This window comes from Bombus pyrosoma, linkage group LG15, assembly GCF_014825855.1.
Source record: "Bombus pyrosoma isolate SC7728 linkage group LG15, ASM1482585v1, whole genome shotgun sequence".
Classification (NCBI taxonomy): Eukaryota; Metazoa; Arthropoda; class Insecta; order Hymenoptera; family Apidae; genus Bombus; species Bombus pyrosoma.
The window spans coordinates 10313592-10596940 of NC_057784.1; the positions used below are offsets into that span (position 1 = coordinate 10313592).

At 37.3% G+C, this 283349-nt stretch overlaps 32 protein-coding genes, 2 non-coding genes and 1 pseudogene across 72 annotated transcripts in view; 16 read left to right on the top strand and 19 right to left on the bottom strand.

Annotated features, from left to right (window-relative positions):
* Positions 1 to 5408: 5408 nt before the first annotated feature.
* On the top strand, positions 5409 to 25365 carry LOC122575565. 4 transcript variants are annotated; one of them, XM_043744654.1, is made up of 11 exons: positions 5409 to 5919; positions 9549 to 9742; positions 10094 to 10196; positions 10404 to 10530; positions 18851 to 19040; positions 19628 to 19745; positions 20493 to 20749; positions 21953 to 22231; positions 22519 to 22725; positions 23175 to 23309; positions 23448 to 25365. In XM_043744654.1, the coding sequence occupies exons 3-11, from the start codon at positions 10102 to 10104 to the stop codon at positions 23585 to 23587; spliced, it is 1548 nt and encodes a 515-aa protein (XP_043600589.1). In that variant the 5' UTR covers positions 5409 to 5919; positions 9549 to 9742; positions 10094 to 10101; the 3' UTR covers positions 23588 to 25365. The 4 variants fall into 4 exon arrangements, with proteins under 4 accessions (XP_043600589.1, XP_043600588.1, XP_043600587.1 ...); XM_043744653.1 differs by having other exon boundaries at positions 5418 to 5919; positions 10023 to 10196; positions 22519 to 22737; XM_043744652.1 differs by having other exon boundaries at positions 5419 to 5919; positions 10097 to 10196; positions 22519 to 22737.
* Positions 25366 to 26891: 1526 nt separating this feature from the next.
* Positions 26892 to 30223, top strand: LOC122575563 (platelet endothelial aggregation receptor 1-like). Its single transcript, XM_043744648.1, has 4 exons — positions 26892 to 27091; positions 27248 to 27326; positions 27789 to 28249; positions 28358 to 30223. Exons 1-4 carry the CDS (start codon positions 26934 to 26936, stop codon positions 29622 to 29624), a joined length of 1965 nt encoding a protein of 654 aa, XP_043600583.1. The 5' UTR covers positions 26892 to 26933; the 3' UTR covers positions 29625 to 30223.
* A 139-nt stretch (positions 30224 to 30362) lies between these two features.
* On the top strand, positions 30363 to 39622 carry LOC122575901. Its single transcript, XM_043745390.1, has 14 exons — positions 30363 to 30498; positions 30567 to 30666; positions 31009 to 31608; positions 31809 to 33250; positions 33314 to 33471; positions 33688 to 33837; positions 33923 to 33954; positions 35526 to 35689; positions 35962 to 36061; positions 36689 to 37687; positions 37955 to 38439; positions 38518 to 38675; positions 39056 to 39211; positions 39304 to 39622. Exons 1-14 carry the CDS (start codon positions 30395 to 30397, stop codon positions 39414 to 39416), a joined length of 4761 nt encoding a protein of 1586 aa, XP_043601325.1. The 5' UTR covers positions 30363 to 30394; the 3' UTR covers positions 39417 to 39622.
* Positions 39623 to 39713: 91 nt separating this feature from the next.
* LOC122575566 lies at positions 39714 to 50580 on the top strand. Of its 4 annotated transcripts, none has more exons than XM_043744655.1 (7): positions 39714 to 40771; positions 43686 to 43829; positions 44342 to 44503; positions 44902 to 45078; positions 45344 to 45604; positions 49039 to 49295; positions 49611 to 50580. In XM_043744655.1, the coding sequence occupies exons 1-7, from the start codon at positions 40540 to 40542 to the stop codon at positions 49785 to 49787; spliced, it is 1410 nt and encodes a 469-aa protein (XP_043600590.1). In that variant the 5' UTR covers positions 39714 to 40539; the 3' UTR covers positions 49788 to 50580. The 4 variants fall into 4 exon arrangements, with proteins under 4 accessions (XP_043600590.1, XP_043600591.1, XP_043600592.1 ...); XM_043744656.1 differs by having other exon boundaries at positions 49614 to 50580; XM_043744657.1 differs by having other exon boundaries at positions 45344 to 45487.
* Positions 50581 to 52547: 1967 nt separating this feature from the next.
* On the top strand, positions 52548 to 55131 carry LOC122575568. Of its 2 annotated transcripts, XM_043744660.1 has the most exons (3): positions 52548 to 54139; positions 54383 to 54906; positions 54973 to 55131. In XM_043744660.1, the coding sequence occupies exons 1-3, from the start codon at positions 53449 to 53451 to the stop codon at positions 55036 to 55038; spliced, it is 1281 nt and encodes a 426-aa protein (XP_043600595.1). In that variant the 5' UTR covers positions 52548 to 53448; the 3' UTR covers positions 55039 to 55131. The 2 variants fall into 2 exon arrangements, with proteins under 2 accessions (XP_043600595.1, XP_043600594.1); XM_043744659.1 differs by having other exon boundaries at positions 54383 to 55131.
* Positions 55132 to 55272: 141 nt separating this feature from the next.
* LOC122575564 (heat shock 70 kDa protein cognate 4-like) lies at positions 55273 to 59924 on the bottom strand. Its single transcript, XM_043744649.1, is given in 5 exon segments — positions 55273 to 55811; positions 55813 to 57205; positions 58543 to 58756; positions 59623 to 59723; positions 59783 to 59924. Coding segments are annotated over 3 exon segments (1833 nt in total). The 5' UTR covers positions 58748 to 58756; positions 59623 to 59723; positions 59783 to 59924; the 3' UTR covers positions 55273 to 55576.
* Positions 59925 to 63980: 4056 nt separating this feature from the next.
* LOC122575559 (DNA mismatch repair protein Mlh1) lies at positions 63981 to 67600 on the top strand. Of its 4 annotated transcripts, none has more exons than XM_043744639.1 (10): positions 63981 to 64082; positions 64379 to 64526; positions 64599 to 64662; positions 64729 to 64928; positions 64998 to 65226; positions 65304 to 65505; positions 65577 to 66774; positions 66848 to 66911; positions 66968 to 67166; positions 67232 to 67600. In XM_043744639.1, the coding sequence occupies exons 2-10, from the start codon at positions 64414 to 64416 to the stop codon at positions 67522 to 67524; spliced, it is 2562 nt and encodes an 853-aa protein (XP_043600574.1). In that variant the 5' UTR covers positions 63981 to 64082; positions 64379 to 64413; the 3' UTR covers positions 67525 to 67600. The 4 variants fall into 4 exon arrangements, with proteins under 4 accessions (XP_043600574.1, XP_043600573.1, XP_043600576.1 ...); XM_043744638.1 differs by having other exon boundaries at positions 63986 to 64120; XM_043744641.1 differs by lacking the exons at positions 63981 to 64082; positions 67232 to 67600 and having other exon boundaries at positions 64265 to 64526; positions 67002 to 67138.
* Positions 67601 to 67718: 118 nt separating this feature from the next.
* LOC122575573 (grpE protein homolog, mitochondrial) lies at positions 67719 to 69371 on the bottom strand. The gene is made up of 4 exons (XM_043744666.1): positions 69135 to 69371; positions 68336 to 68762; positions 68170 to 68253; positions 67719 to 68096 (listed from the first exon to the last, which is right to left on the bottom strand). Exons 1-4 carry the CDS (start codon positions 69221 to 69223, stop codon positions 67989 to 67991), a joined length of 708 nt encoding a protein of 235 aa, XP_043600601.1. The 5' UTR covers positions 69224 to 69371; the 3' UTR covers positions 67719 to 67988.
* Positions 69372 to 69480: 109 nt separating this feature from the next.
* LOC122575562 (putative pre-mRNA-splicing factor ATP-dependent RNA helicase PRP1) lies at positions 69481 to 74456 on the bottom strand. The gene is made up of 9 exons (XM_043744647.1): positions 74307 to 74456; positions 73386 to 73741; positions 72591 to 73285; positions 72266 to 72496; positions 71961 to 72180; positions 71686 to 71808; positions 71426 to 71616; positions 71183 to 71345; positions 69481 to 71103 (listed from the first exon to the last, which is right to left on the bottom strand). The coding sequence occupies exons 1-9, from the start codon at positions 74354 to 74356 to the stop codon at positions 70976 to 70978; spliced, it is 2157 nt and encodes a 718-aa protein (XP_043600582.1). The 5' UTR covers positions 74357 to 74456; the 3' UTR covers positions 69481 to 70975.
* Positions 74457 to 74598: 142 nt separating this feature from the next.
* LOC122576084 (nucleoporin Nup43) lies at positions 74599 to 76283 on the bottom strand. Its single transcript, XM_043745930.1, has 7 exons — positions 76070 to 76283; positions 75865 to 75969; positions 75671 to 75795; positions 75444 to 75568; positions 75210 to 75361; positions 74894 to 75140; positions 74599 to 74837 (listed from the first exon to the last, which is right to left on the bottom strand). The coding sequence occupies exons 1-7, from the start codon at positions 76181 to 76183 to the stop codon at positions 74665 to 74667; spliced, it is 1041 nt and encodes a 346-aa protein (XP_043601865.1). The 5' UTR covers positions 76184 to 76283; the 3' UTR covers positions 74599 to 74664.
* A 442-nt stretch (positions 76284 to 76725) lies between these two features.
* Positions 76726 to 78339, top strand: LOC122576081 (TNF receptor-associated factor 6-like). Of its 2 annotated transcripts, XM_043745927.1 has the most exons (6): positions 76726 to 76881; positions 76926 to 77013; positions 77129 to 77266; positions 77343 to 77564; positions 77710 to 77954; positions 78014 to 78339. In XM_043745927.1, exons 2-6 carry the CDS (start codon positions 76926 to 76928, stop codon positions 78266 to 78268), a joined length of 948 nt encoding a protein of 315 aa, XP_043601862.1. In that variant the 5' UTR covers positions 76726 to 76881; the 3' UTR covers positions 78269 to 78339. The 2 variants fall into 2 exon arrangements, with proteins under 2 accessions (XP_043601862.1, XP_043601860.1); XM_043745925.1 differs by having other exon boundaries at positions 76726 to 77013.
* Positions 78340 to 78345: 6 nt separating this feature from the next.
* LOC122576082 lies at positions 78346 to 80957 on the bottom strand. Its single transcript, XM_043745928.1, has 4 exons — positions 80805 to 80957; positions 79413 to 79490; positions 79261 to 79339; positions 78346 to 78802 (listed from the first exon to the last, which is right to left on the bottom strand). Exons 1-4 carry the CDS (start codon positions 80808 to 80810, stop codon positions 78558 to 78560), a joined length of 408 nt encoding a protein of 135 aa, XP_043601863.1. The 5' UTR covers positions 80811 to 80957; the 3' UTR covers positions 78346 to 78557.
* A 1740-nt stretch (positions 80958 to 82697) lies between these two features.
* Trnak-uuu lies at positions 82698 to 82770 on the top strand. The gene has a single exon. It is a non-coding gene; the product is annotated as a tRNA-Lys (tRNA).
* Positions 82771 to 82970: 200 nt separating this feature from the next.
* On the bottom strand, positions 82971 to 84939 carry LOC122575585 (ribose-5-phosphate isomerase). Its single transcript, XM_043744695.1, has 6 exons — positions 84632 to 84939; positions 84466 to 84526; positions 84087 to 84202; positions 83879 to 84012; positions 83660 to 83801; positions 82971 to 83584 (listed from the first exon to the last, which is right to left on the bottom strand). The coding sequence occupies exons 1-6, from the start codon at positions 84800 to 84802 to the stop codon at positions 83396 to 83398; spliced, it is 813 nt and encodes a 270-aa protein (XP_043600630.1). The 5' UTR covers positions 84803 to 84939; the 3' UTR covers positions 82971 to 83395.
* A 24-nt stretch (positions 84940 to 84963) lies between these two features.
* Positions 84964 to 95734, bottom strand: LOC122575584 (E3 ubiquitin-protein ligase KCMF1-like). 2 transcript variants are annotated; one of them, XM_043744694.1, is made up of 8 exons: positions 95416 to 95734; positions 93790 to 93957; positions 93560 to 93699; positions 93276 to 93472; positions 92621 to 92795; positions 92261 to 92475; positions 91482 to 91923; positions 84964 to 91379 (listed from the first exon to the last, which is right to left on the bottom strand). In XM_043744694.1, the coding sequence occupies exons 1-8, from the start codon at positions 95429 to 95431 to the stop codon at positions 91197 to 91199; spliced, it is 1536 nt and encodes a 511-aa protein (XP_043600629.1). In that variant the 5' UTR covers positions 95432 to 95734; the 3' UTR covers positions 84964 to 91196. The 2 variants fall into 2 exon arrangements, with proteins under 2 accessions (XP_043600629.1, XP_043600628.1); XM_043744693.1 differs by having other exon boundaries at positions 92621 to 92813; positions 95416 to 95730.
* Positions 95735 to 96120: 386 nt separating this feature from the next.
* LOC122575586 (dihydropteridine reductase) lies at positions 96121 to 98535 on the top strand. Its single transcript, XM_043744696.1, has 4 exons — positions 96121 to 96315; positions 97383 to 97466; positions 97560 to 97999; positions 98076 to 98535. The coding sequence occupies exons 1-4, from the start codon at positions 96226 to 96228 to the stop codon at positions 98173 to 98175; spliced, it is 714 nt and encodes a 237-aa protein (XP_043600631.1). The 5' UTR covers positions 96121 to 96225; the 3' UTR covers positions 98176 to 98535.
* A 379-nt stretch (positions 98536 to 98914) lies between these two features.
* Positions 98915 to 98987, top strand: Trnak-uuu. The gene has a single exon. It is a non-coding gene; the product is annotated as a tRNA-Lys (tRNA).
* Positions 98988 to 99375: 388 nt separating this feature from the next.
* Positions 99376 to 100445, bottom strand: LOC122575587 (ATP synthase subunit e, mitochondrial). The gene is made up of 3 exons (XM_043744698.1): positions 100296 to 100445; positions 99665 to 99821; positions 99376 to 99576 (listed from the first exon to the last, which is right to left on the bottom strand). The coding sequence occupies exons 1-3, from the start codon at positions 100347 to 100349 to the stop codon at positions 99533 to 99535; spliced, it is 255 nt and encodes an 84-aa protein (XP_043600633.1). The 5' UTR covers positions 100350 to 100445; the 3' UTR covers positions 99376 to 99532.
* An 806-nt stretch (positions 100446 to 101251) lies between these two features.
* Positions 101252 to 110389, top strand: LOC122575589 (glycerol-3-phosphate acyltransferase 3-like). Of its 6 annotated transcripts, XM_043744703.1 has the most exons (12): positions 101290 to 101429; positions 101744 to 101815; positions 101887 to 102001; positions 106930 to 107211; positions 107313 to 107450; positions 107521 to 107655; positions 107877 to 108113; positions 108424 to 108657; positions 109147 to 109262; positions 109333 to 109474; positions 109547 to 109755; positions 109850 to 110389. In XM_043744703.1, the coding sequence occupies exons 4-12, from the start codon at positions 107062 to 107064 to the stop codon at positions 109935 to 109937; spliced, it is 1449 nt and encodes a 482-aa protein (XP_043600638.1). In that variant the 5' UTR covers positions 101290 to 101429; positions 101744 to 101815; positions 101887 to 102001; positions 106930 to 107061; the 3' UTR covers positions 109938 to 110389. The 6 variants fall into 6 exon arrangements, with proteins under 6 accessions (XP_043600635.1, XP_043600636.1, XP_043600637.1 ...); XM_043744704.1 differs by having other exon boundaries at positions 101744 to 102001; XM_043744700.1 differs by lacking the exons at positions 101744 to 101815; positions 101887 to 102001 and having other exon boundaries at positions 101252 to 101429; positions 109850 to 109955.
* A 1268-nt stretch (positions 110390 to 111657) lies between these two features.
* Positions 111658 to 113023, bottom strand: LOC122575601 (39S ribosomal protein L43, mitochondrial). Its single transcript, XM_043744730.1, has 4 exons — positions 112748 to 113023; positions 112405 to 112511; positions 112118 to 112323; positions 111658 to 112040 (listed from the first exon to the last, which is right to left on the bottom strand). The coding sequence occupies exons 1-4, from the start codon at positions 112882 to 112884 to the stop codon at positions 111915 to 111917; spliced, it is 576 nt and encodes a 191-aa protein (XP_043600665.1). The 5' UTR covers positions 112885 to 113023; the 3' UTR covers positions 111658 to 111914.
* LOC122575590 lies at positions 112943 to 137624 on the top strand. 9 transcript variants are annotated; one of them, XR_006319472.1, is made up of 10 exons: positions 113264 to 113633; positions 114409 to 114501; positions 114596 to 114912; positions 115070 to 115507; positions 115582 to 115779; positions 115846 to 116155; positions 116228 to 116549; positions 121298 to 121748; positions 135611 to 135677; positions 137355 to 137624. XR_006319472.1 is itself a non-coding variant. In XM_043744709.1 (9 exons), exons 3-8 carry the CDS (start codon positions 114483 to 114485, stop codon positions 116545 to 116547), a joined length of 1602 nt encoding a protein of 533 aa, XP_043600644.1. In that variant the 5' UTR covers positions 112943 to 113033; positions 113123 to 113262; positions 114409 to 114482; the 3' UTR covers positions 116548 to 116549; positions 121298 to 121436. The 9 variants fall into 9 exon arrangements, 5 of the variants coding, with proteins under 5 accessions (XP_043600644.1, XP_043600645.1, XP_043600642.1 ...); XR_006319470.1 differs by having other exon boundaries at positions 137369 to 137624; XM_043744709.1 differs by lacking the exons at positions 113264 to 113633; positions 135611 to 135677; positions 137355 to 137624 and adding exons at positions 112943 to 113033; positions 113123 to 113262 and having other exon boundaries at positions 121298 to 121436.
* Positions 113124 to 114484, bottom strand: LOC122575902. The gene is made up of 3 exons (XM_043745391.1): positions 114471 to 114484; positions 113555 to 113835; positions 113124 to 113403 (listed from the first exon to the last, which is right to left on the bottom strand). The coding sequence occupies exons 1-3, from the start codon at positions 114482 to 114484 to the stop codon at positions 113177 to 113179; spliced, it is 522 nt and encodes a 173-aa protein (XP_043601326.1). The 3' UTR covers positions 113124 to 113176.
* LOC122575594 (aldo-keto reductase family 1 member B1-like) lies at positions 116623 to 118549 on the bottom strand. 2 transcript variants are annotated; one of them, XM_043744718.1, is made up of 6 exons: positions 118187 to 118549; positions 117891 to 118044; positions 117501 to 117786; positions 117051 to 117442; positions 116833 to 116984; positions 116623 to 116755 (listed from the first exon to the last, which is right to left on the bottom strand). In XM_043744718.1, the coding sequence occupies exons 2-6, from the start codon at positions 117957 to 117959 to the stop codon at positions 116707 to 116709; spliced, it is 948 nt and encodes a 315-aa protein (XP_043600653.1). In that variant the 5' UTR covers positions 117960 to 118044; positions 118187 to 118549; the 3' UTR covers positions 116623 to 116706. The 2 variants fall into 2 exon arrangements, with proteins under 2 accessions (XP_043600653.1, XP_043600654.1); XM_043744719.1 differs by lacking the exon at positions 116623 to 116755 and having other exon boundaries at positions 116875 to 117002.
* Positions 118678 to 120946, bottom strand: LOC122575593 (aldo-keto reductase family 1 member B1-like). The gene is made up of 5 exons (XM_043744717.1): positions 120681 to 120946; positions 119450 to 119929; positions 119147 to 119353; positions 118924 to 119072; positions 118678 to 118842 (listed from the first exon to the last, which is right to left on the bottom strand). The coding sequence occupies exons 1-5, from the start codon at positions 120753 to 120755 to the stop codon at positions 118800 to 118802; spliced, it is 954 nt and encodes a 317-aa protein (XP_043600652.1). The 5' UTR covers positions 120756 to 120946; the 3' UTR covers positions 118678 to 118799.
* LOC122575597 lies at positions 121142 to 123687 on the bottom strand (annotated as a pseudogene).
* LOC122575598 lies at positions 124066 to 125520 on the bottom strand. Its single transcript, XM_043744725.1, has 2 exons — positions 125006 to 125520; positions 124066 to 124890 (listed from the first exon to the last, which is right to left on the bottom strand). Exons 1-2 carry the CDS (start codon positions 125023 to 125025, stop codon positions 124098 to 124100), a joined length of 813 nt encoding a protein of 270 aa, XP_043600660.1. The 5' UTR covers positions 125026 to 125520; the 3' UTR covers positions 124066 to 124097.
* Positions 125650 to 128489, bottom strand: LOC122575595 (1,5-anhydro-D-fructose reductase-like). 6 transcript variants are annotated; one of them, XR_006319475.1, is made up of 9 exons: positions 128252 to 128488; positions 127870 to 128037; positions 127675 to 127791; positions 127407 to 127601; positions 127139 to 127336; positions 126628 to 126776; positions 126221 to 126536; positions 126071 to 126151; positions 125650 to 125967 (listed from the first exon to the last, which is right to left on the bottom strand). XR_006319475.1 is itself a non-coding variant. In XM_043744720.1 (7 exons), exons 1-7 carry the CDS (start codon positions 128321 to 128323, stop codon positions 126503 to 126505), a joined length of 933 nt encoding a protein of 310 aa, XP_043600655.1. In that variant the 5' UTR covers positions 128324 to 128488; the 3' UTR covers positions 126193 to 126502. The 6 variants fall into 6 exon arrangements, 3 of the variants coding, with proteins under 3 accessions (XP_043600655.1, XP_043600656.1, XP_043600658.1); XR_006319474.1 differs by having other exon boundaries at positions 125650 to 126151; XR_006319476.1 differs by lacking the exons at positions 125650 to 125967; positions 126071 to 126151 and having other exon boundaries at positions 126193 to 126358; positions 126432 to 126536.
* On the bottom strand, positions 128777 to 132290 carry LOC122575592 (aldo-keto reductase family 1 member B1-like). 3 transcript variants are annotated; one of them, XM_043744715.1, is made up of 7 exons: positions 132011 to 132290; positions 131350 to 131464; positions 130658 to 130825; positions 130073 to 130189; positions 129333 to 129740; positions 129072 to 129220; positions 128777 to 128990 (listed from the first exon to the last, which is right to left on the bottom strand). In XM_043744715.1, exons 2-7 carry the CDS (start codon positions 131422 to 131424, stop codon positions 128948 to 128950), a joined length of 960 nt encoding a protein of 319 aa, XP_043600650.1. In that variant the 5' UTR covers positions 131425 to 131464; positions 132011 to 132290; the 3' UTR covers positions 128777 to 128947. The 3 variants fall into 3 exon arrangements, with proteins under 3 accessions (XP_043600650.1, XP_043600651.1, XP_043600648.1); XM_043744716.1 differs by having other exon boundaries at positions 131350 to 131440; positions 132011 to 132289; XM_043744713.1 differs by having other exon boundaries at positions 131350 to 131450; positions 132011 to 132289.
* Positions 133174 to 135617, bottom strand: LOC122575591 (probable tRNA (guanine(26)-N(2))-dimethyltransferase). The gene has a single exon (XM_043744712.1). The coding sequence runs from the start codon at positions 134872 to 134874 to the stop codon at positions 133345 to 133347; it is 1530 nt and encodes a 509-aa protein (XP_043600647.1). The 5' UTR covers positions 134875 to 135617; the 3' UTR covers positions 133174 to 133344.
* LOC122575599 (tubulin polymerization-promoting protein homolog) lies at positions 137472 to 145381 on the top strand. Of its 2 annotated transcripts, XM_043744727.1 has the most exons (5): positions 137482 to 137624; positions 138893 to 139001; positions 141155 to 141554; positions 141949 to 142081; positions 142702 to 145381. In XM_043744727.1, the coding sequence occupies exons 3-5, from the start codon at positions 141163 to 141165 to the stop codon at positions 142879 to 142881; spliced, it is 705 nt and encodes a 234-aa protein (XP_043600662.1). In that variant the 5' UTR covers positions 137482 to 137624; positions 138893 to 139001; positions 141155 to 141162; the 3' UTR covers positions 142882 to 145381. The 2 variants fall into 2 exon arrangements, with proteins under 2 accessions (XP_043600661.1, XP_043600662.1); XM_043744726.1 differs by lacking the exon at positions 138893 to 139001 and having other exon boundaries at positions 137472 to 137624.
* Positions 145382 to 145577: 196 nt separating this feature from the next.
* On the bottom strand, positions 145578 to 171612 carry LOC122575588 (protein TANC2). The gene is made up of 16 exons (XM_043744699.1): positions 170084 to 171612; positions 154114 to 154478; positions 153584 to 153704; positions 153275 to 153418; positions 153022 to 153162; positions 151776 to 152405; positions 151356 to 151687; positions 150982 to 151260; positions 150410 to 150853; positions 150089 to 150295; positions 149368 to 149634; positions 148981 to 149276; positions 148398 to 148846; positions 147956 to 148257; positions 147265 to 147684; positions 145578 to 147018 (listed from the first exon to the last, which is right to left on the bottom strand). The coding sequence occupies exons 1-16, from the start codon at positions 170145 to 170147 to the stop codon at positions 146716 to 146718; spliced, it is 4764 nt and encodes a 1587-aa protein (XP_043600634.1). The 5' UTR covers positions 170148 to 171612; the 3' UTR covers positions 145578 to 146715.
* Positions 171613 to 194446: 22834 nt separating this feature from the next.
* Positions 194447 to 197754, bottom strand: LOC122575596 (DDRGK domain-containing protein 1). Its single transcript, XM_043744724.1, has 3 exons — positions 197602 to 197754; positions 195088 to 197360; positions 194447 to 194547 (listed from the first exon to the last, which is right to left on the bottom strand). The coding sequence occupies exons 1-2, from the start codon at positions 197684 to 197686 to the stop codon at positions 196570 to 196572; spliced, it is 876 nt and encodes a 291-aa protein (XP_043600659.1). The 5' UTR covers positions 197687 to 197754; the 3' UTR covers positions 194447 to 194547; positions 195088 to 196569.
* A 30-nt stretch (positions 197755 to 197784) lies between these two features.
* On the top strand, positions 197785 to 199065 carry LOC122575600 (transmembrane emp24 domain-containing protein eca). The gene is made up of 4 exons (XM_043744728.1): positions 197785 to 198018; positions 198111 to 198331; positions 198410 to 198556; positions 198631 to 199065. The coding sequence occupies exons 1-4, from the start codon at positions 197886 to 197888 to the stop codon at positions 198778 to 198780; spliced, it is 651 nt and encodes a 216-aa protein (XP_043600663.1). The 5' UTR covers positions 197785 to 197885; the 3' UTR covers positions 198781 to 199065.
* A 20910-nt stretch (positions 199066 to 219975) lies between these two features.
* Positions 219976 to 257584, top strand: LOC122575577 (cadherin-89D). 5 transcript variants are annotated; one of them, XM_043744678.1, is made up of 25 exons: positions 219976 to 220213; positions 224181 to 224298; positions 224440 to 224592; positions 235825 to 235955; positions 236460 to 236618; positions 239086 to 239194; positions 240044 to 240246; positions 240408 to 240536; positions 242358 to 243318; positions 243866 to 244024; positions 244635 to 244812; positions 245607 to 245868; positions 247194 to 247497; positions 247994 to 249371; positions 249566 to 249905; positions 250418 to 250630; positions 250830 to 250918; positions 251392 to 251475; positions 251565 to 251633; positions 251892 to 252095; positions 252629 to 252832; positions 254167 to 254221; positions 254307 to 254527; positions 255682 to 256046; positions 256400 to 257584. In XM_043744678.1, the coding sequence occupies exons 3-25, from the start codon at positions 224490 to 224492 to the stop codon at positions 256429 to 256431; spliced, it is 5952 nt and encodes a 1983-aa protein (XP_043600613.1). In that variant the 5' UTR covers positions 219976 to 220213; positions 224181 to 224298; positions 224440 to 224489; the 3' UTR covers positions 256432 to 257584. The 5 variants fall into 5 exon arrangements, with proteins under 5 accessions (XP_043600613.1, XP_043600615.1, XP_043600616.1 ...); XM_043744680.1 differs by having other exon boundaries at positions 252635 to 252832; XM_043744681.1 differs by lacking the exon at positions 254167 to 254221 and having other exon boundaries at positions 254363 to 254527.
* An 18314-nt stretch (positions 257585 to 275898) lies between these two features.
* Positions 275899 to 283349, top strand: part of LOC122575667 (neuropeptide SIFamide receptor-like) — a 58218-nt gene continuing 50767 nt past the window's right edge. Inside the window, exon 1 of the mRNA XM_043744968.1 lies at positions 275899 to 277202. Coding sequence (XP_043600903.1) covers positions 276635 to 277202 — 568 coding nt within the window. The 5' untranslated portion in view covers positions 275899 to 276634. The remainder of the gene's footprint in view (positions 277203 to 283349) is intronic.

A 283349-nucleotide genomic window follows, 5' to 3' on the forward strand; every position in this document is an offset into this window, starting at 1 on the left:
TATTTTTTACACAGACTTTTTCAATAATATTTTTTACTTTTAGCAAATTGCCTCGTATCAATTGATCGTAGCTTGTTGCGGGTTAGAAAAACCAGGGCATGTACTATACGGAAGGGGAAAAAGGAAAGAAAGCAAGGGAAATTATATATTCGGAAAACACGCGTTGATTTATGAACCGGAAACGCGGGACTTCGCGATCGGAGGAAGAGGGCGCATGAAAGTTCCGCCTGCCCGGCGTAGAGAAATTCGTCTTTGCTATCTCACGTTTAACATCGTAAACCTCGATAGAAATTTCCTTGAGCTAGTTCGTCTGGTCTATGATAAAAAAAAACTAATCGCGATGACTATTTTACGATGAAAAACAAGAAGATCTTGGGAAAAAGGAATCTCATTTTACAGTGGAGTTTCGCAAGCTTGGAATTCTGTGCCAGTTCTTCTATCTATTTTTCCACGAATTCTTCTAACCATTGTACAGAGAATCGCTAAAGTGTTTAAACACTCAATATAAAAGTCTTTTATATATTAAATGTATTATATGAAACATTTATAAAAATTTCAAAGCTTCGTTAACATTATAATAGGACACGATTGTACATCATGATTATATTGGACAAATTTGAAACAACACACACATATGTATACGTATACAATATCAAAATTATGTTATATTGTATTATATATAAATATGTATATATGTTGTTTCAATATTTGTTACATTCCTTTATCGTGTTTGCTGGCGCGAAAAAGGCGAAGAATCAGAAGAGAAATTGTTTCTTAGACAAATAGAATCGGCTGACTAACGGACAGGTGCGAAATATACATATATATATATATATATATAGCAAGCGTTAAAATACTTTTATAAGTCGTTGCAAATCGGAATCAACAAAGTTGTGCTAACAAGATATTAAACAGTTTTGTAAAAAAACAATTTCGTGAGAATTAGCCATTCACAACATCGGTACGGCATGTATTCAGCAATTTTATCGATTAAAGTCCGTATTAAAGCGAAACCAAACTTGCTTGCTAACGCAACTTCTTATCGCGATATCTTAAACCGTAATCCTGCGTTTACAGAGCAAAAAGTTAATGAAAATTCCCGTGAGATTCCAACGAAATTCTTCAGGGAGAAACACGACGATATAGCAGAAAAAAAATGTGTCGAATTTATGCAATCTATTCACTTTCTATTCAGTATGTCCAAATCGTACGTCCCCGTGACAGAACGGGGATGTTAATTGAACGTTTCCCGGACTGATGTTCATGGGGACGGTAAACAACGGCGATGTATATTAACGCAATCGTTATGCAATGTCCCTGGTACTTCCACGTTCCGTTGATTCGTGGCTGATAATCGTACGATCCGACAGCAAGGATTACAAGGATCTTACGTCATTTTGAGAAAAAAAAGAACGAGAGTTCACCTACAGTGACTCACGAAAGAATTCCAAGTTCTACCGTACTTATGATATTTCGTTCGTACAACGGAAATTTGAATAGCTAGTATCAGTTGATTCGTTCCGAGAAATGGAATTCTGCTTTTCTTAATATACGTCCCAAAGTATCATGAATTTTTTATTAGTATCTTACATATTAAAAATATATAGTTCTTTAAGATCTATTATAATTATCAGTCCGAACGTGGCTAATGTTACAGAACTAGGGTTACAATTTCCGACACAACTTGCTCGATTTTACCACTATATTTTACGAATCCTTTCTCCAGAAAGCTTCTCGAGTTTCCTTACACAAGAATTTTTCTGTATCGAAAGAAAAATACAGGAAATCAGATAGAAACGATACGCGGAAACTTTCACGCGTGTTTGTCCTCTTGTCGCGGAAAATTTATGGAAGAACGCAAGTCTCCCCGATCAGAAGGTATGGAGCCGGTTTCAACGATGCGTTGGTTGCGTGTAGCTATTCAGGGCAGTTTCTGTCGCCGTGGAAGCACAAACATCGACGGGTCTGGCATACTAATAAGTCTGATCGCGCGTATTCGTCATCTCCATCATTTTTGCGTTCCTCTTTCCAGAATACCCGTCACCATTTGCAACGATATACGCTACTGGCCACAAGTATCACGAAATCTATTATTCTCGTGAATTCTCACTCTCATACAGATATTTTCAGACACTTTTTCACCCCGGTTCAGGCATTCCCTTTTGTGAAACGTGTACAAGCATCGACTGTGGTATCGATTAACGCTTAGCAGGCATAACCAAGCTCCCTACCGAGAACAATAGACCGTGTACTCGTATAAGTGACCGTTGCTTACAGAAGTTAATAACGTCGGACGACATTACCATGCATTTCCCTATCCTGTTTGCTGGCGTGGAAAAGGCGAACAAATCGGTGGGAAATTGTTTCGTGGGTAAATAAATCGGCTGGCTGGCCGACAGGTGCGAAATACCGGTTGCTACAAAACGTGTACACCCTTTGGTTCTTCCATTCGAAAAAGAAATATATCTTTTTGCTAGAAATATTCTTAAATTTACGACAAGATTCATGAATACGATTTATAAGATCATATATTGTATCTTTTAAATTGTGAGATTAGAACAAGTCGTCCCTAAATACATACATATGCATATGTATTAGTATCGATACTAGAACGAACAGAATTCTAGAGCACACTAGTTTGTTCTGGCATATCCTGCCACCTGTAATATGGTAAATTCAAGGGAAACTTTAAAACGACAAGGATCAAAAGATAATATCCATATCGTAACACTAAGGAAGTTTAGAAAATGTAAGATCCTATGCACGATATTAAATTTTCCAAAGCGACTAAATTCGATCTTGCAAAGAATTTATTGGTTATTGAAAATCGAAGGCGATAATTGAAAATTTTCACAAGCCATTGCAACTTTTGCTCGATCGATAAATCTGGCGACAGATCGACGTGGGTCAATTTAAAAAGTTGCCGACTCTACAGTTGACTAGAGCATCGGAGCGATCGACCTTATCTCCATAAAACGAGTCTATCGAAAGAAACTAGCCAGAAAGCTGAAACAAGCACACGATGAGCAAATTAGATTGTTTGTCACCGTTGAATCTCGCGGGGGGACAGCGAAATCATGAGGTTCGTATGGTACTCGCCTCTTGTCCCAGTTACTTTGGATGCCGACAAATCGTGGCAATTAGGCTTCTTCGAAACGAGGCTCTTGTTCATCGACTGTATCAATAACCAGTTGATAGACTTTCAGATCGATATTCGAAGAAGCTCCAATCAGGGAAAACATTTCGAAATATTCGTCCCGGCTCGAAAATATCACGGTACATGCGCAGACTAAGACAAATCTTAAAAATAATTAGAAAATTATCTAATTATCTTAAAATCTGACTCGAAGTTTAGAACTTTTCATCTAAAACCGATGAATCGTCCCCCTTCTAATAAATCTCTTCTCTTATAAATAGTTTCAACAAAATTGCGTCAATAGAAAATTATAATCAATTAACAATCTTTTTGGTAATTTAAATTAATTATCACATGGTATATGAAATCAGAAGATGTTCCGATATTTATAAATAGCAATGTGTAATCATATCGGTTTATCATTTTATCCCATTGAATCTCAATGGTATATGGCGTAAATTAGTTAAACTCGTAACATTTAATTTTTTTCATGAAACATTTAATATTTCTTGACTCAGATCATTTTGTAATCGAGTCGCAAGCATGAAATGTCATAAATGTCGACCGTGTAAAAGGCAACAGCGAATCTACGTATGTAATTATAATTATTAGCGATATCATTATGCCCATAGCGGGTTAATTTAAACTGGAAATACCAGAATTTCTGTGTTGAATTTCTCTGCAATCCGAGTTACCTGTCTCGTGCGCGATTCCATGCGAAACCATGACGCGCATTAATCGCTGTGGCTTGACCAGTCGTGTCGCGACACTGGTACCGTGCGATCGTTAAAAGCATTTACATTAATTATCCTATTACATCGCCGCTAGCAACCGGATATTTCATGAAAACTATCTTTAGACACGCAGTCTCTAGTCGTTTCGGTGCATCCGAAAGGTCGTTTACTCGCGCCTCGAACATAAACGAATATTTTATCCTACGCTTTAACTTGACTTTTTCACGAATCACTTTAAAGTCACCAATACATGTGTACAGGGTGCCACAAACTTCGCATACATATCTAACGACGATTTGAGAATGATAATCTGATTGGACAGTGTTACACACACGGAATTATTATATATTGTAATTATGTATACGTAGAATATTCTGTTTTCTTTGGTCTACCCGATTTTCTTCGAAAAAAGGAGCATTTGAATAAGATCTATTCGGACAACAGGTGTTGAGAAAATCGAGGTTCTACCAAAATTACAATTTACAATTTGCTTTTACGGATAAGTAGGAAGCACTGTTTTTAATTATTATTTTATCGCTAGTTCCTGCATTTTGATTAAATTCCAGTACTGATACTGCAACCCGATTTTTCCTTAACGACCGTTGATTATTCCATTTCATCGGATGTTGTTCGTCACGAAATTAAACGGCCAGTGTTCGAGCTAACGAAGTCTGACTCCATTGCGTGTCGGGAGAGTAAAAGGGAGCACGATGAATTGCTCTTCCAATCATCTCATTACGCGAGGTCTGCTTAGTTCTAGTCGCATCGAACCAGTCCAAGAACCCATCCTCCGTTTTATTTACGAGAATTTCACTGAAACTTGCAATCTGCCGTCGACCCCTGCTACGGACGAGCGAGAATTTCGCGAATTCAAGAAACGCGGCTAACTTAGAAATAGTTCCGTATAATCGTGAATGATCGAAAACAATGCAGCCGAAATCTTAAATTCTCTTTCTGATACTGAGAGCTCCAATTGCTCGCGTATTAATCGCAGGCTTTCTGGCCATTGTCGTCGATTGCTAGATTGCCGAGACACTTTACGAATTCTTCGATGACTCTCGACAAAGTTCGTGTCCAAAGTATATTACCATAGTTTATTTAGATCTTGGTTTACTTTCTAAGACTTAAATTCTATAATTTATAAAACTGGCTTATCATATATGGTAACACAGCATACACAAAATGTATAACTTCTACATACCACAGGATGTTATTAAATAATAATAATGATATTTCAAGTAAAAGCTATCTCATTTCTTTGACCAAATATCTCACGCGCTCTTGACAAGCAATCAGAAAGTTTTCGTGGTCTTACTCACGCAACCTTCTCCGTAATGACAGTCGTTATCTTCAACACAAAAAATGCCTCGTTAAACCCAAACCTTCGCGCAAACGAACTTCTCAGATAAAACTATAGTATTGTTCAAAAGTGACCGGACACTTCGTAATAAGTTATTTCTATGTCCCTTAGCAGGGAATTTAAAGTCGTGATTTACTAATTATTAATTCGTCGTTGATTTACGCACTTTGGTCAAATCCTGATATCCTTGCTTCGATCCAACCGCAATATCCAGATACTTATGAACGATGGTGTACCTCCATCCAACGAATCCTCCTTCATTCTTTTCGTTAAACATCGGCACCCTTTCGAAGGGAACGCTAAAAGCAGAGACACGAACGTAGGTCGTGAACTTCGTTACGCTTCGACGAAAGTTTCCCGGGACAGTGTCAATGTCTCTGGACAGGATATCCTCGGTGCTTCAGAGACTCGAGTGGCCGGCCATCGCGCGTTCTCTGTCTTCCACGAGGAAAAAGGATCCAGAACACGAACACCGCCCCCTCTGGGATCTTCTGACCCCACCTTCTGACCGGTTGTATAGTTGTCGTTGTCGGTCGCTAGGGTCGGAGTTCATTGTGCCACAAGTACATTCCGAGTGCCAGCGACGCCAATTGCTCGTTACGTAGCCAGTTGTGAATCGGTCTGTGAAAGAGCCACTGACGTCTCCCAACGCCTTCGACCTCTTTACAAAGTCTCCAGGATCCAACCTGGTGCGTCCTTCCTCGTTCTTTCACTGCACGCTACATTTCGATTCTTAATCAGTTTATCATACGACAAGGAAGATAGTGCACGAGTTGTGATGTGACAAAGGATCAGACTATCTTTACGTACGTTTTTCACGCATCAAAAATTTAGAATCACTCCCTTTTCACCTATGTCGAATTTTACGACAACTTTCGTATCAATGCTTCATCGGTCGAGTGCTTTTAGTACGAATTAAACTCCGCATGTTTATGCAAATTCATAGTTTTACGAACACTGTGTAAGTAGAGATACGTTTTATCTGTTAGATATTGCAAGGAGATATAAATATAGAAAACATTGGTTTGAATATTTAGGTATAACAGGCTTACCTTGGATATTCTATGTATTCCAGCTTTTCTTAAATTTTTAGTTTCTATGGAGCATTTACCGATACTAAACTTTTGATTAACAATATATAGTTGCCCGTGTAGTTTGTTGTTGATTGGAGTTTCGAATTGAAGTGCCTTCGTAGAATCGTTCCTTTGTGCTTGATAAATCGTGTTAACGGTTGATTCCCGTTCCACGGATGCAGATTCGTGGCGGAAACTATTAGGTGGAAGGAAGTTTCTCGAATCACCCTGAAAACTTGTGAGAGCTTTTCCAATTAATTCGTTCGCTCTAGCACCGCCTCGACTGTGTGAGATTTTAATTAACGCCGGTGAGCGCTTGATAAAAACTCCTGCACGATGAAAGACGAGCAACGGTTACATCATTAACCGATTTTTCGTCACACTGTCGAGTCCCACGTGCGATTGATTCAATGGATGTTCGCGTGTCATGTGCCCCACTGATGGGGTGGGATTTCCCATGGGAAACCGTGTGATGTTAGATTGTGTAAGACCTCTTTGGAATTCTTTGAATCTCGTTCGAAATTACGTACTGGAGCGTGAAGAAGGTAGAACTCCCAAGGCGGCATAATTGTGGATTCTTTGATGAAAATTAACGCGACTGTGCATGATGTAGAGCGAGGAATCGTTATTTTCCCATCGACCGTATACGGAAAGCCGTGAGAACGATTTCCATCAGGCAGATGCGTCAATAGCGTAATCTTAAAAAATGCACTGATTTTTGTAATGAACATTACTAATTTATATCCCACTCTGCACAGGACCCTCGATATATCTCTAATATTAATCTAATATTAATTATGGTCGTTGAAAAGCGTAAATTTCAATCACTGACCAACTTTACAATCTCACCGTATCGCCTCTACTAAGGACAAAATATACGTCTAGGTGGGCGAATCTGACCTTTATAGAAAACCGCGCTTTACAACTCGAACCCACGGACGTAACACCATAAAATCGCACCATGCAACGGTTGTCGTGGATCGTGCGACGCATTCTCTCTTTTGATCGCAACATGAAATTATTGAGCACGAAGAAAACGAATTGACTTGGGAGCACAGAGTTTAGTTTGCACGACTGTTTCGGACAGTGATTCGCCACGCCTTCGATACGTTTCGCCAACGAAATCGTCGATCACGTAACGCGTACCTCTGTACCTTCGCGACGAATCCAAACGAAACATCGGAATAAAGTTATTCCACGTCGTCGGGGCAATTTGTCGCGTATGCAGCGGGATAAGGACAACCGCTTTGGAATTTGCATTCCACGGTACAACGAACCACGTTGTGCCTGTGTTCTCTGTTGTAACGACGATCCACTTTCTATGATTTTTATTGACGACCAGACGGAGAAATGGAAAGTCGTTGAAGTTAATCGCGCGGTTGTTGATGGCGATTGCAATATGCGTAAGATTGATGCATATGAAATGACGTTTCCTTTTTGGCATAAAACTTATGCATATAGTATGTTTGTTATATAAAATATTTTGAAATATCATTAGCGCTATAGAAAAACACGACTGCCGTAATTATATTAGTAAAATTTGAAACCAATCTGAAAACGTATACCGTTGTTATAAGATATTTACTGCAAACGTACAATATACTTGGTAAAATATATATTAGCAAGCAGAAAGAGAGAATTCAAAAAGATATCGGCGGTGGTGAGTTAAAAATAGAATTTGGTCGACTATGATATCTCCGTAAACGAACAATATCGTAAGATTTCACCGTGCGAGATCTAATTTCCATTTGGAAGAAACGGACTAATTGGCTTTGAGTAGTTTGAGTTTCTTCTTCAAAGCCAAGGTTGAGAATGTAACGGGGATAATCGGATAATTAAGATCTTTCACGTTAATCCTCCACGAGATCTGAAATCTAGGTAGCTTCTCTACAAGCGAGATGATATCTCGTTTTCGGCTGAATTGTAAGCCTACTTGATTCATTCAGCGATGCAATCGCCTTCTCTTTTGACGCGGCGTTAGGCAAAGTATCAGCGAGGAATTTCTCACGGCGTTGACAGCAGAACTAACATCGAAAATATTTCTCCTGCGATCTTCCTATCCGATGTTCCAGCACTCGAGCGTGGAAAAAATTACAAGAGATTGAATTATAAACCACATGTGGCGACCGCCACGTTTCGAAGCCACCCAACCAAGAACGATAGAGCGTCAGTCGGTGACATTAGACGCGGTCGAAAGTGTAAGCTCGTCGCTTGTTGCGGTCTATGGCCACCATTATTGATTTCACGGTGTGCTCGTAACAGAAAACATACGTACAATTTGCGAGAATATTAGCCTTGGTATGGAAGATTCTGTGAACGAATCTTAAATCTACTCTTTATTGCGAAATTCTTGTCTTTAAAACTATAATTAATTAAGCAAAATTAAGTCTTTATATTCCATTGACGTTGTACCGATACTAACCATAGTGTGGATGAGTCTATGAATGAAATTTGAAACTATTTTTCACTACCAGTCCTCGTCGTCGAAAGTGTAATTAATTAAGAAAAATTAATTCCGTTGTTTCTTGTTTTATGCGGATGTTATACCGTGTACACGATGCGTTAATTATTTAAATTTCCTATCGGTGTTTGCGTAACTTTCTCGCGTTATTTCGTTTGACCCTAAATGACTTAAATATTTCGTCAGAGTCTCATTATTTACGTAGAGGCGTATGTTTATCGAATACGTTACTCGGTTGATTACCGTCCAGTAAATCGACCAATTGGAGCAACTTAACATTTCCTGTCGAGAAGAACGTCCTTTGAAAGAGATCGTTCGTCCCTCTTACGTCAAATATGGGCGACGCAATTTCCGCTAGCAACGTCTGAACGCAACGCTGCGCCATACCGTCTGTTTCTTTCCACTAGCCAATCTTCTATTTCCCATTCTCGATGTCTCTATATAAGAATCCAATTTATTACGGGAAAATATAGAATGTCCAATGACAAGAATTTGAATCCGGTGACCTTTTTTCGTTATTTATAAATGCTGAATTAATTCTTAAAATATTTCCCACATTTTTTCGGGACTCCTTGTATAATTTGCATTTCACGCAAAATGGAAACCGTAATCGGAAACTTATGGACACTCATTGAGCGTCTCAATGAATTTATGTAATTGGATCGATAGAAATTGCAAACAAGCGCAAGGAGTGTCGCGAAACGGTTTTCTCAGATCGTTAGAGACATCGACGCACGTAGCGTCTCTTGTTACCGATAGTAACGGGACACTTTTGCGTTTAAAGACCAGCCATTTACACCACTCGATACGTCGATCCATTTCCGGCGAAAGAATGACACGCAAGACGATGAATGCGCTATGTTCGTTCGATTTACGCCGACGTCCAGCCACATCATATACCGACGAATCTTTCTGAAATGGCTAACTGAACGTTCGCCTTGGTGTCCAGGCTTTCACTGCAAACAACCTTCGACAAAAGTGAGTACGGTAAATTGTCAAAATTTTGAATGTTAACTCTTTGCGTTCCGAGTTACATACATTGAACGTTTTATCACGGTTAGTGCATACTCGTTGCGTTTTACTTTTGCTAATACTTTGATTACATTCGAAGGCCATTCGTGATTTGCTTACAATTATAAAGATATATATTCAAGATCTAGATTTTTGTGACAACAAAATTTTATTTTCTATTGAATCAAATTTTTATTGAAAACAATTGATTTTATGCGCCAAGTATATGCAACGAAATGTAATGCAGAATCGAGCACCATGTAGCGAAAGAATAACGGCGGAATAGGCTGAGAATTGTAGTGGAGGGAAATTTGTTAGCAGCTGAAATGAGCGGTTCCAGGATCTGGCAGTTGGTCCTGTTCCTGATTGTATCCTCTTCGAGGGTATTCTCAGCGGACAACGTGTGTTCGAGGATGGAAAAGTAAGTATTTTCTAATTCTCTGATATATAATAATGAAAATGTTCGATAAACGAAACATTCTGAATGCAGAGATTAAGCACGAGCCTTGACAGTAACCCAGAGTTCGTAATTTAACACGCGGTCACTCGGTCCCGTGACACGCTACCGGTGTTCTCCCGATAAGGAAATCACGCGATAGACAGATACTTAATTGATCAAACATTGCAGCTATACGATCACTTCGATGGAAACGTACACGGAACCGGTTGTCGTGAACACGTTCACTTGGTGCCTGCAGATTCCACCCAGATGTCCGAAGACACGAACAGAGATGAGGCAACGATACCGCGTGAAGGTAAGCAGATTTTCTTCCTTAATTTTTGTTTCGTTCGGATTTCTCGATAACCGCTGTACTTCTTTTAACTTGTCAGGCTCAGAGTGTTTTATTGTACGTTTATTGATTTATTCGTCTGTTTAACGCTATAAAACGCCATTCGATGAAATGATTTCGAGCACTTGAGTTAGATAGAAAGCAATTAATTACGTCCGATAAAAATGCTAATTTTATAAAAGATTTTAATTAAGCGCGCGCCTCTTAACCAGAAACATCCGTAGTCTGTTAATATCAATAGCACCTTTTGATAAACGTCGAGAAGAGATTGTAAGTTTCGTCAGCTCGTATCTCGCCGGAAACTCTTACGAAAAAGCATTCCTCCTGCATTCGAGCACGAGGAGAGAAAAGACCAGAATGACCCGAGAAATTTGCAATAAATCCACCAATGAGTATGTAGTGTTGCCCGTTACACGGAGCAATAAAAGCACAGTGGCAAGTCTTCCGCCTCTCTTGTTTCGATTCCTCCCTTGCTCTCACGGTGGATAAGACCGTGCGAGTTAATTACAGGGAAAGCGAGTGTCTTGTGATGTCTAATGAAACGTCTGAAAATGGCATTGTGAGCGCAAGAATCGAAAGATGTGTCTGGACCGAGCCTCTTGCGTCGTTCAAGTTGCGTGAAAAAAGGAACTTGCCATTGCAGACGGAAATAAGAAAGAATTTACATATTGGCGCGATAACGAATCACAGCGAAATGCAAGCAACGTTCTTCCGATGTCGTTTTCACACGATTGACCAAAGCACGACGAAAATTTCTTGTAAGGTATTCTGTAAGAAACGTTCACCGACGCTCGTTTTTCCAAGTAGCGCTTAGAACGTGAAATATATTGTTTCGAGTGTCGTTACGTAGGAATAGCGTTCATTTAACCGAGTCGTTTAACCGTTTCCTGTTTAACGTTTGAAACATACACCGACGAGCTAACGTGGAAATTAGAAACCGTTAACGAACGTGTAGTGTTGCGTGCGATTTATTAAAATACATCGTAGGATTTTTATACGCGAACAGTTACAAGAAAGAACGCGCAGTTGCACAACCAGTCAAACAGTTTCACACTTCTTATCTCTTACAATGTAAGACGTTAATTACCGTTAAAGTAAAAAGTTTCTAAAATTAGTGATATCTAACTTCGATCTTGTGAAAATGATATCGCTTTCCTTATTTCTCTCTGGGACGTAGCTATTGTTGAAGAATCAGGTATTTTTCTGGCGTAATTAACATCGTGTTATGTCTTCGCGCTATTTTACATTCACACCTCGTGTTCTACCGTGCAGTTTATTCCTTCCTTTTGTCTTTCGTTCATTTAAATTGTTTCCTTTCTTCCTTAAATCTCTTTTCTCCTTTTTTAATTAAATAACATTTTATGGCAGTGTACGAGTCTTGGAAGGTAAATTGTCAACTGCATCTTTTTATCCTCGTGTCTCGCTATCCAATCTTGCCATAGGTAGCGATGTATTTTTACGAATCACTAAAATTGACTTAGGGGGTGAAACAATTTAGGTCTTACCCCTCTATTTGCATTTATAAAAATATGAATTTACATAAATATCCGCATTCTAGTCGTCATTATTTTATCCTTTTCAATTCACATTGATCATTATGGCTTCTGAGCAACGGATTTAACATTATTAAAGGAATTGAGTAGAAAGTGTATCAGCGTTACGTTAAGTGGAACGATTCGATGGATTTTGCAACACGTGACACGCGTTCACGTTGGGATCCGAACAAAAAGACACCGGTCGTGAGTACTCGTACAATTTTTTGCGGTTGAAGTGCCATTCCTGGCCATTTTATACCATACTCGCCATACTCCGGTCGATAATTACCATATACCAGCAAGCTAATTATCATCGAGCCACGATTAATCAATTAAACTGTGATCCACGCGGTGTTTCCTATTTATCTCGCAATGGATCAAGATTCCGACAATGATTTCGGTAGCCAGCTAATATCCTCGATCGAAACCCGTTACACGATCTTACGCAACAATTTGCGTCCACATGTGGAGCAACTGCTGGCGGAAGAAAGTGAGCGCGGTGGTTAATGCAAATGTGGTGGAACCGTAGAAAAAAAGCACTTCTCTGTTTCTCTGCATCAATCGGAGATGTATATTTGCTGAAAGAGACACTCTGAGGACATAAATTAACTCTGCTGCATTCTTCTTGCCATTTTCTTCTCGATCCAGTGCTTTTTTTCTTTCCTTTCCTTTTTTTTTATTAAAACGATTTTTAAGTTTAAAGAAAACATGAAAGAATTTTTGTTTCAATTTTATGCTAAGGAAAATTTTTCTCAAAACGTTAGAAGCCTTTTTACTTGCAAAGACTAGAGCGAAAGAAATCGTATTTAAAATAGGGCGGTACATCAATATGATTGCAAAAAGAGAAGACTGTCAAGTTTCTCAGTACACAATTCATTTCATCGATTTATTTACTGCTAATTATTAATTCGTCTTTAATTTGCTATATCAGTGTGCTATCGCTACAAATCTATCGAAGTAAAATTATTTTTTCGACCATGACCAATTTTACGATCTCACAATATCTCTTCTACCAACAGTACCTACAACAAAATGATCAGACAGCGTAACTCTTTCGCAAGGAAACGTCGGTGTTCCGATTGTTTCCTATCGATGTCGAATAAACTTGGACACACAGTACCCTTCTAACTTATGTCCGAAACTTTCTCCAAAGAGAATCGAAAGACACGAATAAGGGGGTAACTTCTCGATCGGATCGAGAGCCGAGCAACTGTTTCGAGCTCAGCTCGTGCGTGTACACGCAGTTAGCCGATGATCGAAATAACAAATTTCCGGAAGAGAAAAGGGGCCTCGTCTAAATTCCTCGGTTTCGCAATCGACCAAGCGCATTAAACTCAAGAACAGCTGCTCTGGAATGGAAAATCGTGAAGAACACGCGCCCACGAGAACACTTTCGTACAGCGCATTCCATGCGTAGGTGTACGTAGTTGTTCAACTTTTTTGTCCGATAAACAGATCGCTGCGACGCCTTGATATCCATCCCACTCTTTCAAATCATTGTTCTATATTTGTCGCTGATGTTACTTAATTCGAATCTAAACGCAGCTCCGGAGAAATCTTCGTAGTTGAGTTGTTTTAAGTAGAATGACAGAGGAGAAGGGTCGAAACGCTTAAGAATATTCTTGTCAAATCAAAATGAAAATCGACTACAGCGTCGTTCTGAAACCAATATAAAACCAAGAAAAAATGGCAGTTTCGTAGGAATTTCATAGAAACTACGGACAAATAACGATTTTATAGAACTTGCATCGAGAACGGAAGAAAAAATATCATTTTTATAGAACGTCAATAGAAACACGAAACGTGTACATTAGCGTAGACGAGAGACACGCAGTCGCGGTGCGATGCCAACAATGAGAGCGTATCCCCATGAGAAAAAGATGAAGCATCGAACGTTCGGTATATATAGCACGTTACCCAAGTCTCTCACGGCTAGAGTGGCGTTTAATATTTATTACGTAGGAACATCGAGCAGTGTTTTGCTCCGTACTACACGAACGGTTGCATAACAGAAGCGTAGAGAAAGATACAGCGGCTCGTAGAATTATTAGGTTGAGTCGTAGGCTCGTTTACATTTTGCTAAATAAATGCGATGAAACGTAATCCGATCAAGCAGTACATTTAAATACGTTGTAGGCGTATTTTTGTAAATCTGTTTAGTAAGAAGCTTTTAAATATATACGTTAAAATAGGTTGTAAGCGAGACAGCTGTAAGTATTTCATTCTGCAAGTATTTCAGCTGCAAGTAATCCATTTCAAAAATTGTTCGTTTCTAGATTTGATAATCCTTGTAAATCTAAGATAACGAAAGAAAATTAAAAACCTTGTGAAAGTACATTCGATCGTATCAAGTGCGAATCACTTCATTTGATCGAATATACGAGGATTAAAATCTTATTCCGGAAGAAATATTTAACAATAACGATAGGAAGAAATAAAGTAAGGAGAAAGAGCGCCGAATTTAGCATTGAAACACGCGGATATTAATCAGAATGATAGCAGTTAGGTAATCTCGGAGATAGTAGTAATGGGAAGCATTGGTAAGACAATGCGGGTAGGCCTTGAACGCTTTTCAAAGTAGATCTAGACGTTCGTAAACGACGTGCTATGATACGAGTGACGTGTAAATATATAACAAGAAACTTCAGTAGCTTTTTTCGAAAGTGACTAGGATGTCCTAGAAAAATGGAGCGATGTAAAGGATCGGATGTGAAAACGAGGTTCAAAAGGAAGGGGAGAAACGCGAGATAGGATTGGTGTAAAGAAAACGGACACGGAGCTGACGTTCGACATCTCGAGGTCGTCTGATGTTTTCTGACGAGCAGCAAAGCAAGAAAAAGAAAAACAGCGGTTCCGTTAATTACACAATTTTTAAACCATTAAGTGGAACATTTATTAGTTGGAATTTAAATCTACTTCTTGCGGAACGTCTACAATTGCTAGGCATCGAATTAGGATCACGTCTATCGTAGGTGGAAAATTCACTTTTCTAACTACGACATATCATATAGCGGAAGATAAAAGTATGGTTCGTTATAGAAGGAAAGAGGAAAATATATTTTCTATATTATTAAACGAGATATGTAGACAATCGGGTATATATAGCAATTATTTCATTTATTTATATCAATTATGGTCGATTATTTCATAGCCAGACAATTCGCTCAACTTGAATGCCAGTGAAAATATCTAGAGTTTAATTAAACCACATGTGCGCTCATCGTCATACTAAATGCATTAGTTATGCAATTTACAAAATGCCGATGACAAAAATTCGGAATGTTTAACGTAACAATGACAGCGGAAAACATATAAGATCGTAGAAAATAGTCGAAAGCAATTATTTGGTAGGATTATAAAGAAGAAGAGACAGCTGTTACGTAAACAGATCCGTCCGTGCTACTTTCTGTTACAACTACCACATCGTAAATATTGTCACAATTGCCGTGTCGTGATTATTAATCACGCTAATTCTATCTTGTCGTAATTAATTCTTTCCGTCGATCGATTCCTGTCAACTTGTTGCGCAACACAATTAAGCAAAACGTTTTCTACAAGTTGTCAGCTGTAAAGAAGAAAACATACGTAAAACCCTCAATTAACTAATCCACGCGGTATAATTTAATAATATATGTCTTACATAATGGAATACAGTAAAACGTTAATAGAATTTTACAGGATTTGGATTATGTGCGCAGGATATACTTTAAGTGATATTAAAGGAAATACAGTCAGTGAGAAAAGTATTCTGTCGACTAAATATTTCACATTCAGTTTCTAAAATATGCAATTTAGAGGCTTTAAAAGCAGAGAATGAAATAAGTCGCGTCAAAAACTTCAGTTCCACAATACACGATACGCGTATTCGTAAAATCATTCTATAGCCAATATATAAATACTTTTGGTGCCATTAATTGATAGCTACCAAATGACAGAAAAGTAAGGCAAGTGAATATATTGTAATATAAGCCAACTTAAGAAGGATCTTTTAAACTGATAGAAAGACTTCAGATTCAAGTTTAATGCAAGCGTCGAATCAAATACTTTTGTAAATCTCTGTGCAGAGAAACTTAAGAGGCCTAGAACGTCTGCTTATGGTTTTTACAACTAGCTTCGTGAAAAGACACGAATTAGAAGGAACGAAACACGCGATATCTTAGTAAGTACGTAAAACTTTCAAGAAAGACGGAAATCTCGCAACGAGGATTACGTGCATTGACTTTATGCATGAGATCGACTCGTACGAATGATCTATGTCAGTCTATGAAAACCGACTGATTATTTATCGATTCGTGGAATTGTCAGATTAAATCTATTCCGATCGTTGAAAAGCCGAACCACGGTCTGAACGGAGTATTTACGTGTAACGAACTTTGATCGATGTCGAAAGACTCATCAGAATCGTAAAATGACGTCGTTAATTGACACATTAAGAACCATTTCCTGGTAGAATTTCAAATTACACATTTTATCGTAATAGCGTGACTTCGTTAACGTCCGGTATATCTTCCTGGCGCTATCATTAGTTATTTATTATTCAATCGAGGATGACTTCTGATCACTTCTTACGACCAATACTTAATCCAATCTTTCCGACTCTATCTAGTCTCGTCGAAACGAAACTCGTTTCGGATGTGCAGAATGCTATAGTCATCAGGTTGAGGACGATTATGCAGATTCAGGTTTTCATAAATACGACCAAAAGAAATGGAACTTAAACAAGAACTCGTTTCATTCGATGAATATTATACAATTTAGATATTTTGTATATTTTTTAATTCATACGCTACGCTTCGTAACAGTAAAACCATTCTAAAATTTGCAATCTTTATATGTCGTAGTTAACGTAGCAAGAAATGACATGTTTCGAAACATATTAGGAAACGATATTTCCTAAAATATGTAGATTCGACGCAAGATGAACGGTAAACGATATCGAGTTTTCCCCGACTTATTAACGCGCAATAGCCGATGTTAAAAAGCTGTAAAACGTTCTTTTGCGTAATGAATCTGTAGTTTGAACAAACAGATACTAATTACAACATTGTATCAAATCGATGGCGTCATTTATGGACATTAATCGACCTTATCTTTCACAACGATCTGCAAAACCATCGATAGTTTCATTGAATGCGAATCGCGTGAATTCCCTCCCGGAAGAAATGTAATAAGCATAAATTGACTTCGAACGATAACGTTTGACATGCAAAAATATCAAACGAGCGATCTACCGCTTCGTTGCTTCATCGGTACTTGGACGAGAAGCGATGTTTTCTTCGTTTGCCAATGAACATCCCGATTAAAAGATACACTGACATTTGAAACTGGTCGATCTACCAGTCTCTGACCAGTCGTATATAAATCGTGAGCACTTAACGAAGAAGGGAAATTTGGTTATTAAAATTGGCGGGCATGTAACAAAAACGATCTTGGTCCATGTTTGACTTTCTCTAGTTCCATGCTTAAATGAAATAACTGTTAATCGAAAAATATAATTAAGGTTTGATACATTTCCATCTTTCTTAGACAAATTATGTGTCTCTGCAATTACATCTAGAGATTGGCTCACGAAAGTATTTGCATACATTTACCATAGAAAACTTTTATACGTTAAATTAATAAAAATAAATTAATTAATTATATACGTTAAATTAAACATTTTGACACATTAATGCTGCAATATGACACGACTATCGTGAGTATATTGGTCAAATTTGAAACCAATCGGGAAATGTATATAGAAGATATACCATGCTACCAGATTAGTCCTTTCAATTATTTCATATTAAAATAATTCTTCTTGATTATCGCGTGACGTAAAAATCAGAAATCTAACAAAAATGGACCGATCACTCTTCTCTGGGTAGTGAAGTCTCCAAATGAAGTATTCGTGGAAATTAGTTTCATGCTCGGGACTATTACTTTCATTCGTCGGTATAGCAAAGTAAGAAGGAAAGGTAAAAAGAAAGAGAAGCGTGTAATTTATAGACGTGGACTTTGGTTTTCTCGCGCGTATCCACTTACAATGTATTACGAACGAAACCTATACACGCTTGCACGCGCCAACATTTTCCTCTTGCCTTTGTTCTGCAATTGCTCTGCTTTCCTTATCGACGATTGGGATCTCGTTTCAGGGACTGGCTGGGAAAAATGGGATCTTTTCCAAAGATCCAGTAGCCACGTTGCCAGAACAGCTTCGTTCGATGGCTTAGGCGGCCTGGTTTTTGTTCTTTTATCGTTTTTCCAACTACAGTATCATCCGGAGCTAGACGTTTATTGAATCTACTATTCTATTACTCCATTTGAATAAATCGCATGTTTATCTGCAGTAATAATTAGGAAAACCGAAGCAGATTCTCCCAAGGGTTACCGATAATGTCACGATGAGTTAAAGTATCTCAATTAAAGAAACTATCGTATTCGTAAAGTTTATTAAAAGATTTAAACTTTATTAAAAGACTTTGGCGGATAACTACATGCCATTATATTTGTATAACGATGTATCGCGTATGTTCTAATAAGTATTAAGATTAACGAACTGTTTATAACCTGATTTCTCTTTGCGTACGAGAAAAAGAATTCTTATCACTTACGCTTCGCCATTCTAATGGAAAAAACCAATAGCTAATAACTGTTATAAACGAATTACTCAGCGATGGAATAATAGCGCAATAATAAAATGAACGTAAAATATGTCGTTTTTTAAGTCATGTAGCATTATAGATGTTTAACAGAGATTTTGTTCGCAGACTGAGTCAAAGACCAGGATTATAAAGGAATGCTGTGAAGGCTACAAAACGATCTCATCCAATAACGAGGAGACATCGCCTTCAGGCATCAAATGTGTGCCTGTTTGTGAAAAATGCCCGTCGGGGATTTGTACCTCGCCAAATCAGTGCCACTGTATTCCCGGCTATGAGGATGACAACTGCAATACCGGTGAATCTATTTTGTTCCTCTGTTATTTCAAATCTACATATTTGGTATATCGTGTATCGTATATCGATCAGAAATTAAAGATATTAAAATATTCCTTTGCTTCCGTGGAAAAAAAAAGAAAAAGAAAGGAAAAAGAATGAAGAAGAATGTGTTGCGAGCCCTTCAATTGCAATCGCGTATTTCTTGCTAACACGGACAAGCGGTCGCTTCGCAGAACTCGAAATGAACAAACTACGAAAGTCCGCAATAGGGCGGATATATTTCACGCTCGATGAAACAGGCCGACCTTCCGTAGTCGTAAGAACGCGTGCGAGCAGCGAATAATTTTCACCTAGCCGGTGTTACGATTCTGAAATCGGTGATTCGATACTCGGCCGTGTTCTCCCCGCTCTCTTTCACGTCGTGCACGCGTCAAGGTATCGGTTACTCGAGAAAACGGAAAAGTAACGACCAGGTGGTTGATTCATTCGTTGTACCATTAGTTGGAGCTATGGGGAGAAAATGTAAGAAAAAAATGCGCAAACTTCACAGTTTAATCGATAATTACATCACGATTCGCGAGAGAATCCGCTTTGTTTTATTCGCAGTATGTCCACCGGGCACGTGGGGCTTGGAGTGCAAAGAGAAATGCAACTGTACCGAGAGTGTACCTTGCAATCCCGTAAATGGACACTGCATTTGTCCGCCAGGATTACGTGCAGAAATGTAAGATCATCTATATATATATACATACGTCATCGCTTTGCTAGAACAGTGACAGCATTCGAAAGTCGTTGATTTTGAATTACGCTAGAATCTGCCATGTTCAAATAGAGAGGCAGAAATGTTCGAACGATGGAACTTTCCCATGATATTTTATTTCTTCAAATAGAGATCGAGGAGATTCTCAGTTTGTTTTAATATCTATGAACCGTACGATCTTTTGCCCACTAAACTGCATAAATTTTCGGCGTGACGAGGTACATCCTCGTCAATCCTTTCGCTCGATTCATACGAAAATGTATTTTTGGTAATTGTGTCACTCTTTTAGCAAACAGACGACAGAAAAATTTGTCCACGTGAAATACGTGATCGAAGAAAGAGCGCGGACTGACAGTGGAATGTGATCTGGGTTAAAGGAACATCGTTGCTTAGTTAGATTCCTCTCGATAATTGGCGTTGCTACAGTTACTGCACGCTTCGTGTAACAATCGCGCGATTAATAAGAACTAAAATAGATTCTTCAAAGAATAGCGACGTTAAAAAGCAAAGAAGAAAAAAGATTATGATTCATGGTGACTAGGTTGACTCAACAAGTTCTATCGATTTCTACGCGTCGTGTTTATCGTAGAATTACACGAACATGCTGTACAACCTGTTGATTGAAACACAGCCTAATAAGTGCTCCAATAATGCATACCGTGACACACGCTTACTTCGCGTGGCATACGTAATTGCGGTTTTCACCTCCAGGTGCAATGAGCCGTGTCCAAGCGGTCGCTGGGGACCTGGATGTGCGTTTCTATGCGACTGCAAGGATTCGACCGGCGAATGTCATCCAGAAACAGGTCGATGCATTCGTGATGATCTGGATAACACGGTCTTCGTGGAGAACAGCAGCTATTCCCGAAACGCGGACGAGGAAAACAGCGTTACCGTGAATTTCACGATCGTTCAACTTGATAGAGAGAGTTCGCGAATTTTGGAAACGGCAGAAACTACCACGGAAGGTAATAAATGACAGTTTATGCGTTTATGGAGAAGTTATAGCTGCAAGAAAGCACAAAACACATACACACATATATATACGTATATGTCGGAGATGAAAGGACATCGAGGCCTTTCTTTTGGAGTGATTGAGAAAACCCCCAATATCCCAGCCCGGACTTTTATTGTAGCTACCCTTAAGCAATAAAAATAGGAAACAGTTGTAAGACGCCAATTCGATTATGTGTACTCAGAGTTTATGACGATGGGCTTGGGCTCCAGGTGACATAACGAATCGCCGAACGTAGCCGCGGTCACGGGACGGACATGTAACAACAGAGGTATGGAATAATTATGCAGCTCTCCTTAAAAACAAAGATTGATTCGAGAGGTGGGGAGAAGACCATATAAGGGCAGTTCCATTTGTACGGTTAGTTAGTTAGTTATCGAGAAAGTTATGGAGTTAGTTATTGAGAGAGTCATTACGACTGGTACGTCGAGTCACACCAGGATCGTTTATCAGATCGTATTCGTCTTCCCGTGGCCGTGGATTCGTATCGAACCTAAATTCATTGTCATCGACCTCTCGTTTGTCCGATTGCCGTCATTACCTGTAACCTCTTGTAATCATCACCTCGGTACCAATAACGATCAGCTAGAATACATAATCACGATGGTCAATTCGAGTGAAGGTTCATCAGACGCCCATACTTCCAATCCTTCTCCGACATATATTACATTCAAAATAAAAGTATACCACTGTTTACAGAAACATTCGTGCTACAGTAGTAAATAGATTGCGAATATTTATGCAAATTCATGTTTTTATAAATATAAGAATATTGTAAGAATAATATACAGCTAATTGATGTATAACATAAGAATTAATTATAAGAATATTTAAAGATGATATTTAGTCAGGAAATCGTTTTACTTACTAAATATTCTAATATCTTTCGAATATTGTATATGTGTTTTCCGTGCATTTTTGTACCTCGAAATTTACCAAAAAATTTCGCAGTCTAGTAGTAAATAAGACGATGCGTTAGATATTTATTCACGTGATGCAACCGTTAGTCGAAAGTCGCGATCCTAAATACACAGCACGTCGAGCAAATATCTTGACTTTGAATAAGAGGAGATTGATGGCAAATAGATTTATATAATTTATGTAATAATCGTTGTTCCATTTGACGAATTGTTGGACGATATGCACGAAATACTAGCCACGGCGGATAATCCTAGTAAAACAACGAGCCCGGAAACTACCAACGTCTCGACTACGGATGAGAAGAAAATTAGGACACAAGCTCGCGAGGACGGAAACTCGAGCACCGCCAAGCCTGTCATCGTTTGGGTTTCCGTACCGGAACGGAGGGGCAACCTGGACAGGGATCGAGGGAAATTCGCGATGAAAAACTCGTTTGCGAGACACGTCGATGATAACATTAATCTGCAGGATATCGGTCCGCCTAAAATCGATTACGTCAAAAATATACATAAAGGTAATATACATAAAGATTTTAAGTGGAATCTCGTATTTTTCACTAAATTAGTTGACGCAGCTCGCCATTCTGTATGAGAACATGACGAATAATTTATATCAAACACTTGTTAGTGTGGGATATATTTTAATTTTGAATATTAAATGCTAACCACAAGTGCGATTATATAATTCTCAAGAGTTTCATCTGGAATCTAAGCTCGCGATCACTGTCTTTTATTAATCGTCATTATGAAAAATATAAATTTACGCAGACATCCGCAGTCTAATAGTAATAACTTCGAACAGACGTTCAACCGGCCCCAATTTCCATGGACATCGCCCTAATCGTGATAGCATCGATCGTATCACTGGGTCTGACCTCGGTAACAGTGGTGATGGTTCTCCACATGCGTTCGAAGCTATTGGAAGCAACAAGAATCTCGATCTACGAAGAAGGGAAGACGAAGAACCAAGAAAATTCAAGCGCAACGAAAATCTCATCGATAGTCACCGGTACTCTTCCCCGTGAGTGCTATATGTCTCGAAAAATCCTGCTTTTTCATATCTGGGTGAAGTCTACGTGTCCTTGACCTCGATTTCGTCCACGTAATTTTACCTCGATGACCATCTTGAAGTACTCTCTTCAAGCGTGGATTATTCGAGGAGAATTAAAACGGTATCCGGTAACGCGTTTTCCCTTTTTCTCCAAGGCCACTGCATTCGATTCCTCACTCATGGTGGTGTAACATACGCTGTTACTTCGATGGTCGAAAAAATCAAATTTTATAAAAGGAAAGACCGTAAGACTAAAGGGTGAATCAAGTAATCGAGCAAACGCTTCGAAAGCTTTAGCTTCTTTTTTCATTCGTCTTCTGGAAAACAAATTTACTCGATAAACAAGCTTCTACTTAAATTAAAAGCTATTTAATCATAGACATATTCTATGTATGATTCTATCGTAGAAACCCCAATTCGCCTGGTACCACTGTTTGCTCCAGAGTCTATAGCGATGCCATCGATGACTAACAACGATCTCACGAGCAATTATGCCAATGGAGCTGCCACGATCGGTCTCCGTATATCTGGCAATTTGCATGGTGAGCATATATACGTTTCCTTCTACGAAGATTCATTCGCCGTTCCTTCTCCAGAATCTACTATTCATCCTATTACTATTCGCTATATTACTATTTCCTTTATTTCATAATTCTTTGTTTTTATTTTACATTTCCTAGGTCTTCTGCAAGAGGATCATTACGATCGACCATCAGCGACGCGGTTTCACCTGCAAAGCGATTTCGACTCGAACACGGAACACGTTTACGACGAAATTCCTTTACAATCGAGTCCCTTGAATTTTCGTAAAAACACGTGATTGAAAAATAACGTCGAATTAGAAAAAAAACAACGCTTTGGATAGAAAACCGTAGCTAGAAATCACTCTGATGCGTGAAAGAGTAAAGGGGAAATTTACGAGGGATCGAATAGCTCAATTAGTGACACGTTTAATCAAAAAAATCTCTATTCGTAGAAAGAAGACGGGAAAAGGCGAATTAAGTATGATGAACGCGCGACCCAAAGTAGAACTAACAATAGGCCGCATTCTGAATAGAAAATCCCAAACGTCTGGTTAAGAATTTCTCTATTATTCCGAACATCAAAGAAGAAATCTATGAAGAACCAGTAGTTCGACTAGTTTCGCATTTAGTTAGAAAAATTGTTAAATATTTGAGGAACAAAAACGAAACGAAAGTGAATAAAGTGTCAGGGACGTTTATGTGCAGTTGTTCAAGAGTCACGCTCACGTGCGATTCCGGAGGCGGATGTGAGCTAGCCAGCGCGTCTACGGGACGAAGAAAAATCCAACTGGACTGGTTTCCGACCTTACGCAGCCTCGTCTGAACGTGAGCAAGGCTGAACGTGATTGCAATCGGTTCTCGATCAGGCAGAAAACCGTTCGTGGCACCGATTAAATTATTCGCTACGGGGCGTGTACCCACAAGGAGACTTTTCCTCAAACTCGTTCGCGTCAATCGGCGACCATCTAAAACTCTTTGAACGCGTTTACGTCAGCCATGAACGCACTTGCACGCAATTCGATTAATCCAAACGTCACAAAGGGAAATTTTACGTTAAATAATTTTCTTTTAAATAATTTTTAAGCGAAACGATATATCTTGTAACATAACATGTAACATATCGTGCGGATTGCAACGTTTTTATATTTAGTATACGAACGATTAAGTATATTTATTATATGGAATTTTCTCGTTTTTTTATTTCGTATAATAAATAGAAAAACAGGAGAAATCTATATTGCAACGTATACAAGATATGCATATATCTATGCCGCGTAAATGTAACTTAGAAAATAAGGAAACGTAAAATATCTGCGCGTGTCAGAACTGATCCAACTTTTGCCATTGGAGGCTTCAAAATGTACGAAGTAATTTAACCCGCGTTTCTCAAGGATATGTTATCGATTTAGACGAAACGAACATTATCGTAGATGTAAATAAGTGTTTTGTAAGTGTTAAAGCCATGGGTAAATCCAAAGATTTCGAGATTCAACCAAAGAGCTTGCTTTAAACGTAATCCAAAGTTTACGTTTAAGATTTGTCTAGCAACATCTCAATTACATTTATATCTTCGCTTATGCGCTGACATCATCGATAATAATAGATTCATTTCGAATCCGTGTCAGGCGTTTAACGAACGTCGTAGTGACGTTCGGTAAAAAGAGAAAATATCGAAATAGATAAGTCGTAATTAGGATAGAGCTTGCGTAATCGTATTTGTATCAGCGTGTCCAATTCTTCAACCACGCGTTACCACGATAAAACAATATTCTCGTAATCTTTGCATTCGTCGTAATCTGGACGATTTCTCATTAAATTCCCGGGAATTTCATGGTTTTATTGACCTTGACATATGTTGTCAAAGTCAACTTTCTCATTAATTTCGTTTGTACATATAGTCATCGCGCATCTTTTGTTTCGATTTTAGTATAAACATGTACACAAAAATATTTTTTACGATTGCATCGACTTTAGATTACGTAATACCGAAAAATTCAATTGTAAGGCTATCACGAAACTATCGCAGATGAAATAAAAATTTTCCTACATGGACAATTGATATCGGATTAATAAAGTGTGCTCCTTTTTTATATAATTACCATTCTTGCTCCTGATCAATTACGGTGGATCGTTTACGAATTATCACAACACGAGTCATAACATCCATTTTATCGTACTTTAAATAGGACAGCATCATACCGTCTCTCCCGCTTACTCGTTTTATCTCGTTCGTGCACTGCATCCTCTTTAAAGCAACAGTATCGATGGATTATATAAACTGGCAATATACGAGCTTCACGCGTTGTTCGTATACAGTGGCTGACGAAAGTAATCAAGTACTTGTAGACACCTTTTATGAATATATTATGCTTGTTATACGAAAAACATAATGATAATAAAAAGCGTACAACTTGAAAACTTTATTAACATTATAACGAGGCTGGACTATGTGATTTTAAAAAGCGAGTTACAAATAAATCTAAAAATATGTACAATTCGGAGAACCCGTATACGAAAATCCAAACGAATCTGGTTTTCACTCTCACGTGTTTCCGATTTTTTCACTCCGTTCTACTATTGACCTTTTTAATCGATAGAAACGAATCACGTTATTCATAGTAATAATTAAAGGAAACGACTACCAATTTCTACGACTGAATTTTTAATTAGAGCCCGGAAATGTTTTTTAAATGCGATAAAAAGAAAGGAAATAATTATGATAAATCGGAACGATATACAGGGTGCATAAAAAGAGCGAGTGAGCGATATTTATGAAACATTATTTTAGATATCAAGACAGTGAAGAAACTTCCTGGTCTGTTTCTCAAGTTCTAAGTCATTTAGTTTTACACGCTAAAAAATATATCGATATCTGCGTGTACCAATGAATCACCTGACGAATCTTTTTCTCTATTTCACTCACATTCCATCATTCTCACTCTGATGAAAAATTAAATATAACGATCGAAATTTTATTATCGTTTGCTTCCTCGGAGTGAAAAGCTGGAAATGCGGGTAAAATAAAAAAAAAAGGTTCGTCAACTAACTCACTGGCCCATGTCAGCTACTAACGTATTGTTAGGGTGAACTTGGATTATTTCTAACTTGGAAAATAAATCTTGAGCGACCATTTTTACACGTGAACTTTCTTCGTTGCTTTATATCGTAACATTCTTTTAAATAAGCTGCAAATATTTATGCAGATCCGTATTTTTACGAACACGAGTATACAAATATTTATTTCACCCGCTAAATATTGCAGCGACTATTCTACTTTGATCATCTTATGTATGTTTTTGATGTTACGTGTATTCTGTGCATTCTTGCATCTTTAAATTTTCTATAGACGCGTAAATATCCGCAGTTTGCTTATAAATATACGCTTATTTTTACACTCTGTATAGCTGGCTTTCCACTACCTTCGATGATTTTTAAAAATCTCGATGAACGGGAGAGGGGCGTATAATTCGCTGAATTTCGACACACGAATGCTGTCAGTTCATAAACACTTCTACGAATAGCTACGCAATCGAAAGAGACGCCGTGGCTCCGCGGTGACCCCGAAACGTTATCAGAAGAGATGTAATCCTGCGCATCGAGAAAATAAGAAACCAGTAATCCATTGGTGCTCGCGCATTCAACATGTACAAAACGTTGTTCGTCAGTTCGGTTCTTTGGACATTGTTGGTATCTGACACCTTGGCGATCGAAGGTGTCAAGGGCCGTCACGTTCATCACGATCGACCGAGTCCTGTCTTGAACAGCACCGTGCAGGCTGGACTTTGCTACAAGAGGATACGGTGAGTGGAACGAGAAAATTCGATAACGAAAACGACGGATGTTTTTCCGCGTTAAATCGCAAAGATGCAAATACGCAACGAGCACGACGCGACGTTTAACCCTGGTTATCGCCACGACGCCCACTGAATTCGTTCATTTTCTTTGCTTCTTTTTAGCTACGCGGATGCGTTAGCATTGAACGCCACGGGTCAGTTCCCTCACAACACACTTCCTTCGACACCGCAAGAAGGCACGGTAAATATACCACACAGTAGCTCCAAAAGTTCGACATATATCCATATTTCCCAGTGACACGTTTCTTTTTTTTTTTTTTTTATGAAATTCTATCCATCTTCAGCCATAGCACGGTAGAACTTTGATCTTTTGAACGTCTCTTATTATATCTCATAGTTTACATTTTTGCAGGCAATAGAAGGGAAATATTCCAAAAATAATTAATCCTGCTGCGATCCTTCGCATTTTAGCAGATAGAAAAGATTTGTAATATTTTGAAATGCGTACCAGTAACAATGTTTTAATATTTTGTTCGAACTTGAGATATTTCTTAACGTTAGAGTAAACTATATCATAGTCTCTGTATATTCCTCAATGAGTTCTCGATTCACATACATACACACACACAATATGGATATAAAGATCTTCTATGATAAGCGTTCAAATACTCTCATTGTATATTCCTTCCCTTTTCACCATTAGAAAGGTGGATGGATCACGATCCTAGATTGTTGTGACGGCTACGAACGTAGCTCCACTTCCGGCGATTGCAATCCTCGCTGCATCGATGGATGTTTAGGTGGAGAATGCACTGGACCAAACGTATGCACCTGTTCTCCAGGCTGGATTGCACAGAAGGGCGTGTGCGTGCCCTCTTGCGAACAACCATGCCAAAAGGACGCCTATTGCTTCTCGCCGAACGTGTGCACTTGTAAATTAGGCTACGAAGAAGAGAACGGCAACTGCAAGCCTATCTGTCCCGGTGGCTGTAAAAATGGCGAGTGCGTGGCACCTCGAGTATGCAGATGCAGAGAAGGATACGTGATTCAACCTTCGCCCGAAGGTTTCACTGGGATCGAGGGCAAAGAGTGCGTACCCGTTTGCGAAAATGGTTGTCGCAACGGGGAATGCACTGCTCCTGGAGTGTGCACTTGTCAGGAAGGGTAAATTGACAAACTTGAAGATTTCAAATGGTTGAACGTTATTAGCAAACGTATTGCCAAGGCTAGAATGTGCGAGACTCGTAAACCAGCGAATTGTTTCTTCTTCAGGTACGTTAATCCTTCGGGTGATACGGAGTCCTGTGTGCCCAGCTGTCCTTCTGGTTGCTCCAATGGCGAATGCATCGCGCCTAATGTCTGTAAATGTAAACCAGGCTTTACGCTCGATTCGACCAACAGATGCGTTCCAGAGTGTCCTCAAGGCTGCATCAACGGAGACTGCATCGCACCCAGTGTCTGTAGTTGTAAACCAGGCTTTACCCTCGATTCCACCAACAGATGCGTTCCAGACTGTCCTCAGGGTTGCACCAATGGCGAATGCGTATCTCCAGGTGTCTGTAAATGTGTATCAGGCTTTACCCTCGACTCAACCAACAAATGCGTTCCAGAGTGTGTTCAAGGTTGCACAAATGGCGAATGCGTAGCTCCTGGAGTCTGTAAATGTAGACCAGGCTTTACCCTCGACTTCACCAACAAATGCGTTCCAGAGTGTGTTCAAGGTTGCATCAATGGCGAATGTGTAGCTCCTGGAATCTGTAATTGTAGTCCAGGTTACGTTTTAGATGGCAATAGGAACTGTGTCCCAGATTGTCCACAAGGCTGTGCGAATGGCGTATGCGTTACACCAGGCGTTTGCAAGTGTAACCTTGGCTTTTCCCATGACTCCAATGGCAGATGCGTCAACGCGCAATCCGAGTCGAAAATCTCTGATTGTCAGTTCGATTGCGGTCCAAACGCCAGGTGCGTAGGTCCCAACAGATGCTCGTGTAACCTAGGATACCGCTTGGACCCAGATACCAGGAGATGCATTCCGTTGTCCAATTCCTTCGAATGCAGAAACGGTTGTGGCATCAACGGCTTTTGCGCCGGTCCTGACATGTGCATCTGCAACTACGGAATGCCCGTCGATCCTGTCACCGGAAGGTGTCCTGACTTACAGCCCCACCAGCCAACCCAGTCACAGTGCCAACCCGACTGCGGGCCAAACGGTAGTTGCGTTGGTCCCAATCGTTGCGTCTGCAACTTTGGATACATAGTCGATCCCGACACTGGAAGATGCATTCCTCAAAGGGGAACCACGGGAGAGGCTATGTGCGAACTGCCGTGCCTCAACGGAGATTGCACCGGCTTTAATCAGTGCACGTGCAAACGTGGCTACATCTTGAGTCCTTCCGACGTTACTCGAACGAGATGCGTACCAGTATGCATGGGTGGATGCCATAATGGCGTTTGTACGGCGCCAAACATGTGCATCTGCAATCCTGGTTACAGGAAAGAAGCTGGCGTCAAGGGCAGGCAGAGATGCGTCCCTGTTTAATTTGTTTCTTCGTTCTATTTCTTCGTTGTGTGCCGTATAGTCATAGATATATCCGAGTAAAGTATGTACGATCCTCAGTTAATAGAAGCGTTTTTTCATTCGCACAAATTTTCCATACCAATTATCAAGCTATGAAAAATAAAATTTTCTAATTGTTTAATTTATATTATAATAGTGGAATTATTGTAGCAACCGTCGAAGACTTTTCCGACGAAGATCATATAAAATATGACCGTATTTGAACAAATCCGAGTTACATGGATGATAGGCGATTAGAAGATGGTCATTAGGCGAGACCGTTTCGCTCACACTCAATGTTTCCCACTCGTATCTTTGAGGTATCTAAGAAATAAGCGGGCTCAAGCGAAATAACAGTCGATCATTTGCTCGCTTATACAGTACCTACCTCGATAACAAACGCGTAGTAAATCCGAATGTATATCTTACTGTATACCGAACTGTATGATTGCAAATGTATGCGTGTGTCGTAGTTGATACGAAGCAGCGATTCGAGAATGTCCTCGGCACTAGCCTTCGATTGTACAGTGTCTTTTAATCTTTGTACGATTATTTGTGAATAAAACAGATATATACGGAAATGGAGTGACATATAGTTTTGCGAATTCTTAGTGATTAGTTAGAGAGAGAGATATCTCTGAACATCCTGTTTCGTTTCATATAGTATAGGATATGAAACACTGCAGAGAACGAATGCTTTAGTATCATTCATTCATTAATACAGAACGCGTCAGAACGAGACAAATCTCAAAATGATATTTCTTTATGTCATACTTCTCGCTATTTTTCTCCAAGTTAGCGAAGTCGAGCCGGATATATACCGTAAAAGCAATTCACGTTGCGACAAAATCGTCAGGTATAGTCGTCTTGTCTTTGAAATAATGAACAAAACGATTTAATCGTCATTGTACTTCTTTCTTTTAGTTTCAGAGCGTCACGGAACGTCTCATACACGGAGAGTTATCGAGTCAGTAAATGGGCAATTTTTTACGAAACAAAATACCGATGGAGATACAGAAAAGAGGTAAACCATTTGATTCTACGCGAAGAATTTCCATTTTCGTTGAAATTAGTAGACTAAAGATATTTATGCAAAATCATATTTTTGTGTATACAAGTAAGCAAAGATTTATTTCACACAGTATATAGATTATAACGGGTATAGTATGTGCTTGGGATGTTTATATCTCGTAGCTAATGCCTCGTTAATGAAACATTTTGGAACGCCCTGTGTATCTCTACACCTTTAAATCCTCTCATAAGAGATGATCATGATCGTAAGATTCTATCTGCATAAAAACGCCCCATCTATGTACGTATACAAATTGATAAACTAAAAATGTACACGCTTAAAAAATATTTTTAGTATTACACCGACTATCGTATTGAGAAAATGTGTTGCCCTACGTATGAGATGAAATTGGACGAATGCTACCCTGTCTGCTCTCCTGAGTGCACGAATGGCTATTGCGTCGAGGATGCGTACGGTAACGATCACTTTTGTCACTGTTACATGGACTACGTTTTGTCTACAGCAAACAAACATGTTTGCGAACCATTTTGTCCTAACTGTGAAAATGGAAAATGCATGACTCCGTACGAGTGCGAGTGCAATCCGGGGTACCAAAACCAGGGTATTAAGAACTGCCAGCCGATCTGCAGTAAGCCGTGCGTAAATGGCTTCTGTGGAGCACCGGAACTTTGCACTTGTGACAAAGGTTACAAGTTACTGGATAATTCGACGTACACCTGTGAGCCAGTCTGTGAGAAAATTTGCGTGAACGGCAAGTGTACGGGGCCTAATACCTGCACTTGTCACGATGGCTACGTACAAACAGACGAGAACTCGAAACACCTGTGCGTGCCATTTTGCGAAATTCCTTGTGCACCGTACGGAGAGTGCACTGCTCCTAACATCTGCACTTGCGTCGAGGGCTATCGATTTGATAATAGGAGTTACATAATGGTAAGTGTAAAATAAATTCTTGATTTGTTACGTGAAAGTTCGAAGAAAACTCCGAATCTACGTAGATAATTGCAGTAGAATGTCGATTTTTGAAATTTATTCAATATCGGTAAAAAAGAACAAACATTTTAATGAAATAAATCAAACGAAAATATTCAAAGTATGAAGAAATACGACAGAAGAAGTGCTTCTGTTTTTAGAATACGGAATTCTTCGCCAATAAATCGGCCTGTATACCTATCTGCGAGCAGACCTGCGTAAACGGATACTGCAGTGCGCCAAATGAATGTAGCTGCCATCCTGGTTACGCAAAATCAAAAACTAAGAGGAACGTTTGTGAGCCTGTCTGCGAAGAAGGTTGCGTGAATGGGTACTGCAGTTATCCAAATACATGCAAATGTAACCCAGGCTATAAACCTCACACAACGAATCATTGTGTACCAATCTGCGAAAAACCTTGCAAATACGGGCACTGTATCGGCCACAACATATGTGCTTGCGAAGACGGCTACCATCTAACCGCAGACGACTCCTTCGTCTGTGAACCGACGTGCGAAGAAGAATGTCACTTTGGAACTTGCGTTAAACCTAACGAATGCGCTTGCAACGATGGATACTCGAAAAAAAACCGGACCGTGTGCGAACCTGTGTGTACAGAGCCGTGTATCAACGGGTACTGCGGTGCTCCTGGGATATGCGCTTGCAATTCTGGCTACAAATTCTCACACAATTCTAGTACCATCTGCGAACCTGTCTGCGACCGCTTGTGCTTCAATGGATTCTGCAGCGAACCCAACAAATGCAAGTGTCTAGTAGGGTACCGGCAACTGGAAAATAACTTCAATGCTTGTGGACCGATCTGCGAGGAAGGCTGTGTCAACGGATATTGCACTCGTCCAAACGAGTGCACGTGTGAACCAGGCTATCGATCCTCGAAGAATAATTCAAATGTTTGCGAACCTGTTTGTACACAGCCTTGTGAGAATGGATTCTGCAGCGCACCGGAGAAATGCAATTGCAAGGAAGGTTACAGTCTATCCTGGGACATTCCGAACGTTTGCGAACCTGTATGCACGGTATCGTGCGGTGTTAATGGGATCTGCGTTGCACCAGACAGCTGCAAATGCAAAGAGGGTTATGAATCGGTGGGTAACGAGACTGCGTTTACCTGTGAACCTGTTTGCGACTTTGACTGCGGAAACGGTACTTGCACATCTCCGAACGAGTGCACTTGCCACGCGGGTTACGCGAAAGACGCAGAAGATCACTGTCAGCCATTCTGCGAATTTTGCACCAATGGAACCTGCGTGCAACCTGAAGTCTGCGAATGTGACGAAGGTTTCGTTCTAATGGAAAGAGAAAATCGAAGCGTCTGCGAACCATATTGCAAGAACTGCTTCAATGGAGTATGCGTAGCACCCGGTGATTGTCGATGCAACGCTGGTTTTGTGAAAACAGATACTGATAATTCAAACGACGGTAACGACTGTGTCAGCGCGTGTAAGAATAATTGCAACGACCATGGAGTTTGCGATGTCAATAACAGAAACTGCCACTGTTATTACGGGTGGGATGGAATGGACTGTGGGGAAACACGATTTTGTATCGCGACGATGAACCACACAAACGAACGCTTAAACGCGTAAGTATTGAAAACTTTTGCATAATATTTTTGTACATTATTTTCACGTTCTTTTCATTGCAGATCGAACATCAAGTACGATGTAAACAACACGATCGCTTACGTAGTTGAAAATAGTCCAATGTGCCACCATGATTGTTTAGACAAAATCAGTAACGAGACTTTGTGCTTTGGAAAGTACGAGAACAACACAGAGGATGATACGATCTCCTGTCTGATCGGTACAGCTATAAATTTACAATTTTGTCGGAGTAAAACAAGCTTCTAATTACTTTTCAGCGATTACAAATTTTGTTACGAATATCAGTAATAATAATTAACTTTGTTACGAATTAATCAATTAAATAATCTTCTTTGTCGATTCGTTATCGCTTTACACGAATCTTTCGTGCGAATTCTATCTATTACATTTTTTAAATTGCGACACTACATCGTAGATTCCAACTGTTATCGAGTGTACGCAACACGCACAAAAGGCCTAAGTTACGTATCGATATCTGGAATCGTGGGTGCTACGGTGATTACTGGTAGCGCCGCTATAATCTACGCGTTGATACGAATGAGCTTGAGGAAGAAAATTTCTTCTGGTAATTAATGTATCGCTACGTCATCAAAATTTCCAAATGAGAGTTTCTAAAAACGCAACTTTTGAATTGTCTTTTACAAACGCAGATAATACGCCAACAACGTCGACCCAGGAACAAGTCTCTTTAATGCCTGAAGAGGATAGCAACCTGTAACTGGAAGACGAACTTTATTCATCGTTTCATCTCTTTGTTAAGCTATTACATCGATGCATCTAAAATATATTTTATAAATAAAACATTCGTCACATATTCCATCAGTTTCGATCTAACTCAATCCCTCCCACTTTTCGAAATATTAATTTGTTTCGTTACTTAAAATTTATAAAGGCTACCAGATCTAGAATTGAGAAACTTCATTCGTAATCTCTTTTAAGAAAATTTGTGCATTAAAAAGTTTTTTAACACTAGAACTACCGATAGTTAACACGAAGCTATTTCTATCACAACCAGTCAAAATGACTGGTCTTTAAAAAATATATAATAATAGAATATTTTCATATCTTTCGATTTATTACTTTCTTACAGAATACAGAGAATTCCATGTTATGTAGTACATTTTTGGTATTATTAATCCAGCTGGGACCATGATCCCTAAACGAGGGTTGACATATTTATAAAATTGTAGAACCAGTCGTGTTGACTGGCGTGGTATTTCTAGTGTTAGCATCTAGCGATCTAGCGATCGATCCAGAATTTTCCTGATAACTGATATCGTCATATTGAATGATACGCAGTAAAAATTTTAAAAACGTGTGGGAAGTTGTACGGAACGAGGAAACTGATTAATTGGGTTTCGATAAACAGATTGCAAGACCCTTTTACACTTCGAAAAGTACCTGTCATTTTGACTGGTATTGGTATAAGTAGGATACGAAATTATTTTCAGTTTGAATACATAAAAAACAAAATAAAATTCATTATATTATCCTTTTAGTTATCGTTACGAAAGTTATTACATCATTGCGGGAAAAAATATAACACGAAGTAAAAATTTTAAAATAAAATTATAAAACCAGTCAATTTGACTGGTGTGATAGTTCTAGTATTACACAGAATGCAGAATGCGTTTAATCGCCTTTATATACTAAATTTATTTTTCGTTCAACGACCTGATATTATCATTCTAATTGATAAAGTAAACGAGCAGAAGTATATATCCTTGTTTTTTTTTATACAAAGATATAATCAGCTAAGGAGTGGTAATTCCGCAAATCTATAAGATACATGTGTGTATTATTACTTTCCCCCATGTTTATACATATCAACGAAGAGATAAAGCAAAAATGCTATTAACCTTCCGTGGGAAAACATATTTTTTACACCTCCCGTAGGCAACCTGAGTCGTTTACAGGACAAAAGAAATTTTTATTGCTTGCCGTTCTAGCAACCTACTTGAACCAAATTCTCGTCGATTCGAAGTAGTGTCTACTTTTTTAGGCAATGGAACCTGTGGATCTTCTTCCCACTCCCCCCCTTTTTTCCAAGATATTCAAAAATGAAATTTCACCCCGGATATAAACGAGCCAGGTTGCCCACGGTTGGTTAAAATTTGTGACGAAGCATCCTCTGTGTAACTCTGACGACAAAATTGTCTGAACCTCCGCGATATAGAGCATCCTGTCGATAACGCGAAACAGATAAAAGAAGTCGAGCCCATCAATTGCAGCATTTAGCTTCAGTTTCAGTAGCAAATTGCTCGTATGAACGAAAGGACGAGAAATATGAGATACATTAGTGGTATAGTCTTTATAAACTCTATCCTTATAACAGGCGTAATAATGTCGTCGTGGTCGACCAGGCAACCGAAAAACGAGTTGGATGATTCGGACCATGAGTGCACCGTGAGCTTCAGGTAACATAGAAACTACCATATTCATCGGTGTACGGTTGAACTGCGTTAGTTTAAACTTATTGGACAAACAGTTTGTATAATTGCAATTCATATAACCTATCTATCATTTTTCGTTCACACGATAGAAATGATTGATTTTAAGTGGCAAAAGTTCAATTGATCGGGCATTAACCAAGATTTCATTCCAATAAATGAAATTCAGATGAATTTCTGCTGTACAAGAAGATCGTACAAGACTGCAAACGAATGGCAAAGGAACGTTTTTGTTTCAGTCGGAGGGAAGAACGATTCGTGCCGTATACGGAAACGTACAAGGCTCGGAAATGGGGACTTTTTTATGTGATTAAGACTCGAACAAACTACAGGAGCGAGGTATGGAACAGGGAAGAATCAAAGTCATGAACGTCCGGTGATTATTTCCTTACCTGTGATACACTTTGTATCTTTAATTCTTTTAATTCCTAATTTACCAGTCAATCAAAATTTTGAGGGGATGAAAGAATTACGCTTAATAAGAGGAAAATATTCTTAGCTCTAAAACCAATTGTACGAGCAATTTTGGTAATATAGGATTGATCGATAGCACGCTGAATCCGAAAACTGCTTGTAAAAAGTAGAAGATGCGTCTTATCATGTTGTTTTCCTGTAGCCTTCAAATATAATAATATATACTTTACTTTTGATGTTATATATATATACATATTTCTCCATTTGTGTACATTAATTAATGCCTATTAAGGATGTGTTGTAATGTGGATAATAGAAGATGGCTGTTTCCTATTAAATCACTAATAGGAAGCGGATGTGCGATATGTAATATAGTAATAACAAAGTATTAGATAGTAATTGAGACCGAAACAAACCAAAGAAGCACAATGCCTTGTAATCCGTAACCGAAGCAATAAAGATAATATCTACATGTCACAAATACATAAATATGCACAGTCTATCGATGAGAATCGCTATTACAGCTTAGCAACAATCTCTTCTGGTTTTCAGTACAGAACCACTTGGGTGACCGAGAAAAAGTGCTGCAGCGGTTACGTGAAAAGTGACAACGTCTGCGTGCCAGTATGCTCGGTTCCTTGCATCAATGGAAGATGCGTAAAACCAAATACATGCGAATGCGAACAAGGATTTAGTCACCAGTATCTACCGTTCTTGTGCGAGCCAGTATGCGAAGGGAACTGCACGAACGGCGTTTGCCAGTCTCCCAATAAATGCATGTGCAACATTGGCTACGAATTGTCCGCTGACAAGTTGCACTGTGAACCAATTTGCCAGCAAAATTGCGAACAGCTAAATGCTCGTTGCATGGGGCCGAACCATTGCGTCTGCAATCCCGGCTACGAGCTATCCGATTTACTGTGCAAGCCGATTTGTAAAATGCCATGTGAAAATGGCAAGTGCACAGCGCCGGACGTTTGCACTTGCAACGATGGTTACGAACTTACGGATATGTTCACCTGCACGCCTAAGTGCGAGCAACCTTGTAAATACGGCAATTGCACGGCACCAAACAATTGTATATGCAACCCAGGATACCAACAGAACGAAGCCAAGGACTGTGAGCCGATCTGTAGCAAACCCTGCGTGAATGGAACTTGTATCGCCCCGGAAGTCTGCAGCTGCGACCCAGGTTACGGATTATTGAACGATTCCAAGTATGTTTGCGAGCCAATGTGCGAAAAGGCTTGCGTAAATGGAACCTGCACAGCACCTGACATCTGTTCTTGCCACGACGGCTACCAAGTTAGCAGTGATGACACGATGAAGCACGTGTGCGAGCCAATTTGCGAGAAACCTTGCGGAAACGGAGCGTGCACCGCGCCAGGAGTTTGCAACTGCACGGAGGGTTACTGGTTCGAGGAAGAGGAACGAACGTGCGTACCGTTTTGCAAGATTCCTTGTGAACCTGGCGGAACATGCGTGGCACCGGACACTTGCAGTTGCTTCGATGGATATCGAACGATCGATACGAACGTGAAGGAAAACGAAGTGAGTAAAAGTGTGATCTTTCGATTCGTGTCTTTTTGACTAGGAGCTTTAGAATCCAGATTTTGGTCCCTGCTGGTGGCTCAAACGCATACGCTGATGTACAGTGGATTGCGTGTGTACAGGCATCTCTAGTGCGAAATTAAATTGTTCCTAGCTTGGAAAATAAGACTTATCCGACATTTGTGCGCATAAAAGTCTTTCACTGTCTTGTCATATTCTTTCTATATATATATATATATATATATATATATATATATATATATATAGGTCCTAGACAAAATTACAGATGGGTATACATCAACCTGTGAACCTATCTGCGAACCAAGTTGTGAACATGGTAAATGCACGGCGCCGAATTTCTGCACTTGCAATGACAACTACACACGATCTTCAGATGGTCGGTGCATGCCAATCTGTTCCTCCTGTGAAAACGGTATCTGCGTTGCGCCACATGTATGCCAGTGTTTAGAAGGTTTCGTCAAGGAATCCGAAGGCTCGTGCGTAGCATTTTGCGAAAATAGCTGCGAGAACGGAAAATGCGTGGCACCAAACGAGTGCCGATGCGATGTTGGCTTCGAAATGAGTGCGAATGGTACCTGCGTTAAGCCGTGTACACGCGTTTGCAAAGGTCATGGAGTATGCGTGGAGGACGAGAAACCTTGTGAATGTTCTTACGGATGGACAGGGTGGGATTGTGACCAACCCACTGTGTGCATTTTAGTAATGGATTTCGACGATAAGACCGTCAATCAGTGAGTATAATGGTAATACAAATTTGTTTTGCATTGAAATACAGATTTAATGAATTTTTAAAAGAAAAATGTTCATAGACTCACGGTCCACAATGAGACGAATAGCACGCAAATGGATGCCAGACATTACGCACCGTATTGCTACCAATGCAAAGACACAGAGGGCAACAAAAGTTTCTGCTTTACTATAACCTCCGACCATGGTCCATCGACGATTGGTTGCTTTGTCGAAAGAGGTACTTTCTTAATATATTCGCTATTACTAAAATATGACTGTTCCCCTATAGTGGAAAAGCTTTATATCTTTCACAATTACGTGAATCCACTGTCACACTCTATAACTTGCGCCGAATAATCTAATTCCAGATTCGTTTCATATTTTCCTAATATAATCACGATAATTGCGTCTTATAGCAATACTGATCGTACTGGGGAATATTTTATGTAACACAAAGACTATACAAATTATATAACATGAAATACAGAAACAAATATACAAACTTATATGATACACGTAATTCATACGAAGTTTCTATAGAGATTCAAACACTTTCGTAGGAAACCCTAATTTTATATTGAAAATTCTCTATTGCATAGTTGTATGTTCTATTTCAAGAATCGCCGTGCTACCTATCTATGTATCACAGCAGCACCAACACAGTGTCCAGGATGGTTGGAACATTAACAGCAATTACGATCTTAATAATAGCGACCGCAACAACGGCAACGTATTTCTTCATTCGTAGACAACGGAAAATAAAGACGCGCGCAGGTATTACGATAAGAATTAATAATAAAATAATAACGCGATAAACAACGTGATTTCCTCGTTTAATTTTTTTGTTTTTTTTTTTTCTTCTTCAGCCATCGTGCAAAATGATCTGTATCGAGAAGCTATCACACACGAAGCAAACGAATGTCTCATTTCGGAAGAGGAAAGTCACGATGCAATCGTGAACGACACTGAGATAAATTAGAACGAACAAGGAAAGTAGGAATCGGTATTGAACGAGAATTTTCTCCTAGTGAATTCTCGGAGGATAAGAAGATATACAGGCGATATACAACCTTCAGGAGGTGTACGATATCATCGCGTGAAGAACAGAACACCTACGACGATAGTATTAATACTTGAAACGCTACCTTCTGTATTAAATATACGAAAACGTTCTACAAAAGAAAAGAAAGCTGTACTCGATTAACCATACCAATATCCTACAGCGTCGTCGAACGAAGCCAAATGATTCCCAATGCGATCCACGATCCTCCATTACGCCTTCCATATAATCATGTAGATATACCGTCAACGTCAACGTGGAAAACACCGTCGATCGAAAACGATCGCGAAACGTACATACACACTGTGCATAATCGAGGAATCGAGATCGACATTCTTTCAGATCCTGACCTCCAAAGAGCGACCACCCTCCAAAACCAATACGAAACACTATGCTGAGAACTAGGTAGCCGGTCGGCAGCGGACTAACCGAAGTATCGGCGCGCACGATCGCATACGTATAATTCAAATCGCGTTAGTTTCAAGGTAGCCGGCTGGAAAGGTAACAAACCAATAATCCTTCACCCCCTGATAGCTGGAGGTTGGGCGACGACGAGAGGACGGAGCAGCCCTGATCTCGATCGACGCGGCACAAAGGGAGGAGAAAGGAAGGGGTCAACGGGTGGCATCGCGCAGCTGCAGTCACGGTGGTCGACCGGCTAGCGGAAGGAAGGCGTCAGTGAACGGGGGAGCACGGAACCGAAAACCGCGGTGGTACTCTGCCGACAGTCAGACAGTCGCCGTCGTCGGTCGTGCTGCTGCTGCCTACGAGTTACCGCTGCCGAAGACACAGACAAGGATAACGAGAAAGACGACGCGTGTTTGAATAGTACGTGTGTCGGAGTCGAGGTGAACCGCTGGTGTTGTCGTGGCCAAGGTGTTTTACAGACGGATCGACGCGATATAAGGCGCTTGTCAGAGGCGTTGAGGACGAGAGGGCGTGCAGGAGGGTGGGAGGGGGGAGGGGGAGGGCAGGCGACGGGGAAGGATGTCGATGCGCCGCCGGTGGTCGGTTTCGGGGGTTGACTCGCGCCGCGGGGGCGATGAGCGCACTTCCCTCCGCCCTGAGACTGACCTGCTGCCGTTCCTGGCTCCTGCTTCTCATCTGCTTCGTTTTCCTGGTATCCGGCTGCAGCTGCGACACGCGCCCGGATCGCCTGACCCGCAGATTACTGGCAGGTGATGACGTGCGCGGATCCAGCTACGACGACGACGACGCCGACGACGACGTGTATGACGACGACCAGGACTACCTCGAGCACAACATCACTGCGGGTGAGTGTTCCACCCGTGGACCAGAAACCGTGAATGCTCGATATCGTTAATTCGACGCGGCACGGTGTTACGATTCTAATGAAAGCTATCGGTTTCTCCGAAACTGGTAAGATTGGTGAGAACGTCGAGTTCTCTGAGACTGGTGATATTGCGTGATATCGAGTTAGGGACTTTTGATTGGATTTTGCAGTTTGATACGTTGATAGGCGATATGGACGATGTTCGTAACGAGTCTTTGACGACAAGTGGTGTAGTGGAACGGGAGAGAAGACGAGCAACAGGAACTAGCGAGAGACTTAATAACGCGAAAGGTCTCACGATTCGATGTATCGATCGTTGATCGGTATAAAAGTTACTATTAGGTAATCATATACTACTTAGAAAATGATTCCCACCGATCCTGTTACGTTTCGTTTCAAATCGATCGGTATGTATTTCGATATTTAGTTCTTCTTCGGATCGATATGATGGTTCTTATTGAAGAATCGTTACGTTACTTTTCTCGTGAAACAAGGACGATCGAAGAAACGCGTGTGCCACGGGATTCTTGCCTCGCCTTCTTCGCGCATGCTCTGTACGGGCGTGCAAACACTTTGCTCCAGAATCTTCAGCCAGGGTGCAAACACTTGTTACTGTCATTGTTATCGTCATCTAGACGTTTTGCCTCTGTCAGACGATAAGTAACCCTTGTCTGCCTCGTTAAATCCAACGAGAGAGCAGATGTTACAAACGAGCTAAATGTTACAAACTGCAAAGTTCAGCGAGACTTTCCTCGTTCTTCTCCGAATCCAATCATCGAACTTGCGATCGTATACATCGTCTTCTGATACGACAGACGATATTCTAACTGATCGTGAGATCGTGTCAATGTTTTCTCGTATTCATCGAATCACAAATTGTGACGCAATCTCGTAGAAATCGCATTGATGATCGTGGGAAAGCATCAAAGTCGAAAAGAGTAATAAAAATAAAGGAAGACAAAATATTTCGCGTCGAAATTCGCGAGTGCGCCTGCGCATAGATGCAAGGGCAAGAAGAAACTAGTCCCTCTTGATTTTCGCGCCAACCACGCTGCCGGTATTGATTTTAATGGATGCTGCAAGCTCTCTCAATGTCTGCATGTGGGAGTTTGCACACTGCCTGCAGCTACGTGAGATTTCAAAAAGATCTCTGTTTCTCCTTCTTCTCCGCTCCCTTCACCCCATGACACGTAATGTCGAGAAGGAGGAACGGCAGAAGGAGAAAGACGTTAAAGAAGGAGAAATATGGTGCGTCATTCGCTCTTGTTTCCTTGACGACATTCGCAGGAAATCTCCGCTCTGAAGTAGAGCTCGATGAGCGGTGAAAACACACACGCACACATTGGCGAATCGTGCGTCGTGAACTTCCTGAATCAGGTCAAAAAGCATAACTCTGCGTGCTCCGTTATTTACGCGACACAGCCGGGCTCGACCTCCTCCCATTCATCTGCAGTTCGAACGATCGATCGATCAGGGCAAACGCGAGCTCTGGACTAGGAACGAAGAAACCTATTTCTAGGCGAAAATTCGTACGTAAGATGTTCTCCGTTGCACCATCCCGTGCGCCCTCGATGGAAAGTTAATTAGGGCACACGCGAGAACGTGACACGATATCCCGCGGTTTAGCGTGTTTCTGAACGTTTGCCAACGTAGCTGATCATCGTTATGTTACCTCCTTAAACCTGGCCCATGCCATGATACATTTAATAACGATATAACGCGATAATTAAGGGGAAATCGATACTTGTCTGGCTCAGTGCCCGAGCCTGGTAACCTGACACAAACGGCGCAATTATCCCGAGGAAATATGCCCCGCTAATTTTCTCCGTCAGTTTTTCTTGGATGAAAACAAGCTTTATTAATCATTCGGTTAACGGCTAATAGAATAATATAATTCATCCGTGCATAAAATTATCGTGAATTTATAGCCGAATATTTCACCGTTTCGTGTTAGAATTACACACCGCGATGATCCTAAATTCACAAATTTGAAACACAATTTTCAAAAATAAGGCCTTCGACGCGATTTCGTCGTTCTTGATTCTCGTTTATTTCGAGCCACAAAATCTCCCTGACTTTTCTTGCGCCACGAATTTATAACCACGATATATAGAATCATTGGAAAATCGACGCAGTTCCGACATCGTTTACAAAAGCGCACCAGATATCAAACATCTTTTAATGCGAGAAAGTGGCCTGGATAGAGTGTGTAACAATGGCTTCTTTGCTTCGTTAATCGTTCAGAATGTATGCGCATTCGTGGCTCGACAAACAGACGCCCGTGACAACGCGCCTAGGCTGCACGTCAAAAGCAGAACAAAGACGCGTATCGAAACCGGGAATAATAGTTGAAAGAGGAACGATACCTCCATTGAAGACCAAAGTAACACTGACAATAACGAAAATAACTGAGAGCACTCTTCGGAATGAATGGACCTTCTTCTGTAAAAATGTTACCACTAAAGTAGCCGTGACACGTAGCTGTCTGTGAAAAATGATTATTATCCCTGCTACAAAGTCGCGTGTCTCAATTTTTGTGACAATTGAATTTTCTATGTGTCGATCTCGCGCTAGTTTCAACTAAAGAGAAAGAGAAGGCGATTTTTTACAAGTAACGACGATCGTTTTACATCTTTCTCGAATCAAACAACTTTTGTGGCAATAGGGAGACACAATTTGGTCGCAAGTTGATTGAAATTGAATAAAACTGAATTCTACCGTGCGATCAATGGGATTCTGAAGTTTGGACGGAAGAAAGTACGAAGCATGGCCCCGATGCGATAGTCGTCTGGAACAATAGCGCACGCTATTTAAGCAAACAACCTACATATTTCATATACTATTGAGAAACGTCGTAGATAATCCGGTATGTTATCGATTTCGTCTGTTTTCAGCGAAGGGGCAGTACCTGGGCTCGCCGTGCGATGTCTCGTGCAATCCGGAACTGCAGCACGTGTTCTGCGACACAGTCACTGGCTTCTGCGAGTGCGAGAAATTCTATCCAGTTCGTCTTGGGCCTACCAAAGGATGTGCCAAACGTACGTAGCTCGTTTCACACCCGATTCCATGTTATTTTTTCCTTCAAGTAGATCGTTCCGATAAAGTTCCGAAAGTGAAGAAAATAAACGTGGATTATTCTGTCCAATCCGAACGACAATGTTTTACGTGGTTCTCGTCTTCATCTCGCGACGATTATTCGACAACTCGATTCGTTGCTTCGACGCGTTTCTTTAAGTTTGATGAGAATTAATTGCATGCCTATTTTTCTTGTATAATTTTCCTTTTATTTTTGGATAGCGCGGTTAATTCTAAATTCGTCGCTTCGATACTTATTTCTTCGAATTTAAAGAAAATCAATCGTTGACCATTTATTCGTGTACTTCTTTCTCGATCGTTAAATAGCATATTTGATTTTGTTTTTATCTAAGAACACAGTATCGCGTGGAATAATTTCGATATATTCGCATTATCATCGCGCGTGGAAGATCTAAAATGTATCACGTTTTGATAAAACAACGACGAAACAAGTAACAAGTAACCGGTTTTCCAGCTAAAAGACTCGGGGAGCAATGTTTCTATCGCGCGACTTGCACTTTTGCGGATCAACACTCGACCTGCACCCAGGTGCAGCACAATGCTGTGTGCGACTGCGAACAAGGTTACCATAGGGTCGCCCTATCCAGGCCTAACAAAAAGGTGTTTTGCGCCGAAGGTACACCGTGCCAACTTATTGTCACACTGATTACATCATCGCCAAAGTCAACCGTACGCGATCTTCATGCGTGAAATATCTAATTACGAGGAAAAGAATCTTCATTACATACATATACGACATAGATTCCCGTTCCCTTTCATATTTATATTACAATTTAAATAGTAACGATTTATGCTACCAAGGACAATTTGCCATTTATGACAAATTATAGCATCGTAGTTCGAAAAGTGAATTTTCTGCATCCACTTAGTTCTAACTCAGTGATCAATCGTTGTATGCACTGATACAGCCGAGATACGAATCAATTTTGCGTAAAATAATTTTTTGTAAGCGTGCACACACTTCTGAAGAACCCAAGTTCGGAATTGAAACATAGCATTGTAATCTGTTGGCAGATCTGGTGCTGATAACGACCGATATTCCTACCCTGCTCTGCATAGCATCGGGAATAGCGGTATTCACAGCGATGATATGCTTCGTGCTCAAGTTATTCAGTCGTGCGAGATACTCAAGGCCACGGCACTATGCCAACGCCAATCACGCGCCGCCCATGTTGTTCTCTAGCGACACAGGTGAGTACTCGTTTAAACGATCGACGATCAAGATACAAACTCGCTCAAATAAAATATTTGAATACCTACGAAAACATGTAGTTGTATTCTGTATAGTATCATAATGTCGAACATACGGGCTCTTTACTCCATAGCGAAACAATTTTCATTAGGTCGAAAAAAATTGTATATCAAAGGAGTTAGGCGATTAAGATTCAAATTCAGAACGACAGAAGAGTCCAAATTCCCATAGGAAATATTATTCTTAACGAAAACGACCCAACAGGTATCCCACTGACGCTTCACGGTGGCCGACCATCCTCGCGCTCCAGTCAGAGGAGCAGCACAGGGGGACCTTTGACCTACGCGTTCTCGAGGAGGCCAAGTAGTGGTGGTAGCCGTGGTCCACTGGTACCAGCGTCGAGAGCAGGTGCGGCACGTGCCGCCGCCATCTTGCTTATATCGTGTCACCTGCAGGCGACCAAAGGCGGGAACAAGCATCGACGTACCCTTAGCGACGTAGCTGAGGGATCGTCCGACGGCCTCGGTAGACGATCAACGATCTCTTTCTAACTATCCTTTTCTGTCTTCTATTCTCACTTTTATCTGTCCGCGTCTCTCACATTCTCTACACCATCTGTGTGTCCGTTGTTATTCCCATTCTACTTCTATTTCTACGTATTCTTCTTCCTCTTCCTCTTCTTCTTCTTCTTCTTCTTTTTCTTTCTCTTCTTCTTCTACTTCTTCTTCTTCTTCTTCGACTCGTTCGAATCGCCCCGTCCTTTTTCTTTCGTCATTCGTTTAAGGTTTAACCCTTTGCGGTTGTATGTCTGCTCTTTTATCGTTTCAATCATACGACAATTCTCAGACACTGAAGAACAATTCTGATTTTATATCATTGATTGAGCTAACAAACATTCTTTTCGTGCATAGTGTATTATTTCTTATCTACAAAAAAATATGTGCGTTATATAGGTAAATAAGATGTACATTTCTGCCAACTACGTTAGTAAAGAACACTCGACCATTTAACTTTTAATAACGAATATATCCAACGACAATGTCTAATGCATCGTGATATTCAACTATTGATACGAGTCAGTGTACTAAATAGTGTGGTTGAATTTTATTTTGATTATTTGGACATTCCGTTTGATTATATTATTAATGTTTCTTCGATGAAAATTAATTCCGATTACAAGACACCCACGTCTGAGCTCGATACGACCTCAAAGTGTTGATCGTAGAGTGATTCACGAATTTTGACGCAAACATAAAAAATTTAGCTTTGGAAAGAAGCTAAAGCGATTGACCACGTGAAATCACGAATATCTTTTCTAATTCTATAACGATCACCTTCTTAATTCTAATTTCTTTTGTCTGTTTTCTACACGAATCTATCGTCATTTTATTTCTTGCCCTTCTCTCACCATTTTTTCGCATTCTATCCTGCACGAGTCGCCTCTCAAGCGGGCGACACCGATGACGAAGAAGAAGATGGTGGTGGTGCTTTGAGTCGTGCCATACCGTTGTCGCTGTTGTGTCGTAGTCGTTGTTATTGATATTTAGCACCCCGACTATCCAGCTTCCCTCTCGCGTTCACCGCGTTCCATTATTCGTCTCGTTGGCCTATATCGACTCTTACGTAACGATCTTTGATTACACCGAAGCGAAATCGATATCACGACGAGGCTTAAAGGAACGAGGGAAACGAGAACTCCGATCACGTTTTATCCTCCTGGACACGAACAACCCACCCTTCTTTCTCTGTTGTTTTCCCACGGTTAGAACGTTGGAATTTTTGTTCGAATTGCGTTATTTCGCCAAACAATGGCCGTGACAGTACTACCGATCCGGATAATCCCAAAATTACAACGTAATATCGAAAAAAGCAAAAAAAAAACAAAAGAACAATATCTGCGTATATGTATCACTCCTCCCAAGTCGTATCTTACACACTCATCCTGAATAGATAAAAAAGAATAATTTACCGATAAGAAAAACCACGTACACATACGTGTGGCATATTTATATCGTGAATCAAACACAAATGCTACATTGTCACGTGAAATGTGATTCTAATGTGTATCCAATATAATATAAAGCGCTGCACGAGTGTGTTACGAGATAGCAAGATGGCAGCGGCCGATTTCGTTGCTCGTTAACGAACGAACGTTCTCTGGTAAGACGTAGAGAGACACGAAATCTTTACGCACTAGCTAGCTCGCCGCACACGCACGCAAAATAAAAAAAAAAAGTACAGTGCCGGTTCGCATGTGAGGGGTCAGCTTCTTTTACCAATTTTAACTTAAACGCGCCGAATTTTTAACGAACGCGTCTACTTTTTTTTCACTACGCACAATCGAGTGGTGGGGAAACGGGAGAAAATTAAATTTTCTAATTAAGCTTGCTACGTTTTTCAGCTGCTACGTTTTACTGCTGCTACGTTCTTCCGCTGCTACGTTTTTCCGCTGCTACATTTTATTTGCTGCGCTTTAAAAAAGTCGCTGCTTATTTTTCTTTTCTTTTTTTGTCAACAGCTGTAACGAGAACGAACGCTAAGGAATAAAATGAAAAAAACATATAGTATATTCGTCTTCTATTTGCCTGTTCGTTGCTTTCTCGCTTCTCTGTGTGTTTATTAGAGACCGATTTTACAAGTTTTGACAACGATCAAAAGTTGCTTCCATAAAGGATCGATTACATTAAAAGAATGATCTATGTGTTTTGAAAAAAAAATGGAAATAATTGTGCACGGATTTTATAAATGCTGAATGCGCTTGCTGGAAATCGAAGGACTGACGTACACATCTCGAACGAAGCTTCTCTATATGCAACAGGATGCACGCGTATAACTGTTACTCTTTCTCTGTCTGGCTGCATTTTCTGTCGCCTTTTGTACGCGTCGTCAATCAATAAGAACCGCTAACAAGCTTCGTGAATTAGAAACACTTAAACAGCTCGCAAGCATATTCGCATCCCCGCGTACACGTACACGTACATACGCGCAACGGCTCTTACGTTCACGTAATAATTTCGCGAAATTAAATTCCTAACGAGGATCAAGAACTTCTTCAGAATTATTAATAACGACCTGCGTATATTTTGTTTGCTTCGAGATCCACTCGAAATTACACGAAACTACACGAAACTACACGATCAAAACATCGTACAGTGCAGAAAATGTTCACCGTGTTAGCGATTCAAAAACGCAAACGTGGAAGAAAGATTGTGAGCGTTCGCTTTCGTACGTGCTTGCTTCATGCTGAAAAAGGCCGCTTGTTATTCCTCTTACGTTACATAACACCATGCAATGCTCGCTGTCGATGGACAATATCTACACGATGACAATTTGCACATTCACTCGAACACCGAAAAGTCAAAGTCCCAATTTTCTTCGATCAACAGGCAAAAAACATTTCGCATCCGTTCGTTTTCCTTCTGATCCTTATCCACTTTCTACAAACTTAATTCCTGTTCGCAACTCTCTTTGAAATTCGCCTGTCTCGCGCGGAATCCTAATTTCGAGTCTCTTTCTTTTCCCTATCGGCTTTCCCGAAAATAATCACAGCACAGAGAGTCAAAAGCTTCTACGTTCGACGATCCTGTAAAATTAAAGAAATCAGCTGATGCGACCATCGAGCTTGCATACTCCCATGTACGAATAATTAGCTAGCGACCGAGGGATCTCGTTGATTCGACAACCAGCACCAGTAACTACGTACCGCTCCTATATGTACAGCCGAATATTGATAGAAACGATCGATAGAAACGTTTTACAGAGGCCGAGAGTCACGCTGGTATTAGCCGAGCAGTCGCAATTAGATTTCGTATTTCTGATTGATCTCTAAGCCTAGCTAATTGACTCTTAGCGTAGCGAAAGGGGACAGCCGGGTGACGGCAGGGGGCGGGTGGGGATTGGACGTATAATTCTCTGTCACGACTTCTAGAATAAAATTTTACCCGTTGTTTCCTCGATAGGTTCTCGTCGCCCTAGCTTAACGTCGGTTCACAGTTCGACATCCTCGGCCCGTAGTTATAGCGCTCGACGACTCGAAAAGGAGAGAAACGAGAAGGAGCAACGACAGGCGTTGCAGGAACTCAGGCTGGCCAAACAGCGGGAGCAACAGCAGCAACAACAGCAACAGATCGCCCCTACGCCTAGTCCTAGAACTCCGCACTCTATGGACGAGCTGTTGCCATCCGTGGAGGAAGGAAAGGAAGTGTTTTATAACGAGGTATTTTGTAGGGACATTAGGTGCGTCGATTCGTTCAATACCTAGTTGATCCTTTCGACGCTAACTTACGTTACAACTTATAACGTAAGAATTTATAATTTACCAATTATAAAGCAATTGGCTGCCAAACTATTCGGTATTGAAAAAAGTGTTTCAAGCTGAAGCTAAATTAATTTAGACGTCTGACAATTATAATTCTTCTTCCACGATTTATCCCCCTGTATTCAACGATCTGAAACAATTTTAAAGCTTCCCTAACGCTACTTAAATCCCAAATAATTCTTTGTCCCGCATTGAAACGTTGGCGTACACCAGCAGGTGCCGACGACATCGAACACGACCGAAGAAACAGCAGCGAAAACAACAGCCATTACGACAACCAACGTGAACGCGACCAGATTCGGTGAAATGGCTCCCGTCACGACCTCGACAACGTCCATCTTCGAAACGAACATCGCACCCCGTGCCACCGGTGACATCTTTCAAGTGTAGTTAAGGACTAGAAATATCGACGAATTTGTAACTCACACGTGACTCGAATCGAATGGTTACAAGCCAGTGAAGAGACGTTAGTAAATTCAATACACGAACACGTAGCAGCACAATTCCGAATCGTATAAAACAAAAACAAGAAGATAATGTCCCGAGTTTAAGGAAAAAAGAGAAAATAAATAAATAAATAAAATGGCTGAAAACGTCATGCGCCTAAGAGATAAACGGCTGAAACAAAAGGAAGTGCACGTGTAAGATGCTCTGTCACGGACGCGGTGCTCGAATGAGAAGAAACTGTAGACAAAAGGTACAAAGAAGATCGCTAAATTGTTAAAGTTGAAGTTTTGCTTGTGCCACGCGCGAAAGCCTAGAATTTACTCTAAAATGATACGTTTTTATTAAATCTAGGTGCAAAATGATATATACCTGGACGTTAAGCCAGCTCTGAATATTTAAAAAATGAGTATAAAAACGCGAGATCGAATCGAAGTAAAATCGTTCAGTGCTAAAATACGTAAGATTCGGGAGTATATGTAAAACCTGGACGTAGGTGCGGGGGAATACGAAGTTGTACCTGAATATAGAGGTGCGTACCGTGTATTTAAGGGTTCAGAAATTTTCAGCGGAATTCTGATCCGGTAGCGGAGGATTCTTTGTCCGTAATGGTTACAAAATTCAGATGACATCTTTCGGATAATTTACGTGCGTTATAAATCCCGAGAGTATAATTTCTAAACGACGAGAAATTCTTCAATCGAATGCTACTTCTAAATAGAATTTCCTAATTACGAAACTTTTGCAAAACTTGTAATCTTTTAAAACTTTTTGAACTGTTCCTTTATCCTTTTTTGTAAAATGATATTAAAACAGCAAAGCACGAGGTTTTATAACAGCTGTAACGCGTTTCGAATTTTTGTCCCTTTACGGACAAGAGGAAGAGTTGGTATTCCAGATGATTTTTTACGGCTTAAATTTTTTAAGCATTTACGGATCATTGGTTCGACGATAGAATTTTTTACAATGATTCGAACGATTATTACGAGCAAAAGCGGGTGATCGAACACAGAAAAAGAATCGAGCTTCGAGTCAACAGTTCGATGCTTTGTAAATTAACTCTTCGGTACCACGATACTCTGTTTACTACGATTTACTTACGTATCAGTCGAATTGTTTTTCCAAGTAGGAACGAAATTAGGTTACAAACAAAGATTTTACCGATTTAAGAAGCGCAACGTTAAACTACATAGTTCTTACTCGCTGTTTCTTTGTACCTTACCGATAACTTCTTACTATGCATTTAATCACATATCAACAATGGAAGAAAATGATGCCAGTTTTAAACGAACTGTTCGAGATACTAGAGAGAAAGATGGAAAAATAATTATCATATTATTTCTATAACTATTTACGGCAATACGCCAAATCACACGGTTATATTCGGTAGAAGAGAACGATAATTGTCATAAATATTTTGCCTGAAAATTAACTCAAACTTTGTATTATCATGTATTTAGAAAGCACAAAGAAAGGAACATGCTATGTCCATGTACATATTTCGTTTTGTGTAAAAAGATATTGATATACCGATACGTTCGATCGTTTCGTTTGCTCGAACCGACTTAGCTGCGATAAAAAAAAAACAATTGGCAGGGCATTCTCGAGTGGGTCGAGGCTAAATATACCTCTAATCTTAGGTAAATTACTCTGTGACAACTAAATAGAAAAACGTGAAAGATATCGGGCTGGTGCTTGGACGCACACAACGATGTGGCACCAGCAAGAATCGTGCAAAAAAAAAACGCTACAAAAAATAAGAAAATATGCAAAAAACTGTGCTACCACTATTGCGATCTCGTAATCTCGCTTCTCTGCGACCGAAACTGCGTGAAGCACGAGCGGTTTCTCTCTTTTCCCTCGCTTTTTCTCCGGTGAACGCACTTTGACCAAAAATCCAATTTGAACACACACGTTACGAAAATCAGAATGAAAGAAAACTCGTTTCGTCGTGCGTTTCTCCCTCAGAGATACGAAATTATTTATCTCGAATCGAACAACTCGTTCGAGGTACATTGTGCAAATTAGACGATTAAATATTTCTCGTTCCCGTTTGACGATCCGTGACGAACCGCTACTTTATGGCATGCGATCACGAAATATTACGAAAGAGTAATTTCTGTAGCGAAGAAACGGATGAAAAATGAACGACATAATTTAAGTAGGTTTCTGTTCCCGTTTGTTAAATTAATCGTCGTTGAATCCTTTTTCTTTCTTTTTTCTTTTTCTTTGTAATTGTTTGTTTAAATGCCAATGTAAACCGTCTCGTTGCATCGGCGCATACGATTTTCTCGAGTCGCTCGACTCGCCAATGTAAATTGTAGAGATAAAAACAATCGTTAAAAGCAAATTATATATATTCTATATATACATATTCTATATATACATGTATATACGTAAGAAAGCGAACATGCACGAGGGGCTGTGTGGAATTTCAGCGAAAGCGAAACTGATAACCATAAAAAGAGAGAGAGAGAGAGAGAGAGAGAGAGCAACATCCCTTGTCTATATAGAACGAGAGAACAATTAAACAAAAGAGAAAAATATGAAAAAACATGTATCAACATCTCGTGTTCGAATAATTACGCTGCCTTTCCCGATCAAATAATAACTAAATAAATTTAAAAGAAGAATAAGAAAAGAAACACAGTAACAAAAATACAAAGAGAGAGAGAGAGAGAGAGAGAGACAGAAAGAAAAAGAAGAAAAAAAGAAACGAGAGTCTTAAGAACGTTATTGCGACTACGCGATTCTACGTTGTAAGTGTTTGCGTGAACGAAGTCATTGAATCATTGTTACACACATACACACGCGCACACACAAAGAAAACAAAACACACATACATGATCCTCCCCAGCAAACAAGAAATACGATAAAAAAAAGGATAAAAAAAACAGAGCATATAAAGGCGCGCGGTATGGCGACGATTGCACACCCAATTTATCGAAATCGATCGTATTCGAACGATTGCCAGTCTCTATTAAAACACACCGAAGGGATTTAAATTCTAATGAATTATATCGCCACAACCCCGCATATTATTATCATTATTATTATCATGATTATTATGATTATTATTATTACGAGATGATTCGACTCGACCCGCTGCCTGATTTCTAAAAACCGAAGAAACGAACAGAGAGATTAAAAAAACGGTCGATGTTCAACGTTATCGTTTTATTCTATTTTAAATGTTTACTGTATAATAAAATTGTAATATAGTCGTTGGGCGAATAAAGCTCGTTTTTCGATATACATATACACACATGTCACGGAACCACTGTTGCGCCTTTCGCCCCTCATCCATAAAAGTTTGTTTTATCTTTTCTCCCTGATTTTAATTTCATGCTAATCCTGCTTCCATCGAATGAAAGTGTCACGCATAAGTCACGCTAAAACATTAAATCATGTATGAACTTCCATACTATCAGATTAATTAGCAAACTACGCGGGCCACGAATTCTCGAATTAAAAGCTCAATATTCCGTGTTGCCCCTGAGAAAACGCATCGTTTCGAGGAAACTTCGTTCTTTGATATTTCTCTAAAGTAAAGTAGAGACTTTTAGTAGAAGACTTTTAGAAATATTAGTAGAAAGAATTAACCGCCATGGAGGAAGAGATAAGCGTCCGAGTGGAGAGTAATCCGACGAAACCAGAAATTACATTACGTCCAATAATGTATATTTCTTGGTTGTTAGGAGTCGGAGTGGCTAGGCCGAAGAATTGTCCAAAATGGATCACCGTCATCCTGCGACTGATCCATTTCAGCGTGTGCTCGGTGATCATCGCGTTCAGTGCAACGGACTTTGCAAATTTTGGCAAACAATTCACCAGCAAGTTATTCGAAATTATGTACTGCATGAACGAAACTATGTGCCATCTCGCAGCCTATTACTACGTTTATCATATAATAAGACATTACGATAAATGGCCTGAATTGATGAAGATGTTGGAATCGTTGAATCAAAATATTAGCAAAGGGTTGTCGATCAATGATGAATGCGTAAAAATCAGCCAAATCTTGGCCATTATAATAGCGTTATTATGTGGTCCGGTGTCGCTAGCTGTTCATATCCTTTATTACTATTTCATTGCACCTGATCAGATCTTTGTTTCCGATCTGTTTCTCTATTACACGATCGCGCAAACTTTAGTAAACACCTTCGTGTTCGATGTCATCGTATACATGATCTGCCACAAATTTAGAGCAATCAACGAGATGATCAAACAGTTAGATGAAACGCTAACATCCTATTGGATCGCCTTGAAGATCAGAAGAATTAGAAGACTGTATAATGGTACGTAGAGAATGATGGCTTGTTTCTTAGCGTATAAATTCGGAGTGAGTGACGTAAGTGGAACAGAATTTTTCTGTTTGAAGGCAAAAATCTCCAAAGGGCATAGTTTAAAATCAAAGGCAAAATTTATTTTCTCTCTTCGAATTAAAACACACGACTTTTTTTCCTCGTCCCTCGCCACTATAAAACAATTTTCTCATAATTCTGTGCACTTCGTCTTTGTGATCGATCGATTTCTTGCAGAGATGTGTTCCATAATAATGACAGTGAACGAAATTTATGGCATTGATCTGCTGTTGTGTTCTACGAACGCTTTTATAATGGTGGTTGCGAAACTGTTTAGAATCTACATGAGCGCCGCAGAACAGAAAAGTGGTTTCATATTTCTGAACAACGTGATCTGGATAATTTATATGCTTCAATTCATTTTGATGTGTTGGCTGTGCACACTGACCCACCGAGAGATAGATAAAATTGGGCTATATATCAGTAAATTTATACTGAATACACAACACTCGACGAAATTTAACAAGTTGTCTTGCTTCGGTAACAAAGAGCCGGAGCAGTTAGGAATCTTCGATAATGAATACCGTGATAATGTCGCCTTGAATCTGAATGGATTCGGAATGGAAAGTCTTTTGCGATCAACTTTCGAACAAGATTGTGTTCGAAACGAAATCAATGATTTCTCATTGCAACTGACACAATATAGAATTACGTTTACTGCGTGTGATTTCTTTGAAATGAATAATTCTTTGCTAACAAGAGTGAGTACGATAATATTTGATATTTATATGATGTTGTTAATTATATTCGTGTATATTTACTTTCAGTTTATCAGCGTTATCACCACGTACTTGATCATTCTGGTACAGTTCTATAAGCCAGAAGGTTTCTGAATATCAAGAATGAAAAACGTTGATAAATCTGTCGAAATAAATCCTCTAGATACTCACAGAGATAAGTAAAGTAAATGTGTGTAAGTAGAGAGAGAGAGAGAGAGAGGCAGAGAGAGAGAGAGAGAGAGAGTGAGAGAGGGAGAGAGAGAGAAATGGGGAGAGGGGCGGGAGAGGGAGAAAAGCATACAAGTAGGTAAGATGTGATGTAGATACAAATAAGTACACACGACGAAATACATTACGAATTTTCAATACTTTTCTTACAGTAAAATAAAGCCTCTGATCTCAAAACATAAATATTTCTATGATAAATAAATATGAGAATCGATGTACAAAGCGATGTTGAAATAAATAAGATGAAATGTAGAAAGATGTTCAGTTCAGTGGACAGTGTGTTGCATTTAGTCAACTTGTCCGATGGCTGGTTCTCGAGCACCCGCGCTACCGCCTCCTGGAGCAGGACCAGGGAATCCACCAGGGAATCCACTAGGTGTGGCTCCACCTTAATGCAATTAACTATAAGTAACTATAAAAAGAATTAACTACTAAGTAATATAACAATAGAATTGCAGATGGCTTCCAATTCTTTTTGTTTATCAGCGAATTTTTCCTTTGCCGATTGATTCGCATACAACCATGAAATTACTTCGTTCCATTTATTGGTAACCTCTTGCTTGTTAGACGAATCGCTCTTATCTTTGATCTTCTCATCCTCCAGTATTGTACTCTTCGTGTCCAAACAATGGAACGTCAAGGAGTTCTCGGCAGCAATCCTGTTGATCTTGATCTACCTTACAATACATTTTCATTTTCTCCACCATACTGTTGATGCCTGCCTCCGATCGTTCTTGGTTCCTGACGGTAATTTTGTGCTCCTTTCCAGTTGATTTCTCAATGGCAGAGATGGTCAGAATACCACTTGCATCGATGTCAAATGTTATTTGAATCTGGGGTACGCCCCTAGGTGCAAGTGGAATGCCAGTAAGCTCGAACTTGCCGACACTATTATTATCTATAGTCATAGCTCTGTCACCATCGCATACATGGATCAGGACATCAGGTTGATTATCGGAATACGTTGTGTAGGTTTTCGTTTCTTTTATTGGTATCCTCTTGTACTTCTCGATCACGGGTATCATGACACCACGAGCTCCTTCTATACCCAGAGGTAGGTTAAGGATATCCACTAGTGATAAACGTTGAAGTACTTCCGACTTATTGCCGCGCAAAATAGCAGCCTGTACAGCTGCTCCATAGGCAACAGCTTCGTCAGGATTGATCGATTTGTTAATTTCTGTGTAATCGCAACATATGTGATCTTGTAATAATTTCTGAATCTTTGGTATTCTGCTAGATCCGCCGACTAGAACAAACTGGTCAAGATGGTATACATCCTTCACAGCTAACGTAGCTATATTCAATATCCTTGTGAACAGATCCTCGCAAAGTTGTTCAAATTGCTCTCTGGTGATGTCTACGTAGAAATCAATGCCCTCGAAGAGAGAATCTATTTCGATCCTGGCTTTCGTTGATGAACTCAAAGTTCTCTTCGCCTTCTCACACGCGATTCTTAATCGATTAAGAACCTTGATATTCTCGACTGTCCTTATTCTTAAGTCTTTCCTATAGTTCATCCTGATAGTTTTAACGAAATAATCCACCATTCTGTCATTGAAGTCTTCTCCGCCGAGATGACTATCGCCTAGTGTTTTTATGACTTCGAAATTACCATTCATAATGGTAACAACGGAAGCATCGAAGGTGCTACCTCCTAAGTCAATGATCAACGCGGACTTCTTTTCTGTGTCCTGTCTGTATAAACTATGAGCTATCGCCACCGCTGTTGATTCGTTCATTAGTCTCAAAACGTTTAGACCTGCAATTACTGCTGCATCTTTGGTGGCTTGTCTCTGAGAGATACTGAAGTTTGCTGGAACAGTAACAACGGCGTCGGTAACAGTCTTCCCTAAGTACGCTTCTGCTGTCTGCTTCATCTTCTTAAGCACCATGGAAGATATTTCTTCAGGGAAGAATCTCTCTATTTTACCCTTGTATAAAGCCCTGATCTTTACTTTATCTTTATCATTTACCACCACAAAGGGCCAGTATCTCCTGTCTGTCTGTACCGTCTTATCATAATAGCCACGGCCGATCAGTCTCTTCGTATCTGTTTAATAGAAAATATTACAATTTAATAATATATTACAAATAAAGATGGATTATAGAAATGTTTAAATGATATGTTAATAAAGGTAAGGAATGTGAACAATTTATAGGAATAATGAGGTATATAATTACATGTTATTTCTGTTAGTCTCTTCTATACTTCTTCGTGATGATCATTCCCATTAAACAAAATCAACACTCGCGAAATATTTTATGAAAACAAAAAACAAAAAGAAATAATATTTCAGATGTATGTAAAATAAAAGCATAAAGTAGTAACGTAGTTTCAGTCACGCGATAGTGCAATGCGCAAAGGTATTCGCTATTACATTTCGTATGGTAAAAAGAAAACAAATACATACAGATATGAATGAATGTAGTACGTCTAATGATGAAAAAATAATGAATGTAGTGCATCTAATAATGGTATATTTATATTAACGAAAAACAACAATTGATACCTGACACTGGCGTATCAAAAACAAAGACTACAGAAACGAAGATATTCTGTCTATATATTGTTAACACTGTTATAAAACGTTGTAAGGGCAAAAGAAGTGTGAAGCAAGACAAATGAAAAAGATCATTTGGTTCAAACAGTGAGCGAATGAGTCAGTATAGTGGCGCATCGTACCTAAGAGGTTAAGGGAAAAAGACGAATTAATAGGCAGTCGTTAACTGAGAGTCGAGTTGTGAGGAGTCATTAATTGAGAGTCGAGTTATGAGAAGTTAATTAGTTGAGAGAGTTGAGTCGAGAGAGAGTTTCCGAGTTGTTGTGAGTTGTGAATTATCAATTTAGTTGTATTAGGTATATCACATTATTGCATTTATTTCACGTTAAATAACCATCGTTTCCTGTTTAATCCACTGTAAATAGATCCATTTATCAGTAAACTTATCATATAGGATAGAAATCATTGGAAATCCTAATTTCTTATATTTCTGAATAAATAATTCTATAATACGATAATACAGATCGAAGAGCTAAAATAGGAAATAATGCAAACTCCGGAAATTATTCATAGCTCTAAATACAAATAGGCAAGGAAAAACAAAATTATGTCTTTCATCCCATCCTACGATAACTCTAAAAACGTAAACTAAATTTTTCTAGCATTTATATCCATCATGATGTCAAGTGTGAAATTTGCATCTTCTTTCATTTAAAAGGTCATTCCTTCTTTTTTGGCACTTACGTCGTTTGCCATTGAAACTCGATAATTATTATGATTAAATGAAAAAATATGTATGAAAATTCAAAAATGGATACTACAAAATTAAGAAGGGATGAGGATTAGAAGAAATTGATGTAGTAAATACTGGATTGGTTTTATTTACCAAAGATAGTGCTCAATGGGTTTGTCTCCATCTGATCTTCGGCTGCTTCGCCGATCAGTATTTCTCCGTTTGTAAAGGAGACAAAACTCGGTGTCGTTCGATTTCCCTGATCATTTGGAATGATCTTGACTTCTCCATGTTGGAAGACACTGACGCAGGAATACGTGGTGCCCAAGTCAATTCCAATTGCGGGAGCTTCCGACATGTTTTATCACTGCAAAAAATAAAATTTAAAAAATAGATTATCCGGCCTGTTCATAGTAGTATAAATAATAGTATAAGTATAATATAAGTACAATAAGTTCACTTATAAAGTGGTTCGCGCACGTCTATTTTTCTAAGCGATAATCTTATGCGTATTTACACATACTACGCGTATCTATGCATGGGTATACTAAACTAAACAGTATTACGTTTCTTGTGAAAAGAAAATTAGAGATCTTAGCGATGAAGTCTTATCTTCCGTTTAATGTAACTCACGATGTGTGATGATGGCAGAGTCAGAACGAATTTCAGTCTCTTGTGACGAGATTTATCTTCAGGATTCCATCAAATACCTATGAACCCCGACTCAAAGAAATATGCAGCCTTTAGCACACCTCAGGGACACTTTCACTACAATCGTATGCTATTCGGTTTAAAAAACGCCCCAGCCACCTTCCAACGCACGATGGATACCGCGTTACGAGGATTATTGAATAAATACTGCTTTGTATACAATTCAACAGTGTAGTACAATTCAACAACATAATGAACACTTTGCTATAGTACTACAAAGACTAAAAGAGTTAGGACTAAAAATCCAACCCGACAAATGCGAATTTCTAAAACCTGAATTAGAATACTTAGTACACGCCATAACACATAAAGCCAAATCCTAAAAAGATCTCCGCAGTTAAAGACTTTAAAATTCATTAAAAATTTTTCCAAACTCGCCAAACCATTAACAGATCTCACAAAGAAAGACAATCCTTTTAGATGAACAGAAACGCAACAAACAAGCTTTGACACACTGAAAGAAAAGTTATGCTCAACTCCAGTTTTAGCATACCCAGACTACACGAAAACATTCACACTTACCACAGACGCTTCCAATGAAGGAATAGGCGCAATCCTATCACAAGTCGGACATCCTTGCTGTTACATATCACGAACACTCAACCCACCAGAGAAAAATTATTCTACCACAGAAAAGGAATTATTAGCTATCGTATGGGCAGTTAAAAGACTCAAGCAATACCTGTTAGAAAGACGATTCATTATTCGAACCGACCACCAAGCACTCACTTGGCTCAAAAATTGCAAAGACCCTTCCTCTAGATGAATTAGATGAAGACTTAGACTCGAAGAATATGAATACGAAATTCAGCACTACAAAGGTAAAGAGAACACAGCAACCGACGCACTTTCCAGAAAAATTTACCAAATTACCGACAAATCAGTCCCAGACACACCTGCAACCTCTAAAGACATTGTAGAACACTTTAACGCATGGTCAGAAGACGCGACAACACCGAGACGACTTAAAATTACGCCAAACGATCACACATTCTATCAATTGAATAGAGAAACATTAGGTCCATTCGACAAGGATACTTGGATTCGAAAAATTATTGAACTAACCAAGAAACACAAGAAAATCGGAATAGGAGACAATAGTTTTACCGAAACCGAAAAAGCTAGAAGCAAAGTAACACTCATGTTTATCAACGATCAAATTGAAGAAATAACTTTTGCATACGAACCGATACAAACCATAACTGACGAACAAGCCCTAGACATTATACGCGAAAACCATAACGACATTAGTGAACACTTAGGTATTCAAAAGACATATAGTAAAATCAAAGACCAATTCAAAATCCCACACCACATGGAAAAGATAGAAGATTTTATAAAAAATTGTGTAGCTTGTCAACGACAAAAGCTAGTTAGAATCAGACCCAAGGAACAACCTATAATTCCTCAGACACCAGTAGAAACAAACGAAAAGATAGCCATGGATCTAATTGGTCCGATGCCTAAAACCACACGTGGAAATCAATATATTCTTTCGATTTACGATGACCTAACGAAATATCTCGTTTTAGTACCACTGAAAACACAACGAACCGAATCAATTATCGATGCACTACTACACCACTACATTTACATCTTCTCAGCACCCAGAACAATACTAACAGACCAAGGACAATGGAAAAATTTGAAGAAGCATTTAAAATCAAACATATAAAGACCACTAGTTTTCATCCTCAATCTAACGGATTCTTAGAACGAACACACGCCACAATAAAAGACATGATTTGCACAAGCCTACACGATTCTAATAAAGAATGGGATCAGGTATTAGACTTTATTTGCTTAGGGTATAATACCGCGATACACGATGCAACTGGATTTTCACCCTTCGAACTAACATTTGGAAGAAAAGCTAACCTCCCATCTTCCGTATCCCGAACTTCCAATTACATCTACGAAGAAATGTTTGCATTATGACAAAAACAATTGCAGAAATATAGAATGATAGCTAAGAGCACTCTTGAACAAAGTAGAAAGAGATATATGAGAGATCAGAAAAGAAAAATCATTAAAACTCAAGCCTTATTTAAGGAAGGAGATCGTATACTCCTTCACAATGATCATAAATCAGATAAATTGGACGACGAATGGTTAGGACCCTACGTCATTAAGTCAGTCAAGACACCGTATTATGAGATTCTTATTAGAGATAAAGTTAAGAAAATCCACGGTAACAGAATAAAACCTTATTTTTCAGGACGATCACCCTTGCCATCGGCATTACCACTCTTAACGGATCCAAAGCATATCTTTATAGCGAACGTATACATGTTATTATAGGAATAGATATTAGTACTGTATTAGAACAAATAAGATATATTAAAAATGGAGTAGCCGAAGTTAAGAATCATTGCGAGATACAAAAAGATTGTATCATATTACCAGAAATACGCTCTTTACAAGCAAAACTAAATAATGTCAGAACACTTAGCATCAAATTACAATCCTTAGCTCACATTCATCTCAGAACTCACGTTGCTTACTCGACAAAGCAAAGTTTTCTTTATAATTTCGGTACCAACAATTATAGACATGGAATGGGACATAGAACAGGTATACCCCATATCATCTCTCAGGAACAAAATCTTTTTAGCACCTTTAGTAATTCATCCGATATTCTTAACGTCAGGACTAAATTACATCAATGCCGATCAAAACTATTTAGATAAGCAATGCCGTTCTATATCTGATTTTTACATTTGCAAACAAACCCAGCCGATTCACGACCGCCGAGTAAAACACGATTGTAACTCTGAAATCTTAAGCGCAAAAAACACTGTCAAATTCTGTAAAGTAGTAGTTTATAACGTTGAAGATATAACTTTCATTCCATTAAATGCCGAAAATCACTTTATAGCTATACCAGAAAACCCAATAGACCTGAGCATTTTCGAAGAAAAGGCAAATCGAATTGTTAGATTAGAAAAACCATCCTTATTACAAACCAATAAAACTGTAGAAATGTACAAGAATAACCATATGAGAATCAGTAGTAGTAATATCATTACGAGATTAAAATCAAAACAGTCAATATAACTAATAATTCAAATTGGACTATTTTACTAAATGAACTAAAGAAAACTCCGAAACGTATTAACGATAATTACGGATACAAAAGTGCTCTGAATGAAATCGAAGATCGAACGAATCAACTAACTTTTGCTCATGGAATCGATCAAGTTAAATCATGGGGAATATCTATATTACAAATTATAGGATATTTATCCATTGCTCTCATATGCTTATGCTTCCTCAACAAAATAGCAATACCAAAATTGTGCTTCCATTTATTCTGCTGTAAAATCAAGCGAAATACGATAACAATAACAATCCATCAGCCAGCACTCTGATTCCCATCAACCCGACACCTATCAACATATACACTCCGATGCTACCTGTGCCCAGCACCAGCAACGATTCACACGTAACCTTCGACCTGCAGATACCCAAGGCAAAATTCCACCCATCCATCTTAAAGAAGAGAAGGAACTTCGAGGACTAAGTTCAATCTAAGGAAAGGGGTATGTGACGTCAATCCACATTAGAGGACAGATATGTGTATACCCTTAATTACTTCAATGACCCACTGTTACATCAGGGGACACTCTACCTAGACCAGGCCACACACCATGGGCAAGATGGCAACCAGATGTCCGCACATCCTTACTGCATACCCTTAATAGTCTTAAGGACCTATCATAAATCTCAGGCATTTTCTAACTAAAGTTCTTCAGACCACATCGACATCTCTTTACTGACTCGTTTCTAAAGCTTATTGTTTACTACGGGAAGACATGGGAAAGTTAGTTTTTCTCACGTATGATACTTCACACTAGCAACTATCTATCGAGAGCGGCTAAGACCCTTCCTAGTCCACCAAGCTTCTTTTATCCAATCAGAAGCAATGTCTACTGTCCTCACTTTCCTAACCAAAATTGTCATCAACAAATCCGATGGTCCCATGTCCTTAGACACAACCCACCCCTAACTTTCCTCAGACACAGTATCATCAGTAAAAACTTCACTTATTCTTCACCGTTAGAATAGTCAACATCAATTGTAAACCTGTGCTGTGTTAGTGAATAAAGTTGTGTTACGACTCAACCTTCTCTTTTTTATCATCTAATCCTCAAGTTTACGTGACACTCTCAATGGCACTATCAGATGAATAGCAAGCCTTTTATATATTCTATACATTTTAGACCCCAGCAGACCAAAGCAGACAAACATACTGCTTTATGCGAAAGTCCTAGAAATGATTGCAAAAATTATCTTTTGAGGCTTGAAAATATCAACCATAAATTTTTACTTATTATATAACGCAAACCAGGAGAAACAGAATAAAAGCAAAATAATGCATTTGCAATACGAACATCGCTTGCTGGTTCAATTAGTTGGAGATTTTCGTGACATTATCCCGAGAATACTTCATGAACTTCTGGAATGTTCCAATCGGAAAATTAAAGATGGAAGAAAAGAATCAAGGTACTATTGTACTACTTATTCAGCTAAACAGGCCTTGCATATAGGCGACTGCTTCGAAAGATATCATATCCTGCAAGAATATAAAACATGTCATACATAAACATAGCAAAACTACTTTTCAAAATCGATACTTTATAGACATGGTGAAACTTCAACGTGATGTTTCTGTAGTTAGCCATTTTCAACATGTTTCGAACATAGATTTACGCGATTGATTGTTACGAAAAATTCACTAGACAAACACTAAATAAATGAACACACTGTCACCATGTATTCAGACACTTACCTTTCGTGTCATTCATTTCGTGTATATAACAATAAATCATAGTCGTATGATCATTCGCACTGAGCGCAATATTCACTGTTCGCTTGCTAAACAGCTCAGCATTCATAGCGGACTCTTAATACACTCAATCTCGCGTTTCAATAAGTTTCCACAGATGATCAATTGCGCGCATCCACTGACTCCGAATTCTGTACGCATCCAAAACACCGATAAATATATCAAAACGAGGTATAAAGTAGCGGGAGAAAGTAGTGACATACTTGCTAATTTAAATTCAAAAGTTCGGCACGAAGACCAACTTACACAAATCGTGTAATATGTACAATGCACTCTTATTATAAGTAAAAATACATACTTTCTGAGACTAGACTTTGTATTTTCATTTCTTATTATTACAAATATAGTTATATTGTATAATATATAACATAATTACTATACATACACTATGGTGTAAATGAGAGTAACACTTGACTCTTGTTTCTCGAGGTTTGGATAAAAATCTAAAAACAGCGTGATTAAAAATGGATGGAACGGGAAAAATAAAGAGATTAGACAAAATTGTAGTGAATAGAATCGCAGCTGGTGAAGTAATACAAAGACCAGCAAATGCATTAAAAGAATTAATGGAAAACAGGTTAGATATTTGAATCACAATTGTTGTATGTATGTCTTTTACACTCCACACTTTATATTACAAATGTTTCAGTCTTGATGCAAAAGCAACTAATATACAAATTATTGCTAAAGAAGGCGGATTAAAATTATTACAGGTATTTTCTCCAACTATTCAAGTAGGAAAGTTATTATTACAACTAAATATTCACTACTAATCACAGATTCAAGACAATGGAACAGGTATTAGAAAAGAAGACATGGAAATTGTTTGTGAAAGATTTACAACAAGTAAATTACAAGCATTTGAAGATCTTCAGGCAATATCGACTTTTGGATTTCGTGGTGAAGCTTTGGCGAGCATTAGTCATATATCACTTTTAACAATCACAACAAAAACTGCAGATGAGAAATGTGCTTATAAGTATGTTTAATTATATAAAGTGTTATGAAATCTGAGCAAATGTTTTTAACAATATCATTTTCATACTAGAGCATCATATGTTGATAGTAAGCTAAAAGCACCACCTAAATTATGCGCTGGAAATCAAGGTACCACAATATTAATTGAGAATTTGTTTTATAATGTTGCAACAAGAAGAAAGGCTTTTTCTAATCCAAACGAAGAATTCAACAAAATTTCAGATGTAGTTACAAAATATGCAATACATAATCCTACTGTAGGGTTCACATTAAAGAAACATGGTGAAGTTACACCTCAGGTATTTTACTATGTAAAAATAGTCACACAATTGAATGCTATTATTTATAAATGTATGAATATGTTTCTAACATTTAGATTCGAACACCACATAATTCAAGTAAGATGAACAACATAAGAATACTTTATGGCAATCCTGTTTTTCGTGAATTATTAGAAGTGGAACTTACAGATGATATTTATAGATTTAAAATGCATGCTTTGGTAACAAATCCAAATTACACAAGCAAAAGGATGATATTTCTTTTATTCATTAATAACAGATTAGTAGAATCATCCTGTAAGTTTTAAAGTATTAGAGCAAAAAGATTTTATACATAAAGATGATATCTTACAATTACCTTATTTCAGCTATTCGAAAAATGCTAGAAGAAATCTATACATTTTATATTCCAAAAAAGACCCACCCATGGTGTTATATATCTTTAGAAATTGATCCGCAAAATGTTGATGTTAATGTACATCCAACAAAACATGAAGTTAAATTTCTCCATGAAAATTCTATTATTGAAAGAATGAAGCTCGCTTTAGATGAGAAACTATCTGGGAATAGTGCTTCTAAAACATTTTATGTACAAGCACGGTTGCCAAAAACAGATATCACAAAAGAAGTTTTGAAAGAAATTTTGCCAGAATATGAGAAAGATAAAGATGATAGAACGAAAAAAATTCGTCCTCAAGAAATGATCAGAACTGATGCATCTGATCAAAAATTGGACAAATTTAATTTTACCATTCATACCGCAATGGGATATGCTAGAAACAATGATGATATTGATCTCAAAGAGAGTAAAGTTGAAGATTCTAATAGTAATGACGAGAAAGATGTAAATAAAATACAGCACTTGATATCAGATGTAAATGATACTAAAGAAAAGGATATCTCCACGCATGTTATACCAAAAGCAACAGAAAAATCGGATACTCCGTGGAGTAATATCATAGATGATACAAGTCCACTTGAGTCAGATTCTGCGGTATTTGATGAATCTAATTTAGATTTATCTACCGCAAATATTAACAAAGAACAGTATGAATCAAATGGCGCGCAAGATATTTTAGAAATGACAAATGAAGAAATTGATCAAAATATAACAGATAACTCTATGAAAGAAAAATGTATCGACGTTATTGCAGATAAAGCACGTAAACAAGTGTATAAATACTTTGGAAATAAAAGTATTAAATTAGAAGAACAAAAGACAGATAAAAATAGTATAGATAAAGAAATAAGAAACGACGAACCTGAAAAGTGCAATAAACCCAACGAGACGAAAATTATTACTGAACAAATACTAAAAGAAACCAATGACAATAAGAATGGTGACAGAGAAAGTTCATACGAATTTAAATCCTATTCAATAAATAATTTTAGAAGAGAAGTAAAATTAACGAGTGTATTGAAATTACGTAAAGAAGTAGAAGACGCATGTCACGATGGTTTGAAACATATTTTATCAGAATTAACTTTTGTTGGTTGTATCGATCAGTCTTCCGCTTTAGTTCAAAGTGGAGTCAATTTGTATCTTTGCAATACGCAAAAATTAGCGTAAGTATCCATAAAACATTCATAATATATATAAAAAATCAAACTTGATTAAGAACGTTTTTGTTACATCTAGGGAGGAACTATTTTATGAAATTATGCTCTATGATTTTGCAAATTACGGAGTCATCAAATTTTCGGTATGTACATCGACAAAGAACATTATTATTATATTGCAAGTTACACTTATTTGCAGGAGGCACTTCCTTTATATGATATAGCTATGTTAGGATTAGAGACTAAAGAAGCTGGATGGACAGAGGAAGATGGGCCAAAAGAGGAATTAGCTACAAGTGTTAAAGAATTGTTATTGGAGAAAGCTGATATGTTAAAAGAGTATTATTCTATTGTTATAGATAAAAAGGGAAATTTAAAATCTTTACCAGTATTATTAGGTAAATATATTTTAATAAACTACCTTTAGAACCCAATACAAGATTATCTTTTGTTTCCTTTTCAGAAAAATATTTTCCATCTGTGAGTGGTCTTCCTCTCTATATATTACGTTTAGCTACTGAAGTAGAGTGGTCGTCGGAACAACCATGCTTTCAAACCATTTGTAGGGAAACAGCAAAATATTATAGTCAAATGAGTCTTGTACATGATACTCATGAATGGAAGTACATTACAGAACATGTTCTATATGGTGCAATTAAGGAGAGTTTTCTTCCTCCTAAACATTTTGCACATGATTCAACAATATTACAAATAGCCAATTTGCCTGACTTGTACAAAGTTTTTGAAAGATGTTAGATGTTTAGGATAAAACTGAAGTATTATAAACAGTAACGGTTTTTTATTTCATTACAAGTCCAATATTGTAATATTTTTTATATTTATACTACAATGCTCTATTTATTTTTATAAATTTTATAATAAATTTCCTACAAAATTAAATATTATTCTTTCATGCTATAATAGAATGCAATATGGAATAATAAAAGAAATGATATTTGAATACGTATATCTATTTGTCAATCAAAAAAACATAAAAATTCAGATTCATATTACACTCTCTCTTAAACCTAACAGAATAAGAACAAGTATATTTTTCATAAAATTAGGTCCAATTTTTTTTTATATCATTTGTATGACATTCATGTTTTGATGTGTTACATTTTAATTTTAATTACAATATATACGTGCCAACACTTTATTCACAGATAGCTCTTATGAGATTACATCTAATCTCCATTTGATTAACAAACAATCATAAATTATCCTTTGGCAACACCAACTAATGCTGGTCTTACTACTCGTTCATGTAATTTGTAGCCCAATTTAGATACAACTACTATTGTTCCTGGTTCTTTGCCTTCAACTTCCTATGTGAAAAAAATATAATCCTTATTAATTTAATACACAATAATCTATATAAATAAAACACAAAAATTTTACCTGTTGAAATAGTGCTTCATGTTGATTAGGATCAAACTTTTCATTCAGTGGATTTAGTGATATTAAACCATGTTTTTTAAACACCTATACAAATACATTTCAAAGGAATAATTTAGTGCATTATTTAGTATATGAAAATGTAGTTGAATTATATTTTCTTATTTACTTTATGTAACTGTGCCTCTGTCATCTTTAAACCTTCATATAATGTTTTTAAATGTGGATTTTTTTCTGTAAGTTCATCCTTTGGTACACTTTCTGTAGCCTTGCCTAAAATATCCGCTACTTCTAGGAGATCCTTACAAAATCCTTGGATGCCAAATATTTTTGCATCTTCAATTTGTCTAGTTAGTCTAGTTCTAAGATTTTCTCCATCAGCAAGCGCTCGTTTGTATTTATCTTCTAATTCATTTTTATGAGTTTTAAGATCCAGTAATTCCTTATTAATGAGATCAATATCTGCTTTCAATTTCTTTTCAGTTTCTGTAAGTTCCAGTTGTGGAGATTGTGGTTCTCCCCTTTCTGATTGTTGTTCTTCTGTAATAGTACTATACTCTTGCCTTTGCCAAGAAACATGTGATGGTTGAGTTAACCTTCAAATCATGAAAAAAATCTTTAAGACATCAATGTTTTCTTCTTCTTCAAAAAGAATAACTTGGCATAAAGTATTATTAATACTTATAACACTTATTTATTAACACATTTTTTATCATAAAGAATTATTCAAATCTATTACTAATAACATAACCAATTAACTATGTAAGGTTTCATTTAAATATGTAACAGCTTTAAAAAATATATGATCATCTTTATTAAATATATTACAATTTTACTTAAAAAAATTGTATAATAATAAAGTAATGGATAAACACTATGTAGCAATCTAACCTCTATATGTACGTTGAAATATAAGTTCAATGAATCGCATATTTTAACATAACGAACTAAAATGTTCGGAATCTTACCTAAGTAAAATGTTCTTATTTAAATTGTGCAAACTATCAATCGTGACACGAGTAAATCTCGCTGCAACCGGTACCATGAATGATGCCATAATTCTCAATTTCACGAAAATTGGTAAATGATGAAATACAACGATCCTCGTGCTTTCTCAGTGGTTCTCAAACATTTCTTGCAACATATAAGAATCGCGATAAGGAACTATAAACTGTAACCATCAAATATTTTAATGTATTACGTAAAACGTAATGTACTATGTATAAAATTTCCAATTATAAATGCTCAATAAGTTCACATAGATTTTAAGATTAAAAATTAAATTCGTTCGTTATAACAATTATTACGATTGAATCATATTTTTAATATTTTATTGGAATGAAGTGGTACAATACAATGAAAACTGTTCGCGATCATCTTTCGTGATTCTATGTTCTCTTAATACCTGCGTATTTTTTATTTACAAAAACAAACTATTATTGAACATGTTAAACACGCAAAACATTTTTAAATCTGGCGACATTATATCTTGTTTAGAAAAAAGTATTTTATAGTATAATAATATTTCGAACTATTTAAAAATTTTCAATTCTAAAACAAGCGAAAACATTTCACGATTCTTAACGTATACGATTATCCTAAGACCCGATGCAGACGAGCGACTTTTGTCCGCACGATATCGTTGTGACCATATGTCTGTTTCCGCTGTTTCAAACAGGGAAAATAAAAAAAATGACATATGACCGCAACAATATCGCATGGATAAAAATCGCTCGTCTGCATAGAGTCTATATCAGACAGCATTGAAGATTTATTATTTGAATAATAATTAAGTTTAATTTGTTTCTCGCCTTGTTGAGATAGCTTGTAATATTGTAAGTTAATTCCTCACCGCGGAAAAGGGTTGCAATTTATATTATGCTACCATTCATAAATAAGAATAATTTGATTCTTTTTAAATGTATCACATAGATTCTTAGAAAGATTTTTCATACTATAATTTACGGTCGTATTTCCAATTCTTTATGATTGCTTTTTTCATTTATCTTTGTGTAAAATTGTTACAGTGCAATTCTGTGTTGATAATAAACAGGAAAAACTTTGCATAAGTTATACGCACATTTCAGTCATAATAAAATTATAATAAATATGTAATATTTTCGGCTGTGTGTACTTGGAAAAAGTGAAATATATAACACATAAAACGGTACTACTTGATCTTAAGAAAAAACAGCAAACATATAATTTATGCTGAATTTATGTAAAGTCATTGCTCTTATCGATAGCAAGCATTGTATACATCTTATCTGACATACTTGTTCAACATTTAATACAAAAATTAATCTATTTTTTATCTAGTAGTACATTCCGAGTGTGCAAACGTTGATCAACAAATTCTACTGGTAAAATTACTTAGTTACTAAATTTTTCTTTAATGTACATAAATAAACCATTTATCAATAAACTATGCCTTCCATATGCCTTCTAACAGATTAAAGGTCAATCTTCATTTGTTTCATATTAGGACAGAACAAAGTCTACAAACATTCAAATTTTTGACAGTATACCAGCCTAAAAAACGTACAAGTTTCACTAAAGCTTGTACAAAATTATAAATATCATTAAAATTTGTCTTTTTCTTTAGATATTTTTTAAGTGAAAATACAGAGCAGACAACTATCCTTTCGGCCGCGTCTCACAATATTTAATATATATTTTTTTTCTTTATGTTTGAAAAAACTGTGTGTTCGACGGAATGCCGAAAACAGATCAACCACACATTATCAATGATTTTGTGTGTGTATGTGTGTGTGACACCATTTTTAAAGATAACTAAAATATATAGAGGTTAGAATCCTTCCTGATACTGTTTCGAATCTAATTTCGCTTGGATCACTTCCAATTGTCTCTTTGCTTCACATTGTGGGAAGTTTTGTAAATCATAATATTGTGGTGCTATTTTAAGCAACCAATCAGCTATAAAAAATATAATATTTATTACATATGCTTACAGAGATATATTTCTCTCATATTATTTAATAAAAATGTAACTTACGCTTAATATCTGTAACTGTTCTGATATAATTTTTGGTCGTAAGCACGAACTCGTTATAAATTACCCATTCGGGTTTATGATCCAAACAACTGCTTGGATGAAGTTGTACAATTTGATTATCTTTAATAGTCAAATAATGACCGGTCCTTTCTAAATGAGCAACCTAATATACATAAAAAAGAGGTAGTACTACGTATACAAGAAATATTTTTTGTTATAAATCTTATTTTTAGTTACATCTACCTGCATAAAGAAACCGTTCACAAGGGCTTTTCTAATGTTGATATAATAATCTTTTGATGTGAAGTCTGTAGAGGTACGTTTTAAACAAAATCTATCCATTATTCTACTTAGTTGTTGCCTAACATTATCCCCACTTTTTAAAGATCGGTAATTGACGAAGTTATCGTAACACCATTGTGGATCTTCGAAATCTATAAAGAAACATGAATTAAAACTTGTAATGTCACAAATGCAGACTTAAAATAGTTGCAGGTACTTACTTTGTTTAAAAGCGTGGTAAACATTCAGTAACGTTAAATGATCTCCGTCGATATGTGCAAATCGCATTTTAGCATCATCCGCAGCTTTTTTTGATTCATTTGGCCTCACAAAACACTGCGGGACTAATACAACATCAATCATCAATTTAAAACCACGTTACCTTACCATGATCCTGACTTAGACTTTTGCTTTTATCGTATTAAAATTACTTTATTCGCAAGAAAAGTATGAACCTAATGATGTGATAGAAAAAATGTTCTTAATAATACTGTACCTGACAACATAGCAGTAATGCTTAATATCTCATTACTGCAGTTATGATTGCAAGATGCAATGAGCATTTTTGCCAATTGAGGATCTAATGGAAATTCTGCCATCACGGCACCCAAATCTGTGAGATTTCCATCATCGTCTAAAGCAGCCAAATAATTAAGAAGTTCTAAAGCCCTCATAAGAGTTTCTGGTGCAGGAGGGTCCATAAAATCAAAATGAACCTATAGCAAAAACAGTTTATGGAAATAATTATTTAATAAAATATTCAATTAGAAATAAATTATATTCTTGAGAAATGCAATATACCAAGTCGTCAATGCCAAGCTTTTTCAGTTGCAATACAACACTGCCAAGATTTGATCTTAAAATTTCAGGATAAGTATTATCTTGCATCTCGTTTTTATATGCTTTCTCCGTATACAATCTGAAACATTTTCCAGGCCTTGTGCGACCAGCTCTACCAGCTCTTTGCTGTGCAGATGCTTTACTAATGGGTGATACAAGGAGAGATTCTACACGAATTCTGGGATTGTATACCTGTTAAATAATATAATGGGAATTTAAAAAACTGATTTAATGCAGTACAAGAATAAAAAATAATAATGATCTACTGAGACGACCTTCACAGTACCTTCTGTTTCGCAAATCCAGGATCTATCACAAAGACGACACCGTCGATAGTTAACGACGTTTCCGCAATATTCGTTGAAACTACTACTTTTCTACCAATAGCACCGTTAGGCTTTGTAGGTGGTGCTGGTTCAAAGATTCTTTGTTGAAGGTTTGGAGGCAGTGTAGAATAGAGTGGTATACATTTAAGTTCACCTACTTCTGGACCTAAATTATCCATCTCCCTTTTGATTCTTTTACAAGCTTCTTCAATTTCCTCTTGACCAGTTAAAAAGAGGAGCAAATCTCCTGCTACTTCTTCACACATATGAATTTGAATAACTGTCCTGATAGCAGCCTCTAAGTAATCCCTTTCAGGCTCAGGTGTATAAAAAATTTCAACAGGGTGAGTTCGGCCAGGTACGTTCATTAAGGGTGCATTATCAAAATACTGTTGAAATTTTCCAGCATCTAAAGTTGCACTCATAATCACAAGTTTCAAATCCGGTCTTTGTTTAATCACTTCTTTTAACACACCCATAAGCAAATCTGTGGCTAAAGTTCTTTCATGAGCTTCATCTAATAATATCACTTGGTAAGCATCAAGCATGGGATCTGACATGCCTTCACGCAACAGCATACCATCAGTCATATACTTCAATATAGTTTTCGGAGAACTACAATCTTCAAAACGAATACTGTACCCTACTTCCACACCTGTTTAAAAAATTGTTGTGAAGACATTATATAAATATACCTCAATTTTTAGTTCAAAAATATAAAAACGTTTTCAAAGTTAAAAGGACATAATACATACCTAATGGAACATCCATTTCTTCTGAAACTCTTTGTGCAACAGACATAGCTGCTACTCTCCTTGGCTGAGTACAAGCAACACCCTTGTTGTCAATACGCCTTGAATATTCTACACACCATTGTGGTATTTGTGTAGTTTTTCCAGAACCTGTTTCTCCAACGAGTACAATACATTGATGTTGTGCCAATAACCTCATAAAATCAGTACGATATTCAAATACTGGTAAAGTAATTCTCTTTTTATAAAGTTCATGATATCTTGGTGTAAAAGGTAGACCAGTATAAGGATTTAGCTGAACTTGATTTTTTGGTGCTGTCGAAGGTATAGTTGTGCTATTCGATGTAGCCGAGCCATCTCTATAAAACAACAGATAAACTATAGAGTAAATGAAGCTGGTCCAATTTACTATTTGAAAATTATTTTAATCACATAACAACGAAATAATACATGTGTGACAATGACATAAAATAATGAAAGTTGAGAACACTTCATTGTTATGAAAACCAATCAGATGGAAAACAAATGATATTTAAGTTCATCCGAAATTTTTCTCGTGTATCTATAATTATCTATAACGCGTATGTTTTCAGCGTATTGTGAAATTATGCATTAATTTCCCATATATATTAATATACAACATACTATTGAAGAAAGAAATTTAGTTGAGAACCTTTATGGATGAGTTGATCAAGTCAGTCAACAGCAGTAGAAAAGAATTGTTCTATGAATTTAAAACGTTAGATCCTTTTATTACATTATTGTTCAACGGATCAATGGTATTTTACATAGATTATTTTCAGGAAGCGGGGTTCGTTCAACGAGATGCGCGATAGGATCACAAAAACTTGTAACGATGCACATGGCAAAATATCTCATCGAACTCCTTAACTTTTACAATTAAAAATGCTTCAAAACACTCACGCTTTCCGTTTAATATACGGATCCACAACCTCGATCCTTCGTTTTGACATAATTCTTGTCCCTCCGCAGGCAAGCAAAGCAAAATCTGTTTACGAACTTCCACACAAGGCGTCACAAAATGGCAAACTAACAGGCCAAAGCTTCCTGTAAACGTAATCACAAAAAGCAACGATAGATGGAGCTACAAGTGCCATAAAATAACTACGAAACAAGAAATTCATTTCGAAGGCGGTCAATTTTAAATTTATGTAAAGATGAACAATTTTGCGCATTATCTTGAAATAAACAGACATAAGATAAAAAAGATATTTATTTCTCCGTAAGTTACAATTAGAAAAATATATAATTAGGATAGTTATTAAACAGCTATATTCCTAACAATATACGTTGCTTCATTATCACATCCAAAGAGTAATGTTGATCTATCGATGTCAATACTGTTTATTGGCTTGTGCATAGCACTACAAAGCGATGTTACATTAACTTTACCGTTTGTACCAATCGTGTTTAACCAATGTGTATTTGTAGGGTCTAAAAAAGGAATAATTTACTAATATACAATGAGATCTGTTTATTACAAAACTTACCTAAACTTAGTTTCGAATGCTGAGCATTATTCCAATGCCATAATTCACCGCTTGTCGAACACGTAAATAGATTTTCTGGTCTATCAGGGTGAAAAAGTATTTCGCTAACAGCCTTAGCATGGGCATTGAGTTGAGACATTGGGTATGTATTATGTCTCAAGTCCCAAACTGTTAAGCTGCCATCTCCACCACCAGCCACAACAATATGTCTCTGAGTAGGATGATGAGCAATACTTGTAGCTTCTGTCTGCAAAAGTTTCTCTTTACTTGGAGATATATAAATAATTTCCTAGAGATAATATTAAAGAGATTATACTTTTGATTGATCAGAAAGCATGAATGTTGTAGCAGGAAGATCTTGATCATTTCTTAAATCCCACACTTTCATATGTCCCCTTAAATTTCCTGTAAGTATCTCATTATGTCTTAAGAAATCAATACAATATATAGAGCAACTATCCGCATCATCTAAAACATAAATTCAGCTATTTATGTGTAAAATCAACATATAAAATAAATATTTTATGTACGAAATAAAATTTTATAGTACTAATAGATCTAATTGGCTGCTTCTGCCCAGCTGTTAAAAGATTAATTCTCCCATCTTCACCCACTGAAACTATGTCTTGCTCAAACGTAGAAAGTCCAGTACAAGATGCATAATCGCTTGTATTACTATTAAAAAAAGATTAATGAAACATAAACGGTGTTTAAAAAAAAATAAATCTTAATTAATGTATAATTAATTTATAATATTAATATATAAATAAAACTTACTCAAATTTGTGTATAAATTCCCATGACATGTGCTCTTTAAATTGAGAGTATGGATTTTCAGGAATCTGTAACAACCTGACAGTACCTATAGATGTTGACACCACGAAGAAATCTTTTGAAATAAACTGTAAAAATAATAAAACGTTGATGAAAACATTGTCCATGATATTTTTTATATATTATAAAGTAAAAACCTTTATTTCAGTTACGTCTCCGAGAATCGCATAAGATGATACGACTGCCGGATAGGATTCACCATCATCATTCATTTGAAATGTCCAATGTGTTACTTTATTTACCTATTACATGATAGAAAATTACAATATTACAAATTATTGTGATACAATACATTATTTAATACAATATGCAATAGGTTAAGTTTACTGAAGATAACCCTACCGGATCATCCCAACTACCGGTTATAAAATTAGTAGCATCTTCAAAATCTGCATGTTTCCATCTGATCTTAGAAATTTTCTCCGATACAAACGTTCCTTGTACATTTTCGCTCATTTTGCTACGAAATACGATCTAATTTAGAGTAGAAATGACAAAAACTAGGACCTCCGTTTACATGCACGCGCGTTTCCACGCGATTGTGAAAAAGACCGCCAAATGTGTCAAATAAAACTTCTGAAACGAAATCTGTCTACTACTATATTTTATTCCCTTATGTAATAAATATACAGAAAAAATTGTTTTAATAATTTTAATTGTTTTATATATTTTACACAATTAAAAACGGTCGTTTTACTTTTATTAAAAACTTCATCATTTACAAACATTGGGTACTTGCATAATTTATAAGCAGTTTGAATGTGTATATATGTGTGTATATAAAAATTCTTAGAATTTAGAAATTAAAATTATTTAAAAAGGAAAATTAGTGACAAGTGTTAAATAATTCTTACATATGTATAAATTACATCGTTTATTTGAAAAAAAGTATTTCTATAATTTTTGTATCTAAGTTGATCATAAGAAGGGTAGGGATTTACCTATATTTTATAATTCACGGGAGATACAGAGGACAGTTACGCAGTGATCAGGTTGTGAACTAGATGTATATCCTACCTACCGAAATGTAAATTATTTCAAACGAAACACTATCTCACGATTGAAGAAGTTTCGAAGAGCTCTAATGTGATCATCTGAGAATGCTGTTAAATCTATTTTTACAAGTTTCCGGAAATTGCGACATTCTTATTTAAGTGAGTATAAATTCGAATGATCTTGGAACGAGTTACTCCCCAAGATGTCATCGATGGTTTTGCTGTTCTTGTATCTGAATACGCTCCACTTAACTCGCTGTGATGCAAGCGATGCAAACGACTTGCAACTATGTAAGTATTGATGAATACAAGATTACTATATGACGTTATAAAATTATTTATGTATCGATGAATAAAAGATTAAAAACTGTAGAAAAGTTTTATGAAAAAAGAAAAAAAATTTCAGCTGTTACAGACACGAATTTAACGAGTGACGAAGGTGTCACGGAAACGCAACATGCAAGTTGTAAAATCGCTACAGAAGAATTGGTTGCAAGTGCACGTACCAGTGTCACGAGAATACTTACTGGAGTTTGTAATACTAGTAGGAAATAACTTCTAATCTTTTTTCAATTGTTCACGTTATTTTCTATTATCTAATTTTATTGCTAAATATCTAGAAATGATCGATGAAAAGTTGCGAGCTTTAGAAAAAGGCCTAATCAAAGAACTGGAAGAAATCAAGGCATTGCTAAACACTGTTTTGGAGGGGAAAAAGGAAGTACCAAAAGTGGCGAAATTATATGACGATTATCACGAAAGCAAAGGCGATACACTCTCTCCAAGACAGTCTGAAATCGATAACTTTAACAATACGATCCAAAGAACTTCATTATTAAATGGTTTGTACCATTATGTTGTAACATTATTAAGAGGTTTGACTGAGACTTGGGAATTGATTAAATCGTTTGAATTATAGTCGAATATTGGACTAAATGGAATTACAAATAAAATATAGAGTTAATACGGTATCTTTATATGTCCCAGGGCCCGCGAACCTCTTCTTTTACTACTGGCAGATAAAGCATTTTGACGAGAAGCTTACCAATTGGAAAACCGCTCGTTGCCTACGCAGTTCGACATTTTACGTGGGCCAGAATGGGTATGCCATGTTCATCAAAGTAACACCGCGATATTTTCCAGACGGTACAGTTTTCATAGGCGTCGGATTGACCCGTGGTCATCATGATTCTATTCTGAAGTGGCCATTTCCCCATAAGATTCGCCTCGAGGTAAAATCTACATTTTTACTCTTAATCTCGTTGGAGCGTTAGAATGATCGTGTTTTCAGATTTTAGATCATTCATCGGAGCAATCGCGACAAGATCGAAGATCACGGATTTGGGATCCGTCCACACTTTGCTCGGAATATTTTTGGGGCCGTCCAAAATTAACTGGAGAACCAGATAATGCAGAATGCGTTGGACTGAGCGTCCCACGACAGATTTTTTTCGTCAAGTTGCCCGTTTCGATCGATCGTCCGTCGAGAAGCACTAAATATCTTTGGAATGGAAGTATCACGATCAAGTTGACTGTTTATCTTTAAATAACTTTTATACTAAAAATTATACATTATGCATAGTAGTGTACGTAGTAATTCTACTAGATTATAATATTCTGTAATTAACTTTATTCGAGTTTCATTAAACATACAAGTAATTGTATAAAAGAAAAGTATTTAATTGTCAATGGATTAAACTGTATCTTCTATCGTTTAAATAAATTCCATATGCAAATAGAAAGGAACGATAATGAAGAAAGAATAATAAAGTGACATATTTTTGATATTCTTCTTCGCGAATAATTCGCGTCATTTGTAGATTTAAACGACTGAATTAATTCAGGGATGTTGATGAAATATCGAACCTCTTATGAAGAGGCATTCTACCGGATAAATAAACCTGTGGGATTCCTGATAATTGATAATCATTTGTATTACGTTGAATTGTATTTCGAGTATTTTGAGTTGCTGCCCTCAGCAATGCCTTGTAAACGGAAATCGGAAGTCGGATGCTGCCATTTGCTTCCATGCCCTGAGATTCCATTGAATTTTCATGAAAATTCCTCTTTTTTCCGCATCCTGGAATCAATCGATTATTTTAGAATGATAAAGGGTCTCATAAAAAAATGACCTTTGCCAATTTTTTCAATCTCTTAGATAATATGGCATTCTAATAGTCAAAAGCAGGACTTACGATATTCACGACATGGAATTTTAAAAAATGATTATGTTCTAATTTTTCGTCGAATGAAAATTAAATGATTCTATAAAAACATTTACCTGGATTCGACAACCGCGTGATTTAATTAAACACAGGTATTTTATGATATAATCGTAGATACACTTATATTACGATGAACATTTTGTTAAAAAGAATTGAAATGCATGAAACAGAAATTAAAAAACTAGACCTAGACTAGGAATATAAAGAAAGAATACAAGAACTTCTTCCATTTTTCTTGAAAGAAGATAACAACATTTTGTTATGAGCCCTTCAATCGTATCTGATGGCGGACTGGAAATTAGGTTTTTCTTACCGGTGAACGCATTGCAGAAAGGTCTCTTCATCTTCAGCGATTCGTCTGTTGAGAAGGCGTCTAACAATTGTTGCTCGATCTAATAGTTGATTTGATCAATTAATTATCGCTATAATTATGAACGTGGCTTGTTTGTTAAGATAATAATTTACCTTATCCTGCGGGTTCTCAGACTGTGTCAGGTTCACTAAGCATACGAATATGAAAATACAGCAAACGTGGTTGATTGCCTAGAGGTGATCGAAAAATGTTAAGTTGCAGGGAATATTGAAAAAAATTTTGAATATTTCGAATAAAATCAAAGTTGTCCTCGTTATTGGTTAAACTGTATAACATTATATTCGTTAATGAACCGATTAAAACCCAGAACAAGATCTCAATAATTACTGAGGCTACGCGTAATTTCTAATAATCATATCGATTATATAACTATCGCACGTGAACCTTTCAAACATGTTAACTGTTGTAATCTGCTTATGACTTTAATCAGGTTTGTACTGCGGTTAATTAATGTCGAACGATACTAGCCGGTCGATCCTTCCTTCGAGCAATACGTTCGTCATCCATGCAAATACAAGCTTTTTAACTTCGCGTATAACGTATAATATGCCGACCAAGTGGACTGCAACAGTTCAATAATGTAATTACAAGTAAATTACAAGTTTCATTATATTTTAATAATCGTTCCTAGGTTAATGCTCCTCGTTACTTTTAATACCTTTTTCAAAGTTTCTCTATTGAAAATCGTAATAGGCAATATCGGATGTAATTACATTTTTGATCGAGAAGGGAAATTGGAAAATAGTGACGCGACCTCTTCAGACGCTGTCAACTAGTAACTAGAAGTTTATATTATAAGGCGTCAGGAAATTAACGTGCACGTAATTCATAATGCTTAAGACATAATAGTAATTCATAACGCGTAAGAGAATATTGTTCGAGATATACATTTACGAAAAGTCTTTTTAAGTACAGTGGATTTTATCAATGTAGGTGTATATAGTGATACAGTTAAAAATTATTCTACGCAGGACTATATTTTAACAAAAAAAAGTATTTTTTCCGAATTTGAAGATTCAGATGGCTAAATGACAAAAATATGTTACAAGAGTTACTGTTCGGAATTTTGAGTGGCCCATTCCCTTCTTTAGGAAATTCCGAATTACATTTCCTCCCCGAGCTGTAAACCTAATGACTTCGAGATCAGGTAGGAAATCCCGGGAAGAACCAACCGGAAGAACAAAATGGACAGACGAAATCCAACGGCTGGTAAGGAGAATCAGCAACGTAGGAGGAAAGTTCATCATCAGAAATCGTATCGCGCGGGTGAAATACTTCACTCCCAACAAGATCCTACCACCGCCGTGTTCATAACATCATATGTTACTTTTATACAACAAGTGCAAATACAGTTCTAGATTAATCTAACACTCGATCTATTTAATCTCCACCACCTTGAGCGTTAAGTCATTCGAGGTACGCGATATTGACCGATCGGTTTGACCTGACCGATTGCTCTTTAGTCGAGAATTCGCAACAGTTACCTTCATGTCGAATCTTTATAGCTTGAAGACAGCGGCAACACGAAGAATTATCCTTATAGGCGCACGAAGAAACACTGTCTCGGTTGAACTTTCTTCCTTTGGTCCGGCTACGTCTTTTGATAAAAGGATAAAAGGTTACTCGCGGAAAGAGTCAAGTCTGCGTATGAGGGATGAAGTCGCGCCTCAGCTCTTCAAATACCACCCCCTCCTTTAGTAGCATTCGAGGGCGTAAATACATGCGCCAGAGGAACGCATGACCGTTCATAATGGCTCATGGAACGGTACATTTAACATTCTTTACGCAGAATGTGGTTAGTCTTACGTATATTTTGCAGTCTGAATGGTGCAAGAAACACAGAAATTATGCATTTGTTCGTGTCTTATTCGTATCATGCACTTCGTTTGTTGTAACTACCGATGCGTTAAAGATTAAAGTTTGTTTACATAATACACAATATAATGTACACAAAAACTATATACACCGTTGTACACCAAAGTACCAAAGTAGAAGATTTTTCTCAAACATATTATATGAGTTTCCGAAACATTTCAAAATTTCTACAAGTGCTCAAATACTTTCACAAGACACTGTATATACAATACATATATAATACACAATAGCTATGCTGTTAAATGTGCAATATGTTAAAACAGAAACTTCTTAGATATATCAAAACAATTCAAAAGTTATACTAATAATTTCATTCATATATTTTGCAAAGCATAATGAAGTTCTAAGGAGCAAGTAAAGAAACAGCAGATTTTTTCTATATAATTTTAATATTAAGTAATATTTTTCCGGAAAGAGTATCATCAAATGTAAGTTCTCAGCCGTGGAAGGTTTTAAATGGTTCTGTACCCCCTGCGACGTTATCCCACTTATGTCCATCGAGAGAAGTAGCAAACTATATTTGATAAATATGCAAAGGCTGACAACAAAAGATCGAAACATAGTAGAACGATCAAGGCAAGAAGCAGCTTATGGAAGACTGATCGACAAGAAATCCCGTGTAAATCAAAGGAAAGCAGCCGGGGCTAAGTACTAACAACGTTCGCGCATCAGTACCCGCTGAGTTACATTAAAGTTGTCCAACCCTTGGCAACTGCCCCTTGTCCGCCTCCGTCCATTCAAATTTTTAACATTCTATTTTTTTCATTATTTAGTCTGTCGTATATCGAACATAAATTAATACTGAATGCCATGAGATGTAAGGATTAAGAAAATAATATTTCGTTTTGTAAAATAGTATTCTTGGAATCAAAACACTTTTAAGAAATGAAATATGTGTCATAAAATACACGCGCTGTGCTAGTGAATTCTTAATTTTCTCTCTGATTTGAGTATATTTTATTATGACATGCAAAAGGATCTATAAATAAAAACTGATGTTAAATTTGTACAGTTTTTACGTTCTTGACACTTGGTCCTTTTTAAACTATCATGTATGTTAGCCTTGTTGTCCTCTCTTTATCTTTTTTCAATATTTTAATAATGTGTCAAATATATGTTGATCATAATCGTCTTAATATTGTAAATCACGACGGGTTCGCAGCTTATGAATAAGAGATGCGTACAGAACAATATTACTCTTGATATATGACTCTCTTCGTGTATAAAACGAGTGAATATTACTTGTGCGCGCGTTATATTCTCTTCGTTAAAAATATCTGTATGAAAATAAATCTATCAAGATTCAATAAAAATAAATGAATGTTAATAAAAAGGAATTATTAAAGCTATGTAAGATATTCTTTATTAAAATACAATAAAATAAGTGAAATAATTTTTATATATATATATTATTTAAATAATGGGAATAATCAATTAAATATATGAATGATTTTTAATATAGATACAATGGTTGAAATATTATAAATACGCAACTCACAAGTGCCTGGATAGCTCAGTCGGTAGAGCATCAGACTTTTAATCTGAGGGTCCAGGGTTCGAGTCCCTGTTCGGGCGTATAGCTTTTTGCAATTTTTTATTTTATCTATAATGATACCATATAGCGATACCAATGATACATAAAATATATCATCGGTTTGTTGAAACACTTCGAAAACAAAAGACTAAATATATATCGCAGTTTAATACAGCAATTGTTTCTGAAATTTTAATGTGGGAATATACAGTAACTTGCAGGGCAAAAACGAAACACCATATTATATACAAATTTCCATTTTTATATCTCTTTAACATTTCATTTTACATTAGATGACTGTACATAAATAATGTGTAAGATAATTTCAATATCATTTACAGAACACATAGAATAAAAATCATCACAAAAACAGAAAACTCGATACTATACCAAGTGTTCTGTTTTTTGGTAAATTACAATATAAATAGATAAAAGTTCAGTCTATAGAACACAATCTCTTTTAAGATTCACTTATAAAGAGAATAACGTAAAAATACATGAATATAATGGAAATGCGAATTATGAATGGCAAGTACGATAATGCACTATCACTTTAGAAAAGAAATAATAACTAGGATCCTCCAAACCCTTTTGTCAAAATTTAAATTAAGTCTTAGTCAATAGTACTAATATCATGAAAAATATACCTAACATTTGAACTACACTTCAAAACTGTTCTTTAACACTACCATCAGGCATTCCAAAGAACACTTTTTCCGCCATTTTTATAAACAGTCCTGTTTCCACAACTCCAGGCATCATCGAGATATCTATGTTAATTTTATTCCAATTACTCAGATGTTGTGGAAAATGCCAATCGAGAATGAAATTACCATTGTCTGTTATAACTGGACCCTAAAAAAAGATAAATAATGTAATTCATGTAATATTCATAAACACAGAAAATAATTTATTAGGAAAAATATTTACAGCTTTAGCCAAAGCCATTCTAACTTTTACAAATCCTCCATAATTATCTTCTATTCTTTTTTGAATGACAGTGTACGCCATTGGAACTACTTCAATAGGAATACCTTTCTTATAGTTTTCACCAAGTTTTTGAGAATTTTTCCTAAAATCATTAAGTATTATAAGTAAAAATACACATGTATATTAAACATATTTTGTCTACAAAAATACAACACTTACGTATAATCAGCTATTATAATAAATTGACTAGCACAGGATGCAACGATCTTTTCTTGAAGTAAACAACCTCCTCCACCTTTGATGATATTCATATCAGAGTCAACTTCATCTGCTCCATCAATTGCACAATCCAACTGTTAATATTCAATTCAATATACAATATAGAAAATATTTTTGTAAATAATATAGATAAAAAATTGTTCATTACTTGAGGATAACTCTCCAAATCACCTAGGCGAAGGTGGTTATTCAATATTAGCTGACGAGCTTGGAACGAAGTTGGAACACAAACAACATTAAGATTTTCTTCCTTTACACGTTCAACTGAAAAATACAGTTTTATCCATCATTCGCATATATTTTCAAGACCACAATATTTAATTATTTAGCATGATAAAATTTTCTGTCTGTAAATTAAAATATTCTTGTTACAATTACATTTGAATCAAGTACAATCTTATCTCCTGATGGGGTCAAAGGTGCACTATGACGATTTTATAACAAAATTAACTACATATAGACTGTAGCAATAGTACAGGAAATTTGGTTATAAACGATTATAATTAAGTAAAAAATACTGTTCTTACCAATCCTGTGAATAGCATATATTATAGTAGATCCACTACCAATTCCAATAATGCTATTATTCTGCAAAATAATTGTGCGCAAAATTCAAACGATGAAACACCAGTGAGTTAGTTAAATTAGTATTTATTTATTTATTTAATTCAATTTATTTAAAATAGAAATTACCTTCACGTATTCATCAACTGCTTTGTAAGCAGCAACTTTCTTAGCACTCTCCAATGGTCCCATTTTTGGCAAGATTCTTGAAAAACTGAAAATATTTGCTAACGAGCGAAGCTCTAAACCTTCGTTAAGTACTATGCGTGCATACTGTGTGTTACTAAATAAATTTTGCATTTCAAAATGGTTCTGCACTACGGGTACAATCGTCAGGTCAGCGAATCACAAAAGTGCACTTATACGCAGGTCCGGCGCAAAATTCAAATGATTCCGTTCCAACAATCGAGAATGTAAAAATTATAATTTTTCGTCATATAGAATAAACATAAACGATGCAATTTAATCGAATTTCCATTATATTTAGCATCAGAGGCGAATAACACAAAATACAACCAAACACAATTTACATTTCAATAATTATTATGTATAAGATTTCACTTTAATTCTCTATTATTACTTCAATAGTAATATTCGTCAACACATTCCACTTCAACATGTCACGCACAATATTTCTGTTTTATCATCGTAATTTCTTTCGTTCGTGCTCTCGTTCTTTCTCTCTTTTCTTTCTCACTTTCGTTCATTACGTCCGTACATTTTTATGTGTATCGGTCGATTTCTTTATCTTTTTTTAAAAATCAGGTAAAAATCCGCGAACAATCTCTCGCGCTGTAATTTTATTATGTATGTATTCGAGCAGGCTTAGGAAAAGATCGTTTAGCAAAAATTCAAGTACGTTGATACACGATGCCTTTAGTAGCAACTTTGTCGAAAATAAGAGAATCAAAGGCTCTAGATTTCCCCGACAAAATAGCTGCTGCTTGACTGCATGTACCGACGAGCAAGGCCGAATTAAGGTAATCTTGTGAAATGCACAACGACTGTGTGATACCTAATACTATACCGATCGCAAAGAGATCAGCCTTGCATGATACAACTAGGACATCTACCACCATTTTGTCCTTCCAAGATTTACACACGAAAGTCTGTTTCTTTTTTCGCAACGAAGAGTGAACATTATTTCGAAGCTTACATACATAAAGCCGCTGAATGCTTATTATGATTTATTTTTTTAATTTCTTTAGCTCAGGCAGTGGATCACGGTTAATGCGGCCGTGCCAATAAGTTCGTAACTCCAGTAAGTTTGCAATAATACTAATTGCAACGCAGGTCAGTGTCTGTGTGTTCGAAGATGTACTTTCTATTTCTCTCTTTCTTCTTCTATTTCGCTTCAGCCTGGCTGTGGGTGTCTATTTCTAAAACGATAAATCGGCGTCTATTTTTTCTTCAACCAAGAAATTCGTAAAATGAAAATTACATTCAAGGAAATAAAAAAAGAAAAATAAAGAAAGGAAGAAAAAGTTAAAACGTATTTTCTCCTTCTGTTCTTCATGTACAGGCACACACATACACGCGTATGTATACATACAGCTTTTTCTCTCGTTCATTCTTATACTGTTTCTGTTTGCCCGACGAACTAGAAAGGACTTTGTGTGGGAGGCTTCATGACATTAACTTTCTGTTTTGATTCTACCCTCCTATCCCGTACACCACCCTCGATCACGTAAAACAAAATAATGCAGAAAGAAAAATCGTTTAGATCTTTAGATGGACCACAGAAGCCGCTACATTGTGTTTTAACCCACTTTTCTTTCTAGTGTTACATACATATATATGCGCTTTGCTAACTCCTACAAATTTTTTTCTATCGTGCTCTCCTCCGTACACCACTCGCTTCTTCCTTTGGCTAGGATTACAATCAAAACTCGTCAGAGTTTCGTGAAAAATATGTACCGATTAATTTTACGATATCGTAATATGCTTCGAAGAAAATAATGCGCTCAAATTTCTTTTACTTATCTTTGGGTCAAGACGGGAGTCTTGAACACGACATGATTCTTTTTTTCTTTTTTAATCAAATTAGTGATGAATTAAAGATTTTACATGCACTTACTGATGACGTTAGTCATATTTGCGTATAGCAGGTGAATTGAACAATAATATTGAAACTAGTATTTCAAAGTTACCTTGTAACTAGTTCTGATTTGACTTTATTCAGTATTAAAGACATATATATATCTTTTTTTTCCTTTCTACTCATGTCGTATTCTTTTCGCTGACTGATAGTTACTGCGACATTTTTTCAAGGGAACGAAAACTCTAACGTGAGGAAGGCAACGTTGCGACAGTTCTTGATCGTGCATATCCGTATTATATCACAGTACAAAAATACTGTGGAAAATATAGCATAATAAATATTTTTAATAAAAAAGAAAAGAAAGTTCCTTTCTCACGTTTATCATTATTTCTTTTTTTTTTGTAATTTTTTTTTCTTTTTTTATCAGATAGCTTCTTAGCGATAAAGTATAGTTTTCTGAGAGTGATTTTTAATTGATTCGCGCGTCGTTAATAATACAGCATTATTAATCTCAACGACACATCCCCTTCATTAAAATTATCATATTAATAATATATATATATATATACACACAGTCAGACTCCTCCTGCGTTATTGGGCCATTATCTACATAGAAGCCCTATTATTATTAGTCGCTAATAATCGATTATAACGATAAGAAACGGTATCGTAATGAGAGCATAATACGATAAATTATCGAGATTTTTAATTAAATTTAAAACTTTTTTATTTTTCTTCGCTACGATAAGTTGCGTATGTTCGCGTTCCCAATCACTTTTGTCCGCGGTTTACAGCAATTTCTTCTCTATTTTTAGTCGTTCACATAACTTTTTCTTCGATACGTATACACACGCACGATTGATTACAATTAAAACAATACAGATCTACGCACAAACGCAACTAGTCGCTGTTGTACATGTGCGTAAGTGTACACACACATTTACGTAAATGTATGTTTGTGTGTATACACACATGTATATATATATTTATATATAAGCATGTATAATATATATTATTTATTTATATGCATACAGTAGGCAATGATACGTAAAATATAGATAAATATAAATCGAAATTTCAATTCGTTAGAAGGAGAATCTCTTCGTCGAATAGAAAAGGGGAAAATGTCGTACGCGTTTCACAGTTTTTCCATCATATTTCTTTTTTTTTTTGTTTTTTTTTCTTATTTTTGAATTTCAATTCCATCATTCATTTCTGATTTTCATGAAATTCGTTGTAGACATTGGCTACGTTCTGACTGACAAAAGACCTGTTTTAGCGAAGTCTTCTCATCCCCCTTCTTTCTTTTCTTTTTTGTTAATTCGTCGGGCGTAATGGTTTCGATTAAAATTCGAAAATTCACAGAAAATTCCTCTTTCCTGACACTCGAGATAACATACGGATGAAGGACGTGATAAAAACAACCGTTTAATCCACCCAAGAATATTTTTTTTCTGTTCGTTACTCCGTTCACAAGAATAATTTTTTAATCGTGTTATTTTGTTTTTTCTCCTACAAAGGATATCCAGGAGAATCGTCGATATCTTTACAAAGCATCGAAACTTTCTTTCAAAGACGCCCAATCTCAAAACTTTCTACTATATAGACCGAGATCCTCGAGTTACCTAAGTTTTTTTTACATTTTTTCTATATATGTATGAATGAAGAAAAGGAGAAGTATTTAATTACGTAGGTGTTAATCACATAAAAGAAAAAAGAAAATAGAAGGAACGTGAGAATTACGACGATACTCCGAGGCACCTTTTCGTCCTTATGAATAAATGTATATTATATATATATATATATATATAAATAAATAAATATATATATTTATATATATATTTATATTTATATATAATGTAAAAAGCTGTTTGTTAAGATTATGCTGAAATTTCAAAATGAACCATGACAAAAATCCTAACAATAAAAATATAACGATATTGATACAGCGTTCGACTGTTGGAAAAGATGTTACACTGTCCCTCGAAATCTTTCTTCTGACAAGGAAATGTATAGAAATTATTTTTCCTGCTACATCGTATAGTACATAACGACAATAAATGTAATAAAATAATATTAATAGTAAAATAGAAGTGTAAAAATCCAAAAATTTTATAATCCCGAAGTGACGTGGAAACAAGGGGAACATAAGTTCGCAAGTATCAAGAATAGAAGAAAAAAAAAACACCCAGTTGTAATTTTCGACTTTATACGAAGTTATTTTAGTACATAGCAAATCATGTTATTTATTTCTTCCTTTCCTTTCTTTTAATTAATGTAATTGGTTTTTGTATTAAACGTGCTTGTTGGAGTCTTGCTTCGTTCTGAGATTATACGCTTATGAATTCGTGTAAAATTTGAAAAATAACTAGCTTATCAGTCATCGAGATGTGCACATTAATATATGCGAAGTTCATTATTTCTCTCTTAATATCTGCATCTTATAGTTTTTTTTTTCTTTTCTTTTTTTGGGGGGATATGCACATATTTATTTAGTTTAGATAAGTATACAGCATCGCTTTCGTATGAAGTATATCACGTGTAAAGGATTCTTTTGATTAACCACGCATTCCACAAAAGGCTGAACTTTTTCCCTTTCAGGCATTTCGCGTTAAGGCAATTAGTACACTTTTCATTTTCTTTCTTTACATCGTTGCTTCACTATTTTATATATCTTGTTTCCAATTCACACATCACAGTGGAATACGAGAAATTATTATAAGTGTTCGAAAAATAGGTGCATAAAGCAAATAGTGCATTTAAAAGAAGATATTAAATTGCTATCGACACTGAAAGATCCAGGAAAATAAAAAAGAACGAAATGTATGATTTTTTCAACACCTTTGGTTATTTTGTAATGTTATAAGTAATCCGATTTCGAATTTACCACCGAGAATGCCAGAACACGCGAGAGCATAAGACAAAAAAAATGAAATCACGCGCTACATATTTTGTATAACTTTTTACAAGTTTATATGTATATATGTATATGTATAATTTTACTTCATTTTCATCCACATCTTGCAGATACACCCACAAATCAATTAACATAGGATCTGAATGTAATACAAGGGGAAATTAATTACAATATGCAATATACATAAAGTGATTAACAAGGAAGTCTAGGCAAAAATCAAAGAAAATTGAGTAGGAGTTAAAGACAATTGAAAAATAATCATTGCTCGTTCGTACGAGCGCCTTCAAATTCTACTCTCAGTAGAACCTTCACAAGTTTCCAATGCATTTGCGTGCGTCATACGCACGTACTTTTTTCCGACGCTTTCTGCATAAAATAAACATTAATTATATCGTAAGCTTCAATTCAATTCAACTAATTTCAAAGAAATGGAACACAGAAATTCTCAGTTTTACTTTGACATATCGCGTATAATTTTTACATATATCAAATCAGTAAAGCTTCTCTTATTGAGAAAAAAAACAAACACACATACAAATATTATTTCATTTCACATTGTAAAATGGAGCGATTATAGATTCATAAATGAATGATTAAAAAAAAAGAAAAGGGACCACGTGATATTTTTAAAACGTAGTACTAGCGCAATATACGCAAAAATTCAAAACAACAACAAAAATAAACTTTCTAACAAATACTTTAAATAAATACGATTAATTTTGAAGAGAAAATGATTCAGATTTCTGTTTGTTTGGCATGTAAGACCCAACTTAATCCCTCCATTTTAAAGTACTAATTCCTGAATAATACATAACATTAAGGGATGGCCCGCCAACCTAATATTTAGAATCACTGGTTCTGGATTATCTTTCTGAAATGATTCAAACCTCGTGTAGTTGACTATTTAAAACTTGTGTTCATCTAACAAAACGTTAATGCACATGCGCTTTGATGATTTCATAAAGCATATAGATTAAAAATCGTTAGTTGCTCGCTTTAAAATATTTGTCCGATGATTAAGATTTTTCAAATACAAACGGACCAACCCAAGCAGATTTATAAACTTTTTCCCATAAAACACATTTGTATTTCAATGATACATATGACATTAAACGAATTTTTAAAAAATATATATATCAAACATACGATGACCAAAAAAATTTAACCAGTTTAAATTAAGCACAACTAAACTGGTGCGTATGACGGGCAGTGCGTCTTGTGAATTGTTAGAGTTTCTACATTTCCAAGATTTTATGTGTTAAATAAAACTGAGTATTTTATCAATCTAACTCTGTTCTAACAAACCCATACAGCCACCAAACATGAAACGCTAAAAGATATAATTATATTGTTATTATTTTTACCTGCCCGTCTCTATCCTCGATCAAGTTATTGTAAATGGATATAATAATATCGATGTAGAACGTGGCAAGACTCGCTGAGGAGTGTGTACGAGGAGTGTATATGACTGCAAGAAGTGAGTTATTTACATTATTTGCATGTGTCGGCGAATCAGCCCTTGCCCTTGTTCCATGTCACGTAACGACAAAAAATGGCGAGATTAGAGTTTTGAAAAGTGATAAGATAGGGAGGGTGAGGAGGAGGGCATTTGAATAATTATTAATATATAATATTATAATAATAACAATAATGATGAGGTGTTCTAAACAGTGCTAGGACTAGTGCTAGAGGGTCCTGTGAGGAATCAGGGCGGGTGGGTACGGGGTAAGGAAGGGTTAGTGTGGGGGCGGAGGTTCCGTAGATTGGTTTCTGCCATCTACAGCCCTAACTGGCTTCCTACGTGAAGCACCTGTTACGCCAACTGGACCGACCCCACCTCTAAGGTACGCTGGTGCTGGGGTTACTATCGGTTCTCTGATAGTTCTACTATATGGTAGCGACAGTGATTCCTGCAATACCTGTATAACGAAGTTACAAATACTAAATTATTTTTGTCACGATTCTTTAACATAAAGTTTAAATTTTTGAAATTGCGAACTTAAATCTTCATATATACTTACCAATGACTCAGGCAATACACTGTGCATCAGTGTTTGAACCATAGGTGAATTTTGTATCGCGAGGTTATTAGAATTTGGTGGCAATCCTTGATTCTGAAGACCTGTCCCCACACTCCCAGCAGTAGTAGTTTGAACAGTATGTGATTGTTGCATAGACGTTTGCGTTACATGTTTACTCATTGTTTGATCCCTTTTCGCCTCTTGAGTTACATTTAATTTCTTTGTAGAAACTGAGGAAGAGTTAGCATTTGGTGTATCAGGACTGCTTGTAGCAGTAGTTGCACTTGATACTGGTGTTTGCGCTACAGATTGTTCCTGCGTTAACTCCGGCAATGTTTGAGAAAGCGTTCCAAGAATAAGTTCGCACGTAAAGAGACTTCTATTTGCACTTTCACGCTCAATATTTTGCAACTGTGAGTCGGAGAGAGAACTGGTAATACATCTATAAACGGAAAAGAGCACACATGTAATATTAATTAAAATAAATATAGCAATTAAGAACATCTATGTATAAACACAAGGTTATTGGTCCTTTGGGAACTAAAAAAAGGCATATGTCTGTTTCATGGAATCATCTTAAAATATAACTTTTGGCATCCTACGCACTGATCATGACATGCAGTTTTGCATGTTTCAGACAAAAGACTGCATGCATGCACGTGTATGTTGAAAATATATTTATAAAAATACTCAAATACTAGCGCATGAAAATTAATGTTTTGACCATATTTTAGATACTTTTAGATGTGTATATTCCAATATTTACACATAACACATACTTTGGCAATAAAAACATATAGTTCTGTGAACTAGTAGATGATACGCCGGACGGGTTCGCCACATTAGTTGTATTATTGTTACTAGTCGTACTATTTGCTACCACACTAGTCATAGTAGTAGAATGACCACTTCCACTAATAATTCCTCCACAACTTGCAGAGCCAAGGACCTGAGTCTGCCTCCTAGGTAATCGCTCCAATTGTTGTCTAGCAGCCTGGAAAGATGTTTCTATTGTATCGTGTATTTTTAATTCGATAACTTTTATATTCGTATTTTAGGAATTCAGCTCTTGATTAATTTATTTTTATTACAACTTAATCTTTTTACTAAAATCTTTTTTGTTATTAAATCATACATACTCTAACTTGTTGTCGTTCCAACTGTAGCTGCATTTGCAATTGTTGTAATTGCGATGGTGCTGACGAACTTTGACCAGTTCCTCCACCACTTCTACGAACACCGGATAATTGAGAAAGTAATTCTGTAATTGGATCTATACCTTCTCGACTACTTGGACTCAATCCTCCGGACGAACTGAAATGCATATTGGACCTGAAGGTCCAATGACACGCCAATGAACATTATCTAAGATGAGATGATGATAAACTGAAGCTGAAATCTGGTTTAGCGTTCTTTTTAGGCATTTCAAAAAGAGAACGCATCTTTTATCTTACAATATACTACCATGATTATTGAACTATGTTTCACTAAAAAGATGATGGTAATGACTGATAAATTATAATGTTAATGTTATAGAATAAGCAAAAAATGATACTTAACAAAATACATGCAGTCAAACATCACAGAATTTGTACACTACTGTAATTCATAATCAGTGTCGAATTTTTTTAAAATAGATTAATAAGCTAGCACTTAAACACATTTGATATTTATTTTTAGTGGGAGATAATTGTTTCCACGTTTTCTTGAATATAATACTTACGATATTTATAACAAATATTATAACACTTTTTCATAATCATTTAATATGGCGTGTATATCAAATATACATACCTGCGAGGCCGTGGTCCACCAACAACTCTAGATGAATGTGTTATCCGTCTACCAGTATATCTACTTGCAGTTGGTTCATCTAGAAAAGAGATCAAGTCTCTTGGTCCACTACGATGCTCCAAACTTAAATGACCACCGAAATCATCAGTCACATTATTAGGATCTCCCCCTGGGACAGATGCACATACTGGGCAAACCTATAATAAAATTGGAAACCTATAAATCTCTCTCTAATAAAAAAGGTAATGTATGATAGACACTTATATATATTATAGTATACATACAACTTCAAAAGAAGTGTCCGAGTGATCTGCAGCAACATGTTCTTGCAGTGTAGCCTCAGTGAAACCCATTCTTGTACAATAAGGACAAGTTAAAGATTGTGGCTGTTCTACACTTACTGCCTCTCCACCATAATATAATTCTACAAGATAATAAATTAAAATTAGTTTGTATGATTAGGTCATACTTAAAAGACAATTATTATATATATACAATTTAATAATTAACTTACCAAACTCAGATCTAGTAAGTATACACTGCATAGGATGATCACTGTGGTGACGCGTAGTACTGGCACCTCCTTCGTAACAGTTGGCACACAAATCATAATCGTAGCATATGAGGCACTTATATCTGCGACCCCGAAAGTTCCCCTTTAAGCAGGCGTCACAACTTACCCCTAAAATAAATAATTACTATATATTTGTATATATAGGGATTAGCGTTTTATAGTAATAAAATCAAATTAGATTTACTATTAGTATTAGATACATAGGATATAAATAAAGGATATTACATGTATGTAAGTAAAGTACATTTACATAAAGAACTTTAATAAAAAGTACTATTGTCTCTACAAAAGATATTTATATATCTTTCATACTTACATATACATACAATAACCTTGAACTAGATCTATTAAAGATAGATTATTTAAGTCTGTTTCAAATGTATATAGTTTTTGACATAAAAAATTCAGCTGCATATTCTTATTAAAACAGACAACTACAACTTAATAATTTATTGAATACAACAATAAAGTAACTTCAGCATAATTGTAAATAAGTAAAATAACAAAATAATATTGTGACAATGTGCATTATATAGAGACACTACACATGTAATTTTCTTATAATTAAATGCATTTAAAAATTTAATTTCTTGTTTAATAAACATTTAATAATAAAATACACAATGAGTTTTTAATTTCATGCGTTTTCCTAGTTACCTCTTAATTTTTACAAGTTATACACATATATGCATATATATATTTTAAAAAGTACAATAAGCTAAGTATGATGTTACTTTTATTGTAATAGTATCATAAAAGTTAAAACCTACATATATATGTATTAATAGTCAGCAATAACATTTTTGAACTTCAATACAATATTTCTAATTTCAATTATGTAACATGAGTAGATGTTAAATAAATAAGAAAGAATATATGTACTAACTTTATTTATGCAAACAATAACTACTCTTTACTTTGCTAATCTCGTTAAGACACATTAACTTAAAAATCCAATATAATTGCATTTCTGTGATGTTAATATTATACCATTAGAATGGAATAAACAACGCATTATTTAGAAAATACAAACTTGAAAGTTGAAAAAAGTGAGGAAAAAGACTAATTCAAAGATATCGGATAAGAAAAATACGTTTCAATATGTTTTAGAGATTTAACATTGTAAGAAAGAGAAAGGGATTGTACAAGAAAAGCAATATCAAAGAAACCATTTGGCAGAGCTCATCTTGACAATGGGTCGATAAATTTCCCCGTGAATTTTATTCATTTTATATAATTAAAATAAGAAAAAATGATGACATGGCAAAAAAGTTAAGCACAATCATCAAAGAGCATTATAAACCCAAAGAAATTGGAGTAAATTTTTTATAAGTGCTGCCATCTGGCCTCTGACATTAGACCCTTTGGTACAGAGCTTACAAGAAATGTCTTAGGAAAAATCTCATACATTCTCGATTTCGTAACCTCGACGATGAGTCTACACAAACTTTTTATGCATATCCCCGAATACCCCATGATTAAAAAATTTTGTCATCAGTATAAAACAAATTTAGCATGTGAAGTAAAGGCTGACTTGCTAGTCAGAAACAGCGCACACGTACGTACCGTCATGTCGATTCATTTTCCGTTTAAAATCTCATATACGCCGATAGCGCGAAGTCTCGCGATCGAACGGTTTACGAAATACGATTGCTGCTCGCCACTGCGTTAGCTCTTCACGTCCCTCAATGCAGCAGATACAATGAGGAAAACATTAATCGTCAAACAAAAAATTTTTCGTTAGAATTTCCAGCGTAAAACCTAACCCAACTAGGCTACCGTGACGTCACACTAGACCTACGCTCCCGGAGAACGTTGCGGGCAGGGTCTCCGTCATTGCGGCGTTGCCACATTTCCAATAAACATACGTGGGAAATTCAAATATCACAAATCTGATCACTTCATTTTATACAAACTAAATCGATTTCATTTAATTATTCCCCAAAAAATATTCTGGAAAACATACCATAGTATTAACAAGGTATATATACAATAAAAAAATTGATTAAACATACTACATTTCAAGGTTCTTTCATTAGCAATAGAATGTTATTAATGTCAGGTAGATCATATATAAATGATCTATATGAAGCTATATTGAATTATTAGTTGTTTTAATTCATTAAATACTAATCATTATGTAGAAATTAAAGATTTATATGCGTATTCTATTTAAAGTCACTCGAAATACTTCCATCGAAACAATATCAACTACTCAGTTGACAATCTGTCTTTATAGTTTGTGCCGAAAATCTGGCAATCTAGCACTCCTTTTACGAACTCTTCCGAAAGATTTTCGTATGACTTCGTACTCTTCCGTATATAATCGCGATCCCGAAACATATTTCACGAAGAAGTTGTTTCTTTTATTGAACAATGGAGGCAATAATCGGACGGGTTTTTATATATGGTGGCAAAGGTGCTTTAGGTTCTACTTGTGTTTCAAAATTCAAGTCGAAAAAGTGGGTGAGTAATAATAGTAACAATAAATGTCAACAATATATAATAAAAATGTAGATGTTGATTTTGTTATCAATGGGACTGACTTATTTTCCCACAGAAGTTACAACTTTTTATTGTTGTTTCCAAGAGCAATACATTTGTAAATGTTATTAATTAGTTTTATTTAAAAAAAAAACAAATTATTGGTCAATTATACATTGATAACTTATTCAATCTGGACATTGATTAAAAATTAATTCTAAACAACTGTTAGGCAGAAATATCTGAACGATGAAATCATTTATATTTAAAAATAATTAATTAAAAAAGTAATAATCAAGAATTATTTCATGTAGGTCCTTCTAGAAATTTAATACAAAATTTATAGAATGTTTTTTTATACATAATGAATTTCATAGAATTTGTGACCGGTGTACATATTCAAACGGCGAAGTAATTATTCGCGCACTGTTTTGAATGCTACGAAGTATAGTATTTTATTTATGTATCTATAATAATTATTATCTACGTGTATATATGCGTGTAAATATATTTTTTATAGCCTTTTTAATATATAAATATATTTTTAAGTGTAATTAAATATGAATCATTTACTAATTTTAGTCTAAGTTTAGTTTCAGTTTTAATTTTAGTATTCTATAAGCTAAAAGAACCAAATTCCTTCTATGAGGCTGTTAGGTCAAAAAATAAAATAAAATAAATAACATGAATCATTTACATTACTAAATGCAAACATATAAAATAAATTTTATATAAATTTAATAAGGTACATTCCCTATAAAGATATGATTTCAACAAAAAGGATATAGATTTACAGATATAATTCTATTTAGCAATCTCAAGTATAGAGGAAAAATACATCAAGGCCATAGTTAATGAATCAGAACCTTTCACATAATACATATACCTCTATAATATCTTTGCTAAATAAGCTTAAGAAACTTGCAACTATATCAATTTTATGATACTACACATTACATATATAGTTTATAGGCAAATTACTAAACAAATTATTATATTTAAAAAAAATAATATATTTTTATAAAACTACATTAACTTCATAATCATAGTGGGTTGGCTCTATTGATATGAAGGCAAATGACCAAGCTGATGCAAATGTGATTGTAAAACCAAACAGCAATTGGCAAGAGCAGGTAATTTTTCAAGTTGTTATATTCAACTAAATAAGAATATATATATATATGTATATATCTTTATAAAACTAATCATTTTTATCTGTTTATTAGGAAGTAGATATTATGCAACAAATTGGGAATATTTTAAATGGGAATAAACTAGATGCAATTATTTGTGTGGCTGGTGGATGGGCTGGTGGAAATGCAGCCAATCAAGATTTTATTAAAAACAGTGAACTTATGTGGAAGCAGAGTGTGTGGAGTTCAAGTATTGCTGCTAATATTGCTGCCCATCACTTGAAAGAAGGAGGATTTTTATCATTAACTGGTGCTAAAGCAGCTTTAGCAGAAACACCAGGAATGATTGGATATGGAATGGCTAAAGCTGCTGTTCATCAACTTACTAAATCTTTAGCAGCTAAAGATAGTGGTCTTCCGAAGAATTCTTTGGTTGCTTCTATCTTGCCTGTTACTTTAGATACACCTATGAATAGAAAATGGATGCCAAATGCTGATACAACTAAATGGACTCCACTTGAATTTGTTGCAGAGTAAATAAAATCTTTCTTTTTTCCTTATTTCATGTTTTTATATTTGATTTCTTACTAATAACATTTTATTTTATAGCCTCTTCTGGAAATGGTCACAAAATCAAGAACGTCCAGCTAATGGAAGTCTCCTACAATTGATTACCAATGATAATAAAACAGAATTAATTACAGCTTAAGAGGAAAAGAGTTATATTTTGAATCGAAAACATTTATGGTGCTCCCATGACAATATATATACATATGTATACCCATTATAAATACTTTATATCAAATGGTGTCCCCAATCAGTTAATGTTGTTCCATCATAATGCATTTAAAAAAGGAATATGAAGATATATTTGTATATATGTAAAAATATTTTTCTCTGTACCTTTAAACACGAGAACTATAGGTTCATATAGCAACATAAATTCATTCCATTTAAATAATATTACAACAATAAAATTATGTAATTAAGTGAAATTATTTGCAAACATATTGTAACATATTTTATAACGTTTCTAATATTTATTTTTGTATAAATGTTATATATTTTATATTCTGAAATATTGTAATTGTGTTATGCCTTAACAGTTTATTTCTTAAACTTAAAGTAAATATGAAAGTATAAACAAAAGTACTGTTTGTTAATAATCTCTGATATTACAAATTGGAAAAAATAAAATACAATATACAGCATAATTTTAGTTTTTATTAGAATGTTATGTGTACTATGCATAATAGAGCTTCTATTGTTCAAGATTGTAACATATATGCCCAATAAGTTATATACGCAAAAAGTTAGAACAATAATTTTATAAAATGCTTTATTAAATGTTATCGATTTCACTTAAATATAATTGATATTTACATAATTTAATTTGTTAATTCTCTTTATAACAATAACTATATATTTTGAAAAGTGTTACTTCGAGCGCCCGGATAGCTCAGTCGGTAGAGCATCAGACTTTTAATCTGAGGGTCCAGGGTTCGAGTCCCTGTTCGGGCGAATATTTTTTTCTATTTAGGAACAATTCCATATCTAATTTTGCATGTACTAATGAGTATTGGAAAATTCTAAATATGCCATGGAAGATATAATAAAATGTCATTTATCCATCACGGTCAGAGGACAAGACGTATCAGATATTAGCACTCTACTACTTCTTCATATAGTCGGAATTAATTTTTATATAACTGGATTTTACTAAATTGAAATTTGTAAATACCAGGGCAAAAACTTTTATTCGTATAAGTGATGTGTCACGCGGCCTAGAATTGAATTATAAGAGTTTAGAAATATATTCGGTATTAAAATCGGAAATTGGACATTGTGATAACATAAGTTCGGATAAACGGAATTCAGGTAAATGGGATTCTACTGGACAAAATCACAATTTAGTATATTATAAATCATTTTATTTAGTATACACAATAAGAAGTTTATATCTATTGTAAACCTGAACAGAAATTAACATAATGGACATTTTTTAAAGGGTAATTTAATATTAACTTAACAGAAATACTTATGTATGCTACTATAAGTGATATTTTTTATTTTGATGGTGTGAACAACTCATTCAGCATTTGTAATTCAGCTGAAACAGAAAAATGGAAATTACAAATCAATATTATATCATTAAAAGAACCTACAGTTTGCCCATAGTCAAATATATCATTTTTTACCTTCAACAAGCTTCTTTTTCTCTGCTGCTAATTTTGCATCTTTCATGGGTTTTTCCTTAAGTTCTTGTTCACGGCGGGCATTTTCTCTCTTACTGAGTCTTCTTTGATGGTAAGCACCGTAAACTATCCCAGTTAACAGAAGAGTCCATCGGGAAAACTACATAAAATTCAATAATAAAGTTTTACAAAGTATTTTTAAATTTATGTTTAAATGCATGTATATAAATATATATACTATTAATGCTTTAAAAAGAGAAAGAGATATCTAATTTATATTATTATTTAATTCATGCAAAATATATTATTTGACTAATGCTTATTATATCTATTAAGAAGGTTAGAAAATAAAATACAAATTAAGTGCTAATTTATCTTTAAATTTTATTCTAATGTAGAATAAATGATATATATAACTTTTCCTATATTTCTTTAACAAAAAAAAAAAAGAAAGCATTACTTGAAGTTGCACAAAAATTATATAATATAATTTTAAAGCATTTGTTCCGAAGCATATTCATCTTTGTAACAATAAGAAATCTTAATAAGGTATGTGTTAAATAAACAGTAATTTGCAACACAATAGTTGAATGTAGATTGTTTCAAAAAATTCATTGTAGCAAATTGTACTCACTTTAATTAAAGGGGACACCTGCAACGGCCGGGGTGCTACTTCGGCAGACGACATTTTGTCACTGACTTGTTAATGCTATGAAACTCTAGATAACATCACTATTTGAGCGGACGTTTAAAACATTCCCGTATATTTTTGAATATGAACATGAAAGTTACCATTATTCTGAAGAATAATATAATATTACAAATATAATATAGATTTGAAAAAGCTTTGTTATGATACTCTCTACATATTTTTTTATCTTTCACATGCTTTGGATTAGAAATTAAAGGATACAAATGTAGCAATTTGATTAAATTAGAATATACTTATCGTCGCGAATTTGATCATAATGAAGTTTAGCCTTAAATCAATCATTACATTATATTATACTTTATATATTTATTAATAGTCTTAAATTTTATTTTATTTTGCTATGTACTATAATTTGCTATTTCATCGTTTTTAATTTTATATGTATTATAATTTCTCACGTTCTCTGTTTTCCTTCGTTTCTTTTTAAACAGTCCACAAAAATAACTGAGGGAATCTTTATAGCAGCAAATAACCAAAATAATTCATGGAATAAAAAAAATGACAATTTATATTTGAATTGATAAACTAGCATTGGAAAGAACGCGCTCTAATGTTTCTTATCGTTATAAAGATCTATAGAAACATGATAGAAACTAAACATTTTAATCTAAATTCATCTCGTATTTGATTGGTTGAAACATCTTTTTTCACTCGTCTTCTATTGGCCGATCATTTCGCCTTCTTGTGGTCGATAAGAAATGTGACTGTGTGACTGCAATTTCATCGAAACGCATCTGCCGACAGCTTCTTGACTAGTGTCGATAACGCAGATCGTTACACTTTGATATGTTTCTCTCTATAGTATTTGTATATATAGGTTTCAAGCACGGCGGTTTTAAACTGTTTGTGGAAGGGATCGTTTAACCGTTTCGCCTTCTCGGATATTCCTCGACAGTAAGCAAAATGGCGCCGCTATGGATGGTGATGTCGTTAGCGGTTTCTTTACTTTTAACACCTTTTCTTATGTTTTTGCTTGCTATAATCTTTTTGGCATCTATCGGAAAGTCACTCGGCGTTAGAAGATTATATATAAAATTGCTGCTAACACTATTTGAGGTAAGAAAATGAGTGAATTCAATTTACAATACTTCTCCGGTTAGAGACACATCATGAGCCTATAAATTGAAAACATGATAAACATTTTATGATTTCTTTTCTCCTTGTTTTTTGTAGAAAAGGTACGAAAGATTACATGACCTTTTGTTTTCAAATTCACAATGAAATTTCTAGAACGAAATACGTATTAAACGTAACAATATTGTTTTGTAAATATGAAAAATTACAATTAACTTTGAGGTAGACATTTTGAATTTTATTCATTCATATATACCCGATTTGGTTTAAATGTTAAAATTTGCACTAATTTACAGATAAAATACTTAAAGGTTTATGTATCGTTTCAAAGTGATGGTCAATGAAATATGTGACTACTATTAAACCAAGTATGTTTCATGCATTGTTTACCTAACAATCAACAAGTAGCAGCAATTCAATATTTAATTTCATTTTTTAGTTTTTCCCTAATTTATTTTCGATACAATGAAAACTCTGGTTTCATAAGATATATAAAATTTGGTAGTTAGAATTGTCTTCCGAGCTACCACGTTTTTCTGACAGTTAAGGCAAACGTAAGTTACGCAAAGTAATTATACTTAATTATAAAAACTATAGTATCAAGTTTATTCGTCTGATCATAAATTTCTAACATTTAATCCCATAATCAATAAAAAGCGCAAATAAAATATGCTAATAAAACATGCAAAAATCTAATTAAATATATTGTTACTACATAAATATTCTTTATCATACATATAATATATTTTCAAATCGTGTATTTTAATTTCTAATTTTTATCTTTAGTAAATAAAATATGTTTTTGTTCCGGTTTGTATAAATTATTAATCAAGCTCCCAAATTATCGACTGGTAGAACATCAGTGCAATTCAAAAAATATTTTATTTCTGAATCACTTTTAAATTTACATGTTAACATGATTCTTTTATTCATATTTCATATGAATTATATATATCATGTTGATTAATTATATTATATATAATTTAATATACATATTAGATATATTATATATAATTATAATATTTACATTTAATATAATTATGTATTTAATATATATATATGTTATTAAGATACTCAATTGAAATTAATCGAAGCGTGTTTTGGCGAATCTCTTACGATGTTACATCGTACGTAACGAATTTGTATCGATTTAAAGCCGTTAAATAGCGAAATCCTAATGGAACGATTTGTGCGACTGAAGAATAAAATCCAACATTTCCAAGTTTGCTTTTTAGTATACTTGTGCACATTAGATTTTTGAAAGGAGGAATTTGGCGACGTACGTTCAAATATTTGTCTCGCTAGTCAGAAATACGTGATCGTTATTCTGGTAGCCTCGAAGTTAAAAGAGTCGACTCTCAATTTTTTTTCAATGCCATTCGAATATTAATCGTGTTGAATGGCGTTTCAACGTACAATTCAACGTATTCGAGTATTCTATTATTTCTACGTACTTTATTTGAACAAATACAATGTGTGAAATTGAAATTTGAGTGCTATCATAAAATATAAACTAGCAAAACCATGATTATATTTTCTCACTTTAATCGCATTTTTCTCAGTGTCCTGAAGGTCTAGTTTAGACAAGTTCTGTGGCCGGATTTGAATACAGTGTTAAAATCTACAGGGAATAGTGTATAACAAGTTCAGGGAAATATTCAATCACACATAGATAATAATGGATAAATTCCAATTTTTTTTATAAAATGTCAACTTGAACATAAGTTTTCAAGGTCAAAACTTGTTAATGATGTTTTCTCTATATTTCTCTCTTATTCTATTTTCTCGTTGTCTTATTTATTCTTAGCTTTAACCTAAAACAGAACTCATCACTTTACCTCGTTAGAATAGGAATTTCCACGATTTTGACACAAAAACGAGCATTTTGTTTCACTACGCGCTAGATGTCAAATTATTCAATTTGTAGTTCATAGTCTGTTCGAAGAGATATGTTCAATATTAACATGAAACTCGTACTTACATGTGTTAGGAATAAAATAATTAATCGACGTGAATATCATATGGATATGCCGATTGATAACGTAGATTATCTATATTCTGTCAACATCTTATTTAATTAGAGACGATATACTGTGCAAAAGTCTTGATGATTTATGATTTTATAAGGAAAATCATATATTTTAGAAAATATTTCCATACAGTGTTATATAGAAATGCATTTTTATGTTTTATTATGTTATTTATTTATATTATATAGTTTATTTCGTTAGTAATGCAAAGATTTTTGCATAAGCATGTGTAATTATTCTTCATTGAAATTTTCATTCTCTAGAAAACTAATTATTCCAGTTTATCGGAGGCCGTTCACCGTACGTATGTCACGATAATACGTGGATCTCCTTTGTTTGGAGAACAGACAAATCGGTGACTCTACAGTTTCGCATAACAAACACGCCGAATGAGTAACATGAAACACTATTCAATTGTCGGGCACATCGTCTAGATTTTTTGACATGGCTCGAATGACGTTACCAAAATACTTTTAAAAGTGAATATTAAGCAACATCCCATACAAAAGTATTTGATAACAAAAGTAGTTTGCTAATAAAAGTAGTTAAACTTAAATAAAAATGTTGTATTAAACGAAGTACATTACATTAGCAAACGAAAAACAAACATTCTTTATGTGTTATATAATCGTCAGATCAAGCTATAAATAATAAAATATAGAGGCATTTTACGAAACATCTCATACAATAATCTTATGTATTCCCTACACTATTTGAATACTCGCAAAGATAAAAATTTATCGCAATATATGTACGATTTACAAAATGTGCGATGAATTCTTTCCAAGATATTCTTTTAGTTTTTTTTACAATAATCTTATTGTAATTATATATGCTGGAATATGCATTATATGCAGAATGAGAACGATGACGTTTCTCCTTATTTGTTTATATATAGGTGTGATATGTATGCATATTAATTTTCATTCTTCACGATCTTCTCAATCTTGATCGCGAATTAATTAATGGAATAGATCCCAATATAACGATAACGATGATTATGTAATTACAGGCGGTAGACTGAAGACGCGACGTTCTAATTGAAAGGTTGTGCAAGATGCGTACAAACTCGTCAACCTTTTCTTTGATCACATATTTTTAACATGATTACAAGACAAAAATCGTGACGATGATATGTTTGTAGTTCCTTGAATATGGTGCAGAGATTGAACAATGACGCACCATCATTTTATGGAAGAATTTCGTCCAAAGTTTAAAGACGCATGAAAAGAAGACGGCGTATGAAAATATTTGAATACTCGTAGATATTTATCATGGATGTATGGCACGAACAATGATTCGAAATCTCATAGCATAGTAATGAGACTCCACTGCCTATATTGCTAGCTACATTGGAAAAGCTTGATACAAATTTAGAAAGGTATATAGAAATCGCAAGATATGGAATTATCTTTAACACTTAATATACCCTTAAGATAATATAAATTTTTTACTAAATATGTGTCTGCAATAAATAACTTATAATTTCTATATACATTTTTAGATTTGTTTCAGTTTTCCAATATGATCAGCCGTGTTTCTTTACAGTGCTGATGAAAATTCAGAATGTTTTATATAACACATACAATACATATGTACATATATACGTACATAAAAGTTTTATATCGTAGGTATATTTTATTGAATAGTTTACGATTATGGAAAGACTACGTGCAATAAAAATTGAACTATAATCAATTTAAAAAGAACTTTATACGAACAAGATGAAACATCTACGATCTCGAACCTACATGCGACGCTTACTCCAGCGTAATTATAATAAAATTATTGTATAAAAAGACCAAGAGAACGTATTAAAAAGCGATTGTTCAGACATTTTGTATGTTGTGATAAAAGAGTATTTTATCTTCGTGAATAATCAAATAATTCGTTAAATACATTACATTATTATGCGGAATGCTGTATAAAATACGCATAAAAATCTTTTTTCTATACTATTACAAATCATGGACATCAAGTACAAAGTTCAAGAAATTTGTCTTTTCTTAAAACATATTCCTTATCGATTCTTTTCTCATCAACGTTATCGAATATCGTAATGCTGCAATTAACCACATGATTCGTCGAATTTCAAAAAAGCACGTGTGAGTGCAAGGAGCAAATACAATTTATCGAGATATCCATTTCTTTCGAAACTCTACATTTTGTCATAGATGTAGCAACAAAATTTCGTTTTCAGATATGATTAACGCGATAATATTGTTAGAGAGCTTCCTTTATCAGATATACTACAAGTTTAACTCAATGGAAAATGTATCTTGTCCTTGATGAACTTTCCATTTACGATATATGCCTATCAAAGATTTACCCAAAGAAGAAACATGGATTAGTTAAGTACAAAGTGTACAGATATCGTCAGACGACAGTGTTTTTTTGTTTCTTTTTTATAAAAAAAAAACTATTATTCGTGTGGAAGTAATTTACTAATTACTAATTATATATAGATAACATTATTAATGTTATCTATAAAATAATTCGGATGACTTGAAACATACGATAAATGTTTTCGCCGTATCTTAAAAGTTCCCTTTTTATATAAATATCAAATAAATTCTTTTCTCATTGATATTTAAATAAATTTCCTACAACACTTGTTTATTTGCATCTATGCTGACAAAGATATATACGAAGTGTGTAATTAATAATTTATGTTACATGTTTAATGAAACCTGTCGTTTTTGTTCGAACTTGTGAATGATCAATAGCTGTATTGAATTAGTTTCATTGAACTTAATATTTATGATTTATTATCGATTTGATTAATAAGCTTGGTAAGTTAAACCTTCAAAAAATTTATGAAATTATTCGGTTTTATCAACTAGGAGGACATTAGTCTGCCTGTTTACGTAATTCTTTTACATAATACATATATAATATAGCATAGTAGTATTATTATATAGTATATTTCAAACGCTTTGCATGTAAATTGGGCACTAAATATTTTAATTGCGTCTCCACGCTATAATATGAATTTTTTAGAAAAAATTCTGTCCGAAAAATTTTGTTAGAAAAGATATTTAATTCCAAACTACGAACATTTTTTTATATTTTATAACCTATTGTAATAATCTCTTCCAATAGTAAAACAATTTTTAAAAAGAAACAAGCATAACAAAATAGTCAATTTTACATAAATCTCATAAATAAAGAAAAGAAGCATTGTTTACCTTTATTCTTATTACCGATAACTATTAAAGGATCAAGGCCGGAGTAAAATTATTGTTATTAAAAATATTTGTATTTTAGCCTATATTACTTAGCGTTTTAAGTACTTGTTTCTTGCAAATTATAATCAAATTGATTAATCCAATTGTCTTTCGTGTGTTGTGTAAAGACCACTTTACAAAAAGGTGCTTCATAATAAAAAACGCATTCCTTAGGATCGTTTAAACTTAAATGATTATAGCGTATGTATTGTTTTTATACTTTAGTATGGCAGACAAAACATAGAAAACGTGAAAAGGAAGAATGGTACTTGGAAGCAAAATGACGAAGACACGGATGAGGAGTACGAATCGAGGCACGTCGAAAAGCAGAATGTGCAAAATTGGAAAACGGAGAGTATGCAGAATGGAGTGAGCAGCAGCGTTATAGCCAGATCGACGGATTTGATTTTGGTACCCGAGCCAGAAATGCAGAATCATAAAAATCATTTGGAGGAAACGAAAACAGAGAATTCACAAACACCTGCGACAAGTGCGAGCAAAAACGAGGTAATTTTAATTCTACGTGTTTAGAAAGTCAATATCAAGAAAATATATATACATATCTATGATTACTCGTACAATGGATTGAGAATATATTTTTGTTGCAGACTCTCATACGTAGAGATTCGTTTGAAACCCTGAAAAGGGAGTTCAAACCTGCAATCTGTTTGGATTACATTAAAGCTGGTGTAGAAGCTATTATAGAAGATGAGGTGACATCTCGTTTTGAAGCAGAAGAATTGAAGGTAATTTTATTTCCCTAGACCTATAGATATATATGAATTATTATATAGTATAATGTTATATTTTTTCTAGAATTGGAATTTGTTAACTAGAACGAATAGACATTACGAGTTCATCTCCTGGAAATTAACAGTGATATGGATATGTGGATTTGTTATGCGATATTGTTTTCTTCTTCCCTTGAGGATATTCATTTGTTTTGTAGGGGTAAGTTCATTGATTCTCTTTTAATAATAACTTAATAGTATTTAGAAAAGTTGAAACAAATTGGTAGGATGCATATACACTCAATTAATTTCTTATTTCCACATTTATTTTTATTTTAAGATTCTGTTATATGTTTGTCACGAATCTGTTTTGATATTGTCTGTTTCAATACCAAATATAAATTTAGTATTTGCAACTCGACTAATATCAAAGGTTCCTAGGTACTGTACATTGTAATTGCAACATTTCTTATTGGCTTCCTACCAAATGGTTTTATTAAGAAATGGACATACAACAAGGCTAGTCTCATAGCATTCAGGATAATGTCACAATCTTTATCAGCGACAATTACAATTCATAATCCAGAGAACAAACCAAAACCAGGAGGAATGTGTGTGGCAAATCACACTTCCACAATCGATGTGCCTATCTTATCCACACAGACAACATTCTCCTTGGTAATGAGGCATTACGAAGATATCAATCTTTTGTTTTCAAAATTTGCTGTTGGGAATTTGTGATGATGTCTTGTTGTTTGTAACTAACTAATCTCTGCATAATATGATATCGTTAAAACAAATTCGGAAATTCTGATGTGTTAATCCCCTACATTAATATGATTTATAACTGCCCACTGACAGAATTAAAGTACATTGTTGAATGTTACAGGTAAAATGGTATCCTGTAACTTTGCTTTGCAAGTAAAGCTAGTCAGCATTGATATTAAAAGAAAGATCCTTTCTTAGAGACAAAGCTTGTGATTTACAGGTGATGTGGCTGACTGCATGTACAGCGGTAGTCGGCTATGTTCCAGAGGGTAGTTTCAAGCGATGGCTGAATTACAAAGTCTCCATAATGTGCTTCGGTGTGTTGTCGAGTGCTCTATCATCAGTAATTACGTATCATAATCCGGAGAATCGACCTGTTAGGGGTATTTGTGTGGCAAATCATACTTCACCTATAGATGTTCTGATACTCATGTGCGATAATTGCTATTCCTTGGTACGTTTTTGTCGTTCTTCGTCTAATAAGCTAATAGTTCCAGAATTATTTATTTATTGATATGATAACTTGTCCTTTGTCAACTTTTTGGGGTTTTTTTGAAATTTGCTTTATATTGATTTTATTCTGTTATTGTGATGTTGTAGTTGTGGGATGTGTGCATGAAAATACATTACTCTAATATTATGCAAAAAGCGATTTAAAATATTCAATAGGAAATATTATTCTAGATAAAATTTGCTTTAAACGAATTTTGCTTAAAATTTGCTTTATCTCAGTATCATGTGCACGCGATTAATATTATTCCATAGAAAATATTATTTTAGGTGAAATTTGCTTTAAATGAATTTTGCTTGAAATTTGCTATATATTTATTTTTTTGTAGTTATTATTGTTATTGTAATGTTATTTTTGTTTGCATTGCATAAAAATGTATTATTTTAATATTATGTGAAAGATGATTTATATTATTCAAATTTTATATTTTAGATAGGTCAGAGACATGGTGGATTTTTAGGTATTCTACAAAGAGCTTTAGCACGTGCTTCACCACATATTTGGTTTGAACGGTGTGAAGTTAAAGATAGAGAAGCAGTTACAAGACGGTAAATGTTAATCGCCGTGCTGTTAATATAGTTTCTTTATAATATTAAAATTTTCTTACATACTTTATAGATTAAAAAAACACGTGTCTGATCCTACAAATCCACCGATACTTATCTTTCCTGAAGGCACTTGCATAAATAATACATCAGTTATGCAATTTAAGAAAGGAAGCTTTGAAGTTGGTGGAGTAATTTACCCTGTTGCAATAAAGGTAATTGTGTACGTATTCATGTAAAATGGTATTGATTACCTTAGCTACCTAATTTTATTCTGTTTCTTATAGTATGATCCAAGATTTGGGGATGCATTTTGGAATAGTAGTCGATATTCAATGATACAATACTTATATATGACTATGTCAAGTTGGGCCATAGTATGTGATGTTTGGTATCTTCCTCCGATGTATAGGAATGAGGGAGAGAGCGCTATTGATTTTGCGAATAGAGTGAAGTCTGTGATAGCAAGACAGGGTGGCTTGGTCGATTTACAATGGTAAAATTTTTTAGATAAAAAAAATATTATTCATCATTATATATAAAGAGAAACAATTAAGTTTTTTTTAATTACATTTTAATTACATTTTTAGGGATGGTCAGCTTAAACGAATAAAGCCGAAAAAGGAATTGCGAGAGAAGCAACAAGAAGAACTTAGTAAACGACTTAAAGACGAATAAAGTCGAATATGAATCGTCTCTAGTCCCTCTTTCACGATCGATATAATGTGTGATATTTTGCTTAAACGAGAATATTTTACCTGATGTGATGTTTTATCTTCTTCGTGGACATTTATCTGTGCTAAAAGGGGATGATAGAGCGTATGCATGATTTAATTTGTTTAATTTTACAAATGTGATACATTGCGTTATGTTAGATTATTTTTTATACAATGAAAAATTTCTATAGTAACATTTAAATTCATTACAAGACGATTATTGCAGTATAAACAATTTATCTTAATATTATGATCGAATTTAAATATGAAATATCGCAGGTACCACGTTTGTCAATTTTTAATACCAATATTATATAACGAGGCATTACAAATTTATTATTTATACATAATGAAGTGTTTAATATGGAATGGCCGATAGTGTGTGACTTTTTGTGCGTATGATTGAATGTAGCATCAAACTCATCCTATTTATATTGTTACATTTTTAGAAATGTACTTCACCTCATTATCTCATTAATTTGANTTTTTTTTTTTTTTTTTTTTTTTTTTTTTTTTTTTTTTTTTTTTTTTTTTTTTTTTTTGTAAAAATGATAGGGGAAAATATTACTCTTTATTGTAGTGTAAAAAATAAAGTATTTATTCATATTTCTCATAGAAAGAAATTAGCATATATCAGGGTTATGCTACTGTACCCATCCCCTGAAAATTATTTGAAATGCCATTTATTACAATTTAAGAGCATAATTGAAATATTTCCTATTTTTGTAAATAATATCATCAAAATTTTGAAAAAACGTTCGTAAATTACTGTACAATTAAAAAAAATACATGCTTATTGTATTTTTATGAAAAAAAGTTATAATCTTCATCTACTGTTCTCAAAATATTGAGAAATATTTTATTCATGTTCTAATTGATGTTTGGATTTTAATTAGATTAGAAGTTATATTCTAATAACATTTTAATATTTTGTATATGTTTAATATAATAATAATTTAATGTCTTGTATTTAATATTTTTTAATTCAAATAGTAAAGATTAATTAAAATAATTGATAATTGTATGTTTCGTAGAATATATTTTTATGTTTGATATGCAAAGTTTGCACGTGTTAATAAAAACGCAACTAATTACTCTAAAAAACGAACTACATTCTTAGGTTGTTACAGAAATTAAATATTGTAATAATAATAACATAACTTATTTAGAATGTAAAACTATTGGTCACACGTGCAAGGTAAAGGAGTCACTTAAATTGGATATGAGTTTATAGATTCATCTACTCAACAAGTTATGGCGCTATGTATAATATCACTATTCAATTTTTTATACGAAAAATATTAAGATATATTTTTATGTAGTAATGAATATATAGAGAGATATACATAAACAAAACAACAAAAGGAATATGTGGCTGTCACTGTAATTTTGACAGTAACATAAACATAGTCAACAACAGTATGAATCAATGCTTTATTATAACTTTCCTTCTAACACATATCAAAAGTATTGTGTATATAAATGTGTATGTATATATATGCTAGTCAATAATATACTTCCATCAAATGAATATAAAGCACAAATGAAATTGTTATGTCATCGTGCAATCTGAATTATATGTAGAGAATGTATATTTGATAATTTAAATAAGTACGTTAGTTTCATGCAAAATATGATACCATATGCATGCAAAGTTTATATATAACAGCAAATAACACAAGTATATTTATAAGCTATATATATTTATTTTACAATAGCCATAATCTTACAACGATTAATTGATTTACATGATCATTTGACATATGTACATAAAGGTTTCTATTTGGATATTAAACAAATATGTTTATTAGATTTCTTGTACTATCACATAAATATGAACAAACCAAATGTCATTTTGAAAAGCTATGGCAATATTGATTTAATGTCCAGTATATTTGATTAAAAATTTGTAATGACTAAAAATGGCTGAAACTATCATTTAATTAACACTTTTTTGAACTGGAATTTCTTCGCTAAGCTTCTCAGCTTCTTGTTGTTCTTCAAATAATCTAATTAATTCTTCTGTTGCTGTTGGTTTCAATTTAATAGCCTTACCAATCTCTTTCTAAAAATGAATAAGATATATATATATATATATGTATAATAACAAAACATGTAAGCGGGAGAAGTTTTCATATTTACATCTGGAAATTTGACTTGATTCAAAGATGGATCTTTAAAAGTGAATGGTGTCCAAGGTCCTTGAATAGAAGGAAAATCTGTATGCCATAATTTAAGTAATCTGTAATCTGGGCCATTATGATACTGAGTCTTCAATAATTCCATCCATTGTATAATATCCTGCCTACTATAATCAGCAACACACATCCAATGTGTTTCTCCATTCACTATAATATGCATAAATATTTCAATATTATCTTTTACCATTTAAAGTTTTTCTTAATACAATAAGCAATAAATAAACTTACAATATTCTGCTTTTATAACTGGACTTCTGTGCCTTCTTGGTTTAACATATACTACGACTCCAGGATTGTGTTTTGCATAATCAACTAAATCATGTTCCAAAAAACTTCTGTATGTGATAAAAGTGTAATAAATATTTTTATATAGGTACATATCTATGTACATACAACCGGCATGGAATATTGCAGGTTATGTTTAAAAAAAAAAAAGATATAAACTATGTGTATTAATGCAACAATTATAACTCAAAATAGAGATTCAGAATTTTCGCCTGCCATTGCTTCGATACATATGTAATATAAAAATTTAATTTTGATGAAGAGGTTGGAGAAGGAATTGTCTTACCTCATTCCACGACTACCACCGTGACTTTTACAAAATTTTATAGTTATTCTTTGTAACTGACACACATAACGTCCGACACCAATGCCAAAAGGTGCACGCAAAAATCCAAATTTTTGAAATATATGTTTATTTGACATACTTGCAGATGAAAGTACTCTTTACCTTCACTGATTCCACACAGTATCGTGTTTTGATAAACATATACATACATACACATATGCAGTATATACTTACCTACAGGCTAATCTTTTAGGAAACAAATTAAGAAACTTCTAGTGTTATATATGTATATTAAAATAAGGCTACTTTTCATTTTGTGTTAATATGTTTTTTCTACATTTATTCAAATTTATCATAAATTTTTAAATGTTTCAGTCGAAGGCGAATTTAACCTACGCGACTTCAGTATCAAAGGAAAGATCATAACATTTAACTATTGTCGAACCATCGTGGTTCAATTACGTTACATTTCACGGGTGGTAAAGGGACGGGTATTATGGAAGGCAACGACGTAGGTAAAAATTCTCCTGGCCAAAGATGAACGGCATCCATGAACAGAAATCCAATGAGGATTCCATGCATAAGAGGAGCTAATATTCTTAATAATCTACTTCTTGGCGGTTTTTGTGGCCACACAAAAATTAATCGAGATCCATCTATCACAAAAAGAAAAAAATGTTTGAATTTTTATATAATTTATACAATTATGTAACTCGTGTATTTAGTTTTATATAACTTTGTGTACTAGTGGATTTAGAAAATAATAGATATGTGTGGTAGAATATGCATGGAGTTCAGAAGCTCTACTTGTGTTGCGACGGATAATAGATGATTTAACATGATGGGGACTGACGCCGGGAGGAGCGCTAAATATTCCATTTCCGCTGCAAGTCTTTCTTTTTTTATAACTAAATCTGCGAGCACCACTTTGTCCATACAAGATACGATCTTCGAAATTACGTTCGTAGTTGGCTCTAATAGAGCCTGTAATTGTACTTCCGCTGCTATCCTGAAGAGATGTGCTGGTTCCGGTCAACAAAGAATATTTATCGTCGTCCGTGTCACGACTAGTCAAATCCTCCGTTCTTCTATTAAATTAAAATTCATTTGCAAGCTAACTATCAAATTTACCATAAATTGAATTTAATTTAATTTCTTAATTTTATTAACTCTTGATTAAGTCGAGAGGCAACATTGTTATCCACTTCGATTTGCTCCAGATTTCAAACAGCGCAATATATTTTATATCTTTTCCCCAATAAGTAAATTAAACAGATCTAATACATTTTGTACAATACGCAGGAACGTTACGTTAATGCATGTTGATTTTCGTTGCGCGTAAGATTGTCAAAAATGATTGAAGATATCGGAGAAAACATACGATCTTGTTCGATAGTTTTTTTAAAAATACTATCATTGCTAATTTCAATCTATATGTTATCGGCGAGAATGATAATTAATACGTAAATATGTTATTCAACTTGAAACTGTCAATAACAAATATATAACAAATTAATGTAATATCAAAATTTCAAAGATAATGTCATCAAAGATACGTCGTTGTAATTTATCAGTTTAAACGCTACGTAGCATACAAATAACGCCAGAAACGTCTAAAAAGTTTTGCATAAAAAATGATAATATTTTACTTGTGATTACAGATCTACATATTGTCATTCAATTTTGGCCTTGAACGAAAAATTTTATTTTAGACAGAAACTACGCCTTAAGAATCATGACGTCCCGATGTAAATGTAGGTGATACTTAAAATAATTACTTCATAAATTATGCAGACAAAATATATGTTTGATAAAACGTTGTTCGACTTTCCTTTTTTTTATTTCTAGGTCCGAAATCAGACACGAAGGCGAACGAACATTCCTCACCCTATTTAGAAGATATCACAATGAAGATAAAGGAGCGACGTTGCGATCTTCTTGGTAGACAGAAATATTTAAAAGAAAAAATTACGACGATGGAACGATCGATTCCTGCGTTAATAGCGTACAATATGTGGATGTCGAAAAATTGCGACGACGCACCGTACTGTAAAATTCGCAAGATTATGAAGATGTTCGCTCCTTATCCGGACCAAACTGAAAAACTTCTCGAAAGTCTGAAGAATGCTGTGAAGGATCTGAATAATGAGACCGAGGAGTTGCATGTACGGAACGATTGAAATTCAGCGTTTAATTCGGGTAAATCTTACCAGTGTGCTTGAATTATCGCTACAAAATTTGTCGTTTCCTAAATGCACCTGCTCTTTTGCATTATATCTTCTTATCTTAAACGTATAATAATAAAAGTCAATTTAATCCCAGGAGAAGATCATTCAAGCGGATGTTAAATTGGAAGAGACAGAAATGGAATTAGAATCTTTGGAACTTATAAATAAGGAGATGAACAACAAGTTGAAGGATTTGGAGAAAGAAGTACGGTGTCACACTAGTCCGAGTCTTCACTCGATACATTCCGAGGATTTACTTTGCTTGACGAAGATTCGTCAACTAGCTGAGGAAGAATTAAACTTGAAGAATTGTATTAAACAATTGGAAAAGAAGGAAACGCTTTTCAAGGAACATATGGATAGATTATTAACGTCTAAGGAGTATCAAAATGTTTGCACTCGAAAGAAAGTCGTTAGCTGCATTCCAGATTTAAATGATAGCGGGAAAAAAATATGTTACGTGCCTAAAAAATGTTTATTGCATAAACAAAATGAATCAAAGAAAAAACAGGAAAAGGAAAAAGCTGTCATCGTTAGTGAAAATTATACATTTAAAGTAGAATAATGTGATGAACTGATATATTTTTTATTTCCATATTCTTACAGCCACAGGTTGACGCAATAATTTCTACATCGAAGCAAAATATTGAAAAATGGGATCAAGGAACTGAGCCTGAACAACCTAAGGGAGAGATCGGAAAAATGTCTTCCTGGATATCGAATTGGTGGTCAAATAACGAAAAATTGGAAGTTGTACCTCAAATGAGAAGCGCAGATACTCACACATCGTTTGTTGCGAATAATGTATAAAAATTTATTTCATCGTTATAACAAATTCTTCACTATCATTCATTTTTTGATATTTTATAGGTACTAACTGAAAAATTAACTACTGCTACAGTTAAACCTAGAACTCAGTCGCCCACTACCCAAAAAAAATCGAACGGTGAGAAAATAAGCGATGATGAGCCAATCAAATTGTCAAAGCCCAACTCGAAGTCAGCGCAGTGTCATCGCCCTTGTTTTACTCCTCAGGATCTTGAATATGTTTTGAAAAAAACTTGTGTAGGAAAACATATTCCTCCTTGCAAAATCCCGTGTAACAAATCTATCAGAAGTTATGCTACATCTTCAAGGAAACCTTTCTACGAGCTACCACGTTATACAATGGCAGATCATGGTATGTGTGTATATATAATGTAGTAAGTTCTCTAATGAGAAGGACAGAAACTAATATGAAAATAAAATACAGGTATTCGAACAGGGTGCAAACCATACGTGCCACCTTGTGATCTCAGAAATCCCTGCGATATTAGAGATCCCTGTGAAATTTGTCCATCGACGCCCTGTCCACGTCTAGTTGGAAGCTGCAGGTGTAATTGCAGGGGCAAATGTGCCCGTGGGTTATCCAACGCAACCTGTAACTGTAGCGATGATCCACTAGGTCCTTCCGGGGAATATCAACCAATTGGTTCAAAGCAGTTGGCTGAAGAGGACAGTGAGGATGAGTTTTGCGAATGTTGCTCATGCGGTTGTGAAGACAGTGATGAATCATTGTGCCAGTGCACCTAACCGTAAGAGTTATTTATTGTTCCATTTGTTATGACGTAAAGTTAGACTAAAGGGATTTCATGAAAAAAAGCTTAATAATTTAAAAAGAAATATATTTCATTATTCATGGTTTATAATATAATATTAAAATTCTGTTTATTAGTGTTGAATAGAATAATATTAAAATTCTGTGTTGTAGGGGAAGTATTTGTGGTGACTAAATCTGAAACTAAATCAAACAAATAATTATGAAATAAGGAAGTTCCAAACATTATTTTTTATATTAAGCAATTTTTTAATACATACTTTTCAGGTCTTAAGCCAACTCTTTTATTACAATTCATACTATTTATTGTATCCATATCCTCTGAACTTAATTCAAAATCAAAGATATTAAAGTTTTCTTGTATTCTCGATTTTGTTACTGATTTAGGAATCACTATGTGTCCACGTTGTATCTATTTAATAAATTTCTTCTTTTTTAATTTGACTTATGAATGTGATTTTATCATTAAAATACATACTTGATATCGCAGTACTACTTGAGCAGGAGTTTTTTTGCATTTGGTAGCTAGCGCTGTAATTGTTGAGTCTTCTAACAGTACAGGCTCATCAACATTAAGACCAGGCTTAGCGAAAGGACAGTAAGCAGTAATCAGGACTCCTTTAGAATTGCAAAAGTCACATAATTTCTTCTCAATTAAATATGGATGGCATTCAATCTGATTTGTCACTGGTTTTATTGTACAGTTAGAAAGTATTCGTTCCATTTGTTGATAATTGAAGTTGCTCACTCCAATGTTCTTTACAAGACCTTTCTTTACAAGATTCTCCATTGCATGCCAAGTATCGACATAATCAGTATCATCGTTTATAGTTTTACCATCAGCATCTGTAGGGAATGGATCATCACCAGCTGCAAAAAGAAATATATTTTATTTATTAATTAAGCAAAAGTAAAGATTAAAACTTACGCTTGAACCCCATTGGTGAATGCATCAAGTAAAGATCGAGGTATTCCAGCCCAAGATTATTCAAAGTTTTCTTTAATGCAGGTTCGACTAGATCAGGTTGATGGTACGTATTCCACAATTTACTCGTGATAAAAATATCTTCCCGTTTAATAACGCCTTCTTTAATTTTTGCGGCAACTGCTGCACCGACCTCTGGTTCGTTTGCATAAACGGGGGCACAATCTAGATGCCGGTAGCCGATGTCAATGGCATCTTTAACTGCTTGAATCACTTCATTCGGCTTGGACTATTCGACATAAAAGTGTGGAATAAATTATTATAGATGAACGTAATTAAAAAATGGTTCAAATTTCGAAATTTTTAAATAATCTTGATTTAACATTAACGTACCTGCCAAGTACCCAAACCAAGAATGGGGCAAGTATTGCCATTATTAAATTTCACGATTTGTTGTGCCATCGTCACATGTGCATTCAAAATAATACATTAATGTGAGGTGGCTGTGTACGTATGTTGTCCGGGGTATTTAGTTGCTACTGGTTGTAGAATGTCGCTGCTGTTGGGGTACTGCAGTATTTTTCTTCCTATTTAAGAATCGTGGAAGAAAAATCGAACTTTGGTCGCCGGGATTCGATCCCGGGATCCGAAACGTTCGTAACCTAAGGCGCTAACCACTGCGCTACCGTCGTCCGTTACTAGTTAGTCTCGAGTGGCGGTATTTGCGTTGTCGAGTGCCGCCACAAATGAATTGACGCTCAGCGTTAATCGAAGCTCCTATTTGTATTATATGATACCACACATTTATTATTTTCCACACTTACCATAAAATGATAAAAGATATGGATATCTGATTAATTCTTTCTAACAAACACGACATAATCAGAAAAATAAGGACGTATATTGACTGAGAGTGTCGCATATATACAACTAAGACCGTATAACGACAGATGACGGTGAGCGATACTTCCCTTTCTCCTGTGCTGTCTTTATAGGTAATTTCTCAGTTCTGTGGTGTAATTCTTTATCTGGTTTTATCAGTTTACCAGAATAATTCCGACAATTTGAAGTTGCTTCGTCATATCTACCATTATTTCAAGCTGTTATATCCTTTTCTACTTTTTCCTTTTGGGAAAAAATTTTGAGTATATGATGCATGGGAAATACACGTATACATATATTTATTAGAGTATAGTTTATTTTATACGAATTTCACTTAGAAAATGTACAGAAGAAAAAAGTATTGTAAAGATTACAATGAAAGTAGTTTGTACATATTGGTTTTTAACTTAATTCGATTGCTTAGAATGGAATGTGGAAGGGATAGTAAGGGCTGGGCTCCGTGCTGAAAAAAATACAAATGACAATATCAAAAGCAAATTTTATAAGAATTACATTCATGAGTAAAAAATATAAAAATATTTACCCAAACATTGGACAGATCCTGCCATTGCAGTCAAAGGTATCAATGTATGCAATGTCTTCTGCGGAAAGTTTAAAGTCAAAGACTTCACTGTTTTGAGCAATTCTTGATTTTGTAACTGATTTAGGGATAACTATGTGACCACGATCCAACTGAAAGAAAAATAAAAATTGTATTATGAAGTTTACCTGTGAATATAATTCATGAATGAAATATTGGCATATACCTGGTATCTAATAAGAACTTGAGCAGGTGTTTTATTATATTTCTTCGCAAGTTCACCTAATTTTTTATCATCTAACAATTTCGGATCATCTGGCTTAGCCCATGGCCTATCAGGCGATCCAAGGGGACTGTAGGCAGTAATAAGAATATCCTTTTGTTTGCAGAAGTCAGAAAGTTTTTTTTGAGTAAGATATGGGTGGCATTCAATCTATAAATGTACAATTATATACATTATAAATGTATTATTCGATATAAAAATGCATTCATTATACATCACTATAAATTGAAAGAAACTTATATTTACTTGGTTTGTAACTGGTTTGATGCTGCAATTTTTAAGTAGCCTGTCTATTTGTTCAGAATTAAAGTTGCTAACACCAATGTTTTTAACAAGTCCTTTAGATACCAAAGCTTCCATAGCTTTCCATGTATCTACATAGTCTACATTGCTAAGAGCAGGACTATCATCAGCATTCTTTGGGAAAAGATCATCCCCTTCCTTGTATGCCATTGGCCAATGAATTAAGTAAAGATCCAAATATTCAAGACCCAAATCTGATAAAGTCTTTTTAATAGCAGGTTCAACTAAGTCTGGTCTATGGAAAGTATTCCATAATTTGCTGGTGATAAAAAGGTCCTGCCTTTTCACAATACCTTCCGTCAGCTTTGCTTTAAGAGCAGTACCCACTTCTTTTTCATTGCCATAAACATGAGCACAATCGATATGTTTATATCCAATATCAATTGCATCCTTAACAGCCTGAGTAACTTCTCCAGGTTTGGACTAAAAAATGTATAAGTTATTAATTAATTGAAAAAGATAAATTACAACAACTTGTGCAATAGGTATACAAGTAGAAATATATTTGTAGTAAAAATAAAAATCATGTTATATAATTTTATTTTCCACTTGAAGTCTTAACTGATATGATATCATCTATGTGTATTATTTCTGATAAACTTATCTTAAAATGTGTTTAAATGTGCACTTCTATTGATTGGAAATAATCGATACATATACATATGAAGTTGAAAGTACAAAGTATAAAGATAATGAAGGTAGCATATAAAAATCTAGTTAACACGAATACAAAAAAATATAGAAAGATCCAATAGTTCTATAAATATTAATATGATGGAAAATTGGTTGTTTCAGAATATTTTGTTTGATTTCCCATATTTGAAATTTTAATTCATTAAATGTCAGAAGACATATATATTATAATGCCCTTGTTATAAAAACAATTAAGGGAACCACTACATTCTAGATACAAGGGCAAACCGTTCATCCATTTGGAAGATTCGAGAACATCATAGAAACATATTACATCTTATTGATATGTCAATGTTGCAGATATCTTATACCGTAGATTTCAAATAGAAAATTATAAAAACATTGCGAATGAAATTCATTAACACGAGTTGCGCAAGAAGGAATTCGTCATATATATCGTAAATAATTTTATCTACATTCTTCTTGAAAATAAACGATAAATTCTTTGATGTTTAATTACTATATCGGTAATAGTACTGACCTTCCATGTACCAAGTCCAAATGACGGCACTTCGTTGCCGTTGTAGAATTTCATCATCGGTACGTTTAGAACCATTTTGATTATTTTTGATGTTTTATACAAACTTTCTTACTTGAAACACAGGGTACGTATTTAACACTGGTATTATATTTTGATATTCGATACACCGTCGGAAAGTAGTGCCGGCAGCACAATGCCGGTAAATTCGCTCAGCACCTTTTATAAATATCCTACATTAACCCTTGTGCCCTGTCCCCTTCTCCGGAGACATACCCGTATACCCGTATATCGAAGGATGAAGCGTAATTTATTGTTTCGTTTTGTTTTATATATTTTAAAAATAAATTGTTGTTAAATTATTCGAAAACCTTCGTTGAAAACAGAATATATTTCTCTTAATATCATATATTTCTTGTTACAACTTACACGTTACTAGCTAATAACCAGCATAAAATTTTTTCTTCTAATATTAATATATTGATATAAATTAAAATATCTTATCCTTCTATACTGTACTTGATTTGTAAATATCATGTATGCTTTGATTGAGAAAAATTTGCACCTGAATTTTAAAATATGTATAATTAATGTATCTTAATCTGTATTCTATTTTTCAGGTGCTAATATTTTGTTGCATTTGAGGTATTCACGCAATTCACGCAATTCACGTAAACAAACGTTACAAATTTTATAGCTAAAAATACATAGATATACATACAAAGAAGAATTTTATCTTGTGGACCCCTAAAAGTGTACTGTCCTGTTCTACAAGATTTTTCTGCGCATGCGTTTGGCAGTCTCTGATGTGTGCGCGACCTTGCATAATAAATCTTATGTGTTATATAGAGAAATTTTTCTATGTATTTGTAATTTGAAGCGTAGTGTTGCGACTCCGGTAAATTCGTTACGAGAAACGGGCCCTATGGAAAATTACAGAGTCCGTTACGAGCAGCAAGGGACAATTCACAATCCTTTGATCACTAAGGATGAATGAATGAGTTACTCTTATAACAGAAATGGATCGTTCTCGAATGTTAAATAAAATTTAAAATGTCATTGCACTTGTCGGTAAGTGGACAACTTTCTAAAATTTTTATAATTTCCAAGTACACATATCTAATCACGATCAATGATTGTATTTTTAAAATGTTTATATTCAAAGATTGGACCAATAAATAGGAAAGAATAGCATGTTGTGTATTTACTTACGTATGAATATATATTTTTTCAGTATGTGAACATTGAAATACTTCAGGTGTTCATAACGTTTAATTTAATTTAAAATCGATCATCGTCGTCCTTTTACACTTGTTTTTCATTCTTATTCAAATGTGCGGTAATGGTACAAACAAAAACATTATCGATATTTTCTGTTTTGTTGTTGAACAATACGCATGAGCTTACGTGAATAAGCTTATTATGAGAGCGTATGAATGAACAATAAGTGTTTAAATACTTCAGCAGGAACACTTCTCAGTTGAACACGTTTAAACTCATATCTAGCATTGAAAGTTTTATTAATAGAAATATTTTATATTTCATATATATACTACTATAACTATGCTATAGCTAAACATAATTATAAATTCCCGGACGGTAAAAATACGTGCTTATATTTAGGAGACGTACATAATTACTAAACTGAGAGAGGGCTCAAGCTCGATTATACATAGTTTTTCTGAGTATATCGCAGAAATAAAAAATACAGAACATTTGATATCACAGTATTGAAAACAGTGCCAGCTGAATTCAGCTACGTTATTACTTCGATAAATATTTCACATTTTATAAGTAGAAATAAAAGTTCATAAGTAGAAATACGTAGAATAAAATGCTTCTGTTAAATAAATCACGCAACATATATATAGATTATATTATTTGCCATATCTTAACTTGCTAACGCATTACGGAATACATTTTTTTATCAAATAATCGGCCAAGTTAAATAGATTTACCGATCTTATAATTGATAAATGTATCGATTAGTTAGATTAATATCACGTATGTGGCATTCATGCATGTATGTGGAAAAGGCAATATATGTATATAACAATTTGAACAGAATAATACAGAATTCGCGCTTAACTTATAAATATATGCAAATAAAACTATCATAGTGTTATTTTTTACTGATTAATTGATGTACGACACCTAAGAACGTGAGGCAAAAAATGCTTACAGCAATAATACATACAAATCGCCAGCCATCCATACCAGAGCAACCAATAGAATTTGGTACAGAGATCGTTGATACAAGTATAGTACATAGACGTTTCGTAAAACTTAGGTTCCTTATTTGTATAGTTTGTTAAATTCTTCACATTATTTGTACATTCATTTTTTCTTTTATAAAGAATACAATTCATAATATCTTTCTCACAATAACACTTTAAATTATTTTTAATCGTTAAAAAATTGTCTTTTGGACTGATCTCGTTGTTAAGTACAACACTAATTTTTTGTTTGTAAGAAAACCAATTGAACGTATTGTTTTGATCGTAGAGATAGGAAGACGTCTTTACCTTTCGGAAAATTAAGAATTTTACAATAGCCTTGACTTTTTTCTGAAGAACTACTTTGCTATATCCTTTATTTGCCGTATCCACGGTCGCATTCAGTTTAAGACGTCTGTTTCGATAATTGTTCTCTTTCTTGACAGTTTCCAATAACAATTCCAAGATTAACAAGTTGAAAAATTTGGTCTTGAAATGCATAAGGTTGTCTAGGTCGTTTTTTAAGGTTTGCAAACATCTATCATCGAATGTGTCCGTAAATTCATGGAGGCGACTTCGATCGTCGATTTTCAGGACTATATAGCTGATTATCGTCAGAATAAAATTCATTGCCTTGCTTTGAATAGTTCTTCCTTCTTTTAAGACGGTTGATATTTCTTTAAGCTTCCCGCAGGATAGAAACGAACCGTTGTATTCGTTCGTATATTCCAGCATCATGGTCGTTCACGAAATCGATAATTTCAAAAATTTCGATATTATTATTCTGCTTTTGTTTCAAACTGTGATTCCGCTCATTCAAGTTATTTTAAACACTTTTTTCCTATAGGAATATTACTCGACGGTTGGTTACGTAATCGATTCACAATTCACGTTCAAAAGAATTACTTAAAGGATAATTTAAATGAAAGTATCGTTGGTTGTGCGCGATTCCAAAATGTCATCAACAAGTAATGGTGTTATTACTCTGACGATATTTTTGTTTACGTTCAGTCGGTGGAATGTTAGGAATGGACACAGTGTGAGTACATCAGACTGATATAAGTGATCATATTCATTGTAATAAACTTTATTGATCTAAATACGAACTAAACTTACAAAAGGTTCAATACATAAAAAACATAAAAAAAAGAAGTAGAAAAGGAAAGGACGTAGAAATGTTCAATAAATAATCATAAGTGAAGACTTATATGGAGAAATTATTTTCAAAGCCAGAATCTTGAAACGGATGACTTCGAATCGGGGAAGAAGTACGATTTTTGTGCAGGCAAAAATCTTCATAAAATGTAGAGTTCCTACGTGGATTTCCGATATCGACCGTGTCCAAGTGTTCTAGAGAATTCCATGCCTTACCAAAAAAACTCTCCTCCGTTGTGTCGTCTGTCCAAATGAATTCTGCGTTGCCTTCCGCATAAGAAAGAAACGGCTCCGCTGAAATTTTCTTTTTGATCGAGGAAACGTGCTGTTCCAAACATTCCTCTTTTACCTGCTCCTCAAGCGCCAGGAATGATTTCAACGAATTACTGATCATGTTATCCATCGAAACGAATCGGTTAAACGAATCGTTTGCATTGTTAGTTTGGTCGATCGGTTCCACGGACGTGTTCAGTTTCTCTGATTTATTCGAATTGAATATGGAGTCTCTCATTAGAATCGGCACGTCTTCGTATTCTTTATGCTTCAACGCGATGCTGCTGAACGTAATGACATCCGGTATCGAGGACAGAGAAGTCGTTGCTCTCATGTGGATGGAGGAATTGCTTGGGCGTTTGCCGGCTGTTTGTGTAGTTTTAATGCTGTTTGGCGACTTGTCGAAGGCCACCATGTTCTTAATCGCATCGCGGCATTCTTTCACCTTATCGAGCATTCTAGATCTCCAGGAACCGCATTGAACCATCGTGGATGACGCGATGTTTGATGATGATAGCGATCTATTGCAAGTTGGTGAACTGCTTTTGTTGGAAAATTTCGCGTTCCACCTATAAAAGCCATTTAATGATCGCATTCAATGTTCGTGGCGTTTATTTCACCGAGAAAACTGGTATTGCAAAGAAAAAAGACAACATTTCAAACACGGTAGTTTATGAAACTTACGCTTGGGCGATATGATTCATGATGTAATTTCTTCGTTCATTTAATGATAATATAATGAATACGTGACCGGCAATGGGCTAATAACAAATAATATCGAGAAGGTGTCGCTTTTACCGTAACAATGATCGCTCGAAGGTCGTGCTTGAATTTACCAAACATTGCGATACGAAATTCGAGTTAAAGCATGTACCTACGTATGTGGTATATCTTGTCAGGTAAATTTTTGAAATTTCTTAAAACGAAAAATCGTTGAAACCACGATTAATTTTGCTTTTAAACCGATTAGCGAAACGATAGTGGAAAAATGTCACCGCAAAATTGTTGGGTAATATTATGTTTGCGCGTAAAAGATTCCGTTTATGTGTTGCGATGAGCGGATATAGAATAAGCAATTTTGCTTATTGGTGAAGTGAATTATGCTGAAAAAGGGCTCTCGTCCACAAGAGCCTTTGCTGTTTATTGGCCTTGAAAAAATCTACACCGGAATTTCTAATGAGTATAAGACATGGTCTTTTTTTTTGGATGGAATCTTTGTTAATCTAGGCTAGCACTACTGTAGAACTCTATAGTCTATATTACGAACTTCTCTTATTTAAAGATACGAAGCAATCAATGGAGAACAAAAAAAGGTATATTTACAATGCTTACAGAAAGTATACATCATTGTATTTATTATGCATATGAATTAATTTACATATTATAATTAATTAGGTATATTAGAATTCTAAGCATATTAGATTTCATAGCAATTAGTAGTACTTTCATATGACTATAAAAATTTGGTACATGAAAATGAAAATGAAATATACTATAGGATTTGCATTCTCATTTCGTTAGATACAATTTTCATTCAAAATACATCTTTTCAAACAACTCAACTTCGTTCTAGTCCGTTGATTGTATTTCCGCTTACAGTATCTCTAACGATTACAGAAACAATAATCATCACTGCGTCATCCATCCTTGAAACAGAAGTTTTATAGTTTCGAGAATTGTTTTCATATTGATTGTACGTGCTTCGCTGCAGTACAAAAATGTATTTGTATTGCGAGAGTCAGAAATTACCTTATTTTTTTTTATTTCTGTTATTCAACGTTGCACTAACCATTTAAATGAGTTATTAGCGATTCGCATTTTATAACGATTCTACAAGGAAAAAAGAGAATGAAATACTTTCTGCTTGATAATTTCTTTTTTTGATGCAATTTTATTTACTCGCAGTGTATACACTCTTTAATGAAGGTTAACATTGGCTGAATGCGATTAGCCTTGTCCGTGACAGTGTCCACATTGTTACAGCGTATGATGTCACGTCGTCCGGAGCATCGAAATTTTCCATGGCATTCAATAAATCTAATTGACCAAATAAGGGTCAAACAAGTACCGAATTACACCGTGGGATTATGCAAGTTCAAAGGGGATATACCTTACTATTAATTTATACTGAATCTGATGAGCTATTTCCTGTCATTTTACTTGTTTGCAATGAAACTTTTATTATTCGAACGGGTAGTACTTATGCCCCTTTGCACTGTAAAAAGGAGTAGAAATAACATTACCATCTCTCTGCCGAATAACAAGAATAATTAATTTACAATTTAATGGACCATCGGGATGCTTACTCTGCAAATCGTGCAACACGTTGATACGTGCCAAGTTTTGCTATAGAGGCCATTTCCTCATCCGTTAAGGAAAAATCAAATATATTCATATTTTCTTTCAATCGACTCGGTGTTACTGTTTTCGGAATGATAGCGATTCCTTGTTGCAACTGGAATATTTCGATGAAAAAAAATTAAATTTTATATCTGTAGATAAACGGATCGATGTCTTAGTAAATTCCATTTTAGCGATATAGTCTGTGTTAAAGAGCAAAGGATCGATTCACATATACATATGTATGTAATCGTATAATGTATTCGTATGTGTAATCGTATGTGTATTACTAAACTTATCTTTATTGGTGGAAATGGCCCGAATGGTAGGTTGTATTATCGTTAAACGAAATATCGAAATATATACGAAAGTAGCTATAACCGGAGAACATGAAATAGCACTCTCCACACAGTATTTAAATAAGATAGTTATCTCTAAAATGATAAAAAATATTATAACTAGATATTATTTACTTACGACATATCTTAGAGCAATTTGTGCTGTCGTCTTGTTATACTTTTTAGAAAACTCTACTAACACTGGATTGTCCAAGAAAGTTGGTATCCCCGCCCTATTACCTGGTTGTCCTAGCGGTGAATATCCGGTTATCGTGATATTATGTTTTTGGCAGAATTGTATCAATGGCTTTTGATCCACATTTATGCTCACTTCGACCTAATAGAAGCAATAAATTTTAAATTAATTGCGAATTAATTCCACAAGTAGTACAGAGAACAATCTGTACCTGATTATTTACAGGCAGTATCTTGGCTACAGCAAGTAAACGAGTGATCTGTTCCTGATTGAAATTACTAATTCCGATACTACGAGTTAATCCTAATCGCACGCACTCTTCCATTCCTTTCCATGTTTCGAGGTAGTCAGTATCCGACATCAAAAGTGCCCCATTTTCGTCTCTGGGCATTAAATCGTCTCCTTCCTAAAAAATATTTAGTACATTTTTTAAAATGCCCATTAAACAGGTAATTAAAACATATTGAATTAGAACGAACCTTGAAGGCAAATGGCCAATGAATCAGATAAAGATCTACATAACTTAATCCGAGATTTTCCAACGATTTCTTACATGTTGGAACTACGCTTGACTCTTTGTGGAAGTTATTCCAGAGCTGTAAGAAATGTTATATGAAATGTTTTCATCTCTGATAAAAAATAAAATTTAAAAGTTTTAAATAATATTTAATTACCTTAGTTGTAACGAAAAGATCTTCCCTTTTCACAGTTCCATCCTTGATCTTCGCTTGAATTGCCTGACCAATTTCTTTCTCATTTTGATAGAAGAACGCTGTGTCTATGTGACGGTATCCTAGGTTTATTGCCTCCTTTACAGCCGCTTCCACCTCTCCAGCACGGGACTGGAAAGGTACAAAATTTAATCTACTTTATTACTACTATTATTCTCGAAATTTTATATCTCACTCTCATTTTAAGTAAACATCTAAAAAGTAAACTGTTACAACGTTTTTAGAACATCTTTATCACAGATGTACAGATGTAATCATAATGTACGATCGATAACTATTTCGATTATTGCGTCTTATCTTTAAATATGTATAAATATGTTCTTACCTGATACGTACCAAGACCAAAAGCAGGCATTTTATATCCATTGGAAAGCGCAAGAGATGGTATTTCAGCCATTACTAATTATAGATTTTAAGTAAGTCGTCAAAACAGTAGATCTCGTTGGTGAATTTTTGTCAGAAAATTCCGCTACCACTTGTAATCAAATGTAAAGCGCACAATATTCTAGAAACTAACTGATTGAACTGTATCGTTGAGTCTTCTATTCATACTATTCTACTCTAAGTAAATCATTATATAACGATAAAGATGACGTGAAACAATTCTAGACAACCAAGATTAGATAGTTGCTCAATATTATTACGATATTTCAAAATGTTATCAAACGGTTATTTTTTGTTTAAATTAACGAAGAAGACAGCATTTATTTTGATAATAATAATATAAATCTTATGTATTTAACTTGTTACCCTATGTCGATATACGAAATATGACGATATATGATTCTTAGTTTATGAATATTGAAGAAAAGTGGTAGATATATAGGAATAAACTTTTTTAAAACAGTAGTTCTTCTTATAACAATGATTTATTAAAAATAGAATTAATTACAAGCATGAACGAAAATTACATAGAATATATGTTCTTGTATATATAATATACGTTTAATAAAACAAAATGTTTAACGAATTATTTAATAGAATAAGGCAGTTATGTAAAATAGTGAATCTATTTTCTCTTTTAGAATTCTATAGTGAACGGATAGTCCTTGTGTCCCTTATACCTAAATATAAAACTTCGTTGTAATTAAAATGTAAAAACAAGAAATATGCACGTTTAATCACTGTATCCGCATATTACTTACTCTGCAGCAGGACAAATACGAATTCCACGGTCAAGTGTATTGATGGTTGCAATTTCCTGTGATGTTAACTTAAAATCGAAGATATTGATGTTTTCCTTAATACGTTCCTTCGAACTAGACTTAGGTATAGGAATGGTACCAATGTCGATCTATTGATAGAATAATTATTTCAATTAAATGTGTGAAGTCCATTGCAGCGCATTAATTACTTTTAAAAAGATGCTTGTTTCATAACCATTGTTTTATATATGTATACATTACCAAGTATCGTAAAACAACTTGCGCCGGAGTCTTCCCATACTTTTTGCTAATCGCAATTATTTCTGCTGATTCGATGGTAACTTGTGGATCGCCAGGTTTCGCCCAAGTACGCTTAGGAGAACCGAATGGGCTGTAAGCCGTGATAGATATGTTACGTTGCGTGCAGAAATCACGTAGTTTTTTCTGATTTAAGTTTGGATGGCACTCCACTTGACACATGACAGGTTTGATTTGGGCGATCGATAAAACACGATCGATCTGTTGGGAGTTAAAGTTGCTAAGACCTATACTTTTAGTTAATCCCAGCTTTACACATTCTTCCATTGCTCGCCACGTATCGAGATAATCCACGTCTCCATACATGGGATTACCTTTCTCATCAACTGGCCACAGACCTTCAGAATTTTCCTAGGATTATGTTTCTACATAAATAATGCAATCATTTTTTTCAATTATTTTTCAAGCTTATTATGTCGATACCAACTTGTTGAACGGAAAAACGAATTAATAAAGTCATTCGAATGATAATTCTTTTTTTTACAGATCTACCTTCTTATATACAATTTTATTTTTGTTACATCACATTTTAAAACTAAAATTAAATTATATCGTATTTACATTTTGGAATAAAGAATGTTCTAACTGAAATTGAGTCGCAATTTCCTAATAGTAAAAAGCTCTGATTAAGAGACAATCCGGTCAACAGATTTAGAATGCGTAGTGAAGTTATGCAATCTTACATCAAATCCCATGGGCCAGTGAATAAGATAAAGATCAACATAATCGAATCCGAAATTTTCAAGTGATTTTTTGCACGCTGGTACTACCAATTCTTTCCTGTGCATCGAATTCCATAACTGAAAGTATAAAAAAGTTAGTGTTCAGGTTGATTGATATAATAACAAGTAGATGAATTTGTAATAGAAAAATATATTAAAGGTATAAGTATAAATATAGTGTATACTGATTGAGATTCTCTCTCTTACAGTGTTACAATATAATAGAAGCAGCTATGATAGGGAGCATGTTCATATATTTATAGCAAAGGATATTACCAAAAAGTTAACCTTGTAGCTCTAGCTGAAGGCTACAAGAAACAGCAATAGAAATCTACTTATAGCTCTTTTGTTTCTAGACCTTGTAATCCAAAACATAATTTATATACAAGGGCACAATAATATGGATCGAATTTTTTGTATCACTAAATTCTATTCTCTTCGTAACAGTGGTAAAAGAATAAGTGTAGAGTTTTTCTTGAAGTAATTACTTCAACAGTTAGTAGCAAAATTAATGGCTAGAAACTTTGTCATTAGGCAGAAAATTACCTTTGTTGTTATAAATAAATCTTCTCGTTTTATCACACCCTCTGCAATCTTATCGCGTAGAGCTTTGCCAACTTCCTTTTCATTGCAGTAGATATAAGCGCAGTCAAAATGCCTGTAACCGGCATCCACCGCGTCTCGCACTGCTTGTTCAACAGCACCTGGATTGTCCTTAAAAAATTTACATGAAAAAGTGATCATTCAGTGGTATACATATTATCATACTCTGTCTGATCTTAAAAAATTTATAATTTGAGATTTGTGAAGAAAATTTTATGAGATCCTTCCTGTTGAAAGAATTACTTTAATTGCGAAAATTGTAAGATCTATGAATAATTTAAAGCTTTAAAACCGCTATTTTGTCATGTCATTTAATGTTATTGTGTTTTTCTCCATTTTCATCATTCTCCATTATTAATGAAGAAAACTGACTATAAAATATTGATATGTAATAATTTATAATACGATAAAGAACTTTCAAACATACCAGTTTAATAATTTTGTAAGTAAATTAGTCAGTAAATGGCAAATAATATCTATTTGTTACATTGTTTTCTTTTATTTCAAATATCCTTATACTTTATGTTAACTAGAAATCTGTCAAACGTCTCTTTTAGAATATAAAGTAAAAGATTTGGTCGGTACTTTCGTACATCTGTGCGTTATTGTATATTATTTTTAAACAAAATACTCACTCCAGCTTGCCAAGTACCAAGTCCTAAGACAGGGATTTTTTGCCCATTACTTAAAGTATGCGTAGGTACAGCCATCCTTTAACAGTTGTTACTGCAACATGCTATATCAATCACTCTAAAATTCACATATTAGAATGAACTCAATTTATAAATGTTAAGATAAGTTCCCCCACTTAACAACTTACATACCATATGTATGTTAGTCTTCTGATATGAAGCAAATTATTATATAATTAAAATTATACTGTTGGTTGATTTGGTATATAATGTATAATGTATCTTCCTTTATGAATATGCAAATTGATTTTATAAAAATTATTGCGAATGAATATCATATGATATTATATAACAAAGGTATTAATTGTAAGATAATACGGTATTAATCTGCATACTGGGTCATTCCCAACCAGTAATTTCAGATCATTTTTCATTTTGTCTATATCTTTGTTTCAATTTCGTTTTGTTTAAACAGTTTAAGATAAGATATACATAGAAACATAAAAGGGTATGCATAAACTTAAATGATTCAGTATGCAAACGACATTAACAAAAATAAGGTTATAAACAAAGAATTAGGAATATTGGCAAAGCTAGAAAATAATTCAACAGTATATAAAATACGGACGCATGCACATATTTTATATATTACTTTATATATTACCTCATAGAGAATGTTCAAAACATATTTCAAAATCATCGAAATCGGGCTGTTCGGCAAGTTCACCAATATGGTGGTCGTTTTCAGATTTCCCCTGGTTTTCGCACAAAACCATTAGTGTTGTTACATTTCTGTATTGGTGCCCTAATGACACTTTTTTCATGAGAATCCATCCATATAATGAAATGTAGCAATGATCAAATATTATTTATTATGATGCTAACATAAAAAAATGTTTACATACATGTATGTTACATAGATATGTTCATTATGGCTTTTTTGCCCAGTATGATGTATCCTATGTACCTTATATTAACATTAGTATGCCTTTACATACACACACAATTTAAAATAATCAATCATCAATAGTCAAATCAAGTTAATTTCACAATAAATAAATATGAGTTAATTTATTTCTTTATGTCAATAGAAGAAATATAATTTGTCATAGCATTATCAATTTCATTAATCATTATAATTATTTGATCTTTTATTAATTCTTGCTTATAAATATTCGATAAAATTGACGTCTTCAAAATTAAGCTTCTTGTGACTTATTTTAGATTCTTTAAAAATATATATCACGCGTGTAAACACATTTATTTATCTCAAACGATAGTATTTTACTGGTGGACGCAAGTTTTGTATTTCACTTTAGTACAGATATAATTAAGTATGTCCATTCAAACTAAAGATGTTTTTGCTGTCATTCAGAAATATAACAATATACCATTTTTATTAATAATATTCTTTTGCAAAATGTAATTTCTTTCTTTTGTTTGTCTTATTAATGATTTTCTCTTACTATTTTACATATATTGAAAAACATTTTCTCGTAAGTTCCCCAAATATTTTTCTAATTTCCATTTTTGAAAGTTTTGAGATTAATGTACGTGGATTCTGTTTTCTTTTGATAGACTTTTTTTACTTGTAGTTTTTGTAGTTGATGCTTTGTAGTTCTACTAAGAAAGTTACTTAATTTGTAAGTATACTTTAGCATTAGATTGTTGATCATTATTTTTGTTTTTAGAGTTTTAACTTTGCTTTACAAACATGTAAGTGTTTTTTCATTAGCATTGCTGCTAATTTCATATTTTACCTCGTTAAAGATTTCAAATGTAAGCACTGAAACACTTTTATTACAGAATGTGAAGAGAAAAACAATATTGAATTTTAAATTATCAATATATTTGTATATACAATTTTATAGGTGTTACAAAACACGTTACATGTATGTTTTGTCAATGAAAAAATTTAATGACTGAGTATTCGTTTATATACACTTGTATTTTTAATGAAAATTTACAGTATAGGTACAAGAATAGATATAAATATCTTTATAAAGGCTTTATTTTCTCAGTGTAGTTTGTTGATCGTGGTTTCTCTTTTCTGGAATTTTTATTTTGATTTCTTATCTTTTTCGAATTTTCTACTCCATTTTCTAAGTCTATTCTTGTTCTTGCACGTGTACCAGGGCCCCAGTTGATCGTAGGATTTTGTTGAAATCGCGTTAGCTTGTTTTGCCTAGATAATGGATTGGCCAGAGGATGTATATCAAACGAAACGTTCGTTGTCGTTGGTGTCTTTAATATTCTTATCGCGGGACTATCATTTGATAGTTTATCTCTTTTCACGGAATTATTTTTTTCCCATGCACGTACAATATCCCATATAACTTCATTTGGAGCATCCGTCTTTACAGATGTTTTGCAGGCATGTGAATACGATACACAATATCCTGCATTTAATAATGCAGATCGAAATGTTAACATCGACGGTGTAATACATTTGATTGTAGACATTAAACGACTAAGAGTATAATATAATGGAACGTCTAATTCTTCGCGAATAACATTTAAAACTCCTTCTATCCTTTTTAATGTTGCCAACTTCATTTCGTCTAAATTACATAGAAGATTAGATACAAAATGTTGGTCATGCAAAGGACCTAACCATATCGGTCCCCCTTCATGTTGCCTATGCTGGCAGATTTTACAAAGTTGATCCACATAAGGTAAAGATGCTAATTTATAGCCTCCAGTAGGCTTCTTATAACATAATGGTTGAGTGTTGATGCTTTCGCAACCTGTGCATTGGTATACCATTCCAATTTTAGTTGCATTCTCTTTACATTTAATTTGACTGGAAAATACTTTAACAAATACTCTTATATAAAAATCAGCACTTACAGAAAGTACTGGTACTATGTATCTACCATATCGTCCTGCGTGCGAAGCAATACTTTGCAATAATATTCTTAATGCCATTTCATGGCATGCTTTAGATTTCAAAGAGATAGCTCCATATTTAAGATAACAAGTTTCAGGGGAGTTACCAGCTAATACTGCCATATCTGTAGCTGTGATCATAAGCAGTCCATCGTCTGATACACATTGTACCGCGCCATCCAGAAACATTGTAGGACAACCATATGGATCTAAATCTATTACATCAAACTTGTCCTTTCTACTTTGATACATGAGCAATGTTGCATCTTCATGACTTGGTTTTATAAGATTTTCAACTCCATTGTGTTGTATATTATTTTTAATGCTTTCAACTGCCTTTGCAGAAATATCATTGGCTACGATTTGTTTTATGCCTTTCACTTCTTTGGCATATCGAATGCTACGTAAACCAGTAGCAGATAAAGCTTCCAACATGACAATTCCATCTTGTTTTTCCGTGTCTGTCTCTGTTGGTTGCTTCTTTTTATGTTTTATGTAAGTTGTTAACACAGCTACGCTAAGATCCCTGTTAAATTCTTGAACAGGATTATAAAATACGTTTGTATTGTCAACTAAAATTTCTGCCTCTCCTTCCTTTATACTTGTATCTAATTTTGGTTTTTTTACACACTGTTCCATGTTATATAAAAATACACAATTCTTAGACCTCAAAAATATTCAATTAAGAATTTCATATAATCGAAAGTATAAAAATAGTTGTATTTTCTATCTAATATCTTAATATGGTTACTAAAATTTTACCTACGAATATATTAATTTGCTATAAAATATTCTTTTAACATGTGTGTTTAAACATTAAACAATATACTAAACAAGGCAATTTTTTGGTTATGTTTACTATAATCTGTGAAACGTTACGTGAACTAATATGTAGCATTCTGGTAGTATAAACATACAAATTTAATATGTTTTAAAATAACAAATGGTGTCAATGTGATATTGTTAAGTATAATTATCATATATTTTATAATCATTAAATTAGATAACGTACATAAATAGGTTATATTTTTGCAATAACAAATTGTTATTAGATGTATACTGTAATTTCGCATTTCGCCAGGCGATGACAGTATTGTGCTATACCTATTGTCGATATTGCATTTTGTCATGGCGAGGTTATTTCGTGACTACCATACCGGCTTAGAAATTCAACACTGATTTTAGCGTTCTCTATCAGAGAGGGATTTTCCTATCCGCCTCCACTCGTAAATAACTTGATAAGCTATTTATTAATAAACGAAGATCTTCTTGTAGCAACTAACTTTATTATCCGTGAAGATTGAATTCAATGTAGCTCTCATGTTTGCCGCAGCAAATTGCAGAGAGCGTAAGAAACACTCTGATCTTTTTTCAGGTCGGTATTTCAGAACTTGAGACGAAAAGTCCCAGTTAATGTCACGTCCATTCCATACTTCGTCAGTGTAAGTATCTTTCGATCAATTTCAAATTGAAAACAGTTTTAATTTCTTGAAGTTGAAAATAACTTGTAAATTCAAAGTCTAAGAGAAATTGTCCACCTCGAAAATTTATACGGTATTGAAATTTTTGAAATTTTAGTGCAATGCAACCACAAACGAATATCTGTGATGCAACTTGTATTTAAAGATAAAAAAAATTAAAGAATTATTAACACAATAAAAAAAGAGCTTGATCTATCATTCCCTAAAAAAATCTATTCTATTATCGATTATGCCTATTTTCCCCATCCTACGTACTTACGTAATTCATCCGTAAATCGAACAGTCTCAAGTTTGTTTCGTTTGTAATCTGCCTACAATGAAGCAACAAGCGACATCGTTTATATGCATCGTGCAACAAGACCTTCGATCAAATTTAGAATTGTCACATTGTCACGAATTTCATTCCGCAAAGAATTTTATTACGACATGCATTTCAAATGTTATACATATTTATTTCAAGATTCTCCCGTGACATTTGACACGAGGTAGTAATGAAAACTCGTTTCATAAATTGTATAATGGTAGTAAATTATCATAATTAATAATTCACCCACTTTACCGACGCTTAACCTGTGCCCAATTGATGTTGTATAGCTGTAAGTCAGTACAGTCGTTAGTAGAGTTAAATAGCCGCCAGATAAGTAACCGATAGGAATGCCCTTCGCTCACGCGCGCTTCTCACACACGCGTACCCATCGCACTCTGTCGCTTAGTAAGTTGACAAGCGAAATGCATATGGTTCTGCATTATAACTTCTCATTTATTTTTTTATTCGATGATTAAGGAAATCAAAATTAGAGAGTCATTTTATACATGGACGCAACGAGGAATCGAGTAAATGAACAACTGGCGAAGCGTATAAATCATTAGCTGACAGATAAGTAGTCGCTGACTGGAAAAATCCGCCTCTAGAGCCCCTAGCGCAGCTACTTATTTGTCGACAACTATATGTAAGTGCACGCTTCGATATAGAAAAGGCTAATCCATAATTTTCATAGCGACTCGAGGGTCATAACGTATAACTAGTTGACGATCTGTCGTTTCGCGATCAAACATTTATGCGTACGTTTTCTATACCTGTATGTTTCGTAGAATCCGATGGATGGTGGGGATAGCCACAGTGAGTCGTATGACCGTGTCATTGAGTCATACTACTTGAATGTACAAAAGTCAACTTCAGACTTCTCTGGGACCCATGGGAACAGGTCAAGGATATTGTCAGAAGTCGATTTCGTGTATGCACAGGAGCTTTTAGATGGAAGCATTTATCCGCTGTGATTGATGGAACCTTAACATTAAACTTTGGGTTTATAATCGTGGAATAGATTTAGAATTGATGGAATAAAACCAACGAATGGTTAAGCCTATTGTGTCTACATTACATCCGTATTTCTTCATGTTGCATAATAAAAGTTCCAACATTTGTAGAAACTTACACAGATAGACGTTAATATTATCTATTATTTGTATATTTCTTCGATATTATCGCTAATCATATCGCGGAATGAGTACATATATCGCGTACATTAAGCAAACACTCGAGGTTATAGATTATATCGCGATAATTTGCCATTGCAAACAGAGAAACAAGTAATATATTGTATAAAATGAATGATTAATTGACAATGAATAATACAGATTTTTATGCGTAGAAGAAGAAAGTAGGTGACAGGAGTGACGAGTACAGTTGAAGGTGTTACTGGTGTAGGTGGGGATGATGTTGGCGGCAGTAGTGGAGGAAGTTCAGTTTCGTTTTCAGTCTCATCCAGGCTGGAATTGCGGTGATGAACGCGACTAAAATACACTAGAAATCCGGTGTTCAACTTGACGAAGTTCAAGAATCAATACAGTGCGTGAATACTCTGAAGGGGTTGCACGGTGGTGTGTGGCAATAAATTAGCTGAAAAGGTGACCACTTCTACTAATCGCCCTAACGCATTATCATCATCAATTAAAGAAACGGGATTCAATTTATAATCAGTTATTCCAATTATAATCATTTTATTCATATATTTAGCGATGTACAACAGCACAACATTGTAATTATTAGCATTTTTAACGCCAAATGGTTCGATTGTACATTGTTAATGGGGATAGATAAAATGTTAAAGTGTGTCTCGACCAATTTTTCTCTAAATCACCGAGGCCCATTTAAATAATATCGACGCGAATTTCATTCGTTCGGTTTGCTTCCCTTAGTCGAGCGGCGACTCGGCTATTTCGATGCTTGTCGTAATATCGTTGACGTAATGACCAAATATAAAAGCGAATAGAGGCATCCCGAGCAGAGATAACGAGTATCGCACAGCTTTTCCAGAATACGAACGAGAACGACATCGACGAACGTTCACTGGCTACAGATAAAGAGAAACGAGTTCGTTTCGTTGTATATGTCGGAATCGCGTGTTTAGTCTGTTATCAAATATAACGATGCAGTCACATAGGAAATTCGCTTGACAAGAGCCTCGTCCAAATTTCAACTACTTTCTATTTATTAAAAAAAAATACAATTACTGTATGTAGAAAATGAATAATAAGAAAACAATTTAGGGAACTCCTAGCGAAAGAAGCGATTTCCTATCTATGCTTTTATTCTTATAAAATTCTTCGGCAATTTTATTTAACAAATACTGAATTACCAAATAACGAAACAATTTAGAGGGCTGTTTTAACGATCGACTTTCGTCAACGTTAACGAGTCGATAATTATTATTACCAGCTGCGTGAAATTTCCCATCTATTTCTCAATTTTATCAGACATTGAGTTCATCGCTAAACTTTAGACAGGCCGAGAATATCACTCACGAGGATTTTAATAGTCTGTCTGATCGTTCGACGAGGCGTTTTGTTAGAATGGGACCCCCGCGGATCTCATTTCGGCTGCAGCCAAGGGTGAAACGCAGTTTCAAAGATATATCGAGAAGGGTGACTGCGTGCTCCGTTGAACGAGGAGATCGATATAACACATGCGCCCTACGGCACAGATTCCTAGCTGAAACCTGCGTTCAACAGCATTTCAGCTTGTACACAAACCGCGGCTCCACTGTTCTCTCTTCTCTGTTTCCTTCCATCGCCAGTCGGCTCGTTCCTCTCTCGCGATAAATCCTTGCGAGCAAATCAACGTCTTATCAGTCGTATAAATCGATCATTTTCATTAATCGTGACAATTCGTTTAGTCTGCAGAATGATGCAGCAGTGATTACATTTTTGTCCTTCTTCGTCCGGTGCCATTGCGCGTAATTAGGTTTGCTCCTTCGACTTCTACTTCGGGTACTAATTGACACGGTGAGTTCATAATGCAATATTAATATTATTATCTATCTTTTATCGTAGAATGTCTTCGTAGTTCTTGATAGATTGGATTTTTATACAAAATCCTATTTTTTTAATTATAGATAAAGAAATGGACTTTAAATAGCGATTTATTTCATATGTGATAAATCTCTAAATACTAATACGAGTTTACTTTGAATATTCGATTTTTCTTTGGATCATGGACTTGGATTGGATATATTTTATTTAGGGTCGCTTACTTTGGACATTCGATTTTTCTTTGGATCTTGTACTTTGAATATTTTCTATATGTTTGCGTATCATAGACATTTTGTGCGTTCTCGTACTTTTATTACAGTCTAAGCAGTCTAATCGTTAAAAATTATTTATTTAGCAGAAAAATCGACGAGAACAAAGGCCAGTGTCATAGAGATTCGTGTATGTTCCTCACCTTAGTACACAAAATGCGCTCATTCGACACCTGATCGGTATTACTCAATCGCTCCCCGCTTCCTGTTCCTTGCTAATTGCGCTAACACGAATGTCGTCGTAATCTCTATTTATAGTCGTGAAATAACAACGTTTCTCCAGCTTGTTGTTGACCTTCTGTCGTTTGTACCGTTCCCATGCGGGCAAAGACGAATTCACCTGACCATTAACCAAGCAGTAATTAACATTTCGCTGAAATATAAACGAAGTTTCTATGAACGAAGTTTCATCGTAAATAAACTGTCGATGATATCGACGAGCATGAAATCGGCGAAATAATTCGTCGTCTTTGAAGAAATGGAAAATGAACGATGGATTCAATTAGATTAACGTACGAGTAAGGTTGTTTCCTAAATTGCACGGTGTGTGTAGCCGTTAATAATAAACTGTTAATAAACTGTTATGAACACGAGAATGTTTGCGGATAGCTTCAGATAAATTACGATTCTATTAGCCTCGCTAATATTAGCTTTGTTTTTCGATACTTTACGGTTTGAGAGAAGCACGCGAAGGTTTTTATTAACTCGATATTTCCATAGAAAGGAACATCGTGTAATAAAAGATGTACAATGTATCAGAAACTTTTCAAAATTTTTACGTAAGAAATTTTCTATCGATAAGTTATTGATCGGTCGACGATTCATCGTTAAATAAATTCAACTTAAGGACAGCTCCGATCATTTTGTCTAGCTACACCATTTAAAGTTACTCTATATTTATGGAGCCTTAAAGTATATCTTTCAGATCTTGTTATATTTAGAAAAAGATACAGATAAAAATGACCATAATGTTTATATTTGAAAATGTTTCCCTATTTATACCATTGCATACGTGGTGTATAGGAAACCTTGGATCGATAATCAAAGAAATGGGCTACCAAGAGATATCATTTTCCAAAAGACAAAGTGTTTCATTTCTGTCACAGTGTTTAAACAACGAAGTCTCTTAACTGAAATGACGATAAAACCGAATGATTTATCAGAGAATGCTCTTTCCCTTGGAATATAGAAAGTCAAATAAGAGCTGCAGTCGTTCCATTGTAGTTTTGCCTGCTTTATTCGCAACAATGCCTCGAGACACAATACTGTCTACGTAAAGCAAACCAATATGGAAAAGTACAATTATTCCCGATAGCCGGTCGACTCTCAAAAGCCTGTTTCGTCATAGAAATTCTGGACTGATTAACTCAATCGGGAATCATTGTTTGCAACACGTCGATAAGATCGGCTAATGGATTGTTCCAAGACGCGCAACTGGTATCGATTCGATCAACGAAATTGTATTGGATAGATATTAAGTAACGAAATTAGTAGAACAGATTTCATTTATCTGCGTGAAAGATTTACGTAATCGTGCGTAATTGGCGTGGATTAAGGAACGCTGTTCGATAGCTGATTAGCTCATAAGTGTCAATTTCGTCGAGTCGCCTACGGGAATTATGTTAAACCGATAGCTCGCGTTACTTGACCTCAAAACGTCGCCGATATGTCTACCTGGATGGTAATAGCGTGTAGATACATTTAGCGCCGCTGTTTTTTGCTCAAACTTGACCCTGATTCGCTCGCTTTCCATTATACGATGCATTTCTCACGCTGAGTCTACTAAATCGATGGATTTTCGTTCTAGCGTCAACTGTTTCAAATCATGCATCCTCTAATTTCTTTGTGATATTTTAGACACAAATATGCAAGCCGAGAAGACCGACAATGAAATTGAGAAAAACGACACGAAGATAGAGCAGAACGATGCTCAGGCGGAGAAAAGCGACGCTGAAGTTGAAACGAAAGCGGAGACGAACGATGCGAGTAAGAAGTCAGCCGAAGAAGCAGTGACTAACAAGGCAGCAAATTTGAAGATCGAAGACGAGAGCGGAAGTTCGGCGCCTAGCAGCCCCAGTGCCACTCAGCCTGCAAGCTTTTTGGCAAGCTTTAAGGCGTTTTCGAAATTCGGTGACCCAAAAAGCGACGGGAAACTGATCACGTTGAGTCAGAGCGACAAATGGATGAAACAAGCGAAGGTGATCGATGGAAAGAAGATCACTACCACTGATACGGGCATTTACTTTAAGAAACACAAGTACGAGAATACCGATGATGCGAATAATAATAATTCATCGATTATTTATCTTTCGAAGCATTTTTTCAGATTAAAAGTCAGATTTCTGAGGAAGAATGTGCTATTCTTATTTTATATATTTTATGTATTTTCTATACGTATTATATATTTGTTATTCAAAAATATTAGTTTTCCAGTATGTGTACGTTAATGTACATGTAACATACATTTAGGTTTTACATACGTATGTATGATGTTTTAAAGTAATTTATCTTACGATACAATCGTCTAAATGATTATTTGGAAAAATAATTACGAAAAGATATTCATCTTTTTCAATCATATCGTAGAGTTCAATAAAATAACAAACGGATCAGTGTCCGAAGTGTTGACGAGGAATTGATTCTGCTTTTAGATCAATGAAATTGGGTATTGAACAGTACAAAGCGTTTTTGGAAGAACTGGCTAAAAATAAGAAGGTTGACTTAGCAGAGATGAAGAAGAAAATGGCCAACTGTGGGCCACCCGGAGTTACCGGTGGTGCTGTAGTAAGTCTCGTACATAAATACGCTTCAGAAATTTCTTCATTCGTCGATTTCTTCGTTCTATAGTTTACTTCTAGAGAAACGACTAACATCGAACACGGTTAGGTTCATAGTTCATAAGTTGATCGACGAGAACAAGTTTCTTCGATGGTTTCATAAATGAATCTAAAGCAGCGGTAGTTTGTGCATTTACTTATCGCGACCTTGTTCGTCACGGTATCGACACTGAAGATTTACGATATTGCTACACCTGACCTCTAAATATAATTTGTCAGCGACGTGTCTTAAATTCTCGCCTACGTGTCATATAATCGTCGAGTAACCTTCCTCTTAATTAGTTAAACGTCTCAAGAATATGCTGGAAAAATCCATATAGCGATTTCGTTAGAGCTAAATTTTTCATTTCAAGTTTTTATTCTCAAATCGAGTAACGTAGATGAATACGTAAATAATTTAACGATTTGTTATATCCTTCGATACCACGTAGTTGCAGTTGTAAAAGTGAAATTTCCGTATCAGAGACTGTAAAAATAGGTTTGCGATATATGTACCATATGTTGCTTTATCATATTGCTTTATGTTACTTTATTTTTACACTATCTATATAACTAACTATTTTTTAGGCGGGCAAAGCGGCTTCCACAGTGGACAGACTCACAGACGTCAGTAAATACACAGGCTCTCATAAACAACGTTTCGACGAGAGTGGTAAAGGCAAAGGAATCGCTGGTCGAAAGGACCTGCCCGATCAGTCCGGCTATGTGCAGGGCTACCAGAATAAAGACACCTACAAGGCCCACTAGCTTCAGATTCGCGCGCTTCTGCGATGTCTTTGACACTCTGTTGTCCCGTCCACGCACTTCATACGAAACGCTACATGTCGCGTTCTTGCCTCTTCACGTTCCTCGACTGGCACAAGGATCTTCCGTTGCAACCTGTTGACACGCTGACAATCGACATAAGGAACGACGATGATCGGCAAACGCGTTGAGAGCTTTCCTCGATGATACCTTTCGGGCAACCCAGCGAGGAATTTCAAGAATGTCGCTCAAGATCGATTTCCTTCGCGACGAACAGCGATTCGGGAAGCTGGTGATGGTTTATTTGGACGATTATGTTATCGTAGATGATAATGCAATTTTGCAGGATAGTTTATGAAACATCTGCGAGTTGAGCTATTTTAACGAAGATACTTTTTCGTTGCTAATCTTCTGAATGCAATTCCGAAGATATTAAAATATACATAGATCGTACTGTTCGGATTTTTTACTCTACGCTGTAAACATAGTTTAATGTTACGTGCCTCGTTTGCTTTGTACTTTATTTCACGTCAACCAGCTCGTTGGACGGAGCTTCTTCGCTTTTCACTGGACCATTCATCAGCCGGTCGTGATGCAGTTTCAATGCGACTAATCGTCGCGTTTCTATCATTGCTTCTCTGTACGATTCTCAGTGAATCCAAAGAGCGGGCGATTTCATCGCAATAGGTTCGTTTAAATCGATAATCCAGCTGGGACGATATGAGAATGATATAAATTCTATCCTATTTTCATACTATCGTAGTTACGTTTCGCACGGTTCCGATTCAATATACCTGACTCGCGTTTCTTTTTTCTTGTATATATTGTACAACAGTTCGACAGGGTCGCAAGTACAAATACTATCGCTCGGTTTTCCTTCGTTTATCAAGCGCGTGTTCGATCGAAAGTTGAAAAGCTACTCGTCAAGGCATTAGTTGGCAGATACTCAAGCTTCGAAATTTTCTTTTGTACGCTGTTCTCGATCGTAGATAGTATATAACACAGCATGGAAATTATAGCAATGTAGATTTACGCGAATGCTAGTCAGAATTAGTCGAAGTTTATCGAGATTTTACGAAAATTACTGGAACGACGAAATCAAAGTTGCAGAGCGGACAATTCTAATTTCTTCTATTAGGTTGAGTAATGAGCTTACGTTGAGCGTTACTACATTCGTATAACATTTATCTATAATCAAGGAATAACTTTTTTATCCTGTTTCTCTATATAAAGATATATATCTTTCATAAAAAGAATTCAAATACGCGTATCTTTACATTCTGCGAACATTTTTGTGATATTCTTCGAAACGTTATAAAATACATACGCTAGGCAGAGGCGAACGAACTTATTACCAAACTCAACGCTTAAGTATTCGTACGTGCGCGTGTATACTCTCTGCTATCCTCTTCGAGGGTCATCGCGCGGGTTTTTGGTGCAAAGCTACTTTTTCAGGGCCCTCTTGCATAATAATTTACTAAATAATAATATTCGTAAATCGACTAGTTACAAGTTTCAAGTTATACGCCATAGATTTCCTTTTTTACAGCTTTATAATTTTTCAAATCTCAAATAAGATAAAAAATTCACTTATAAAAGCTTTCGTTTCTTTTATCAGCAAATTTATTAATATTATATTTGCAATGATATTTATTAGACTGCGACTTTTTATTAAATAGAGCATTTGTTACAATTTGCAATAGGCGAAACAAATCTCTATATAAATTCTATTTCTTTAAATGTGTTCATACGAACAGAAATTTGTATAGAAATTCGCAATTCGTGTAATATGGCAGAGTAATTTGTATAATTTGACTAATAACATTAGTTCAAGTGTGTCAGATTGTGAAACCATATATGTACAATGTGTATATGGTCGACACGAAAGGTTGAAGTATACGATGGAATCGTGATTGCATTAATGTGATTATGCGAATTTCGAGATATTTATGGTTATATACACATTAATCGAATTAAAGTGTACTTAAAAGATGACCGCCTGGCGCGCAATGGCGGCAAGACCAAAATCCGTAACTCTCTCTTGGTACTAATTCTCCGAGATATTTAAATGAAAGTCACCATTTTCAATTTGGAGGTACGACTGTGAAAGCGAAAAGGTACTTTTTTTTTATTATCAGGTATTTAAAGAATATTGGAACAAAAATATTATTTATTCTATGTTACATCCTCAGAAAAATACTGAAAAGATTATCGTTGATTTAATACTATGATATATCTGTTCTTCGTATTCTTTATATTCTATTTATCTTGAAAAATTCTTTGCAATTTTGTTTTCAATTTAGAAAATTATCTCGCTTTCACAAGAGTGCCTGTAAAGCAAGATACGTCGTATCTGTAAAGCACTGTATGACTTCTCTTTAATCGATGAATGTACACTGTACACTTATTTAAGCCATTTAAGGGACAACGTACCTCGATGGATGCTCTTCTAATTTTAGAAGACTTCTGATCATTCGATATAATAAAGGCAAGTTGAAGGAAATTTCTCATGCTGTTAGCCACTCTTTCCTAATATTCTTAGAATAAAGTAGGATTATTTAAGTCGATAGAATGTTCGAGTCAAGCTGTGAAATTTGTCTTGCGATTCGAGTTTGAGTATTAAGATGTCGAAGTTTGGTTGACCCAAACAACGCTGCTGTCTTATCGACGTACGAGAGGGAGGAAATAACGAACGAGTGTTTTTCAATAAAAAGTTGGTTTATTTCGAACCTCTGTGCTCCAAGACGGAGACGAACAATATCGTAGTTTTGAGTCTGTGCAACATTGTTGCAGACTTCGTCTAATATAAATTCGGACACTATCGATCTTTCGTTTGGATTATAACCGGTTACAGAGGAATACGTGTAAATTAAATGCTTGGCAAGCGAGTGCATTATAAATACATCAGCGAGATCGTTGCGTTTCGTACGCGTGGAAAAAAATAGCCATTTTGAATTTAATGGCTGTGTAACATATTTAAAACGCTGGAATATGAGAATTCTCTTTCATGGGCGCATTTCTTTTTTTCCGTTTACGTATACTTTCTGATATAGTATATTAAAAAGAAAATACTGAAAGAAACAGAGAGGAGGAAATAATTAAATAACTTTGATTTAAATTACAACGACACTAAAAACCAATTTCTCATATGCGTAATATAATACAAATATTTATATATATATTTACTATATATATATAGAAAAATGTGTATATATAATATATATATTAAACTCTGTATTCGGTTCAAAATCGAATTGAACATCGTATAAAAACCCTAACACGGTCATGCAATACAATTGCACAGAGAATAAAGACGAAGAGCTTGTAAATCCTTGCTGATTTTCGAGATTAACCAAGAAAACGCAAGGCGGAGGAATATTTCTTTGAATACGTATAACGTACGCAACAAGTCGTATAAATTAAAAAAAAAGACGAAGAAAACGAGATACTTTATTTATTTCGAATTGCTTGCAAACATTTCGAAAGCAAATCTTAAGTTACGACAGTCGTCGTATATATTTTTCGTTAAAGAAATTCTGGAGGAATCGCGAGTTTACTTCAGAAAATATCAACTCATAACTTAAATACTTTAAATACTTTTTACTTACTTCGACTTGCTTTCGAACATTTCAAGAACAAATCTTAAACCACAATGGTCATCGTATATCTTTCGTTTGAAAAATCTTCGAGGAATCGCAAGTTCAGCTGAGGAAAGATCAGTTCGTAACTTAAATACGCATGCAAAGCTTCTTGAGTTTGCACTATAGTCATTCTCCTCACTAAAGGAGCATTTTTTTTTTAACAAACCGGAAGTCTTTTACGACAGAAACAATAATATTACAACTCTGTGAGTGTGTCGACCGAAGCTCGAAGACGAGATCTGTTGGCAGAATCAATCGATCCTTTGCTGGTCCCTACCCCGTCTAATCTGGAGACGATTTCTTCTCTCAGAGCCACAAGGACGCGTCTATCCTGTCGATTTTGTGGCGGTGCAATCTGTAGTGCCTCTTGAACGTCCGATAATGCGTCTTCCAAGAGGTCTGAATCGACTCGTGCCTTTGCTCTCGCGTAGAATGCTTCGTATGATACTGGGCGAACTTTCAGAGCTTCGTCAGCGAGCTCGATTGCTTCCGCATATTCCTGTTTGGATAAAGGACGAAAACAATTTGAAAATAAATTACTTAACTCTATTCTCTAAATAATTCTCTAAAAATTCTACTCTACATATAATCTTGGAACGAATCCATTCAAAAGCTGCTTTGTTACGATAGGAAAAAAAGGGAAATAAAGTTGAGTAATATTATGCGTATATCTATAAATAGCTCAGCTGTACTATGAATGAAAGTATTAGGAAACCTAGTTCGTTCAATATACGTAACCACTCACATTCATCTTGCGCTTGCATCGACTGAGATTGAGCAAGAAATTCAGCCGAAGTTGCGCAAACGTCTGCAGTTGCAGCATCATGTGACCCTGCTCCTGCCCCTGGCAGTCCTCTTCCGGCGATGCTGGGAACTTTCGAAGAGCGTACGCGTATCTGTGCGACGCTTCTTTCAATCTATTCTTTCGATACAGCACGTTTCCATCCTCGAGAAGTTTGTTCAATAAAATTAATAGGACGTCGGGTTTTCCAGCGGCCATTGCCCAAGTGGCGGGGCCTAATTTTGCCCCACGGCGGAGGAAACACTGCACCACCGGTATGTTTCGACATCCGATCGCTCGGTCCAAAGGTCGCATTCCGTGTAGATCGACGTGCTCGACCGCTGCTCCTTTCTCGAGCAACAATTGCACGAGCTTTGGATTGCCCTGGGAAAATATTGACCGCGACATTACGGAATTGTGAGATTTCAAATCCCTATCCGATAATAATAAATCGCAATACAGCTAATAGATCGGCAGTTTAACAAATTTTACGTCTCCTTTTTTCGATATTCCATTTTCCTTCAAATTCTTTTCATTCGATATTTTGCGTATATTACGTATTATCCGTGCAACGTTTTCAATATCTATACACTTTGAAATACCATGCCCACAAATGTATAAACGTAGATAACAGATAAATGTGAAATAATCTTACCTGGAAAGCAGCCAAGTCCAGAGGAGTTCTCCCAGTATTATCATTAGTGTTCACATCAGCGCCATGATCAATCAGATTCTGTACAGCAGCTAGCCTTCCTCTTACGCAAGCCCAGCAGAGAGCAGTCAGACCTTCCTTATCTCTGCTTTCTAACACGGAACCCTTGTCCAAAAATAATTCGATTAAATTTGTGTGACCTTCCGAGGCAGCTAACATTAACGCGGTGCGACCAGCTGGATCCCGTTGGTCCAGAAGAGATGCTGCATCATCCAGAATGGCATCGGTGCTACTTGAGAGCGTCCCTGTAATCGTATCATCAAAATTATTTCCTGCCTAGAAACTTCCCCGCGCTATTATATCCTTCGATGTTACACAAATTCAATCGAGTCGAATATGGCTGAAGAAAAACATAACGGAATTAAGAATAATTTTTAATATTAACCTTGCAGAAGTCTCTCAGCTGTACCCCAGTGTCCTTCTCTCGCAGCCAGCATCAGAGGAGACAATCCCTTCGCGTTCACAGCAGTTGGACTTGCACCTCGAGCCAGTAACGCCGATACAGTAATGGTAGAACCATTTGCAGCAGCAATAGTTAAAGCAGTCTCTCCTATCAAAGTGTCAGGCCGATCCACGATCACTTCGGCCATGTCTAATAAATATTCGACGATGGACTCGTGGCCTTGAGCCGCTGCGGCAACCACAGCTTGTTGAGCAGCTTCCTCTCTGCCTATTTCTTGCGATCCTTCGATTTCGCTTACGTTGGTTGGAATTACCCAATCGCAGGCTAAGAGATAGCCAACCACTGATAATCTTCCGTATCTCGCTGCGTGAACCAAAGGACACTGTCCTGCCATGTCTGTGTGGCCTAGCGAAGCTCCAGCAGCGGCTAACCTAAATCAGGGTTTGGATCTTTTATTGTACGCTCTATACGGATTTTTAGTATGAATTTTTGTATAACTATCATTACATTCGTACCATCCCGTACGCGATCGAAAATTGTGCTAAATTATTCGCACTTAGCTTACCTTCTGACAACATCGCAATGACCACGAGCAGCGGCCAACGAGAGTGCCGTGCAGCCCTGGCTATTTGTTAATTCAACATCAGCTCCAAACTCCAACAGCAAAGAAACCATTTCCACTGAACCCTCATGGGCGTACATGCAAAGGGCTGGAGCGTTGCCCAGGTATTCGGTGACATGATTCGGAGATGCTCCTGCCAGCAAAAGCAACCTCGACACCTTAACGTTCGGGCTGTAAATATTCCTCAGCGTACACAACGCCGAAGAGACGCATTCCGTGGACGATGCTAGCCAGATGGCCTAATCAAAGGTACAAAAATGGCAGATTTCTTAATCGATTCTATCGTAACGGATCGTTGTAACAAATGCAAATGTGGAAACAGGTGGTTACCTGTAGATCGCGCGAAGGCCAACACGGAGCAACGCCTCTGTAAACGTGCGCCTTGAGTATGTGATGACCTAATTCGAGGGCTTTATCACCGTCTAGCGGTGCCTGAAGGCGGGACAACCTGTATGCAATGGCTGCATGGCCGAGCCTCAGATCACAGAGGAACTTGGTCGATTCGCCCTCATCCCTTCTCATCAACCATTCTCTGAACGACGGATGGAAGAACATGTAGGTGTTGTCCAGACGTTTCACGAGGAATCCAGAGAGCATCTGATAGCAAGAGATGGAGAGGTTGTCGTATAACGAATGGGCGGGTTGCGATTCAGTAAGAGAGGATTGGATCGTTGTAGAGAATAAACATTCTCCCGTACAATTAAATAATTCTTACAAAACAGTGACGGTCAACGTTCGATATGATTATTTTATGCACTACTTAACGTATCTTTCCATTCTTTACAAAAAGATATCAAGGTACTCTGGTTGAAAGTTGATCGGTTGATTATTTAGAAAGATATTTAATTCATATAATATATCCTTTGCGACATAGCAAAAAGTAATTGCACAAGTATACAAAGAGTATATTATAAGAGATTTGTCTCGTTATGACGAAGAAGAGACTTACGTGGTCCGTTCAAAGGCAGCAACAGCAAATGACGAATAATTTTATTATAGAATTCATTCTTCGGTTGTTACAAAATTTATCTCGTTTATAAGAGAAACTTACTTTGAATCTCTGCAGAAAATCCTCCCATGAAACGAAGTGGTTCGTGTTCAGAGAGTTCACCGAGTAGAAGATTTCTGGTAAAGTCAGAGGATATAAAGCAGCCAAACAGACGCCTAATAGAGGTTGAACCTTGTCAAAAGATGTCGCTGTAGGGAACCTGAGGTTGAAGTGTAGCTGGAAAATCTGCGCTAAAGAAACTGGCAGTACCTGAAACACAAATTCCAAACTTATGTTCCAATGTTGTTTTTGATCAATAAAAAAAGAAAAAAAGAAAAAAAGAAGACAAAATTGAGATACATCGGCAGATAAGATTCTATTCACCTTGTAGCTGGCAGACTTTGCCACTAAGTGACCACTCTCGATAAGATCGAGCGTCAGTTTCGCGAAGAGAAAGCTGCCTCTGGCTAACGCGAGCAGATGAGAGGCAAATCTCGTTTGATTCGCGCTGCACGACGATTCTGCTTTTCCATTCACCGATGCTGTGACGTTCGTCTGAATCGCAGGACTTTGAGCTAATCTATATCCAATATAGTCGGATAGATCCCTGGTTACGTTGCTTCCGGTATTATCATTGGCACCTCTGTCTAGAGACACTCTGGTGTAAGGTAGCTGTTTGGCGCATTCAAGTAGTTGCGTTCTTACTGTGCAGACGATTTTTAACCAGCTAGGAAAATTAGGAGCGTGCCTCGTTAGAAAAGACGCTATTGTGTCACCTCGGTCTGGTCTGTGGTATTCTGCTTCGCACACGGCGTCGATTAATATCACCTGATAACACAACGTCATACTTTTTACATGTTAAAAATACTATCTTCTTTTTCATCAAAGGAAACATACATCGCTTTGCGATTAAAACTGTTCTACAACTATTCTCATTAAAAAAGTCTTTTACTTACCATATTGGTGTCAGGCAGTCTATTAGTTTTCTTCAACGTCGACAAAGGTTCGATAATACCCCTTGACAGAGCGAGATCTGGATCGACAGTGCACTCCCTTTGTGACAAAGACCCCTGTATATGGGGTTCGGAGAGCAAATACTCCCTATAGGATATGAGTTGAGGAGCTTGGCATAATTGTGCAGCCAAAGAATGGATCAGGTCTGGTACCAAACAGGTACTGTTATTATCCGCTTGACAGAAGTGATACGCTACTACGTGTGACGCTAATTCTCGAACCTGAAGAACAGAATTTTTACCAATTATTTATCGAGTTCTACCAATTGTTCGTTTGCTATCCACAAAGAGAAAGGAAATTACACATTTTCATGTACCTTCTCATTAGTATAACGAATACTAGCATGTAAAGTTGAGGTACATCCAATTCTCTCTTTTTCATCGGCTTTTTCGCTGATATCCGAGGGAAGAGGCTGCTCGCGTCTCCTTCCAAAGCAGCTATGCTCCACCAATTGTAAAACCAGCGCAGTCTTTCCCGTTCCAGGGGATCCAGAAATTAAAACTCCAGGACTGGACCCGTTTACCACCGATTCTAGTTCCTGCAGTAGCCATTGGCGACCGGTGAACAGTGGATCAGCTTCTAATAGAGGTACTTCGAAGAATAAGGGCTTCAGCGTCAACTGCGTTGCGTGGTGTTGTATGAAGCGTACTAAAAAAGAAATAACTTTGTTTTACTTCCAAGTTTTATTCGAAGCTCGTTCAAAGAATTTATTCTTGTCTCTGCTTCAAAAACTTACATTTCGTGTCGACGGCGCCCTTAATATTCCCAGCCCTGGCCGATCTCCTGGCGCAGGAACGTCTATTCTTAAATTGGCCAAGTTCATCACTCTGGCCAGGTTGCGAGGCGTTCACGGAATGTCTTCTAGGGGTAAGGGGGCTTGAGCTGCCATTTGACAAGCCCGAAACGGAGACGGACATGGACATCGACATAGACGTAGATGCAGAAATCGACGTAGAAATGGAAGCCAAGCTTCCAGCACTGTCACAGTCTCTGGACTTACTCTTCCCTTTGACCTTTGTCTTAGGCTTAATTGGACACCTCAAGGCTGCAGCAGCTTCAGCTTCGCTGGACGTTCCAGTCAAAGTAGAGACTGGACTCGTATTCGTAGAGGCTAGAGTTTGAGTTTCGAAGCTGGTCAGACTGCTAAACGAAGCTGCTGAACTATCATGACCCTGAATAGGGACCCTGGATTGGCATGCACCTGTACTGGAACGATTCGAAACGCCAGGTAGATCTGTTGTGTCTACACTGCTGCTTGCTCGAGTGTGATTTGAGCCAAGAAGGAGACCTAGCCTCATGTGGAGGTCCGATTGGGATGACTTCCTCGTCTTGGAGGACAACGGTTTCACGCAACCTCCTTCATCGTCTGAGGAAAGAAAGAAACATTTGGTTGTTAGATGGAGTGGATGATGGTTGAGTAGGAAGAACAATGCATAAATAAAAACCACATGGGAACACGTGTTTTCAAGATGCAGAATCCACTAGATACTGGTTTCATCCCCATATTGAATTTTATCGCAGTTAATTCTCAATTAGTGTGACGCAGGTCAAATTGGTGATGGTAAATAATAAAAATAAATAATAAGTTCTTTGAATGGTTTAATTATGTCTAATTATATGTATCGATAATTTAATCTATGTCACACCCATTAAAAATTAAAAGTCTCGACAACTCCTCTGCGAAGATTTTGTTTACTTTTTTTCTGTTTTTGTCACACTAAACGTGTCCAATCTGAAAGGGGAGCAATTCGTGCTACAAACACACCACGCGATGTTGTCGAACTAAATCGACGTTTCGTGCATGCTTCAAACTCTGCTAGTGTTCTACCGGAAGTGTGAGGGAGGATAGGAAAGTGCCAGTGGGTACCAAGAAATTACTGGATAGTGAAACGAGTGTCAATCGAGCAGCCTGTGCATATACGTTTCATCGATCCTAAACGCGCGAGAAGATGCACACTCGGTTTCTAAAGCATTCTCCCTGCCTGTGACTTTGATCCTTGGGTCGATGAGCTGGTTCAGCCCATCGTTTGCCGTCCCTTGACTGTTGCTCCACAACGATTTGATTTTCCCCAGCACTACACCCGGCCATCGAGACTTCCCCTCCCAAGAAGAGGCCATCCAAGCTACACCCATGTTGGTTTATCATTAATAATAAAGGAAGCTTCCTCCCTATTGTGTTACACGGTTATCTATTTTATTAGAAGTTGTTAAGTATGATTTAAAGTCGAATGTTACCTGACAAGGCGGAAGGATTGTCGTTTGCGACTGGTTCTGGCGACGATGTTCCTCGTCTGGATGATCTTTGGGGAACGAACGAGCTCCTAAGGACCTTTGGGTTTAGAAAGAACCTCTTCCTTTGATTTGGTGGGGTTGGACAACCTGTAATGAAGATTTTTCACTATATCTTGTGTTTATCGATTTATTAGACCGACTGGATTGAAAAATTCTGTTGGTTTTGTTCCTTGAAAGAAATCGAAGAAATCAGAACGTAATATACTTTAATGTGCATTAATATTCATTCACAATATATATTGATCTACATACTCTGCGTCATCATCTGAAGCTTCTGTCGACCTTGCGATGAAGACTCTGGAAGTGCCGGCGGCTTGTTCTTCAAACCCTTAGCCATCGCCATAGAAGAGACACCTTCATCTCTCTCTTCTTGCTGAACAAAACGAACCAAACAAAAGAACCACTAATTAATCTTCACACTTTTTTTTCGACCAATCCAAAACTAGAGTTCTAATTCCAATTTTTTCTGAATACCGAACGTTTCACATTTTGTGACTATACATAAATTTTTCTACAGCTATGAAACGAACGATCCATTCGTTAAAAACTTGTCAGAGAACTTGCGTATTGGAAGAAGATAGTTTCTAAACAACATTCTAATCGACGTCGTTTCTTTCTAGAATTTACGCGAATACAATCAACCAGAGGGAACAACATCGAACAATAGCGAGCAAATGACCTAGACATTCCAATGGTAGAGAGGTATGTTTCAAGGAATCGAGGATCCGCGTAAGAAAGTGTTACTCGACTCGATTCCAAGGGGACGATGACAATATGCTTACGTGCATGACTCTTGAAGGAAGATTGGCTCTCGTGGTGACTTTCGTACGAGGTCTGGGGCTACCACAGAGAGAGTTCACCGTTGATGACTCATCGATCCAGCCATCCGTGGGCGCGAGGATGGACATGGGTCCCGAGAAGCCGGTAAACCCCTCCCTGAAGGGTCCCTCGTCGTCGTCGTTGAAATCGGCTCGAAGGCAAAGTGGACAAGCTTCGCTGCGAAACAAGCAGGAATAGCAACGTTCGTGACCGCAAGAATCGATCAATCGACGTTTCTTCCCTTTGTCGAATGGCATCTCGCAGGATGGACAGGTTGATCCACCTAACATGCCCGTGGACTCCACCAGCGCTCGGATCTGGGCCAGATCTGTAAGAAATTTGTTCATTTGGTACAGCGCGTACATTACTACTAAATATGTTATATGTGCATTACTATACATATCCAAAGAAATCGAATCAATTTTATAAGGGATGAAATTTTATTATAGTATAAATAATATCGAAACAATCATACGTTATTATTGCTTTAACGGTAGATGGAATCTAGAACTCTAAAATCAACAACAAACCGTGTAACCGGAAAGCAAACTGTATCCTATCTCCATCAAATCTAAATTCTCACGTTATCGTCTACGATATGATCCTGGGAGTGAAACGTTGCCCCCAAGAAGACGCAGACGTTCCCTAAGAAGAACTGTAATAACAGTAAAAACGCTTGCTAACCATTTTCGCGCGTGGTTCAAGAATGGGAGGAAGGGGAAGCGAAACGGGAAAAAACGGTACGTCGAAGAGGCCGCGACTTCCTTGTGAGACGCAGATCGATGTTCCACTTAACAACGAGTTCGCGAGTTTGACAGCCAGAGAGACCATCTGTCACGAAGAATCTGCACAGGGCATACCGGTATCTCGGTTAGTAGAGACACGTCGTGTGTCAGGGAAGCGGTGCGGTTCGTTCATCGATAATGGATAAACGAGCCGTGGCCGGGAAGGCGCCATATACTTAAAGGATTCTAGAAAGTGAGGTCAAGAGAAGAAGACCTCCTCGTGTGCCCTCTCCTTCGTCTTTTTCATCCTTGCTGCGTGTGTACACGAAGCACACGCGGAACCTGCTGGCGCTTCTATTCCTGATCTTCGATCGATTCCATGTAGCATTGGCTCGTGTGCCGTACCTTGTACCGTACGTCATATACCATGAAATTTATGGCAGCGCCAGGTTAATGGTTCCAATGGATCCTTTCCACGACAGGCAAAATTATGTTTATGTTCGTATCGATGTTTGTTCTTCTCGATCGGCCCGTTGGTACTCTTAGCGCAAGAGTTATAGCGAGATTGTAAGATTGATCGAGCGTTAATGTTTTTGTACTTGAAGAATCGAGACAGTAATTCGAAGCATAAGAATTCGATTTGATTCGCGAGACTATACAGCGTTAATTTAAAATTGTCTCTTTCTTTCTAATATGTATATTGAAACAAAATTTTTGCTATTTTTTACAGCTACCGTAAATCAATCGGTGTGTCTTCCTAATCCTTTGATTTACGATCTTACTATATCCTTACTATCAGGAGTATCAAGATGACCATAAGGATGTTAGAAGCGGTTCGACGTTCACGAAGAAGAGGTAGAAAACCCAGGATGCGTTGAACCGGTCAAGCTATGCAAATTGTAGATTAATACGATCATGGTGAGCAGTTGAGGCAGTTAAGACGTGGGCGGTACCGTTGCGATCACTCTGTGTAATTGAACAGCTAGGGGCGAGAATGCAACGAATCTAGGTCCATTAAATGGCACAATGGTCTATGTTCCGAGAAACATGAAGATTTTTTGCTTAACCTCTTGTCCTATGACCTTTTAGCGCCTGAGCGAACTTCGCTCGCTACATATTACAGGAACCTACTTGTTACTTGGAAAGAGTTAATAGAGTTCTTTTGAGAACTATTGAAAATGTCACGGTACCAATATCAAAAGAACATGTTATGGAGAAACAGCAACTGGTGGCTGTCTACAGATTCCACCGCTCGTTAAAGTCTCTCCTAAGAGAACCAAACCTATAAACGACGTTTCCCCAGTCATGTTGGTGGTACGACGGTTCATTCACATATACCGTAATCCAGGACAACCTCTTGCCAACCTAAAGGCAACCTCTGGCAGCTGACCGAGTAGCTCGAGTCGAAGCGTGATTTCGCGGGTTACACGGATGGAATGACGCGGCGAACGTTGAAAGAAGGAAGTAATTCGGGTCGCACGACCCTTTATCCCGGTAAGTCCACGTCGAGGCAGGTGCAACACACCGCCTGGGTTACCGTAAGCTGGGTCAACGCACCCAGGAGAGACGCAGAAAGAGAAAGAGAGAGAGAAAGAGAGAGAGAGAGAGAGGGTCGCACAGTCGCTTCCACGGTAAACTCGTACAACGATGTCGTTTTCTCCGGAGGCATCACTGACTCACGCGTTTCCGCCGCGTGTATATCCAGTTTCCATCCTCTCCGCATCGGCAGTTCTCGCGAGATTTATAGACAGAAAGAGAGGAGTTCCAAGAGCCGAGGAGAAGTCGAAGGTCGAGGAAACGTCCATAAGATGTACACTTTTTCCTTTCTTCCGTCTGGCAATTTCTTCTCCGTTTCTGGCTATGTATATTTAATTAATGGTGATCTAGTGTCTCGTTAATTGCGCTGGCTGTCTTGACGTACAAGTTATACCCATTAGATTGGCGCATATTAAACTTCGCTTTAACACCACTCGGTTTATTTGAAATATTATACATTTAATCGATAATTTGCAGGTGATTCAATACACTTTCTTAATAATATACCACGTTACGTTATTTGAAATTTATATATAAACTGCGGATATTTACGCATTTGTATATAGCTAACTCCATAAATTGAAAAGCAGGAAAAATGACGTTACAAACGCTAATTTTTAATTTACCTTAAAATTTACTATTATCCGTATCATGTTGTTTTGATAAATAAACTGATTTGAAGTCAGTCGTTTCTTCTTTATGAACAGTATATCTCACAACGATTTTGTGTACCGATCTAAAACAAGTCGATAAATAAAACATCCTAGCGACTTTTTTCTCCAACGAAGACACGTCGATTAGTCGAACAAGGACGACTAAGCACGTTTTTCCTGGACGTTTACGAGACGAACGACACAGATTCGTTCCGTGTTCCTTTTTTTCCATTCGCTTCTGCTATCGCGGATTAAGCGAGAACAGCAGTTTTTGTCGGTGCTACAAGAAGAAACTCGATCGACGGAGGCGCTCTCGGGTATATTAAGCCCATGTTTTTTTTCCGTTTAGCGACGATAGTCACGATCTAGACACGTTTCACTTGCTGACATTTTGTATTGTAATTTAATGGTCTTCTTCGGCTCGCCGATTTTTTACTCGCCCCTGCACCCGCTCAATCTAACAAGGTGAGAACGAGCATCGTGGTTGAATATAGGAGAGAACTCGGTGCGCCGCGACCCGTATAAATCCGGCATCTATTATTCCCACGTTTCCTAGACCGTGACGGTTCTTCGAAACATCAAAAGGCTCGATCGAGTAGGAGTTCTCTCGGAGCTTTGTGAATGCTTCTTGTTTTTTTCTTTTTCTTTTTTCTAGTATTCGAATTTTTCTCTTGCAGGATCATAGGGCAGGCCTCCAGCCGCTTTTCAACTTTCTCCAATTATTCCGCGAACCGCGAGAATTACGATGCCGCATCGTCGACGCTTTCGTGGAAAATGACCTGATTTCTTATCGACAGCAACCAGGGAACCGTACATACACGGATCTTCGATCGTGGAAGTCTAACGTCGTTTTATTTCTTACGATTCTTTTCAATCGAATTTTAATCGTTTAGTTACAGTGTGGTTACGCATGCAGCCATTGACGCGTGTCGATATCGGCAAACGGTTCCGCATTCCTCACCCTTTGGCGAACTCTGCAGTGCCAAACCAGTCGCAGCGTCGTACTTTTGCGTTTCGATTTTATAGCGGCAAATAGAATCGAAAAAACGATTCATGGTGTTATAGATACTGGGTAGCACGGTTAGAGGTAAAGCAGGTATTTCTCAAATTATCTGTCAAGTATCGGTACGTCGGTGCTGTTTCGTCATAGAGGTTCCAATCGATTGCGTCCTTGTCTTTTCCAAGTTAAATGATCAAATGACTTACGATCTAAGAGTACTAATTCTTATCTTAATAAATAAGTAATTGAGAATGATGGTTTCTTGCCATTCGTCTTTCTGCAATATTATCAAATAATATATTAAAGTATATCGAGCAATTCTTTTTGGACTTTGACAACTTTGACCGAAAGAGCTTCGTGGCTCAAAGTAATTCGATAGAACCGTTCATCGTTAAGAAGGGAAGAGAAGAGAAAACTTCTGCACAAACGAATAAATATAGAATACGTCCGTGATATTTAGGCCCGTTCTCGATTGATTCTTCCACTGGAATCATCGCAAATCGTTAAATCCAGCCTGTTCCCGTTCTACCTTCCCCTCTGTCTACGAACCAAGCTCTTCCTCTCTTTCTGGCTTCGTTGATACGTTGGTGTTCGAATAGTATCAGCGGGACAGTGATAAAATGCGACGTAGCCGAGCAACAGAGCGAGAACGAGCGCGATTAAAGCCCGCTCACGAACCGAGGGAACGGAGCAGAACGACGCGACGTCCGCACCAGGGGCCACCTGTCCTGGTCTCCCCAGTCGCTGTTTCCGTTCTCCGTTGCGCTCTCTTGCTCCTGGGCCATGCTGCGTCCTCGTAAATTGGTACCCCGTCGCCGACTGGCTGACCCGAATCGACATACTGGCCGGGGAAACACCGTTTTTCATTTACGCCGCTTTCGTTCTCGTTCTGACACCAAGTTCCTTCACAGGTTCCAGACAGGTTTACCATCGATATTTTGATAATATCGAAGGTACACTTAATCGTGAAAACAAAATTGCCGTAGAATTATATTTATGGGAAGAATTTTTTTTTAAGCGTTACGCAATATTTTCTTGTAAAACGTTTCATAACACGCTTTAATTAAAGTTAAATGAATCTTAAGGCTGTCGCGATCGATGAAAAGGAACGGCCGCGTGTAGAGTCTGGTCTCGCAAGAACGAGTAGCGAAAGAAGAGGCCGAGGAAAAAGGGAAAAAGATAACGCAGAGAGAGTACATGTGACCGTTTTGGTTTCGACGAGTCACGCGCAATAATCGTTATTTTGTACCCTGAAGAATGAGAGAAAGTTACCCTACCAAGTCTCGCCTACGGCTGCAGTATTTACATCGACGCGACGCGACGCCTTCCGCTATACCGGGAGGCTACGAAATGACAAACGGTGCACCGTGTGACGCCTCGATCATGCCTCTGGTTCGTGGTACGAGCAGAAAAAGAAGAACGAATTGGGATAAAATCGGTCGAGACGAGGAAAGACGTCGAAACGATTAAAAACAAGCGACTTTCACGAGATTCAGATTGGATGCTAAAAGGAATTCCTGGAATATCGATCGCTCGACTTCTTCGTCAGGGAATGTAGAGTAAAAAGAACCACCACTGCAACGGGCTAATTGGAAAACCGGGAAAGTAGGGTTTGCTCGATTAACGCGGACCTAACTGAAAGAAGAAGAATCGACACGGATTCGAACACTGTAATTTATCTGGAAATCAATTAGCCATGGAGACTGATGTACCGTGTAATTTGCATCTTTCTTTTGAAGATAGAAAATGTAAAACTAAATTCGGTGCTATTACAGATACTATACTGTAATATTTGCGACCGAGGAAATCTGTAGAAAAGTGGCACGAGATATTTTCTTCCAACAAAGATACACTCACGTTATTTGTCCACCGATTTAAATTTCGAGATCATCTTTGGTTTTACTCTCGTGTATCTCTGTTCCACTAAAAGAAACGAGACATTTTCAACTGCATCCTTCCAATAGAATCCCATCGTTGCACCGTTCTCCATGAAAAGTTCACTCTGGTATATAGAATCGTGGTGAAGAGGCCTCGATAATTCTCCTGTGACGAGCATGCAATGTGTTCCAAACGACGCGAGTGCGATTAATAATGCAAAGTGTCGTTGCACCGTGGCCAATGAGTGTCGAAACCGCGACTCTATTAGATATGTTAATCGCGGTTTACATTGTGTGGAAAGCGTGTAGTTACGACCTGTTCTTTTCTAACTTTAATTGCTCGATCATCCTTTAATTGCACGGACGATTCGTTGGTAAGCAAATGATCGAGGCTTGTTTTGACGTCTTTAAACCGTTTATAACACTATGATAAATTTATCTTACGTTCGCGTGACAAGCACTATTGAATATTTACATGTAATATTTCATACACCGCATTGCTCGATGAGAGTTCAAGCTTCTATACATGTAGCTCCGTTTCAATACCGCAACAACTACCAGAGTAATCAAACCGAGCAATTTATACATTTTTAATAGAAACTTTATAAGTTCGTAAAAAAAGTCGAACCTAAATAGAAATTTATTTCATTCGCCAAATATTATAGTAAGGCAAGGCCTTTACTTTAAATACTACGTATATTATCGCGTATTACATGCATTCTGGCCATTCGCACACTTTCAAATGTTGCATATCTAAACGCATAAATATCTAATCTAGTCATAACCTAATACCGTACTCAAAATCAAGTCAGACAATTCTCGTGCCTCTCAGCCAAGTTTCTTGACTCCGGTTTCTAATCGTCGCTCTCTCACGGGCAACGCTGTGTGGAGCACGAGTTTACCTGTCCGTTTCCACGAGATAAGGTTCAGGCTCTGGGCCGCGCGATAACGGCCGATAGATAAGCGCTACTCTACCTCGACAGATTAAATCGTAGACGAGCGGGGAAAACTTCTCTACCGCCATGGGTTATCTGTCGTTTATCGTGGTGGACCGTTTCCCGGATTAAAATCTAAAAACCGGCCGAGTTTATGTCCGCTTCGAGAAACATTTCTCCAACCCGGACTCGTACAGAAAATTGAAGCCACGAATTTCAAAACAGCACGATTCCATTTTTAACGCTAGATTACGACCGATATAATTGTTTTCAGCTTGCTTAGACTATTTAGCTATCTAATAACGTTTAAAATAATACAGAAATCTCATCCCTTGACCGTGCTCTTCTCGCTTTTTAGCGTTTGCATTTTTAAACAATCTATTGTGTTAAGTAATAAAGTTCGGTCGTTTCTCTCTCACTGGTATATGCGTTTCGAAGAGTGTCATAAAAATTATTTACGAGAAGGAATTGCAATTTCGTCATAAGAAAAAATAAACAAGATTAACAATGAATAAACTTCAGATTTTAACGCATTTATGGGAAAATTCCAAGTGCAAAAATACATAATAGATCGTATATAAAGTATAGCATCTATCATAATATTTACCAGATAAAAGAGATTCCATATTTCTAATGAAATTCGTAAAAATATGAATTTCCATATATGTTCGCAGTATAACAACGAATTAAAGAAGATAAATAAGAAATGATTTTCGCGAAATATCGATTAGTGAACTTGCGCAGCTTTGGAATTCATAGCGTCGATTATGCTACAGAAATAGTGCGCGTCTAATTAAACGAGCGCGTAACAGAACCGTTGCAAGAGATTGTTCAGAGTTTAATCGCGATCGCGATTAAAAGTCTACTTGGATGTCGATTTCTTTTTAGTCGGTCGCGTACATGGAAACCGCTTGTGTTTATACATATGTACATTCTACGGTTAAAGAGGTTCGATGCGTGGAAGCCGCAAGAGAGAGCTCTCGATTCAATCGCGCGTAACTGAACGTTTCGTTGGTTTTGTTGCTCGCGACTATTCATCGACGATCATCGTAATTTCATCTCCGGACACGAGGAGGATGACAGTGATCGAACGCTATGGGATTCATTGTTCTCGGCACACTTCGACCTATCGTTTAATTCTTCTAATAGTTTCATTGCTCGAATTTCTTTTTCTTTCTTTTTGATAATTTAGAGCTAGTTGCGAGATAAAATCGAGCAAGATTGAATATATTCGTTGGGCAAAAGTGTTAGATCAAGTACGTCATTGATCTTGTAACGTCAATTCGATATGAACGTGCAGACTGCTTCTAGATGTTGTTACATAGGATGGAATCTAATTCTTCGGACATTAATTCGCTGAATAGTACTGCGATAAATGGAGTCCTGGCCTATATCTTGCAGAACACATATGAAACACATTGAAACATAAGTCGAAGAAAGAATCGCAGAAAATGTGAAGCGAGTTTATCAAAAAATTATTCGGCAGAATTTTTAAAAAATTGTTGCTGTTGAAACTGAAAACGGTACGTACATTTATCGATACGTATCAACCTGGCTTAATGTATATGTATGTACTGAATAGACGCAAAGATTTTTATGACTTTTTTTACGGTCTCTATGACGCATCTTTACGAACATGAACAACACAACCATAACTAATCATATCTGAAAAAGAAAACGTAATATTACATCGGCAACTCCGGAAGTGTTAAATTTAAGTTCCCATACAGTATATGAATGGGAGGTTCTAATTTCCCTGATGTAGCCTGTTTGTGGTATTTAGTTGATTAGCTGGACCGTACAGACCCGCCAGTCGTCGGTCAAAGATACTGATAAGAACGTACGTCTATCAGTGGATGGAATTAACTATGGAGACGAGCTAAGAAAAGACTCGTCGCCACGGAACTTCTCTCGATTTTGTCTGGACAGCGCCTGCCCCCTTTGGAATTAACCGATCTATCTTTCAGAAAAGAAGTAATAAAGAAGCAATCGCTCGTTAGAGCACTCTGTTTCACCGTTCGATCTTTGCAGACGAGGGTATCGACTCGCATTGAACTTGTTAGATTATTCAATCTCCCTCGTTTACTAGTCACGCTTTATCTGTTCGCTCCGAAATGATCTATTTTTACTTTGCTGCAGGTAACTGTATAGTAAATTAATTGTACAGTTAGATCAGGTACATAGAATGATACCAAAATTATGTAACGTTAAATGTCGATGTTTGGCAAAGAAAAATATCGATTAATCCTTAGGTAAATTGCAAATAAAATGTCATTCTTGAATTTGTATTTTTATTGAAATAATCTATCAATAATTAAAAATATCTAATACCCTTTCACCTTAACTCTATCTCTGAGAAAAATCTCAAAACAATTTACTTGTTCGAGTCACCTATCTTTTGTATTCATGGCTGACTCCATGTTTCGAAAATCTACTCGTCTCGATGGAATCGTAAAAGCTTGAATTTTGGGTGGATTAAGCCGGAGATCTATCAGCAAGTCAAATTAAGCTATACTAAGCAAGGCATCGCGTATTTTTAATCAGGAGCGATGGAAACGTTTCAGTATAGATGCATCGAAGCAAATGTTTTCAAACTTAGCTTTGCTTATCGTAACTTAGCTTAATTTGCCGATAGATCTTGGGCTTTACGAATGGGTGCTTGCGAAACACACGCACCTGTGTGTATCCCGCTGCGTGACCGTAAGCGTTCGTATCCTGCACTTCGAGGAGGAGGCTCGCATCGCACAAAAGCGTCGAGAGTAGCGCCGTGAACCCGTCTTCTTCGAAGCAACACGATCAAAGAAGAACGGACACGCGAGAGGACTCGTCAAACCCTTTTTTTCTTTCCTCTCCTTCTTACGTACGAACGAAAGCAGAAAGAAACGATTGCGGGAAGAAAGGATGGAGTAAGGCGCACGATGCATTTTAAACACGCGTATCCTGACCTCGAAACAGCGCTGATCTCAGAACCGTCAGCTGTGACTCACTTTCTCGTGCATCCGAAAACTCCTGTTCGTTCTCGCTCCGAGTTAATGAGAATTTTATTCCATCGCAATCCCACGCGTGTTTCGTGAACCAGAAAAGAAAAGAGGTAACGTACGGAAAATTGGTTTTTTCCTTTCACGATCTTTCTGCGTGATTGTTAGTCCCTGTCGTTCGGTTGTTACCAATTTCGAATATATTGACTGGCTCGGGATCTTGGTTGTATGCCGTCTGGGAATGATTTCTGAATATGAAAGTTACTTGAGAATGAAGCTTTTAATGCTTCGTTTCACTGACGAAATTTGAGGAATCTTAGTCAAATAAATTTGGGAAATTTAATGATCCCGAAAATAAGCACGATTATTCTTGAATCGCTTCTTGCGTTTTTTAATTATTATGTCTTATAATCTTTTGTTCAGGATTTCATAGTCAGTGTTCGAATTTAAGAAATTTATTAACCATAGAAAAATATGACTGGGTCGGTGACTCAAACTGAGTTAAAGAAGTATCAGTTTGCGCATTAAGTTCGCACTGTAATATTTAGGACAATGTTCAGCTATCTAAATATCTGTCCCTAAATTAATACACAGCAATAACTAGAAAAATTCCGATAATTAAAACCCTATAACGCTTTTTGAATATTTAATTTCTCCTTGCGCGAAATAAATTATCTTCTTCCATTAAATTCTATCCCCAATCGAATACCATCCTCCATGTCATAAATTCCTCTCCACCACCCTAATCTTTATAATATATTTTTATCTCTTCCTTCGTTTCTCTCTTTATTTAATTCTTTTCTCCACTGAACTTTTCACTTCAATTAACTTTTATCACTTTCCCCAATTTCCTTGACATTCAATTGTTTTCCCCGGCAGACCCTAATATTCCAAAGATCTTGCACCATCTGCGTCGCAGAAATCTTTCTTTTCGACTACGACTTTATTTGCCTTTAATCGATTCAGTCGAACGAACACGTCCTTCGAGACCCGTTGTCCGGGCAGTCGGTGCATTCCCCGTCGCGTCGTCCAGAAAATATATCTACCAACAATAGCAGCCGCTGCTGGAAAGTGTCATACTCTGCCGTGCTTTACAGCCTTTCCCTGACCTGTTCGGAGGCATAGGATACCAAACGTGTGTATATGCGAGCTCATGGGTCTCTGTCTGGCTGGTGATGGGGCAAGAATAGAGGCGAAGGGTCGAGAGCGGACACACCAGTCCTACCAGTCGCGTCTGGGACGTCCATTCTCAGAAACCTGCCAAGTTAACAGCCGATGTAGCCGAGTAGGAAGTCCGTTGGCCTCTCGGCGTCTGGCAACGCGATGAATCGCCGCGACCTCACTAATCCGCGATCATTGGATCCTCGTCTGAGCCACAGGTTTAAAATTAAACCAGTTTCATCGGCATGGACATTTAAAGTTTTTATATCACTTCAAAAGTGTCCTATTTTTATCTTTCGAGATTGGAATGAAAGGAAAACAATTTTTACTTGTTTACCTTCCGAATTCATCTTTTTCCCATGGGCCTCATTTTTTGCGTTCTAAAGTTGCAGCGAGAAAAAAGGCAGAAATTTGTAACTTACGGTCTTGCTACGAAAGATCTAGGATTCTAAAGCCTTCTACAACTCTTTAAGAACCTCTAGATCTTTGTCGAGTTTTGCAAATTTCCAAATTCTCCGAGAATCTTTAAATCTTTATCAGACATCAAAATTTCTCCACAAATTTCAGGAAAGAGTTGGATAACGTCGAGTAGAGTAGGATTTCGTCGAAAGAGAGGAAAGCGGGGGTGCAATTATCGTTTGAAGGCGATTTGCGCGACTCGTTCTCTGTAACCGGCTGGGTTTATCGGTCGTAACTTATCGAGATTCATAGAAAGATAACGGCGACCTATAATAACGGGCGCGAAGTGTCGGTATCGCGGTTGAAATCGCGTGGGACCTGTGATCATTGGCCGGAATCGAACTTCCAAATGCCCGTGACGGTTGCGTAATCTTTGTGAAACACGTCGAACATGTTTCAACTCGTCAATCGATGAAACTTTAGAAAGAGAAACGTAGAAACAGAAAAAAGAGAACACCTTACGAAATACGATCAACGTTTCCGTATAGTAGGATTCATTCATAATCTACGCGGCCAATTAAACGACGACGATCGTGGTCGTTGGAGAAACGAAAGAGGGAAGAGAATATACGAATACGTGGAACAGGAAGTCGCGGAAACTGGATCTTGTTCGCGGTTAAGCAGCCTCGAGCGAAAGAATGGCCGCTACAAATGGCGAGGGGTAAAGGACAGGACAAGCTGACTGGAGAAAGAATCAAGCGAATGATTTAATTTGTGCATGCCGGCTTTACCCGGTTTGCAATCTGTCGCACGCTGTCTCGTTTCATCGATTGCAACATAAATCTCGGGGCGAAAAGCGTTTTAACTGAAACGACAGGTTTTCTATGTTGGACAACGATTTATCTGAATGAATCCTAAGGCTTTTGACATTTGTCTGCTTATTCACGTCGATTAGTAGTCGATTTCGTGTCAACTATAATTATTGTTAGACTATATATGTTTGATCATATATGAGAAATTTAACGATACAAAAATATATAACATATCTGGAATCAAGTACTTGATATAGGAATGCAATATTCAATTAATGGGAAACATTCAAATTATCCAAACTCAAGTATTTCATACACATTAAAACACTTTTAGATGAGCCTTAGTTCCACTTCTATTCTTGTGTTCATTAAAGTATCAATTTATAACGATTCATTTTATACCTAACGTAAAAAAGAGTAGAAAATTTTGACTTGGATCTTGGTTATGCAAATGAGGTGGAATGGGGTAAAGACGTTTGAAATAAAGATGGAGGAGGTTCGTCGCGTCTCGTTCAAAGTTTATTGTTACACAAGACGGCACGCGTGAATTTCACACACGCGATGGAATTCTTTTTCGATCGAAAGAGACGCGTGACGAACAGTGTCGCGTGAAGTCTGATTCATCGACTGGCACCGGATCGACCAGTACCGTACGGTGTGTATTTTCAATGAAGCTGGTAGTTCCTGTCGATGACGTGCAACCACGAACGCGTCCATTGCAAATGCAACACCGTATGAGGTCAATTGTCAGTCGACGACTCAACGCCTGTCCAAGGGATCGATATCGAAGACGTAATTCTTTCTCTCTTTACAATTTTCTTCACGTTCTTGTCAACATAGACAGACTACATTGTTAATTACCACGTGAAACAACACAGAATTAAAAAGCTGAAAATCATAGCGATCTAAGTCAGTCCACTGCCAATTTTCATAACGCACTATTTACCGTTTATCGTTAGAAAGAGTTGATTATATTTCTAAAAGCCGTGTGAAAACGTATCGTGGCAGGGAATAAGGTTACAGCTTAATTAAGAAACTAAAGGAGCGATGAAGGGAAATAAATGATTTGAGATTCTTAAAATATTCGCTTACACCATTACGATTTTCAGTCGAACTGAGCAACGAGAAAGTACAAAACAGCAAGGGCTGGAAAATCGTTTCACTTAGCAGAAAATTGACGATAGTGTATGTTTGCTTTTTGTGGGACGATAAAGTATAAGATAAATAAAAGCGAACGAAATTGAATCTTAGAGATTCGAAAGTAATAAAATACACTGTACAAATATGTTAGGAAGAAAGTAAACCTTCCAGGTGTAGATACCTTACCGTCCTAGGAAAATTAAGCAGATTAACAGAGAATTTTCAATCAACTTAAATTAATCTAGCATTTTCTTTTATGGTTTTCAAAATGGTGTCATTCATATGTAAAATTTCAATAGTTGAACACGTTAATTAAATTCTACTGTTGATCATACATCTATATTATCCCACCTGTGTAAATATAAGAATAAAGTGAAATATGAACGATGTCACTAAAAATGGCAGAATAGTCAGAGAAATCATTTTCCAATTTTTTTTTTGTACGAAAATAATAGGTTCAGGAAATTAAGTTCTTTTTATCTTATCATTAGGCGTTCTTTTTTAAATATCAAAATTCAACTGTTCTATTTTTATATAAATTTAGAGGTAGAATGAGCCAAGTACAAAGAATCAAGAATAAAAGTGAAAAGGAAAGGAGGAAAAATCAAAACGAAGGCGCGAGGAGTAAAGAAAGAAAAGCGAAAAGTCAATCGGTAAATGAAAATAATAACAGACTGTCCGTAGAAACGTGAGCGTTCTGTCACGCTCCAAAAAGCAAGCGTCAATTACGCCATTTAATTGGGTGCAACAGGTGGCTGTTGACCGAGCTGATGGCAAGCAACGTCGGTCGGTTGCCCCTTTTTCGAAATAATAAGTTTCCTGGGAACCAGTCGGACGCGCGTACCGAAAACGGAAGTGGCCGGTTCCACTCCGTTGCAGAAGCGCGACTACTCCATCGCTCGTCTACGCGACCAGTTTTCCGTTCGCAGAAGACGGTGACCGTCCAGGGATAATGTTAACATCTTCTCGGCGACTGATGCGACCAATGAGTCATTTATCGCGATGCACCAACGATAACGTCCCTGAGGCGGTGTACATTATGACGTAACGAGGATGCACCGTGATCGATGAATAGCAATCATCGATTTAGAGGAAAAAAAAGTTCTGTTATTGATGCAGAAAATAGCGAAAATCGTCAAGGTTTTCCAAGAGAAATTTCAAGGGAAAAGCTTCTAAGCGAAACTTTAGTCATTGGAAAAAATAAATCTGTATGTCTTTGATTCTGTAGATACATAGTTTTCCCTTTAGTCATACGGAAGATTCAACGAATTCAAAAACATCAAGGCGTCTGAGAAAAAAATTGTATCGCGTCGGTTTCGAGCCTTCGGACGAAAAAATTACAGTGATCTCGCTGGAAGTCGAGCTGTTCCTGGCAACCCTTCATTACGAGCGACGTAGACTCTCCTTTATTTCGTGTTACACGCTGGCGAATTCAGAATCTTCGTCCGTTCTAAACTCGCTCGAAAGAGAAACAAAAGGAGAAAAGGCACAAATCAAAGAAAGAACATAAAAAAGTCGTGAGATTAGCTGAAAACACTCCAAGAAGGATTATCAGAAATGCGAGACACGCTAATGGCGACCTTGTAACGGGTGATTTAAAGAAACTCACGGAGACCGCAATCATGTCCTCGATAATAAGAGGCGCGCAATCTAAGCGCCATTCGAGCTCGTCAGTGTCGGCATTCTTCGCGAATCCCACGAATCTGGTTGCATTCCACTCTAATTAAAACCATCCCGCGCGTTAACGAAGTTTTCGTGTCGCGAAGCACTTAGTCTAACATCGAGAAATCAAGGACGCACGTAAAGCTCGCTTCGTGGCGTCGCGATTCGCTCGATGGTTAATTTCACGTCGTCTGCAGACGATCGTATAGAAGATAAGGGTGCGTGTACGTTGGTAAAATAAAAAGTCCTACACCTGCTCTAATCGTTAACGCCAGCTCGGCTTCTTGCCTTGTAATCGCACGTTAATTCCTTATACGGGTCCGCTGTTGGTTTGCGAATCCTCATTTTTAGCTTGAACGTAGAAATTTAAGCGAAGAAGATACATCTATGTATGTATAATGTATGTCTCTTAACTTAAGTATGTGCAATTTTATTTTTATATTTCTTGTAATTATACATGATTATTCTTCCTTTTATTTACACATCTTTGTACGTAACTTTTTTCCGGCGAAGATATTATAAAAATCACATAGAGTATTGGTATTTTTACATCGAAATTTATAAGAAAAGAAAAGAAAACTATTTGTATACTTATCGAATAATCACAGCATTTTACTAGAAAAATCGTTAATGAAACAATCTTATGTACGAAAGCTTCAAAGTGTAAAGCTTACTTAAAAACTTATTGGATTTTACTGGTCAATGATTACAAAATTATCCCGAACAGAGCGTAAGAAGCTTATCCTATTTCCCGTTAACTTCGGGAAACTGTAATCCCTTGTTTGCAGTTAGCGGTAAACCCGAGACCGTTTCTAGATCAAATCAGCGACACTTTGTTGAACACAGCTTCATCTACGGCCGATCTCTCGTGAAACGTCTTTAGATACTTATTCCACGGACGAATCGTTTCTCCCATCGATTCCAGGTCTCGCTTGAAAAGTCCTGGGAACCAGGGCCGACGCCTTTGTGAAAGGTTGCTACCAATAGCTTCCAAAGAACCACGGAGCGAATCAACGAGGAATAGAGAAACTGAAGAATCTCGGGTGCAAACTCACCGAGCACGGAGAGGCTGAGTCCCGAGCCTGGTCTCGGTGATCTGTGCCTGTCTGGGGGCGCCATGGTGTTGCTTCGAGCGGGTTTATGGGGCGCCTTAATCCACTGGTAGACTCGTTTCTTTCATCGTAAAGTCACAAACACAGTCACTCGATTCGTTCCTCGACACCAGAACGAGAATTCTCGAAATACTAATGCTAACAATTATACACGACTGGCTATTCCTTCAGCAATTCTTTGAAGATTCCTCAATCGAGAGAAACGACGGATCACAAGGATGTTCTTTTCCTTGACACGAATTTCTCATTTTATTTGTTATTTAATACGATCGATTAACGCACTGTGACTGAAACAGTTCCCGCGCGACCACGCCAAAGCAACAAACGTACTGGAAAACGCTCGAGGACAAACGTTATTAACGCGAGTACATGCTCCGAGAACGCTGGTCGAGCATCGACTAGTAGACACGAGCACTCCACCTCGAGCGCCGGTCGACTCGCATGACGCCTGATTGGCTGATTGGTCGACCGGTCGACTGGCTTGACTGGATAGACGCTGGTTATACCCGACGACTTGTCCCGATCCTCACGGTCGTTCTTCCATCGAGCTGCTCCGGTGTCTGATCTTAGCGTGCGCGCATGCGCGTTTCCTTCAATTCTATCGAGTCTTCTGCTTCTTCAAGCAGGCCAGCCTGCGCTCCCGTAGCTCCACACGATCTTTTTCTTCTTGGTCTACGTTTTTCTTTTGGGTCTGCTCCTTTTTTACTTTGGGGGGAATTTTAATTGTGCCACTGAACATATAGGTCGATTCAAATAGGGCTATCGGAGTCTGCGGGAGATGAGAATGGTTTCGAGGCTCCGTTTGGTCAAGGACAAGATCGTGCCTCTTCCTGTCGTTGCATAAGACGATGTTTCTTTAGGACCGTTCAGAATTTTTCTGTTTATACTTTTTTTTCGCTGTCTTTCGAAGTCTTTTCGTTGTAAGAGAAATTTCCATATCCAAGTATACATTCCGAAAATCACACTTCTTAATATCTAGATACTTAATTGCGCGATACAATACAAGTTAATGCAAAATAAATTTTATCTCTAAAAGTCCAACAAAGATTCTTTGTACCGTCGTATTCATGAAACTTGCTCACGTAATTTAAATATTATATTATAACCAGTCGAGCGAATATTAATTTTACATACAGAGATTGAATCCCGGAGATTTAACAGAGCTATTTCATACTTTATATCATCAAACATCGAACACGGTAGACAAACTATGTTTCAGCAGTTCTTTTCCTGAAGCTGAATCATCCGACTGAAGTAACATAACCATCGAATATAGAAAGTGTTAATTATGCAATGCAGATTGGCTCAAAGCAAATTCAATTCTCGAAGATCGATCAAAAGTATTTTCTTAAAAGTAAAAGGATGTACTTCGTTCTTTGCATTGTTTCTTGTCGAACGAGAAGACAGTTTATGCGTTTCCTTTCTTAAAATTTGATGGTGCAACTCTACAAACTGATTCAAAACGAGTTCATACTTCGCACTTTGTATCATTAAACATCTAACACGGCAAGAAAACTGCGTTGCTGCCGTTCTTTTCCCGAAGCTCGATCACTCGGCTCGAATTCACGGCGCAGAAAGCGCGCACGCAAGACGATTGCGCAACCACTGGTTTATTTAATAAAACAAAGTTACGGCTAGTATCGAGTGGTAATAGCACGCTGCAGGGAATGCTACTGTTGTTCAACCGTCCAATGCCGAGAAGTTGACACGGCCGCGGCCGCTCGTTTATCCAGCAGGCGTGAACGCATTCAGATCTAGCACGTGTATGCAAAGATTGCAAAGTCCCTCGAAGTCCTTGCACGGTACGCATCGAAAACCAGGACACCTAAAGATCAGTAATCTATGCACGTCGGACAGTTACGAGACAGTTGGTGTTATTTGATCCATGTCTCAGTTTAACCCACGTTAATTCACTTTTTTGGTCCAACTATTCCTCAGCTAAAGGAGACTTACTTAGGTCTGATTGGTTTTAAACGAACCTATATAACTTGTTCCCGAACGAATATACAAACTAGTGGAATATTGATTTTCTTATATTTCGTAGATAGTCTTTAAGACAATCATAAAAAAGAAATTGTAGGTATATACACAAAGATTGGATACAGAAGAATCAGTGCAGCGCGAAAAACAATCTTCCAACTGTTTTAATAAATATATTACTACAATATTAGTGCCATTTCTATGTTAGTGTACTCGATGCAAAACGCGAAGGAATAATACCAGCTAGACACACACATGAATGGAAATAAATAGCAAAACGCTAAAATATAACGCTAAAAAATACTCTCATTACGTACAAAACTACTATCGGCAACTACCCAATGACTTATAAACAGGGATATACATAAATGTTACGGTTATTAAAAAATCTAAGAGCAAAAGGTTGTAGTAGCAGTAGAAGCTCTAGTCCAAGGAGAAGGATGATATGTGATCACGCAACCGCGGATACTCTCGTTCGCCCACCAGAAGGTGCTACGCGACGTTTAACGGAAGTAGCGTTGAAAGGACGCGTACTCGCGTTCTCCACGCGTTCAATGCTCGTACGCCCACCAACATGTCATGTAACAGCCTGGTCAAAATTCAAAACCACTCGAGGATCAAATACTCAAACAAATCTGGAACTGAAGTAAAATCAAGGATCCGATCGCGAGCGTATTAATTTCAAAGTTCTTTCAGTTATTTCCTGAAACCTTAACCAAGCAGCTTGAAATCAAATTACTCGGATTTAAGCGTGAATTTCTGTTAGACCAAATTTTATACTTATATACGATCAAGTAAATATATACAATCTCCTTTGACGTCATTTTAAGTACTTATCTATTTCACGATGTCAGTTCATTTAAATGCAAGTTGCTCGATTCGAGTATCCTGTACGAACCCAAGCTTGAATTCAAGCGAGTTGATTAATCAGAACGAATCTTGAAGCAGACACGCCGCAGCTCGATTCACGAAGCAGGTGAAGCTGGTCTAGGATTCAATCTTACATCGTCGTCCTCCCTCTACCACGCCACTTTCTACTTTCTCGTCTGTTCGATATGCACAATATCTGCATAGTACACGTTTGATGTCGAATCGAGGAGGTTTCGAGGAGTGATCCTGCCGACGCCGCGGAGAAGAGGATAAAAAGAAGGTGTTCCAGGAAACGAATCGTCGTCTCGGTTGCATTCAGAATTCTTCTCTATCTTTGCTCTAGTCGGCGATCACGAGAGAGCCTTCGTCGATCCTTTCTCGCCGCCGCCGCGCCGCGTTTGTTCCTTCGAGCGATGCCCCTCTCCCAGGGTGACCCGATCTCTCGTGCGCCACGACGAACAGGTTAAAGTAGCTCCTCCACGTACGTGGAGCGTGTATGTGTCGTATATTGCGTACGTAAGTACGAGCAGCCCACCACTCAGCCTACCAGCCGTATTATTACGTGTCGCTTTGCGGGTCTTACGACTCCCGTGTGCGCGCATGTAACAGGTTCCAGTCGCACGCAATGGTCGATCCCTCCCGGGGAAAAATGGGAGAGAAGCCACTGTATACATGATCAGACTTTAAACCCAAATGACACATAAGGGGAAAAGAGGTTGGATTTTGTAGGAAAAATATAGGGAGAGGATTAGGACATACATGCTGATTGCGTGAACCACCCTTTCGTTGTGAATCACGTGAACTTATGAAAGCACGTTGTATATTTTAGATATTTCAGGTTATTCTTTTTTTCAGCGAAAACATATAACCAGAAGAATAAAGCACCATGTATATACCAATTCCACGATCCACGTGCGAAAATATTTCTACGCTCTTTCGATACTTTATCGAGGGTATTCATGAAACTGCCCTTAACGAATAAAAACCCACTTAACTTAAGACTTACTTCCTATCGTTACCGTAACTTATTACTATACCTTATATACTCTTACCGTAATATAAGGGCAACGCTACGCACATAACTGACGTTGACGAAGCCAAGTCGATAAAAGACCAAGATTTAGAAAGGGTGAGGTATATAATTGACCATAACTACCTCTGATTTAGGTACTTCTTAGCAGGCATTATCGAAGGAAAAAAGGCCGGTAGTCGAAGAGGGAGCTACGACAAATTAACTACGCATGATCCTGCGATGAGATAGCTGGTATCGATACCGGAGTATAGCGGATCCTGTGTACTGGAAGGCAGGAGGCTGAGAACCCGGTGTGTTGTACCGTGCAAGTCGGTCCTTATACGGATCTCGACACAAGGTACGCTCTCCCTCGAGCAAAAAGAACCCTCCGCGACGTGGCACACTCTGTAGCATGGTTTCGGTGGCCCGTCGAATACGCATGGTACCGTACATCGTGCGTTTTCATCGAAAATCCATGGGCGATTGAATATTCTCATCGTCTCGCAGATGTATAGTAAAACTTCTAAACTAAATCTCGAGTTACGGAGTTTTAAGTTGAAAATGTAATAGGTAATTTTTACAAAACGTATTCGTAATTGAAAAGTTTGGAATTACCATGTGTTCCAGCAAATCTAAGAATCTCGAATTGATGATAGAATTAGTTAAAGATCCTATATATGTACGTAGATACAACTGAGAATGTAGGTAATTTTAAGTTGGTTAAAGTAACTTCTTAATAACAACAGGTAAATAGTGCGAAGGAGAGAGAGAGAGGAAAGCAGCGGTAAGTGGTTGCAGCCGGTTAATTATAGTCGTACGTTCGATGGGACGCGATAAAGTATCGAGGATGTCGATTCCGAATGCACCATCCGCGCAAAAATGGCGCAACTTCTGCCACCAGGGAACAAATCGTCGCGCGTCGCGTCGGGCAGACCGATTCACCGTTAAAAACGACGGGTTCGTGGCGAAGTGCTCGTTTAATTACCGATGCTCGTTTCAGCGTGGGCTCTCCGGCTTCGTTGCACCGCCACAAGTTCGATCCCGGTCCGCCCACCCGCATCCGCCACACTGGCCTACGTGGAAAGGTGCGATATACACACCTTTATGCTCGTACGTAGTACATAACCGAGCCGTCGTCCACCGGTCCGCTCTTTAGTTTCGCGTTTTTTCGTCAACCGCTCGTATGTAAATGTTTTTTTTTGGAAAAATACGAAAATTGCACGGATTTACAAAGTTTTATAAAGAATATTCAAAAACCATCGATCTTTTTGAAAAATGCTATTGCTTTTGTAGGGACCTCCTCTATTCGTCATTCGTACAAAATGCAACCAAATAAGTTTATGAAGTTGTACACGTACAGACAAAACTTAGAGTTTTACAATTAATTAATTAAAAATACGATATTGTTTCCTGATGTTTGATGTACGTAATTAGAAATGGATTACATATTTAGCGATATAGTCATTTGGGAATATAATTCAATACAGTTTATTTAATACTTAAAATAATTGAAGTGTTTAATTGTCAATTGTAATCAAAGTAACGGTAGCGAGAGGTTCGAGTGAAAACAAGGTGTAATTACACATCGAACGCAAAAGTGTCAAAACTATTTATAGCATGGTTGGCACGATGTCGAACGGCATGCCGAAGGGCCGATGAGAGGAAATTATTCGCGTTACTTCAAGCTCTACCGACGCATTAGGTACAATTGGGTGCGTGGGCAATGTTAAACGTTAAATCGTTCGTTACGATAGGAGACGATGCGACGAGATTGCTCGCCCACGTACGAATTTCCTGCGGCACCGTTGCGGTGTACTTTATTCGGGTCTAGGTACCAGAATCTCTCAATGGCCGCGATTAAATGGTAGTGGAAAGTGTGCCTCGTTTCAACTCAAACTGCTCTTCATGCATCTTTATCGTCGATCATTACATCGCGGATTTTTACGAATTTATGGAAAATTTGAAGATGCAGTAACGCACAGAATGTAGAATGTGAAAGTAGACTGTTCGTCAGAATTTCTAATGGATAAAGCGTGCCTCTACCTAAGTTTTATTGCTTGTATCCATGAAATATATTACGCAAAATATTACAAAACGATGAAAGACTTGAAAGAAATTTGCCAGCAGACTCGAAGAGAAGATAAGGGGGTCTTGTTATTGGAGGAGTCTTCGTTATGAGATTTAGGAATAGCGGTTCTTTAAAATACCATATTGGCCCGTAAAATACGCTACATTAGCTGATCGCTAATAAAAATGCAATATATAAAAAAAAATCCGCCGTCTACTAATAAACGTCTTAGAGGATCTCCAGTCCAAAGATTTCTCCTTGCGTAGGTACTTGCCTACCTTATTTTTTTCTCTTTATCGTCTTGAAGCTGTTAATGTACGTGAAAGTCGAACGCCGCGGCTCGAGAACCAGTGGACCATTTTCGAGCAGCAAAGTCTCGCGAACAAGAAAGACAAAGATTCCACTCGTCGTGGAATTTCAGTGGCTGCGTAGAATGGTGCGGATTCCTTGAAGGAATTCGCTCGACGGAGGAGTCGATTCCGTCGTGCGAGGGGGTTAATGACGAGAAAAGGGGAGCGAAAAAATGCGGCTCAGCCACGTCATTCGACAGGTAGTTGCCCTGGGAAGATCGTAGACGCCGAGGAATCTTTTCTGTAGGAGCATAGAGACTCCTTTACTCTGGCGTTTTCTCCCCACCAGAATTCATCGAATCGGTTTCATGAGAGAGCTTAAGGTCAGCGGACCGTTGCAACCCGCCACGCTGCGAAGATTCATTTCGGAAGATAGAGCTGAGGTCGGGAGAGAGAAAAGAACCGGTCGTAAATTTCTGTAAATTTCGTGCCCCGAAATATTATCTCCGTTCTCGGTACTGTAACACCACCGAGGAAACACGCTCGGCTTCGTACCGTGCTCGTTCAACATATGTATTCACGTGTCGTGCCACGTTCACGCGACTTTTCGTTTAACCCGTTAAGAACCAACGTTCCGTTAAGGCAACGTTTCACTTGGAGTTTCTTTTTAATCGATTCGCATTACTTAATTTCGACCTATTTATTTGAATATATAGATATCCATGAACACTGTCAAAATCCAGATTTAATACTTTGAAGAATGCTTCGAATAAATCAAATTTCCAACCTGTCGGACTAAGATATTAACACGCTAATATAAAGAACAATCAAGCCTGGAAACAGCCTACGTGAATTTCGCATCGATCTGACTCTTTTCTGACTTGCCAAACGTTTGGCAAGTTTTCGCAATTCTTCTCTAAATACGAAATTACGAAACCATCCCAGGATGTGAGATCAAAAGATACACACAACGGTCTTTCTTAACAAGGAACCACTTAAGGAACCACGACGAACGGTCGAAGCAAAAATAGAAAGAAAGTAAAGAACAAAAAGTTTTAACGCAAAGAAAACGAAGCTCCACGTGAAAAAGCTTTATTCTACATTTTCAATTTATTTTCACGTGGATTTCGCCGATCGTACTGCGATCATTGAAGCACTCTGTGTAGATAAGTATACTTTTTGTGGAACGTAAAAGGCGTGAAAAGCCAGTCGAAAATACGAGGCAACTGGCAGCGGTAATCTCCAGCGGAACGTATCGTTTCTACGTGTGTCGCATTAATATATCCCTTCGGCTGTTTAGATACTAATTACGATTGCCAAACGCGAGACCTAAGGCACGAGACTAAACGCGAGTTCGACTCGATCGTTATACGCTCGTGCGCGCGTGTTTCGTTAAGAAATAACACCTCATCGTTCTTAACGTCAGCCGCGCGAACGGATACGCTCTGCTCGCGCGGCTTGAATTATACCTCTGGCGCTGTGCGTGCCAGGAGGATGGTTCGTTGGAACCGATTGAACCAGAAGAAGTCCTACGAAGGACTTGTTTCGAAGAGAGAAGAAAACATGTCCGACCGACGTGACATGACGCGCCAAATTTATTTAGGCCCTCGCGGGCTACGATCGTTAAACTCTCCTCCGATGCAAGGTTACGATCGATAAAAGTATCCTCGTATCACGTCGGGAAGCCCTGTTTCTTTACGATCATGAAAGAGGCAATAACTTTATTGTCGGTTGATCGCGCTATGCCTGACATATCTTACATATATTTTTCTGTAGTTTTCTATAGTTTTCTACATTCGTAGATGAAAAAGCCTCGTCGAATGCGGCTACCAGCATCGAACACGGTCACTTATCGCGAGGACCTCGTGAAATACATACCGTCGAATCGGCAGACCAATATCGCGGATACCTAGTCCGCCCACGTGTCCACTTCCACAGGCCAAACGCAAACGCAGACGTACTCGAACACATAGAATTCGATGGAACGAGTATGAGCGTAATTTCGCGCGTCCGTGTAATCGTGGTCCACGGTTGAAATCAAGAAAGCGGCGAGGAGGGGCAGGAACGAAGAAGGAAACGAGACACCGGTTTTCCAGCGGGCTGCATTCATGAAGTCGAATGAACGAACGGCCGTGCACACGCGAACACGAATTAAGCTTGTCCCCGAGCGTAAGCATGCTGCTACGGCTACACGAGACCAACATGTCCGCTCGCGATTTACACTGAATGGCACCTTTCACGTGGGTGCAATCGCGTAAACGTCGATACACGTCGGTCGCAACGAATTAAGGAGAAGAGACCTGTGGAAGATGTCCTCGCTCGGATCCAGTTTCACGCAACAACGCTCATAAACTGCTCGTAAGATTCTCACTGAAGCAACAACAAGCGACATTTTGTTGCACATTGTTGCTGTATGTTGCAGATGGTATGCAATAAATATCAATTTGTAAAAATACTTTGCACGCACCGAAACGACGTAACCAGGAGAATAATTGGGCTTTGTTTCTTCGAGTTTACTTTGGTTCCTCGTGCACGAGCCCGTGAAAACTTGTTCGTTGTTCGGTCCTTGAGAATGAGACTTTCACGACTGCTCTACCGACAAGTCTCAACCGAAACACAATACACGAGGAAGTGCGTGCCCGCTTTTCAATGGCCCTGACTGCGATACGCGCGTCAAGCATCTACAATCGACATCGGATCCCAGTTTGACTTTTGGCGATTTCAGAGAACAGTGTTTGGTTACAAGAGACAAGGGATCCAGACAGCACACGATATCTTAAATCGAGTGGAAGCTGGATGTTTACGGGACTGTCGAGTATTTGTTCTATAGCGATAAGATGGATCGTCGAAGATGATAAGGATCTACTCTTATCTACTTGGAAAATGAAATCGATGTATATTTTTATATCGTACGTCATATATAAACAACTGATATATATATGAACTGTAAACTTCCTGTATAGAAATCCGTGTCATTTCCAACATCTCGATATTATCTTCATACACCAAACGTTACCAATTTCCAATGACCAAATGAATTTTAATAGAGCGATACAGTTTCAAAACACAGATATACGCCTATTGTCTTCCGGATCGGAGACAGATTGACTCCAGTCGCTTGTGTGACACACACGCGTATACCTTTTGTATCTCCCATTAGATATCGACTTAACAGCCTTGATTTCGAATTAATTACATCGTTGGAAGATCTTAAAAAAATGTATCCACAGACCACCAAAAGCGTAAATTATTCAACAAGTTTACTGCTTGGAGTAACGAAAAACCGGAGGACGTGGCAGTGTAGCGTGCAGATACTCGAACTTGCGGTGTATTCGTGCAACGTACGCAAAAACCGCTCGCAGATACGCGTGCGTTCGCCCACGCCAGCTCCTACACGCCGCAACGTCGCTCTTTCCACGCACGCTGGTCCGACACACTCGGCTATATGCCTCGGTTCATTCAGTCGTTCGAATCCTTCTTTCATTCAAGGCCCGATATACTTCGATCGCGCCACATTCAGCAGGCGGTTAGTGGATATGGATAGGCACGTGTGTGCACGTGCACTCGTGAAAGAGTGAGCCAGTAGACGCGAGTACTAGCGAAGTAGCGAACCAGTACTTGTTCGTATTATACGATTGCGCGAATTTGTCTAAAGTTTTGATCCTCAAAGATGTTGCGAAGTATTTTTTCTAGCATTTGTCGAGGTGATTTTTAATTGAACATTTTTTGCATCTATTCATTTTCGTCTTTCAGCTAGTTTTTCTGTATAAAATCATGGGCAAAATTTACACCTTGTACAGGTACCATTCTCGGAAGAATATTAGAAGCGGCATCGAAGAAAATGACACACGGATTTGAACATGAATTCAGAAATAACATTCAATTAGTTTATTTATTTAGATACAAATTTATATCTAAAATAAAATACATTAAAATCATCGCGATAACATCGACGTACCGATAACTATCAGTAAATTCCCGATAATTGATTTCATGGAGGTAGATAGAGACAGATAATAACAGATTTCAAACGCACGAACACGTTCCTGCCACGTGCGTTCAAATCTCCGCGAGACACCAAGAATGTCAAACCTCCATAAAAATTCTCTTCACCTTTCCTCGCTCGCTATCGATACTTTTCCATAAATATTCACTCGTCCTCGATCATTCTTCCACGCGAAACTATCACTCCCGCGATAATAAGTTACTGCTAGGTTTATTGAACTATATCGTGATAAAGAACGAACGAACCTCGGAAGCGTCGTGTTACACCGCTCGGTTCACGGGAGTTCTTAGGAAAGGAATTCGTTTCGTATAAATTAGCTCGGGTAATTACCATGCAATTAAGAGGGGTGATAGTAATAGTTGCCGTGTAATTAATTAACACCGCGCGGAACATGAAATTTCCAAGAAATTCTTGCCAATTACGTTTCGTCCATACGCTTAGTCCAATGATCTAGTTTTCGTTCGACGATTATCAGGATTACGCGTTCCTTCCTTTGCTGTTTGCTTGTTCGTTTAAACGAGAAACCGTTCGACGTAATTGCGGATTTTTTGCCAACGATAACATCTAGGTACGTACGTCACGTACCAGCTTACGGCTGTGCAGAACGGCTCGTTCTCTCAATCGGTCGCGAATATACTACTTGATGGAATCGATATTGCGAGCTTGCAATATAACGCAAAGTTAAGTAGGGTCGCCAATTGATCTTTAATCGCAACTGTAGATCTACATGCGTTCTACACGCACGTAGGCGCTTATGCTACCGTTCAGTAGTGCCCGAACTCGCTGTTTCTTTCTGACACGATGTATTTTAATTAGAGAATTGCGAATAAAAATGAAATTGCAGCGAGTTACACGCGTCACGAGGGCAACACAAGAGGAGAGAAAAATCGAGCCAGTACAGCGTGCGTAAAAAATTCAGAAGCGTGTCACACACACGCTGCCGAGCAAATTGATCGCTGTTTCGTATCGGTTGAAAGATCTATAACAATAACGGTTTCGATTACGTTTTACAACACGTGTACGGTGGCTTTATCGCGCGACGAGGTGTCGGTACAGACATAGGGACCGACCGATAAATGCACCGACAACACAGGTTGGGCAATACACTGCTGGATCGGCCTGGGGCGAGATTGGTGCAACTGTTCACGAAGAGTAACAAGTAGAAAAGCGAGAGTCGAAGAGAGGATCGAGGCGAGACGTTAACGCTATTGACGCGAATTAACCGTGCAAATGGTATATAATTTTCAGATAATTAGTGGCCCCGCGGCTATCCATTACGGAACACTCGTCATAGTCCACTTGCTCGTTAATTAAATTTTACAATCGCTCGACCTCGCGGCAACATAGGGCACTGACGTCCAAGAATGTTCGCTAAGAGTAGATGACGAGGCATGGGTACGCTCTTTGAGAATTTCGAAATAATTGTTATTGATCGTAAGTAGTTCTGTGTTTTTTAAGTACTGTACTATATATGTTTGCTTTTCTAAGTGCGACTTTATTATATAATAAAGTACATATATGTATTTACATATTGTCGGTTCGTCAAAAGGTTCGCTTTAGGCTTTGAGGATAGCTAGTAAGATATTGTTCATCCATATTCCTTACTATTCGACGAAAGATTACGACCTTATTTTATGCTGCAACGTTATTCTTGTTAGACGGTACAACTTTCTTCGATATCGCGACATTTCAACCCTATTAAACAGCTGAATTTGAGAATTAACGTTTAAAGATTTTACAGACTTTTATGATCTAAAGGAAGAAGTGCTCGAAACTATTTACGATACATTACGTACGTACAATACGTACAGTCCATTTTACCCAGGCGCGATCTTCTGGCTTAAAAGAGACGAAATATTGTTCGCCTTGAAACAGTATGAAGTTACTTTCACGATTTTCGTCGCGCTCGCGGCGACCTAATTAACGAAGAAGAGAAATCTTTCCGATTAACCCCACGAGCCACTTCATATATCAACTATATCAACTTCCAAAATTACTTTTCTACCAAAAACGACCATCAAACTCAGGGGTCGGGAAGGTTCCAGAACCAATTGTTAATAACTGCTATATAATGCTTCTGAGTGAAACAGTTACGAAGAACCGAAATTATACTGCCACTGTTACGTGCGAAAAAGGTCCTGGCCGATATGAAATCCGGCTACAATTCCGATATTGATTCTATTCCGTGATCCTAAATTCCTGGTACAATCGAAATCAAAGCTCAATTCCGTAGCTCGAAATAAGATGAAAATCCATCTTTACCACAAATTTACAACGTATATTTAAACACACCTATATTAGATTCAAATTTTTGCGTGCTTACCACGGAATCAAAACTTTAACCTGCCTATTCCGCGACGAGTTCTCAGTTTACCACAGAAACGCAGTAAGCTCGAAATGCTAGGCGTATCGCTGTAGATTCCCACGAAAAAAGAAAAACCCCTGGGATCGGCTCGTTACGATCGGCGGCCGTCGGTGCACCACGACGACCAACGTCACGAACGACCATCATTCTACGCGATTACCATCTCTCCAACTCGTACACGTTCGAAGTCGATCGCTCTACACGCACTAAGCCGCTCCTAGGCGTTTTTCGCCGAGGGGATTCTACGTGCTCGAGATCGTGGACCTGACGAGGGCGCTGAATGCCACGGCCCCACGGAGTTTTATGCCGCCACAATACGTACGGGGCATGCGTCCGCTACGTGTCCAGCATGAAATCGGCCGAGATAATACGCGATTGGCAAGATATTCTTGTCGCAAATCGCGAACGTTGCTCGCGAAATTGTTCGCCACTGTCGCGCGTCCTTAAAGCTTCGCTCAAACACGGCTAGTAATTTAGTCGAGTGGCAAGTAACTCGGTATGTTACCGCGTGGATACTGAAATTCTATCGAGTAATTTAGTTCCGTTTCATTAAATTTTTCTGTTCGGCTAGGGTTTATTAGTACGGTTACTCGTCACTTGACTGAACTGGACGTGTCTGTACGAGCCTTTGGCGTGTACACGAGCCGCTTGTCTCGTTTTCGGCTCTTTGAGATCTCGTTCATTGAGTAACACGGCCCTGTTTCACGCGTTTCTGCCGCGATACGATTTATATCGCTTACGCAACCACCGGTTACGATCCACGATGTGGAAAGCGTCCGTTGGGGGATTACGTCGTGCGACCGTGGAGACAGTATGTATGTACGTATGTATGAATACGTATTGTTCGAGAGAACGATGATGCATTTCTGTTCTCGATCTCCGAGTTAATTCAATGGAGGCTGAAGCTAGTAGGATGATAGCACGAGGAGATAAAACTGGAAGCGTCGAGCGAGAAAATCGTGGGTTAGACTCATAAGTGGGAGAAGAATTTTGCATGTTATTCGTTAAAGCGATAGTTTACGATATGGCGATATATGATATATTAAACAGTTCTTGTTCTACTGTCCAGAATAATGAAAAATCGCATTAACAATCAAACAGTTTAGCAATCGACAGTATAAATAATTGCACGGAAATATTCAAATCAAAACACGAAAAATATTTTGTCTTGACGATAACAGATGGATTCTCTCCATCGCATGGGTAAATTACGATCATTCAGAAGTGAGGAAGTAAGTTTATTAAACTTCTTATCTGCATCCAGATGCCGTGCAGATTCGGATTATACAGAGACGAAGAAGAAATCTTTTACTCAATAACCAGTGAAAAGAACATTGTGACGCACGAGCCGAGATATACTCGTACTCGCGAAGAGGGAGGAAGACGCTACAGAGAAAGCACGGCTGTAACTGCCAATGGGATCGTAATTAAACTAAACCGACGTTTCCTCGCGCCTTGGTGCGGTTACTTTCTCCATCGTGCAGGAAATCGATCGTAAAACTCGGCCTTTTGCACTCATCTAACAGAGCCAATTTATGCTTCCTTCTTGCGTAGGTACACTACCGTTCATAAGCATTTGGATACTTGCAATTAGCGTAATTCGATCAAGAGGATGACACGCAACTATGATAGAAAAATGCCACTATACCTTTGATTCTTTACCTCTTGCTATAACGTTTTATTTTGTACTTTTCTACTAAAAGGCAATAATAAAATTGTGAAATTAATAAGATCGCCAGACGGCGCCAGTTTCAGATAATGGTTATCGACGAGTATTGAATAGTCGCGGACGATCTTTCCTTAGGGTGTGCACCAGCTTCTGGTGCCTATACCTATAACTCCGTTAACGCCTCTTATCAAACTCGTCGGACAAATACCGATTATCGGCGCAAAACGATACATATTCCTGCGGCAACAATAAACGTATATAATTTCAGAGATACTCTTCCGACGCTTATTGATACTAATTTACTGTAAATACTGCTCTGTGTCATCGATTGCGATAAAATCGCGACGTCGTCTAAGAAATAGAAACGGGTATCTTAGATCCTTGAAATAATATCGATGAGATATAAATTCTCGATAACGTTAATTAACACACACATTGCTAGAACATATAGATTTGCTATTATTATATAGTCATATATATATAATAGGTATATAATATCGAGTCATCCCTTCTCCAACAATTTCTATCTATTCAAAGAAATTTGTTTTCAGAGAATGAGGCAGATTGTTCGATACTCAAGTTTGGCGCTCGTGTTGATTTCTTGAGTTCCGAAGAAGATAAGAATCGATGATTAAACGATATCGTTTCAGGTGAACGTGTTATAATTGCCAAAAACGGAGGCTGACGCGTCTGGCTCTCTGGTATATTGCGTACATGCGGTACGCCCCCGTCTATCCTACGTGCATTACAACCGCGAAGTTCGAATTCGGAAGTCGTGTAGGTGTGCTCTGACTCAGAGCGGTTGAGTCTTCGCTCTCGCTTCGTTTTCCAATCGCATCCGGCTTGACTTGGTCAGGAATATCCGTGTTCGGTTAGCGTGGAATTTTAATAAGGAAAAATGTCCCATCTAGTTAGCGGCATTCTGATACGCCGTGGAATTTGCCTTACATTTTATATGGTGGTGATTCCGAGTGACACGAAACGACAGCTTGAAACGTATCGAATCTTCTCTTTTTAATCGTTTTAATCGGTCTTACCTTATTTTTGTCGTTTTGATTTTCGCGTGTAAAGATTACATGGAAGCACACGATAAGGAAAAATTTACAATCAGTGGAAAACACGTTTGGTGGAATGGTTCTCGTTTAACTTAGAATTAAATAAAAGGACATTTTTGAGATTAATTCACAACGTAATGAATCTTTAGTTTTTATTCGACTTTCCATTTGACGTAAGTAACGTTGACTATGGTAAACTCGAATCGTTGATACGCGTGATTCAATGTTACCGATTGATTCATGACGCGAGATGAACCGGAACGCGTAAAAGTTCGTCGTAAAACGCTTTTAAACATCATCAGACAATACGAAACATCGGAAAGTGGATAAGAGAATCGTTTTGTCGGTGTTGATGAGACGAATCTTCAATTTTTATTCCATTTTTCATTTGACACAAGTAATCATCGAGTATGACAAACTCAAATTGTTTACGGAGATACGCGACATTCAATGTTACCGATTGATTCATGACGCGAGATGAACCGAAACGCATAAAAATTCGTCGTAAAACAGTATTAAACACCATCAGGCAACGTTAAATATCGCAGTCTAGATAAGAGGATTCTTTTGTCTGTGTTAATGAGATTCGCTGCATGAGCATGTTCGAGGAGGCCACTAACCTCCCCTCGTTATATCATAAAGAACTCTACCGAGAAATTCGAAGATTTCGCTTACCGATCGTTGGTAAAAATATCGATTATTCTACTGGTGCATTTCATAAACGTTTTACGAAATATACTGCTACAATTAAAAGCTTCTGCTTAATTAAAAACTCATATCTGCCATTTTTAGTTTTATTATTTTTCTGCTATCATATTTTTCTTTGTGCAACTTAAAATATTCAGTGATTATTTCGTAACAGACTTTATACAGTCTATGATATAGGTAATTATGCTGGATGTTTATACAAATTCATGTTTTCATAAATTAAAGGAAAGGAATTAGACTTAACCGTAGATTTCATTCATCCACAAAATATTATATTTATAATACTATGTATACTTTGCCATGTACACCTTTGTAACTTCAGAAATGCATAAACATCCGCAATCTAAATATAACTCTGCTTAAAAGATACGAAGAACTTCGAATATATTCATGTATATTGAAAACTAAAAAGAATGTAAGATAAGATATCTTAACTAAAGAAAGCAGACACGTATGAAACATTTTGATAAAAACTCACCATTGTTGTAGACTTCCGCGTTAACCAGCGTTTCCTCGTCATCCGTATCCGGTCCGAGAGACACTGGAGTGTACACGATCGAGTCTCGCGCTCTCATCGTGTCCAATTTTAAATAAACGATGCTTCTTCTTTATGATACATTCGCGAACGAGCTGAAACAAAAATCAAACAAATTTTAAGGAAATAAAGCTGAATGCTTAGTGTGTTACATGGGCGTGTCAGAGGTTTGTTTTAGTTATTTAAAGCTTACTTTCTAGGTGTGTAAAAGATACACGAGATAAATAAAGAAAAAAGATGCAAAAGTTCGAAGAATTTGACGAAGTAAAAGAAGAAATAGCGATACACTGACTTACGCGGTAGAATTCAAAGCTTGCCAGGCGGCTGCGCAACTACGCAGTGACTCAGAATCCCAAATATAGTGTTTGTTCGAATTTCTTTACATTTTTGACGAAAATAAATTCCTACTCTTCAAACTTATTCCATTCAGCCAATTAAATTAACAAAAACTGACAAATTCCAGTCAGTAAAAGTTGCTCTTGTTAGAATGATTCTGGTCGCCATATTGGATCGCTAAATACCTTACATTTAGCGTTTACTATTAAAGTTATATTTCGAATTGTTATTGAATATTGTTGAAAACGTGATATTGTTCTTATTAGATAGTACTTACTATTTTATTAAATAATCATGACGTATAAAAACGACGAACGATCTCGGGTCAGACTATAGATTATTTTTCGTAACACTGATTTCACCACGTAGCGAAGCGCGTTTCTGACAATTAGAACATACTATTAGCTACAAAATTGACAAATTTCACAAGAAACATTTCTGCTACAAGCAACAATTTCCATTGCATAGCTCTATCGATAGCGAGTAAGCAAAGCACGGTGAAATTGAAATCGAACATAACTCCCGTCAACCATAAACCTACTATCCGTTTTATGGAAATTATAAATAACATGGTAGGAACTCGTTAATACCGTTACTCGATGCATTACGAGTGCGTGTAAGCGTTGCGTTACCAAAACAGAAAAAATTTCAACGCGCGTAGCGATATTTTATCCGCGAGAAATCTCTTGGAGCATGTAACCGTTCGCCATTTGCACGTTCGATTACATTCTTGGAATTAAAATTATGTTTTTCACTCGTCGACTGTAACCAATTCGATATTTTTTACGCATGTTTAGGGGTGAATTTAAAGAAACCGGAAGAATAATTCAGAGGTTACTAGGAAGTTTCTTCAGGTAATAATGGTCTGGTTTATTTATCTGTTAGCCCCTTCGATGGCCGTGCAAACATCGTGCGTTGTCCCATATGTTACTCGTGCACTCCTTCGACCGACATGTGCGTCCTTGTACCAAAAATGGCAACCCCTCCTCGATAAAAGTCAAATAACCCGATTTCTGTTTCACATTTTGTGTATTTAAAATAATTTTCGGGAAAACATTTCGTTATCATTATCAGGGATGCGTTGGCCAATTGAATCGTCCTTGAAAAGTTATCAATTAATTACAATTTTTCTAATAAACATTGTCAACGGTTATGGATTAAAAACGAAATATGGTATGAAATCTTTCAGTAGTTTTGTCGATCGGTAAAGACGGAATTTAGAAAAATCTCCAATACTGCATTAGTACGCAACTGAATCTCTGAACTATAGGAATTGGAAGATTAATATTTCTTTCTAGATGCGTTTCTGGATCCTTTCGCTTGTACGTTTCACGTTACACCGTAAAATGCGTCGAGTTCGACTGGCTTGGAATTTTCTTCATTAATAAACCTATCGAAACGAGCGATTCGTTTTTCCCCTAGCAACTGGTTTCCTCGTGGTTGTGTTCACGAGTCGTCTTCGTATACGGGATCTATTTCGGGTAAGACGACCGCCGTCGTCTCGACGCACCGGTAGACGTCATTCTTCCGAGATGCGATCACCACGTACCAACGAACGCCGTCGTTATGTCTAAGAATGTACCAGCTGTCGGTACATGACTTCATTGCAAACAAGTTCAAACAACTTTGCGCCGCTGTGAAATGCAAATATCATAACTCGTCAAGGTTCTGCATATTATCTACATAAATTATAAAAGATACATCATATCTCTTTGCTATGTAATTTAAAAACCGAAAGTACTCCACTGGTAATTCTAATTCGTCCTACGATTTATAATTTTGATTCTTCGCGCACATTGTAACATAATGATTCGTTGATTCTTCTCGTTATCCCGTTAAATAATAGGAATTCGCGCTTAAACAAATGAATTCGATAGCTAAAAATTGAATTAGGCGAGAGTCAACTATAATATCGCTCCAATGGACGTAACTCGGACAAAGTTCTACCGTATTTCCTTTTGATGGTTAATTTAAGCGCATAATTTCTCTTTCCTTCTTTGTATGGCGGAACAGCGGATGCACGTGTATACACGAACACAGATCGGTGGTTGTAACCACGCCTTTAGGTTCGCGGGGGGTCTGGCTGCCGCGGTATACATGGAACAAAGAAAAGGAAGAGAGGACTAAATATCTCGCTGCTCGATTTCTGCGAACCGTTCCAGGAATTGATATTTTTAAACCGTTGCATTTAGGACCGTCTGTGACCTCGACGTCACTGAAGCGTCTGGTTCAAAAGTAACATGGAAGTTTCGACGCAGTCAGAATTATGGATCAGTTTCCGCAAATTGTTTTCCTCAGGTGGATACTTCAAGACACAGAAACTCCCTCGATAATTGCATGACGGAAGGACAAGGCGAGGAAAAAGAATTTTTCTATTCTTAGGAGATACTCTCCCCACTCGAAACCACGCTCATTCTTCTTCTTCCGTTTCATGCCGAGGCCAAAGGAAATCATCGATTTTATCTTTCTTCTTTGCTCTATCTCCTTTCAAGTTTCTTTCTTTGCTACAGTTGCATTAATTAGACGATGGACCCTCGGGTAAAATGAAATCGCGCTGCAAGCGATCGAAGAAATTACGATAAATCGCAGACATATACTTTTCAGAGGAAAAGAATTTTAGCGTGAGATTTGCTGCTAAAATTAAATCGACGACACAATGCCTGGCTAACGTCATCCATTCTTAAAAGAGACGCGACAATTATCTGATACACCGTGTAAACACGAGACAGTGGAATGATTCAGTCGGTGTGGAAACGAACTAATTCGTACGATCGCACGCGATTGTTGTAATTGATGTGCAACCATGCTAACGACAGGATGCGTCCGTTTGCATTCGTTTCACTCTAGATCCTGTCAATGAGTTCTCACGAAATGTGTTCGTTTTATTCCTCTTGGAAATTGTATTGTTTATTGTCGTGCATTAACGATGATTTTCAATGTAATATTTCCCTTTAGTCGAAATGCTCATATATCATTTGGAATTTGAAGAATACTGGATTCGTAAAGTCCATGGTCTGATATATAAAGTCCAATAGATCTCAAAGCTTTTCAGCAGCGGAGCATCTCTCTGCAGCTCTTGACTCTCTCGAGTTGAACGAACTTGCGCAGTCTGTGCACGGACTTCAACGACACCCTTGACGCCTCAGACGCCACTTACTAATTCTCTGCCCTTTGCACCCACGCACGCACGTGCCTGCAGGCTAATGCAATAACGCGGTCGGAACTTTCTGTCAGGGGCTTAGCCTTGCTACCACGTGGTTTATGCGCGTGCTGAGCCTAGAAGGTGACGAGAACATACGTAAATTGCCTACCGACATTACTTCCTGGTTATATTTAGGCTCTCCTAACTCCAAGATCGAATTTCTTATGGGGACGACCCCACAAAGAATCCGCGATAAACTGGCTGGAATGGTTCAATTAGAACTCAAGTTCAGAGTTTATGGGTCGTCACTACTAAGATCGTAGTGTTGCAGTAAAGATTTGTAATATTTTTAATTAATACAAAAATTGAAATTATATTCTCAAATGCCGATTTTTAATGTGGTTTCTTCACCTGATATGTATGTATTAATTTACCTAAAGTTAATGTTAAACAATTAAAGTTCCAACAAGAAACACCGAATTATAGTGTTCACCATTATTGATCGATGCATTTTGATCGACCATCCGCCCGAATTTCGAACAGAGAATAAATATAGACCGAATGTTCAGGTATCCTCTATTTTCAGCAGTTCCTCCCAATCTTTTCATCTACTCTTTTTTACTTAATGCATTCCCTAGAATGGATGCTTCCCCTTATTTTCTAGACTCTCCTATGGTACACGTTAATGTGGGGCACGCGCGCCTGCGAGACGACGGGCACGTGCGCGTCTGTGTATGAATTGTCAAACCTACTTGCGTCGGACAACATCGGGCAGCCGTTTGGTACGTGATAAGTTTCTATTTGTTGGCGCGATTAATATGAGTTCAAAGGTTGTATAAAAACGAAATGTATGTGGGTATGTTATAGAACAAACACACGAAACTTTTATAATGCATCTTTCGTTTGTATTGTCAAAAGTATAAACTAACTTATGTAATTTTAATAATCTTGTGATTCGTTAGCGACAATATCGCTATTGTTCAATTAACCAATCCAAGTTCGAAATTAACTATATTTTCTATTCTATTTCTGAATAAAAAGAAGGCTCCGATTTATATATATATATACTATTTATATATATAATACTATTATATAAAACTATATATATATATATAAAATAGTATTCTGAACGTCGCAAAAGGACGTAATATAGACGAATGTGTTATGGATATCAAGAAGCGAACGTTTCATAGCATATCTTCCGCTTCTATCGTCAAAGAACTTAATAAGCCTACGTATTATTGCACGATAATAAAAGAAATTACGCCTGCGATACCATTAGGTTTTTGTCCCAGAAGAAAAGCATTCCGAGTAGACGTCCCAGATTTCGTGTCGTAATTCTTACCCGTTGACTTTTCGTCACGTTCACGGGTATTCTTATCGAGCCGTTCGTCATTTTTCCTTGAGAACAGGCAGGTCTAATGACTGGAGCGAACCCTGGCACGCGCCCGCAAGAAGAATCGAGGGTATCGAGACGCGAGTCGCCAGTCTCCGGCTGCTCGCAAGAGGGTGCCTACTAGTAACTGTTGGGCACCGACAAAAATAGCGCCCCGATGCCGTTGTACCTACGGATGCAACGAGCATTACCATCGACAGCGTGAGGGAAGAAGGGAGATGCCGGGATTTAGACGTGACGGTTGCCCTTCGGCACGCAAAAGGGACGTTGTTGCACGATCGAACGAGGGATCATCGCGCCTCGTAGAGGAAGCTCTATTTCCGGTCTGCATTCGATGCCCCTGTGGCACTGTGATCGTTCTACGATAGCTCTGCGGTATGTTCACGTTCGCGTGTCGTCGATAGAACGTCTGCAAGAATTTTTCTACTTTTCTAGTAACCACCGTGGGAAACTCTTAATAAACAAAAGCTCGTAACCGTGAATTTCCCGGGATTTTCGATGGAGATAAAATGATAAAAATACGCGATAGCTATAATAAATCGACATCGATCGAGCGGTCAGCTGATCGAAAGTGGAAGCTGATCGAGACTTCCTTGAGAATGATTCATTTCGGGAATAACGATCGGTCGAGTCATGCTTTCAATGAAAACAAACTAACGAACGATCGTACATGTATCTTTGATGTTTAACAACGAGTCAACGCATAACAGGAATTTCATTCTGATATAAAAAGACTGAATGTGTAAGATGACTAGGTTTTCGCTTTTTCTATAGCAGGAGCAATTTTAGAGAACAGAGATAAATGTCTCCTTCGTAAAGATGCTGAGAACGCGGTCGAGGTTGGAGTCTCGCGAAAGGGACTCTCAAACGCATCTCCCTTTTTTCGTGCGAATCGTCGATCAAACGGGCGGAAACCCGCCAGTTATGCACTGTAAATTCGGGAAAAGAACCTAGTCGGCGGTGAGACTATTGAACAAAAGCTTACCGATGTGTTTCAATCTCGAAATAGCAGCGTCGGGACGTCGACTCTCAGCTATCTCGCGTTCCACGGAGCAACGACACTTTTCCTTCTTTCTCCTCTTCTTCTTCGTCTTCTCCTCAAGCTTTCACTCGATTCTCGCGAAACGATCCTTGCGAAGAATCTTTTTCTCGCGTATTAATTCAAATATAAATATAAATATACTTATTCAATTTTCTTTTCGATTAGTTAAGAGGTTCTATATGAACGATATGTGTTTAAGGATTCAAATAAATATTATAAATAAATTACAAGGTAGGTAGAACGTCAATTCGAGCGTCGACGTGAACCCAGTTCCGCCCCCGATCCTCCATTCAGAGGAACACCGAACCAGTCGACGCGTTTTCGACGACTGCACCACGTTGCCCTCGTTCTCCCCGAGTCACGGCAAAGCTCTCGTTTGTCCAGAAGCTTTTTTCTTCTTCGCTTTCCCCACCAGCCGCTTCGCGCCTTTCCCCTACTATTTCCTTGCTCCAGGGTGGAAGCTGACGGAGGATATTTCGATAGCGCTCTTCATGACCTTTTCAAACGTCATTCATCCAATCTCTAATTGATTTCCCCGTATATTTCAAATTTTCGAACATTTACCTAATTTCAAGCCCAATTTAATTTGTATTTAATTTAGATGAAGAATAACCGAGATAGACTTTTCGAAATCTCCTCATTCTTAATTTCAAGGTATGGAATTCTTTTTCTTTGTGAAATTGCAGGGAAGTGAGATGAAGTCGAGGAAGATCGTACTGGCAATGAGCGATAGGTCTGCCCATAACGGAAGAATTCACTTAAACGCTTCGAGAGGTGCGGACAGAGAAAGGTACAGAGGTATGTTTTGTGAAAATACAGATCAATTCGGAATTTAATCAGCTATTAGCGTCTAAAAAATATGAGGCAGTTTGATGTAATATATGTTCAGACCTCCAGCTTGGCCGACGAATACCGCCAGCTGTATTTTTCGAGTTCTTTGTCTTTGTCTCCTCGTGTTTTGCATATCCGCCGGAACTAGCGGTGTACTTTTTTCAGTTTCATCTGTCGTTGAGCCTTGGATTACTACTCTTTCCTCTTCAAAGGGAAATCGTCCCGAAACGACAAAAGAATACATTTTGAGTCTTTTAATTATTATTTTTTCTTTTACTATTACGTCAGCGTAACGAAGAACAAAATGTTTGAGTAGAATTATTCCTTTATTTGTTTCATTGCTGCTAAAAAAATGATGCGATTAATTATAGAAAAGTTGTGATTTTCAGTGTGACTTCTTGAAAGTACGTTTCCGAGATCATTTTGAAGAATTATATTTAGCAAATGTGCATGTCAATGAAATTCTGTTTGTTTTTGTATACCGGTCCCCAGGAACCGTACTTGTCGTTCTTGTTCGCCGACTGTTGTTGGGATTGTTGTTGCTGATGTTCTGACGATGCATTTTTATCTTTCCTACACGTGCAAAGTTAAAAGAAAAAATGAAAAGTTATTAGCTGTTTAGATATGAATAGTATTCATAAAATATTATAATATAATAATATAATATTAAAAGACTAAAAAATGTAAATAGCAAACATACTTAACACCCTCGAAAGGTCCTTTGATGGTAATATCATTGATATTAGCGTACACCATTTTAATTCTTTTGCCTCTCCTCGAATATAATTATACTCTTTTCTTCCGCCTCTTTCTATCGGTTTAACCCAATCAAAACCAATATGTCGATCGATTTTCCGGATCTATCAGATAACGTTCTCACTGTCAATAGTAGAGTATTTTCTTCTTTTTCTACTATCGAAAACAATGATAAATTCGTAATAATTGGATCTGATTTAAGATTTCTTATCTTTTTCAGCTTTTTGGTTATAGAGGACACTTACTTTATGGCACGTGGTGCAAGTGAACCAGAACTAGCAGTTCTAAACGATTTCCAACATTAGCACGTCGACTCCCCTTGCGAGTTCGAAGATTTTTAGCAAGCCTGCATAAATATATATAATATATAAAAATATAGTAACAATGCATAGCTACGAAACCTTTTATAATCTTCCTTTTACATTATTGTTGGTTTAACTCTCAAACTATTATTTAATATATTAAAATACAGGTCTAGAAAGTTATTTATGGTCGTGTGAAGGAAATGCAAATATTTTTCAAAATTCTTCCCATCCATCTTACATTAGTAGCTTTGTATCATACGTCGCCAAATTACCGTAGAACTACGATTATCGAAACATCGATTGATAGAACGATCAATTGTACTGTAGTTTTCAACATTTTTATATTAAATCTTTGATAAAGTATATAAATAAAGGGATTTTCCCTCGTATTATGTATCTTTTCCTACTCTTTTCTCTTGATACAAGTTTTATACACTGGTAGTTTTAGTATTAAAAGCTAACATACAGTAACAAGGTTTTACTGCACACAATAAATTTATTTGATTCGATTTTTGGTATCAAAATGCCAGACTAGGATCGAAGTGCAAGTAGAAAACCTGTTTTCGTAATTCTGCACTTACCTAACACTGGGTAAGAATGTTGGGGAGTTGCCTTGACAGTCCAAGACTTTGCACCTCATCGACACATAGGTCTTCTCGATTGCCACGAAATACTACTGCGATTTCTGTTGATTCCAACTTTCCTCACATCGACTCGGATCGATAATTATTCGCTCTTTTTGTTCTTTTTCTAATGAGCTGAATGAGCGAGGAATTTTTAAATGGATGTAAACTCGAGATCGCCAGAAAGACTGCAGGTTCTCCGGCGATTCTGTCGCCTCTTACATAGCTTGCGAGTGTCCCCTTCTTCGCATATTCAGTTTTGATATCGAGTGGGGATTGATCTCGATTCCTCCGAACCATCAATGACAGAATTTTTAATAGATCGGTAGTTTACATTACCAGTAAGCTTGTTGATGATGTGCATGAATTAATGGAGGTCAAATTACTATTCATACAGGAAAAACTGTGAAAAATTTCCTGAATTATACGCGACCATGAATCAGACGTATGATATCTTTAGCTTTTAGATGACGCCATTATTTTGTAAGAAAAAATACCTAAATTTTATGAAAATAATATTTTATCGCATATTGTAGGATAAATTCAAGGAAGTACGTTTGAAGCATACAGTTTCAAGGTGATAATTCTTTTTGATCGTAGAAATATTATTATTCGTATTATTATAGATATGGAACTATTATCATTCGTCTTAAAACAAATCGCACATTGCTCTTGGAGCTAAAAAGATTTGATGGACGAGGCCTCGTAGCTGTTGAACTAACTTTAGGCTGAAGAACGGGATACGTTACTGGTTGTAAAGTGCCGCTAGCCGTCTTTCTCGTAAATCAACGTATTGATCAGCACATCGATCTTTTTCAGGCCAAAGTTAATCCTTCGATGAAGGTGTTCCCGAAGAATAAATTTAATTACAGAAAATTCTTCTAATTCTTCCAGTTAATGATTAACTACCGCCGTGCAATTTAGAAATAGAATTATCGTCAACACGCATTTCGACGACATAAATTATACATTCAGGGAAGAATAAAAAATAACGCAAACAATTTGCATCTACATGAAAACTAGAATCTGATGCAACATCGATCCTTGGTGTCATCAGATTGTTGATTCGAAAAGCTTGGAAGTTTCGGGTGTTTCCGTCTTGAGTAGATTTTTAATAATATGTAAATACGAGCTGTGACTAATAAATATCTTTCTAACAGATCTTAAGAAAGGAATCGTTAACGCGTGTCTGAAATCGTCGAAAGTATCAAACCTATTTTCTGATCACGTTCTGATTTAATAATGTTAAATTAATTTATCAAGTATATCTTAACGGTAATAAAAATTGCATTTTATATGTAGATGTGTTATTTACAGCAAATATACAATTTATACGACATAAATAGGATATTTTTTACTCTATATATAATAACCCTATTTTCTGAATGTGAACAATGTATACATTTTGTTAAAATTAAAATTATTCTTATTTCACATAACCTATCTAGCTTCCACTATGCTAGGTTGTTTTCCTGGATTCAAATTAATCAAACGATTTGAATTTTCTGCTAGTTCGGTGATGCTGACTCTACCGCGTTGTCTGACAAATTTTGCCACAGCTTCCAGCTCCTCCTGAGATATGTAAATAAATTTCCCTCTATCGTCGATAACTCCAGTCAAATTTTCATGCGCCTGCAGATCCTGAATTCTTTCTACTACGCTTGATGTTTTTAAACCAAAGCGTGCTGCCAAATCTTCTAGAATTACTACTTTGTTTTGCTTAATGTATAGAACAAATTCTTCTAATAAATTTTCTTTGTCTTCTTCGTCATCCTGATCATAGCCCTCTTCTTCTACGCTAAATGCTTGTTTCATTTTTAAATATTCTTCGTGTTCTTTCCTTTCTTTCTCCTCCCTGGCTTTCCTTTCTGCCTCCTCTTGTCTTAATTCTTCTGCCCTCTCTCTTTCAGATTGTTTATCTCTTTCTTCTTGAAGAAGTTGTTCTCTTTTCTTACGTTCTTCTCTTTCTCTTTCAACAACTTCTCTTTGTGCTCTTTTCTCTGATTTGGCTGCCAACTTGGCCCTTTTCTTTGCACCCATTTTAAAATCAGGCGTGGCTGGCTTCTCATCTGCTTCGTCGTTAGCTTCATTTCCAGATCCATCGTCATCTTCCTCAATTTGCTGATTGGAAGTCGCTTGCATACGACGTCTAGCAACTCTTTGACCCGCTGCTCGCCTTATTGGTCTACCTTGTGCAACTCTTTCGGCTACATTTGCTTGTTTTTTCTTTGCTATAACATTCGTAAAACAAACATTTGATGATTTTTCGAAATATTAAACATTCAAGGGATCTAAATGACTGATTTAAGTACCAGTTTCTATCAAACGCAAGGAAAGATTAATTCAATGTTCATGAAAATTATCAAAACATCTGTTTCAAAACAAACAAACAAAAAGGTTAGGGATGTATTTGGTTATCTTATAGAGGATACTCTAATAATAACACAAAAAATATTTTGCATAGAAACATACCTGATTTTTGACTGGAAAATACCGTAATGCCGATAATCAGTGCAATAATTAAAACAGCGAAAGAAGCTAACAGCGTAACGTCCATTTTTTGTTTCCGTTATTTTCCTAGGCGAGTTTAGTTTCCGATTATCGAGAAAGTAGATATCGATAATGCTCACTAGCGCCGCGTACGTGAACTTCACTGTTGTTTTCGAAGGTGACGTGTGCTCCATTCTGTATCACATAGAATTTTATTCGTAATTTAAGCTCCGCCGTGCTACTAAAAGCACTGCATATCAAAAATCATGTTAAGACACAGTGGTATATTCTTTATATTCTTATGCGTTTTCGAATATGGTACTGGACTTTATTTTCACATTGCCGAGACTGAAAGAAAGTGTTTCATCGAGGAAATTCCAGATGAAACGACCGTTTTAGGTACGTGAAATGTATGTCAATAAAGTGAATTATTTTTACAGTTAATAATTCGATTTCTCTGTGATTGAAACTTTTCATTTTTTTTCTTATAGTACATTACAAAGTTGAATTGTATGATCCGAGAACTGGTGGATTTGCTCCGAGCAGTGCCGGGATGGGAATGCACGTGGAAGTTAGGGATCCAGATGATAAAATGATTCTCTCCAGAGTGTATAGTTCAGAAGGAAGAATTTCATTTACTTCTCATACGCCTGGCGAACATGTGATTTGTTTGTACTCTAATAGCAGTTCTTGGTTCAGTGGTGCTCAACTGGTAATATTGTAAACAATTGTAAACAAAATAATAATTGTTTATAGTGTTTGATGTAACCAAATTCATTTTATTATATAGAGAGTACACTTGGACATTCAAGTTGGAGAACATACTATCGATTACGCCAATACAGCTCAGAAGGAAAAGTTCACCGAGTTGCAGTTGAGGATACGTCAACTTCTCGATCAAGTGGAACAAATAACAAAGGAACAAAATTATCAAAGGGTATTTGTCCTACGTTTAGCTCCAAATTGCTTTGCTTAGGATTTGAACTATGTTCTTATATTATTTATTTGCAGTATCGTGAAGAACGCTTCAGACAAACATCTGAAAGTACACACCGTCGGGTGTTCTGGTGGTCCCTCGCGCAATCTGTTATTTTATTGATCATGGGTGCATGGCAAATCAGACATTTGAAGAGTTTCTTCGAAGCAAAGAAACTAGTATAAGATTGAAATTAACAATTCCAGAAAATGTTAGTCATTCGAGGAACATTTGTTTATCATTATGGGAAATCTCCGCTGTAATTTATTTAAAAAAAAAAGAAAAATGAGGAAAAATCGGTTTTAACGTAAAGAGATTCGTTTTCAATTATTTGTCTTTATCGTATATAATCAGTTTAAATGTGTTTACACTTAATTTGTGGTCAACATTATTTGTGAAATTTATTCTTAAACGGAATAAAAAGCTGTGTATGAATTTTCATTGGAATAAAATATTCATTTTACAAAAAATCTTTGTTTATTTTTTCTTCTCTTGTAACACTATGAAATACAAATTACTGTAATATAACCGGGCTAACGAGTCTAAAAATATCAGTAAAACAGTTGACAGTTTCAAAAAGTATAACTTTTAGATATCTATGTAAATGAATAATTGGTAAGAACTAATTCATGAAACTATTGCAACACTCGCGACATTAGATACACAAGGGTATCCTAATAAAACAGACTAATCTCGTTTCTCGACACTTCTACACCGAAAGCAGAGAAAAAATTTCCTCTCTATTGAAAGCATAGAAGAAACCGTCCAAAAATTGAGTCATAAAAAATCAACATGGAAGATAGAAAGTTTCTCGTTCTGTGCATACGTGGTATGCTATGAATATCGACACTCTATACATTTCGGATAAGTCATGTTCTGCCATCTATCCTCGCATACTCTAAGTCGCTGTTCCTTGGATCTTCAATAAATGGCAGTACGTGACTCGTCCAACACTCGTTCACGTACAATTTACAGTTTAATTTGTTCACTAATATTTTATTTACATTCGGTATGTAAAGAAAGAAAAATGTTCGAGGGCCCGATTAATTTTTCGTTCTTTCGCTTTGGTTTTCAAAATCTATCTATATTTCCGTAAATTTCCGATGTAATTTTTTAAAGTTCACAAATGACTAGGAAGAAAGATTGGAGGGGGAAGAGTTAAGAAGCGTTCGGCCAATCGATATTATTGTCAATATTAAAGGTCCTCGACATTATGGCACATAAGAGATCCTCTAGACGATCAACATAATATTGTCAATACAACGTTGAGAAGCTTAAATATTGACTGTCTGCACGCTTCTTTCAAGGTAAATGATCAAGTAGTTGAATTACCTTTACACGGTAATTTACATTAATTTGTACAAGTTAGTGTTTTACCAACTACGAATAGATAGAATTTAATTTTCTTTTCTTTTTTATAGCTAACAAGATTTTTTAGAGAAATTGCTTATTTCCTTTGGTATTCGATTTGCATTCCCCTTTCTTTAACCTCGTTTCCACGCAAAACTCGCATTGTTATGCCGCGTATAGGCCGATGCCGGATAGAATGAGCTATAACATCCGAAACGTTAATCCATTCGGTGCGCGTCGTCTCCTTTGCGACTCCGATAAATCACAATATTCCGGAATACATTCGGAGAGGAAGAAGCCGGTGGCCCGAATTTATCGTTTTGAAAAAAAGGACCAAGTCGATGTCAGCAAGTCTTTGTTGTGCCAAAAGTTTCTTTCCATGCTATCCCGAACATTTCCACTGTCTTTATCCTTTCCCTTTTCAGTTTTTGAAAGTTCCTGCTTCTCAGATCGCTGTCTTAGAAAGCAACTGGGTGACTAGTTGCTTGTTATCTCTGAATTTCATTGAGTTGAGCGGTTGCGCTGCAGATTAAAGGGGATTGCAAGATTTCAGGTTGTAGCATATCCGGTCCGGTAGAACCCGACCTGCGAAATGTTAAATATAATCGTGGCAATTATTTCAAGAATACATTAACGTACATTAAAGTTTTTGCGATCTCTTTCCGCCTGATTAAACTGAAACAAACGATATAATTAACACTAGAACTACCAGGTGGGTCGAAATGGCTGTTTTAACCACTTTATCTTAAAATTCCTACTTCATGTTATATTTTTTCTCCGCAATGATGTAATGACTTTTGCAGGGATAGTTAAAGGAATAATATAATAATCTTTAATTTTGTTTTATTCATTTAATATAAAAGAAATTTTTTGTCATGGCTACTTATACCAGTATAGGACAAGTTGACCCAGCATATTGGCTGGTAAAAACGATAGAAGTCAACGTTTGAAAAGTAACAAATTTGCACTAATATCAACCGTATGGGATAAGTTTATTGAAAACAGCCAGAATTGCTATAAACCTGGTGCAAACATTACAATAGATGAGCAACTTTTCCCAACCAAAGCCAGATGCAGGTTTACACAATATTTACCGAATAAGCCCGACAAATTCGGAATTAAGTTTTGGCTGGTATCCGATGTTCAAACAAAATATGTTGTAAATGGGTTTCCTTATTTAGGAAAGAACGAAAATCGAGCACCATCGCAACCTCTGGGTGAATTTGTGGTACTCAAACTTATTGAACCGTATAGTATGATGGGAAAGACCATAACGACCGACAATTTTTTTACAAGTTTGTCACTGGCATATAAATTATTAGCCAAAAGAACCACACTGGTTGGCACAATACGCGGAAACAGAAGAGAATTGCCTAAAATTTGTAAAACGACGAAGGATACTATGGCTGGCTTTTCGTCGCTGCTGTATCGATCAAACGAGATTACACTCACAATTTATAAAAGTAAGCCGAGAAAGAAAGTTTCTATCCTGAGCTCTAAACATAAAACCGTCAAAATTGGAAAAAGCGAAAAGGGCCTACCTGAAACGGTCGAATTTTATAGAAGACAAACTTTGGAGTAGATATAGCATACCAAATGACAAAAAAATATAGCGTGAAGTCGGAATCAAGAAGATGGCCACTTCAAGTATTTTTTAATATTTTAGATTTAGCTGGCATAAATGCCTGGATTTTATATAAGGAAACTACAGGTGAGCAGATATCCAGAAAAGAGTTTATGTTTCAATTAGCAGATGAACTTGCCGCTGACAATGAAAAATCACGAGTAGAACAAAGAGCATCTGAGATCCAAAGTACGTCAAAGAACTCACCTTGTTCGCCAAAATATTGTCAGATAAGGTATTGTAAGAATAATAAGACCACCAATGTTTGTAAAAAATATGTATGCGGAAAACGCACGCAGGAGAAAGTTAACTTAAGTTTGTAAGAAATGTTACGAATGACAACTTTTGTACCTAATAATTTAATTTATATATGTATTTTATTTATTCTATTATGCTTATTATGTTTATTATTATATTATTATATTATACTTCTTATATTTACCAATGGAAATTTATTTTAATATTCTTGTTACCAAAGATTTGGGTACTAAATATTCTTCATTATTGTGCTTATTGTTCTTATTATAGCTGTTATTATATAGTTTTTATGATCTCAGAACACGTAGTTCCTTTTCTAAGATAATAATAAATCAATAAATATAAAAATATGCCATTATTACGTATTTTTTAAAGATTAGTCATTTTGTCCTGTTTTGATAGAGATAGCTTTCAAACGTCGGTAGTTCTAGTGTTAAGATGATATAGTAGATCGGATTTCATATAACATTTGTAAAAATCATTTGTAAAGGAATGTAAAGTACAATGTTAAACCTTTTTTTGAATAGCATCCATTTCATAGAAATTTCCGCAAAAGGTAGAATTATCACGGAAACGTGCAAAATTTTCACTCGCGTATCTTCGTTAAACGTTTCACCAGAGAACTACGAATCGGTACAGGTTACTTAATTCGATTGCAATTAGAGAGCAGCGCAAAAAACAACCGATATAAGACAAAGCCATATATCGGATATTTGACTGACCGGTGATTGTACTCCATTCCCTGCTAACCGACATTAATCAATTTGCACGATAAGATCATTTTATCTACATTTACTAGAACCATTTCTTCATAGTCTACAGCCCAGTAATGCTTTTCCATACTTTTTCCTGCACTTTCCGCTCTTCCGGTTAAAAAAATGATAAGCAGCCGGCAGGGCACGTTTTGCTTTCACTTATCCGTTTTATACGCACTCACCGTGTTACCTCGACTAACAAGAAACATTTTAATTTGTTCATTTTTCAGCAGAGTAAATTACTTCGTCACGTGTAATTCCTATGATACGTATCGATCGGGAGTAACTTTTCTCATAGGTCGCCGGTGAACGTAAAAAAGAAGGAAAAAGAGAAAAGAAACGATTTAAACACTTTCCAAAAGCGTTCGTTACGACGCGTGTAACGACCTAGAATAGTTACGTATGATCCAGTCGGTCGATTAATCCATTATCCTCCGGTTCTCGGCGATTAAAGCGTCGTTGATTGCGATATTTAAACAAAATGCATCTATTACGCTATTAATCGGCGTTGAGGAAAAGATTCGCTTCGCTAATTGTATCCACCGACTAGTTATGGGAAAAGAAGTAGATTTTCTCACGTATGAAAAGGAATTTAAGTAATCGTTTTAATATTTGAACTACAGGCGTTTTAAAAAACGCGTACAGCTTTAAAGCTTTTAAAGCTTCTGCGAATCGGAAATGATGGAAAACAGCATACGATTTTTAGGGAAAACGATCGTCTTTTCGACGATTAATCAAAGCGTCTATTTAACGCGTTATGCGATAGGATTATGAAAACGTACACATTGTAGATTCAAATGTTGCTTTCGTCGTTACGAAATAATATTATACATATCGTGTTCGTAATATTTCGTTATACGTAGCAATCCTTCAAGTTATTTTACAGGAATACAAACGATTTTAATTGGTCGGATCACTTTCATGCTATAGAAATTATTATCGTTCAGTTAGGCAGTCGTTAATTTTTGTACACGCATTTTGTACACGTTAATTATTGTACGATAGAAATCTAAGAAGTACATTTAAGGATATCGTGATACGTAGTTTAACGAAAGTTTGAAATATAGCTTGAAATATATTTTTGTAATAACGATGATTCTCATATAGGCAATTGATGTATATTTTATAGCAGCTAAACAACAATTTTATTAGTACGTGACTGAATCGTACTGAATTTAAAGGGTAACGTAATTTAATCATCATCAATCCTTCCACGTCAAGCTAGTTTTGCAGAAAAACATCGGTGTAACGGATTATAGCGTGCTAGGAATCTTGCGAGACGAGAAAAATAACATAAAGTTATCTCGAATGTCGTCAATCAATGGGCGAAAGAACTCGATTTGTCACGAGATTTGGTGTAGCAGGTATCTATGTAATCTATAGAATGTTACGAAACTACGATACCGTGATAATTTCTTTTACTCGTCGTATAATAAATTCTAAGAGCCGATTGTTTCGAAAAAGGAGCATAAAACAGACAAATATTTCATATAGTATCGTCAATTAAATTTTCTTCGGATTATAAGTAAATTTTTATAGATTCTTAATCTGCGATTCAAAGTATTCGTTTATTTTGAAACAACTTATTCGTTCAAAATTATCTTGCTATTCGAAAAATGAGATTTCGCTCTTATTTTTATGGACGCGAGATAAAAAAAACAAAGAAAATATAAAGCATAACACTGAAACGAAACTCCATAGAAGAACGAAATTTCACAGCGACTCGATGCAAAGGAAAAAGCGATTCGCGAAAGGACAGAGCGTGGTTGAAGGAAGAAGAGCCGCGTCGATCGCGAAGAACCCGGAAGGAACAGGTCATCTCATCTGTCTTGTGCAGTGGATTTACGCTGGTCAGGTGAGCACAGGTAAATACACCCGGTCCAGTGCACGGCTGGCCGTCGACTCGGTAGGTAGTTGGTGCTTCGGCAGACGGGGAAGAAGGATCGAGTGCGTTCAACCCGCGGATCGCGCGTGATCCACACCGGTCGGCCTTGACACCGCGAGATCTACCCGTGGGGAAGCCATTATCGTGGCCATGTGACCGGGACGATCCTGCCGGAGGACGCTTCCTGTCGGTACGTGCACCCATACGATCCTTCTTAAGTCGTCTTCCTGCTGTTCCACTCGGCCGAGATCGGACGATCTTTGTCGGCCCGCGAAATAGTTTATTTTACACGAACGATGGAAGGACCGTCGAGGCGATGATCGAAATTATTCGACAGACTCGGAAAGCGGGTTACCAGGTTATCGATGGTTTACGAAGCACGATCATCGGCGAAAAGACGGGTAAAGGAACGGCCACAGGAATATTTATTCCGCGAGCGATCGAGCGTGCAAACGCCGCTTGAATTTCAAATCGAGATTCGCTCGTGAGCCGACGTCTTGTTGTTGGAAAGGACGATGGCTGTTTTGACGATCCTTCAAACAGGATTTGCTAATTTTTAGGTTGAATCGATCGGTGAAGTAGAAGAGAAGTTTGTTAGGGTTTGATGAAATTCGCGTTATGGTTCTTTAAAAATCCAACCTGTTGTTTCCACGAAATCATGTTGCGCGAAAACGTGGTTCGATTCGTTTAGGCTTTACGTTGAGTGGATGGAACGTCGTTAAGTTCTCGGTGAAAAGAATTTTCCATGTAGGCTGAATCGTTGCCTCGAAATGGCATTCGTGAAACGCAAATCACCTTAGGATCGTGAGAACGCTTCCGTAGCCTTGCGAAAGGAACGAAAGCTGATCGGAGGTGGCTGCGAACTCGTGGTCGATCGACACGATCTATTCCATCGACTCGCTTCTTTCGGCGCCGATTAACAGAACGTAATCGCGCCTCATTTCGCTCTAATTATTCGTGCAAAAATAGCCTGCTTTTTTCCCGGTTTGCTCACCTGGATTACGCAAATAAATCTCGTTATCGTAAGACGATTAAGCGTTTAAAAGATTTCGTAGAGCATCAGACACGGTTGAGAATATTTGTTTAAGCGGACGTTTATAATTATAACGCACGGTGTCGAGCGCGGATCGAGTTAATATCTTTAGAGAGATTACGAGTTTTCTCGTGTGCAATTCTCGAGCTGTTTTAACGGTAGGCGATGTACATTGCGAAATATCTCAAGTACGTTTCACGCCACAGGAAGTAACCGATGCGTTCCTTTTCATGAAACCGTACAATCTGAATCTCACTTGCGAAAAATCACAGTCATTCTTGGATGTATTAATATCGCTTATAGCAGACATCCGTGCATATATATATGTGTGTCTTTCTTCCAGCTTTACGTTGTACGATATTTTCAGGATCTGCGATAACTTTGAACTCTAACTCTGACATCTTAATTATTGGGATATTTGTTTCATTAATTTGTACTTTAAATACAAAATATTGAAATCGCGACCTGACCTTTCCTCGGAAAAGTATTTTATCTCTTGTCTTTAGAGAAAATATCATCCGCAAAACTATCTATAAGAAAAATGAAAAAATGAATAAAAAGGGACGTTCGTGGGAATCTCTAGTGAAATCTTAGCTTTTCAGCAGACGGGCGAGCGCGTAACGCGCGCACGAGTTACACGCAATTTTCGTAACGTTCGTAGTCGATCCGCAAGCGGATAATCGCCTCGAATTCCGGTGTTTCTGGCGGATACGAAATAATCGTACCGGGTAACAAGTATTGCAACGTCTCCCTATGACTGAAGCGTGGTGCAAGGGGTCAGCGATGGCACTAGTAGTACCGTTTAATCTGTTTATTTGGCGTGATAGCTAGTTCATCCTGCATCGGCTACATGTTTAAAGGGGCATAATGTCACGGAACGCATCGAGTAATTACTTACGCGCGTATGCATGTGAATCGAGAAATTTATGCGAGCAACGATTGCGAGTAACGCTGGCCAGACGTAGGATTAATATTGATTATGAGAGATTGAAATATGTGGACAATTAGAGGCTCTCGGTTGTACGCGAGCAAGGACGCGCGAAATTTGATTGATGAACTCGGTTTCGAAAACATATTATTCTGGCGTTGTATTGCTTCAATGGGTAAGAAATATTGCGATAAAATTGAAAATGCAGGATTATTGGAACAAGAAATGGAAATCAGCATCTGGTGAGAGTAAGTGGGTATATAATTAAAAATAGATTTTGCACGTAAATTGTACGAGTATACGTCGGAAGATAACGCGCATAATGGAATTCTATCAGCAATGCGATATTTTAGTCTGAAATATGATAATTTAGTAATAATTACTACGAAATGACCGTTTGTTATTAACAGAATGCACCGTTAACAGAATATAATGGAAAAAACAAAAGGCAATTGCAAAAGTACACGTACATGGGCATAAAGAGGCGTAAAGTCACGTTTGAAACAGTTAAATTAGTACTGAACGATCAGACAATGACTCCATCGAATGTACAAGACGTCAAAAGCAAAAGTCCCTAACGTTCGAGTCGTGTGAACATCCCACGATCAGTCACAAATGTCATTTACATTTACGATAGGAGCAGTTTCTCATTAATCATGCTGTCACACATGAAACGGTCTCCTGTTCTCAATTCCAGACTCCCGTTTCCCGCAAAATCCGCTGCGAGCATCGAAAATTACGTAATTTTATACTCGATTGCAAGGTATCGTTACGTAAAGGGAAAACACAGCGAATCATTCGTAAAAAAGTACCATCGGCCGTGAACAATCGCTCACAGCAACTTGCTACTTTGGTCTCCACCTCCACTTTGCTTCGGTTCGGTTACATTCGCTATCACTGTAGAGTATTCCCCGTCTCTGACAGCTAGGTTAGTAAATAAAAAAATGAAATCTACAGCTATGTGTAGATAAAAGTTTGTTATGCAATTAAAAGATCATCAAAATACCTTGCTTATTGAAACACGTGCGTTGTTGCGTACATAGATGAATGTATTAACAGGAAAATGCTTGCAAAATATCGTATAGATTGTTTGTAAAAGAATATCAGCAAAGCCTTACGGTAGAATATAAATTCACAGTCGGACTAGGCGCGTACAGTACAATATAAAGTCACAGTGGAATAAGGACTCTGGTATTTATCACGCGCAGTTGATCTTCGACATTCTACACTTGACGCACAGCGGAAGTTTTTAGAAGTTTCATATTCTTCGGACGAATAAACGTATCTAACGACTTGGTTGTTAGTATTTTTAAAGATATAAATTTACACCGAGATTAAAGAAGGTCTATCGTTTTTAATATTCAACAGGTCTTTCGTTGTTTTGATTATACGCATTGACGAATTTGTTAACAACGTTATGACCGTTCCGGAGTCGAGCAACGATCGAATAACTGGCGGAACTAGCCTGAGAATTAATTGCAACGTGTAACCAGTTCTGCGGTGCGTTAAGAACCGCTTTAGCAGACGCATTCCTCGCGAAAGGCCACGTGTGCGCGTTGCATTTTTTCAGTTATGGGATCTGAGACTGGTGGTAGCTAAACGAATGGTGTTAGCGAACTGGTAACCATCGCATAACGTGTTACGTTTGTAGCTCGGTTCCTGCTTAATGTCAGGAAACCATGTTACGCGGGAACATGGACTCATGTAAATTACATGTAAATGGAAATTGTATCGTAGAAATATACACTGTATTATTTGTATCATTGTATCTTAGACGAAGATGATGATCACGGGGGAAATAGAGGATAACTGCCACAGCTGACAGGCGTTTTCTATAGCGCACTTTAGAATAAATAGTACAATAATAAATAATAGTAATAATAAAAAATACAAATAGCAATGTATACGCACCAAGTACAATAAAACAATGGATCCTACTCATAATTAGTGATTCGTAAGTTGAACAACGGATAAGTGAAAAAACTCTCTCTTCGTTTGGCGCTTGACTCGCAGAACGGAAACACGAAACAGTTTGGAACTTTTGCCAGAACGTTTCGTTTGGCTCGTATGGATCATATCCTGAATACTAAAGGAGCGTTGCACGTTTGTAGCGTAGTAAAAATCGTTGAATAAAACTGCTCGAGATATATTCGTGCGAACATTTTTTTAGACGAGTAATCGAGATTTGTTCGTTTTATCGCGATAGAAAAATGTAGTATACATGTATTAGGAAACTATAATACCTCTTCGGATTTATAAACTGGAAATTAAAGATCCGAAGCAAGATGAACTAACGAGCCTTTTTCATCCAACGTGCTATTAATTACGTTTTAAAGTATATTACGATTGATGCATCAGTTTGCAGAAAGCTTGAAAAATATGGTAAAATATTAATCGTTCCATATTTCTAAAATTTCTTTTTTCTATTTCCAAGTTAGCGTATACATGTACATGTATAAGATTATTGAACGATTGAAGAAAGATTTTTTTGATAAACTTCAATTTCTGTAAAATCTTCTTGGAGATCGTATGATGTATAATTATATTCTAAAATATTAATATACGTTAGTAGTATTTGTAAGAAATGTAATAAACGTCATTTTCAGGATAAAAAGTTTCAACAAGTGGGGGATGAGAACACGAGGGAATACGTTGATATTTAAAATGAATTAATTTAGGGTGTGGCACACTTTCAGAAATCACCTTGCGCATAATGTTGTCTATGGTCTTAATTCCTGACGGAGTATGTCGTTTGCCGGCATTAAATTTTGGACTTGACCCACTTGTGCTTCGAGTCCTTCAATTTTATAGAACTTGAGGCACTCGTATCTATCGTGTTTCTTTTGATAATGGCGCGACATTAAGCGTAAAATATTTTTATTATTGCACTAACGGTGTATCTTAGCACATTAAAAAACATGAATTTTTCTCTTCTAGTTACAAATTTCAAATTAATACCGATTAACACTTTTCTCGTTCCTAATGCTTCTTTTATTTTTTGTCGTGAGAATTTTGTATAGTCGGAAAAAGAAAAAAAAAATACATAGAACTTTGCACGATTAATCCAATATGTATATTTAATAACATTTATGTTTATAAATGTGCAATTATATTTATTTTTATTAAATTTGTTACGATCAATTTTAGATCGAAAGACTCTGTTTCAACTATGTACGATCTTTCAACCATGTCATACCTTCTACTACAGCAGGAAACAGTTGTCGTGCATTCGTATCACAATAATTTCGTTTTTACGTCCCTAGGAGCAGATTTCAATAGCGAGCATTCCGACATTGTAGCCATATTTGCGAGTATTTCATGCAATAAAACTCCGTAGAAAGAAAAGGGGAACAGTTTTCATGAACGAACAGATCCCAGGACCTACTTACTTTGAATTCTCTTGACCATTCCCGGCAACATTGATACGATTCCGTGTCATTCGGTCAAACCTCGAATATTCGAAGATTTCTCGGTCGACGATCCTCCTCTGCCATAGATCGACGCTCTAATCGTACACCATAAAGCCCATAAACGTTGATCGATACGGTTGATTTTATGGCGGTGAAACGGATATAGTTAACACGATTTATAAACTTTAAGCTGGCCGATCGAAGCAACTTTCTCTAATATTCCGCGAAACTGCGTCTATCAACGACGATTAAACGATCGTGTCAGCGAAATTATGAAACTAATAACGATCATGTAAAATTACGAAATTCGGTGATCCCCAACGAATGGATTAATACGATTTCTCGGCGGCCTGATCGATTCTGTTACATCGAGAACAACGAGACCACGACGAGAAGGCCGAGAAAACACGATAAGCGATCGAATCGATTGCAGAGTTTCCGTTTAAACGTTGGCCATTGAAATGTTGCAAGGAAGGTGTCTAGAAGGCGAACCATAAATCGTTTCGGAAAATTGCCAGATTGCCGTGTTCTTTTATGAGTTTGAGCAAGAACTTGGTTATGAGTAAGACGGTTAATATGTAGCATGGTGGAAGATAATCGTGTGTAAGTTGGAGATTTTATGGTCAATGGATTGGTTACTGTTATGTAGTTATTGGTTTTTATTTGAGAAGGGGTTGATGCGTTCAGTATGTTAGTCGATTGTGCTAGGTATGAAGAAAACTTGATGGATTTTAATCGTTGCGTGGAATTTAAGAAATTTCTTATGTTTTTTGTGGTGAAGAAAATAATTATGTGTTCTATTTCTTGCGAAATATTTAATGACGTACATTAATTATTAAATGTCGAGATACTTTGGTCAATTTCTGGTACAGTGGTATTACTAAATTACCTAAATTAACGACAAATTTATGACCGAAAATAATATTATCGTCTTTTGATGAAGTTAACAAATTATACATTTAAATTATTTTAATACATCACAATAATACAGTATTACAATAATCAAATATACCTGTTTATCGTCAGTTTCAGATATATCTTTACTTCGAATTAAATGCACCTGAACTATTTCGCTTCTTTCAATATTAGAATCTCCCTAGAATCTCAGAAATTACTACGAGCCTTAACGTTTTTCCACAAATATTCCACAGATACGCGTTATTTCGGAATAAATTTATTTTTCGAGGTATCTGAATCAAATGTTCGATTCACGAATACGATCGTCAGATTCGTTTTACCAGGTACGGCACGAGACGCGACGCGACGTCCTGCTACGGCTGACAAAACAATGATTACCGGAGCGATGATCTGCTCGACGATCGTCGCTCGACCGTGCTACGTTTGCGAAACGCTCGAACAACCATCGACTGCTCGATCCCGAGAAGGTTCGATATCCGTTTCACGGTGTTTTCCAGACGAATATTCTTCTTTATTGAACGAATATGAACGTGATACAAACGCGAGCACGAGCACCGTACGATTTATTACTTGGACGGTGAGTGGTGTAGACAGCTTTGCGACAGGGACAGATGCCAACCAGGCGACGTTCAACAACAAGTAATTGCTCGACGGTTGCATCGATTGGTTGATTTTCGTTTTCTAACTCGTAAATCACATCGAAGAATATTCTGATTGATTTAGAGACTGCGTGTGAAACTTTAATTTATTCGATGGAAAGAATGCAGCGTGATTTAGATGAAAGCGTACTTTTCAAAGCGATCTTAATTATAAATTAACAGCGATTCGTAACTGCGCGAGCATGAGATACGTTACAGTTGCATCGCTTCGATCGTGCGTAAATCCACGAAAGCGACAAAAGCTGTTCAATTTCACGGGGTAAGGTTAATTTTTTACTTCGCCGTCTTCCGAATTATCGTAGTGGTTCGATCGTCCAGCAACGAACATGTCGTCGATGCACGATGCTCTTTCGCGTGTCGACCTTGCCCTTCTTTGCGATTCCCAGCTCGACGAGACTTCAGCTTGCACAATACAAGGTTCGTACACTCGTTCCGTGTTGGACGCCGTTATAATACGTATAATGTCCACTTAGACGCGGCTATGCTGCTCGGAAAGTAAGAAACAGCGGACTTAAAGGAGAAAAGTAAATTCGTAATTACCAAGAGTTTCCGGCCAGTTGCCGTTTTAGTTCCGTTTTCGAGGAGGTAAACTGAGATGAATTTTGGATAATGCCGGATTAAAGTATAACGAGACGATAACGGAGTGGCACGATCAAGGAAAAGGCTCTTTCTACCTACGAGCCTAGCCGAGGGACTGTTCGTTCATAGGTCAAGGAAATGGAACTGTTCGAAGAAATAAATCGATCTGAAATTATGCTTTTTCTAATTGTTTCGTCATTGGAAATAGATAAGTAGATTTTACCGATAGTGTTTCGTGATTCGGTACCCATTGTATCATGTATCTATTTATTATTCTATTATCTACTTATTTGAGTTTCCAATGTCGACGAATATTTTATAAACATTCTTTGCCAGTCCATGAACTTTGCTTCTTTTATCACCTTAAAGCCAAAGGCCTCTTCCTGCACTTTCATTTCTTCGAATTTGAAACTGTATATTGCATTCGCTGTATTCTGTGTCAAGCGAAGTCTCTAGTTGCTATGCAAGACGGAAGCCCGCGGAAACACGAAAGAAACCAGAGGGCAAAGCACTTTCCTCAGTGGCGATTTAGCGGAGGTCGTGAGCGGTCTGCGTATCCGGTGAAGTCGGCCATCTGCTTTTTCCCTGTCGATGCGACGCTTCATGCACTTTAAAATCTATCGGAATCTGCGAAGAGAGCAACCGACCGCTAATTCCAGCCGGTTTTTCACTTTTCCACTCGAACACGGCCAGTTTCCAGCGCTTACCACCCGAAAAGCGATTCTTACGAGCGATACTTAGCGCGCTTCTTTCCCCCATAAAACGGAATACTCTCCAATTTTTCGACTTTTGTCCTTAATGAATACCACTTAGATTGATTTTTAATTTTTTAATTTAGAAATTAGATTCTGTATTTAATCAGGGTATTTATCTTCTTCTCGGATAACTAAAATTCTTTTTCAAACTTTTAAATAACATGCGATGATAATCGTTAGACATAGCTATAAATCTAGCTTGTCAGGTTAATCTCCGATTAGTTGATCGCAGATTATCAGAATAACTTAAGACAGATCTGGATTAAGTTGTTTAATTTGGATTTATACTCTATATGTGTATATCTATACTATATCGTACGCGGAGCAGCAAGATTTATCAAATCTTACGAAGAAATACAAATCGTATGAAGAAGGACCGCGGTTTACTTTTCCGGTAGATTTTTCCACGAACGAAACATCGCTAGGGCGATATTTCACCGGCGTTTCCAGCGCGTAGCCCGCGATTAACGCAATCCGTGTCGACCTTAATAAGCGATAATTCTCGACTGCACACGCTGGCGCGCGCGAGAACGAAAGTTACAGAACGCGCACGCGACACGGGGCGGAAGTTTCGCTGTAACCGATGTTATTACGCACCTCTTCGCAATCTGAAGCGATTTATCGGTTAGCTGAAGCGAGTGCAACACGGACGACCATACGGTTTTCTATGCTGATGTACCGTTAGAGTCTATTATTTAACATTAAAGCTTCGCGGTCCGTGTGTTCGATACAATAGACTAGAAATGCTAAAATTCATCTGCTGGTTATTTGTGATACACGATGCTCCTGCGAGTGTGCAAACCTGGACTGTAGAATGCGAGGGATGGTGATTCTTTGAGGATGGTAATTCTTTAGGGACGGCTCTTCGGGCATATTCTACGGATATTCTTTGAGAATAGCAATTCTTTGAGGATGCTGACTCTTTGAGGATATTCACCGACGATTGTGATTCTTCGAAGATATTCTCTGAGAAAGAACATTGTTTAATATGATGATATTTTCGGAGATGTTTTTCTCATTAAATGGAGGAATGAAGATGGCCAGTAAGGAAAATTCCTGGAAAGAGCAGACACTATTTTACAAATCAATTTCAAACTCTCACTATCGTACGAGAAAGAAGAAAGAAACCAAACATGTTTCATTTATGTACATATGTATATGAAACCGAACAACTTTCAACGATGAAAATGTCGGTCGTTGCATTGGAACACACGAAGCGCGTGTCTTACGTACATAAAACAGCATGAAAAACTAAGAAAGAGAAATAGCGAAGGAAAAAGTGGTTCATAAGTATTCCCGTGGCGAAGATTCCATGGAAAGTGTATCGAAATCGATGTTTATTCTCTGGCTTTTCCCTTTTTATCCAGCGATCTAGTTGATACCGTGCCATCGATCTCATGTCCTGTACCTTCCGTTTCTCGAATAAATTCGCCGACATATTCACAAAGACATCTTCTGTTCAACATAGAACGGTACAAGTACAAATTCGAAGCCAAATGACAAGAGTCATGTGCAAAAGGCTCGAGATTTTATTTCGTGACGCTTATAGACTTAATGAAATAATTTTCCTTTGTAATTCCGTTCGAAGGGACGTTCACGAGAATAGTAACGATTTCCACGCTCGATCAAAATCGAAAAGGATCTCTTGATCGTGAGAGTAAACACACTTCGCGTGTATCGAATGCAAAATAGTGGCCAAGTGCAAAATGTATGCTCATCTCGTAGAGAACGTACGGAGAATTTAATGGGCCGGAAAAAGTGACCGCAAAACGGGAAGTTATTCCGGCAGGATGAGCTTGGGTAAAAGTAATTACCACCTTTGATGGTCGTTGGCTATAGATATGAATGCGCTATTGTTTTCATCGTTCGTGCTTTTTTTGCAATTCGAAGAATCGTTATCGTTTAAACGCGTAGCTTGACAAAAATGTTGAAATCAAGCAGAAGGGTGGCAAGTTGTAAGTACGTAAAGTACGCGATTACGCTACTTTGACAGCTTCCTAAAGAAAGGAATTAAAACTCGTAATAAAATGGTTTATGTACTTAGGCGGGCTTGAAACGTTAAATTTTCGTAAAACTTTCTGCTTAGGGTCAGTATTCTTCTTTTTAATTAACGTGTTTTATTTCGATTCGAGGCGGGGGACTCAGTTTCCTTTATCGACACGTTCCTCAACGTCCATCGTGGCAGGTGTGTCGAACCGAGGTCGTCGTCGGCAGGGAAATCTAATATTGAAAGCCGAAACACAGACGCGAGGAACCGTAACGAGGATGTAAAAGATTCTTGACCTCCTTCCACCGTGGCAGTGTCGTACTTCACGCTTTACGTTTCCACGTAATAATCGGCAGACACGAAAGGACAGATGCTTTTAACGAGTTCCTGTGCATTTCTTCGCGAGTACCGCGCCTGTTTGCACGCGCCACGTCGACGAAGAATACACAGCTCGAGCAACCCCTTTGATAACGCGACACGACTGATGCGGTCACAATGGAAATTTTCATTTCGAAACGGGCCGAAGAAGGAGGCGAACCACCAGGGATACGATGCGCCGATTGTTTTTCTTCAAGCTGCGGAACGTCGCCGAGGAAACAGGTTTTCGCGAGGGTGATTTTGTGTTGGGTGGCCGGAGTGATGTTGTTTGGTACCTGGGATTGATTAAAATCAGTCCGCAGTTGATATATAAAATATATTTGCATAGATGTATATTCGACTTGTATTTTATAAGGAGTCTGTTTTATTTTCTTGATACGAGTTCTTTGTAATCGTGTACACGTTTCCTTGAACTTACCGCATTAAAGATATAACGTAATAATAAAATTCTCACGTGACTTGTCAAATACGTAAAAATATTTATTCCACGGAATTTACGTATCCTGCTCAATACCGTGCTTTTGCAATTATTGTTCAAATAATCCTACGACGTGCTACAAATTTATGCAATTACTGTACGTACAAACAAGTCATTAGCAATAGTCGATACATTACATAGTGATCTATTCAACCATGACTTACTCCTATCTGCCCTATATTTCTTATAGCTGAAGCTACACTTTAATTACGATTATGAAATCGACAGTTTCCCATTTTTTGCTGTATAATTTCTGCATCACAATTAAAAGTGGTGAAGGTGCGATTCATGGAATTTTCATTGCAAAAAATTAGTATGTATTTCATCAAAATAGGAAAATAGGAAAAGAATAGAAAGATAATATTCATAACATTTATCCTTGCAGTAATAATTTCGTAAGAATAATTTCTTAATGAATCTAAAGAAACTCACTTTCTTTCCATAGTAATAAAAACAAACGTAGAAACTAAATCTTACGTTTATTACATAAAAACTTCCTGTCACAATTACGCGAGAAATTACACAAAGCTGCGTCATTAAGTAGAACAATGAAGTAAATGTTACAAATTCCAACGTACACAGTTCGTTTAACCCATTAACGCTTTTTCCCAGTGTTTTAATTCTCGTTCGAACTGTTTTCTTTCTATTCCCTTTTCTATTTAGCCTCGAACCTTTTTTTCTGCATGTGTCCTTTCCTTTTGCCATTTCCAATATATTATTCGTATATTCGTATATTCGTAGATAGACATGCGTCGTATTAAAAACATTCGTTTATCAGTACATCCCTACGATTCCATTCTCTTTACGATTTTATTGCATGAAGGTCGTGAATAAAAAGGAAGACGCGCTTGTCTTTAGACAAGATGGCACCGATCGTAGCTATTCCTTCGCCGCGTGATGGCCCTTTATCGTTCGTAATAACGTTCATGAAGTCTTTCGGAATATTTGACGGAATACTTGATAAGCATGCGGAATACAAGATGCTTCAAAGAAAGAGTATCATTGACCAGGTTGTAACATGAACAGAGATTCGAGTGGGCCTTGAACCAAGTTGATTTCGATCGAGTTATTGGCCAGCGTGCACCAATTAATTAAAATCTTTACGAGTTTCTTGAGTCCTCTACACACGAACGAAGCCTAAATTCGAAAATACAAAATTTTAATGTTTTACCAATTTAAAGACGCTGCTAAATATTAAAAAGAATAGCAATTATTTAATATATCTAATCTAGGGAAAATTTTTCGAAAAACGATTAATTTTGTGAGGAATTTTTCACTCGAAGATTCGTTAAGACCGAATTACGATTGAAAAGTAAACGAGGACGCTATAAATCATTCGTTATCTCCAGGAGGAATAGCTAATGCCGCGTAAATGTTAATGGTGAAACTGCTTTGCATCAATCGTGAAAGACTCGCTCCGCTGATGAATAAATTCCACGACAGTTCGATGAAACCCGTATTCAATTACGATTACTCGATCAGACTATGACATATTGTTCAATATTTTAAGAAACTTCCTGAATAATCTTTGTTCAGGCACCAAAGACATCATTAACGGGAAGATTAACTATACCGCTAATTAATTTCGTTGGAGCGAACCTCTTAACTTTAACTTCTTAAATCTTCGGAAGAAGTTGTTAAAGAAGTAACAGTTTGAAAAATTGCCTTTCTCGTATAAGAGAAATGTTCGAAATATGTTTTCAAGTAATCGAAACGCTGGAGAAGTGCACATAGTGTATTCGGATAAATCAAAACGAAGTCGGCTCGAAGGAGATACGTGATGAAAACAATAAATGCTTCGTGAAAACAATAAATTTTAAATACGAAATCGTTCCCACGTATTTGCTCTGCAGTGAAGATGAATGAATTTGGAATTTTGATTTACCGCAGGATTTATGGAATGCGTCAAAGATCTTCCACGATACTATCTTAATTTGAAAATTTGAAAAATTACAACAAATTATGGAAAGAAGCGTAATTCCTTACATTATCGCAGGAAACAATTTTTTTTTTACATTTTCCAGAGAACAGTCAAGCAACTATCATGTAACTATCGGATTAAACTTTCGATCTTCCAACTAAAAAAATAGCTCATCAGTGTCTCAAATCAGCATAAAACGGCCGAGTATCGTGAAATTGAGAGAACAAAAGTACGAAGAAATCGATTTTATGCTATTGCTTAACGATGATCAGCGCTTTCGACGCTAATTTGATAGGGTAACACCTGTTTTTCTTCAATATTGCGGTCAATAAGTTGTTTTTACGTCGATTGTGGAAACACACATTTTCTCTTTGTTAACGTGGCTTTATTGCTTGCCACAAAAACAATCGCGCCTTGCTGTTCTCCGCTTATTTGCATGATTCTGTCCGTGGTACGTTCACTTTTCCTCGCTTAATTTGACCAATTACCTTGGAAGGTTCTTGCTTACCGACCAACTGATGTATAGATTGCAATCCCAACTATCGTTCTGTCTCAAATTCTTCCGGATCGACGCCATTCGCTTAACTATATTTATCGAAAATCGATATAGTAATCACGCGGTTCGTATTAATAGGATACATTCACCAAAAGTGGTACAAACTGAGAGGAGCTACATACGATGACGAACGAAAGTGTGGTAAGTTTGTAAAATATAGAGATCAAGATTAGATGTAAGATTTCGATTAGCGTTAAAAGAGTATTTACAATTAGTTCAATGAAATCTTTTCTATAGAAAGTATTCGCTATTGAAAGTGTAGAAAAATCTTTTTATCGTAACGATATGTTAAACGAATCGAATATTTCAAGTAAAGTACCGATGCGTTGAAACGCGATTCAGAGTTTTGGTGTTTCGTCAGTATTGCGTGTAATTCCATTAAGAAGGCAAACTCCGCACGAATCCTAATTGCATTAATGCGCGTCGATGCATCCTGCGAGTTTTAATAACGTTAGCTGGAATACTCTAGAGACGTCGAAACAGATTTCGACAGGGATCTGCTGGGAACCGAGGGTAGTATCAACCGTAACAACCTTGGCCCTGAAAGTCTGAGAAATCTTATTCGTTGCATAGGATTACAGCGCGGGCTTGAAATTTTCCTCGCTGTGAGCCTGCGCGCGTGTCCTTGCGATAGTTAGAGAATATTTTTGATTGTCAACGATAGAAACCTCGATTGAAACGAACGTACGTACTTACTTTCAACGGAGAAAAGTAAAGAATGGAAAATTCTGAGAGCAAAGCTTGAAACGAACGTGTGTGGCATAGCAAATAGAAAGGAAAGCGATCTTTACAGGAAGCACGAGGTTTACTAACATAATTTTTGTTGCATGATCTCTGCAATTGCGAGCAATTTTTTATGAAATCTCACGAGTTTGAAACGTTTTAAGCATTTAACTTCCAGAAACTGAATATTAAAGAGATGCAGGAACAGCGTTTTACGAGGAACGGTGTGATCGTTATCACGATTAGACGTAATGAACGGTATTACACAAAACTTTCTTGAAACGAGCCTTTCAACCGTAGATGAATGAAAGGAGTCAAATGATGTTACAGTTTCACTTGAAAGTTGATAACCAATAAGGAACTGCGTCTTATTGTACATTATGGCTTCCGCCTTTTGTCTAAATGTACGAATAAGTGGAGTACTTCTTGTTAAATGTATTTTAGTAAAACATATAATATACGCGATCGATATCGATGATCGCTTTCAACCATTTTGCTTTCGAAATTTGCTATCGTTGGTATTTATAAAACGATCCTTCAACGTTAGCGTTGGCTATATTTAACATAAACGAATAATATATTTCACCATATGCATGTTTATAAAATTATCATTTATCGTTAGCACCAAAGATATCTATCGTTTTCATCTCTGTCATAGAGTGCCTTTCGATCCTCGTTCTACTTCCAAACTTTTTGTCTGTCAGTACGTTTCTGTCATTCTGTATTCATCCATCGCTGGAAAACTTGGACCATTTCTCATTTTTACGATCACGTTTCATTTCAACCCAAGACCCAGGATTAATCTTATCAAAGACGAGTAACGGAGCACAGGTGAGGCATTTGTTTGTCAGCGTACTGCACGATGGTCGCTGCGATGGTCAGTGGCCGCTGAAAGCGAAAGGACGAGCGTGGTTCGCGCGTAAAAGAGGGGTGAATGCTGGATATACGAACGGCGGTGTACGCGCGCGAACCACTTGCCCGTTCCTTGGCCGGGACAACGTGGACGAAGTCGGTAGCGCGAGCGAATAGGACACGAGCGATCCGACTAGTCGCGCGTATCCGACTCGTAGGCAAAGTCGAAAGTATTACTCGTGGGGAACCTCGTGGACCGAAAGTGGTGGACGCACGGCCGCCGTCCGACCGCGGCCAATGCCAGTCACCAGTGAAACGTGAAACGCGAAACTGGGCGAAAGTTTTGTCCTGATCGCTGGTCGAGGAGGGAGACCACGATTTGTCGCGAATTCGTACCGATTCTTTATTAGAGCTCGTCCACACCATCCGGGCAGCTCATTCGGGTAACGAGTGTCGCGTGCTGTCCTCGCACCTGTTGTGTTCGCGTACCTTGTTCGGTTACAGTACTCTGTTATTTGTTTAGAGTACTTAGATCGTGGAAGAGGAAGTGCAGTCGTGATCGAAGGAAGGTTGGTATACCAGACAACTGATGGGATTGTTTGGTAGTGTCGGCTATCGTTGAAGCAAGATGCGAGCGATGAGTGATAAGTTTGATGGCATGTTGAATGGTTATGGATGCAGTTCGTACGGTCAGGTTGATCTTCTCGCATAATTCTGAACCAGATTTAAGACGCTAGTTTTCAGTCGAATTACTCGGTTTAAGATGCAGGATACGCTTAGTAACCGAAGACTCGTTTTGTTTCTTCCAGTAATGGTATGTTTGATTAAACAATATCATGCGATTACGTAGTTAGGATATCTAGTGTTGGTAACTATAAATGCAACAGGACTTAAGGTTGCGTATGAGATTTTGAAATATGAATATTCCGGAAATATGAATATTCCGGAAATATGAATCGGGATGGTAGAAAATCGAATGGAAGAGGTTTCAGAACTTCTGCTTTTATATTTTTACCAGGTGAAACCTAATTAGTCGAGCAAAATTGTGTTATTTCTCGCTCAAGGTATTTCTTCGAAATTAAAATCCTATGGAAAAGAGCTCGATCTTCGTTCAATTTCGATAAATTTTTCTACGCTTTAATAAATAGAAACAGAGTGGAAAACGATGTCAGGGAAAATAAACCACTGTTGTTTTCATACATTTTCTATCCGGTCGTAGCGAGTAAAAAGTTTCGAGTGATTCATTGGAGGAGAACTTCATTTGAGTAATTGCTCGGGAATTTACTCGTACCAGCTCTAACGTAAATATATGTAATTCAGATAACGAATTAGAGAATAAGCGGGGGCGAATAGAATTACGGAAGCGATGAAAGTCGATTTTTATGGCATTTCAAATACGTAGTACGTAGTTGACAGGATATATTTAATAGATCGATGTTCTTGAACTCATGGATGTATTTATATCTCTGAAAAGGTTAAAGATCCACGTTGTAAAATCTCAATCACTAATAGATAAATTTTTCAGACGAAACGACCACCATCCTGACCTAAATACCTTCGTACCACAATAGGCGATTTATTTCTGATAAGATTGCAGAGTAGAACGTGGTCCGGTTCTGGATGATAACGCTCAAGGTGCGTGCTTGCGCCATTAAGACAGATACCGTTCACTCGGGCAACATGAAACACGTAATTGAGCGAAAGTTTTGCCGCGCGGTTATGGGGTACACGGTCCGGAAGTATCATTACGCCGTTTACGAGCTTCTTATTAAGCGCTTCTTTGTCTGCGCCGTGGTTTTCTTCGGATCGTCGAGTTACTGCGGCGCGTCGGGTCACAGGGAACCACGGATCATTTGCATGTTACTCGACCAAGTTCGAGGCTGTTATCAGAATGACGGAAGTTTGCGACTGATCGAGATCGGTCGCTTCTATGTATCAACGAGGACTTTTCAGCTATGCGACGTTAAGTAGAAAGAGACAAGTATGGTCGGGCGATTTGGAACTTTTGATCTTTCGGCGATAAACTGAAGCATTATAATTACGGACACGTTAATTTCTTAAATTGCCGTTGATCTCGTACGAAATGTTATAGTTAATTCTTTGTACACCACCGGAGAAACCATTAAAAGGACAGAATCTGAATACGACTCGTAGAATTATTTATATATATTATTTAGTATATTTAAAATGTTTGAAACGATCGCTGTAAGATAAATGTCTCCGGGATCACGTTAAAACTTTTATCGTTTCTATCCCGGAACAAACAGCGATGGCAGGGATAATAATGCCGAGAATTCGGTTAAAACGGTGCATCCGATCGCCCGGCCACCTCCACGATCCCTCTAATCGGATCGTCCTTCTACGAGAAAACGGTGCGCTACGTCCTTGCACTTGGAACGCCTGGAAATTTATACGGCTTTCATCCGTTCGCTACTTTAAAGTAGGTTCACTGTTTCACTTGTGCTCGAGTTTAACTCTCGGCTCGTGCTTCCGTTCCTCTCGAGCACTGTCTTAGCGTTTCGCTCTTCCACGAGTTCTTCTAGACTTACGCTTCATCAAGGTCGAACTTCGTGATCCGTGAGTGTATACGCATTTGCATAGCTGTGCAGTTAGTTTGTGCATCGGTAAGGCAACACGCAGGCTGTTTATGGGTATACCGTTTCTTACCGTTAGCGAGTCGGTCAGGAAAGTAGGAAAATCTAGCGACGCTACAATTTTCTTTTTCGTAGCAAAAGGCGCGAGAAATATCCTTTTCTTTTGAAAACTAGAAATTACTTGGAATTGATATTTATTTACGACGAATAATCTTATGGAAATAAATCAATTTCTTCTTTAAAAGTCAACTCTAATCACGTACGTAGTCGATAAAATTGAAAATTTACGAAGAGTAGAGTTATCAGTTTGGGATCTGAGGAACTTGTGAAATTTGGCAGAGTTGTTTTAGTTATGGAAGGATTAAGAAGTTTACGACATTACGTACATAATAATTATTTACGTATATGTGATTTTAGATCTCATATGAATATGACTTATCCAAGAGAAACTTTATTTTAGTTACTTTTATCGTGGAAGGAAGTAGCTAAATACACAGTAATATATCGTTTAGTGATTCTCAAATTGCTGGTTTGTACAAACGACAAACGTTGTAATTATAAGAGCGTTTCCTAATATCAAAGTAACAAGTTTAATTATTGTGATTAATCGTTGTAGGAAATACACTTTCAGATTCTTTCCTTTGTATATGAAATTATGATAGCAGTATAGTTCTCTTTATATACATACAATACATACACGCATTTTGTTATGTAAATATTTTATAAATCATTCTCTTAATTATTTTAACAAAAGGAAAAATGCTCACCGTTTGCACGATGTAAAATAGTAAAATTGAACTGTCGGATTACAGTCTGATAAAAGCAACGATGAAAAAAGAAATCAGATTTCTTTTTCAAAGCGGTAGCGATCGTCGCGAACTACTCTATTCATCCTAAGATCCCCCGGAGTATGTCGAGTTGATTGACAGCCTCGATTCGCGTAATGCCAATTTGTTCGAGTTACGGTCACTAACATCGTCGAAAGTGAAATCGTGGCGTGCAAAAACGCCGACACAGATCTTCGTGATAATTTGTCGTCGACTTCTTAACATTCTTCCTATGTCATTGTCATTGTAACCTTACCAGTCGAAATGTGTCTGTCTGACTTATTTAATACATTATGATATGTAAATTCAAATTTGTATTTTTATCGTTTAAACGTTCTAATTGAATTATTTACCGATTCATTCGTTACTCGAAATATTTTCTTCTTTACATATAATGCAATTTACTAGAATAGTAATCGTTGGAAACCTGTCAAACGAGCTCGGTAATTAATATTTTTCGGATTAACTGTGTTCAATCATGATTTAACTTTGCAAGTAACTCGAAACGATGTATCGTAGGTACGTGGAAGAAACATTTCGATATTCGAGTTCTTCCTCAACCAAACAATCGCATCTTCTTCTCAATCGATTGAAATCTAAATGAACCTTGCACCAGTGTCATCCTCCCGTTACGTCAATTTGTCATCATTCTCGATTTCATTCTCACTCGTTCCATCGAATTTTCCCCGACATCGTGCGTTTCACACCGTAGTCCGTGTCCAATTTACACAATTTCACCGCGGGAACAATTACACGATCCTACCGCGCGAATGTATTACGCCGGTGCTTTCTCTTTAACTTGAACTTAATTGCACGGCGAACACCGAGAACCTGGTCGCTTCCCTCTCGACGTTGGTACGCTCCTAGTCTAGGTTACATCGTTTTCTAGCTATCTGACCAGCATAGTCCATCCAATGATATCTCGCCACGTGTCTCTAAAACTTGGCCCATTCACGCATTCCTAACATTCGCCCCATCCACACATCTATAGCACTTGGAACGCAGTCATTCGCAACGCCCAAAATGCACAGCAATATATAAGCGATATATAAAAGATAAATGCCATAATACTGATCAATCTCTTTTCCTTATTTCCTCGCTGCATCGTTGAAAAGGCTACACCTTTCGTTATAAATGCGAAGAATACTCCCTTCCACCAGCGATCACAAGCCTAATTGCTCTACGGGACGTCCGATTCCCCCGGTCGCAACAAAAGACGCCAAGATAATTCAGGTGCAGCCGTCTTTTCCAAGCGAGCCATCGTGATCGTGTACATCGAGCGAACGTTGCATCTTTAGTGTGATCGACGAAGATGCAGCGTCATAGAGCTCGAGAGTGTGTGCCAGGTGACGAATCATCGTGAATAATTTGCAGACATGCACGAGGGTAAGCTGTGACCAAACTGAAGAAGAAGAGGACCAAACATGACGCGATCAGGGGAAAAGCTTCCTTCGATTTCGTCGGTACTCCGTTGGTTTACCTTGGCGACGTTCCTGGTGGTCGTCGACCGTCTTGATCTTGCGACAGGTATGTTAAACAATATTTCATGGCTGCGTGAGTTTTAGAACGGCGGTTCTCAAACAGTATGTTGTGTCTTGCCACGATGTTGAGAATTATAGTAGTGTAAGGTTGTAATTCAAAGTGTTAAAAAGATTTAATAGACTAATATTTAACAGACTATTAAACCAGATATAAAATTACAATAGTCATGTGTGCTTAAAATGTTCCGAAACTTGAGAACATCGGTGCAACGATAAGAGAGCGTAGAATCGCCAAATAAAAGTCGTATTGTTTCCGGTACACGATATTTAATTCAACAGATTCGCCGCACCATTCTGACCGATATAATTTAGTTCTCGGGGATGGGATTTTATCGGTGCTCTTGAACGCTGTACGACCAAGTTTCTGTAGAAATCTACGTGCAAGCTTTTATCACGCAATATTCTGTCACTGCGGATAACAAACAACCCCGTTATTTCTCTCGAATGTAATATTATTTCTACAATATATTATAGTATCGGTGGACGCCAATGTTGCTCTTTAATACGATTTGACTGGTCGATGATATTTCATATTATTGAATTATTGTGCACTTTTAAGAAATATTCGTTTTTAAATAAATATCTATTATTAATGAAAATTTAACGTGTCGTTACTGTTTAAATAATTATCTCAAGATTTATAAAATAGCTGAATACCAAATTTGCTAATAGAAGAATAAGTTTATTGCAAGATTACATGTTTCTTTTTAACATAACGAACTCGTGCAATGTAGTTTCGAATAAATACCGTTCTCACATATGAAATAACCAAATTTTTTTACGCTTTGAACTTGACCTTCGAGAGGCGCTGGAATTTAAACGAAAACGAAGCAAAGTTGATCAAACATATCGCAATATTTCATTCATCTGAGACTCTCTCCAACCAACCGAGTTATTAAAGCGGAAAGAACAATTCGTAACTTGGCAACCGTTCTTGCTCTTCAATAAAAAAAACGAAAAATAACAACTGTTCGTAACGTCGGTTCCTTGTTCACACATAACATGAGGAGGAAGAGAGAGAGAGAGAGAGAGAGAGATAAAGAGAGAGAGAGAGAGAAAGAGAAAATAATAAAAATATTCTCTGCGGTGTATGATTCTTTTCACGCGTAAAGTGCAAGGCGAATGCACCTAGATAAATCTATTCCTGACCTACTATCGCCCGCGACACTTTGAGAAACGCTGTTCCTTCGCTAAAATGGATCGTTGATTCTCATCGTTACCATTTCAGATCGTGAGATCGAGGTCTCGTTCGTATTGAAACTGCAATTTGATGCTCGTTAATGAACCTTCACCTATGCTTTGGTCGTGTGCAAATGAATTAATTAAATCGGTGCTTGGTTGGGTTTGATATATTAGCCTAACCGATTTTAGGATCGAAAATGAAAAATACGGAAGAAAAGTGAATTATTGGGTATTTAGCTAGTTGCTAGATATCGTTGCCATTTTGCGTAGTCTATTCCAATTATTCATTTCGATTATTTAGGTAAATTACATTACAGATTAATTTTCTGGGATTTCACTTCTTTTTGTCTTGTAATGTTGTTATATGTTCTCTCTGTAAATTTTTTTTTAATAACGTGTCTTTTTCAATATCATTCTGTTCCAAGTTTTGGTTCAGTGAGACGTATTTTTGTTTGATATATTATTCCTTCCTGCGCTCTATAGAAATAATCTCTTTGACAGCACTCCAAAAGTAAAAGTTTCCTACTTTCTTAGTGTTCGTGTGTTCATGCTCTTCACCTCGGTGCTTTTAATTATTTTCACGGCGTATTCATGTATTCGTACATACATACGAATGCTGAGGTCATGCCTACTCATATATACAGTGTCGGAAAAAATTCAAGGTTTTATAGAGATGTTTACAAGATATTTGTAAGAGCGCGGAAACGAAAAGTATTTTGATAAAAATTCTTTTTCCCAATAACGCGAGAAATAAAATTGTACTTTTTTGTGTCACGGATTTATACGTTAATTTAACGAAAAGTATTATACGAATTTATATCGATAATTTTCCAAATCAGAATTACGTCGGACCATGACTTGTCTATTAGAAAACTTAAAGTTTTTATAGGATTCAAGATTTACAGATTAAAATAAAATTTTAACGTTTCAGGATTAAGTTAGGACAAGCATTCGATATAAAATAACCAGATAAAAGTTACATCGATCGATCGATTCTTCTTTTAAAAACATTTACCCCGAGAAAATTATCCGCAAATCCTCTTAGATGTCGTATTTTAAATGTAGATAGGAAAGGGTCGATATCGCGAGCCCGCGCATTCTCTTCTCTCGAGGCTCTCGGGGCGGTCCGTATTCTCGTTCTGTCGTGCGAAAATCTATATTATTTCGCTAGAATCTGCGAAATAATGTATCGAGGCCGCAGCGGATCTTCAGTCGTGAGCGTAACGAGTGTTTAGTTCCGCCTTCGGCTCCGGAATTTCGAGGTGTCCTTTTTCATCCTCGGATTAACGGGGACATTCTCGAAGGGAAGAAGATGAGAAGGGCTGGAATTCAACTGACAATATACTGTTGCATAAACTGACGGAGCTACTTAAATATACGTACACTGGCGCAACTTTGAGATCAGCTTTCGGAAAATTCGAGACGAACCGTTTTCTCGTTGTGACTTTAAATTTTATACTGCGTCCATTTACAAACAAAATTTTCGAGAAAGTTTGACTATCCTAATGATTTTTGTAAATGGAACAACTATAGTTCTGCAATGTGTGTGTGTACCTAATTATGTATGTATATTACACGTATATAAATTTCCGTAATTAAAGAGGTATGGTGAGGATACAGGAACACTGATTGAATAGAAATCTGAAAATATCTATCCATTAGATTTTAGTGCTTGGCAGTGTGGTTCAAGGAGATATAAAATCGATTCTAGACACTTGGATAACGTCTCTCGTTAGTTGATTGCTAGGTCAAATATTCTGAAATACTATGTACCGCATGTTACACTAGTTTACTACTGTGCCCCTTCCAGAAGGGGCATTTTCATTTTCATTTTCTTAGTTTCTATCAACTTTTTCATTGTTTCTAATCGTTCCTCGTTGAATAAGAAATTGTCAAATTCTATGATTTTTTATGTACATACGTAGGTATATTAGAAGCAGATATATTAAACTTTGTATTTTTTCTCGCTTTGTCAAAATAGTAGCTTTTAAATTACAATAACACGATTCTATGCAACCAGCTTTATTAGTCCAACAGAAAGTATTACAGCGTGGGCGGAACCCTACAGTTTATATCCATGCATTTTCTTCAATGGCTGTTTTATACAGCACTTAAAGCAATTAGGCAAAACACATTTTTAATTAAAACAAGCGGATGAAACTTTGCGATGACGAAAACATTAATGCGATAACTTTTTCCATAGAAGCGTATCAGTGTGTTAAGAAACTTTCTCGTCGAATGTTTCCTTTAATGGTTAGGTTTTATTTTTAATATAAAACATCGAATCGTTAAAATAAACTTGACTATGATTAAAAAGATCGTTATCGAAAGTATTTGGTCTTTTAGTATATAGTATCTGGTATTTAACCCGATCATTAATTTTCGAAGTAATTACATTTTCTTCATCGTTCCTTGACCTCCTCAAACTATGCATTTGCTATGACAGATTATAAAACGACGGGTTACACGCATCGCGAAGATCGAGGTATTACTTAACACACTTTTCATTTTATAGAAAGGTACGAATGATGAAGTGAAATATGATTTCTCAGTACCCGTTGTATATACAACAGATGAAGGAAAATTAATAATAATATACACCTGAAATATTACTTTCGATTCAATCGCACTTCACGAAGCTAGAGGAACAAGTATTAAATCGATAATTTTACAAAAATAATCACCCGATATATTTCACTGAAATAGATATGGAACAGATATTCGTTCCTTTAAATAATCATACGATAATCGACTTTAAATATTTATTCTTTATTTATTTTTACATAGACTTTCCTTCCCGAATTGGACGAATTTCTGATTTCACGTTATATCACTGCCTTCGATTATCATTTCATTTTTAAAATCTTCATTTCGCTTCAAATACAGCAATCCATAAAAAGATTTTGAATATCTATTTCGCAAAAATAAATATATTTCATTTTTCCAAACAATCAAAGGCCAATCACTAAAAATCTTTATCGTCCACAAAGAAGATTCTTGACCTAATCTTCTTCCCAGCGAGCCAAACGAAATCAATTTATTCTGGAAACAAGCAAACGTAATCCGCCAACACACATTTTCCAGTACATTATTTTATGGTCCGAGCGTTCGTATAAAACGATAATCGAGATGGCGAATTTTTAAGCATAGTAGAGCTTAGCTCGCGCAAGAGCACCCTAAAACATAACGACGACGATGAAGAACTTCTGGGACATATGGACGGTGATGTATGAGCAATGAGCATGTCCAGCGATATTCGCTGGTGTCCGCGACGTCGAAGCGATGGAAGTGCGGAAACGTGCAAAAAGCTGGCCGACCTTGTCCCACTTCCTGGGAAGCTTTAGGGAACGAGTTTACTTGTGTAAATGCTACACAACATATGCACCAGCCGCGGCCGGTAGCGCACAACCGAGTCGTTTCGTTATGTAATCGTTTCGTTATGTGTACCGGCCGTTTCAGAATTGTCGCCGCTTGTAGTTGAAGTGTTTCGATGTTGCCACCGGTAAGGGACAATCTGTTCCCCGTTACGTGCAACTTAATTGACGCTGGAGACAGGATTTTGGATTTTAATTCTCGTACACAGATTCTCCTCTTTTGCAGATGTTTTAAAAGGAGGTGTCTTTTTAGATCTTTTAATGGATTTTGGTTTACTTTAAAAAACATCGAATGGGATTTTTGAAACGTTAAATTGTATATGAAATATCTGTTTGAACACTTCAGATTCTTTAGATCGTATCAAAAAGTATATAATAATAAAATCAATTAACAGGTTCCGATCACTAATAGTCCACGTGGTTCGAATAAAATTATAATAACTTTGGAAATAAAAGACGTTCTAATTTTTAGTCTGGATCTCAATTAAGAATAAAAGTAGATATGCTAATTGGGAAAATCTGTGAAAGCATTTGGAAAGATCTTGCTAAAGCCAGGCCTATAGACAAGTCTTCAGACGAAAATTCTATTTTACGAAGAACTGACATTTCGATAGTACAGTCGTGATTCAAAGTTCATTCTTATAGAGAATTGGAGCAAGATTTCTTTTAATGGGGACACATCTATCTATAGAAAATCTGAAGCCTGAGTATCATTATATAAATATAATGGTGGAAATAATAATGACGCTGATAATGGAAAAATAATGACTCTATAAATCATTAATTTTATATCAACAAATTAGAATATATTTAATCTTTTATCCTATTTACTTTTCTATGAACTTGCCAAGAAGATAATTCTAGATAATAATTGTATTATTAGCCTGGACATTTTCTCAGGTATGAAGACAATATAAATTTAGCTGGCACAAATAAATATTTAAAAACGATATGTCAACTACTTATCTCAATCTATGTTGAAGCAAAATTGGGATATACGAAACGAGGTTACCGAGAAAGGAAATATCTTAAGCATTTGGGAATATTTATGCGAAATTTTAACTATCCGATCTTGTGATTAATTAAACAGTTTTCTAAAAATGGAATCGAATTTTCAAACTTCAATATGCTTCCAATAATGCGCAATTCAAATATATCTAAGTACATATGTATATCTAAGTACATATTTTGCTATGAATTTTGCGGCACTTACATCAATACACAAATATCGTAAAATATTTTTGCTACTTTAACATAGTTTATTGCATCAAGTCAATTTAGAATGTCCGGATTTTTATAAATAATGTTATAATACTTAAGTACACGAATAATGATCAATTTAAAAAAAAACGAATGATCTAATTTTACAAGTTCATTTACCACAAAGAAATAACATAATTAATGAAATATAATTTATAATTCCAAGGTAGACTTTAAAAAATAATGTTGGTAACATTACTCCTTTTCTTTACCTCCGAATTTTGCAGTTGACAAATGTTACTTCCGAGTAGTTCGTGTAAGTACGTACGTAATTTCAGATCTCTGAATAGTAATAACATCGTAACATTTTTCTGTCTTCCTAAAAGTACTCCAAGTTACATCTAAACGTTTGAACCACTCTATACAAGCGTATCATATACATGAAAAATGTATAAATGCACGATATGGCTGTGCATCTATTGCGGTATCCAGTGGAGAACACGCCTCCGACGTTCCATCTTGCCGCCTCTGAAAAGTAATTCTGCCCGAATCGACTCGTGGCAGGAAGACAAAAGCGTGGTTCTAGAAAGAGAAGAAAGAGAAGGGAAGAGACAAGCGCGGAAAGAAAGAGATCGCGAGAACAAGGAAAGGAAGAAAACAGGAAAAGAGTGGAGGGAAAACGGACGACGGTTGAATTGGGAAAGAAGTAGAGAGAACCTTTGGAACAGAAAGGCAGTTCCTCTGTCTATTTAAGGTCCTTAAAGAGCGCGTTTCCAAATGATTTGTCGGTTCCTACGGGCGGAATTTTGCGGATTATGCACGGTTCGAAACTTTATCCGGATGATCGATGAAAAGAATCGAGCAACGAACCTGATTCGGCTTTCGCCGAGCTTAGCCGCGCGTTTTCGTCAATTCGATCGCTTCTGGCTTTCGTTTCTGGAAATGAATCCTCAATCTGACCGAAGGAGTATTTTTAAATTTGTGGTTGGAGTACTTTTTAATTCGATTTTCTGATCTAAAGGGAATTTATTTATATTATATTGGTAACTTGTTTCGACAGGAATTTTCAATCGAATCAAACGTACCTGTACAATAACGCAATAACGGTACAAGACGTTTGTGACGCATGATCGATAATCGTGACTGGAAAAACCTGAAAAGAATTGATCGACCGTGTACCGCGATGCGTGTCCGAGTGCGAGTATTAGCTTTGAATGCAGCATGTGATCGGGTGAAAGTACTTTGCAATACATATATTCTCGGGGAACACCTGCGAAGGTTTAGAAACGTCGACAACGCGAATAACGAACCTTTAGCTCGAGAAATATGCAAATAATAATGATCGAACCTGACTCGTTTATTTGCGCTGAAAATAAAAAAATGACTTTTCGGTTATAATTTTCATTTCCAGTTTTGCCAGATCGTTTTACATGTTCGTCATATTTTCATTACTTATTTCCAAAGAAATATAATTCCGAGTTCTCAGGTTGATATTATCCGAGATTGACTGAAAAAACTGCGGAAGATGCCGGACAGTATCGTGTAAGATGGCCAGATTGACGCGATGATCGCAGCCCCGAATAAATTAAGATAAAATCTGGCACGGTGGGACGCGAACTTCCTCCTGCTTGCCAGTGTATCGTCCCTCCGATCTTTCCCCTTTCGCAGTCGGAAACAATGTGTTACACTGGCGTCCAGTCTGGAGCGAGCTAATTAGTCGGATTGCTGGCGAACTGGATTCAACGCATCCACTTGAAATATAAATACCGCGCTTTGTACGTCCACGTGAACGAAAGCGCGATACCGCCGCCTGGGTTTCACGTAGTTAAACATTTCTGCAGTTTGTAATCGGAGAAAACGAACGATAGAAATTAATCCGTATATTATGGTTTTTAAGTTGTATTAATGTAAATAATATCCAATTAGGGAGCCTAGATATTCACTTGCAAAACGTGGCATATTTAATGCTTCTATTTTGATACTCGATTTTTTATTCTTTTAAATATAATTTTGTTGAAAAATTTTAATCGTTCTACTTCATCAATTAGTTACATAGAAATGCAGTTTACTTAATAAAAGAAGTTTATTTAATAATAAATTGATATTTATCTTTTGACCATGAGTAGCCCTGAAAATATTGCTAACGATACGTGTATAAGTATATTCGTAATAAAATAAAGAAAAATTCGTTTCCTCTGCATTTGTGCAAAAACTAATCCTCTCGTTTGGAGAAAAATTTGTAACCAATTTTTGTACGCAGATTTGCACGAAACTTAGTTTCTTGTAGAAGAGAACTTGACCCTCTTTCGAAGACTGACGAGCATACATTTTTTGCTCCTTTTCTTTTCACCTTGTGCCACGTTCGTACAAGTTTCACACTTCGTATGTAATTGATTTGCATTCAATCGATGAGATAACGACTTACACAATTATTATTGAATAACTATAGTCACCGTTGAATACTAGAGCATAAACAACTAGGCATGTAAGAAAGATAGAAAAGCCTATTAACATAATTAGTACGGTTGCAAGTAATTACCACATCTAACTTTTCAATATAAGATTAGATATAAGAATATTTTATTCACGATAAGTATTGAATAGGTCGTAAAGTATTCCACGTTCTGTTTCTTGCGTTTCAAAGAATGGAATTGAGCCATAGTATAACACGCGATCAAAGCATAAGATTTAAATAAATCCATATTTGAAATATAAAGAATTCCTTCTTCAAACAAATAAAGAGATACTTGTCGAAATCATAACACACAGTGCATTTCACGTTAATATCTTTAATTCTTGGTAAGGATAGAATGTTCATCAAAATAATCAAAAATTGTTTCATTAACTAATTGATAGATTAACTCGACTAGATTCGCATCAGACCACCACTCCGATATTTGTTTTGAGGAAAAAAAGAAAAAAGGATGGAAGGAGAAAAAGAAGAAAAATCCAGTTACACAGGATTAAGTTATCAATTCTCTGTCAAACATCAGGCAAGAAACGTGTCATTACCTTTTACCCTCGTAAGAAAAACTTCAATGATCTTCTCGAGACATTCTACGAAGACGAAAGACTGGATGAGTTTCTAGAGTCTACAGTTTAGAATCTACACGGATAACCGACGACCTTTCGGACGCTTCCTGGACGGCAAGAAAACTTGATTACGTTGCCTCGCGTTATGGTACATTGAACCTATCCTCGAGAAATGACGGCCGTAGTACATTCGATTTTGTCGAGAAAGGCGGCAAAAACCACGTTATCGAACAAGGCGCGATTTTTTTTTCTCGATGGAAAAATGTCGTGGACTTGTTCTCGCTCGTGCTCGACAGTCGCCGACATTTGCAACAAAATGCAGGAGCCGATTTGAAGGAAACGCGTGCCATTTAATTGCAACTGCGCAACGTTCGTAACATGCGTTGGTGGCGAGTTTCGTAACGCTGATAGTATCGTAAAAGTAGAGCTGTTCCAGGGTAACTTTGAATTTGGATTCTTTGTATTTCTTGTAATTTTGGTTTGTTCGTCTTTTTAGGACGATTTGTTCTTGCGGTCACTGTGTTAAATTGTTGCGTAATAAATGTCGTTTCGAGATATTAAATGGTACCAATAGGCAATCTAACTTGTTTTAGAATGTAAATTTGTATTCAGAGTAAGAACCCTCTGAACCGCGTAATATCTTTTTTGCAACTGTGTTGGATAGTTGTATAATAATTTATCTATTTATTGATTTATGGATTGATATGAAAATGAAAATACGAAAAACACGTAAACATAGACAGGCTGGGATGAAACTTAGAATATATTGGAGGAGAAACTGGGAATGGATAATGTATTTCTAAAGAATTCAATATTTATGGAATCAAATATTCTCAAATTAGGTTTCGTTTTCGAGAAATCAGGTTGCGAAAGTATTAACGTGAGGAAATTTCATTTACATTTAACACGCGAATATAAGCGCTAGGATAAATATTAGAAACTCAAGGAATTTGGTTTATTCATAATCTTTGATAAACCTTTAGAATCCTAGTAATTGAAACACCAAGTTTTCAAATTCATATTAAGCCACAAACACGATTTCTGTACAGGTTGTTTTATTGTTTCGACGAGTAAACTTATTAGCACGTAAACATATTTATGCACGAGTTTTACATTAACGAGCAAGCTCTATTTAATTACTTTCTCGCTGCATTTACTATGCATCACGTGTTTCTAGTTCTTAGTGAAGCATTATATAATCAAGCATTATGTATAAATAAGCAAATACTGTAAAGCATATGCAAAGTGAAACTTGTTACTTCGGTTTCTTATAGCGTAACATAATTTTCAAAGCTCGACATTTCGATCTTATAACGAATTAACAGCAATTATCAACTAAAGAACGATAATTATTTTTCAAACCGTTCATTTATTTCAGTTTGTTCGTTAATACATAAAGTTATTTATACGTAAACCTGTAAAATTTGAAATCAACATCTTAGAAGTGATAAAATTAGAACTACCTTGGGTAGACGAAAGTCCCTTTTCCAGCAGCGTATGTACCTCTAAAAAATGGAAAAATCAGATCGAGTTGTAAGGTGTAACGCGTCAAACCTGTCCGCCACGGTCCATGAGCTTTAATCATGATAATGATCGATAGCCAAATTAACCGTATCAACATGCAAATTCCGTCGACGTCCTTTCACTTGCTCAAATGGACTTTATATTTTCCAGAGTTTTCGCACGAAACGTGTTACTATTACTAATATAGATAGGTGCAAACGGTGTCATTTCGTGTTCGGCGACTAACGTTTTTGATCTGAACATTTGGTTTATTGGAAACAAAAAGAATTGTAACGGATAGGCAAGGGAAAAGTAAAACATTTATAGGAATCAGTCGCAGGAAATGGGAAAGTACGATTGGGAATTACTGTTAGAAAGTATTTGATTAGTTCTGGGATTCTATTTTAAACCGTGAAAACGGATACTCAAATATTATTCTGCACATTGTCGCGAATTGGGTTAAGATATTCGTGGTTTATAAAATATTTTCTAATCTCGGCAAGACTGTTGATGGTTTCACTAAATTATCGTCCAGTAGTAAACTATAGAAGATAACATCTATCGTGATAAATGAACATCAAAAACTGTTATAATATGTATGTATATAATGTATATCAAAATATTACAATTTACGTAAAATTCTGTTAAATATTGTACCTATAAAATTTCCTGTTCTGTCTCTTATTTATTTTTAAAATTGCTATTGCTTTCTGCTTGTAATTGAAATTCAATCGATATCAGTGTTAATAACTTTATTACACTCCTCATACTAGCGAAGCATAATCGTATTTATGGCTACAAGTTAAATAGGAAGATCTGAAATCCTAATGATTTCCAATAAAACTTCATTGAAAGAATCATGAAAATCATTTATTTCAAATCGAATTATAAATAATTTATTCATTGCCTGTTACGTATGTTTACAGGGTGCCAGTTTTACCCAATAGGAGAGTATCTGAAGTTTGTTAGAGTACCGGAAAATCTGGCTAAAGGCACGGAAATTCTATCGCTAGAAGCTCATCCGAGAAATCATATTTCAATAATGCCAGTCGATAAAGTAAGCATTTCATTTTTACCTTTTGTTTAATTCATCGATCGTATCAACTTCTTGATTCTATAATATGTCGTATAATTGTAATTGTCTTCGTAATCGTAGCACATTGGTTTGATAGTATTTCTGAAGAAGTAAACTACTTACGACATAATATACGCTATATTCTAACTTCTTTGCTTGATTCGATACTGCGTATTTCGTTTAAACAGCTACTTCGGGAATAATTCTCTAAAAATACAGATATTGGCATATACACTTTTTCGTATTATGTACCACTTTGTCAATGTCTAAGATGAAAACTTCCGCCTGCGTTTAGAAACGTAAAAGTGCGAAGAACGATCGTAAGGTATAGTTTCAGTAACGAAGGAAGCGATGATACTTCAGTGTCGCATTTACCGTTGAACATCGCTGCTAAATGAACCACGAATGAAATAATTATACCCAAATGGTGTGTTTACCGTTGGACGAGCATGTGCTATCGCGTAATATGAGTCGTAACTGTTACAGGACGAAGACGCTCGTTTCTTCACGCACAGGGAGACCAATAGGACGCACGTCTCTCTAGTGCTGGCCCAGTCTTTGGAAGACCTGGTGGACGCGGAGATGCCTAGAAATCTGCTCAAGTTCCGCGTCGTCTGCGATTACTCCGATGGCGGCGATTCCTTGGTAAATTGTGGAAAGTATTCTACGAACGTCCGATTAATTTAGCTGCTTTTAGAATATTATGGAAACATCTTTATTACCGTTTCACGGTTCGTTTTCTTCACGAATGTAATTAGACTGTAATGAAATCATCGGACGAGCCGCGTATTAATCCTTGATCGGTATCGTTTGATAGTAGGTGATATAAGAGAGTTTGAGTTTCGAAAGATGGGTTTTATGCATCTCGTATTTTTTACCAAGAAGGAAACATAATTTTCTATATATCGAGAAAAGAAAAAATTAAGATTATTGCAACAATTTTTTCCCTCTAACCATCACCTATACATTCTTTTCTATTCAATTTCATTCTTTACTGTGTATTTTACGTAATAAATATTACCAACAAGCTTTATCGTATAAAATACAAAATGCAGATTTAAATTAAGTATCCTAAAATTAAGTGACATAATAATTAGAGTTTAACCTAACTGCTGTAATCACCTGTGAACCAACGGTACCGGTTCTGGGTTAATAATAAATCGCTGAAAAATACGAGTGGCTTCTGGTTCACTTAACTAATTCAAAAGTCCCTAGACATATTCTACTTTTCTCTACGGATCTAGTTCTTTCGCCTAACGCGCGGGTGCATGCAAGAGTAACTAGAGCGTGCAGGTACCGGTCTCGATACGACGGACGGACCCTTGCTACCGGTTTTGTAGTTCTGTCACGTGCTAATAAGCGTTTATGTAACTATTTCGTCGAAACACCGCCAATCGGAGAAACCGTTACGATATTGATTACGATTTTTACCGAGCCGCGAAATTTAATTATTCTCGAGGTGTATACTGTTAGCGTTTGTTTCGCGATCGCTCCGGAAAACAGAACCTTCACGGTCGCTTCTTTTTAACTAAATTCCGCTGTTTGTTTTCCTTAATTTCAATAATGTAGTTGCATGAAATTCGTCGAAATAACTATGTATGTATAAGGAAGAATCCTATGTCTTTAGCTTTATAATTTTGAGTAGTAGATTATTATTACTGCTGTCAACGAGGTATGGAAACGTAACGTCTTTAGAATTCTTTAGATTAGATCTGATTAGACAGATAAAGATAAGATCAGAAAATTGTAGTTACGTTTGGTACGAAGGTTTAACGATAGAAAAATGATAATTATTCCTTATTAATGAAGAATCTCGCGTACTGTTAAAGCTAAAGACAGAGGAAAGTTTATATTTTACTGCTCTTCTTAATCTTTAGATGCGAGTTTCGTTTGCTATCTTCACCTGTGTCGCTAATCTCCAATTAGACTTTTAACCAACGTCGAAACTTTGCGTTTGCCCGTCGGTGATTACACGTACACATGTTTCATCGAGGTAACACGGTCGCGCAGTGTTTTCCCTCGAAATTGATCCGCTAATTTTGAAAACGGTCTTTGTACTTCGCGAGTTCGCCGTTTTCGAGTATGCAATAAAACTGGAAGTACGTACATCGGAGTATTGTACCGTTGTTATGCAAAACTGAACTCTTTTTCTTTTTCGTTATTCGTCAACGATCAGATGGGACGTTTTCATGCGTTAATGCAATTTCGGGAAATATGCCTCCCCCTGGCTGGTGATATTAAATATCGAAGAGAATCGGACAGGAAAAGGGAAGCGAGTGCCAGAGAGAACAGAAAGGCGAATATGAAAATCGATCCAACGTGCAGTACTGAAGGATACCATAAAGTCGAGAACAGTTCTTCTCCTATCTCCTAACTATCTATCTGTTATTCATCTCTTACGTTTCTTCCATTTTGTAAGGAATGATATATCTACTTGATAACTTGTTCCATTTGTACGGTTTTCCAAGCCTGTTTTTTTACTCTTTTTCTATTCTTTTCGATTCGGGCAATATGACGGAAATACGAGAAACAGAACTCAGACGAAATGAAACGTATATTATGAAATATAATAAAAAATGTAGAGCGACATTGGCGTAGAAATATTTGAGCGAGAAGTTTGTAAGAAAGCGAGTGTAAGCGGATAAGGAGAATCAGACGGTCTGTAGTCAGATTCAGTGCCCAATCGATACAACGCTACGCGATAGGCGCTATGCATTTAATAATTATTTTGCGAATCGTTTGAAGCAAAATTACAAAGATTGACAAAATCTGTAAAAATAATTTTAAACTAATTTTTTAAAGCGCTTGTTTTAGCATTGGATCTGGATTTATATGTATACCTAAATGGTAATTACATAGGATGCAACGATATCAATTAAGGGTACCAATACGTCTGCACATACAATATTATTTTCGCATCCAACGTTCGCTAATTAATTCATTCCTGTCTCAATTAGTTCGAGAATATTACACGTACCAACAGGAACAACAGAATATGAAAAGTTAAAATTGAAAGAAATTCCGTACAATATCGGATCCTCTTTCAAGATATAGCGCTTTCGAACCTGTACCCGGCAAATAACATCGATACATTTAACGTTTGTGCTTGTAGGTGACGTCGCACCTGTCAGTGACGGTTTACGTGGAAGACATAAACGATCATGCTCCACAATTTGTCGATGCGCCTTATCACGTAACTGTGGACGAGCTTACTCCAGTTGGTGAGATATACCGTATACGAACTAGCATATAAGAAATTGCTGCACGAAGACTGTTGCGTGGAAATTCAATTTTGTAAGAAAAGGAGTTCCGAAAAAGAGTCGGAGCTTTTCTGGTTTACGAAAATATCGTTTCCCTTTCTAATCTAAATTTAAATTTCTTAGTCTTAGTTACCGTAAGAAAGAGAAAGGATCTTTTTGAGCGTTTTTTATGATATATGGCATAGAATTGGTACACCTTGTTTGTTTGTAAGAGTTACTTGAAGTATTTTAAAGACCTAGATTTAGATAAATTTCACCTAGCTACGATACTATGTAATTTATACCGTAATAGTCGTAAACGCGGTGTAATACTACGGGGAAAGTAAAATGTCCTTTCTAAAACACTCGTACTTTTGGAGACCGTCACTTTTGTGTAAACTCGTTATTAAACTTTCATATCAAAATCTCACTTAGTAAAAAAAGTAACTAAAAATTGTATTTCAGTGGGAAACTTTTCTGAAATCTTAATACAAACTAAACGTTTCACGCGAAGAAAAAACATAATTACAAAATCGCTATTAATCAACAACTTTCACGGTGTTTTATCGAAACTCGCGAAGCATCGTCAGTAGACCACAGATTTTTATACGGATTTATATCTTCACGAACACGATCAAAGAAGTGGAAGCTAAACAGACATTTATGTCACCCGATATATATTATAACGAATATCGGATATTCCGTGTATTTTTACGTATGATCCATATTCTATGCGTTTTTTCGCCTTTAAATTTCGCACGAATGCATAGAAATTGGTAGTTTAGTCGTCAGATTATTTTAACGAACGAAATTTCTGTCGTTTAATTACAGGCGTGACGATATTTCGTGGGATTCACGCAGTCGACGGGGACAAGCCGAACACGCCGAATAGCGACGTGCACTACGCGATAGTGAAAGGCAACGAGCAGGGCAAATTTTCACTCGAATCCGGTCACAGAACCGCTCTCATACTCCGTAAACCGGTAGACTACGACAACGGTGACCGCGAGTTCACGTTGGTTATCGCGGCTACGGTGAGTACGGTGCGCGATATCATATGCAGCGAATATATCCCGTCCATAGACTAAACACGTTAGCGCGTGAATGTTGTGTTCGTGGTGAAAGTCGTTTGACGTTGATATCACTGAGATAATTATCAGTCTCATCGCCGGCTCGTCTGCCCCGTTTGTTTCAGGATCGAGGAGTGCCAGCTAGGAGTACCAACACGACCGTCAAAATCACGATATTGGACAACGATGATTTGGATCCTAAGTTCACCAGGGACGTGTATAAAGCAAAGATTTACGAGTTCTATCCGATGCCGGTAAGTATTTTGTGGATTTATTGTTATTACAAAACGAGCGTTTTTCTTATTCAAATACGAAGTAAGTGTAAGAAATGACATATAAGATAAAGGATTCGCTTATAAATTTTCAAACCTCTATGAATAAAGTAGACTGTAGTCAAACGTAACGAGACTAATATTTCGACGTATATTATATTATAACCATCGACGAAAATATGGAGGCATTGGCATTGGACATGTGACAGTTATAAATCTTTAAATTATACGATAATAATAATTAGATTTCTCAAACAGCAAGTAGAAAAATGTTCAATTAACACATATGCTTACGATTATCTTTATCCGTGGAAGACGTTAATATATGTTCTGCGAATTACACGTGTAAATCATTCTACTTATTAGAGTAATTGCTATACGCTAAGAAATGTTTCAAATGTATGTAACTGCACGATACAAAGAACGCAAAATATGCTTGGTATAATTATTATACTCTCACAATCAGTGATAGTCATCTAAAATCGTGAAATCTCTTCGTCGTCCAAGAGTTAATTATTTTCTTTCACCTAAAGAATCTAACGTTCTTAAAACAACTCTTGTCCAGTATCCAAGCAAGTTATCTAACATGTCGCGAAATCGAAAATTCGTAAAAGTATTGAAAAACTGTGCCAACGGTAATCAGCTGATTGCGCCTGTATGGCGTAATTGTATGGAACAGTGTGTAATTTCGCAGTAGAAAGCATCACGGTGTAACTGTATAAAACCAATCATAATTAACCAGTGACGGGAATTATTTTGTTACGTAATCGTAAAATGGCGTTACTGTGTGTTTATACCACTGTCCATAAAAATCAAGATACTTTTTACCAAAGTGTACGGATTAATAACAAGTTAATAATTCCAAGCGGTATTTACTACTCTTTTGACTCGAGCAGATTTTATTTGGAATGCTGATTATGAATACCGGTTTGAAAGAAAATCTCTCAGAAAGTGTTATTATATCGCAACCTGTATCTACGCCTACCGAAACCTGTAGCGAACTCTTAAAAATCAATTGCTTCGCCAGCAGACAGCGTACAACAGATGTGATTGTAATGGCAATTCGTTCGGAAAACCTTTGTTTAGAAATATCGTTGGCTATCGATATGGCGAGTGTTTAACGACGCTGTTCGTCGCGACGAATGGACCCGTTTATCGTTTGTGTTACACGCGACGCCCGTAATCTAGGCTGTGCCACATTGCGGGAATGTCAGAGGTTAACAGTTTTCTGCACGGGGAACCTTGAGGTATAAATTTCGTTGCGAAGGGAAACACGATCGTGCAGCAACGTACGTCGCGATATTTATCGCGACTCGTTCGACTTTCGAGCGATGCACGTTGCTGCGAGTCGTTTGCCGAGATTCATTCGGCGTGATTTCAACTCTCAGGCTCGATGACGTGGAGTATCAGACTCGCGAAAGCGCGTTCGATCGGTGTATTAACTTTCCTTCCCGATTTATGCATATATATTACATCGACGCGTTTCGAGTTGGTCAAACTCATCTCTATATTACGTAGCTTCTCGGAAGTTTCTAATAATAATTCTCTACGCGTATGATCGATGCACGTACGACGATCGGTATACGAAGAAATTGGTGGACAAGTGGCTAAAGGTTAATCGCGGGCTGAGAAGGTTTATACAATAAGTTATCGAGCTTACTTCCGGGAGTTTCTAACGTGAATTTTTGGATGGGCGAAGTCACATACAGGCAGTCTTGATATTTTTCTGCGAAACGATGAATTTGCTAAATAATTGTTTTACGCGCAAAGTTTTTCATTCTTCAGTAGTCTATATATTTCTAGGAATACCCGATCTTCAAACAGATCAACTTCTCCACACCGATCCAAGCTACCGACTGCGACAGGAACATAAACATGTCCGTGCGGTATGACATAATATCTGGCAACGAACGCGGTTTCTTTCACTTGGACCCAAAGAACGCTACCCTGTTCCTCAAACGTCCGATCGATCTGGACGCCGAGCGGAACCTACCATCCAATACTTTCATTCTACAAATTCATGCTTCCCAAGTGGACAACCCCCTGAAGACAGCGGATGCTCGCGTCGAGGTGGAAGTTCTAGACCTAAACGACAATCTTCCCGAATTCGAGGTGGACCTGTATAATATCAGCATCGTAGAGAATCTGCCGAATGGCTTCAGTGTGTTGCAAGTGATTGCACGTGACAAGGACCAAGACGAGAATGGACAGTTCGATTACGAACTTCGAGATCCTTCCGGTGCCTTCTCAGTCGACGCTAAATCCGGTTGGTTAACGGTGAAGGACCAGTCGGTTCTCGATCGAGAGAAGCGCGATCATCTGCGAATGAAGGTCGTGGCGATCGAGAGAAAACCTAGTGTCGTTTTACGCAACGGGTCGCGGAAAATGGATTCTTCCGTGGACGTCGAGGTGACATTGCTCGACGCCAATGACAACAATCCGATCTTCGTGCCTGGCAATCTCTACGAGTTGGTTGCTAAAACGGACTACAAAGTGGGCACGGTGCTTGGCCAGGTGTACGCGGTCGATGACGACCTGGGTCCCAATGGCATGGTAAGATACAGGTTGCAGAAACCGGGGAACTCGACGACTCGCACGCCACCGTTTATGGTGGATGAAATCACCGGTATGATTACGGTCGCCGAGAGTCCGATCCTCGAGGGAAGGCACGCGATCTTCGTCGAGGCGGCGGATCAACCGGCGAATCCGAGCGAGAGGAGATTCTCCCTAGCTGTGGTTACTGTGGATGTTTTCAGATCGAATGGTGAGCTTTATTTGTTCGTAACGTGTAGCAAACTCGGGCATCATCGACTGGGCGAGTATCGACTAATCGAAACGAGGCTAGAAGCTAAATGAAGTTATTAATCAAAATCTTAACATATTTCCTTAAATGAACGCTCCTAATCGAACAAATTAAACTGATTCTCGCAACTAACACACTTGGACTTTATTTTAGATCTTTTACTTTTTATCCAAGTCACGAAAATTTACGAATATTTCAAGAAACGCGCTTCATCGATCGTAGAAAATCTACGCATCGTATTAGAAGAATATTCTCCAAATGTTACACAAATATTTTCCATACGTCACAATCGATCATACTTTTACCACGCGTGACAAAGGAAATCATGAAATATTTTCGCGCGGACCGTTCCACGCTATGCTCCCAAGGTTTCAGGAAACTTTTATCGCGGCCGAAACGATTAGCGCCGATTTCCTGCGCAAACATGCGTCTCTCCGATCGTTGCAGGTTTTCAGCGCGATTTGCCGAAAAATACAAAGTCCTCTTACACGTTTCTTCTTCGTTTTAGGACCGGAATCGCTCGAGCCGGACTTCGTGGGGGCTCCTTATGAATTTTGGGTCGGTGCCAATGTGGCAGTCGGTACTAGCGTCGGTCAGATACGTTTGAACGACGCCGTAAAGACCAACGACCTGATCTACGATCTTTTACACAGCTACGAGGAGGGTGGTACGTATTTCAAGGAAATTAATTAATCAACAGGTGCGTTATTCGATGGTTCTCTAGCATTTCATATTTGTAAAATTAGATTTTCATCCTTCTTTTTACTCTGTTAAACGGATACATTTTTGGCTTTTAAAGTGTTAAAATTAAACAACGAGAAATAATCGAATTTCGATATTATTTATATGGAACGTTTTTTCAGTTCGTATCCGAAAAAGATCTTCCCATTACGATATAGTCCTTTCAACAAAAATAATGAAATATCAGTAGGAATATCGATACATCGATTCAACCAAAAATACATTACTAACCACTTAGCCACCGCTCTGTATCCATTAATTCTCCGCTTTTGCATTCGACATCAACCAGCACTTAATAGCCCATCTCGAATCAATACCTTCCTCCAAATATTCCCAATATACCGAGAGTATCTGCAAACTTCCTCCTAGAATACCCAGAGGCGATATAAAATTCGCGTTACGAAGAGTTAAAGCCGATAACTTTAATCTCGCGTACGCCTAACGATCCAATAAGCTTCGCCTAACACGAAACGAAAGAGGACTGTTCCTCTCAGCGTAATACGCGACACATAGCGCATACATTCATGGAATTTTAGTCCCGTTTGCCGTGGAGGAGCGTTCGGGAACGATCACCGTGGTCGAGGAGATCGAACGATTCGATAGATTGACCTACGACTTCGAAGCGATCGTCACAGACGAAAGAGATCTCATGTTGATTACTAACGTGTCCATCCACGTGGTAGACCCTAACGACGAGCGAGGCATCTTTACGAAGTAAGTAAAATTCTTCTGGTATATATGGACGACGTTTTAACGAGCCTCGAACGAAATGTAGGTTGGAATTTGGTTTTGTTTCCACGTAACGAGGAGGATCGGAGATTTGCAGTGTTGATAGCGGATATACGTACAAACTTGCGTTCGTTATTCGTAATTTATTGGCAGACAGATTTTTAGAACCGATCAATTAGTAATGTAAAGTATCGGAAGCGAAGATTCGCAGTAGAAATATAAAACGTAATTCCGATATTTGAAAGCTATGGATTTAGAAAAATAAAACAGATTTATTTATCTTTTAACTCCAGCCTTGTCCGTATTCACGACCAGACATCTATCTCGCGCTGGTCCTACGATTTAAACTGAATCGTTCAAATTTATTGGAAAATTCTACGCTATGTTTTAGTATACTAGGACTTACTCTACGAAACGAAAGAATTTTTCATTTTAAACGTTCCTGTCCTCGCCAGGAACAGCGGCAAACTATCGATATTCCAACTTTGCCGTTTAGCAAAATTTGCCTTTACAAAAATTCCAAAATAAAGCTAAAATCACTATCACCCTAAAGAATCTAAATTTTCTATGTTCTAATTATTAAAAACAAAATTCCCAAACATTTATACGTATCAGGATGGTGCACCTCTTTAAAAATCATCAGCGAATTTCAACCGATAGACGAAAAAAGTGTCGTCTTTCGATTTTACTCGTTCCATTTCCAAGTTTAAAAGGGCAAAAGTCGTTGGCTCCGCGGATTTCTGTTTGCTTGACGAAAAGTCGTCGACCGTTGATTGCAGGGGAACGACCACCGCTCCTTTGGTGTTCCACGCGAAGGAGAACGTAGCTGGTGCGTACATCGGGCAAGTGCTTCCCCAGAATGGGACCGGCGCGGCCACTGCTGGCACTCGGTTCTTTATCGTCAATCAGCAGGATGTACCCGACATCTCGATCACGGAGGATGGCGCCCTGTACGCGCCCAAGGGTCTCGATCGCGAGACGAGGCAGAATTACAGCATCACCGTGATTGCAGAGAGTCCACGCGGCGTCGGTGTCTTCCAAGTAAGTTCCCTCTTAGTAATTAATTTTACGTTCCAAGTTCCGTGGATGTTTAATATGGCGTAGAAGTGAGATTGTATGGCAGTGGCGCGTGGTTGTCGGCAAATGGCACTTAGCGAGATTTCTTGCGGATGGAGAATGTGAAAGGGAAGAAAGTGTCTTTGGTAGTTTAGTTAGAAATGTTTGCGTAGGATGATTGGTTTGGCTGAACGTTTCCATAGGGTCAGCGAGTTTTTTCGGTGTTTTAGCGAGGGATTTTTGGCAAGTAGACATTCTTTACAGTTATGATAGTAACACAGTAATTTTTATAGAGTTCAGTCTCAAACAGCATAGAATATTATGGATTTTTACGCATTTATGGGAAATTGAAACGTACGAAGAGCGCATAGAATGTATAACATCAAAAAATATTTAAAATGTCAAAAGTAAAATACATATTACGATATTTAGGAGAGTGAAACGAATTTGCAGCGATTTATCTTTACCTCGTTCCATACCTGGCGAGGGTATAAAATCGATTCTCGTCTACTCTCCGGCAGGTGCTCAGAATGTCATCCTCGAACCGTAATATGTTTGCGGATTCAACTTTTGGAATATTCGCTCGTGAAAGTTAATAGAAGTTCCAAGGACGCGGAGATGATGTTCAACAATTTTTAATTTAAAAATTCGAACGAAGGTCGCGTTTATGCGCTTGGTTCAAGGATCATTTTGTTGCAGATACATTTGGTGTTTCGTTTCATACACCATCGAGGACCTTCCAAATATTTAACCCAACGGGAGACAAATAAAATTTAAGCACTTATTTGCGCGACCTCTTTTATGTTTAGTACGAATATTAACATTTATTCAGTTAGCGCGACGCATGCTGTACGAGTATTTAAATTCAAAGTACTACTTGCTTCGCTATTGTTCCGTGTTTCTGACACATAAATTAAAATCGCTTCGAAGGATAACGTTTATAACGCCTGTTTGTCGAGCATATAAATTACGGTTTGTACATTTTCAATAAGAATTCCGTAAATGCGCAATTTCTAATTTCGCTGATATGAAATCATAGGAAATATCAAATACGGCTGAGACAGAATTATTTGCAGTTTCCGATTAATCTTGATAAATCGATTCAATCGTATTCTTAGATCATTTAATATTCGCAAGTAAGATAGTATCAAGGCTATTAACAATGTGTTATTAATCGCTTTATGACTTTTAAAAGCGAAATTTGTGCGAATTCGTGGAACCTTACAACTCTTTGAAAAACGTAAGAAGAAGAATATCTTTTGAAGAAATTTGTTATATGGAAATGTTTAACATACCGAATTTTACTGCAGGTCAGCGTGATCGTTCTCGACGAGAACGATCATGCGCCAGAATTCACAATGCCACTGTACGAGGGTCGAATTCTGGAGAACAGTCCAGCCGGAACAAAAGTGAACTTATCGATACCTATCGCTGCTACTGACAAAGACGAAGGCGTCAATCGGAACTTTGTCTTTAGCCTTCACGGCGAGGGAAGCGAACTGTTTAGAATCCATCCAACTACGGGTTTAGTGTACTTCGAAGGAATCGATGACCGCACGCTAGACAGGGAAGTGAAAGCAAACTATAGTTTCACGATCGTTGCTAAAGACAGTGGTAAGTTATCTTTTCTACTAATAGCGAACACAAAACTTAGAGCTTAGGAAAATTCAAAGAGATACAAACGAGAGTTCTAAATATGCTTTTAACGTAGAAGGTAATTTTTGCGCTACTCGAACGTTACAGCTTTTAAGATTGTAAATCGTAGAAATCGAATAAGAGTTTTAGAAACTCCTTTTAGAAACGTGTACGGTGTTTAGTTAAAGTTTTAGACTAAAATTGGCAAACCGTGTTCCACAGAAATTTACATTCAATCCTAAAATCTCCGCATAATCGAAGACGTCAGTATCGTTGGTCGTCAAAATTCGCAAAAAGTAAAAGAACTTTCACTTACAAACATTTTTCAAACTTTATTGAGACTACGTAATTAACAAACGAAAAGAATAGCAAACTTCTCTGAATCTTTTATGCAAAAATAATACTTATCGAACATTCGAAAAAGATCGTGAGAATAATATTCCATTTTTCCTACCTATTCACTTGATTTTTGCAGGCGGTTTAACATCCGAAGCGCGGCTGAAGATAATAGTAACCGACATGAACGACAATCCTCCGAGTTTTATCCGAATGATCGTGCTCCCCGATCAAGGTGTTCGCGTGTCGAGCGAACCCGATACCGAGGCATCGTTCGAGGGGAACGACGTGCTTGATACGAGCGAGCCTGGTGCCGGAAGTCAGCCACCGAACAGCCGTCGTTCGCCTCTTCTTCTCGTGCCAGAGAATGCGACCATCGGCGCGCCGATAATACGCCTGCTCGCGGAGGACAAGGACGAGGGAACAAACGCCGCGATAACGTACAGCCTGGGGAACGAGACGACTTCCGGAGACGATGTAAAGTCACGACGATTCGACACCACCAACCGTAGATACTTTCATTTGGATCCAAGGTCGGCTGAAATATCAGTAGCCAGAGGACTTCCAGCTGAGAAGAACATTCGTTTGTTCGTCCTAGCGAAAGATTCTGGACGACTATCTGACAATATCACCGTAAGGATCCACGTGGTAGACGTGAACGATCACGCGCCGATCTTTGACAAGTCTTGGTACACTTTTAACGTGCCTGAAGGAAGTTACGCTGGCTATAATTTAGGCGCTGTTCGAGCCATTGATGCAGACTTTGGAGTCAATGCAAACGTCAGTTACGAAGCTGTCTCCGGTAGTGAGAACTTGGAGGATCCTGCGAACGTGTCTAGGATCTTTAACGTTGCTCCTTACGAAGGAATAATTAGAGTCACTGGAATTTTGGACAGGGAGACTGCGGCTACTCATCGTCTTGTGGTCATGGCTCGTGATAATGGCTCTCCAAGATTAAGTTCTACCGTGGAGGTAGAAGTGAATGTGTTGGATGTCAATGACAATCCACCTATGTTCTATAATTATCACGAAATCGAGAAGAGTGAGAATGGAGATCTCGTACCGGTCTACCACGCATCGATCTTTGAAAACAGCCCTATTGGTAGTCAAGTGATCAAGGTATACGCTAATGATTCGGATTTTGCTGGAAATGGAAATGGGTTGATCCTCTTCGACTTGAGTCATCAAGGACAGCCTGAGAAGCAGTATTTTGCTATCGATAGTAAAGAAGGTGTCATCACGACGATTGCTAATCTGGATTACGAGACTCGGAAGAGTCATAGATTACTGGTCACTGCTAGCGACTTAGGCTCTCCGGTCAGTCTGACATCCACGGCAGTCGTGATCGTTACCGTATTGAATGTGGACGACGACGAGGAAGATGCGAAGAACGAGGTGCAGAAAACACCCTCTTTTAGACATCGGTATTACGAAGTAGAAGTCGAGGAGAATGTTCCGGTGCCGATTTTGGTCGCACAATTGGATCTAGCCGATGGTCAGCAAAGCGAACACATAAGGTATGCTAGTAGAACACAAAAGCGTATTTTTAAACGTCAGTTACTCGCGAAGCGAATAAGGCAAGGCTACCTTCCAGCGAGAAGGCTGTAAAGAACAGACCCTTATCTACTCTAAAGCTTCAAAGTCACGTACAAGCTCGAGTGATTCGACCACGTAGTATTCCATTACAGCCGATTATTAAAATTTCCAACAGATACAGCATCGTCGCAGACGACACGAAGGCGCGAGAACACTTCACGATTGACCCAAAGAACGGCTCGTTGTACCTGATGACAGACGTGGACAGAGAGGTGAACGATCGATACGAGGCGAAGGTCAGGGTTGACAGGGTGAAGATAGGTCGCGGGATGCCCGTGATGATTTACCCGGTTGTTGGCGAAAGACTGAATGGTCTAGCACCTAACGAGGCCAGGGTCGTTGTCAGGGTGAAGGATGTTAACGACAATGCGCCCAGATTCAAATCAAAGGGTCGACCCATCCTCGCCGCGATACCTACCACTGCCCATTATGGGTATGAGGTTGTCAAAGTGGAGGTACGTCTACACGCGTGTTGTGTCCCATTGTGTGTGGTTCCGCTGTGAGCCTCCGTCGCTTTTGACTTCATTTCGCTTCTCTCTCTCTCTCTACTTTGCTTTTCATACACGTCGCGGAAGGCGCCGCTTTCTTGTCCTTTAGCATATCACGCTTTCTTTTGTTCTCCGGCCGTTTCGTTAATTTTTCTCTTTTTATTTATGCTTCTTTTGAAAGATCATTTTGTAAGGCATTGAACGCAGAAGAGGGTCTCGGTGATAAGAAAGTTCCCAGATTTAGATAGTGCATTTGACAATGTCGATATACATCTTTTTTCCAATGATCGACGACATTCTGATGTTCCAAATTAACTCGACTACATATGTCCGATCCCTTTTGCGATGCTTTACAAAATAATATCATTTTCGGAACGACAGTGTCCTTCTATTCCTTCCTCCGTAAGCTCTCACGACATCAGGAACATTCGAATAACAGATGCATAAAAGTCGAATAAACCGATTAATCACTCGGCCAGGCAGAAGACCCGGACGAAGGAGCAAACGCCGAGATCCGGTATCAAATTCTCGGACGGGAGGACGCGCCACGATTTGCCATTGACCCACTGAGCGGTCAAGTACGATCCGTGGCGAGCTTTGGCCGTGACACTGGACGCGTTTTCGGCTTCGACGTGAAGGCCACCGACAGAAGGGGCGCCGAAAATGGTCGCAGCAGTATCGCTAATGTCTTTGTAAGTCTTGCTCTCTCTCTCTCTCTCTCTTGTGCTTTGGTATTGCGTTCCATCCGACTCTCTTAATTATCCGTCATTGGAATTCGAGGTACAGCAAAAGTTAATTTCCCCATGAGGAAGACGGGGCTTCCCCTGTCTCGAATTGTTCAAAACTGGTCTGTCTCTTGCCGCGTTAACTAACCGTATGGTTTGCTTCAAGGTGTACGTGTTGGATGATCAGAAACAAGTCGTGATGGTTGTTGGTAGAAGACCCATTGATATCGAGCCGCAATTGGAGAACATCACCGCGTGAGTATTTAAACATGTATTTACCGTAAAAGAGTTGAAGCGTTTGTTATCGAATAACGATTTTCATGTGATTTATCGTGTTCCCAAAAGCGAGGGTGTCCCGAGAAGAGTAGGAGGAATGGCCGCCGCTGCAGTAACGCTTGCTTAAATTCTAATAAATCAGGATACCGATCGTAATTGATCATGAAACACGCAGTAATCGTACTCGAGGAATTTGATAAAGAAACTCGGGGAAAAGGAACCGATTTAAGGAGAGCAAGTAGGAAAGATGTTACCATCTTTGTCGATGAATTTACGTTACGCTTAAGAAACTGAATAGCAAAAAGTTAGTTTCGGTAGATCGCTAAAATTTAAGCGAGACGATTGTATTGGAATTTAAGCGAGTGTTACACCGATCGTATTTGTACATTTTTCATACAAAGTATGTTTCTTCGATACCGATACAACGTTAGGCTATCTTTAATTTAATCTAGAATACTACAAAATGTGACTGGTTTGGACGTTCGAGTGAGGAAGCTAGAGCCACACATCGAAAGAAATCTGATCGATGCTACATCGTAAGCGATCCAATTATACAACATTATTCAATTTTAAAATTAAACGTGAAACTTCGCTTTATGTATTAATCTATATTTTTTATTTGTAGCACCGATGTTTACCTTTATGCGATCGATCCTCATTTAAATGTCATGATAGATATGGATACACTGCACGAGTAAGTAAACCTTAAATTTTAACGAATCGCTTTACCATTGATAAAACCAAAATCATGGTAACAAAAATAATTACGAAACAAAATCACATCGTGTTTTGCTACTATGATAACTTAAAGATATCTAAAGAAGTATATAGATACATAAACGAATAATGGAAATACGTGAGATGTGCGCGAAAGTATAATTTCCAAGGGAACTGTCAAGTGGTGATATTGTTGTTAATTAATTACATGCCGCGCACGGACATGTTCTTTCAGCGTGTTCAACACAAAGAAAACGGAGATCAAGCGCGAGTTGGACGAGTACGACGTCCTGGACATTGCCGGAAGTTCTCCGCGTCGGGGTAATCACCGTTACCTACTATCTACCCTGGAGGTGGGTGCGGTAGTGCTTGGCTGTGTCGTCTTTGTCGGTGCCCTTGTTACTGCACTCTGCGTTACATGCGTCCGAAGAAATAAACGGTACGGCGTACAAAATTTAACTTTGGTTTAGGCGTTAAAGTATATTTCGTAAAAATAGCATCGAGGAATTGTTTTCATTAAAGACCAATGATTTTAGTTTTAAAACGTGATTTAGCACAGCGATACACAGAACAGAAATGGGAACTGTATGCAAAAGAGACAGGGGTGCTGAATTATTGACACGCGTACGATAACGTTTCGATACTTTTAACGTGAAACGATATATTATTTATTGCCGCCAGGGCAAGCTAGAGTAGAGAATTTAAATTTAAGTGAAATATTACTCATTTTTTAAACGGATCCATTTATCAGTTTTGCTAGAAGTATCTGTGTATACGTTTGACGACTATTAAAACAAAAGGTCTGAAACGCGTCATTTTTATAAATTTGATAGTTTTAGCGTTAATTCTCACACCGAAATTCCTAGAAAAACATGTTTATCGATCTTAACTTGCGACATCCGCTACCCGAATACCGGGCAATCGAGTAGCAGTCAATCCTGGAAACGTAGTTATCCGGAATTCATTGGTTAGTCGCAGACGTCGGGAGAAAGCGATGTTCTCGACCACCAGTCCGATTGGATTCGCTTTGGCAGATCCGGCTGCCACGCTACAGAAGCCGCCTTTGTTCCCGACCTTCGTCGATGGCCTTCATTACGACCCTGAACCGTTCTGCACCGACATGCCGAGGCGACAGAGCATCTGTGAGCACGGAGCCAATTGTGCCCGCTTCCACGCGTAAGTCTATTAATCGACGTAAACCGTTTCTCGTCGCGAGGGATTCCGCGATACTTTATCGCCAACCGTATTAAATCGTTTGAGCGCGGCTGAGCAGAATCGCGTCGCGTTTCTGGACGACTCGTTCAGACCTTGCGATTCTTCGTCGAAGCTGGACACGCCATGCTGTCTCGTATTTTACGCCTGCGAGCTTTTTACTCTCAATTTATGTTAGTGCATCCTCGTTGCGTTGCATCGAATTGAAAAATTGAATCGGGGGGACCCGTAGAAAAAATAGCAACAAAATACTTTTTAAATAGAGATTTGAAATACTGCGAGGAATGCAAAATCATCGGCCATATTCTACGTTGTATCGAATATTACAGAAAGATAGATCCTTTTGATTTTTTAAATAGAAACTTTTTGATTTTTTAAATAGAAACTGGATGGAAAAGAAGGGTACAACGAAAGAATCGTTGACACGAATAAATGTGAAATTTGGTGCAGAAAGCGCAAAAAAATGAGCGTAGTATTGACTTTATGCGACAGCAGTCGTAGCATGTAGTATAGCCCGTTTATGGTCAAACCGCTTCTGATCGTTCGGTTAACTACAAGCGTGCTATAAACATATGTCCGTATCGATCGATACCACGCAATAAGGGATGTTAAGTTGCTACATTAGTTACTAAATTATTGAAAAGAAAATAATATTAGATTTCAACGTATATTTCATTTTAAACTATAAACGTGGCGCTCAAGCGATTTAAATATGCAATCAAAGTATCATATAGTGCTGCCTGCCGTATTTACCGATCAAATTCCTTGAAGCATGTTTTATAAAGGTATGAAATTTGCGCGACAGTGCATTAAACGCATTAAGCAGTTTTTATAAAACGCAGAGAGCAAAAGATAAGTTTCCGAAGTAATTTCAATCCCATCTTTACGCAACTACCGTATAAAACGAAACGAAAGAAGAAGGAAAAAAGGAAAAATTCAAAAAGTTACATTTGCTACGCGTATCAAGATATTAAAATCTTTCTACAAAATCTAACTAACAAAATCCTTTCTACACGACAGGATCAAAATTCAACAAGCACAAACAAATACCGCAACACGTTTCGATCACGACACGCTATCCCCAGTACTCGCAATTATCTTTCAAACCTTACCAACTAACCCGAAACCTGCCCTATCGTTCGCAACTAACAAACGATCCAATCGGAAGAACCATGATCCCAAATTAAACACCAAAACCAATCAGCGATTTCCTCGCAACGCCGTTTTCAATCAAGTAGCGACAACCACAGGCTCGATCCTTAACCTCGCATCCATTTGAACGTGGCCTGAAATTTCAGTGAACGCGAACAACACACGGCTCGCCGTGGAATCGAACAAAGCCGCGACAGAAAGGTATGCATTTATTATGAAAACGAAATTCCAGCCTGAAAAGCTGGTCGGCAAGGTTGGTCAGCGAATATAGGGAATACTGTATCAGGGAATTCCCATATGTTTCGCGATGTCGATGCTAGAGAGGCAAGGGGGTGGTTGCAGGATGGGCGGTTGTAGTAAGCACGCCGGAAGGACGACAGGGACCCCGAAAGGACTCGAGGCATCCGCGACGTCCTTGCATTCCAGCGGTCAGGATTCTGGGATCGTGGCGCGCGCCTCCTGCCACTGCAGTCACTCGTCGAGCCCCTCCAGCGGCGAGAGCAGCAAGTAAGTCGAATTACTTACGGAGCTATTTGTGCTATCTAAATCGAAAGGAGGGTTCGAACGGATCGATCCAACCGTTTGGTCGCTATTCTTATCGAGGTGAAATAAATGACCACAGGAGGTGGGCTGCTGCGCAAAATTTTCGATGAGACGAGAGGGCTGTTTACTGTTCCTTTCGATTTCGTGATGTAGTAGGAGCGTCGAGCTACAGGCAAATCTTTTATCTGTGAAATCTGTTCTTTTGCGTTTTTGCGAAGTTCTTGCGACTAAAAGGACGTGCACGCAAATGGTTAAAATTTGTAAAAGTTCACGATATTTCGAGTTCGAAACTGTTGTCACGCGAACAGATTTAAATTAAAATGACCAAAAAGGATTTTAATAGGCATTCTGTATTTCTTATTTATTTAGGTTTAGGTGATTCATATCGTATATTTGCTTAGGTGAATGTAAATAATTTCATCGCTCAATGTATCTTACTAATTTCATCGATCATATTAATATTCTAAAACTGATTTTTCAAATTTTTATCCTGCTATTAGAAAAGAAGAAATTCAAATCGCTTTACACTTATAATTTTCTCCTTACGCTTGTAATCTTGCGAAGCTGCTGTTAATTATAACGGTTAATTCCATGCGTATAACACATGCAAATATTAATATCGTAGTTCTAATAATTCTAACAGCGTTTAGGATCGTTTCTTTTATGTTCTGTCTATTATTTATCCATCAAATCTATTCAGCTTTATAAAACTTCTTAAAACCAACTAGGAACGAAACGGTTAACCTGATACAGCGATCCTTGTTGATCCCACGATTCTCGCTTCTAAAACCCTGTTCATATAAATTCTAACATCCCATCAAACATACACCCACACACACCATTTCATCTTCTACGGATAAATTCAATAATACACTGTAAGTACTAATACGTAATAAGTATCGCAAGATCAGCTTTCTATTATTTTTTCGTGGTGGTTTCAATTTCATGCTTGATCGGTTAATAAAACGCGAAGGAAGAAAATAACAACGTATATTTTAACTCTCGATGGCTATGATCGGATCATTTGTGATCTGAGCGCTTGAAGAAACAAAGAAACGCAACTCCGGTACTTTAATTTATTTTTTCCACTTGCATTCCCGGATGTTTCCTCTTCACAGCGGGTACGAGGACTCTCTGAAATCGCTGCAGCGTCGCGAAAGGGGCAACGACATGTCCCGTAGTAATCACGAAATCTCGAACGTGATTGGAAGACGTGGGAATCAAGCCACGTCGAAGAGACGGCAACGGTTCAACTCGTTCTCGAACGGGGAATCCGTTTACTCGCAGGAGATGACGTTGCAGAGGGAGCAGCGTTGCTGCGTCGGAACGGAGAAGAGGCGAAAGAACGACGGGATGACTCGCGAACATCGGCGTGCACATTCCGAGGCGGAAAACAATATCACCGAGACGGTGATACACGAACATCCTGGAACCGAGATCTCGCTGTCGAGTTCTTTGCAAAATACGTCCACCCTTCACGGTGGTAAGTTCCTTTCGCTGGCCTTCAACAGACCTACCTCGTCTTTTGAAATTTTGGAATTTTGGAAAGTGGATAATTTAGAAATTATTATTATTGTAGACTATTAATAACATTATATATTTTAACAGCGGTTATAAAACAGTTGTTAGCGTTTTTTTCATAAGTGACAGATTTCTGAGAAACGCAGAAGGGAATAATGTTTTACTATTTTTTGTATTTAATGCGATTATCGAAACGAGTTTGACAATCTATAACGCCGTAGAGTTCTATATTACATAAGCTATCTCGTAATTAGCGATTCTATACGATAAAAGAGAATAAAATAAAATTCTAAAATTCGTCACGTTTTTTCACAGGCCTGTCAAGATCTACCCACATGTTGTATTAACGACAAACGAGACTTAACGAAGGGAGGGACTTTCAACGAGGAGCAAGATTATAGCCTTCCTGGCCATGAGTTTTTCTTACTGTCCATACCGTCGTTCGTGACTGGTCCACGGTTTTGTTAGGTGTTTCCGGTCTAACGAGCAATAAGATTAATTCCCTTTAACTGTCACTATCGCGTTGCAGTTATTTCGGAACAGGGATTTCGTACGACTGAGAAGAGTTGTATCTTTAAGAAGTTACCAATTAACGAAACGCCTAGATAGGAAAAAAGCATTTTCAATTAGCGAGCTACTTTTCTCTTGCGCGTGAAATTGTGTCATCTCGTTACCAAAGTACTCGTCGTTGATTCGAAAATCGTTCATTTATGTAAATACGCTAGAAGCTCTGTCGGTACTTTGAGATCCTTTATTACTTCATTATCGTTATTATCGTTACTATCGTTATTATCGTTATTATCGTTTCTTGCTTCTATCTTTTCCACGTTCTTCCTGCTATTTGTCGTGTTCTTTTTATATGTAAATGTTTTATGTACAGTACGCTATATGTTTTACGTTGGAAATGCGAATATCGTGTATCAAAAACTTGTATAGTTGTCTTTCTTGTTAGAAAGAGATTGTGTGTGTAATTGTATTTTGTCATGATCATCTTATGGCGGAATATTTATTTCAGAAACACTTGGAAAATATTTCAGTCGAAGAAAGTGTGGTGATTTAAAAAATTATTATTAGATATGTATATAAAGAAAGTTTCTATTTTGTACATATAGATTCGTAAGCAAAATGAGAAAAACAGATTTTCGATACAAATATTATTAGATAATCAAAAAATGTCGTTTAATAGGAAATTTATACTAAATTTCTATCGCTAGCTTTAATCTTTCTCAGGTCTGACAAATCCCGAATTTCCAATGAAAAATTAAATTGTTCTTATATGTACATAATGTTTCTCCGTTTTTCAAGTAAATAATGAGCTTCTCATTTTGACATAGCTGTGCCTTGTGAATACGCGAACTTTCCAACGTCCGTTAATTACGATCATCAAGTGCATTCCCCATATTTAACGTGATTGTAAGAAGATGTAACATATGTATGTATGTAATAATAATGTATAATTTATACCGCGGCCCAAGTTAGGGAAAATAACTCTGTTATAAATCGTTAATAAAGGCAATTACATTAAAACGATGTTCGAACTTTGATCTTCCTTCGTCGGAAATGTTTTCCGCCACATATTATAGTTTTTTACTTTGGCCGATTATCCGATCGGAAAGACGGATTTTATATAGAATCGATAGCCTCTCGTGTTGCGAGAGAAATCTGCTTTTTCCAATTATCATTTGTCTACTGTTTATCGTTGATCGACAAGAAGACGTTTCGTTTTCTTCGATAATTTACACTTGGATTTTTTAGAAACAGAATCCTTTTTTATAATTGGAATTGTACTAGAAATTGATATTTGCGCTCAGCTTTTTTTAAAATTCTCAATCTTGTTAATTAGCCTATAAACTTCGCAAATTTCACCCGACGATCACGTCCATTATTTTTTAATTTACGGAATCGACCAGTATGGTTTTTAAGCGATTTGTTTATTAGTAGTACGATCAAGTACACGGCAAGCAAGTTCTGGAATATTTATGAAACTACAAATCGCAGTGATGTCACGGTTAAGATCAAGATCGGTACATCGATCGTTCTTATCTCGATTACATTATGCCGTATGCAATCGTAAAAAGAAAAATACAAGCCTATATTTTTTAGAGAAGTACAGCTTAAGCAGTAAGTAAGCGAACGTAACTAACAGGTATATTATTCAGTTATTTAGCGGTATCGTTCGTCAAAGTCCATCCATCTAATATCTAATATCTCCGGTTTTCGGACAAGGCTGTACTAGATAGCCTTATCTAGGCATGACTCGTGACAAAAAGCATACCCTTTACCTTCACCTTTGCTTCTTATACTATTATTTTCATCTAACGTCCATTTTCGAGTCGATTTTTCTTTCTTTCAGTTCTGTCCTCTCCGCCCCTTCCAAACTGAACTGCGGAACAGCCCTCGATATCTTTAAATGTCATTTGTTAACCCTTTCGTTCTCAATGCCGACTTTAGACGCAGTCTAGAAATAGGTTCTAAGTAATAGTACCGGCTATAGTTATCGCTAGGCTGAGAATGTGTATGTATTTATGGGAAGCGTAAAGGTGCAATGATGCAGATAATGTTCGTAGCACGCAGAAATATATCGAATTATAACATTTACCGAACGAAGCAAACCTCTGCCGAGATTCCTTTCCTCTGGATTTTTCTTGCACAAATTTTGCATCGATATCTGCGGTCTAATCTTCGGACAGGTGGTTAATCTTAAAAACGCTAAAATCTCACGATTAATTTCACGGACACTTCTTACATCGGCCAGGCGGAATTTTCATCGTGATGATCTTGTCACACGTTCTTACGTACGTACCAAAGAAAGTGACCTTCACGGTGTTAGAGCGTAATCAGCGATAGGATAGGACTTTGGCACCTCAGGAATCTCTTAGACCGCGAGATCAAAGCAGCGTGGGTGTTTTAATTACGGGCAAATGAGTCGAACGCGTAGATTCCTGGTGTTCGGTGTCATCGATATATCGCTGATCAATGGGCCTTGATTCTATCGCAACGCGGCTCATTTGCAGCCGCGTTCTAGGTCTCCTTCCGAACGCGAAGGATGCAAAGGAGATATAGACTTTGCGACACTGGCGTTGAAAGAGCTTCGCGAATTCTACAGTCGTACTACGGATGAAGGCGAATCGGTAACGAGAAGAAAGAAAAATCTTCCACGAAATCGTTCGCTACCCTACCAACGTCTATTATATTATAAATTTCTACGAGCAATCGCGAAAACCGATCAGCTTTTACGAACTATTTCGCTATTGTGTGCAGCAGATGTGGATTTCGTAAGAGAACGAATCTGGAAGAACTATGGATAGATATTTGTTTCGATCAAAATAAATATTCTTAATAGATATAAGATTCTTAGATTCCGCAGATGTATATTTATAGAATATTTGAATATTTTGAAATTGATCGAGTTGAAAGAATGGCAAACTATCGCGAAACCACTCGTGGCATTGAAATCAATTTTCTTTGTTACCAAAGCAAATTGTGCTCACGCGTGATAGCAAATTCCCAAATTCTGATTATCGCGACTTATATGGAAATTGCGACGATTACCTATCGGGTGTAATAGAAAGCACGAAACACTTGTTTTACACAATGTGGTCGTGCTGTCCTTCGGTTCACGTGACAATCGTCCTTGACATCCTTTGATTCGGCTCGACGCGTGGATGGAACAATTACAACTGTTCCTATCTCATTTGCGGATGATTTATTCGATCTCTTGTTAGAGCCTTTCTAAGAATTAGCACTTGAAGGACCCGTACTTTCGGCAGTACCATCGTACAGTCTTTTCTATTTATTTTGCCCTTTCTCTTACTTAACTTCTTCGAGATTCGACCGACCGACGCTCGACGTATTACTCGTGGCTTACTTAAACCGCAATTAATGCTAACGAAATAAACTTTTATTCAGATAATAATTCAAATAAAACTTTCATTTTATTTATTATTTGCTGTGTTGCTTTATAACACGAGAAACATAATAGCAAGTAATATTATTAAAATAACAATATTTTTGGAAAATAAATTACGTACACAGGTTAGGTTGGATACAGTTGGCAAGAAGAATGGGGTTGTACGTTCGTGCAGAGTTTCAAAGACAAAGAGTGGATACTCGCGGTTGTTGCAGTGATAAACGATCGTACTTAGGAAGTTCTTTTCTTTTTCTTTCGGTAATTAGGAAAGACTGTGTGGGTATTTGTTGGAGGATCGTGAGTGTAATTGGTAAGGATGAGATTTTAGAGGCAAGTGTGCTTGTAAACCTAATATATTAACACTTCCTCGGCCAGATTTTCGTAAGAAGTAAAATCATATCTACGTAACCTATAAAATAAATAGTACTTCAATAAATAATTAGTACTTCAGTAATAAATAGTACTTCAGGAAGTAAAAGAGATGCAGACTGCATAAATCACGGACTCGAAGAGCGAGATATGTCAAGAAAGTTCAAATGTTACCTTTAATCGTATGGAAACGCATTCCTTCGGCATTCCTTTAACCAAATTACCACTATACGTTAATCCGGCGCCGGAGACGAAAAAACACGTGAAAAAAGCAAAGGGATAGTTGCGAAGCAAGTGAAAAGTCACGAGACGAGTTTGCAGCCAGCCGGAAAAAGTTGGCCCCTTTGGGATTACCCTGTTTCGGATCGTAAATCATTCCCGAAGGACGCGAGGACGAAGAGCTCGCGGTGCTTTCTGAGTGGAATATTGCGGCTCGAGTGAAAATTGCGTAGAAATTTGTCGGTAGCTTGATTTATTGAACGCGATCAAACCTTGCAGGGTTAAAAAACTAGGAATAAAGTTTCAAACTGACATAAAGATTAATCGTTTCTTGCCTCATCCTGTATCAATCGTTAAAGAATACTTCGACGTAAGAGTAATATATTTCTAAGCACTTCTTCGATTAATCGTGAAAATTTCTACCAAAATGTTTGGTTTTACGTAAAGTTCCTGTATCACTGTGACCATAGTCAAGCTGGTGAAACAAACGTTTTAAAATAAAAGATTCGCACAATTTGCCATAATTGACGATTGAAGTAATTTACGTATTGGTAAATTATATTACACGTATAAATTATAATTATAATCAGTATATTACGTTTCATTGATCGGATCAACATTGATCTCCGTGTTAATCGAACGAAATAAAATATATTCTCTTCGATCGAACGATCAGATTCCAATATTCTCTCTTCGTTAGGCTTAGTTAGTAGATTTATTTTCAATTAAACGAATGCAAAATGGTATGCACAAGGCATCAGGGATTAACATCACGCGTCGTTGATCATTGTCGTGTTCGATGCCAATCGAAACCTTGCTCCTTCGATATTGGTTCAAGCACATCATTAACGTGATCGGACAATAAGCTCGAATCTCATCATAGCTGATGCATCGGATGCGTGTTTCGAGCGTATTAGGTGTGTTCCACAGAAGCAAGTATCGATATGCGAATGCTTCTATGCGATGGACAACGCCTCGTGGCGTTGATTGCTATATTCTCTGGCTCCATAGGATTGCATTTGCGATTTAGATTTGGCATTCTGACTATTGTTGGAATTGGCATATCCTTTTACAAATGTCGATCAATCGTAGATTTTTTGTATACGCGTATAGGGTTGTTTTGGACGAATTATTTTATTATAGAAGGTACGTAGGATCCATAACGAATCATGAAAATTATAAGGAATTTGTTACAGGAAAGAGAACATGACTTCTTTTGTAAGATATATTATATCACACAATAGCCAAATCTTATCTAAGGACAAGATTTATGTTCCATGTTACCCTACATTCCTCTATATTGTTTTATATATAGAAACGCCAGAGATAAAATAAATAACGTTATACTTCAATATTAGATAAAAATGAAACAACGATAATAATTCGCGGATCACACAAAACTATTTCATTTTCGAATCATATGGCACTCTCGAAGTCCTCGTATCCATCGGTACATTCTTCTTGAAGAATCAAATTTCCACACGATATCACACATACCAGATTACTCTAACATTCTTCGAATTTCTCATCAGTTGTTACTAATGTTTCGGTATAAGCGAATTCTCACTCTCACGCTTCAGATATCAATGGAAAGTTTGACCGCAAGACGTCTCGGTGTCTCTTCATCGGACACGTGGTTTACCGCGCGCCGCGATTCCCGTCTCGATGCTTCGGAGGAAATGAGTTTTAACCGGTCGATCGGATCGAAACGAATCGAATTACGGAACGCTCAACAGGATCGCGACGAGGTGTCGACTGGCTTCAAAGGAAGCCGATTAAGGGGCTAACCTTGGCCTCGGGGAGAGAGATCCCACGGGATCCCTGGGAACCGATATATTGGCAAAGGGGTTGCACGTAGGCGTGAAACGGCTGAAACGCACGGAACCAGGATCGATAGGGGTGGGGTCGATGGGAAGTCAGAAGCTCGCCCTTGGTGCCGTCACGGAATAAGTAGCTAATATTTCACCGGAGTATTCGAATAACGTCTCGTGGAAAGACGGCATCTTGCAAACCGAGACGATGTCGTCGAACACGTGCCATTTCAAAGAAGAAGACAAGAGACACTCAGGAAGAAAGGAAGGAAGGTTGCAACCTTCAATTCGATCTGAAAAGCTGCTCGAAAAATCCTTCGTGGCTTAATATCCGCACTGCTCCTCTGGCTTAAGGATCGACACAAACTGGCCGTCTCAACAGCTCGCTGAATTTTTTATCGAGTCCCCGTTTTTCCGCTCCGTCGATCCATGCACCGAGCACGAGCATCGATTTCGTAGCCAAGCCACGGAACTCTTTGTTTGTTCTCTCATGAACTGCGGGGAAGAAAAGCAATAGAATGGTTTATAGGAATAGCTTGATATGGCTAGTTTTAACGCGCAGATGAAATGTTGCGAAATTGACCGACGAATATGACCGGTTCGTATGCAAATCGATACATCCAGATACGAATAAAGGAAATTTTCCACCCCTCCTCTGAACGTTCCGTCTATCCATTTATTTTGTTGCTTGCTATTTGCAAGGAACTCGAAACGTTTGAATAATGTTCCAAGACGTTAGTGCCCCCGAGACAAGACGAAATCACTTGGCCACGATGCAAACAGCCTTCGATTTTAGCTGAGGGGCATCGAAAGAACCTGACCTCTGTTTCTGTTCCGTTCGAAGGGTGGATTTACAATAGAGGCTGGGCGCCTGGTTTCTATCGCGATTACTTTTAATTTTGTTTTCCTCTGTCCCGAACCAAGATGGGTTACGTTCCGCGGAAAGAAACTATTCCAAGATCTTAGAGAATCCTTGACATCTCCAGGAATTAACTTCGTTTCATCTTACGATTCATTGCATTTCATCTCCATCGATCTCTCTTAGCATTCGTTTCTTCGGCATTTTCGGTTTCCGGTCGCTTTGCCGCGAATATATCGATATACGTATGTGATCGTGATCATAGATGTGGATAGTTAGAATGTGTTCATTTGTGGTTTTGTTTGCAGGAATTATGAGTGAGAAAAAGGGAAATGTGTCGTTGTAAGTTGTAAAGCGTGCCCTTTCTCGACTAGAATAACGCTTTTTATGAAAAAAAGCAACAAAGTAGAATTTATTCATTCCAATGGTACGTGGAAAGTGATCTTGTAAGTCTAAATTATCATACTTTAATACCCGACAAATTAGTTACAGTAATATTAAGAAGTACCAATTATTAAATTAATCAGAATGATTTTATCGTAATATCAATAGCAATTTATTCGAGGCACTCGCAATACATATCATTACATTAATATATGATAGTTTGCAGGAATGGGAATGAAGAACGAGTGATACGATCTTTACTAAACTAGGATGGATACAACAGCGAATATACACCTTTTCTATTTACAATTAATATGAAAATGGTTTAATTAGAATATCGTCACTAGTCTGAATTTAGCTACAAATTACAAATCGGTACTTTTAATATCACAGCATTGTCCCAGTTACATTGTACATACTATATAATTCTTGGCACAAAAATAGTAGAAGAAACTTGAACAGAGGAGACAAGGACAGTATGCGAGACGAAGATAATTAAAGACGACGATCGTGTGTTATAAAAAAATTGTCTATAGCCTTTGTACAAATGTACTGTAATACCGTCTATTGGTATCTATTCCAGGTATTCTTTCTGTCATTCTCATTCGATCGTTACAAATGGCTCTAGAAAGAAATATACTAAGATAAAGCTGTGCTAGCTTGATATATGGTAGCAAGGTTAATTATCTCGGCCGTATATACTCGTCATCCAAAATTTATATCGCGAAGTTACGTTGAACGCGTACTGTCCTGAGCAGCGACTACGAGGTGCATACAATTTTCTCTGTAACTGATGAAGATTAGAACGACCAGCGCGCATCGCGTATATTTTATCGTTTTGTATCTATGTATGATCGATAATTGTGCTGTACGACCTTCTCTGTGAGCTATTTCACGTTCGTCCAAGCGGAGTATGAAGATTGGAATCGAAAGATTTCCAATCGACCACCCGGCTAATCGCTCTTGGCTATCTGTTTGCGTCGTCGAAACTTTAATGCGAGCGGGAAATAAGAAGAAGCAAACAATTACACGCGATACAAAGCTTCTGGTATTCGCGCTGTAAGATAATTGACAAACTTTCGTTTCTAACTGACAATCTTAATTTACTCTGGATGTTAAAATATTCAGCAGAAGTATATGACTATAGAGGAAAGAAAGTTAGTTACGCAAAAGTTGACAAATCTATATTTTCCCCTACCGAAATTTCATCTGCTTTATAGAAAAAGAGACAAAAAGGAAGATATTTCTATCCATAAAAATTTATAAAAGTTAACACCTAGATATATGTTTCATGAACCAAAGAATTAAGATTAAAATTAGATCGTTTGTTTCTCTCTTGCAAGTTGACCATATTTTATAAAGAAGAAAATTCCTCGTCTCTTTCGATAATATTTTCTTTATCATAAAACGAAGATACAATAACAGGCGCATATGTTCCGCAATACTTCGTTCAAAGCATCCGTTTACAATTCATGGCATTACGCCTGTTAAGAAGCACAAACTTCTTCGAGCAAATAACGCAGGAACATCCCTACAGTCACGAAACAAGACCACTAGTGCAGCTTCCTATGAAATATCGATCGTCACGTCATAACAAACTACAGATTCCATGCTTAAGCTCAAGTAATTCACATGTTCGGTTGAATCAACCGAAACAAAAGGGCCATTATACGTGCAGGAAGCTGCAGGCAATTATTGTATGAAAATCGTGTTCGTGGTGTTACACCACCGTATAAATAATATTCTTAAAACAATTATCGTAGAAATCTATATAAGGTTAGCTCCAGCTTACGTTAACAGAAGATACGTGAAGATTATAACGTGAAGAATAGAAGATGTATTTTAATGTAAGGCATTCGTGGTACAAAGGTTGAAGTGATTATTGTATTAATTTTCAATATTGAACGAGATAAAAATTAATTTCCTAATTAATTAAGATAAAAATCTAACAACCTAATATTACTATCTAATATGTCTTGACCGATCGTATTAGTGAAATATCGTTTGGAAATGCATCGAAGTGGCAACGCTCAAGCGTATAAGCTTAATTTGCATTTAACTATAAAATTACCATCAAAAGCCACAGCGTTCACGATATTCGAGCAAAAACACGCGTCCTCCGGAGCGCGAAGCGAACCAACATCTATATACTCGCCATTAATGGTCCTAATAATTACAGCCACGGTACAATCCCGACTACAGGAACGCGTCGATTAATTGGCTATATGTAATCGAAATGGCATTCCGAACTTTCTTCGAAGAATTTCAATTTTAATTTTACGCGAACGTTCCAGGCCAGATTGCGGATGGCTTTTTGTCGCCTCTGATAATTCTTTTTTTATGCCATTAATCGCCCTTCTAATCGTGCCTTCGCGAACAAGTTGGTGAGCGCGAGATTATCTGACGACAATGTTAGCAGATCTTGGAAAAAGTCTCCCTGCGCTACCGAGTGTACGGCGTGCTACGGCGCTCGCTACAAAAGGAGATCAAGATCGCGAAGGATTGTGCCTGGTCGGAACTCGTCGAAGCAGTCGAGTCCGACCCATAGGGGAAGGCCATACAGGACGGTGACACGAAAACTTCGCGCGAAGGACCCTCTGGCAACGACGGAGATGGAATCGGCGCTGTTGCTGCAGATCACCGGGACGCTCTTCCCCCCGCAAGAGGACAGTGCAGCAAAACAGTAGCGGGAAACAACCTGGACGGTAGAATGGACAGACGACTGGGAAGTCACGGAAGAAGAGCTGTGGGAGACGACCAGAAGAATGGCCTTCCGCGACGTGGCGCCGGGCCCGGACGAAATCCCGGGCCGGATCTGGGGGAAAGTGATGGGGGTTATGGCTCCCAAACATCGGCGCCTCTACACGAGATGTCTGAGAGAGGGAGTCTACCCCCGGCCATGGCGGACGGTGAGGCTGGTCTTGCTCTGTAAAGAGGGCCGTCGACAGCCAGTGGACGTTCGAGCCGCACTTCGACTCCCTGATTCTGAAGGTGTCGACGGCTGCCAATGCCTTGTACGACCTGCTGCCGAATATCGGCGGGGCAGGAGTCGCGGTGCGCCGACTATACAAGGGCGTCGTTCGGTCCCGAGTAATGTACGGAGTCCGGTATGGACAGACGGTATGATGGCGAGTCGTCGCAGCATCCTGCTCTTCAGGAGGTTGCACAGGGTAATCGCCATCAGAATCGTCAGGGGATACCGAACGGTGTCCCACGCGTCGGCGACCGTTCTGGCCGCATCTCCCCCGTGAGAGCTTCGGGCGTTGGCGCTCAAGAGGAGATACACCCACATGAGAGTGCGGGACCCGGGAGAGGACTCGACCGAGCAGGCGACCCCAAACGACCTAGGAACCGCCGAGGAGGACGCGTGGGACCAGTGGCGATCCTAGTTGATCAACGAGGGAGGCAAACATCGAGGTGCGGAGGCGGTCCTTCCAAATAGAGAGGCATGGAGAAGCCGCCGCGGTCTCTCGCTCACCTATAGGATGACCCAGATGCTCACGGGACACGGCGTGTTCGGTGAGTACCTGATGAAAATCGGACGGGAAACGACGGGCATCTGTCACCACTGCGGGGAGGGCAGGGTGACGTCGCAGCACACGCTGGAGTTTTGTCCGGCGTGGGAGCTGTCCTGCTACACTCTGCGGCACGTCATAGGCGAGAGATTGACCCCCTCGGCAATCATAGAAGCGATGCTGAGCGGACAACAGGAATACGAGGCTGTCCGCCTCTTCTGGGAACGAGGTATGCTCGCAAAGAAGCGAGCAGAAAGGGAGAGAAAGAGAAACTTTTACCCTTGTAGGATAAAGCGATGGAGGGGGATAACGGTCAAGCGGCCTAGAACTGCTTCATTGCCGTCCCAACGGACCGTGAATAGAAGGAGGAATGGCGCTAGGGGCAATGCCCCCCCCCCTAGCGCCAAATTCAACAGTCATGGAATTTTTAGGACTGGATCGAACAAGAGGACGTGGGAGGGGGGTTCAACGGAAAGATAATTCGTAAGAGGTCCCTGGAGCACTCCTGTCACACGCATAGGATGATCATCGTGGAGTTTTAGTTCGTAAGAGTCCGACACTACTTTGCTGTTGCCGATTATTAGCAGCAGCGGAACGTCCATGAGGATTTCTCTACGTGCAAAAAAAAAAAAAATAAAAGGTTAGCAGATCTTGATGTCCTCCATTGACTGCGAAGAAAAATATCGTGTAAAAAGAAAAGAAGGATTGAAGTTTTGAGATTGTAACGATTTATTATCTTGGTATTTAATTTTGATTTAAACGCTGATTTTAACGCTGATTTAAAAAAATAGTCGCCTGAAATATCGTAGTGTGTCGAACGCGTTCGTTTGCAGCCACTCGACAACCACTCGTATTGGTAGACTGAGAATTTCAATATGCGAACTAGTGACAAAAAATTAAACTACTGGGAGTAGGTCGAGTATCCATATGATCACCAACGTTTAATTAAATGGACACGTTGTGAAAAACGAATGTGCTTAAATTTGTTTAAGTGTTTTTAAATCGAACATAATAATGAGAGTCATATAATTTAGTTAAATAGTTATAAAAACTTACGCGATGAAATTTTCTCCTAGAAAAAATGAAAGTGAATATAGTGGACCGCATTAATATACCTTCTAATATATAAATCTTCGGACGTTTTTCTCAAAAGCGGAATAACTTTCTTAAAATTGGGCCAGACGGTTTTTTTTTTTTAAATTAGAAGATCTAGCTTGCCAGATGACGAGTAAGAATTTTTTGAAAAAAAATACAATTGATTGGAATTGCGAAGAAAAAAGGAAAGATCATTTTTTGCAACTTTTTTATCTGGGTCGGTAATGAAAATTTAAACAAAGCGTTTTGAACATTTCTGAGAGTTATGTGCTTCGAAATCAGTTGGTGCAGGAACAAATGACGCGCATCGAATGAGGTAGATTTATTACGATTACAGGCCAAATGTCGTGAAAAACTGCGATTTTCAACATTTTTATCGTTTGTAGTTCGTAGCAACATTAAGCGATCTTGACGAAAATTTTCACTTTCTACTTCCGTTTTCTGTAGAAAAACATCGATACAAAGTTGTTTTTAATTTTGGCCAAGGAACACCGTTTTTCAGACCACTGTGAGTCGTCATGATTCTTCGTACACGGGAAATATTGTCCGTCTTATCGACTGAAAAATATTCGTGACCGCGGCTCGATCGACGAGAAACAAGCATCCGACTCCCTGGAGTTCGTTTAAGCTGCAAGAAAACTCGAGAGCCGGTGCAGCCGCGTGATACTCGGAGATTTATGATCCCGAGATCGAACTTCTTGTGTTTCTTACGCCGGCTGCCGTTACCTTGAAATGTCGAACGACAGGGTAGTCTAAGAACGTCGAATGAGGGTTCACGGACAATAGAATTTCGTTGGATTTTTCTGTGACATGTGAGACAACGCTGGAGGCTTCGAGCGTTCGGAACTGTCGTTCTTTTGAAACGTTATCAACGTCATTATGATGGCGGATGACAAACGTTTTGTGAACTTTAATACTCATTATATAAGGTAATTCTTCCGTTAGTAGACACCAAAACAAGTGCTGTAAATCATATTACGAATTGTACATTTACATTTTAGATACGTAGTATGGAAATTTGAATTTTAGCCAACTACAAATGGTAGAAATGCGTAGATAGATCGAGTGTTTGAGACTGAGGCATGAACGATAGAAAAAGACCGTATGACCAACCAAGATTTTGCATGTGTCCTGAGAATATCTGCCTATTATTAAAGAACGAAAGATCAGCGTTATGGTAGCTCCACGATATAGCAAAATTGTAAAATCAATCAGAAATGAAATTAACGCGTTTATTTAGGTATCAGGGAAAGCAAATTGACATAAATACGAGAAGATAAAGATTCGAATCGTCGGTTGCGGTTGTACGAAGAAATGTTTAATACAGCGTCAGTGTAACTTATCGGAATATTAAAAAATACTTTCCTTTATATTCCAGGTATGATCTGTTCTATGTAATTACTCTTTGTTTTCCTGCTCGTCCTAACCTTTCGTTTTACAGGCGCGTTAGAACAGAACGAAACATGGAAATGTAAAAGGTGGAAGGCGGAGATGATCCTCGAGAGTCGTTAATTATTTCAACGAAATCGATCGAGATACGTCAGATGGAGGAGGAGAAGGTCGTACCTTTGAATATTAATTAGCCAACCCTTTGAATCGATGCTTCCCATTTGAATTTCATGGGGCTACGTTAAATGCCTCGTATTCGTGCCGTGATTTAAACAGAGTCGACGATTTTTATTACGATGATCGGGAGGAAATTACACCGGGACTTATCAACGCGTTATTTCCTTCAGGGATTTTACCGTACATTTATCGAGAACACTGAAATTCGTTTAGACGATGAGTAAACATCTCTTTTCCTCGTTATCGCTTCTACATCGTCACCAGTGAAGAGAAAAGACCATTCCTATTTATCTTCTACCTTTTTTCTCTTTTAATCCCTCGCTTTATCAGCGGTTCTCGACTGGCAATCTTTTCCTTGATCGCCTAAAAGCGATTAGAATATTCGCATCGCCTCTCGTTCGGAAGTTTTCAGTTTAATTAACGGATATGAGATAGCAAATTGTGGACATATTCTATCCGGTATGGAATTATCGACGAAGATGCGATTAACGTGGCAACTCAATTAGAATCTCGATTAGTTTCTCACACCCTGACCGCCTCCCTTTCTCTCTCGCGCTCTGGCATCATCGCTCTCGACCTTGCATCATCACTCTCCACCTTACAGCTCTTCTTTCCCAACGTGCTCCACGTCGTTTAGCTATTTTCCCCTAATCCCTCCTTCCCCCCTTGAGTCTGGAATTTTCGGAAATCTATGAAGCTGACAGGTTTGTCGGCGAAATTGATTTTCAAGCGATTCTAGCGAACTGAGAGGAATTTTTCATATTCTCTTGAATAGCTATGTCACCTGTGTTATTTTTGCAATTTGATAATCGCATCGATGCATCGTATCAACCAGTGACAAAAATTCCTTCATTTTGATTTAAATTTAGTACTTAATACGTTATTTATAATATTATAATATTTAAATAGAAATTTTAAGGGTACGCTATAGCGAAATTTAGGAAGGTATATTTAGCCATGACTGAGATACTAAAAATAGTTCGTTTGCTATTTCAACCCGTCGAATTCGTCGAAAGGTACAGTAGTCTCCCCGCATTGCGGCCTTTTACTTTCAGTCGGCCGAACGCGCCGCGTACACGTGTCGTCCAATCGATCCCATGTTTCTCAGCAATCGTGAAACGCAGTTCAATTCCCTACCGAGGAACTTCCTCTATCGTTCTTACCGTGCTTTTTATTAAGAAAAAAGAAAGAGGAGGATACTCGAGATGGGACGATCTTGCGTCGATCGATTAACCGCGCGCATTGCCAAGTTCGATTCGAGTGTTTCGTCACGAAAGCTCGTTCAGGATTTTTATTGGTCGTCGACGATAGTTCGGGAACTTGGAGACATTCCGGTCGAGCACACACGAAATACCGTCTCCGTGCTCGAAATGGCCGGATAATAAGTAATTTCTGATTTACGATCATGGCGGCAACTTTTGCTAGAGCGGGCGTGTTATGCAAATCGGACAGTTGTGTACGTTGTGTTGAGAAACACTGAAACCCTGACTTAACTCTGTTTGCGAAAGTTTTTTGGAGTTACTGATACTCCGAGCTTGTTTTACTTTCGATTTTAACCGTCTGTATTACACGTTGAAGGGATTTCTTGGGTTGGAAAACGATGATTCCTTTTTCTTCAACCCTGCGAAGGAGGATTTGTCATACACGTGTGAAACCTAAATAGATTTTTGATAGAATTGGCGAGCTCGAAGAGTTTGAAAAATTGAAATTTTTTAAAGATTTAAACACTTCGTAAAACGACTAATGCAGCTAAATTTGTTTTAATAAATAATTGTTACAAATAACAAATAACGAAGAAGACAACAATTATGGCCATAAAAATCAATCGATCGCCGATATATTTGTAAGAAAGTGTATAAAACGAGTGCGTAATCGATTGTAATTTAAGATAAATGGGACGTTCGTTCATCTTTAACTTCCCCTTTATGCCTTCGTGTCGATCTTGGTTCGGTTAAGCATGAAATTAGAATGGAACAAGTTGTTTAATCTTCCACTGAGCTTCGCCTATTTATCTAAATATCTAGCAATAATTACCGTTTTCCATGCAATGATTTTAACTAAAATTTACGTACACTGACTACGTAGTAGATTTCAATGTATATAAAAAATGTATAAAAAAGACTGAGTAGCGATTATAAAATTTGCCTATATCGTTTTATTTTTCGATATTGTGTGGTTCAGTATATATCGTAATACTTATCGCGAATACTACTATAAATCTTTAAATGTGAGTATAATTTCGTTATAAATAATAATTATTTGTTGGGAATGAAACACGAAGAAGAATGAAACTAAGAATAATATAGCGTTTCAGCCTGAAATTACGTAGCTTCACGGAAAAAATGACAGGAAGCCAAAATATTTCACGGACATCGGCAGTCACACTATAGTGAGATCTTTGAAAGCTTGTGACTGAAATAAAATGAGTTAGCTCTCCGCAACGAACCCTACAAAACGAATTACGAACTCGCCGGAAGTTCGACAAAAGTCGAAGATGTTTAAGAATCGGGATACGAAATCACTCGCCACTTCTTCGGCAACGTTTCATCTTTTGAAAGCGTCAGAAGGCCAACGCCGAATACATAAATACATATATTGTATAAAGCCTCGTTCTTAAACGGTTCTTAAAAAGCGGTCGTGTTGATCTCGAATATAGAGAATGTTTGGAGAAATTTTCTATGCTTTTAAGAAAAAAGTATTCTGTTTTTGAAATTTTGAACTATATATTATGCCATGTACCTAATTTATCAAATTATTTTTCGGAGAATCAATTTTACAAGAAAGAAGAGAAGAAATTTTATAATCCAAACTTTTGTAGATTTTTATAGCTAGAAAAGTGATACAATTATGAAAAGTACATTTTTAGAACTTTATTACGTAAGTACGTGATTAACGTTCATATTGGAAGAAACAAATTACGTACTTTCATAGGTTCATTTATAGCAAGAAAATGAGATACATGATAATGAAGTTTAATCTAAACGCATCACTTTTCTGTACTTTTTAATTTTTAAATGGAATTCGGAGCTAATCGATGTGATTTCTGAACAGCTCAACTATGGACAACTAAGAAAATTAAATTTTCAAACTCACCAGTTACGCCATAGATACATGTAAATAAACGTCGATATAATTCGTCCCCCTTTAAAATGTTCTGTTGTGATCGACCGTTGCTCTGTATTTTGACTATTATTGACATTCTCCAATATTGTGGACTCTTCCTGCGTACGCAATTTGCTCGACGATTCGAGCGAATACATACACTACGCATCGTTTGACTTGTTGGTTAACCTGATTATGCGCGTGCAAATTTTAACGAGTACTTTTTTTAAACCACCGATTCACTAACACAGTTCCACAATTAAACTACGGTTACGGCGAATGCGTGTTCTTATAGACAGATCGGGACAAATATATGGATCCTTATGAAAGCATACGTTACAGTCTTTAGATATTTCATTAGTCAAAACCAAAGTCTTGAAAACACAAATCCACCGTAAACCGCTGTAACCTAACCAATATTTTCCGCATTAAATCAACAAATTGTTTCAGATAAGTACGTACATATGTAGTTGTTTAAAAGACAGACAATTCGATTGTTCGGAGCAGCAAAATCAACAGAAAAGAAGCCATGTTTACGACATGACACTACTTTCGCTGTACTGCTTCCTTTTGATGATTTTAAGAATCGATACGGTACATCTCTGCGATCGATACTCCGGTCGATAATGCGCACCTATCGCAGTTGAGCAATTTGAAGCGTGATGCGCGCGCAGAGTAGTTTTAACGACTTGAAGTGTGGTGCGCGTAACGTGTGGTTTCGTATTTGATTTTTGTGCAATTTTTCAGTGTTTTAATCAATATTATCAAAATCTAAAAGATCTTCTGCAGATTTACGAGATGCTTATCTCCAGTTACTTCATACAGTCAGTAGGAAGTTTTATATTTAAAAGTTTGGTAATTCAATGTTTGAACGTCGCGTCGTTTCGATTTTAAGCGGTCGCCATATCGCACACGTACAATACTTGCTTGAAATCAGAGAATCACACTGCAATTCACGCAAAGCAGGATCTTCGAGTCCTTCGACGGAGGAATAAATCTATCATGAACAAATGGAAAAGACAATACTTCTTGCATACTCTCTCTACATCTAATCATTATCTTTAACAATAGGTTTAGGTTATACTATGCTTGAGACACTGACAAAGAATAGAAGAATAGAAACAAGGTTATTGGAATTTAGGCGAGCTCTTTGGCACAGGACTTACTGTATTTTAACATAACGCGACGAATGAAATTTTACGAAACTATGAAAAGGTAGTTAGATGGTAGTTGGAATGTTTTGGAACTTTACGAATTGAAAATGCCAACGATAAATATTTTCAGAATGAGTTATAGTAATTAGAAAAAGATGATATGATTTTGATGATACGCTATCGTAATTTTTAACGAAAAGGAAGCATTGTCCGCGATATCGAATGGTTTGACGACGATAGTTCCTTTTCTTACAAGAATAGCGAATATCTCATAATGAAAGTTAATCGCGGAAAAATTAAACGAGAAGAATTATTGATTTTTAGTGACAAGGAAAATGACAATAAGGAAAATTTACGATAAGGAAAATCTTACGATGAGTTTCGCGGATTTTCAACAGCGTGAAGTTCATTATAACTCTCTTTGAGGCTAGAAGATCTCGAGCGGTTAGACGCGGAAAATTATGCTTTGAGCTTTGAGACGTTAAATGGACACGCGATTCTTCCTTTTTATTCTCTTCCTGCAGGAAATCAATTTTGACAGAGAGAAATATGTTTTGAAGCACGAATAGCATAAACGATGGTAAATTCCATAGATTCAAATTAAATATCGAGAAGAAATCAATATTTGTATGAAAATGCGTGAAATTTTTTTTGTAAATCTCCGCTACAGTTTGAGTCTTAGGAATTACATAATTTCGTAGAAATGTTCGTTGTTTGATTACTTTTTCCTACTAAAAAAACGAAATTTATGTTCCATTATCAGTGCTGAAAGTATTTCGGACAACAGTGTGCCTATTATTAGAACCAAGTCTTCGTCTGAACGAAATCTTTTATCGTCATGTCGGAAACTCTGAAGAAGTTGCTTCTTCGAAACCGAATTATACAAGTTCATCGTAGGCATTCACGAAGAAAACGTTTGACAATCGCAAAAGCTTTGGTCATTTCTAATTCAGTTTGTTTGTTTCCTTCGCTCTTCCTATAGATGTTCTTCGCTATTAGGGTGACGCGAAGTATCATCGCCACTGCATGCCGATAAAAAGCAGGAGAAGGCAATACTTATTGGACAAATTCGTTGAAGACTGCTACGTTTAAATAACACGGTCGTAACCAATATCGCGAACATAGAAATGAAAAGTCGTAATGGAAAGTGTGTGGAGGAAGTGAAGGAACTTTCGACTCTCGTACGACTGTCGTGTTTGTAAAGCAAAGTTTTACAGAGTATACATCGTGGCGTCAGCGTGGCTAAATGGCTGCGATTTCTCCGAAGTTGAAGGAACGCGTGTAGGGGTAGAATATATGAAAGCGCGTGAGAAATAAAACGTGTTGTATTAGAACATGGCACATCGTATTCTAAAACAGATTTTCAAATATTTTATTTATCAGTAATCCTGTTATCGTTGTAACTGAACCAAAAAATCCTTTGCATTCTATAGTTCTATAAAATGATAAATTGCTCGAAGCAATTAGAAGATCGTTTTGGCTGTCTCTTTGATTCTTATATTTACTTCTTACGCCCGTACATCTTTTTTAATTACCATTTTTAGATCGTCATACTATCGAGCCTATCGAACTTGTCCATTTCTGATCACGGTAGATCCATTCATAGATGAGATCCTTTAATTCTGTTTCTTATCTTCGTCCTTTGCGTAGAATTGCCTTCGAATCTTGCTACTTCCCGGTTTCGAGCTGTACGCCACTACGATGATCGTAGCGTAGCTCGCATGCGGGTGCATGTGCCGGTGGATGGTAACGCTTGCGCAGTGACGGCGCGTCGCCAGACAGCTCGCCGCTACGGGTGCATCTCGCGGCAGTTCACAGTCGTCTTCTAAAGCAAGCTCATTAGTCGCTCAGCATTCGGCCGGGACACCTTTCCGTGGATCACGCTACACACGTTCGAACATCTCGTGTCCCGTTCTACTCGACATTCCACCTTTATCTCCTCCGTAAAAACTTCTCCCTCCATCCATCTTTCTCTTATCTCACCTTCCGTTCCTAATCAGAGGCTATCGATCAACTACCAGAACAAAGTTTTCATCGAACAAGTTAAGAAACAAACATCTCCCGCCGCGCTCGATATCGCACAGTCTTTCCGCGAGGGGATGCAACGAAGCTCGATAGGCTCTCGTACACGTGCTAGTTGACCGTCTCTTACTTCTTCCACCAAAATATTTTTAAATACTCGCGATTTATCGTCCCCGCTCGTTTTCTTCGGTTATGACATCCGTCCGATTCCAGTGAATCTCTTGGAACAGTCTGCGAGTCTTCTATCCAACGACGTCTCGATGATCGAGTGTCGCATAGCATCGATATTCTTCGAACGGATAAGTCGGACGTAAGGAAACACCAACCACGGTATCGTGAAAATCGATCGAAAGAGGACGATACAGAGGAAAGGGAAGCGCAGATCCAGATACACGGATCGATCAGGTGAACGGGGTGTACGTAATCGAGGGTGAAGGCGGAACTCGGGCGAGCCGAGGTCGTCGACACCGCGACGCGACGTCGACGGTGCAGAATATCAAGGGAAATATAACGAACACGGTATCGAGAGAACGCAACTCGGCCGATGGTCGAAACAACGTCGACTCAACGGTTCACGATCAAGTTACCCATGCTGCAACCACCGTCTCCTCTCTTGGAGATGGCATCGCTACGTCTGCCGGACTCCGAGGAGTTTGACGTTGATACGCGTCGTAGAAGTAACAATGGAAACGTCCCGCCTACCACCGTTTCGGCCATTCCACAGACCACGGGTACCCTCTTGCAGATGAGGAACGATCTTGGCGATTATCTCAATAACTTGATCGCGGAGGCTATCACGACCAATCCGAGGACATCGATGGAGGAGCAGGGTGGACTTTTGAACGCTAGCAAGACGGCGAACCTCTCGACCGCTGAACAAATTCCCGATCGGCTGTATAGGCACAGCATGGCCATGTCGGCGGTTTACTGTGTCGCTTACGTTCTGGTCTTTGTCGTCGGTCTGATCGGGAACAGTTTCGTTATAGCCGTGGTGTATCGGTCACCGCGGATGCGGACTGTAACGAATTTCTTCATCGTCAATCTCGCGGTCGCCGATGTCCTCGTCATAGTCTTCTGCCTACCTGCTACCCTGATGAGCAACATCTTTGTCCGTGAGTACCAGAATGTTACAGTATTCATTTACATTGCAATGTCGTTCTGTTGCTTTATATTTGAGAAGAAGATTTTAAAATTATTAGATCGAGAATTCAAAGTTTACGTAGAACGATTCGCGAGCGCGAAGAAATATTTTATAGGGAAGGGCTGTTTGGTATAGATCTTTTGAGTTGTGAGAGCTTAATTATATTGGACTGATAAAATCGCTGGCTTTCCAAGGGCGTTTAAAATCTATTCTATACATAGGATTATTAATATCGAGAAATCCGAAATATACAGAAGAATCTCAGTTATTAGAACACCGATTAAGGAAGCGATCGATTATCGAAACATCGATTAATGGAGAATTCGATGGTCACACGCGAGAAACATAAAAATAGAAGAATAGAAACTGAGAAAAGTTCTTACATACCTACCCGAAATCTGTTAATATTCATAAAACATGTAAATTTATTTGATTATCGTATATCACGATTGGTTCGAATAATTAAGGTTCCACGTTAATACAAAAGCTCGAAATTATTCGTCTAATCGATTAGGATCTCCAATCAAAAGATTCTATACCAATATTCTTGCTAATCCACTTGACGCCACCACTCGAATCTCGAAAAATCGACCAATCGCAACTTCTTATCTATTATAACACAAAATTTTCTCCATAAATATTATTCGGTACTACTTACAAATCACCATCCACTACTCTCTTAAACGATAAACGGTAAATCGTAAACGTAAAAGCGGATTCTTGTTACATTTACGATTCTTTGTACGATCGCGTACACACGAATCTAATACGGGCAACGATATCGTATAACGAACGAATAAACTCTGCTACCGATCTCGAGTATTGATCATGCGTGATTGAGCGAAGCGGTGGGAGAGAAAACGTAAAAATTGGATCGAAGGCGATTAAAGGGGAGGCAAGGTGCGATTCGTTCGGCGTCGATTTGTCGTTGCAGGGGTCTCCACTCTCTGGATCGAGCTCGTGGGGGTCACGGGGGTGGAAGCGTGCTCGGCGAGGTTCCCTTGCCAGTACGGAATCGATCCCTCCGTGATCCTCTCGAGCGGGCCATGTTCACGCTCGATGCACCGAGCGTATCGCGATTCTGATTTCACACAAGGGCCGACAGCTTCATCTCGAGTAACTGCGAATAAATTATTCTATAATGGAATCGTGTGAAACTTACCCCTTCCATAGCTCGAAGAAAAGCTCGTGAATTCTTTTCAATTTCCCATGCGCTTCATCCTGATCCCCACCGGGTTTATTTTCGAAAGAAAGTTTAATCTTTCGCAGGCTTGTGCTCGCGGAGACGATGGATTCAGCGATCTATTTATCGCACTTTTGCGTGAAATATACTTTTAACGATTCAGTAATTTAATGCAACGTTTTGTTCGATTTGCGTACAAAACGTTTCAACCATTTTGCATTCAAATCGTTATAGTGAAAATATAACATAGGGACTCTGTCGAGCTGTTTGTGTATGAACGCGGCAGAAAGCCAAATCTTTTCAATTTCTTGCTCGCTGGATCACGATCATTGCCAAATTTATGTCCAAGAAAGGCTTAATTCCTCTGTAGACTTGTACTCTCGCGCTTCATCGATTTAACGACGATTAATTAAACGGTCAGTTAATGCCGATTCGAAGGAAGGGATAGCGAGCAGTAAATATAATTTCGTCGAGGGTAGATCGTCCGATTAATTAGAGATTGTTACGTGAGTGTATCCTATGTAACGTCCATCTAATTACGGTTGTTTAAACCGGATCGAAGGGCGAGCATAGATGTAAAGGGGTCGTCTCTACGATTCTGCGCGTCTTCGAAGGTATGTGTCGCGAATGCGAAGCAGGAACGCGCGCGGATAAAATGTTCCAGCGAGATTTACCAAGATCCACCGAGGGATCCTTCGCATTGATCGTTTGTTTTCACCGAGCGGGGACCGTTACTGCCTTGTATCCACTTTATTATCCACGTTAGGGCCGTAATGCTGTCGCTGGCGGCGTTAAAGGTTATTGAAACCTAATGAGATCATCGCCGTTTCCCGTTTTAGCGGACTATATCTTATTCTGAATCGAAGTATTTGCTACCGATAATTCCTTCCTCATCAGATGTTTGTTTTATCGTCATGTTTACCTCCGCTTCCTTGTGTTTGAGTATTATACCTTTTATCAATAGAAAATATCCTGCAACAAATATTATGCAGAAGATATGCTCTTTCGATCGTAACGATTAAAACGTACCAGAGGATCGGTCGTGCCTTTGCATCGTTCGATCGATCGTATTTTTCCATCGTCAGGTGGAATTAATAGTTTTTTTACTTCCGTATGAGCAAGGAATTTCTATATTCCTTAGCGATTCTACTTCCTTCCGAATCAAATAATTCGTTTTTCGTTCAGTAGCTTTTCAGCGAGTAAATTGGCAGAAAAGAGTTCCGTTCGAGGGACGACGATCGGTTCATCTGGTCTCGAATCACAAAGGTCGCGATAATTGCGATAGAGACGGTATTCGGCCGTGAGCCTCCAGAGCAGCCAATTGTCAGCGTGTCGCATTGTCGCACGACTAACGACGTCATTAGCACGCACTCGCGCGGCCAACATGCCTCGCTAGTTCGTTTTCTCCGAGGAATTCAAGTGTTTCCTACGGAGTATCCGACTTGTTCACCGTGTAAACTATTTGCACTACAATTCCTGGATTTTATCTAGTAAACTCATCTTTTGTCGTCGTTTTGTGATATCGAAATTATTTACAATTTTCGATCAGTCCTTATCCTACAAATAATTGTAATCTAATTATAAATTCACCATCCACTAAATAAGATTCAAAAATGGAAATCCATTGAGATATATATTATCGATTGAATTTACTGAACCCAATTTTCTAGATAACCAATCCCTCTAAGCGCTTATTTAATAATTTAAACGTTTAGTCGGACAAATGTGTGACAGATTTCCTTATCCGTTATACAAGTACACACCAACAGCTTCGGTGCAACATTTAACATGCAACTTTAAACATAGTTATTTACTTGGGCAATATAAAATTATATGGTTCTTTCTTCGCGCTGTAAAATGCAAAATGAGTTAAGTCATCGATTTTACTTGACGTTCGAGTTCAAGGCGATACGTCGCTTCTAACTTCTCGAACATAGATTTAATCCAAGAATTTTCATTCCAGCTTTTATCAGAGGAAAGTACTTTTAAACTTTATTCAATTTTTCCCCTTATCCCCTTCTTGGATCGAACGCGACATTTGCAACGTTAAACTTTGAAAATCCAGTGAAAACTGATCTACGATGTGGATATTAGGATACCAATGTCAAGAGTTACAAGTTTAAATGACCAAACAAATATTTTTTTTAAATTCGATAAAACGTCCGAGAAAATATATCATAGACGCAAACTTGGTCAGTCATCGATCGCCTTATACACCGTTTGCTCGATTTTATTTATACTATTTAAAGTAGAACATCGTTGTTGCCAGTCTTGTTCATGTAAAATCCTTCTCATTTTACATAGGAATTTAATGTTCGATTAAAAAGTAAAAAACAGAGCAGTTAATCGTTAAATAATTGTTTCAAAACTTGTATGACATTGCGAGGTTGATAAGTATCGATTAAGTACCAGAAGAGGAAGCTGCACCGTTTGATCAGAGGGTACCATTTCCTTCCGAAAATATCGTCTACACGAAATGAGTGAATTCTTCTAGATCCCTTTGTTTACTCTCCTAAAAGAAACCTAGAGACTATAACGAAATTGAACTCGTGTTCGAGGTGGTGCTTTTGCCACGGGGGTGGTAAAGAGCTTTCTCTTTCTCCCTTGTGAAATGATTGCTCCATGGCAGGAAGAAGTTTCGTCCCCGTAGGATGATTTTCGTGCTGGAAATTGTCCGCGCTGTTTCTCCTGCATCTTTGCTCTGTAATTTATTGTCGGGGACTGTGGTCCGGATGGTGTTTATTTAGTAAAAATGTTTGTCGATTTCAGTGTGCGTGATATAAGAGATTAGGGTAAGAGTTAGTAAGTTCGACTTACGAACACAAATATGTATTACTTATAATTCTTCCCAGCCACTCAACTAGACTTGTCAAGTAGGCTTCGTAAACATCCTATAAATTTGCGGATTTTTATGCAAATACATATTCTTCACATTACATATGTTTTCCATATCTTACATAAACGACGTCGATTCAGCTGTTCGAATATCATTGCTAAATATCGAAGATGATTGCTGTAAGAAATTGAATTCTCCGAAACCATGAAGCACATATTCGATTCTTTTAGCAAACCGATAAGAGAGAAATTTAATCGTATTCTGAAGGAAGCTCTCGATTGCAATATGATATCGAAAATTTCAGAATTTTCGTATAGTAGAACCATACGAGGACTAGAAGAAACCCCAATTACATCTTGCGACATTAAACAATCTATTTCTGCTCCTAAATTAGACAAATGATACCGATTTACTAGCCTTGAAAAAACTACTGTTACTTATTGTAACGGAAATTATAATAATTAAATGTAGATAATAATGTGATTTATATTCCGTAATTTATATGTATGTATGGTGTGTATGTATTTTACGTAATTTGCCATATATCCTACACGATATGACATATTTCCTGTGTATTTGAATATTTGAATATTTTTACGCGTTTTAGCTGCATAAAAATCCGCAGTCTACCCATAAAAAACAGACGTACCAAGTTTTCATCATTCAAGTCAAGAGTGGCAATAAAAGTGAGCTCGTTTAATTCAGCACGATCGTCGGAAAACAGTCGTTTTTTGAAACGTTCTTCAAACACCCGAAAGAAGGTAGCTGGAACTTCTAGTAACTGGTTTCGAAAGCTCGCATTGCCGAAATGGTGCGCGAAACGCAATTTCAAAGGTCGAGCTTGTAGTTGGCGGTTTAGAAAACAATGCAAATCCGCGGAAGCTCGTTATAATTACGTTGTAACCGTGATTCGAAAGCGGCTCTTAACATTAGAGGTTAAATGGGAAACGAGACGGCTGGATGTAATCGCGTACGATTACGTTAATAGCGATATCGGTCAACTGTTGCCTTTGACTGGTAATCGGTGCATAATAACGCGACGAATCTCGTCTATGAAACGGGCAAGTTCTCGTTGAGTGACGAATTTCCGCGGTTGGTCGGAACGATTATTTGCAAGGAAGATACTGTAAGGTACGGAAAATAAGATGCAATCGTCGAGTATTTATGGTCACTTTAAGTAAAAAATTATTGAATACGCAGATGATACGTGTATCTTGCTGTTTAATATTAAAACTATTGATTCGTCAATATTATGTCAATTCCTAAATGTCGATAAAGATTTTCCACGCAGAAACGGCCATAATTTTAGCATCTGCCTAATAAAATCGATATGCTATAACAGACTAACATCATTCGCATGCATCGTTTTATTAAAATACTGCGAAGGTATCTTGCTTGGAGTATGCGGCTCAAAAGTATTTCAATATCTCCCGTCCTTCAACATTACAGTATTTGCCAAACACATAACCGGAGACGAACTCTCATCGCGGATATCTCTAAAGATCCCAATCCAAGGACGCTCATCGTGGTCTAGAAATTTCGTTTCATAGAACCAAAATAACGATGGAGGCAAGAAATTGAAATATTGGGGATGTTCGAACGATATTTCGAGAAATCTGTAAACACGAATCGATAGAGCCGAACCATAAATAGAACAGACGCGAATAAATTCTTCTTTTTTTTTTCTAAATCAATCGCCGAGATTTTTTAATTTTAGTAGAAAAGATTTTTTCGGATTTGCATGAAATTTAAAATGTGTTTTCGATCAACTCGGAAATAGCAAATTAAAGCAACATATTGGAACATTTTTGGAAAAAAGAACTTTGGCAACATTTTCGTTAATTCATGACCAGCGGTTCAATTAATGTGGCTGTTCGCTTCAAAAGACCCTCTGAACTCTGAACACACATACATTAACGCATCGGGAATGCCAATGCACGGCTAAGCGGTCCCGAACGGCGAAATCAGCCGCGCCGTGTTCCGATGATCGACTCTGTGCGCAGGTAATTCGATTTGCCGTGTCGTTAGTCTAGAATCCCGAGACCGCTGCCAATTTCCATTTCAAAGCGAACACTAGTGTGCCCGTGTACCTGCATACC

Excerpts from the sequence above, each read along its gene's own strand:
- LOC122575565 (XM_043744653.1), top strand. The coding sequence starts at position 10,102 with ATGAGCGGTTCCAGGATCTGGCAGTTGGTCCTGTTCCTGATTGTATCC. Across the intron at positions 10,197-10,403 it reads GTGTGTTCGAGGATGGAAAA|CTATACGATCACTTCGATGG; the intron begins GTAAGTATTTTC and ends CAAACATTGCAG. Across the intron at positions 22,232-22,518 it reads CGTCAAAAATATACATAAAG|ACGTTCAACCGGCCCCAATT; the intron begins GTAATATACATA and ends AACTTCGAACAG.
- LOC122575563 (XM_043744648.1), top strand. The coding sequence starts at position 26,934 with ATGTACAAAACGTTGTTCGTCAGTTCGGTTCTTTGGACATTGTTGGTA. Across the intron at positions 27,092-27,247 it reads CTTTGCTACAAGAGGATACG|CTACGCGGATGCGTTAGCAT; the intron begins GTGAGTGGAACG and ends GCTTCTTTTTAG. Across the intron at positions 28,250-28,357 it reads GTGTGCACTTGTCAGGAAGG|GTACGTTAATCCTTCGGGTG; the intron begins GTAAATTGACAA and ends TTTCTTCTTCAG.
- LOC122575901 (XM_043745390.1), top strand. The coding sequence starts at position 30,395 with ATGATATTTCTTTATGTCATACTTCTCGCTATTTTTCTCCAAGTTAGC. Across the intron at positions 33,955-35,525 it reads CAACGTCGACCCAGGAACAA|CAAATTGCTCGTATGAACGA; the intron begins GTCTCTTTAATG and ends CAGTTTCAGTAG. Across the intron at positions 35,690-35,961 it reads GAGTGCACCGTGAGCTTCAG|TCGGAGGGAAGAACGATTCG; the intron begins GTAACATAGAAA and ends TTTTTGTTTCAG.
- LOC122575566 (XM_043744655.1), top strand. The coding sequence starts at position 40,540 with ATGAGCGCACTTCCCTCCGCCCTGAGACTGACCTGCTGCCGTTCCTGG. Across the intron at positions 44,504-44,901 it reads AAAGGTGTTTTGCGCCGAAG|ATCTGGTGCTGATAACGACC; the intron begins GTACACCGTGCC and ends ATCTGTTGGCAG. Across the intron at positions 45,079-45,343 it reads GTTGTTCTCTAGCGACACAG|GTATCCCACTGACGCTTCAC; the intron begins GTGAGTACTCGT and ends ACGACCCAACAG.
- LOC122575568 (XM_043744659.1), top strand. The coding sequence starts at position 53,449 with ATGGAGGAAGAGATAAGCGTCCGAGTGGAGAGTAATCCGACGAAACCA. Across the intron at positions 54,140-54,382 it reads AATTAGAAGACTGTATAATG|AGATGTGTTCCATAATAATG; the intron begins GTACGTAGAGAA and ends GATTTCTTGCAG.
- LOC122575559 (XM_043744639.1), top strand. The coding sequence starts at position 64,414 with ATGGATGGAACGGGAAAAATAAAGAGATTAGACAAAATTGTAGTGAAT. Across the intron at positions 64,663-64,728 it reads GCGGATTAAAATTATTACAG|ATTCAAGACAATGGAACAGG; the intron begins GTATTTTCTCCA and ends TACTAATCACAG. Across the intron at positions 64,929-64,997 it reads GATGAGAAATGTGCTTATAA|AGCATCATATGTTGATAGTA; the intron begins GTATGTTTAATT and ends TTTTCATACTAG.
- LOC122575573 (XM_043744666.1), bottom strand. The coding sequence starts at position 69,223 with ATGGCATCATTCATGGTACCGGTTGCAGCGAGATTTACTCGTGTCACG. Across the intron at positions 68,254-68,335 it reads CAGAGGCACAGTTACATAAA|GTGTTTAAAAAACATGGTTT; the intron begins GTAAATAAGAAA and ends GTATTTGTATAG. Across the intron at positions 68,097-68,169 it reads ATGAAGCACTATTTCAACAG|GAAGTTGAAGGCAAAGAACC; the intron begins GTAAAATTTTTG and ends TTTTTCACATAG.
- LOC122575562 (XM_043744647.1), bottom strand. The coding sequence starts at position 74,356 with ATGTCAAAACGAAGGATCGAGGTTGTGGATCCGTATATTAAACGGAAA. Across the intron at positions 72,181-72,265 it reads AGCTTGGCATTGACGACTTG|GTTCATTTTGATTTTATGGA; the intron begins GTATATTGCATT and ends TTTTTGCTATAG. Across the intron at positions 71,346-71,425 it reads TGAACGGTTTCTTTATGCAG|GTTGCTCATTTAGAAAGGAC; the intron begins GTAGATGTAACT and ends TATGTATATTAG.
- LOC122576084 (XM_043745930.1), bottom strand. The coding sequence starts at position 76,183 with ATGAGCGAAAATGTACAAGGAACGTTTGTATCGGAGAAAATTTCTAAG. Across the intron at positions 75,970-76,069 it reads CCGGTAGTTGGGATGATCCG|GTAAATAAAGTAACACATTG; the intron begins GTAGGGTTATCT and ends ATCATGTAATAG. Across the intron at positions 75,362-75,443 it reads GCAGCCAATTAGATCTATTA|ATGATGCGGATAGTTGCTCT; the intron begins GTACTATAAAAT and ends TTTATGTTTTAG.
- LOC122576081 (XM_043745925.1), top strand. The coding sequence starts at position 76,926 with ATGTCATCGATGGTTTTGCTGTTCTTGTATCTGAATACGCTCCACTTA. Across the intron at positions 77,014-77,128 it reads TGCAAACGACTTGCAACTAT|CTGTTACAGACACGAATTTA; the intron begins GTAAGTATTGAT and ends AAAAAATTTCAG. Across the intron at positions 77,955-78,013 it reads CCCATAAGATTCGCCTCGAG|ATTTTAGATCATTCATCGGA; the intron begins GTAAAATCTACA and ends TCGTGTTTTCAG.
- LOC122576082 (XM_043745928.1), bottom strand. Across the intron at positions 79,340-79,412 it reads CTGAGAACCCGCAGGATAAG|ATCGAGCAACAATTGTTAGA; the intron begins GTAAATTATTAT and ends ATCAACTATTAG. Across the intron at positions 78,803-79,260 it reads TTTCTGCAATGCGTTCACCG|GATGCGGAAAAAAGAGGAAT; the intron begins GTAAGAAAAACC and ends GATTGATTCCAG.
- LOC122575585 (XM_043744695.1), bottom strand. The coding sequence starts at position 84,802 with ATGCAAAATTTATTTAGTAACACACAGTATGCACGCATAGTACTTAAC. Across the intron at positions 83,802-83,878 it reads ATTATAATAGCTGATTATAC|GAAAAATTCTCAAAAACTTG; the intron begins GTAAGTGTTGTA and ends TAATGATTTTAG. Across the intron at positions 83,585-83,659 it reads GAATGGCTTTGGCTAAAGCT|GGTCCAGTTATAACAGACAA; the intron begins GTAAATATTTTT and ends ATCTTTTTTTAG.
- LOC122575584 (XM_043744693.1), bottom strand. Across the intron at positions 93,700-93,789 it reads ACTTACTAGATCTGAGTTTG|AATTATATTATGGTGGAGAG; the intron begins GTAAGTTAATTA and ends ATTATCTTGTAG. Across the intron at positions 92,476-92,620 it reads TGGAACGACAACAAGTTAGA|GCTGCTAGACAACAATTGGA; the intron begins GTATGTATGATT and ends ACATCTTTCCAG.
- LOC122575586 (XM_043744696.1), top strand. The coding sequence starts at position 96,226 with ATGGAGGCAATAATCGGACGGGTTTTTATATATGGTGGCAAAGGTGCT. Across the intron at positions 96,316-97,382 it reads AATTCAAGTCGAAAAAGTGG|TGGGTTGGCTCTATTGATAT; the intron begins GTGAGTAATAAT and ends TCATAATCATAG. Across the intron at positions 97,467-97,559 it reads ACAGCAATTGGCAAGAGCAG|GAAGTAGATATTATGCAACA; the intron begins GTAATTTTTCAA and ends TCTGTTTATTAG.
- LOC122575587 (XM_043744698.1), bottom strand. The coding sequence starts at position 100,349 with ATGTCGTCTGCCGAAGTAGCACCCCGGCCGTTGCAGGTGTCCCCTTTA. Across the intron at positions 99,822-100,295 it reads AGGTGTCCCCTTTAATTAAA|TTTTCCCGATGGACTCTTCT; the intron begins GTGAGTACAATT and ends AATTTTATGTAG. Across the intron at positions 99,577-99,664 it reads GAAAAAGAAGCTTGTTGAAG|CTGAATTACAAATGCTGAAT; the intron begins GTAAAAAATGAT and ends TTTCTGTTTCAG.
- LOC122575589 (XM_043744700.1), top strand. The coding sequence starts at position 101,277 with ATGGCGCCGCTATGGATGGTGATGTCGTTAGCGGTTTCTTTACTTTTA. Across the intron at positions 108,114-108,423 it reads CACAGACAACATTCTCCTTG|GTGATGTGGCTGACTGCATG; the intron begins GTAATGAGGCAT and ends TGTGATTTACAG. Across the intron at positions 109,756-109,849 it reads GGCTTGGTCGATTTACAATG|GGATGGTCAGCTTAAACGAA; the intron begins GTAAAATTTTTT and ends TTACATTTTTAG.
- LOC122575601 (XM_043744730.1), bottom strand. The coding sequence starts at position 112,884 with ATGTCAAATAAACATATATTTCAAAAATTTGGATTTTTGCGTGCACCT. Across the intron at positions 112,324-112,404 it reads AGTTATAAAAGCAGAATATT|TGAATGGAGAAACACATTGG; the intron begins GTAAGTTTATTT and ends TGCATATTATAG. Across the intron at positions 112,041-112,117 it reads ATCAAGTCAAATTTCCAGAT|AAAGAGATTGGTAAGGCTAT; the intron begins GTAAATATGAAA and ends ATTCATTTTTAG.
- LOC122575590 (XM_043744709.1), top strand. Across the intron at positions 114,913-115,069 it reads ATGAGACCGAGGAGTTGCAT|GAGAAGATCATTCAAGCGGA; the intron begins GTACGGAACGAT and ends ATTTAATCCCAG. Across the intron at positions 116,156-116,227 it reads TTATACAATGGCAGATCATG|GTATTCGAACAGGGTGCAAA; the intron begins GTATGTGTGTAT and ends AATAAAATACAG.
- LOC122575902 (XM_043745391.1), bottom strand. Across the intron at positions 113,404-113,554 it reads TATTATCCGTCGCAACACAA|ATGGATCTCGATTAATTTTT; the intron begins GTAGAGCTTCTG and ends TTTTTGTGATAG.
- LOC122575594 (XM_043744718.1), bottom strand. The coding sequence starts at position 117,959 with ATGGCACAACAAATCGTGAAATTTAATAATGGCAATACTTGCCCCATT. Across the intron at positions 117,787-117,890 it reads TTGGTTTGGGTACTTGGCAG|TCCAAGCCGAATGAAGTGAT; the intron begins GTACGTTAATGT and ends TATGTCGAATAG. Across the intron at positions 116,985-117,050 it reads AAGTAGTACTGCGATATCAA|ATACAACGTGGACACATAGT; the intron begins GTATGTATTTTA and ends TTTATTAAATAG.
- LOC122575593 (XM_043744717.1), bottom strand. The coding sequence starts at position 120,755 with ATGGTTCTAAACGTACCGATGATGAAATTCTACAACGGCAACGAAGTG. Across the intron at positions 119,930-120,680 it reads TTGGACTTGGTACATGGAAG|TCCAAACCTGGAGAAGTTAC; the intron begins GTCAGTACTATT and ends TACATTTTTTAG. Across the intron at positions 118,843-118,923 it reads AGGATCTGTCCAATGTTTGG|CACGGAGCCCAGCCCTTACT; the intron begins GTAAATATTTTT and ends TATTTTTTTCAG.
- LOC122575598 (XM_043744725.1), bottom strand. The coding sequence starts at position 125,025 with ATGAATCATATCGCCCAAGC. Across the intron at positions 124,891-125,005 it reads ATGAATCATATCGCCCAAGC|GTGGAACGCGAAATTTTCCA; the intron begins GTAAGTTTCATA and ends TGGCTTTTATAG.
- LOC122575595 (XM_043744720.1), bottom strand. The coding sequence starts at position 128,323 with ATGGCTGAAATACCATCTCTTGCGCTTTCCAATGGATATAAAATGCCT. Across the intron at positions 128,038-128,251 it reads TTGGTCTTGGTACGTATCAG|TCCCGTGCTGGAGAGGTGGA; the intron begins GTAAGAACATAT and ends GTACCTTTCCAG. Across the intron at positions 126,777-127,138 it reads AAATTGCTCTAAGATATGTC|TTGCAACAAGGAATCGCTAT; the intron begins GTAAGTAAATAA and ends GAAATATTCCAG.
- LOC122575592 (XM_043744715.1), bottom strand. The coding sequence starts at position 131,424 with ATGGCTGTACCTACGCATACTTTAAGTAATGGGCAAAAAATCCCTGTC. Across the intron at positions 129,741-130,072 it reads ACTGGCCCATGGGATTTGAT|GAAAATTCTGAAGGTCTGTG; the intron begins GTAAGATTGCAT and ends ACATAATCCTAG. Across the intron at positions 128,991-129,071 it reads CGTATTTGTCCTGCTGCAGA|GTATAAGGGACACAAGGACT; the intron begins GTAAGTAATATG and ends TTTTATATTTAG.
- LOC122575591 (XM_043744712.1), bottom strand. The coding sequence starts at position 134,874 with ATGGAACAGTGTGTAAAAAAACCAAAATTAGATACAAGTATAAAGGAA.
- LOC122575599 (XM_043744726.1), top strand. The coding sequence starts at position 141,163 with ATGCAAGCCGAGAAGACCGACAATGAAATTGAGAAAAACGACACGAAG. Across the intron at positions 141,555-141,948 it reads ATTTACTTTAAGAAACACAA|ATCAATGAAATTGGGTATTG; the intron begins GTACGAGAATAC and ends TTCTGCTTTTAG. Across the intron at positions 142,082-142,701 it reads GAGTTACCGGTGGTGCTGTA|GCGGGCAAAGCGGCTTCCAC; the intron begins GTAAGTCTCGTA and ends ACTATTTTTTAG.
- LOC122575588 (XM_043744699.1), bottom strand. The coding sequence starts at position 170,147 with ATGGCGCCCCCAGACAGGCACAGATCACCGAGACCAGGCTCGGGACTC. Across the intron at positions 153,163-153,274 it reads CAATCCTTCCGCCTTGTCAG|CTTGGATGGCCTCTTCTTGG; the intron begins GTAACATTCGAC and ends ACATGGGTGTAG. Across the intron at positions 150,854-150,981 it reads GACTGCCTGACACCAATATG|GTGATATTAATCGACGCCGT; the intron begins GTAAGTAAAAGA and ends TTGTGTTATCAG.
- LOC122575596 (XM_043744724.1), bottom strand. The coding sequence starts at position 197,686 with ATGGACGTTACGCTGTTAGCTTCTTTCGCTGTTTTAATTATTGCACTG. Across the intron at positions 197,361-197,601 it reads ATTTTCCAGTCAAAAATCAG|CAAAGAAAAAACAAGCAAAT; the intron begins GTATGTTTCTAT and ends CGAATGTTATAG.
- LOC122575600 (XM_043744728.1), top strand. The coding sequence starts at position 197,886 with ATGTTAAGACACAGTGGTATATTCTTTATATTCTTATGCGTTTTCGAA. Across the intron at positions 198,332-198,409 it reads GGTTCAGTGGTGCTCAACTG|AGAGTACACTTGGACATTCA; the intron begins GTAATATTGTAA and ends TTTATTATATAG. Across the intron at positions 198,557-198,630 it reads AGGAACAAAATTATCAAAGG|TATCGTGAAGAACGCTTCAG; the intron begins GTATTTGTCCTA and ends ATTTATTTGCAG.
- LOC122575577 (XM_043744678.1), top strand. The coding sequence starts at position 224,490 with ATGACGCGATCAGGGGAAAAGCTTCCTTCGATTTCGTCGGTACTCCGT. Across the intron at positions 243,319-243,865 it reads GGATGTTTTCAGATCGAATG|GACCGGAATCGCTCGAGCCG; the intron begins GTGAGCTTTATT and ends TCTTCGTTTTAG. Across the intron at positions 244,025-244,634 it reads ACACAGCTACGAGGAGGGTG|TCCCGTTTGCCGTGGAGGAG; the intron begins GTACGTATTTCA and ends ATGGAATTTTAG.